This window comes from Onychomys torridus, chromosome 11 (assembly GCF_903995425.1).
Source record: "Onychomys torridus chromosome 11, mOncTor1.1, whole genome shotgun sequence".
In the NCBI taxonomy this organism is placed as follows: domain Eukaryota; kingdom Metazoa; phylum Chordata; class Mammalia; order Rodentia; family Cricetidae; genus Onychomys; species Onychomys torridus.
In genome coordinates, this window is record NC_050453.1 from 29,005,390 (window position 1) to 29,293,747 (window position 288,358).

The 288,358-nt window shown below is 41.9% G+C and overlaps 4 protein-coding genes across 10 annotated transcripts; 1 reads left to right on the top strand and 3 right to left on the bottom strand.

Annotated features, from left to right (window-relative positions):
• Positions 1–588: 588 nt before the first annotated feature.
• Positions 589–63,898, bottom strand: Adcy10 (adenylate cyclase 10). 2 transcript variants are annotated; one of them, XM_036202736.1, is made up of 33 exons: positions 63,751–63,898; positions 62,999–63,103; positions 60,582–60,620; positions 59,977–60,120; positions 56,759–56,964; positions 54,681–54,777; positions 52,506–52,594; positions 47,117–47,308; positions 45,520–45,638; positions 45,166–45,242; positions 43,214–43,403; positions 40,522–40,577; positions 34,814–34,970; positions 32,479–32,671; positions 30,529–30,615; positions 28,892–29,166; positions 25,069–25,205; positions 23,703–23,828; positions 20,034–20,316; positions 19,481–19,761; positions 19,208–19,210; positions 18,318–18,384; positions 17,845–18,076; positions 16,455–16,562; positions 15,851–16,026; positions 13,416–13,569; positions 10,327–10,531; positions 10,152–10,248; positions 8,196–8,311; positions 7,332–7,449; positions 4,743–4,932; positions 3,957–4,145; positions 589–767 (listed from the first exon to the last, which is right to left on the bottom strand). In XM_036202736.1, exons 1-33 carry the CDS (start codon positions 63,896–63,898, stop codon positions 606–608), a joined length of 4,818 nt encoding a protein of 1,605 aa, XP_036058629.1. In that variant the 3' UTR covers positions 589–605. The 2 variants fall into 2 exon arrangements, with proteins under 2 accessions (XP_036058629.1, XP_036058628.1); XM_036202735.1 differs by lacking the exon at positions 19,208–19,210.
• A 28,310-nt stretch (positions 63,899–92,208) lies between these two features.
• Positions 92,209–108,499, bottom strand: Mpc2 (mitochondrial pyruvate carrier 2). Its single transcript, XM_036203029.1, has 5 exons — positions 108,148–108,499; positions 97,466–97,506; positions 94,183–94,267; positions 92,867–92,978; positions 92,209–92,515 (listed from the first exon to the last, which is right to left on the bottom strand). Exons 1-5 carry the CDS (start codon positions 108,254–108,256, stop codon positions 92,473–92,475), a joined length of 390 nt encoding a protein of 129 aa, XP_036058922.1. The 5' UTR covers positions 108,257–108,499; the 3' UTR covers positions 92,209–92,472.
• Positions 108,500–109,193: 694 nt separating this feature from the next.
• Dcaf6 (DDB1 and CUL4 associated factor 6) lies at positions 109,194–230,093 on the top strand. 2 transcript variants are annotated; one of them, XM_036201920.1, is made up of 20 exons: positions 109,194–109,596; positions 130,756–130,817; positions 135,405–135,497; positions 140,312–140,497; positions 144,488–144,601; positions 147,450–147,585; positions 153,370–153,581; positions 165,092–165,185; positions 166,749–166,868; positions 168,666–168,923; positions 191,772–191,831; positions 202,524–202,641; positions 207,720–207,835; positions 208,527–208,595; positions 208,819–209,140; positions 219,984–220,122; positions 221,679–221,835; positions 223,169–223,257; positions 225,962–226,067; positions 229,630–230,093. In XM_036201920.1, exons 1-20 carry the CDS (start codon positions 109,500–109,502, stop codon positions 229,692–229,694), a joined length of 2,613 nt encoding a protein of 870 aa, XP_036057813.1. In that variant the 5' UTR covers positions 109,194–109,499; the 3' UTR covers positions 229,695–230,093. The 2 variants fall into 2 exon arrangements, with proteins under 2 accessions (XP_036057813.1, XP_036057814.1); XM_036201921.1 differs by lacking the exon at positions 191,772–191,831.
• A 6,123-nt stretch (positions 230,094–236,216) lies between these two features.
• Positions 236,217–274,068, bottom strand: Gpr161 (G protein-coupled receptor 161). 5 transcript variants are annotated; one of them, XM_036202416.1, is made up of 6 exons: positions 273,715–274,068; positions 252,695–253,109; positions 247,007–247,731; positions 241,012–241,116; positions 239,209–239,328; positions 236,217–237,635 (listed from the first exon to the last, which is right to left on the bottom strand). In XM_036202416.1, the coding sequence occupies exons 2-6, from the start codon at positions 253,063–253,065 to the stop codon at positions 237,370–237,372; spliced, it is 1,587 nt and encodes a 528-aa protein (XP_036058309.1). In that variant the 5' UTR covers positions 253,066–253,109; positions 273,715–274,068; the 3' UTR covers positions 236,217–237,369. The 5 variants fall into 5 exon arrangements, with proteins under 5 accessions (XP_036058309.1, XP_036058307.1, XP_036058311.1 ...); XM_036202414.1 differs by having other exon boundaries at positions 273,682–274,068; XM_036202418.1 differs by lacking the exon at positions 273,715–274,068 and adding an exon at positions 273,290–273,508.
• Positions 274,069–288,358: the final 14,290 nt, after the last annotated feature.

The following is a 288,358-nucleotide window of genomic DNA, read 5'->3' on the forward strand; positions in this document are numbered from 1 at the left end:
GCCATGTAAAACCAGCTCTCCTGCAGCCACAGCAAAAGCCAGTTTCCGAACATGAGCAGTGCTTATTATTCTACTAAAACAATCCCCTGGGTAGAGTTAAGATGCTAATGAAAGGTACAACATACGAAGTTGTCTGTAGAACCGCATATCGGCAGGATATGTGGAAAAGCGTGGACTGTGTGTGCAGAGCTGCCCTTGGAGCTACCAAACTTTTTCTTGCTCCAGCCCAGTTCCTCCTGCGTGTGGAAGCACACTATCCCTTAATGAGCTTTGCTTCTGTTGGGCCTGCAAGTCTCTGTCAACCCTTCCTTCAGGGACACCAGAACCCCTCTGGTCCCGATAATGATAGATAGGATTGGATTTTGCATGGGCTGAGCACCACAGGTTAAGCCTGAGAAAAGATACACAGCCTTGCCTTTATATCCAGCAGCTGTGTGAAGTTAAATAAAGCAAGGCGGTGCTGACCCACGCTGACCAACTAGGAAGGTTCCAGGTCTGAACCTGGAGGGGCTGGCTATGGAGGACGGACAATAATGGATCCTGGCAAAAAAGAAAAAAGAAAGAAAAATGGTTCTTACTGCAATCTTATTCTCGTTCATGAATTATTAGAAAGGATTGTCCAGGATATTAACTCTCATCAGGAATTTGTTCCTTTGAACATCCTGAAGGGCTACATTGCCTGATGCGATTTTATCCCACGTTGGAAGACTCAAGACGGTCTGAAGCCAATGATCTCCCATGAACTCCGAGGCTGAGTACCACCATTCCTGAGAGGAAGGAAAGAGAACACAGGCCTCCTCAGTACTCCTGCCATGTGGAAGACCGACCAGATTTCAAAAATGTGTCCCCGAGTGTGTTTTGTTTTGAGATAGGGTCTCACTGTCCAGCCTTGGCTGGGCTAACCTTGAACTTGGGCTGGTTCTCCTGCCTGTGTCTGGAGACCTACAGTTATAGGCTTGTACTGCCACACAAGGCTCTGGCTCCTTTGAGCCTTTAAAAACAGGGGGATCCACAGACAAAGGGGATATTTTTTTTCTTTCTTTTTTGGTTTTTCAAGACAGGGTTTCTCTGTATAACAGTCCTGGCTGTCCCGGAACTCACTCTATAGCCCAGGCTGACTTCAAACTCAGAGATCTGCCTTCCTCTGCCTCCTGAGTGCTGAGATTAAAGGTGTGCACCACCAGCTGGCTTCTTTTTTTCGTTTTCTTTGTTTTTCTTATCTCTTTCTTTCTTTCTTGTTTTGTTTTTTGAGATGGTTCCTACAACAAAAGCTGGCCTTGAATTCTCCAAGTAGCTGAGGATGTTGAACTCCTGATCCCCCTGGTTCTACCTCCCCAGCATTGGGATTGCAGGCATGCATTAACATGCACAACTGATGATAAAAATGATTTTTGTTGTCCAAACATATAGAACTTGGACGCGTCTTCAGATAAGCACACATAATTGCACATGTAGTCGCTCAATTCACAATACTGTGCTGGGTGCAGAGCCCGAGTTTTACCTTTGAGGTATTCCCACATGGGCAGCAAAAGGGAAGTGAAGAAGCCACAGAGATGGGGAGAGACTGAGCTAAGGGGGTTTGCAGGAGAGAATTCTCTGAAGTGTAACAAGAAATGCATAGCTCTGAGCTGTGGGTATAGACCCTCTGTTGGTAAGCTCTAAGACTACTGTGCTTGGAATGTGTGTATATTCCCCCACAATCCACATGCTGGAGGCCAACCCCTAAGGTGATAGCTTTGAATGTCAGGGATTTGGGCAATTGGGTTCTGAGGGCATTGAGGTTTATGTCCTTACAAAAGAGCTCATGAACAACTTTCCCCCCTCCATTCTTTGGACAGGCAAAAAGTAGGGAGAATAGAAAGACAGGGAAAATTAAGAGAACACCAGAAAGGAAGGTGTGGTGATATATGGTTTGTAATCTAAGAAATAAAGCTTGTCTGAATGAAGATCAGAGGACGGAGCCAGCCACAGAGTTAGCCATGGAGGTCAGACAGTAGTGGCACACACCTTTAATCCTAACACTCAGGAGGCAGAGGCAGAGATCGTCTGGATTTCTGTGAGTTCAAGGCCACACTGGGCTACAGGAGATGAATCCAATCTAAAAGAGAAACAGAGCCAGGCAGTGGTGGCACACACCTTTAATCCCAGCACTAGGAAGGTTGAAACAGGAAGTGATATGGCTGGGCAGAGAAAGGAATATACCTTGTGGGAGGAGACAGGAGTTTGACCCTGCTTGCCCTTCCTCTTTCAGGCTGAGGAGTTGGTGAGGTACGAGGTGGTGGTGGCTGTGACTTGCTCCGTTTCTCTGATCTTTCAGCTTTCACTCTGAGATCTGGCTCCAGGTTTTTATTACAAGAGCAACTAGGATTCACGCACCAGGGAGGGTTGCTTACTCTAGAGCAGTGGTGCACAACCTGTGGGTCGCAACCCCTTTGGAAATCCAATGACCCTTTCACAGGAGTTGCCTAAGACCACCAGATGTTTACATTATGATTCATAATGTAGCAAAATTACAGTTATGAAGTAGCAACGAAAATAATCGTATGGTTGGAGTCAGCACAACATGAGGAACTGTGTTAAAGGGTCGCAGCGTCAGGAGGGGTGAGAACCACTGCCTAGAGTCTGGCTGGAATTAAGAATGCCCACTCAATTAACAAAATGGGCTGTGAAGGTTCCTGCAGAGAGACGCGGTTCCTCTCCCATACAAGTACCTTAACTATGAATACTAAAATCCTAACAGTCCGTGCTGAAGACCCACAGGCAACTCTGAATATATCTTTGTTCCCTCCCTAGCTGTGGAGCTGCAGTTTTCTAGAAACCTCAGAAAAGAAACCTCAGAAAAAGACCATACACGTCATTTGCAATTAATTGTGTGTGTGTGTGTGTGTGTGTGTGTGTGTGTGTGTGTGTGTAAATAAAAAGTCTTAGCTTCCTTGTGGCAGATGGTGTCATTGTTAGCATTCTGACCCTCCCCTTGGGGCCACCCTGCATCCTGACATGAAAGTCTCATTTTAAGGAAAACCCCCTGCCCTTCCTTTCTCTCTTCCAAGCGCCCTCTCTCTCTCCATCCCCACGAGATGCACACACCTCCACTTTCTCTCCCTTCTCCCTCTTCCTGTCTCCCTCTTTCCCATCTTTCTCTTCATTGCTCTATTATAACAAACTCTCTCTACATGGATGTAGCACCTGGGTGTGAGTGACTGTTGCTCGCGCCACTGTCCGCTGCTGTATCTGCCCACCATGCTCCCCTGCACATGTGGGATACCCTGGCCCAGCCAGCTGGGGTCCCCCATGTGATGCATCCTAACAGTCATGCAATCCAACCCATCTCCAGGAACCACCTTTGGACAAGGCGATTTCAGAGGCCACCAGAATCATACAATATATGATTCTCTCTTGAAAAGCTCACACAAAGTTGTGTGTATGCTATCATTTTTCTAAGTACTCTTAGTGCCTAGGCTTAAACCTATGTTTAAGCCTCTTCTTAATACACCCCAGCTCTGCTTTTATTTAAGGACTTAGCCTCAAATTATTTTCAGCAGCAATGTCAAGAATCCTAGCTTCACTTTGAGGGGAGGTCTCTGTAGAGAATTCTTCAGGTGACAGGTGGCAGAGTAGGGCTATGTCTCTGGTTCCTGTTCCTTCTACCACTAATAGGGGCACATCCAGGGGCATATTCATGGAGGAAATCATCCTTATCAGATATTAAATCCTAGCACCACAGTCTTAGACTTGCCAGCCTGCAAAACTATGGGTAGTAAACTTCTTGTAAGCCCAAGTGGACTAAGACAGTGGCTTACCATGCCTCGAGAAACCCAACTGAGAAGTGGGTTCTGAGGCTTCCTCAGAAGGGTGAACATCCCCACATATGTAAACCCAACACACACACACACACACACACACACACACACACACACACACACACAAACTGTGGCATGGTGGCTGATGGTACATACCTTGCTCATGCTTAGCCAACATTTCTCTAGCAAATTTCCTTGTGTCTCAGAAAGCTCCAAAGCTGTGTTCAGGAAGAAGTCACAACTATGCCCATCTCCCATCAGTATGCAGACATAAGCCATCAGATGGTAGAGCCTTGGGTAGAAGACAGGGCCAATGGTGTCTTCAGCCACAAGGCTCTCTAAGGCCTAGAGAAGACAAACAACCAATATAACCAGGGGCTGGGGATATATATATATATTTCAAATGGCGAAGTGCTTGTCAACATGAGTTCAATCCCTAGAACCCACATTTAAAAAGCATGGCAAGAGCTGGGTATGGTGGCACAAACCTTTCCCCAGCACTTGGGAAACAGAATTTGAGGTCAGCCTGGTCTATGTAGCAAGTTCCAGGATGGCCAGAGCTACATAGAGAGACCCTGTATCAAATAAGTAAATGAAAAGATGAGACAGATAGATTGATAGGTTGACTGATAGATATGACACATGGCATGTGTCACATCTGTGACCTGGAATGGTGTCACAAGCTTAAAATCCAAGCCTATTATTGAGGCTACCCCCATAGCTTTCCTAGTAACCACACATCCCCGAAAACACCTCACTGTACCTGTGGTTTTGCTTGACTAACTTTTTAGGAGGATTGTCTTTAAAAAACCAAAAAAACCCAAAACCTTTTTACATAAATATGTACAAATTCTGTAATGAGAAGACAGAGAGTCAAGAAGTAGATGGAAATTCACTAGAGAAGGGATCTGTCTGTGCTGGAAAGCAGGGAGCAGGCCTCACCTTGAGGAGCTTAACCCCACTGTTCTGTGCATTCCGTTCTTCTATTTGCTTCTGGAGGTGGAGAACTTGCCCTTCCATGTACCTCGAGATCCCTTCATAGTAAAGAACTGTTGGGGTTCTTCGTGTCACAAAAGTTTTAGCTTTATTGGAAAATCTGTAGAAGTCGTCCCATTGCTGAAGTCTGGCATACCTGCACAAGCAGAGAAGAAATGAAAATCAGTCCCGCTCTCTGGATGGACTGGTTTCCTGAGAGCTCTCTCTGGATGCCAACTTTCAATACCTTGGCCCTCTGCCTGCCTCCTGTCCGACACAGCAGAATGGTAGATGATGTGGATCCACGGTTGGTTTCACCAATGTTGGTTTTAAATAAGTGGTGTAGCCGCACAATGTTACTCGTTAAGCGGCGCTGTTAACCGTGCGAGAAAAGCCAGGAGGTACGACAAAACCCAGTATCAGAGTTTTATTGGGGTGGGGTGGGGGGACAGAAGAGAGCATGGCCAAGTCTGTTGGAAAGACACTTGAGGAGAAGAGGGGGTGGGGGCAGGAGGAGAGAGAGCAGAGGAGAGGGGAGGAGTCTCTGACCAGCTGTTTAAGGATTCCCCTGCACATGCGCATGTGGGCTTACAGAGCTATGCCACGCATGCGCAGATTGCGTGACCACACAGCACGGTTAGGTGGGGCGTAAGACCCTGGCTACTGAACTGCACCTGTGCGGTCATATAGCTGGAGGCGTGGCCGGAAAGGGTGGGATCACATGATTAGGGAGGAACAGAGCCCTCAGAAGCACACATGGAGCACTAGCCACCATCTGGCATGCTCCTTGGACTCTAGGAAGTGAGACAGATAACACACTTCAGACTTGAAGAAGCTGCCCCGGTGGCAAAGAGAGGTGGGCCAGCAGTACTGAGTGGCCCGCAGATGGGCCAGGGTCCACCTCGGATTTCCAGGTCTAACCCAGATCTACTTAGTCAGGCTCTGGCAGTGAGGGCCAGGAATTTGTGCAAGCAAGCCTGGCCACTGACTGTGAGAAGTATTGGCTGGGGACACATAAGTGTTCCACTGACATCCCCACCAGGATGGAGCGCGATGAGGGACAAGCACAACTGTTAGACGTCAGAGCCTTTGAAAATTCATGTTCACTGGGATACCAGTTTGACATCGAGCCTTATCTGTTAAGTTTTCCCATGTAATTTTGTGTTTAAAGCAGAGTCTCATGTAGCCTGGGCTAGGCTTGAACCCCTTCTGAACTCCCCATCCTCCTGCCTCTGCCTCCCAAGTACTGGGAACATAGGTGTGGACCACTATGCCCAGTTTCAAATCATTTATGTACTTTTAATCAGAAGTCATTGCACTTCATCTCATTACAGAGCTTTTGATGAGTCACACTAGGCAACCTGGCAGTGTACAATGTGAGACAGGAAACAGAACGGGGTGGGGGGGGGTGTCTCAGTCCAGGAGATAATACAGAATTTGGTTGTTTTCTGATTTACCTTGAAGCCGTACGTAACTGTTTATCTCATTCTTGAAGGCATGGCCCCAGCTACAGGCTTATTAAGCTAGAAAACGTACTTCCTCCTCTCTCCTGAGTGTTGTCTGGGCAAAGAGCCAGGGCTATTTCCCCTCTGCTCTCACTTCTCCAATAAAGGAGTGACTTGGTTGGTTGTTGATTTGGGAGACACCGAGATAAGCATATTTCAGCACCTGTGTTGTCTCCAACATAAGAACCAGTGAGGCTGACAGGGAACACGGCATTGAGTTTCTCGGCCGTGGGACAGAAAGAGGCCTGCCTTGATTGGAACCCTGTGGTTTATAGTCCCACCACAGAATAGTTAGGTCTAAGGCTGGAGCTCTAGTGTTATTCTCTGCAGACATTATATAGCCCGTATCCTCCAACGTCACTACCTCGAAATAACATTTTCCCATCTGTTTAGATCTGGGCAGGTGTATGTGGGCAAGTGGTGCTATTTCTTCATGCCTGAACCATAGCACCCCTTAGAAATTGGTATAGTTATCCTTCAATAGCCCCTTAGTGCCAGGAGGCCCCCAGCCCACAGATGCTCAAATTCACAGGTGCTCAAAACTCTTCCACAAAATGATGCAGCATTCACCGACCCCATACACATCTTCCTGTCTCATCACTGAGTTACTGATAATACCAACTGCAATGTAATGCTATGTAAACAGTTGTTATATTTATTGTTTAAGGAATAATGACTAGGAAGCAGTCTCCACATGTTCAGGACACTTAAAACTCTCCTCCATGCCTCATAGCTTCTCTCTTAGGCTCACAGAATCCACAGATACAAAACTAGCCACCCAAGCAGTCTATGCTGCAGGCTTTGTTTTCCTGTGCCATTGACACAACTGAGACAAAATTACTTTTCTTTCCTCAGCTGAAGGTTTCTAGAGGATCGATCTGGATCCCTTGGTCCCTTGAGTGGCTTTCTCTATAAACATTCCCTGGCACCTTTAAGCTGTCTCAGATGTAAACTATGAATGTTTTCTTTCTTTTAAAGAATTTCATTGAACTCTTCTTTGGGATTTAACTTTTTCACTTGAAAAAGGAAATGTCATGTAACACATTGTTACCAGACAGCTATGCAGGAGTAAAGTCCCAGGAGCAGTCCACTCTTGAACTTGAGGATTCTGTTGTCTTCATTGTTCTGTACAAATTCCAAGCATTCTTCAAATGTTCTGTAAATGAAGCCTAGAAAGGAGAGAAACAGTGATCTTGTGGTAGCATGGTATGGGGGTCGGGGGAGGTAGGGTCTTGCTGGCCTTCAGTTTGCAATAGAATTTCCCACTTCTGTGTTGGACCCAACAATACGTTTGGAGCTGAGGACCGAACCCAGGTCCTTGTGCTTGCTAGGCACCTCACCTCCGGGGTGTATTAGTTCCCTGCTTTGGTTAGGGCACATGTGATTTCTCCCCATCTCTGGACCTGGAGGGCTCACCTGGGAGTTGCTTTGCTCAAATAAACCTGTTCTTTTGCTTTTTCAATTTGGTTTGCTCTAGATTGCTGTGTAGGTGGAGAGACCTTTTATCTCATTACAGAAAACCTTTTCTCTTCCTCTCGATTTTACTACCCTTTGTCACTGTTCTCCCTAATCCTACCTCAGCCCCAAGCACAACTTTTTTTCCCCACTTCGAGACAGAGTCTCACTATGTAGTTCTGGCTGTCCTGGAACTCACTATATAGATCAGACTGGCCTTGAACTCCCAGACATCTGCCTGCCTCTACCACCCCAGTGCTGCCATTACCCCTGGCATTCACTGTTCCCTTACAATTTTGGTAATTGCTAAATAGCCCTTTGAATCATATCACCACGCTCCCTCCATCCCTGAACACTAAGTAGGTGGTCCAAAAGCCCTGAGAGTTACCTCACCACTCCAGCATGGGGACTCACTCCCATTTCTTTTAGTTCCTGAAGCCAGAATAAATTCCATGCTTACCAGAATAAAGCATGATGTCCAAACAGACAAAATAGAAAAATGCCTTGCTGAAAATGTGCTCTTCTGTTACAGAAAAGTCCCACAACAATTCTAGAACCTGGACCAAATTCTTGTATCTGTGGAACAGAGCGAGAAAGCTGTGAGAGGAAAGGATGGAGTTCAGTCCGGGTCTAGGTTAGTCTTGGTCATGAACAGTAATTCAGAAACAAATACAACTTGTAGACTTCACCTGAGGGGTGTGGTGGTGCACACTTTTAATCCTAGCACTCAGGAGGCAGAGGCAGGAGAATCTATGAGTTTAAGGTCAGCCTAGTCTACAGAGTGAGTTCCAGGACTGCCAGGGCTGTTACACAGAGAAACCCTGTCTTGAAAAAGAAAACAAAACAATACAAAAACAAAAACAAAAACAAAAAATAACAGCAAAAACAAAAAACAGACTTCAAACCTTCCCTTGCTCAGAACTAGAACCTTAGTCTCCAACTGGATCCCTCAACAGTTCTTTTAGGGATCCTCCAGATCAGGGAGATTAGAGTCAGGCCAAATAGGCCAGAATCTTTGTTGCTGTTCTTCAGGCATGCACAGTGCTTTTTTAACTTCCCTGTACCTGGCAGGGACAAAGGCCTAGTTCCCACAATAGGTGTGACTGATTGACCTTCTATCCCTGGTAAGAGCAACCAGATCAGAGATAATGAACACAAAAGAACTCCATTAAAGAATTAACAGAGGCTGGAGAGATGGCTCAGGGGTTAAGAGCACTGCTTATTCTTCCAAAGGTCCTGAGTTCAATTCCCAACAACCACATAGTGGCTCACAACCATCTGTAATGAGATCTGGCGCCTTTTTCTGGACTGCAGGGACACACGCAGACAGAACACTGTATACAAAATAAATAAATAAATCTTTTTAAATAAAAGGGGGGAGTTGGGGATTTAGCTCAGTGGTAGAGCGCTTGCCTAGCAAGTGCAAGGCCCTGGGTTCAATCCTCTGCTCCCCCCCCCAAAAAAAAAGAATTAATGGGGGTGGGATGGGGTGGGGTAATATTAAAGATTAAAGATGACGGTTATCAATTACATTATCTTGCCATGAACTGCACTTCCTTTTCTATGCTATGGCCAGGGTGAAACAAGCCAGAACCCCCAAACAGCTTTCTGGTCTAGTTAGCTTGGCCACCTGGATAGCCTAGAGTCAGTCATCTTAGAGGAGAGATTTTTGATTGAGGAATTGCCTAGATCAGATTGATGTGTAGGCATGTCTGTGGAGGATTGTCTTAATTATTAACTGATCATAGAGGGCTACTGGAGGAATCACCATCTCTAGTTCTAGAAGCTAGCTAACCTTGGACTGGAGAGGGGAAAAGAGAGCAAGACTGCTGTGGAATAATCCTTTTGTACAGTGAAGATTTGTCATTGTGATGGGTTTAATAAAGAAGCTGACTGGCCAATACCTGAACAGGGTAAAGTTAGGCAAGAAAGCCAAACTGAGAATGATGGGAAGAAGGGCTGAGTCAAAAGGGTCACTAGCAGATGCAGAGAGAAGCAAGATGAAGATGCAATACTGAGAAAAGGTGCCAAGCCATGAGGCAAAGCATAGATAAGAAATATAGGTTAACATAAATATAAGAGTTTAGTAACAAGCCTGAGCTATTAGCCAAGCATTTACAGTTAATATTGCTATTGGCCGAGCACTTACAATTAATATTCAATTTCTGAGTAATTATTTGAGAGCGGCCATGGCACAGGAAAACTCTGCCTATACAAGCCAGCAAGAAGCCATGGTTTCTGTTCAGGTTCCTGCTTGAGTTTCTGCTCCAAATTTCCTCAAGGGTGGACTGTGACCCAGAAGTGTAGGCTGAAGTAAACACCACCACCAGCCCTCTGCTTTTGGGCAGAGTGTCTATCACAGCAACGGGAAGGAAAGTAGAATCCTAACTTTGGGAAAATGCTTTAGGACAAATACCTGCTTTTCAAGAAGAGAGATTTACTCAGTCTGCAGAGAACCATGTGGTATTTGTTGGGAGTCTGGAGAAGAGACCACATCTTATAGGCTCGGGAACCTGGGAAGAAAGCAAATGTGGTGTGTTTGGAGTTATCACATGTAACTTTATGCCCTTTCTTGCCTAGCTAATGTTTACCTAACTCGATGGCCAAGTCCAGATGACCCATTAATAACTTGATATGGCCCAGTGTATCAGCCGCATAAGCCATGATTTTGATGGCCTCGCTTTTTACAGGGAGGTTCAGGAGCTGCTCCATGGCCAGGGTTTCATATTTGAACCACACACCCTGGTATCCAGTCAAATGGTGGTACAGTGAATAGTCCAGAAAAGCCTTGATGATCTACAAGGGCCACAACAGAGAGAGAAGGAGAAAAACTGAGGAGGAATCCCAAGGTGAGAGACTCAGTGCCTACCAGGAGACTCTGCTTATTAAATTTGGACTGTAAGCTAGTCATGGGGCCAATGCCATGGACTTAGATGCAGAAGCCAACTAGGTGTCTGCCACCTGCTTACTGTCTTCCAGGATAAGCTTCATGGTCTTATTTGTATACAGTCTTTAAAATAAATGGAGACTCCCCCCCCCACACCCGGAGACAGGGTTTCTCTGTGTAGCTTTGCGCCTGCCTTTCCTGGAACTCACTTGGTAGCCCAGGCTGGCCTCGAACTCACAGAGATCCGCCTGGCTCTGCCTCCCAAGTGCTGGGATTAAAGGCGTGTGCCACCACCGCCCGGCCAAACTTTTTTTTTTTTAATGTGGAACTGAGGATCGAACCCAGGGCCTTGCACTTGCTAGGCAAGCGCTCTACCACTGAGCTAAATCCCCAACCCCAAATACAAACATTTTAAGTCGGATGAAAAATAAAAACAATAGGTGGATAAATGGCTGCCCAGAACAAGATTGAGCAGATGCAATCAGGTCTACATAGTTGGTAGTTATGTTAAGGTAGAGGGAGCATTTGAGAGAAGAATTAGCCTTTCTTATGCATTGTTTTTGTGATGCATAAGAAATGCAATGGGGCTGGGTGGTGGTGGCGCCTTTAATCCCAGCACTCGGGAGGCAGAGCCAGGCGGATCTCTCTGAGTTCGAGGCCAGCCCGGGCTACCAAGTGAGTTCCAGGAAAGGCAGGCGCAAAGCTACACAGAGAAACCCTGTCTCAAAAAAAAAAAAAAAAAAAAGCAATGATTTTTTCTGTCTGATAAAGGACTAATTTAAAACGTAACTGGAGATTTGAGAAGTTGCTTACTCTTTAATCAAATCTTTAAAATGAGAAAGTTGCCTCAGAATATAAATGCTTAGAGGAATGCAAAGACAAAAGAATTCCTTTCAAAGAATCAGTTTACACACACACACACACACACACACACACACACACACACAGACACATGCTTGCACACTCACACCCATGCATACATACAGGCACAAACCCACTTATACATGCACTCATACATACATACATACATACATACATAATAAATGCATAAACTGCTTTGAAAAATGAAGACAGGAGAATAGACTAATAATGGTTTCTCTAATAGTCCAAGTATTTATTATGTTGGGGTGATTGTACAGGGGAGGCTTTTTAAGGCTTTTTCCAGGAGGACTTTTCTTCCTGGAATGCCTCACATTCTGTCACAGGCAAGTCTCTAGGTACTTGTTAAATCACAAAGTTCATTTTTGCAAATTCCAAATTCCTGGTGTGAAAATGCATAATGCTGCTGCAAAGGAAGGTTGGCCGTACATGGTGGGGGGCAAATGACAAGTCACAGCAGCAGTAGTCTCGGACTTCGTGTATGTGGACCAAGAGAACAGAGCCGGACTGCGTCATTGCGTGGGGCAAATAGAAAGCTCAGGGGTTGTGTGGCTTGCTGGTGGTCACACTGAGGATGGGTCTGGAAACCACTCTCTGGGTTCTCATCTAGTCCTTCTGTTATCTTAAACTGTCCATGGCTGGATTCCATCTTTTGAAAGAGAACTATCCTTTTACATTTAGCTTCTTGGATGCTCATTCTCTGAATATACTACTGAGTTTACCAGAAGCATCATATGTGACACTACATCTCAATGAAGATGAGGTGGACATCTAATTATCAAAGCAGGCCTAGTGGTACATACCTGTAACCCCAGTACACAAGATACTGCAAGCTGGGGGCCAGACTAGGCTATAGAGTGAGGCCTGTCTCAAACAAACAAACACGAATCTTCCTCAAACAAAATAAGACACACAAGCACATGCCTTTGATCCCAGCACTTGGGAGGCAGAGGTAGGTGGACCTCTGTGAGTTTGAGGCCAGTCTGGTCTATAGAGCTAGTTCCAAGACAGCCAGGGCAATACAGAGAAACCCTGTCTCAAAAAACAAACAAAAAAAACCCCCAAAAAAAAAAAACCACCACCACCACCAACAACAACAACAAAACAATCAAACAAAACAAAATAAGACACACAATCACAGTGAATCTATAAAGCACACTCACAAAAAGCTATTTACAAAAACTTAATACAGTGCCACACTTCTCATTGTATTTTGCTGCTGTTGTTTGGAGAACTATATTTTTAATGCAAATCCTAGTTATGTTGATATATACTTTTACTATTGCTTTTAAGAATTTTAGCTGGGTGCTGGTGGCACATGTCTTTAATCCCTGCACTTGGCAGGCAGAGGCAAGTGGATCTCTGCAAGTTCAAGGCCAGCCTGGTCTGCAAAGTGAATTCCAGGATAGCCAGGTGTACACAGTGAGACCTTGTCTCAAAAAACAAAAAACAAACAAACAACAACAAAAACAAAACAAAACACAAAACTTTAAGTTTTTCTCACTTGGTGTCCTATAATATCGATCCCAACCCACAAAAGGAAAAAACAGTTTGATTCTGACAGTGGAGTCCTCTGGGGGCCAAAACATTTGGTAGCTGCTGGCAAAACTGCCCAGTCAGAGAGGCTTCCATTACAACCATGTGGTTTTCAGGTCCCGTTGGCTTTGGCTAGGAGGTTTGCTGCTGCTGCTTTTCTTTTCTTTTTTTCTTTTGGTTCTTCGAGACAGGGTTTCTCTGTGTAGCTTTGCGCCTTTCCTGGGACTCGCTTTGGAGACCAGGCTGGCCTTGAACTCACAGAGATCCACCTGCCTCTACCTCCCGAGTGCTGGGATTAAAGGCGTGTACCACCACCGCCCGGCAGCAGCTGCTTTTCTAAATGAGCTGCAACAGTTTCAAGAACAGCTACAAACATACCTGGAAATTATTTTGCGTTTCCAGTGAGGCGTTCATTTGCATCATGGCTGCCAGCTGGCCGTAATACTTGTAGTGGAAAAAAAGGTTCAAGCTATAGATTTGCCACAGCAAGGAGAAGCAGGAAGCTTGCAGGTAAAGTTCTGCCAGTTTCTTCCTGTCACCAGAACGGCAGATGGACAGAGAAGGTTTCGTCACCATTGGGTTCACACGCTCCGGCTCCCTGTGCCCCCCTGCTCTTCTTCCCAGAGCCCTTACCTCAACTGGAGGCCTGACTCATGACTTAGGATCACATGCATTTTTATGAACCACTTAAGTATGTTACATTGAATTAACTAGGTGAACCTGTCTGAATTTCACCTTCTGTGGGAAATGGGGTCAAATCATCCCCTCTTTCCCTATAGACTCAAATGTGAAGAATGGCATCCATGTGCCTTTAACCAGCTTCACTTTTTACCTAAACTATATTATGGGGATGGAAAGATGGCTCAGCTGTTAAGAGTACTTGTCGCAGAGGATCCAGGTTCAATTTCTAGCACCCCCAGGATGGCTCAAAATCAACCTAAATACAGTTACAGCGGATCTGACACCCTAGTCTGACCCTAGTGGGCACCGGACATGGACATGGTATGCAGACATACATCTAAGAAAAATATTCATACAGATAAGAGTAAATTAAAAAAAAGAAAGCCCCATGTCATCACAAAATAGATATCATGATCTCCATTTTATAAAGAAGAAAATGTGCTTCGTACAAATGAAATGGGTTAGTTCCAAATACTCACGTGCCATCCTGCTTCTGTCTCCCAAGTACCAAGATTACAGACATGTGCTACCAGTTCCATTATTTTCTTTCTAAATATTCGTTTTATTTACTTATTTTGTGTGTTTCATAGGTGCATGTGATACCCACACCTATGCATTAGGGTATATCAGACCCTTAGAACTGGAGTTACAACCATTTGGAGGGAGCATGGTAAAGTAGTTTAAGTAAGTTAAGTAAGAATGTCTGTCATAGCATTTGAATATTTGATTCCCAGTTAGTTAGGGAGGCTGAGAAGATGTGGCCTTCCTGGAGGGGGGCTGGTTTGGGTACCAGATTGCATTCACTGTTTCCTGTTACAGTTCAAAGTGCAAGGTCTTAGTTGTTTACCCCCACCACGCCTCATCTTGCCTCCATACTCAACACATGGCTTATCATATGTGTACTGGGATCCAGACTCTGGTTTTATGATTGTTCAGTAAGCATCCTTAACTGCTGAGACATCTTTCAGCCCTTTGATCATTATTTTTTTATAGTTCACTTATAGACCAAATCTTAGCTACATTTTAAATTAATGAACACCCATCCCTAATGTAACCCTTATCAAATTCAGAGAAGAATAGGGAAATATGAATTTTGGCAGATATGCTCAAGGCCTGATAATTTTCTTTGAGGTAAGAATAATATTTAGGCCGGGCAGTGGTGGTGCACGCCTGTAATCCCAGCATTCGGGAGGCAGAGGCAGGTGGATCTCTGTGAGTTCAAGGCCAGCCTGAACTCTATAGAGAGATGGCTTAGAAGTTAAGAGCACTGACTGCTCTTCCAGAGGTCCTGAGTTCAATTCCCAGCAACCACAGGGTGGCTCACAACCATCTATAATGAGATCTGGCACCCTCTTCTGGCCAGCAGGCATACATGCAGGCAGAACACTGTATATAGAGTAAATCTTAAAAAAAAAAAAAAAAAAGAATAATATTTAGGATCTTTGTAAAGCATGGGGGGCTTACAGTTGAGGTTCTAAGGAATATGGCACTGGTTCTGATATCTGATTCTAGATACACAGGAGAGTCATTGTATGAGTAATAAAGAGAATTGGTACTCACTCTGTGTGGTAGTTGGAATGTAATTGGCCCCTATAAGCTCATAGGGAGTGACACTATTAGGAGGTGTGGTTTTGTGGGGTAGGTGTGGCCTTTTTGGAGGAAGTGTGTCATTGTGGAGGCGGGATTTGAGGTTTTATATATGCTCAACCCATGCTCAATGTCTCAGCTCACTTCCTGTTGCCTGTGGGTCAAGATGTAGGACTCTCAGCTCCAGCACCATGTCTGACTGCACACCACCATCTTGTACCATGATGATAATATACTAAACCTCTGAGCTGTAAGCCACCCCAATGAAATGTTTTTCCTTTATAAGAGTTGCCATAGTCATGGTGTCTCTTCACAGCAACAGAAACCCTAACTAAGATACTTTGTGAAGGAATTCCATGGAATTCTTTGACAAAAGCTACTTGTGAAGTGCTCAGAGCATCCTGGCCCTGGCCATCTCATCCTACAAGTGAGCGTCTGAGCTCCTGGAGCACCAGGCTGTGAGGACAGACTCGTGCTGGATGGCAGCCGTCCTTACCTGGGGAACAGAAATGAGACCCTCAGTTGTTCCCAGCTCCTTCCCTTACCCTGGTAGCGAGCCCTCCTGGGGATGCAGGGCCATCAAGTGGGAGAGTCTGTTCTTTTCAACATGCATTTGGAAAATCAGGGTGATTAAGTCGGAAGGAAACATTCGGTTGAGAAACTTCAGCGCCTTTTTCAGCATTTTCTTGGCGAGTACCATCTGTCCCATATTAAAACACACCTAAGGAAGAAGGAAAGGGGCAGAGGAACCAATAGTAAATTTGGAGAAATACTTATCTAAAAAAGTTGAACTGTGGCCCAGGAACAAAGTCATTATGCACTTTAACGTAATATTAAAAATATTTAATGTTAAAATGAAATTAATATGAAAATGTTTATTGGGTGCTTGTACAAGGAAGACTGAAGAGTAGGGTTTGGCCCTGAGTTGTGTATCATGTAAGGGAATGTTTACTCATGCATATGCACTGTTACAAAGACATTTCATAAAAATGTCAACCTACTTGCTAGGGAAGATACCAAGTCACAGCGATGAAGTATTGAGTCAAGCTTGGGGTTCTGGACTCTGTGAGAAGAGAATATAGACTATACACAGATGACCTCTACTCCTTCTGTGGACTGCCTTAGGACTCCAATGTAACGGTTTCTTACCTGGCCTTTGAGACTATAAAATGTGGCGTATTCAAAGATCTGACTCCAGGAGTTTTCATTTGTCAGGGTCTTCAGCAGCCTTTCTCCCTCGTCCAGATACATGTATGCCTGCAACCAGCAAAGGAAACAGAGGAGTCGTGAGTTCTAGTAGAGGGTCTCTCGACCCAGATACTGCCGAAGCGAGGGAAGCAGGAGCCACTTTGGGTCCCAGGTCATCCCTGGGCCTGGTCTCGTTGGTCATAGTGGACCTCCACCCTAGACAGAAGCTGGGTGGGTGTCTTCACGTCTACCTCTGTCTGCTAGATTTAGTGATCACTTCTTTCTGTTTCATTATATGCATGTAGTTACCTCAGTTCAAGGGGAAGGTTGCCATGGAAACAGTTTCCCTAGGGAAGTGTTAACTAGTGCTCTGGTGGTCTCCAGTGTGTCTGTATGATGGTTTAGCCAAACTGTACAGAGACAGAAGTGGCAGAGCCTCTGAAGACGACAGGACTGAAATAAATTCCTATCAGCCAGGAAACCTGTAGCTCTTCTGTGCTCTACATTAGTGTTGGACAGCAAAGTATAAACCACTGGGGTGTTACTCACGAGGACTGTGATGCAAATGAAACGTTTATACTAAGAGTGAACCCAAACCATTTGCATGTAAGTCCATTTTGCTCTCTCTCCCAGGTAGACACAGTTTCAAGAGTGGCAATATTTCATTAATTAAGGAAAGATCTGGTTTGTAGCCTAGGCTGGTCTTGAACTTGCTATGTAGCTAAGACTGACCTCAAGCTTGTGATTCTTCTGCCTCAGCTTCCAAAGTGTACCACCATGCCTGGCTTGGTTGTAGTAGTATAATTAATCAGTTATTACTTTTTTCAAGACAGGGTCTTGTGTATCCTAGGTGGGTGGCCATGAACTTTCCATGTGGTTGAATCTGGCCTTGAATAGATCCTGATCTTCCTGCCTTTACCTCCCAAGGGCTGGCATCACAGGTGCATGCCACCATGCCAGGCATGATGTATGATGATTGTGGTGGTTTGAACAGGAATGGCTCCCATAGGCTCAGAGATTTGAATACTTGGTCATTAGGGAGTGGCACTATTAGAAGGTGTGGCCTTGTTGGAATATGTGTGGCCTCATTGGAAGAAATGTGTCACTGGAAGAGGGCTTTGGAGTTTTCCTGCTATCTGCGGATCTGGATGTAGAACTCTCATATCCGTCTCCAGCACCATGTATGACTGTATCCCACCATACTTCCATGATGACAGTAGACTAAACCTCTGAACCTGTAAGCAAGCCCCCAATTAAATGCTTTCCTTTATAAGAGTTGCTGTGGCCATGGTGTCTCTTCACAGTGCTAGAACACTGACTAAGACAATGATGGTGGAGAACGGCAGCTTACCTTATAGTTGTCTCCCAGGATGAGATAAGCAGATGCAACTTCTAGGAAGTAGTATAAGGCTTTGTTGTTTTCTTCTAAGGCTACCAAATGTTGGGCCAGTGGCAAGATGACAATCTGGAGCAGCTCCTCACACTGGCATGATTCCAGAGGGATGATGTCATCCTGAGATGACTCCATCTTTGCAATAACATTGTCAAAGAAATGCAATATTATATTCCTTATTTCTGCATCACTGTTCAAGTACAAGAATAAGTAGACCATCAATAAATAACAAACACAGCACAGATTTTGATATGAAATTATCTTTGAAGACTAACAAAATCCAGTGTTGCTCTCACTGACTAGTGAGATGCACCATGCAGCCCTGTCATTTCCCCTGGGTACCTAAGAGGCCTAAAGGTTGGCCCAGAAGTGACCCCAACATCATGACAATTGCTTCTTTTCTATCTTCTAAAAACTACATAGGTGCATACCTGCGATTCTCAGGGAATTTGTATTTCTTAGGGAGCTCTGATTTAGAAAAGCTGACTTCCTCTTCATCTAGAAAATAATTGAGCAAGTAAGATGTTTGCCATCCACCAAAGACTCTTATTCCCTTTACCCAGCAAGGAACCACATTTCCTAGTCCATCTGTGTCCCGTCCACCATCCCCCCCCCCCCCCAGACACCTCTCTCTCTCTCTCTCTCTCAGAAAATGGAAGGCAGGGCTGGGCACGATTGTACATGACTGTAAAACTACCTCTCAGAAGGACCACTCAGAAATTCAAGGCCAGTCTGGTCTAAGGAGTGAGTTCTAGGCTATATAAAGAGACTGTATCTCAAATGAAAGATGGGGGCAGAGACAGAGAGGGAGCTGAAGGGGAAGAGAGTAAACTGAAACTAAAGATGTACATATGAAAAAGCCACATGGAAACCTACTGTTTTGTTAGCCAGTTGTTTGAAAAAATAAGTTTGAAGGGAAATATCCTGTACGAATGGACAAGGTTGCTCCCACAAGTCACAGGTTGTTAAACAGAAATGCCAGAAGCAAGTGTGGGATACCTCCTTGTGGTCAGCAAGGACCCAGAGCCCCTCCCCTAAAAAAAACCCAACACAGGCTATTTCCATTTATCTTAGAGAACAGGGCAACCTATTATTGTTGCTTTGCTAAAATGACATGGTATCAAAGTGTCTTCTAAATGTTTTTGTTTATAGCCATAGATTGGCGCTGCTCTCAGCCTTAGTCAGGAGCTTCTGTTTGCAGTAGGTGATGGTTAATGTAGAGACTCAACACTGTCTAAAGTACTTAGCAGAAGTGACTGTGGACATCTGTTTTGACTCCTCAAGGCTCAGGGAACATCATGGAGGACACCCCACATGCCACCTACTGGATTCCATCCCTTGCTGTGAGACATTTTGATTTCAGCTCAGCTGCCCTTTATTTGCCAGAGCTCTATATAGAAGTCACAGTGAGATGGACTCCGTTACCCTAGGTCCATTGCCAGCTCTTCCCTGCCCTATGGACCTATCACGCAGCTTGCGTCCCAAACCGCAGGGGATTGAAGCCTATAAGGTCCTGACCCAATACGCATAGATTTCAATCTCCAAGACCTTCCCAGCAAGAGTTGGGATTGGTTAAAAGTGAAGTAAATTTTACATTTGTATCTTTGAGACTTTGCCATCTTCGTGACAGTTCCTATGTCCAAAGTGTTGAGTCGAATGTCCACTACAAAGTGGTGGTAGGGAATGAAGTCCCCGTTGCCGCAGTGGTTGCATTGGTGGGCACTTTCCTCCAAAAAGCGGGCACATTTCAAATGCAAGACTTTCTTCTGGTCCTTAAGCCACAGTTCGTAGGCTGTTTTCTGCATTATAGGTCTGCAGAACCGAAGCATGTGGCACTCAATCACCTCCCCTTCCATTTCACGGAGCTCCTCTTCACTAAGAGCTGGAAGGAGAAGGAAGTACTCTTCAGCCAGGCAGCAGGAAACATTCCAGCTGCTCCTTCCTAACACACATCAGTTCTTTATGTTTTTTTGGTAGGTTGTTTTTGTTTTGTTTTGTTTTGAATTGTGTGGTACTGAGGATTGAACCCAGGGCAATGTGCATGCTAGGTCAGTGCTCTATCTCTCCACTACATCTCCAGTCCTCTTAGCCCTTTCATCTAGATATGTCTCTAACCAAGGGGCATACAGATGTTTTCCAGATACTACTCACCTAACCCCTCGTTGGACTTGAGGGACATAGAGCGATAATGCACTTCAAACGTGGTCACATTCTGTTTCAGGGCTAGTTGAAGATCTTTGCTGCTCCGGAAGCAATCAAAAACATTGGACTTCACTAGAGTGGCCAGGGCCTTGATCATGGTCTTCATGTTCCAGCAAGGGAGAATCTCAAACAACAACTCCGTGGTGAAGGTTAGGCCAATGATGGCGGCACATCGCACCAGCATCTGATGGGAAAGGCTCATGCTGTCCAGCTGGACCAGAGAGATTTCTGTGGGTGGAAAAGCAACACAATGGGACACATGTTATCCACCATCATCAGACGCATGCTTGAGGCAGACGACTGTCCAGAGCTACAGTTCTTGTTTGTAGAAACCTAGCTAAGCCAAGTCAAAGGAAGTAATCGCTTAGTACCCAATTTATAGATACCCTTCATACTGGGAACATGCAAGATGCAGTTTCCATGGTCTGTCTATATGACATGAATAAGATAGATTTTAGGGTATTCTAGTTTAGTGCTGAAGGGTGACAAAGATGTGAAAGAAGTCACAGGAGGCCATTATAGTCAGGTTTTCCATTCTTGTCCTTTGAAGACTTTCCTAGATGTCCCATCTGTCTTCACTGGCTCTCCTTTCCCCTGGACTCGCTCAGCAGTAAACTGAGGCTCTTCCTATCTGTTCAAGGGTTTCATTTATGCACAGGACACACATAATCATCTCTATTGCATAAGCAAGGCTCAAAGAGCCCAGAGAATCAGTCCCAACTCTTCATCTAAGCATGAACATACTTCATGTGTTCTTGGTCTTTTGGTTTTTGGGGTGTGTGTGTGTGTGTGTGTGTGTGTGTGTGTGTGTGTGTGTATGTGCGTGTTTGTGTGTGTGCGTGTGTGTGTATTTTCTGGGGCCTAAACTCAGGGCCCTCAAGCATGCTCAACAACTTGCTCTACCATTGAGCTACATCCCTAGCTCCTTCTTAGACACTTTTTAAAATAAGATTTATTTATTATGTATACAGTGCTCTGTCTGCATGTATGCCTGCAGGCCAGAAGAGGGTGCCAGATCTCATTATAGATGGTTGTGAGCTACCATGTGGTTGCTGGGAATTGAACTCAGGACCTCTGGAAGAGCAGTCGGTGCTCTTAACCGCTAAGTCATCTCTCCAGCCCCTAGACACTTAAGATTTTTTTATTATATTTGTGAACCTGTGTCAGGACATGTTCACTAAGTACATTGGAGGCCAGAAGACAGTGTCAGATCCCCCAGGACTGGAATTACAGGGGCTGTAAGTCACCCTGTGGGTGCTGGAAACAGAATCCAGGTCCATTGCAAGAGCAGTATGGAATCATCTTTCCAGCCCCCTTCTTGGACATTTTATATCCATTAGACACAAAATTTGAATTTCCCTGACATGTTCACAGAACAAGGTAGGTGGAAGTTGAAAGTAAGTTAGGATACCTTCACACTTCAGGAGACTCAGTGAATGAAACATAAATATTTGTTGCAGACAAAGACTCCAAGTGACCCTAGGCTATCCTCCCAAACATTTAAAGTTACTTCTTGTGGTGGGTATTGTGTTCCCTAAAATATTGTGTGTTCCCCGAAATAAACATATCTGGGGTCAGAGAACAGACAGCCACTAGAACAGAGCCAGAGATGGTGGCTAGAAAATGGGAAGAGTAAGCCATAACAGAAGTTGGGCGGTGGTGGTACACACCTTTAATCCCAGCACTTGGGAGACAGAGCTAGCCAGATCTCTTGAGTTCAAGGCCTCTTTAGAAACAGCTAAGCATGGTGACCCACGCCTTTAACCCCAGGGAGTGGGGGCAGAAAGAAAAAGGTATATAAGGCGTGAGGACCAGGAACTAAAAAAAAAAAAAAAAAAAAGCATGTAGTGAGTAAAGCATTCGGCTGGTTAAGCATTCAGGCTTTCGAGCACAGTTCAGCTGAGAGCCATTGGGATGAGGATTCAGAAGCTTGCAGCCTGAGGAAACAGAATCACCTGAGGAACTAACAAGGTGAGATAGCTGTGGCTTGTTCTGCTTCTCTGATCTTCCAGCATTCACCCCAATAACTGGCCTCAGGTTTGATTTTATTAATAAGACTCTTTAAGATTCATACTACAACTTCTGAATGGCATAGATTGGAGCTGCATGCAGGCTACAAAATGAATTCAAATTCATTGTCCTTGAGTGAAACAATACATCTTGAATACAAGCTCTTTGTCATTTCTTTCTCATATTGTCAATGTTAGAAAATGTCTCAATGCTAGAGTTTTCTTTCTTATGATTGGTTTCAGCTTAATTAACAATACATAGCCGGGCAGTGGTGGCGCACGCCTGTAATCCCAGCACTTGGGAGGTAGAGGCAGGTGGATCTCTGTGAGTTCGAGGTCAGCCTGGTCTACAAAGCGAGTTCCAGGACAGCCTTCAAAGCTACAGAGAAACCCTGTCTCAAAAAACCAAACCAAAACAAAACAACAACAACAAAAACCCAATACATTACACTCCATTATTTGTATATGTATAGATGTGTGAATACATGTTTGTATGTGCACATGTACTTAAACGTGCTTGTTTGTGTGTGTGCACTTAGAAGCCAGAAGTCCACATTGAGAGCTGTCTTCAATCACACTTTACCTTATTTACTTACTTTTCTTGTTTGTTTTTTGAAACAGGGTTTCTCTGTGTAACCCTAGCTGTCCTGGAACTCACTCTGTAGACCAGGCTGGCCTAGAACTCAGAGATCTGCCTGTCTCTGCCTCCTGAGTGCTGGGATTAAAGGTGTGCACCAGTACTCCCAGTCATCTTATTTTGAGATGGGGTCTGTAGTAGTTGGAATGAGAATGTCCCTCACAGGCTTGTATGTTGGTCTCCTGTTGGGGGAACTGCTTGGGAAGGATTAGAAGGTGTGGTCTTGTTGGAGGAAGTGTATCACTGGGGGTTGGTTTTGAAGTTTCAAAAGCCCATACCATTCCCAGTTAGCTCTGTCTCCTTACAGATAAGGATGTGAGCTCTCAGCTACCATTCCAGCACCATGCCTGCCTGCTTGTTGCCATGTTCCCCACCGTGATGATCATGGTCTCCAACCCTCTACAAAAATATGAGCCCAAGATTAAATTTTTTCTTTTATCAATTGCCTTGGCCATGGTGTTTGGTCATAGCAATAGAAAAGTAAATTAGTTTTTGTTTTGTTTTGTTTTGTTTTGTTTTGTTTTTGTTTTTTTGTTTTCCCCACAGAACCTGATACTCGCCAATTCAGCTAATCTGGTAGACCCTAAGTCTCAGTGAGCCTCCTATCTTTACCTCTTCAGGGCTAGGACTAAAAACATGTGCCACCATGCCTAATGAGTTCTAGAGATTGAAAACTCAGGTCTTTCCTGTTGCCTGCACAACAAACCCCTTACCCACTGAGTGGCCTCCCCAGCTCTTTACACTTCACTCTTTTGTGCATTGGAATGAGCATTTGTTCAATCCAGAATACGGACAGAGGGAAGGAGGATCCTAACTGGAGGGAGGAAAAGCAGACCTGCCTACCACCTGGGGCAACACAAAACATGTGCTCAGAGTACTTGGTTCTCATCTTTTCTTTAGACAGTCATCCTAGAAGAGGCCAAAATCAAACTGACTGAGAACCTGAATGTGAGTTCAACTTTCTGTACCTTTTAGTGATGCTGGAGGTGACAGATTCTTCAGCCTGACACCACCTACAAGGTAACAGACTTCCTTTCGCCCCTCAGAGATGCAAGTATAAGGCTCCATGTCTTCTGTTGGCCTAACGGAATTCTCTATGGGAAGACAAGAAGTCAGGGAAGTTGAGAATCATTATCCTGTTTTCAAAAGGCCTGGATTTCCTTGAACACTTTTGAGACTCAGGTGAGAAAGACTAAACAGAGACATGTTGGTTCACCAAATGTTCCAGAACATCTTGTTTTTAAATAAAACTGATACATGACATTCTAAATTAACTCAAATGACTTTGTTTCCTACCCTCCAGAACAAGAATTGGTACTATTGGTATCTCCATAATACATTTAACTTTATAAAAATGGGGTTCACAGCCAAGCTAGACTGCTTCCTATCACACATAGTAATATGGAGCTATGTGCTCATTCATTTTCCTGTTTGGCTTACAAGGACATGGCTAAAGCCAGAGGGAGGTTTAACACGGTGAGGCTTGAGAATACACATGCCTACTAAGTTGGTCGACCCATACTCCAAAACGTTTATCCCTTATGCCGCTCATCTAACTCTTGGTGGGTGAGGTACAAACATAAAGGTGAATAAAGTTAAGTTCCCCGTGACTGAAGAGATAAATCATGCATCCAAAGACTGCCAGGCAGTAAGTGGCTCAGCAGTGAGCTCAAACTGTAAGTAACAGACAGTTCATATGAATAGATTTATTAAAGACTTTCAATGCAATGTAATCTGAGAGGGTGGCCAGCAAGAATACTGCATGCTTCCAGGCCTCTCGGGGCGTAAAACTATAAGGATAGATATCCAAGCAATTAACCAAAACACTAAGAAGAGTGAGCAACAAGCCAGAGTAACATGCTGGAATAAAATCAAATGAAGGGTTCAAAAAGGTCCTGATCAAGGCCCTTACATTTCCCCACGTCCTTTGCTGTCTATCAGAGGTGTACATTTTGTTTGTTTGTTTTTTTCAAGGCAGGGTTTCTCTGTGCATCGCTGGTTATCCTGGAACTCACTCTGTAGACCAGGCTGGCCTCGAACTCACAGAGATCCATCCACCTGCTCTGCTTCCTGAGTGCTGGGATTCAAGGCGTGTGCTGCTACCGCCACTGAACCAAGTGTACGTTCTTTAGCCCAGCCCTGGAAGTCTAGGTTAGCTGGGTTTCCTTAGTACTTAGGATCCTAGTACTTAGTACTAGGATCTTAGTGCCTAGGTCTTTTTCACTCTTGGAAGCAGTCTTCCACAGGAAGCAGCCCGTGGACTAGCCCCAATCCTTGCCAGCTCCTCTGCAAAAAGACTCAGTGACGGGGCAATAGTGAGGAAGAGCTACTTACTGAACAGGTTACTCCAGGTCACATTTGTCTTTTCCTCAGTCTCTAATTGTTGAAAAAGGAGGACTTTGTGGTGGTCGAGGTTTTTCAGCAATTCTTCACAGTAAAATGGAATCCCACAGCTCCCCTCCACCAGGTACCTGCAGGGGAAACAAGGATTTCCGTGAAGAACCACCAGTCAGGAAAGAACAGACTCTTCTCGGCCATCTGAGAACCGTCTCCTCTCCTCCTCCATATGCTTCACCTTGTTTAAGTTTGGGGGCTGAGTTCTCTTCTTTTTTGTTTTCAAGGCCAGGGACTATGCATTCGAGGCATGGGCTCGGCAGCTGGGCTACAGTCTCTACTCTCAGTTCACAGTTCAAGTTATGTAACAAATGTGTATGTTTCCCAAACTGAAACTACATCCTCTCGTCTTGCTTCTCTTCCTCATGCTATAGGTAATGATTCTGATTAGCTTTGGTTAATTCTGTCAATATTTCTTTAAAAAATATAAACAGGTTCTAGCAACATGGTTCGATGGTTAAAGATACTTGCTGGGCTGGTCTGACAACCTGAGTTTGATCCCCAGAACCCGTGTAGAAGGAGAGAGCCAACTCTCCGGGGATGTCCTCTTGCCAACACACACACACACACACACACACACACACACACACATTTTATTTGTTACTTTGTTACTATTCTCATGCCCCTCTGTGTGTGTGTGAACAGGAGTCTGTTAACACCTTCTCATGGAAGGGAGAGGGGACCACCTTTCCTTGAGATTTTATATGTTGTTAATGGGGGAAGGGAAAGGCATTTTCTTCACTGATCACTATAAGAGACATTTTCTCCATGTAGTCACAATAGTGTCCATTCTCCTGTAAACAACCCTTCGCCCATGCTACTATAAGCAGCCTTAATCACTCATACACACACACACACACACACACACACACACACACACACAGAGAGAGAGAGAGTCAGGAATGTAGAAAGCAAGTTGTCTGGTGAAGAGAAAATTGAATAACAGGAATAAAAGTTGGACAAGAGAAGCTAACAGGTGTGGGGTGAAATTAATGTACATAATATACACACATGAAAATGTCATAAGGGGGCTGGAGAGATGGCTCAGCGGTTAAGAGCACTGACTGCTCTTCCAGAGGTCCTGAGTTCAATTCCCAGCAACCACATGGTGGCTCACAACCATCTGTAATGAGATCTGGCACCCTCTTCTGGCCTGCAGTCACACATGTTGTATACATAATAAATAAATAAATCTTTAAAAAAAAAAAAGAAAAAGAAAATGTCATATTGAAGCTCATATGTAATTAATAGGTGATAATAAAGTAAATACACATAGATTCCACCACACACACACCTCTATCTTACTTTTTAAAACAATAATTTAAGTTTTATATGTATGGGTGTTTTGCCTACATGTATGTCCATGCACCACATGCATGCTTGATGCTCTCAGTGGCAATTAGATCCCCTGGAACTGGAGGTACAAATGGTTGTGAACTCACCACGTGGATGCTAGGAATCAAACCCTGCCCTCTGGAAGAGCAGCTCACACTCCTAACTGCTGAGCTCTCTCTCTCCAGCTCTTGTCCGACTTTTCTGTTAGTATGCATGCAGAAACCATGCATGCTAACAGAAGCCATGCATGCTAACAGAAACCGTGCATGCTAACAGAAACCGTGCATGCTAACAGAAACCGTGCATGCTAACAGAAACCGTGCATGCTAACAGAAACCGTGCATGCTAACAGAAACCGTGCATGCTAACAGAAACCGTGCATGCTAACAGAAACCGTGCATGCTAACAGAAACCGTGCATGCTAACAGAAACTGTGCATACTAGGTTACACCTCACTTCTCTCCAGTCCACAATGGGTCCTCGTGAGCCCTCCATGTCAGCAGATGTTTCTCACTCTCTCTTGTTATTCCCACCATCCACTGGATGGATTCGCCATACTTTATTGAACTTAACCACTAAGGGATGAATATTTGAGTCGTTCCTAGTGTTTTATTAATGTAAGTAAAAGCCTCAAGGAAAACTTTGTACATCATTTTTCAAGTTTTTGTCACACATTTATGATAGATCCCTAGAAAATTTAGGATTGGTAGATCAAAAGATGTTTGGCTGGGGACTTAGATCAGTAGCCTCAGTGACTGCCATGTATAAGGGCTTTGGTTCTATGAGTGAGTGAGAGAGGGAGAGAGAGAATATTAATATGACTGTATGCACTTGTAATCCCAGAGAGAGAGAGAACACACTTGTAGTTCCAGCACTTGGGAAGATAGGGAGGTAGACTCCAAGTTTAAGATCTTGTCTCAAAAAAAAAAAAAAAACAACCCTAAAAATGGGCTAAAGAGATAACTCAACAGGTAGGAATTATGCTGCATGAGAACCTGGGTTCGAATCACTGAACCCATGTAAAGAACTTGGCATGGGCACATGCAGATAGGAGGATTGCTATTAGTTTTCAGCCTAGCTCTAGGTTCTGTGAGAGACCCTGTCCCAAGGTAATAGGTGGAGAATGACAGGACACCTGACATCCTCCTCTGGCCTACACACACACACACACACACACACACACACACACACACACACACACACGGATTTATATACCTGCATGCACATGTGCATATACACCACACACATTCACACATATGTAAACATACACACACATACATGTGCACGTGCACACATACACACACAGCAAATGACAAAAGTTAAATAAAAACACAAAAGTAGGCTTAATATTTATAGTTACATACACATATATCTATCATACATATGTGAGGATCACAAACACCCCCCCATGTGAGTATGAGGAATACATTCCTTGAGTTGTACTAAGCAGGCCCTTGTCCCATGCATCTTTCTTCCTTGAGTAGGGTAAACTAAATAAAAAGACCTGGTGTGAGGTGTCTGTAATCCCAGTGCTTAGGAAGCCCAGCCAGGGCTGCACAGCAAGATTGTATTTCCAACACACTGAAACAAAATTAAAAGAAAAACCCAAATGGAACAGAATGATTGACACTAGCGCGGCCAGCTAAAGGGCCACGGTCTAGTTGTTGAGGGGGCTGCGGTCAAGGTCCTAGGAGAAGAATCACTGATGATCGCAGAACACACTCCTAAGAGTCAGTTTTCAACCTTTGTCTCAGACTGGGAACCCTACCACCAGCCCCCTATCACCAGCCAGATAAGACCTTGCCGAGCTGCCTTTCCTGTCAACCCCCAAACACACGTGATCATGCTCTTGATTACTGCTCGTCAAAGGAGGCAGGTCCATATCCAGCATGATGAAACAGAAGCAGATCAATCAACTAAGCAGTGCTTGAGGAGGGGTAACAGGGACCCACGTCAAGGAGGTGACCCACACACATCCTACTAAGCATCGTGTATGGCTCCTTCAAAGGATGGGACGGCACAGCACTGAAATCATCATTTCAAAAAACAGCCCAACCCAGGGAGAGGAGATGGCTCCGTTGGTAAAGTGTTTGCCACATAAGCCCGAGGACCTGAGTTCAGATCCCCAACACCTACATAAATGCAGGATGTTGTGGTGGGCATCTGTAATTCCAGCTCTGGAGAGGCAGAGTCAAGAGGATCCCTGGGACTCACTGGACAAGTTAACGGAATCAATGGACTGCAGCTTTGGTGAGACAGCACGGCTCAAAAATCAGGTGGAGAACAATTCAGGAAGATACCCAGCATTGACCTCTGTCCTCCACATGTATCCACATGAACATATTTATCACACACACACACACACACACACACACACACACACACACACACACACACACAGAGCTTGGGCTAGGAGGAGGTTACTTACAAGTCCAGCTCTCGGGGGATGCTGCTTACACTAAGGTCGACACAGACCTTGTCACGTATTTCCTGAGGCTGCATGACACCAAGTGTGATGTAGGTGGTATTCCGGTTCTTCATGATGGCACTGGCAGCCGCACAGGGTGTGTCTGGGAAGGGAGATAGGGACATGATGATGAAGATGGGCACAGATCGGATGAGCTTTTCTATGAAGGCCCAGGAGGTTCCATCCACAAATTGGGCCTCATCAATGATGAAAATAATCCTTTCTTCTCTCACTGTCTGGAAAAGGGAGAGAAACAGAAACATGCTAGAACACTCTGGGATCTTGTGCATGGGTATGTGAAGAATGTGTATTTACTGAGTTTTATGGTTTGCACTATGTAGACCAGACTGGCCTCTAAATCAGAGACAGATCCACTGTACCATGTCTCCAGAGTGCTAGGATTAAAAGTGTGTGTCACCCCAAACACCAGCTAGTGGTAACTTTATAAAGAGGGAAGCCAAGGAGAGGAGGTGGGGGGGGGGGAGGAAGGACACATGAAACACTAAAGCCAGGTGTGGCACACACCTGTGATTCCATCACTTGGGAGATGGAGACAGGAGGATCAGGAGTTCAAGGCTACCCTTCACTATATCATGAGCTCAGAGTCAGCCTGAGCCACAAGAGACCCATTTTCAAAACAAACAAAACCCCAGAATATAGTTGAGTGGTAAAGTGCATTTTTAGTATGCCAAAATCCCTGGGTCTGATTCTTAGCAAAGGAAAAGGAAAAGGGGAAAACAGATAATGTAAATTTGTAGGGTAAGTAGGGCTGCGGTATACCTGCGAAGTCAAAGGGAAAAAAGAAAACAACGTTCATTCCATAAAAACCATGACAGCTAAAAGTCATTTTAATCTACTGACAAATGATAAATGGTCCTGGAAATATATCTTTTTATTCAGCAATATATACATAAGCGCCATGGGCTCTACCCCCAATACAGCTGGTGGTTTGTGCTTTTTTGGTTTAAACTCTGGTATAGGTTACACTTTAAATAGATTGTGTATCCTTTTTCTAGTACAGGCTACAACTAGTCTGAATTATTCATCTGCTCATTAAGCATTTAGTGTGTGTCTATTAGGGTTGTGCACAGTTCCACGTGTTGGAGACATGCAATAGACCGTAAATGCGCAATCTTCCTGCCTCAGCCTCTTAAGTCCTAGGATCATGTGTGTGCCACTGTGCTGGATATATGTGTGTATGAATTATTTCATTTTCTTAAGATTTATTGAGGGGGAAGGGAGGGAGGGAGGGAGGGAGAAAGAGTGTACATGAATGAAGGTGTCCACAGAGGCCAGAAAGAGTTGCCACTCTTTCTTGTGGAGATCTTGGGGCGCTGAAGGGGATATGGGTGCTGGGAACTGAACTCAGGTCCTCCTACGTCCTGAATCATCTCTCTAGCTCCTCTATTTCTGAATTCTGAACAGACTCAGCTCAGGTTTGGAAGGATGGGGAGAAAGCAGCAGTGGAGAATATGACTTTCACATGCTTCTAAAGCTCTTTGCCAGTAGAGGCTGAGTCGCTTGGGGCAGCTGGCTTTGTGATCGTTTGCCTGGTCCCCTCCCCCAGGGAGGGGCTTGGGGCCCACAGGTGCTCTTACTTTCTCCAAGATCTTCATAAACAGTGCTTCCAGATGCTTTTGTTTTCTTAACGGGCTCATCTTGGACATCTCCCGGGACACAGGGAACTGTACAGAGAGTGAAAGTGTTGAGCAGAGGGGAACAGCAACGGGAACGACCAGCCACGTGACTCCGACCATCACTTCAACTGTTCTGCAGCACAGGATGCTCAGATCTTACATCCGCAGTGCCCTCCCTGGCTTGAATCCTCTCTGTCACTGAATAGAATCGTTTTAGGAAAGAAAAGGACACACTCTGTCTTTATATTTGATGTCACTTTTGGCAAGAGGGTGACTTTGAGCCCTGGATCAAACAGGACAGCAGAGTTATGAGGGAACGTGACAAACATTGGATAAGTGGCCATCTGGATTTCCCCGAGTATGGCGTTTTTAGATATCTCCATTGTCTTACAAGAACATGCTACAAGGTTGTGGCTCAGTGGCAGGACAAGAGCTTAGCACGTGTGGAGCCCTAAGTCCATCCTTAACTCCTATAACTAACTAAATAAGTGTAAATTTTAAAAATGTTGTGTTGTTTAAAGTGGGTTAGTTAATTAGCTAGACTTCAAAAACCTAAAGTGTCTATGTATTATAGGGACTTGCATTATCATTTTGGCTTACCTGAATGTCTTTAGGACTTGAAATAAATATTAACTAAGTGATTAAAAACATTTTTTTCTTAGATTTATGTGCTTGAGTATTTTGTCTTCATGTATGTATATGCACCAAGTGCATGCCTACTGCCCACAGAGGTCAGAGGAAGGTATGGGATCTCCTGGAATGGGAGTTATGAATGGTTGTGAGCCACCATGTGGGTGCTGGGAACGGAACCCAGGTCTTCTGCAACACAACAAATGCTCTTAGCCATTTCTCTAGCCTCTTGACTAAGTGTTTTAAAGATTTTTAACTATGTGTATTTGTATGCATTTATGTATGTGTCTGTGCACATGAGTACAAGTACCCACAACAGGCAGAAGAGGGCATCGGATTCCCCCTGGAGCTGGAGTTACAGGTAGTGGCTGGTTGGTTTTCAGCTGCCCAGTGTGGATGCTGGGAATCGAATTCAGGTCCTCTGCATCAGCAGTACATGCTTTTAACAGATGAGCTCTCTCTCTGGCCCCAGATGACTAAGTTGTTTTTAAAAATGAATAGAAATGCACTTCAAGGAGAATGGAGTGGCATTTTCTTAACACTTGGACACTGCAGAAACAACTAGAAAAGGATAGGAAAGGTGTGCTGTCGAGTTTTATGTCAACTTGACACAATCTGGAGTCATCTGAGAGGTGGGACCCTCAACTGAGAAAACGCCTCCTTAAGATCTGGCTGCAATCAACCTATAGGGCATTTTCTTAATTAGTGATTAATGAGAGAGGGCTACTCCTGGGCCAGTGGTCCTGGGTTCTGTAAGAAAGCTGATGGGTGTGTTGGCACACGCCTTTAATTCCAGCACTCTGGAAGCAGAGGTAGGCAGAGCTCTGAATTTGAGGCCAGCCTGGTCTACAAGAGTTCTACAAGAGAAACTCTGTCTTGGAAAAACAAAACAAAACAACAAAAGCAGACTGAGCAAGGCATGGGTAACGGGAAACAAGCCAGTAAGCAGCACCCCTGCATGGCCTCTGCATTGGCTCCTGCCTCCAGGTTCCTGCCCTGTTTGAGCTCCTGTGCTGACTTCCTTTGATGAAGGACTGTGATCTGGAAGTGTAAGCCAAATAAACCCTTCCCTCCCGTCTTTGCTTTTGGTCATGGTGTTCCATCCATCACAGTAATGTTAATCTAAGACAAAGGTTAAAGGCACACAAAGTCACATAGCACCAGACAGGCAGGAGCCGCTATACCAGAGCTATTATTTTTTATTTTAATTTTAATTTTAGTTTGTATTTACATATTTGTTTATTTATTTATTTACGTAGGACTCTAGTGCAAGCTAGTTACCTGGACATGGAAGATGTCATTAAGAAGACAGTGGAATTTGTCATCCAACAGCATCTTGACTTTGTTTTGAAGACTGGTCTGTCGTTCTTTGTAATGTTTACAAGTATCTAGACCTAGTACATTAGCCATGAGTATCTGGATGGTATAAAAATTTTGATGGAAGCTGATCTTAGTCAGTGCAATAGCAATAGCCCTGTTCATAAGACAATCGAGAATCAGGAGAACATTTTAAATACAGTCCCTGGAAATAGCAAAGGCTGAGGGAAGTTCTGATTTCTCATACTCAGCTGCAAGGACAGAGATTTATCGAGATGCTTTTTATCGAGCTGCGGGAAGCTGGTCTTTGTTCCTGCTTCCGGTATCCCAACCCCTCCATCATTCCACTAGGTTGACCTAGTTATCTTCTTCCTAGCTCTGCTGTCACTGCCCGGCACCCAGCTCCCTTAGACTTGTGCCTATCCTGCTACAACAGCATGCCACTTCCTGTGCCTGCTGTTACTCAACCCTCTGAAGGCAACTCCTTCAGGAACCTCAGTGAGAGAGTGAGGCACAGATTTGGGGGAACTGGGGATATAGTTCAGTGGTAGAACATTGGCCTGGCATGTGTGAAGCCTGGAGTTTGCTCCCTAGTACTACCCAAAGCAACCCAAAACCTGAAAAAACAAACAAACAAAAAAAAACACCAAACAAAATGAGGCAGATCTTGCAGCATTTTCCTATTTAATGCTCTCTGGGGTTCCCATGGCCTATTTTGTGTGATGGTCAGACTCACCAAATCTCAATCTGTCCTATCTTACTCCTGCCTAGACTTCTACCCTCTACCACCACCAAGTATGAGAGTCCCCTATACAGCCAGGGCTGGGTCTCCTCTCTAGGACTTTGCTTTCTGCCTATCCAGGGATTAGTAATCACCAATCACAGCCCCTCTTTTGCAATGGCTTCTTGGAAGACTTTCCTGGTGGCCTGAATTTAGGCTACCTACCTCGTCTTTGCGTTTCTGCAACATTCTACTGCATGCCTCTGCCACCGCCCTCCCCCACATCCTCTCTTCCTTGTCATCTTCTCTTCTAAGCTCCTTGAGAGGAGGGATCATATGGCACTCATACTCGGGGCACTGACATACTGGGAACTGACTGGTGGTCTCCAAAATTCATGTGTTCTGACTATCGCAGAACGTGGCCTTGTGTCTGAACAGTGTAATTGCAGAGAATCAATTAAGATGAGACTGTAATTTGAGCTGGGTGTGGTGGTGCATGCCTGGAATCTCAGCATTCAGGAGGTGGAGCTAAGAGGATCAGGAGTTCAAGGCTAGCCTGGGCTACATGAACCCCTGCCTACAAGTAATACATACATATAATAAGTAACTATGTATACACAGAAAACACGCAGGGAGATGCTGTGTAATGGTAGAGATTTAGGTGGTGTGTCTCTTCAAGCCGAGGTGTGACAGACATTGGCGCCAAAGCACCAGAAGCTAGAAAAAAACAGGACCAAGTTTTCTTGTCCTGTGAGGGTGCTGCCCCGATGATGCCTGGATTGGGCTCTGAGCCTTTCTGCTTTTGTGTGCTTTCTTGCAGTAGCCTGCTAACTAATACAGCACTTAGCAGTTCTTGAAGCATGGTGGGAACTTAGCACGTAATGTAATGACTCAGTGTGTCTTGCTGTAACAATCCCTTTTGAAACTGGCTTTTCTTAGGCCTGACATTATAGAGTGATAGAAGTTGGATAAAAATTAAGAATAGCAAGCACTTCCACCTTATATACCCTTTAGGTTATGAGGGGAAGACACGAGACACTGTTGTCATGATCTGGGTCATCATTACTGTGCAACCCAGTCCCACAGAGTGGCAGACAGCTCATCCATCCCAGAGAGGGTCCTTCCAGCACTTCTTGGTTGAAAACACAGTATGAAGGAAGTACACACACAAGCTCTGCCCTCCAGATCGGAAAGTCTAGCGGCCCCGCCCTCTTTAGCCCCATTCTCAAAACTAAAGGGCTTAAAGCAGACAGACCCCAACTGTGGTTGCCACATCTTTGCTAGCTGTTACAACCTACCTAGACACTGGGGTTAAGCAGGGAGTTTCCAAGTCCCCAAGCTTGCCCTCACATTAACTTGGGGGTTTTCAGAAATCAGCCTCTTTTCTCTTCTTCTTGGTTTAAAACTCTTCACTAATCACCTCTTCAGCTACTGGGGTCATGGTTTCCCAACAACTGCAGTCACCTAGCTCACCCAAGGCAAGTTATAGACAGGAGAAGACACCAAAATAGGGGAAATTCTTTTAAGGATGTCAATATTTCCGAGGTTACAAGAAACACAATGTCAAGACATACTTACCTGTGGTTCTCAGGCTCGGAGGCCAGGCACTTGATTTTCATAAGTATCTGGCTTTTTCCATACCCTGGTAATCCTTCATACATCAGAACTCGGCTGCAACTCCTCATCAGAAAGTCCTCCATAGCGGACATGAAGTAGTCGATCTCCCTAACACGTCCTGGTGTTTAGTTTTTTAAAGGAGCAAACCCATGGGCAGAAAATAGTTTAGAAATAGACTTTAAAAGGCACACAGTGATACCCCTTCTAAGAATGAATGTCTTTGGAATCCCCACGCCATTGCACATGGGACTTCTTTGTGGCTTTGCTTTTTCTCCCTTTTTCTCTCTCAAGGCTGGCTGGCATCAATGTTGCTATGTGGCTGAGGATGAGCTTGAAGCCTCCCAAGGGCTGGGATTACAGGCCTGTGCCACTATGCCTGATCTGACTTGTTCGTAGAATTTCTTAAGGCTCCATGGATTCTTAATGTTTTTTAAAGTCTTTTTCTAAAGCTTTAGTTAGCAAGGTGATTTTGAAAGTTTATTTGGTTACTACAAGCTGTGAAGAAAAGCTCTTTCGTGTCTCCACCCCCATCACCCCTCCCAACCCCACTCCCACCCCAGCCAGGCCAGGGATGGAACCCAGAACCTCTGGAATGCCAGGCAAATGCTTTTCCACTGTAATATATCTCTATTATCAAGAGACAGTATTTGTAAGTTCACTGCAATTCCATTTAATTGTACTGTATAAAAATCAAGTTTTGAAGAGATTATATAACTAGGAATTGAACCAAGGCTCTCTAACCCTAAAAGTAGATCTTATTTTTCTGTTTTCTTTAACAGACTGATTATACAACTAACACCTGCTCACTGTAGAAAATATGGAAAATGTAGGAGGAAAAAGACCAATATAAAAACTGTCCTGGGTGTTAATCCTATCACTTTTTTTCCCTCTTGGATGCCTTAAAATGTATGCAGTAGGAGGCCCAGGCTGAAACCTGATTCTCAGCCCACGGTCTCCAAAACCTGAGTGAACACGAAGGAGCTGCAAGGATTGGACTTTCATAGCAACAAGCAATTTGTGTGATAAGAATTGGGGCTCATATTGGGTCATTTCTAGTTTCTTTGCTGGACAGATGATTAAGGAGGCCCCAGTTTTGTTAGCTGTGGGTAGATCACCCACATGTTCAGGTGTTATCGATTGTCTTTGCTCAAACAGGTTCATAAATTCAGGGAGAAGCATTCTAGAAAAGGAAGGTATGTATTTCACCTGGCAATGTAGGTTCTGGGTATTGTTTAACAGAAATCACTCCACAGGTTCTATTGTCTCTCCAGGGAAACATGCCCTATGTGAAAATGCATCTGAACTTCAGGGATGTGAGCTGTGAGTCTTGTGAGGCTTGGGGCTTACTTGGAAGATTGGTGTCAGAGGTTCATTATAGTAAAATCCTCTAGCTTTCTTGGTTCTGGTTATATGGAACACTTACTGTCTTTCATTGGATTCTAAAATGACAGTTTCTGGTGTGTTTCCCCCCCCCCCCTTTTTCTCTGTGTAACAGCCCTGACCATCCTGGAACTTGCCCTGTAGACCAGGCTGGCCTCAAACTCAGAGATTCACCTGACTCTTCCTACCAAATACTAGGATTTAAAGGTGTGCACCACCTGGCTTCATAAATAAACGTATTTTTAAATATATGCATCATGTTTCTATCTAAACAAAGCTCTGGCTGGACTTGTCCATGCCTACTTGTAATTCCAGGACTTGGGAGGTGTGGCAGGAGAATTGGGAGCTGAAGAGTAGCTTTGGCTCCATAGCAAGCTCAAGGCCAGCTTGGGCAACATGAGACCCTGTCTCCAAAAAACCAAAAACTGTAAACAAAATCCTACTACAACAATTGTTGTATACATTTTTTTACCCTAATATTTATTTTTTTCTGGGTATTTTTATTGCTCTCTGTCACAATTTTTTTGGACAAGAATGCTTATCAAAGAACATTTCTAATGCTGTTGCTCTCCTACGATTTTGTCTTTGGATATAGCTTGAAGGGAAAGTGTGTGAACCTGATTTTTACCAATTACTGTGGAATATGGCCAAAAGAGACTGGTCCATCAACTGTAGTAAACTGAGGAATGGGCAGATCATCCCGTGTATTTAAGATTACTGTCAGTCTAGGGGAAAGGGACCAGTCATTGCTACAATCACTTCTTGGGATGGAAAACAGGGTTTTATGGGAGGGTGGGCGTGAGTACTCTGCCTCCTCTCAAGCTTTGAGTGCGGGGAGTCTGGGTTTACCAGGCATTTCTGTTGGGCCAAGTGCTGTTGTACAGCTCAGAAATAGTGATTCCCTTCAGGATTGCAGACACTAAGATTCCAGCCTAACACTCCTCCAAAGGAACTGACAGTCTCCTCTTAACGGTCCTGACACAGTTGTGACTAGCATTTAACTTTGGATATGTCTTGCAGGGATGGTAAATCTAATAGAAGGGATCAGCAATGGCTACTCCAAATAACTGTCTTCAGAATCTTTATTCAGGCTACACTGAGTCTCTTTCCCAAGTACATTACCGCCTCGTTTAGATCTACTTCCCTCTCCAACTTGAGTTAGCTTTGATAGGGTCCCTGTCACCAAGGATCCCAACTACATCACTTCTGCATGGATTATAGATGAAAGTGTATTTGTGGGTGGCAGGGGACTGAGATGTGTGCATGTTAGGCACACACTCTCCCACCACACTACACCTCTAATAAGCCTTACGCACTTAAATATAAATGGTAAAACAATTTCTGGAAGAAAAGCAAAGAGATACTTTCAAAACACAGGAGGAAAGATTTCTTAAATAGCACACAGAGAAACACAGATGTAAAACTAAAGACTGATAAATTGAATTACATTACAGTTAAGAATTCTGCTCGTTAAATATTAGGGAAGTGCTTGCTTTGGCAAAGCATACAATTGAAATGGAATAATGCAGAGATAAACAGATACCATACAAATCTGTGAAGGGTTCCATATTTAAAGAGAAAGAGAAACCTAGTGTGGTGGCACAGGCTTGGAATACCACTACTCCGGAGGTGGAGACCAGAGGAACAGAGCTTCAAGGTTGTCCTCGGGCATATAGCTAATTTAAAGCCATCTTGGGTTGTGAGGACTCTGTCTTGATAACAGTCACTACAACAAGAAAAATACACCAATAGAGCCTGTCTCAAAAAAAGAAGAAAAAAAAAAAAACAGGCCCAAGTGAACAAGAGAGATTAGTATAATCGCTTTATAAAAAGATGGATAAAAGACAAAAAGGGGTTCACCACATCAGAGCAACAATCAGTGGAAACTTCAGTGAGGGACCACCATGTACCCCACAGAATTTTCAGTCATAAAGATGGACAGAAGTGGCTGTTGGCAAAGATGAAAGACAATGTATCGTCTATTAAAATTATACTCTTTGTTCTGACGAGGTCACTCATATATATACATATATGCACATAAATGTATAAATTTACACAATTCTAGACAAGCGTTCATATTCATGCTTATTTATCATGCTGTTTTGGTTGTGTTGGTGCTTTGAGATGGTATCTCGGACTCTGGCAATGTTCCTGCCTCAGCCTCCTGACAGCTGGGATTACAGGAATCGTCTATTGTAAAATGTGTATAAAAAAGACTTGTGTAAGCGTACTTATGGCAACACTGTAAGAACCTAGAATAACCCAAATCCTATATACCAGGAAAAATGAACGGTGCATTTTATAAAATGGCATGGAATATAATAGTAACCGAAAATGATTTCTAGAAACAGCTAACAACATGGATACATGTCATAACACACTGCTAAGTAGAAGATTGCCAGAGTATAGGACACCATCTCAAACCACCACCAAACGCAAAGAAAAACAAGCATGCATATGCACTATCTAATATGTGTCAATGTATACATATGTGAGCATACATGTAGACATATGAGTGATATTGTCAGAACAAAGAGTACACTGGGGAAAAGTCAAAGGTTCACATAAGTTTTTTTCATGTGTGTTCACGTTGTGTTTTTGTGCCCACATGCCAGGCAAGAACTAGGTACAGTGATACAGAATTCAACTTTTCACTATTTCGCCCCTCATCACCCTGTCAGCTGACCCTACAAGTATCAGCTCCTCAGTAGTGCCGAAGTCCCTTGAACGGTGGCCAGGGGTGTCAGGAGATGCTGCCCTCAACCTTTAACCCAGGCTTTCTTCCCAGGGTCTTGTGAACCTTTTCCCTGACTGTCCTGTGTTCTTTCTTCTCCTGCAGGCCCTTCCTGGGGAGTTGGTGCTTTATTTCTCTTTTTTCAGAGGAGGAGGGAGGAAAATCAGATTCTGTCCCAGTGGAGGGAAAGGTGCTGTCCAAGGAGGGGAGAAACAGGGAAGACAGAGGCTTGTCCTCAGTAAGGCAGGGTGGTTAGACCATAAGCATGCCAGGGGGAAAGTCAAGATGAAAAAATAAATAAATAAAAAGGTAGGCAAGGCCCAGAGTCTGAATAAAAGATAGACTCTTAGCAGGTCACTGTAAAGGTGGAGAGCCAGGCACAGAGGTGTTTCCTGGAGGTGGAGAGTGCAGACATGGTGCCTCCCCACTTCCTTCTTCTCCCCCTGCTCCAGCTCTGTTCTTTTCTTCTCCCCCTTTCCCATAACAGAAGCCCCAGCCATGTTGCCGTGTCCCGCATCTCTTGTACGTCCAACCCTCTCCTCCCTCCTTTTAATAGCACAGGCGCTATTACAATCATTTTTTAAAAGTATGGCTCCATGAGCATAAATTATGGATGTGTAAGAGACGAGGCCTTTGTATGTTGCCCAGGGTGGCCCTAAACTCCTGGGATCAAGGGAGCCTCCTACCTCAGCCTCCAGAAAGTCGGGGCAGTCATCAGGCTGGATTTAAGTTCTTTGTTTTTTAAGACAAGGTCTCACTATGCAGCCCTAGCTGACCTGGCATTCTTATATAAACCATGCTGACCATAAACTCACAGGGACCTATTTGTCTCTGCCTCTTGAGTACAGGAATTCAAGCTGCATGCCCCCATGCCCAGCTTTGTATAAGATTTTTAGATAAGCACAAATAACCCAGAATGTTAGAAGCCCTGGGACAGGGAGAGGTGGGGAGGGAGGAGGCAGGAAGGCATGATTCCTAACACTTTGGTGTTTTCCTTTTTCTTTTGTATGAGTATATATGTGCACACGTGCAGTGTACAGATGTAAATGTGGGTTCACGTGCAGTGTATAGACATGGAGACCAGAGGTTGACAGCAGGCATCTTTTATTACCACTCTCTAACTTTTCTCTAAGACAGAATCTCTTACTGAACCCAGGGATCACCCCATTGGCTAGATTCTCTACCCAGTGAGTACCAGGGATCCATCTGTCTCTACTCCACCAGCTCTAGGGTTACAGAAGCAGGCAACCATACCCAACTTTTTAGGTGGGTTCTGGGGATTTATGTTTACATAACAGATACTTTAACCACTGTGCTATGTCCCTGACTTTACTTTTCTATTTCTTGACCTGGGTGATAAGTATATCTTCATTTTGTCATAATTCATTAGGATGCATGATTCTCATTGGCTCCCTTTTCTATATGTCTTGTTAGAGTTCAATAAAGAAGTTCTAAGAATGGAGAGCTTGTGCAACATACGTGAGGCCCTGGATTAGTCTCTAGTTGCCCCTCCTCCCCCAAAAAAGAAAGTTTCAAATCAAGGCTCACTACCTACCTAGCAAAGGGTAACCCTCAGATCTGTTGCAGATGAGACATGCCATACCAAACATACTAAAGAGAAAAAAGAAAAAGAAAAAGAAAGAGAGAGAAAAGAGTTAGAGTCAAAACAGAAACACTGAGAACAGAAGTGACTAATTCCTCAGCCTTTCTGTTGGTCTCTCTGGTTGCAAATACCCAGAGGGGAAAAGAGGAAGTCTATGTGTACCAGGGTCCAAACAACTTCTGTACCAGCTACTACCGCAGTACTGGGCACACTGGTCCACACATGACTCTTACAACTGCATTGGCAGCCGAGAACCCTTGGGTGGGGGATGATGGAACCCAATAGTCTTGGATGCGCTGCAGAGTCTCACATCCGGGAGAGATTCTGTGGACTGTTCAGTAACAGCTTGACTTTGCTGAGCCCATGCTATGTGTCTAACACAGTTCCAGGTACTTTAGCAGAGTCTTTTTTTTTTTAACCAGTATCTTTAATTCTGACAAAAAATTATTAAGAAGGCTGTATGACTCCTGTGTTGGGGTTGTAGCCCAGTGGGAGAACATTTGCCCAACACATATGACGTTTCAGGTTCAATTCCCAGTACTGCCAGAAATAACCCACAAAAACGAATTAAACAAAAAGCAGAGGGAAAATACTGCTCTAGTGTCCATTTCACAAATGAGTAAACTGAAGAGCAGAGTTATTTTGTCCAACATCCCATAGCTAGTGGTGACAGTGTCTAAACACAGGCCAGGGTGCATGTGCATTGTAGTGTGTATTTTACTTTGGATCATTCCCTTCTCTGTTCTGCCTTGCTACTGTGTCATATTCTCTGGTGGTACCTATCAGACTCTCCCATGCAATATACAGCTAACTTATAAAGTAAAAATTTCAGGTCAGGAGCCCCGCCCTATTCATAGGGGGTCTGCATCTCTACACCCTTTTTCACCCCCTGAGAGATGGTACAGAAAAATCATGGAGTGTGCAGGCTTTGGGGCTTGTGTGGTAGTTGACTGTATGTAGTGATCTACTTCCTTACCCCTACCTGTACTGGCACCCTTTGTGGTCTAGCTTGGCACTGACTTCCTGCTCTGGCTTTACCTTGTGAATGCTCTGACCAATCAGATGTCGGCAAACATGAGGGGGCGGGAGGCGGCTTGTGCAGGAGTCAAGTGCCTCTTGTTCTCCACATATTACTGTGACAAGATGCCAGGTGGAGGATGAGGCCCATAGAACCAAATTGCTCTAGTTCTGTAAGCCCAGCTGCCCTAGCTGTCTCTGCTGATGCCACCTTGGATCAACCAAAACACCTGCTGAACCCCAGGCATGTGAATAAGCAGTGAGATCAGCCCAACTGGGACAATACCAACAGTGTTCCAATTTTCCTGGGGGAAAAAAGACCCAGCCTGTTAATTGCATTGGGGATGTAGGTCAGGCCTAGCAGGAACAAGGCCCCAATACTACAAAAAGAAATGCTTGCTCTTCTGTCCCACTGAGGTTTATGGTTGTCTGTGAAAGTGGGTTACTGTGGCAGTTTGAAACTTGGCTCCCTGGCTTTACTAGAGAGAGATGACTACTGGTGAGTCATTTAATAGCACTTAAATTGACAAAATGGAGATAACTTTCTATATCATATAGTCAAACATAAGGATAAACAGTATTTTTGAGATAGAATGAATATTTAATAAGTGCTCACTAAAAATTATCATTACCTGTTCGTTTAGTCAATCAACATATGATGACCCATGTGTGTTTCCATTTTCCTTATTGTTCATTCATGCACCACTTATTTATTAGTGTTTAAGGTCTACTGCGTGTCAAACACTGGGAATATAAGAGTGACCAAAAGATAATCACCACTATCCAGCCTCACTGTGCTCATAGTGTGGTGAGTAAAAAGTGTAGCCAGTCAGTAATTGTGATGTAGGAACTGAAGCTGTAATTTGGAAGTAGGGCAAGTGCTTAGCATGTGTGAGGCCCTGGGATCCATCTCTAGAACCAATCAGTGAAGAGTCTGTGAGACAGTGTAGACAGTCTACTAGAAGCATGTGCTGTTGAATTAGACACACGTGAAAAGGGTCCCTTGTCTATCTAGTAGAGGATGGAGAATTCCAGGGCCACCCTCACAGAGAGGAAAATTCCCGAGCTATATTTTCAAGATGGCTTGGGCAGAGTGGTGATAACAAGCCATTAGACACTCCCACTAAGGGCGTGCAGGAAGGGATGAAGTTGAACAAGTTCCCTTGTATGTTACTGCAAGGAATTTCACTGTTAACATGAAGTGTTTGACAGCTATTGGACAATTTTAAGCCCAAAGGGACATCTGCACATCTATGCTGGGCTTTAGGAAAGACCCACAAACAACATCTTACCCTTTTTAAACCCTCTTGACTTTGGGCACACAGTTAACATAATCAGTGGGTACCGAATGGTGACCAGGTCCATCTGGTATGTACTGAAATCAGAGGACTCTGTTCTGTTTGCACAGCCGCTGAAGAATCGCCCTCAGACTCTCAGGCCTATGTGAAGAACGAGCTCTTCCATCTTGCTATGTTGGTAGGATGGAGAAAGAGGAGGGTAGGCTAGAGTCTGCACCCAGGTCTGGGAAGGCATAGATTTCAGCTTCATGAAATGGTTTTGAATCTCAAATGGGGGACCAATCCTTTGCTATCAAATCTCCCCTTTACTAGAAAATGCCCACACTCACACTTTCTCATTAAGGCCCAAACACTGATAGACTGGTCCAGCATCTGCAACACCTTTCATGACTTTCTTTGGAAGCTCTTTAAAAAAGTAGGCTGGTAGGTTGCTGCCATCATAAGTGACAGAGTCGCAGGTCACGATGCCTGGGTAATACATCATCATCCTGGCAGCAATATTGACCTTCTGACCAATGACTACAACAGGAAGGAGCAAGTCAAAGAGGAGGAAAAACAAAAGCTGTTAAACTCCACGTGATCTGAGGAGACCCCCCCCCCCCCCCCGCCATGGCCTTTCCTCTGTTTCTTCTGTCTGTCATGAATGACACATGAGTTTAGCCTCCAGCTGCCTATTTCAAACAATCTTCAATAGTTAACTCAGTCAGTAGCAAAGTTTCTGTCTTACCTGGGAGACCAAGAGGATGGTCTGTTTAGGGATAGAAAGGCCTTAAATGTAAAGAGATGTTTGTAAGGATGGCCACGGGCTCTTGGCTAAGATGTAGCTTATCGTCTATGATGAAGTGGACGAGCATTGTGTTGGTCTAGGTCAGTGGTTCTCACCCTTCCTGACCCTGCGACCCTTTAATACAGTTCCTTATGCTGCGCTGACCCCCAACCACACAATTATTATATTGCTACTTCATAACTGTAATTTTGCTACTGTTATGAATCATAATGTAAATACCTAGTATGTGACCCTGGGGGTCGCAATTCACAGGTTGAGAACCACTGATAAGGGGCCTGCTCCTCAAAATAGTGTATGTCTGCCAAAAGAAACCTCATTTGGTAATTCTGTGTGTGTGCGTATGTATGTGTGCATGTGTGTGTGCATGTATGTGTTGTTCATTTGTTTTAAACAGAGTCTCTCTGTGTAATCTGGCTCATCTGGAGCCCACTATGTAGACCAGGTGACCTGGAACTCAGAGATTCACCTGCCTCTGCTTCCCTAGTGCTGGGATTAAAAGCGTGCATCACCACACCTAGCCATGATTTTGTTTTGGAGAGGTGGTATCACTCTGTTTCTGGTCTTGAGCCTCTAGTGGCCCAGTTCTCCTACGTAGGCCATAGTCCCAAAGGTTCCACAGCTTTCCAAAACAGCATCACTAGCTACAGAACAAGCGTTCAAGAACAGAGCCTGGCGGGGACATTTCACATCTGAACCACAATGTCTCCCCCAAGCTGTTTTCCAGGGTATTTTGTAATGAGGACAAAACTATTTCTAACACACTGTTCCCTGTACTAGCATAACTTTCTAAGTCATTTCTCCTTCTCTATCTCAAATGTCAGGAATGCCAAGCCCTGTAGGCAGTTGGGTCAGGATAGGGACCTAGTAGTAACCATTTCCCGAGAGACCAATGAACACACCACGGTGTGGCCAGTTCTGGCTTCATGTATTTCTTGCCCCCTGGGTCTAGTTCCCCCTTCTGTATACTCCTGGATCTATCATGACCTTGAAGACAGGGTCAGATGCCATCTCCCCTGTTCCTTCTGGTGTGGCCACACTGAATAAAGCCCTGTCTTGCTTTATGACCACCCTTCACCTCTTTGATGGTGAAATCATTCAGTGAGTAAGCAGACCTGGCTAATGGGGCTTCTGGGGCCAGGCCTGCTGGGACTGGAGTTACTAGATGGTTGTGATCCACTATGTGGGTGCTAGGAAAGGAACCCAGTTCCTCTGAAAAAGCAACGGCTGAGCCAATCCTCTAACCCTGTCTGACTTCAGACTTCTTATGCTCAGCCACAGCCCCAGAAACACACATGATGCAGGCCTGGCATTATCAGTGAGCAAAGCAACATGGCTTTGCTCCACTTGGAAAGACTAAACTCTCTGAGGGCTGAGTCCATATCAGACACTCCCCCCCACCTTCCCCGATTTCTTTTCTAAAGATCTCTCTCACAAAGCCTAATGTCACATAGTATGTGTGTTGAAAGTAGATGAAACTAAGTCGGCTCTACACACCTGTGTACTCGTGTCTCACAGTATGTCCAACAATCCCACAGAAAACGATCCCACTGGCAACACCGATGGAGACAGTCCTGATGCCACAGGAAGTTGTAGGAGAGAGTGGATAATAATGAGCATTTACAAAGAAGATGCTGAGCATAGAAAACATGGTAAGGCTGGGGAACTGGGTTTGGAGGCAGAGGGGAGGCTGTTTCAAACATTCAGTTTAGGATAGTTATACAGAGCTGAGAGATGTGAAGGGAAAATGTGTGAGGCACCGAATCAAATTAGTCATTTTTCCCTTTTCTCCAGCTTCCTGTACCCCCACCCACTCTGTTCCTTTAAGACAGGATCAGGGTCGACACTCACCGGATTTTGTGGACCTGAGAACAGAAGTCAAATATATCCACAGCACTTTCCAAGGCGTGAGTGATTTCATCAGGTACCTTTTCCCCAGGGAAACCGAAGACACAGAGGAAGGAGCACCCCTGTAAGTGAGAGGCAGCAAACACAGCTTTAGTCTGCCTCAGCTGATGCCATAACCAGGAAGTGTCACAGCAATCTTCCCTTTCTGAATCAGGTTAATGCTAGTTTCTACCACAGCTGTCCTACGCTTGGTAAACGGGGTAACTTCTAGGGCGCCATCAGAAGTATAGCGCCTGCCTTTGTGAAGGACTTAGTTTTGCTCCAGAGATTGTTCTCATGTTTCTCTTTCCTGTGGACCAGGCCTTGGGCTTTGAAGCGGGACATTGAGCCTAAGAGGCACAGCAGAGTAGAGGAAAAGGCACCAGCTCAGGGATAGAGCCCATCTAGATGACTTAGGACATGCTCATCTTTAGTCCTAGCACTAGGAGGCAGAGGCAGACAGGTCTCTGTGAGTTCCAGAAAAGCCTGGCCTACACAGTGAGTTCCAAGACAACCTAGAACACAGCGAGGTTCTGTCTTTTAAAAAGCCCACAGGGTGGTGTGTGTGTTTGTGTGTGTGCATGCTTGTCTGGAGAGGTGACTTAGCCCTTACAGAGGACCTGGGTTCAGTTCTCAGTACCCACATAGTAGCTCTTATTCATCATCTATGACTCCAGTTCCAATGGCTGTGATGCTCTCTCTTCTAACCTCTCTGGGCACCATGTGTGCATGTGATGTACAGAGACTCATGCAGGAAAAATACTCATATATATAAAATAAAAATTAATTTTAAAATGTTTTAAAAAGATGGCTCAGGGGCTGGAGAGATGGCTCAGCAGTTAAGACACTAGCTGTTCTTCCAGAGGTCCTGAGTTCAATTCCCAGCAACCACCATCTGTAATGAGATCTGGCGCCCTCTTCTGGCCTGCAGGCAGAACACTGTATACATAATAAATACATAAGAAAAAAAAGATGGCTCAGTGAGTAAAGGCCGACCAACATGGTGGAAGAAAAGAAGTAACTCCTGGAAATTGTTCTCTGAACTCCACATGCAGACCTTGGGACACATATGCTCATACACATATGCTCATAAAATAAAATGTGACTCAAAAAAATTTTTTTAAAGAGTGTAGCCATGGGGTTGGGGATTTAGCTCAGTGGTAGAGTGCTTGCCTAGTGCTTGTCCTAGGTTCGGTCCTCAGCTCCAGTAAAAAAAAAAAAAAAAAAAAAAAAAAGTGTAGCCAGGCATCATGGCATACACTTCTAGTCCTGGAACTCAGGAGGCAGAGGCAGGCAGATCTGTGAGTTCATGGCCAGTCTGGTCTACACAGTGCGTTCCACAAGGGTCAGAGTTGCATGGTGAGACCCAGTCTTAAAGCAACAATAAAACAGAGTAATCACAGGCTTAAATTAGGCAATCTAGGTAAAAATGTTGAGAAGAACACCTGGCATGCTGGCTGTGTATATGCTGTTATAAAGTCTGGCATCCTGGATTAAATGTCCTGTCATCTGTTCCTTCCACCTGGCCAATGTTCCTTCCCATTTTGTAGTTCAGACGTACCTTATCAAACATGAAGACCTTATTAATCTGGCCTCGGGAGACTTTCAAGACAGAAGTGATATGCACACAGGCAGCTTGGATGGCCGAACCTATGACTTCTGCTTTGTCTTGCTCTTTAAACATCAAGTTCACAAACACTATTGTCACGGGACGAAGCTCAGATAAATAGCCCCGAAGCTGCTTGTCATCAATCTGCAAGGCAGAGGGCAGTTTTCTGCAGTGTGTGTGCCCTGGCCAGGACGGCCTTTCAACACCACCCCAGGCCACACCCTAAGTCACTACTGGGAAGGAAGCCTTTTGAGATGCTCAGGCAACTGAAGCCGCCACACTGTGAGGTACAATCCAGAGCCAGCCCATGGGAACCCATTATCCAAATCTCTTCCATTGATTCCCCAGCAAACACACACGCACAAACACACCACTCATCAATGAAGATTTACACAGTTGCTAATGTGGCCAGCTGCTGCTTCAGTACCTAACAAACGCCCCATGCCAATGTGCGATGTCACAGGAAGTACTATCATCTTTTTATCTCTTACTTGTCCAGTTAGGTAGAAGATTATTATTCCATGTCACTTAACCTTGTACTTTCTTATCCTAGCTCCTTCTGGAATATTTTTAGATTCTATCCCACTATTTTCAGATAACATGGCAAAACCCAGCATCAGTGTTCCCATTTTACAGACTGAATAGCAGATGTATGGAGAAGTAATCCAATGTTCCCAAGGTTATGCAGATAGAAAATAGCAAATTAAAACCCAGCTGTGATGCCAGGCCGTGGTGGCACACACCTTTAATTCCAACACTTGGGAGGCAGAGCCAGGCAGATCTCTGAGTTCAAGGCCTGGTCTACAGAGTGAGATCTAGGACAGGCACCAAAACTACACAGAGAAACTCTGTCTTGAAAACAAACAAACAAAACAAAACAAAAACAAAAAAACAAAAAACCAGCTCTGGATTCCAACATTTCTTGTAATACATGCCTCTTTGTGGTGGTGTATTTTGTTTTATTGTTTTATTTAGGTTCCCTCTTCTCTACATTCCCACCCTGTGAGAGGCACATGGAGAAGAAAGTATTCCTCAGATCATGCCTGCCTGTCATCCACCTTGAATTTTGTTAAATCAATGGCAGGGTAGGGGAGAGTCATTGTACATTTAGTCCAAATAACACAAAGGTATCTGGCTCCACTGACAATGTGAAATGCCATCTCAGAGTAGCAGATATTGCTCCAGGGAATTAAGCCGCCACTCTTTCAGCCTAGGCTAGCCTCAGGACTGGGTTCATTTCATTATATTCCTTCCATAAAAGACAATATGACTTCTAACAAACCAGTGTAGGGATTTTTTTCAAATACATCGACAAGTAAGTTTTCACTTGTAAAAATTAGAGCACATTAGATCACACGTTCTTACAGGACCGCAGCCTCTCTGAGGACCTTTAAGTGCTAGGATAGGCTTTGGCAAAGTCCTCCAGGACTTGTCTTTCATCTTCTTTCGGCTCCCCACCCCCAGACATACCTCTTTAACAGTATTCATTATTTCTACCTACAATTCCTCACCAACTCACAAGTCCATCTTATACTCCATCCCTGTAGGTGACCAGCTCAACAGTAGCTAATGGGTTCTGTCTGTTGAGGCAGCAGAGGTTGTAGGAGAGACTTCCTCTCAGACTATCACAGGCACAGGTAGTTCCCACCAGTGAGGTCCGTTTAGGCACAAACCCCTATGCTTAGAATTGAGGGCAGCTGCTCTTTTAAAGGATTATTAAAAACAGGAGCATAATTCCCACAACTCAAAAAGATCACAAGTCAATAAAATGTTTTCCTCGACTGAAGACTGAGTTCAAAGCCACTCTGGGCAACTTAGTGATAGCCTGCCTCAAAAATAAAATGAGTAACTATAGATTTTGTTTGCTAGACTGGGCATTGAATATAGAGCCTCTAGCACACTAAGTAAAGCTGAATGTTCTACCATTCAACATAATCTTTAAAAAAAAAAAAAAGAGGATCTCATTATATAACCCTGGAATTGGCCGTGTAGACCAGGCATGACAATCCATCTGTCTATCCCTCCCAAATGCTGGATTAAAGGAATGTACCACCACACCTGACTGAATGTGCATGTGAAGGAACCCTCTCTCATAGGCCAGAAGAGGTTGTTAAATTCCCTGGAGCTGGAGTTACAGGAGATTGTGAGCTGCCTGATTTGGGTACTGGGAACTGAATTTGGGTCCTCTGTAAGAGCAGTAAGTACTCTTAACCATTCATCCTTTTCTCCAGACCCTTTTTAGTTTTGGGGGAAGGATCTCCAAATATGTAGGCTATACCTAAGAATTAGCCTTAGCCTCCTGAGAGGATGGGATGTTGGTGTTTATTGCTAGGCCCAGAATAAATGTTTTTGTTTGATTGGTTGGTTGGTTTGGAGATTTGTAGCCTAGGCTGGCCTGAGCTTGATATGTACTCAAAGATGACTTTTGATGCTCTCTCCCCCACTGCCAAGTGCTAGGATTATAGGTGTGCACCACCACGACCCAAGCTTTGTTTTTTTTATTTTATTTTATTTTTTGAGATGGTCTTACTCTGAAGCTCAGGTTTGCCTAGAATTCACTGTGATTCTCTTGCCCCAGCCTCCCAATTCCAGGATTACAGGCATAAACAACTTACTTATGGTTTGCTCAGTTATATAGGGCAACACAGTCCAAGTAAGGCAGACAAGCATAGAGGATAGTTTATTAACCCAGGACTCCACTTGGTTTGGGCTATACAAACTTCTAATAATGCATTTGGTAGCCAGAGACCCTTACCTACAAATACTATGCACACTCCAAACAATGCACCTAGCAACCTGTTAGCAACCAAGGCCCCATGTACACTGAGGTACATGAATACCATAGTGTTTTCAATGAGAATGACCCCTAGGTTTATATATTTAGATACTTGGTTCCCAGTTGGTGGAACTGGTTGGGAAGGATTAGGAGGTGTGGCCTTGTTGGAGGAGGTGTGCCACTGGGAGTGGGCTTTGAGGATTCAAAAATCCATGCCAATCCCAGTGTGCTTTCTGCCTTTTGCTTGTAATTCTCAAGATGTGAGCTCTCAACTGCTACATTCTCTCTGCCATCATAGATCTAACCCACTGAAACTGTAAGCCCAACTAACTAACTCTTTCTTCTATAAACTGCTTTGGTCATGGTGTTTTATCACAGCAATAGAAAAAATAATTGTCTTAGAGTTTCTATTGCTGTGAAGAGACACCATGACCACAGCAACTCTTATAAAGGAAAGCATTTAAATGAAGTGACGGCTTACCATTTCAGAAGTTTAGTTCATTATCATCATGGCAGGGAACATGGTGGCTGGAAATATGGTGGCATGCTGGCAGACATGGTACTGGAGAAGTAGCTGAGAGTTCTACATCTTGCACAGGCAACAGGAAGTAGCCTATTTCATTGGGTGTGGCTTGAGCATATATGAGATCTCAAAGTCAGCTTCCACAATGACACACTTCCTTCAACAAGACCACACCTGCTCCAACAAGGTCACACCTCCTAGTAACTCCACACCCTTTGGTGGTCATTTTCTTTCAAACCACCACAGTAATTAAGATACACACCCAACTCTACCCCAAACAATGGAATAAGCTTTTTCTCCCCTTAAAAACTATCAACTCAGACATATCCTAGTCAGTTGTACTCCAGTGATGTCAGAGGTCAGGGTAGGGGTGCTGCTCAGCCCAGACTGGATCTGGCCAACACTGGTTTGAAATGCATGCACAATATGGCAAACTGTGTCCTCTAAGTGAATCTTTAGGGAGAATCCACTATTTACCATCTCATGCCTATGCACAATGGGCATACATGCAATTAAAATCAGAGGCATTATGAGAAGAGACTTGTGCAGTAACGGTGATAGAGCAACCTGTTAATCAAAATAGAAAACTATCCACATTATATCCCTTAGCAACCACACTCCTTTTGGACCCCATTAAAGGAAGCCCCAAGCAATAGCCAGGGCCCTTGAGTACTCTCTTTTACTTATGTGGTCCGCTGTTCTCATGCAGCAAATTTTGATCTGCACTTTCACTTTATTCTGAAAAAAATTTCCCTGCTGCATTGCAAATCTGTATGTGTGTCTGTGTCCACAGTTTGAGAATGATACCAAGAAGCTGGAGATACATGGCTAACCCCTGACCACTGGTAACCCTAGTTTCTTGCTGCCACAGTGTACTTAGGATAATGCCTCCTTTAATCCTTCTCTCATCCTCCATACCTTTCTCTCCTCTTTCCCTTCCTCCTCTCTCTCCTCCCTTCCTTTCCTTTCTCACTCTTTGTGATTTCACAATGCTAGAGATGGGACCCAGAGCCTAACACATGCTAGGTAAATGCTCTACCATTGAACCACACACACCCCCCCCCAATTTTTAATAATGCCCTGATTTGGATAAAAAATTTTGAAGTCACCTATCCACAGAGAATGTGAAATGAAATTCCCAGAAAAGAAAAGCCAGTTAAAGATTCTGCAAGGGTGATTAACGAGTTGTCTAGAACTTCGTGGCTGTAGAGAGTTAGACTGCTACAGATCTAGATCTTGTACTGTCTTAGAGCCCTTAACAGCCATCCACTGCTTATCTCTCCAGGCTAGCCTAGCATCTTTTCAATTATCAAGTGAAACCCTTGGAATGTGTTAATTTAACAGATCCTGGAACTCCTAGGCAACCCCCAATATTAGAAAACATGAGACCTATGGCATTTTGCTATCATCCACCCACCTGATATTTCTACCAATAAACTTGAGAAGTATCTTGATTTATGACTCTGTCTTTTGTGTTAGGCCCATGAAAAGACTTTGCATGTTGGAACATATTATTTGGGACAACCTGAATCTTGATAAGTTTTGGATCCCTGGTTATTGGGTATCCTCTGCTGCCGATGTAATAAGCAAATCAAGCTGAATTAATAAATCCAAATTTAATCTGAGCAGAGAAAAGCACCTCCTGGGTGGTTCTTGGGAAGGCAGGGGAGAGAGGCCATGGCAGGTATGGCAGCCAGGTCTTAAGTAGGCATGGTCTTGAGCAGCCCCGTGGAGGGTCTAACTCTTGGCCGCCAATCCTAGGGGCAGGGTCTGGGGGGGAGAGAGGTGGGGCTTCCACCTAATGATCCCAGATTCCTTGGGTATATGGTGCCAGAAGGGCTTCTACCTAAACAAATCTGTGTCCCAGGCCATTGTCACTTCTCTTTGAGGTAAGACCTATGTGTTGAGCCAACAAAAATATACTTTTTTTAAATTTAGGAACTTTTTTTTAAAACAGATTTTGTGTTTTATTTACTATTTTGTCTTTCTTGCCGTTGAGATTCCTGACACCTCAATTTGAACACACTGAATTATGAAAATACCTGCTTCAAAATGATTTCCATCACATACTTTTGTAGGGACAACTCGAGATCAGGATCAGACTCCAGCATGCAGGCGAGCCTTAGGAAGTCTAAGAGGGCGGAAGGAAAGGGAAGGCTCAGCAGTGCTAGAGACAGGAGTCTTCCTGTTCCCACTCCCTGGGGCAGTGTTCCTTACAGGAGACCCTGGGACACCAACGATCAAAGAGGGTCAAGGCAAGCTCGGTAGTGGTAGTGCACGCCTTTAATCCCAGCACTGGGGAGGCAGAGACAGGCAGATCTCTGAGTTCTAGGCCAGTCTGGTCTATAGAGTGAGTTCCAGGCCAGGACAGCCAGGTCTACACAGAGAAACCCTGTCTTGAAACATCTCCTCCATTACACACACACACACACACACACACACACACACACACACACACACACACACAAAAAGGGTCAAGGGAAATCTAATCCACAGAAGGTTGCGGACTTCTCTAAATTCAGTTGAATGTGACTCAGTACTGGGATTGAACTAAAATGCTTTGTGACTTAGAATGATTCTTACTTGTGGATTTGATCTTGAATTCTGCATTGCAGGTTTCTTAGGTGCCTCACTGTAGTCCTATGGAGGCTCGACACGAATGGTTTGGGAAGAACTGAATAGAACAGACTGGAAACCAAGGACAGCTCTCCGGCTCCCTCCACATTTAAGGAAGGGGAAGAAACTGGCAAGAGACGCCGAAGATGGCTGGTTTGCAGGACAGAAGCAAGACTAAGGCAGGTACTGCAGAGCCCCAGGAAAACAGAGAACGTAATATGCATGGAATGATTAATCCAAGTCAAGTGTGGCACTTTTGCCTCTAGCCTTACCTAGCACTAGAGAAACTGAGGCAGGAAGCTCACTTGGGCCTGAGCCAGAAAGTTCAAGGTCAACCTGGGCAAAGCTGAGCTAAACAACAGCAACAATAGAAAGGCATACTGGTGTGGTGGCATACCACTTCCCTTTCTCCAGACCAGCAATCTAAGGACCTAGCCATCTTCCTGCCCTGGCCACTGATTCCCATTTACCATTTCCAAACACCAGTAGGACAAAATACAAAGCATTTTTGACTCCTGTTTGCCCTCAAACTTCTTTTCAGTTTCTGTGTATCCAATTGTGTTATATGTTTATCGGTTCTTGGATCCCTTCACTCATACAGTCACTAATAAATGTGCCTTGCATATATATGCCTTGGAATATGTGTTGGTAATTTGAAGGTGGAGGCAGGAGGATCAGTAGATCAAGATCATCTTTTGATACATAGAGAGTTTGAAGCCAGACTGGGTTACTCGAGACTGTATCAGAAAATAAAACAATAACAAAACCCACAGCACGTAGCTCAACGGTAAAGCCTTAGGCTTGATCCTTTACACAGCTGCATGGGGGAATTAATCCAAAGTCAACCACCTAGGCAAGGCTGGGGCTGAGAGTATAGCTCAGGGGTAAGGTAGAACATAGGGCCCCGAGTTTCAACCAAAGCACTGTAAAGAAATTAACTAAACTTCCAAATAGCAACATCCAAAGCCATCCACCTAGGGCCAACCACCTAGGATGAAGCCTAGGAAAAGATCACCAGACTCTAGTCAGTGGTATGTATAGCTTGTACACTTGACACATTCTCAGACACAGGGAAGAAGGAAGAAATTGGATGTTGGGGAAAGAAGACAAGTTTAGTACACAAAGCTGAGGCAGGAGGATTAAGAGTTCAAGGTCAGTTTAGGGTACATAATGAGACCTTGCCTTCCCTCAAAATAAATTTAAAAATTAAAAATAAACTTAGAAGCCACTCACCCCCGAGGCATAAGCAATGCCTATTTATTGATAAATGAAATGAAGGCATGAAGAACAGATAAATACATGACACGAATAGATATAGAGAAACTTGGGAGCCTTGTGAGGCTAAATTGGAGTCAAAGATGCTTTGCATTTTATCTTGTTAATGTTTGGAAGAAGATAGACGGGAATCAGTGCCCAGGAGAGGAAGATGGCTAAGTGGTCAGAATTGCTGTTCTGGAGAATGGGAAGTCCATCTCCTTCATCAAGGTCAAGGGCCAGAGCTATGTTAAGAGTGCATCCACTTGTCACTGAACCACTGACATTGGCTTAAGTCCCTACTGACCACTACAGAGGCAAAGGGTCTATGCACGGAGGCTACTTACTTTTGTGGTCACCAGAAGGATAATAATCCATGAAGGCCATACATTTGTTGAAAAACTCGTCAAAGTTAAAAGTCGGGGGTGGTTTTAAGAAGCTAACCTGGATAAAACAACAGTAAAATTCCAGTTATTCTGAGGACTGTGTGACCTTGGGAATATCATTTCACAGAACAGTGTACTTTTGAATATCTAGGACCTGACACATAGTGACTGGCACATTTAAGGATGTTCAGTTTTTGTTTTGTTTGAGACAGGGTCTCACCTCTGTGGCTCAGAAGGAATGCTGTGCCACAAGCTGGCCCTTGAACTTCTGGTCATTCTTATGTCTTGGTTTCTCAGGTGCTCAGGTATGAGCTACAAAGCCCCACTCAGTTATTATTATCAATATCATTATCATTATCATTATCACTACTACTACTACTACTACTACTACTACTACGACTACTGGTGGTGGTAGTATTTTTCAGACAGGGGATTGTTTGAGACAGGATCTCACTATGTAGTCCTGGATGATCTAGAATTCAGTCTATAGACCAAGCTGGCCTGAAACTCACACAATCTGCTTATCTCTGCTTGCTGAGTGCTGGGATTAAAGGCCCAGGGCCTTGTACTCCACCACTGTGCTACATTCATGTCCTGTTTACTTGTTTGTTGTTGTTTGAGATAAGGTATTGCTAACTAGCTCTAGCGAGTCGCAGATTTGAAAGGCTAAGCTCTCCGATGCTAGGACTATAGGATGTGTCACGAGGTCTGGCCAGTGGTTGTAAACTGTAATTTTGAAAGGAGGCAGATTGCAGCTGCCAGCAGTGCAGGCCTGTAATCCCAGCTACTTGGGATGCTGAGGCAGGAAAAGCAAATATCTAAAGGTTTCTGGTGCTATGAGGGACCTTCAAGGATAACCTGGGCTACTTAGTGAGACTCTGCCTCAAAAAGAAAATACAAAAAAATGCTGGGGCTGTTACTCAGTGAGATAGGGTGCTTGCCTGGCATGTTTGTGGTTCTGTCCTTCACTACTACCCCCAAAAAAATTCCATTGTCATTTTAAAGGCTTATGAGCATAGCTCACACTGAACATATGCTTAAGCCCCTAAGTCCTATATTCAATGTTTAGCTCAAAGAGAAGAGAAGGGAAGAAAGATTAAATTTTTTTCTAATTACTTTTTAAGACTTTAAGGGTCAGTATATACACATGAAGGGCCACCTTTCTATGTTTTCCCACCCTGAGGATCTTTTCTCGATCTCTTCCTGAACATTTTAATTCAACTAAAACCCAAGGAAACCATATGCCTTCTTTCTCCTCCCTCTCCTCTCCTCCCTCTCCTTTCCTCCCTTCTCCTTTCCTCCCTCTCCTCCCCTTTTCTTTCTGCAGTATGATACAGAGTCAGAGATCATTATCCACTTAAGTGTGGGTATGAGGGAAAGAGAGGCGCTCAGAGAAAAGACAGTACACACTCAAAACAGGGATGCAGGCTTCCCGGGAGAGATTCTCACCCCATGTTTTTTTCTTATAAGTCTTGAAAACAAAGAGTGTCAACGTTTAAAAAGGTCTCAGGAAAGTGGTGAACTCTGAGATCGGCATATCCTTGAGTCTCTGGTATTCCTGCCTCCCAAAATGCAGAAACAAGTCCAAAAGTGTGAAGGCAGTAGGCAAAAACAGATGGGGAGGGGGATATCTGGCAAATGGCTGACAGTCCACCAGGGTTAGGAGGTGGTTGAGTAGAGAAAATAAGCACTAGCATTCCCAGGGTCCACATAGCAATCCCAGGAGCCCGGAGGTGGAGACGGGAGGATCAGCCCTTTAAGACCACCTTTAGCTGTGTAATGACTTCGAGGTTAGCTTGGGCTACATGAGACCCTGTCTCAATAAACACAAACAAATGGGGATCAGACCTTAGGACAACTCCAGGCTGCCCCTGGGTCACTCCCGGGCTTCTTTTACTCTCTGGGTGGGGGTTGAGGGGTGGGCCCACTTCCTTCTTGAGCTCGGCAGCCTTGGCTCCTCCCACGGGACGTGTCCTTAGGCTCACCAGACTCGGTGGAGTCAGCCTGCTGGCGCACTCTGGCAGCAGCCACAATCTCACCTTAACTGCTCTCTGATCCGGAATCCTCTCAATTTCAATCATGTTCCGGTCACAGAGCTGCCAGCAGTTTGGGGACAGAATAACGTCGTTCATCTGGGCCATGTTCTGCGCAAGGCGCACATCATCTACCGCCTGGCCGGTTACCAGAAAGTAGTTGCGTGTGTCATCCCCGAAGACCAACATGGTGATGTGGCCAGCAGCCAGTCCTGAAGAAGGCAAAGCAATGGGTTTGCACAACAAGTTCTGGGTTATTTCCCAGAAGCACTGATCTTGGAAAAATCAGAATCTTGCTGTGAACTACACAACCTCAGCAAAATCTCATTTTTAAAAAGTTTACATAGAAATCAGAGAATGCCTCTTCCAGGTCCCAATCGTTCCAAACGTCCCTTCTTTCAAAGCTAGAGAACATAACTCCTAATTTTCACTTTTTTTTTTTTCCCCAAGCGGGGATTTGGGTTTTGAGACAAGGTTTCTCTGTGTAGCCCTGGCTGTCCTGGAACTCACTTTGTAGACCAGGCTGGCCTCGAACTCAGAGATTTACCTGCCTCTGCCTCTGCCTCTCAAGTGCTGGGATTAAAGGCCTGCACCACCAGGCCCGGCTTGATGACACTCTTCATAAAGGGTTCTATCACTCCCCAAAGTTATTTAACCTTTTCTTCAGTTTACACTTAAGGCAACAGAAAACCATGTTAATAATTGAGGCTTTAACTGAAAACAAACCCTAGTTCTGTCTCATTGTAGGCCATAACTAAAGCTGAAGAAAAAGAAATAGGTATTTGAAAGCCAGATGACCCACCCCAACAATGGTTCCTCTAATTGTTTTCTCTCTTTTTGAAATAGGATCTCACTATGGAAACCAGGTTGTCCTTGAACTCACTGAGATCCGTCTGCCTTCTGAGTGCTGGGATTAAAGGCATGCACTCCCATACCTGGAGCTCCTCTAATTGTTTTCAAGTTGAGAAATGAAGAATAATAGAACCTAGGTGCTGAAAAGGATGGCGTGCATATGAACATATATAAATACATACATGTATACACATACACATGCACTATATATGCCAGAGTGCTCTTAAATTACTGTAATTAATGTAATCAAAGTTTGTTTCCCATCTTTGCTCTTTGTGGTGATTCTGTTTGTGACTGTAGCTTCGGCTGGGCCTCGAACTTGCAGCAATCCTCCAGCCTCACCCTCCCAAGTGCTGAGCATAGGAGCACACCTCCACACCCAGCAAGCTGTGCTGACTTGCTGGATGCTCATTTCCCTGGTGCTATCTATAGACGGTTTGTTTTTCCACCTGACACACGCTACTGGCTAGCCTGGCTTACTAGAGGAAAAGATGAAAAGATGCTAAAGCATACCTCTCTGCTAGCCCCTCACAACACGAAAGGGTTTGAGTTACTATCATTATTTTATTTATTTATTTTTTTTAGTCAGGTTTCATGTATCCCAGGCTAGCATCCACTTAATATGTAGCAGAGAATGACCTTGAACTCCTTATCTTCCTTCTTTCGCCCTCCCCAAGTGCTGGGATGACAGACATGTGCCACCATGCCCCATCTGGGGTGTTTCCATTCTAAGAAGTATACCACATTAGCCCCTGAGTGAACTTGGAAAAAATGTCCTGGGGTATTCACCAAAGGAGACTGCTCAGATGTGGGTTTAAGCTAATAGAAAGTTTTATTAGCTGTCCAGCACTGTGTGCTCCAGAACCCAGGGTAGCCCCAAGCCTTTCTCAGGGTAAGCTTTTAGGCACAAAAACTATGTTCTGGATTGACATACTTCAGTTAATAAGAACAGTTAGCCAGAAGCAGAACTACAGAAGCCAAAAAGCAAGGTCAGTACATTCAGAGACTTTTCCAGAACTATATGAATGTTGATGGATTAGGCCTTCGCTTTAGTTTTGGAAGGTGGTGCTGTCTGTGCTGAGTTTTACAGCCTGGATGGCACTTCCATCATGAAGTCCGTTGTGCTAAGGTCTGGGGCCCTGTTACAAAACACACATTCACTATTGTAATGGCTGAACTTTTAAAGGATATATTTGGAAAATTTTTAAATAAGCATAAAGCATAAAAAGATAAGTCATCTAAGACAACAGCAAATTAAAGAGAAATAATCAATTGGATAACCTGTTATGGTGATGATCCTATTAGTTCTGACATTATTTCTTTTTATATTTATGTGTGTGTGTGTGTGTGTGTGTGTGTGTGTGTGTGTGTGTGTGTAGAGAGAGAGAGAGGGGAGAGAGAGAGGGAGGGAGGGAGGGAGGGAGAGAGGGAGAGAATATCATGCCATGACACATGTACAGAAAGGTCAGAGGTCTTGAGTGATAAGACTATAGGTGTGTGCCACCAAATCTAGTCTACTTTACTTTTTTTAAAGATTATATATATATACTCTATCTGCATGTACAACTTTATGCCAGAAGAGGGCATCAGATCCCCCTAGAGATGGTTGTAAGCCACCATGTGGTTGCTGGGAATTGAACTCAGGACCTCTGGAAGAGCAGGCAGTGCTCTTAACCGCTGAGCCATCTCTCCAGCCCCTACTTTACTCTTATAAGACCCTACTATATAGATATCATGATCATCTCAAATTCTCTTAAATGGTTAGTGCGTGAACAAAAGTTTGTATTCTGGTCAGCCTGGTAACAACTTCAAAGCACGACGGTAGGACCAAGCCAGCATGTTCTAGGAGTGAGGAACCAGATTTCAACTGCTGTAGTAGCATCTGTTCTTTCCCCAGTGCTTACTTATCTTTTGTTTGCTTGTGTTTTGAGGTTGTCTTGTTATGCCCCCGAGGCTGGCCTCAAACTCTCACCTATCCTCCTGCCTCAGCCTCCTAAGAGTTGGGATTACAAGCATACACCTGTGTGGAAGACCTGCTCCCACTTTTACCTCAGGGTAGTCTTGAGGAGGGAGAAGTGAGAAATATTTAGATAGAAATATAGAAGGAAAAGAGACAAACACAGGATAGCTCAGGAGGGCCTGGATCCTTAACCACTGGCCCCTCCTGTTTCTTCTAAAGGGCTATTTATAGGAGTGTCAAGGGGTGGAGCAAAGACCGCCCCCTAGCTCAGCTAGGTGCAGACCCTTCCAATCACCTGGTAACCATGCACAAGGTCAAGAAATCCTCTAAGGCAGCCCTGCTGGGTAAATCAAGCTCAGATCTCACTAGGAAACCTTTGTGGGTCTCCACACACCTGGTTCCTGGTACTTACCTATCTTGACCCGGATATCCAGGCCCTCTTCAACCTCCTTGGCCTCAAACAAGCCATGGATCTCCAGGCTGCACTTTATCACCACTGTGATGATGTTTTTCAGCTGCTTCCGTTCCACTTTCCACAGGGCCAGCAGTGCGTCACCTGGGAGAGAGACACCCTAGGGGCTTTAGTCCTACCCTGGAGGTCAGTGCATTTTGCATGGATATTACATAAGCTTCAAACATTTTTCAACCCATTCCCTGGCCACGGCTCCCTGAGGTACCTTCCTTTTTTTTTTTTTTTTTTTCTTCTTTTTTTCTGGAGCTGAGGATTGAACCCAGGGCCTTGTGCTTGCTAGGCAAGCACTCTACCACTGAGCTAAATCCCCAACCCCAACAGTAAATTTATTTTTTTCCGAGACAGGATTTCTCTGTGTAGCTTTGCACCTTTCCTGGAAATCATTCTGTAGCCCAGGCTGGCCTCAAACTCACAGAGATCCACCTGCCTCTGCCTCCCAGGTGCTGGGATTAAAGGCATGCGCCACCACCATCCGGTACCTTCCTTTTTAACAGGGCAGGCACCTCGGTTCTTCCTTCCTACCCTTTCTGTCTCAGCTTCCGTACCTGCAAATTTTAGGATGTCTCCTCCAAAAATCAGCACTTCTAAAAAAGACAAGACAGAAAGGAACATTAAGTCAGACTGGTTCTTTAGTATTACTCACTAGTGAAATAGAAGTGGGTTGCGAGCATGGTTGCACAGGCCTGTCATCCTAGCACTTGGGAGGCTGAGGCAGAAGGATACTGTGAGTTTGAGCTCAGATGGGGCTACATAGCTAGACCTTAGACCCTGCCTCAGAGGAAGCTAGCCAGCTAGAAGAACAGTAGAAACGGGGGAGTGAGAACAGCAATCCAGAGAATACACTTCTATCAAACACGATGTCTCACGACTTCTATGTAGGTCTGCCTCCTCAGCTGCAGTACAGTGAGCCCCACAACCAAACTGTGTCTGTGCTCCAGAAAACCAAAACCAAAACCACGAACAGGAGGGCAGAGTTCCCCACAAGACCTAAGAATACGTGCCCTCCTCCCAGGGTAGAGGAATATTGCCAGCCAGCCTTTACGGGAACACATGCCGGTGAGTGGACAAAGATTTCACGAGAACAGGAGAAACAGCTCTATTGGTTGCCATTTCTTTTAGCAATTTAGACTATGAATGTAAGTAGAAATTTGCGTTTGCTGGTTTGGTCTTAGTGTTGGGGAGGAACACAGGGCATGTCAGGCAAGATAGGCCTTAAAGGATCCCCTCACCCCCACACTCATACCTGCCCCCGCACACCTCTTAGTTTGAACAATATCCTACAAAATTCTGAGTGTCTGCTGTGCCAAGTGGGATGCAAAAACAAATTAGATGCCCTTTCTGTGATTTGTTTGCAAATTTCATTTGTTTCTTTGTGTGTATGTGTATGAGTATGAGTGCATTCATGTGGGTACCTACAGAGGCCAGAAGAAATCACTGGATCCCCTGGAGTTGGAGTTATGAGCGGTTGTGAGCTGCCCAATGTGGGTGCTGGGAATTGAATCTTCTGTAAGAGCAGCAAGCACTTTTAATAGCTAAGCCCTTCTCCGTCCTTTTTATTTGTGATTGGGTCTCACTTTGTAACACAGGCTCACCTAAACCTCACTATGTAGCCTAGACTGGATTAGAACACGTAACCATTCTCCAGACTCAGCCTCCCAAGTGCTAAGATCATAGATGTGAGCCACCACCTGATTGCCTCTCTCTCCTCCCCCACCCCACCACGTGTGTGTGTGTGTGTGTGTGTGTGTGTGTGTGTGTGTGTGTGTGTGTGTTTGCTGGTAATGGAACTCAGGGCCTCAAGCATGTGTTGCATGCTGGGAAAGTACTCTACCAGTATGTTTTGGGGGTTTTGAGGCAAGTCTCATAACGGACTAGCTGGAAGTCACATTTATGTTCCTTCTACCTCTGTTTCCTAAGTCTTGGAGTTACAGGTTTTGTTTCTACTTTTGGGGAGCATTAGCCTGGGGCTATAGAGATGTCTCAGTGGTTAAGAGCTCTGGCTGCTTTTCCAGAGGACCAGGTTTGATTCCCAGTACCCACATGGCAGCTCACAAGCATATGTAACTTTAGTTCCAGGGAATCTGATACCTTCTTTTGGCCTCTGCAGATACCAGGCATGCATGTGATTCACAGACACACATGCAGACACAGCATCCAAACACAAAATAATAACTTTTAAAAAGAACATTAGCCTAGATGTAGTGGCTATTCCTATAATCTCAGTATTGGGAGGCTGAGGCAAGAGGATTGACTGCCTTGAGTTCAAGGTCTTATCTATATAAGAAGTCCCAGGCTAGCCTTGGCTATAGACTCAGGTCTTTAACATAAAACATACTTTCTCTCATGTAGTCTTATTAGCGAGGCTGATGACATTCATTTAGTTGTATTATAGCATATTAAAAATACTGATGACTGTCCTGGTTTGTCTTTTCTTGCTGTGATAAACACCCTGACCAAAAGGACTGTGAGAGGAAAGGGTTTATTTTAGCTTCTACCTTATAGTTCGTCATGAAGGAAAGTCGGGGCAAGAGCTCAAGCAGGAACCTGGAGGCAGGAATTGAACCAGAGACCCTGGAGGAGTGCTGTTCATTGGCTTATTCCCATGGCTCACCCAGATTGCCTTTTATTTTTTTATTTTTTATTTTTGTGCAACTCAGGACCACCTGCTCAGGGGTAGCAGTACCCATAGCGGGCTGGGAACTCCCACATCAATTATCGATCAAGAAAAACGTCCCACAGACTTGTCAACAGGCCAACCTGATGGAGGCATTTTCTCAATCGACGTTACTTCTCCCCCGTTGGCGCTAGCTTGTGTCAAGCTGACAAGACAAAACGCCAGGAGGATGGCATGTATATTTCTGGATACAAGCATGCAGAACTTCAGTCACTGTACTCTACTGTTCAACTACCGACCAAGCAGCGACTTGGACCACTCTCCAGCGACGCCCACGAGAACACTTACTTTCTACTATTGCACTTATGTAGTGGTTGAGGATCTCCACCAGCTGCTCGGCCCCTCGGTCCATGTACATGGCTGTGCTGAACTTCTCAGTCATTGCAGTAAAACCTGTAAGAAACTTACAGTTGGCTTCCCGGGAGTCAAGCAGAGCCAGCAGAGCCAGCAGAGCCAGCAGAGGGCTCCCCTGGCCTGAAAGGGGCCCCACTAAAAGTGGCTGCACTTCCAATGACCTTGGTGTGTCTGGTCAGGCGTTAGCCGTGCTGCACTTAATAGGCCTGCAATCAGGAGAAGTCACCTTTTCTTTCTAGGTTCTTGGTGTATACAATGATAATGGCATACTGTTGCCATTTTTTGTTCCATGGTTTAGAGGCCACACATTTTTCAAATTCTGAAGAGCCATGTTTTAGTATGAGGATATGAAACACAGTAGATCATCTCCTGAATTTGTCAGTTTGTCAGGGAGGTGTGTGGGAATGGGGGACACGTGGCTGTGCAAGAACTCTGGAGTCAGAAGTCCCAGATGGGGAACTTGAACATCTTAAAGACATGCCTGTGACTGCAAGCTGGGGGAAGGGAAGATGAGAGACACCTGGGGTCAGGGGTCATTCTCTTTCCCATAGTGCACAATGAGACTAGCTGCTGTAACAGCCTAGGGGTTTGAAAATGGTGTCCCCACTGCAATCACAACTGGCGTATGACTTCTGATGCCAGCATGCTGCTCAGCCACATTAAGCAAGCATCCCTTTTGCACTTACCTGAAATATCAACAAACATCAGAACTCCATCAAAACATTTCACTGACGGCCGCTCTGGAGAGAAATCTCCATAGACGATGAGGTCTGGTAGGTGAGCTGCTATTTTGACAATGGCCCGGTCTTGTAACTCTGCCCTTCGAGCATTCATGTTCTAGGATAATGCAGGATTTTCCAGCGCCAGTAAACTGTCCCCAAGTAAGTCTTCTAGAAACAAAAATCGGAAGAGGAGGAAATCTAGCTTGCACTTTGTTCTCTTTCCTATTTCTTTCTCTCCAGTGGCTTTTGTTCCTTGCTGTGGATGGCTTAAATGACTGAGTCACGGCAATGCCAGAGTTGGTGGCACTTCCAAAAGGATCACCCCCCCCTTCTTCCCCACCCCTTTCTTTTTGTGAGACGAGGTCTCACTACGTAGATCTCACTGGCCAGCGACTTGCTATGAAGACCAGGCTGGTCTCTAACTTGTACAGATCTGCTTGCCTCTGCCTATAGGATCACTTTTTTTTTACACAGAAGGAAAACCATGAGAGACTAGACTTCCAACCCAACTCTGAACAGCTATTACAAAAATGAGTGCACTCTGGAGGACAGCAATGGGCCCATCCAGTTCCATGAAAAGGTAAACTCTACTGGTGTGTGTGTGTGTGTGTGTGTGTGTGTGTGTGTGTGTGTGTATACCAGGCTTTTTATTTTGGGGGCCACCAACTAGCTCCCAAATCATGACCCAGAGACTTAGTTTTGAATGCTTGGCCTTGCTTAGGCACATTTCTGGCTAGCTCTTTTAACTTAAATTAACCTGTTTCTTCTTATGCCTCAGGGCTTATTACCTCTCTTTTTTTTTTTTTTTTTTTTTTTTTTTTTTTTTTTTTTGGTTTTTTTGAGACAGGGTTTCTCTGTAGCTTTGGAGCCTATCCTGGACTAGCTCCGCCTGCCTCTGCCTCCTGAGTGCTGGGATAACAGGCATGCGCCACCACCGCCCGGCCAAAACAAAGGTTTGTGCAGTCTCTCTTTCAGGTTTTTTTTCCTGGAGCTGAGGACCGAACCCAGGGCCTTGTGGTTGCTAGGCAAGCGCTCTACCACTGAGCTAAATCTCCAACCCACCCTCTCTTCTGTATATCTTACTTTTACTGCTTCTCTATGTCTGGCTGCCTGACTTGCCCCAGGCTCGTTCTCACCTCCTTTTTCTCTTGTTCTTCCTTTTCCAGGCTAGAACTTCTCCTATTTATTCCCTCTGCCGGCCAGCCTCACCTATCCTTTCTCCTGCCTAGCTATTGGTCGTTCAGCTCTTTATTAGATCAATCAGGTGCCTTAGGCAGGCGAGGTGAAACAAATGCAACACATCTTTACATAGTTAAACAAATGCAGCAAACACAAAAGTAACACACCTTTACCCAGTTAAAGTAACATTCTGCAGGATAAACAAATGTAACACATCTGTGCCTAGTTGAATAATATTTTACAACAGTGGGGGCGGGGGGGGGGGGCAGTAGCACTCTTCAGTCTAGGCGGACTCCATTTCCTTTTGTTTCCTTATCCTTCATCCTCTTCCGACCTGTTATCTTTTCTCCTTTATAAAAATTAAACACAGGTGTGCATTTTTGTGGATACATACTTATATGTGGGTATTAGGTTATTATCTATAGGCAAGAGGTTAAGTAAATTAAGGTATGGTAATGGAGAGTGAGAGAACTCAAAAGGGTGGGTGTGGGCACGCAAGTAACAGTTGGAAGGCTGAAGGGCTTGAAGCTGTAAGTGGGAGGGTATGTTGACATTCCCTTTTGCTGCTAGTTGGCTGTAAGAAAATTAGTATTGACTAAGACCTTCCTTCCTTTAGGTGTGGACATCAAATGCTCAAACGCAAGTGAGGTTAAAAGAAAAAAATCTCTAGCTGAGTGTGGTGGACTATGCCTGTCATCCCAGCACTTGGAGTAGTAGTGACTAAGGCAGGAGGATCGTCATGAGTTTCCTGAAGCTACAGAGTGAGACCCTGTCTCAAAAAACCAGAGTCCCCATCTCCAGCAAGAATCCCTTGGGAACCCACCTGCCGCACAGGGCAGGGAAGCAGGTAGGCTAACTTTGAATCTTTACCTCTTGCTCCTCTCCTCCAAATCTACAACCTCAGCCTCACCCCTGCCCCTCTCACAGACCACCTGCTTTGGTCTCCCCTCCCTCTCTGCCCCCATCTCCAGTGCATCACATGCATTTTCTCCCCTAACCTTCCTTTCCCCAACTCACCCTCTACCCCAGCCCCAGCAGGAGTGATTCCCTAGGAACTCTCAGGTGAAGCCTGCCAGAGAGGCAGGCTGGTCAATGAAGCAGGTAGGCATGTTTCAGACTTCCACACTCCCTCCTTTTCTCCGAATCCAATCCCCCAGTCTCATCACCAGCTCTTCAACAGATCACCTGCTGTGGCCTCTCCTCACTCTCTGCCCCCATTCCCAGGGGATTAAGCAAATCCTCCTAGAACACCCTGTTTCTCTCCTTTCTGTTGACCCCCTCAGCCATTCTAGCCCATCCCCATTCCTAAGTAACAGATCCAAACACCTAGAAACACAATATACCAGGGACCCCCAATGACTGCACCTGTCAGGATCCCAGAAGAATTTTCTACCAGGCAATGCACATCTATCATATTCTCCTAAAAACCAGAGATGGAAACAGAAACCAAGGGACAAAACACCTACTCAACAAAAACCAGACCAGATATCAGTACCCACAATCTTCCCGGTCCCAGGTGCCTAGACACCAGCCCCAAAACACAATAACAGTTAGGACAATATGTCTCCACTAGAGCTGAGCAGCCCTACCACAGAGGCCTTGAATATTTTAACACAGCAGAAAGCACCAGAAAAAGGCCTTAAAACAGTCTTTACAAATATGATAGAGATCCTTAAAGAGGAAATAAATAAATCTACTAAATAAGTCTGTGAAAACACAAACAAGCAGGAGAAGGAAATGAATAAAACAGTTCAAGACCTGAAAGTGGAAACAGAATCAATAAAGAAAATCCAAACTGGGACTGAAATCTGAGAATGAAAAACTTGAACAGGAACTCAGAGGCAGGCCTCTATGGTGATAATTTCTCCCCCAATATGTTGTGCAACCTAGTAAACTTATCTGGGGTCAGAGAACAGAACAGCCACTAGATAGACATAGAGGCCAGAAAATGGTGGTGGCACACATACTTTTAATCCTATCACTCCAGAGGCAGAGAGCCATCCGGATCTCTGTGAGTTCAAGGCCATACTAGAGACAGCCAGGCATCATAACACACATCTTTTATCCCAGGAAGTTATGGCAAGAAGCAGAAAGGTATATAAGGCGTGAGGACCAGGAATTAGAGGCTTTTAAGTTTTTAGGCTTTTTTAGCAGCAGTTCAGCTGAGATCCATTTGGATGAGGACTCAGAGGCTTCTAGTTTGAGGAAACAGGATCAGCTGAGAAGTTATCGAGGTGAGGTTGGCTGTAGTTTTTTCTGTTTCTCTGATCTTTCAGAATTCACCCCAATATCTGGCACTGAGGGTTTTTTTTTTTTTAATTAATAAGACCATTTAAGATTCATGCTGCAGCCCTCACTAACTGAATACAATAGATGGAAGAGAGAATCTCAGGCACTGAAGACAAGATAGAAGAAATGGATACCTCATTCAAAGAAAACGTTAAATCTAACAAACTCTAGGCACAAAATATCCAGGGAATCTGCAGCACTGAACAGACCAAACCTTTGAATAACGAATATAGGAAGGAGAAGAAACCCAGGTCAAAGGCACAGAAAATATTTTCAAACGAAATCATAGGAGAAAGTTTCCCTAACCTAAAGAAGGAGATGCCTATCAAGGTACAAGAAGCACACAGAACACCAAATAGTCTGGACCAGAAAAGAAATTCTACTTGTCACATAATTGTCAAAATACTACATGAACAGAACAAAGAATGGATATTAAAAGCTTCAAGGAAGAAAGACCAGGTAACATATAAACACATAAAACTTTTAGAATAACACCGACATCTCAATCAATGCTCTAAAAGCCAGAAGGGCCTGGACAGATGTGCTGAGACTCAAAGAGATCCAAGGTGCCAGCCCAGACTACTCAGCATCACTTTCAGTCACCATAGATGGAGAAAGAAACACATTCTACATAAAACTAAATTTAATCAGTATCTATCCACAAATTCAGCCTTCAGAAGACACTAGAAGGAAAATTTCAACCTGAAGAAGCTAATCACACCCAAGAAAACACAAGGAATAAAAATTCTGCACCAGCAAACCAAAGGTTGGGGTAGGGGGACACCACAAGAACAAAATAACAGGAATCAACACACCAACGAACACTGCTCATTGAGACCCCAGCATCAATGGTCTCAGTTCCCCAATAAAAAGACATAGACCAACAGAATAGATGTGAAAACAGGATCCACCCTTCTGCTGCATTGGAGAAACACACCTTTCCAGGCAGTGGTGGTACACCCCTTAAATCTCAGCACCTGGGAGGCAGAGGTAAGCAGAGCTCTGTGAATTCTAGGTCAGCCTGGTTTACAGAAAGAGTTCCAGAACAGCCAGGACTACACAGAGAGACCCTGTCTTGAACCTCCCCCACACACACCAAAAAAAGAAAGAAAGAAAGAAAGAAAGAAAGAAAGAAAGAAAGAAAGAAAGAAGAAAGAAAGAAAAGAAACACACCTTAACATTGGGATAGACATCACCTCAGGATAAAAGGATGGGAAAAAAAAAAAAAAGAATCCAAGTAAACATACCTAAGTAGCAAGCTAATGTAGCCATTTCAATATCTGACAAAATAGATTTCAAACCAAAACTAATCAGAAGATAGGAAAGGACACTATATACTCATCATAGGAAAAATCCACCAATAGGACATTACAATTCCTAACATCTATGCATCAAACACAATGGCACCCAAGTTCACAAAAGAAGTACTACTACAGCCTAGATCACATACTGACCCTCAAATACTGATAGTGGGTGACTTCAGTACCCTATCTTGCAAATAGACTGGTCATCCAGACAAAAACTGAACAGAAATACAGGAACTAACTGTCATCATAAACCAAATAAATGGCCTAACAGTTATTTACAACCAAATTATTATTTTATCCAAATACAAAAGAATATACTTTCTTCTCAGCACTTCATGAAACTTTCTCCAAAATAGACCACATGCTCAAACACCAAAAATGACTCAATAAATTCAAGAAAATTTCAATAACCCCCTACATCCTATCTGATCACCACAAATTAAAGCTAGATATCATCAGAAAGCTTAAAAATTCATAGAAATTGAACAGCTCACTACTGAATGAAAAATGGGTCAAGACAGAAATAGAAAACCTTCTAAAATTGAATGAAATTGAAAACACAAGGTACCCAAACTTATGGAACACAGTAAAGGTGGTTCTAAGCAGCAAGATCATAGTACTAAGTGTCTACATAAAAGAAATTGAGGAGTTCTCATACTAGTAATTTAAGAGCACACCTGGAAGATCTAGAACAAAAAGGAGTAGACAGCAAGAAACAATCAAACTCAGGGCTTAAATCAATAAAATAGAAACAAACAAATAATACAAAGAATCAATAAAACAAAGAACATATTCTTTGAGAAAATCAATAGGACCGAGAAACCCTTAGCCAAAATAACTAAAAGATAGAGAGAGAAGATCCACATCAACAAAATTAGAGATGCAAAGGGGAACAGAATAGCAGACACTAGGGAAATCCAGAGAATCACAAGTACATGCTTTAAAAACCTGTCCTCCACCAAAATCTTTGAAAACCTGAAAGAAATGAATACATTTCTCAATATATGCCAACTATCAAAATTAAATCAAGGTCAGATAACCAGTTTAAACAGATCTTATAACCCCTAGTGAAATAGAATCAGTAATCAAGTAAAAAAACTGAAAAAAGCCCAGGGCTAGATGGTTTTAGCACAGAAGTCTACCAGACTTTAAGGGAAGAGTTAATACCAATACTCCTCAAATTATTATACAAAATAGAAACAAGGAATATTGCCTAGTTTTTTTTTTATGAGGCCACACTGATACCTAAACCACATAAAGACCCAACAAAGAAGGAGAATTACAGACCAAATTCCCTTATGAATACAGGTGCAAATATTCTCAATAAAATACTTGCAAACTGAATCCAAGAACACATGAAAAAGATCATTCACCTTGAAGTAGGCTTCATCCCAAAGATGCAGGGATGGCTCAATATACATAAATTGATAAATGTAATCCACCATATAAACAACCTGAAAGACAAAAACTGCATAATCAACTCATTAGATGCAGAGAAGGCCTTTGGAAAAATCCAACACCCCTTCATGATCAAGGTCCTGGAGAGATTAGTGATACAAGAGGCATACCTCAACATAGTAAAGGCAATTTATAGCCCATAGCCAAAATCAACTTAAATGGAGAGACTCAAAGCAACTCTACTAAAATCAGGAACAAGACAAGGTTGTTCACTCTCTCTGTAACCATTCAATATAGTACTTGAAGTCTTAGCTAGAGCAATAAGATAAATGAAGGAGATCAAGGAGATACAAATTGGAAAAGAAGAAGTCAAAGTATTGCTATTTGCAAATGACATGAGATTATACATAAGTCACCCTAAAAATTCTACCAGGGGACTCCTACAGCTGATAAACTGTTTCAGCAAAGTACAAAACAGGATACAAAATTAATTCACAAAAATCGATTAGCCTTCCTATGTACAAATGAGAAATGGACTGAGAAAGAAATCAGGGCAATCACACCCTTCACAATAGCCTAAAAAAATATCTTGGGGTAACACTATTCAAGCAAGTGAAAGACTTGCATAATAAAAACTTAAAGACATTGAAGAAGATATGAGAGATGAAAAGTCTCTCATGCTCATGAATCAATAGTAAAATGGTCATCCTCATAAAAGCAATCAGCAAATTCAACACCATCAAAATTCTAACACAATTCTTCACAGATCATGAAAAGATGATTTTCAGCTTCATATGGAAACACACACACACACACACACACACACACACACACACACACATAACTACAACAAAACAACAACAAAAGCAAACAGGATAGCTAAAACAATCCTGAATAATAACAGAACTGCTAGAGGTCCCACCATCCCTAAACTTAAATTGTGCTATAGAGCCATAGTATGGTATCGGCACAAAAGCAGACACCTTGATCAATGGCATCAAACTGAAGAGCCAGACAAAAATCCACATATCTATAAGCACCTGAGTTTTTATTAAAAAGCCAGAAATACACACTAGAAAAAAAGATTATATCTTCAACAAATGGAGCTGGTCAAACTGGATGTTGACATGTAGTTTGTAATGACAAGTCAGAATTTAAACAGATCCATACTTCTTACCATGCACAAAACTCAACTACAAATGTGTCAAAGAATCAACATAAGACCAGATACACTGAATCTGATAGAAGAGAAACTGGGGAATAGCCTTGTACTCATTGGCACAGGAAAAGACTTTTTGAACAGAACACTGTTAACACAGACACTAAGATCAACAATAAATAGAACCTCATGCAACTGAAAAGCTTCTTAATGTTGAAGGACAGCATTATTTGCACAAAGCAGCAGCCTACAGAATGGGAAAAGATTTTACTGACTACACATTCAAAAGAGGGCTAATATCCAATATATATATATAAAATTTAAAAACTGGATATCAAGAAAACAAATAACCCAATTAAAAAATGGGCTACAGATCTAAACTAAATTCTCAAAAAAGGAAACTCAAATGGCTGAGAAGTACCTAAAGACATGTTCAACATCCTTAGCCATCATGGAAATGCAAATCAAAACTACATTGAGGTTTCATCTTATACCAGTCAGAAGGGCCAAGATCAATAAAACAAATGACAGCTCATGCTAGTGAGGATATGGAGTAAGGGGACCACTCATCCACTACTGGTGGCAGTGCACATTTATATACAGCCACTATGGAAATAGTAGGTTAGTCCACATGCCCAGCAGTAGATGAGAAACAGAAAATAAAATCAAGGGCACCTTTGGAGTTTCCTTGTCTCATAATGTCATGTCAGAGGTTTTTGTTTTAATTTAAATTTCTTATTTTTATTTTTACTCTTATTTTATTCTATTATTTTTTATTTGGTTTTTCAAGATAGGCTTTCTCTGTGTAGTTTGGCTGTCCTAGAACTTACTCTATAGACTAGGCTGGCCTTGTACTCAGAGATCCACCTGCCTCTGATGGGATCAAAGGTGTGCACCACCACCACCCAGCTATTTTATTTTATTTTTATTATATTTTATAGAGAATATGTACTAATATTATATATGAAATATAAACTACAACATACATTTGATTACATATATTCACCATATATATATATATTACCCTACAGAAATTGCATATATATTATGGCTTCTGGTTTTGTGTTTTTATGGGATTCCTGAATGTGTCTTCTCATCTATATCTATTTTTTGTGCTTTTTCTTGGGTTGTTTTCTGTTTTGTTTGTTCCTTCTGTTTGTTTTGTCCTTTTCCAATTCATTTGTTTTTGTTTTAGATGTCAGATTCTTTCCTCCTCCTCCTCCTCCTCCTCCTCCTCCTCCTCCTTCTTTTTGCCAGAGCTGAGGACCGAACCCAAGTGCTCTACCACTGAGCTAAATCTCCAACCCTGTCAGTTTCTTTTCTAAGGAGAGACAGAAAGGGGGTGGATTGGGATGGGAAGGGGGAGGCAGGTGTGCCAGGAAGTGGGAGGAGTGGGGGGAGGGGAAACCATAACTAGAATATGTGTGTGTGTGTGTGTGTGTGTGTGTGTGTGTGTGTAGGGGGAGGCTCAATTTCAATCAGAGAAAAACAAACAACAATAAAACCCCCAAACACAAAAACTAACAAACTCAAAGAAAAACAAAACAAAAAGAAGAAAGAATTACAAAAAGGAAAAGGAAATCCCCTCTGCTGGTCTGAGCAGTGCTGGCCTCTCAGAGTCTTCAGAGCAAGCCTCGTTCCTGGAATAGGTGGCACAGGACAGACTAGGAAACAGAGCTGCTATTTTTGGGTTGGTTTCTGTCAGCAGGAAGGAACTGGGTGGTAACCAGAAACTGCCCTACCAGAAAAGTAGAGCAATCACATATGTTTCTTAATATTTTTTAAGAAGTGAGGAAACATTATCCTATTTGACAAACAAACTTTAAAATGAATATTTCCATGTCAGATAGTAGAGATACTTTAAAAGTAAAACTACATATAATCTCCTCTCTCTCTCTCTCTCTCTCTCTCTCTCTCTCTCTCTCTCTCATATATATATATATATATATATATATATATATATATATATATATATATATATATATATATAATAGAGCAGTGACTTAGGGAAGATGCTAGAGCTAAGAAGACCTCAAGGTATATAAACTGAGTTGTGACTGCTCCATTATGTGATTAAGTGGAAAGTCCTTATAGCAGATATGTAGAGAGAACAGCCAGAGGAAGAGTCCAGAACAGGAAGAGAAAAAAGGTAGATTGAACATGGCCAGCCCATGTGAGAGAGAGAGAGAGAGAGAGAGAGAGAGAGACTGAGACAGAGAGAGATACACAGAGATACACACACACACACACACACACACACACACAGAAGCATGGGAGATCAAAGAGACAGGGAACAGAGACAGTGGAAGATAGAGAGAGAATAATGAAAATTGCAGGGTTGTAAGGAAAATGAGTAGCTGTGGGATGGAAGCCTATGAGCTGGAGGGAGTTTAGGATAGGGAGGAAGTGAGAAGGGCTAGGATGTTAGCATGGACTTTGAAAAGTGTAAGTGGTACTTGAGACACTGTGGGAGTCCAGAGGTCAGTGTTCACTTTGTTATGCTAATAGGCACCACAGACAACCACTTGTCCCTTCTGTCAGTGATAAGGGCAATGACTTCTTTTGGTAGTGGGGAATGGGCTTCACAAGTTCCATCTAAACCACTAGAAATCCTTCTATGGTCCAGGACTGTCTTTTGGATTTGGGAAAATGGAGTTTCCTTCAGACCTGAGAGTCAGGGGACATGAAAGTGATCTACCTGTGATAGCTGTTGAATACTGGGATTACGTGGGCTGATCTGATTGGCTAGGTGGGTGTCTCCTCCTTCAGTGCTCCACTCAAGTCCCTTCCAAAACTCCATGTTAGGTTGTAAAAGGCCCCAGCAGATGCCATAACAGGCTGCTCAGTCTTCTCTCAGAGATCAGGCCTCAATTTCAGTTTCCTGAGACTGAGCAAGCAGTTTCTGAGAGGGCCATGAACAAAAGACAATCACTGAGGCCCCAGCCAGCAGGGACAGGGATAGGACACACTAAGCCTGGGCCACTGAGCCAGCCCCTACAGTCAGTACATGCTAGGCCAGCCAGCCTCCACAGTAGCTCAAGGACAAAGCCTGGGACTTGTCCAGGCTTGCCCAAAAGTGGAAAACTGTAACCCCCAACTAACCCTAGCCAATTAAAAGTTACTAACATGATTGCCACTTGCATAAACAATCCTGAGTCTGTTCCTATGTAGTCTGTAGACCCCAAGCCCCGCCCCCTTGCTTTACCCCTATAAAAACCCTTCCCCATTGCTACCCGGGGTCTCTCCTGCTCTTCTGCTTCATCAAATGGATGGAGAAGCCCGAGTTAACTCATAACAGTAAAAAGACTTTCCTTTTGCATCATCTTTGGTCTCTTGGTGGTCTTTGGGGGACTCTGGGTACAACAGTTGTTGGAAGAGGACCATCAGTCTTCAGTCAAGGGTATAAGAGTAGCCATACTCCTCTGCCAGAACCTTCAAATAAGCTCTGGAGAAGGCCTTCAGGCATGTGGTATTTGCCTATAATTCTAGCACTTGGGAGGCAGAGACAGGAGGATCAGAAGTATCAAGGCAAACTTCAGCTACATTGCAAGTTCAAAGCTAGTCTGAGCTCCACGAGACCATGTCTCAAAAACAAGCAAGCAAGCAAACAAGCCCAACTTTAGCCAATATTGCTAAGGAAAAAATAAGTAAATAAAAAAAGAGATCAAGTATCCACTCTTATAAATACATTCAGTTAACTAGTCAGCCCAGACAATGTACATTCACAAATAATATCAGTAATCTCAACTAGCAGAGAATAAAAAATGGGCATGGTGTGTGTGTGGGGGGGAGAACTACAGATGAGCATATCCTAAATTCCTTTTCTTTCCTTTTAAAAAAGACACTATTTATTAAAAGGGATGGCATGAATGCCTACATGACCAATTTGGGAAGAATGTGGAGGTCAGAGGAGAGTTTTCAGAAGTCAGTTCCCTAGGACTAGCTGTGCTGCCTCCAGGAATAGAACTCTTCTCCTAAGTCTTGCTGATAAGAGCCTTTACCTACTAAGCCGTCTCACCAGCCTGCTTACTTCCCTTTCCCTTGTTAAGTATTTATTTTATTATATGTTTGAGCATTTTGTCTGCATTTATGTATGTGTACCACATGCATGCCTGGTGCCCAAGGAGGTCAGAAGGTAGTAGATCCCCTGGTACTGGAGTTACAGATGGTTATAAGTTGTCATGTGGGTACTGAGATCAAATCCCAATTCTCTGAAAGAGCAGCATAGGCTCTTAACTTCTAAGCTATCTGTCTGGTCCCTTGAGAGCTTTAAAAAATTTATTTTGACAGGGTCTCATGTCCCTTGGAACAGCTGTGAGCCACCATGTGGGTGCTAGACATCAAACCCAGGACCTCTGCAAGAGTAATAAGTGCTTATAACCTCTAACCCAACTTTCCCTGTTTTTAAAGTTGATCTAAACAATAAGGTATTTATTAGTGTGTACCTCAACACATATTGAGACAGGTCATTTCTCTTTTGGCTGATATGGAGTGGGGGTGATGGTACCATGGAGTCTTAGAGTTTCTATTGCTGTTAAGAGACACCATAACCATGGCAACTCTTATAAAGGAAACACTTACTTGAGGGGCTCACAATTTCAGAGGTTTAGTCCATTATCATCATGGTAGGGAGCATGCAGGCAGACATGGCCCTGGAGTAGTAGCTGAGAGTCCTACATCTTATAGCAACAGGAAGTCAGCTGAGACACTGGGCAGTATCCTGAACATAGGAAACCTCAAAGTCTGCCCCCACAGTGACACACTTCCTCCAACAAGGCCATACCCACTCTAACAAAGCCACACCTCCTAATAGTGCCACTCCCTATGAGCTTCTGGGGGACAATTACATTCAAACTACCACATTCTACTCCCTGGCCCCGATAAGATTGTGATAATATCATAAAGCAAAATTCATTTAGTTCAATCTCAAAAGTCCTCATACTCTTGACAATGTTTTAAAGTCCAAAGTCTCTTCTGCGACTCATGCAATCTCTTAACTATAATCACCTGTAAAATCAAAATAAGAAAGCAGATCACATACTTCCAACATATAATGGCACAGGATATACATTACTATTCCAAAACATGGGGAATGGAGCACAGTGAGGAAATACTGGACCAAAGCAAGACCGAAAACCAGCTGGGCAAACTTTAAACTCTGCATCTCCACGTCTGATGTCAAAATGCTCGTCAGCTCTCCACTCTGTTTAGCTTTGTTGACTGCAACACACTTCTTTCTCTTGAGCTGTTTCCACTCCCTGTTAGCAGCTCTCCTTGGCAGGTTTCCCATGACTCTGGCATCTCTAACATTTTGGGTTCTCCAAGGCAATCCAGGCTTCACTTTCACAGCTTCACTCAATGGCCTCTCTACTAGGCCTCCATCCAGGGACACCCCTGACACAAGCCTGGCCTCAGTGATTTTTCTTAGGTGTGGAGGAAATTCCATAACCCATTTCTCCTACCCTTAATGCTAAAGCCAGAACCATGCGGCAGAAGCTGCCAAGTTCTGCTGCTTACTGGGGCTGGAACATGGAACATGGCCCCCTCATTCAACTACATCTTCACTAACTTTCTGTCCTTCACTGCCTAAGCTTGGCTGTCCTGGAACTTGCTCTGTAGACCACGCTGGCCTCAAGATCTTGCCCTGAGGTCACCACTCCCTTTATTAAATTTCTTAATCCATTTATTCCCTTGTACACAGAACTTAGCTTCCTTCTACTTCCTGATGATCTTTTTCCCCTCAAAAATTACATTGTGTAGTTTACCCTGCTCAGTTTGCTTCTCTTCATTATAAATCTTCATTAGAGTTACCACTAATAACCACATGACAGATTCTATACTAGGCTGTTTTGAGATTTCTTCTGCCAATCCAAAACTCTTCATGTTAGCCTCAGGCAGACTCTTCAGACAATGGCAAAAAGCAGCCACTTTCTTCACCAAAATATCACAAGACCAGTCTCTAGGCCACAGACTACTATCCTTCTCTTCTGAAACCTCTTGATCCCCACAGTTCATCCAATCACACTCAGCACCACTGTCTTCCATGCTACTACTAGCATGGCCCATTAAATAGCACTTAAAGCATTCCACTGCTTTCCTAACCCAAATTCCCAGAGTCCATATTACTCCAAATAAAAACACACCAAACACCATGACCCAAAAGCAAGTTGGGGAAGAAAGGGTTTATTTGGCTTACATTTCCACATCACAATCCATAATTGGAGAAAGTCAGAACAGGAACTCAAGCAGAGCTGGAACCTGGAGACAGGAACTGATGCAGAGGCCATGGAGGAGAGCTGCTTACTGACTTGTTTCCCATGGGTTGCTCAGCCCACCCACTAGCCCAGAGATGCCACCACCTGCCATGGGCTGGGCCCTCTCCCATTGATCACTAATTGAGAAAATGTCTTCCAGCTGGATCTCATGGAGGCATTTCCTCAGCTGAGGCTCCTTCCTCTCTGATGACTCTAGCTTGTGTCAAGTTGACACACAACTCCAGCCAAGTACACATGGAGAAATGATATCCATAAGGGAAGTAAAACCAGGCATGGTAACACATATCTACAGTCCCAGGACTTAGGTGGTGAAGGCAGGAGGAGAGAAAGTTCAAGTCCTCCCTGGGCTCTACAGTGAGACTCACGTATAACAGGAAAGCTGGAATACTGTACTGTGTCAGCCTTGATGGTCACCACGTTTGATACTGTGTGAGCAGTGGTTTCAGCAAAAGATGGGCAAAAGGAGTTGAATGGAGGCTGGGGGAGTGACTTAGTTGACATGAATGCTTCCTGCTCTTCTGGAGGATCTGAGTTTGTTTGCCCATAGCTACATCGGGTGGTTCATAAGTACCTATAAGTCCAACTCCAAGGGATTCAACACCCTCTTGGCTTCTGAGGGTACCCACGCAATTATATACACTAACACACACACACATAGATAAAAATAAAAGCAAACATTTTTAAAAATGGGCTATGTGAGGTAGCACATGCCTTTAATCTCAGCACCCAGAAAGCAAAGGGGCAAACAGGCCTCTGTGAGTTCTAGGCCAGCCTGATCCAGGCCCAGTGGGAAGTGGGGCAGAGAAAGAGGGATTAGGTAAATGCAGAGTTGAGAACAAAAGAACAAGATAATTTTGTTCTTCCTATTAATAATTGTTTACTGTATTTTGAGGTGTCACTATTTTGCACAGGTTTCTCTTGAATTCCCCAGCTCAAGCCACATTCCTGTGTAAGCTTCCTCCGCAGCTAAGATATGGGCACATGGCACTGTGGTTGGCTCATTTCCTATCAAGAGAATGCCGCAGGTTAAGTACATCTCGACTTTAACAAGGCATATCACTACATGTTTTATATTCTTAACTGTCAAATACAAAATGACAAAATTATGGAAATAATGATTCTGCAAGTTAACGATTGTAATAATGGCTATTGATTAATGTCGTACCATCAGTTCAGAGAGATCTCCATGGGTGTCCTGGAAGAGTTTTGCTAAGGATAAAATCAGAAATACAGGCATTTAGGGAATACAGTATGGAGCTTCCTCAAAAAGTTGCAAATACAACTGCCATTATTATCCTGCAGTCCCAATCTTGGGATTCTATCCGAAGGGAAATGAAATTACTATGTTAAAGAGACACCCACATTCCATACTAACACATATCACTGCAGAACAATCACAGTTGTCAAGATATAAAATCAATCTATGTGCTCATCAACAGAGGAATCATAGAAAGTGTGGCATGTATGTACAATGCAGTACTATTTGGCTTTTAAAAATAAAGACATTTGGTCACTGGAGACCCCATGGATGACTCTGGAAGACATTATACTAAGTGGAATATGCCAGGCACTGAATAATGAATACTACATGATCTCATTTACATGTAGAATCCCCAAATCCTGAACTTGTTGAGGCAGAGAATGTATTTGTGGTTGTCAAGGCTTGGGACATGGTAGAGGAATAAGAGGTTGGTCATGGTATAAAGTTTTAGCTGGACAAGATTGAACAAGCTTGGAAAATCTAATGTACACTGTGGTGACTTGTTGTGGAATATTATTCCAACTAGGCAAAGATGTGCTACACTGGTTTGTCCTGCCGAATATTAGTTGAACTATGTGGAGGTGTGTTATGTTTGTTTATGCTGCATTTGTTAACAATGTAAAGATGTATTATTTTTGTTTATGCTGCATTTAAAAATATTTTATTTATTTTTGTTTAATGTGTATTGGTGTTTGCCTACATGTATGTCTGTGAGGGGATGTTGGGTCCCCTGGAGCTGGAGTTACAGACAGTTGTGAGCTGCCATGTGGGTGCTGGGAATTGAACCTGGGTCTAAATCTAGAAGAGCAGTCAGTGCTCTTAACCACTGAGCTATCTCTCCAGCCCATTATTTGTTTAATTATGTAAAGATGTGTTGCATTTGTTTCACCTTGAGGGTCTAAGGCACCTGGTTGGTCTAATAAAGAGCTGAATGCCCAATAGCTAGGCAGGAGAGGGATAGGCAGGGCTGCCAGAGAGAATAAGTAGGAGAAGAAATCTAGGCAGAGAGAAGAAGGGAAAGAAGAGGGGGGGGAGAGAAGCTAGGCAGCTGCCAGCCAGCCATGGAGACCACAGGAAAGTAAGATATACAGAAAGAAAGGTATAAAGCCCCAAGGCAAAAATGTAATGAAAAACAGATTAAAATAAGAGCTATGATAAAGCCAACCATTCATAACTAATAATAAGTCTCCATGCCACGATTTGGGAGCATGATAGTGGCCCAAAGGAAAAAACCTGCTACAGTGACTATTATATATGTAGAACTTGTGAAGTACTAATATATATATTTTTTTTAGAAAGAGAGAAACAGAGAGTGATAATCTTGCTATATGAGGTGATCTATGGGGTGTTTACTGCCTGATTTAATAAGCACAGTTTATTGTGAAACTATACCTCCAGCCGTAAACTGTCTTATCAGGACTGAGAACGAAGCTTAAAGACTTAGCTTTGATTGCTAGAACCGGCACACAGACTCCCAGAAGCGCTGAAGTATTTACCTTTAAATGGTACTTGCCATTTCTCTCTTGCGGGCCATGTTCTTTAACAATTATAGTAAGACATGGCAACATACTTCTATTGTCATGTGTCTTCGAGTGTATGAATGCTTCTTGTACCCAGATGACCATGTCGTTCCCAAGATTTGGAAAGTTTTCTCTCTTTTTTTTTTTTTTTTTTGTCCGAGACAGGGTTTCTCTGTGTAGCTTTGTGCCTTTTCTGGCTCTCACTCTGTAGACCAGGCTGGCCTCGAACTCACAAAGATCCGTCTGCCTCTGCCTCCCGAATGTTGGGATTAAAGGCTTGCACTACCACCCCGGCAATTTGGAAAGTTTTCTACTGTTATTTTACTGAAGAGCGTTCTGTGCCTCCAGCTCACAGCTCTTCTCCCTCAGGTGTGCCAATGATCTGAATTCTTGGTTTTTAAGGGTATCCCAAAGCTCTTGCATTTTTTTTTTCCCATCAGGCTTTCTCTTTTATTCTTTCTGTCTGACACTAAAGAGTTCCAAAGGTCTGTTTCAAGCTCTGTTACTTTTTCTTCTGCTTCATTTAATGTGTTACTGAAGCTGTCAACTAATGTTTCCATCTGACCTTTAGTTTCTCGGTTCCTCCGAGATTTCTGTCTGGTTCTCTTTCAGATTCTGGGTTGCCTTCTTTAACTTACTTAAAAACTGATTCTCATATTTGTATGTTGAGAACTGTTCATTTGGGGGATGGGTATCTTCTGTGAGATCCTATGATGGCTTCCTCAGTGACCCAGCACAAATTCTCTCATTTTTGTCATACTCTCTCTCCATGGCTAATCTTCCTCACGTGACTTGATGCCACAGAGCCAGAATTAAAACACAGAGAACTGCCTGCATACCCCCAATTAAAGATCTATTTTTATTTTATGTGTGTGAGTGTTTTGCCTGTGTGTATGTACGAGTGTCACGTGCCTGCTGCCTGGTGTCCACAGAGGACAGAAGAGGGTTATCAGATCTCCTGGAACCACAGCTAATGAGAATTGTGAGCTGCCATGTGGGTGCTGGGGATCAAACCCACCCAGGTCCTCTGCAAGAACAGCCAGCACTGTTAACTGCTGAACCATCTCTCTAGCCCCCGAGGACTTTAAAAAATTCTTTTGACAGGTTCTCATCTAGTCCAGAGGCAGCAAACTCATCACCTAGCTGAAGATGACCTTGACACTTTAAAAGAGATTTTACTCTGTGTGTCTGCATGCATGCGTCAGAGTGTGTGTGCACATGTGTATGATACCCACAAATGACAGAAGAGGACATCTGATCCCTTGGAGCTGGAATTATAGGCAGTTGTGAGCTCCAGGCCTCATGTTTGAGCAGCGAATGGTCTTAACCTCTGAGCCATCTCTCCAGCCCTGACCTTGAACTTGGAAAAAAAAATTAATGGGTGTGTATGATACATGTGTGTGAAACTACATGTGGAAGCAGGAGGATAATCTCTCATGTTATGTCATCCTCAGAAACTCACCCATCTCCATTTTGAGACAGTCTCTCTTTTTTTTTTTTTTTTTTTTTTTTTTGGAGCTGAGGATCGAACCCAGGGCCTTGTGCTTGCTAGGCAAGCACTCTACCACTGAGCTAAATCCCCAACCCCAGACAGAGCTCACCAATTAGACTTGACACAGCATGACAATCTGAGTTTGATTCTTAGAGTCCACATGGCGGAGAGAGAACTGATTTTCACACATTGTCCTCTGCCATCTACAGGTGGAAAGACACACATACATGCATGCTCTCTCTCTCTTGTGAGCACACACACACAAAACAAACAAACAAACAAATGCAGATTGAAACATTTTATTGAAACATGAATGAAAAAAATTAAACAGGTTATAAGAGTACAGTTTATATAACAAGTGAGCAAATCCAGTCAGGTCAAGAAAGGGGACATCACCTGAACTCCACCAATCTCTCTCATGCCATCTTCTGTTCATATGTTTATTTTTAAGGAGAGATTTCACTATATAACACAGGCTGGCCTTGAACTCTTGATCCTCCTGCTGGGTTTACTGTTGTATGCCACCACACTGGGCTCCTTCTTGCGCTATCTCCACATTGTGCTCTTCTTCTTTTCCTGATTTGTGATACCATAAATCACCTTTACCAGTTTTCTTTTCTTTTCTTTCTTTCTTTCTTTCTTTCTTTCTTTCTTTCTTTCTTTCTTCTTCCTTCCTTCCTTCCTTCCTTCCTTCCTTCCTTCCTTCTTTCTCTCTCTCTCTTTCTCCCTCCCTCCCTCCCTTCCTCCCTCCTTTCCTTCCTTCCTTCCTTCCTTTCTTTTTTCTTTTTTCTTTTTCCAGACTGGGTTTCTCTGTGTAGCTTTGTGCCTTTCCTGGATCTCGCTCTGTAGACCAGGCTAGCCTTGAACTCACAGAGATCCGCCTGCCTCTGCCTCCCGAGTGCTGAGATTAAAGGTGTGCGCCACCACAGCCCGGCCCAGTTTTTGAATTTTACGTACATGATGTATGTCTCTGGTTTCCCTCTCATTTGTGGTATTAATCCATCTCACTGAACGTGTATCAACGTGTTTGAATAGTGCTTTAGTGTTCTGCCATCTGATTATACCTCAAAGTATTTACCCATTTTACTACTGACATATGAGTTTTTCAGTTTTAATCATTATATATAATACTTCTAAGAACATTCTTTTCTTCTGAGAGGACCCACTATGTAGTCCAGGCTGGCCTTGAACTCACAGCCCTCCTCAGCTTCCTAAGTGCTGGGATTAAAGGGCTGCACCATTGCACCTGACTTCTAAGAACATTCTTGTACATGTTGTTGGGTGAACAGATATATGCATTCCTTCTCGGCACACACTTATGATTGGAATCCCTGGGATACACATACATTGGACTTTTTTGGTAACAGCTCTTAAGTTAATTATAAAATATATATATTAAAAAATTAAAAATCTAGGAAAGGGATGGAGAGATGGCTCAGCAGTTAAGAGCACTTGTTGAGAAATCTTGAGGAGCAGTGTTCAGATCCCAGCACCCACATAATCCAGGAGTCCAGCACATGCCTGTAACCCCAGCTCTAAGTGGGATGAGACAGGGGGATTGCTGGAGCTTGCTGGTTTCCAATCTAGGTGAGAAAACATGAACAACAGGTTCAGGGAGAAATCTTGCCTCAAAAGAATAGGCAGAGTGATAGAAGATATGTGATGTCCCCTTCTGGCTTCTGCCCTCACACAGGAAAAAAACATAAGCATGTGTAAATAGACTCACAAACACATGTACACATACACAAATAAAAAAATCTTTAGAAATATATAGGATAACCTATAAATTAAATTTTAATTTTTATACAAACAAGGAATGATTTGTTTAGTTTTAGTATGCTTTGAACATTGATATGAACCCCTCCAAACTTGCTAATATTATATTCTCATATGCACATTATAGACCCTTTTGTGTAAGTTTCAGTATTGCATAGAAAGTGCATTAGATTTATTTTTGTTTTTTTTTTCCAGAAGGATCAACTAAGTCCAACTAGGCAATTATGGGGAGCAAAGACAAACAATGTAAGGATGGATATTCCATCTAGGAAGTTTGAAAAGTATTGGATAACTATCTGCCTGTGAGAAGGCACTTAATCTCTCTCTTATTTTTTGAATTAAAAAAAAAAAAGATTTCTTTATCTATCATGTATAGTGTTTTGCCTGCATGTTTGCCTGAAGGCCAGAAGAGGGCACCAGATCTCATTATAGATGGTTGTGAGCCACCATATGGTTGCTGGGAATTGAACTTAGGACCTCTGGAAGGGCAGGCAGTGCTCTTAACCTCTGAGCCATCTCTCTAGCCCCTGATTTTTAAATTTTGAGACAGAGTTTCTTTATGTAGTTCTGGAATTCACTATGTAGACCAGGCTGCCCTTGAACTCAAAAAGAGTCTCCTGCCTCTGTGCTGGCATTAAAGGCTTGTACTACCACTCCTGGCCACTTAATATTCTCTTAAAAGACATTATTTTTAAGTCCAGAGAATTTTATACAGTGTATTTTTTTTAAGTTTTTAAATTTAAATTTGTGTGTATGTGTGTATGTTTGTGTGTGTGTGTTTATATGCCACATGTGTTATGGTTACCATGCAGGCCAGAAGAGTGTCAGATCCTCTTGAGCTGGAGTTGCAGGCAGCTGGGAACTGGGAACTGAACCTTGGTCATCGAGAAGGGTAGCAAGCATTCTTGTTGTAGTTATTGTTTTGTTCTTTTGGAGACAGAATTTCTCTGTGTAACAGTCCTGGCTGCCCTGGAACTCACTTTGTAGACCGTGCTGGCCTCGAACTCACAGAGACCTGCCTGCCTCTGCCTCCCAAGTGCTGCGAGTATCAAGCATTCTTAACCACTGAGCCCTCTCTCCAGCTACAAAAGAATGTATTTTGACTATATTGAACCAACCTTCCAATCTCCTGCACTTAATTTCTTTTTATTTACTGGAAACATAAACTAAGAGGCTTGGGAGATGGTACAAGCATAGAGACTCGGGTTTGGATCCCCAAAAAACATAAAAGTGGTATGAGCACTGGGTATGTAGCACTTCCTCAAGCCCACTGGCCTGTCAGTCTGCCAAATCAATCATCTTTGTGAGTGATCCTGCCCTGACAATAAAGACTGAGAGTCATCAAGAAAGGCTATCTGACATCAGCCTCTGGCCTCCACATCCACACATTCATACCAAGTGCACTACCTCCCCCCCCCCCCCCCCCCCCACATACAAGCATGCTAAGGTTCTGTCGTTCTAAATAATGTGATTTGAGGGCTTGGCATGGTTTTCTGTTACAATTACTAAGCAAGGAAAGTAGATACATTTTGAGATTAAAAAGATGAAAGTGGAACCAGAGTTATTATTGTGTGTATGAGATAGGCAGAATGGACTCATGTAGCACTGGTCAGCCTCAGACTTCATCGGTAGTTGAGGCTGGCCTTGATCTCCTGATCCTCCTGCCTCCACTTCCCAAATGCTAGGGATCACAGGAGGTCGCCAACAGGCATGGAAGATAACTTGTTCATGAGTTTAAAAGATAAGGATATCTAAAATAAGTAGCTGGGAGTTTTTCTTAGGAATCTTCTTAAGAATAAAATAGAAACTTTCCATTTCAGAAGCATCTTTCTTCTGTAAGTTCTGAAGCATTAGTAAATGATCGTGGCAGAGATATTCACTCTCCATAGACACACCCACACTGTCATAACAATTTATGAATTTACTGGTTGCCTTGGAACTTACTGTGTAGACCAGGCTAGCCTTGAACTCAGAGGTCAACCTGCCCCTTCCTTTCAAGCACTGGGATTAGGGTTGCCAGGCAGTGGTGGCTCCTTTAATCCCAACACTCAGGAGACAGAGGCAGGTAGATTTCTGAGCTCAAGGCCAGCCTGGTCTACAGAGCAACTTCTAGGACAGCCGTGGTGACACAGAGAAACCCTATCTCAAAAAACAAAACCAAGAAAACCCCAAACGAAAACCCAGACACTTTGGGGATGTTATAACTACAGAGGAGAGTTGTTTAATCCTATCATTTTGAGTGCATGTGGATGGTGCTTTGTACCCATTGCTTGGCCAATTCTATCATAGTCAAACAGAGTGTAACTATAAGCACTGTGGAAATATAACCAGGAATGAGAACCCCTCCCAAACAAAAGAGCAAGTGAGGATGTAAAGACACCACACACATTTTTTTGATAAATCAGAGTCTACCTTTCACTGTTTTAGGAAAATGTAGTAGTACTAAGACATGAAAGCTGCAGAGAAATCGGGATTAGTCACACCCATTATTTTCCTAACATCTCTTGTAGAATTTCCTACTAGTTTTTCAGATTAAGCTCAACTTTGTAGTCATCTTTAGACAGAGAACAGAAAGATGGAAAGGAATGGTGTTACAAAAGCTTGCTTGACCACTCTATCTGGAAATGTCTCTTCTGAGCTCTTACTGGTTTTAGTGCCTGTAAACTAATAGGTCAGTATCCTCTTGGCATGTTCATATTGTCTCCCTCTGAACTGTAAGCTCCCTTTTTATCGATCACAGTATTGGTCTTTGTTGATTTCACAGCGTCTTTCCAGCACCTTCCCAGGGTAGGCACTCACTACTTGACCAATGAAAAAGGAGTGGGAAAACAAATAAACAGGGCAAGCTGGAAATACAGAACACCCAAGACAAACAGAATGGGTCACAGTCAAGCCTGCAGACTTTGAATCAAAAGGCTGGCAGAAATACAAACACTGAACTTGACCACCACTCTCCTCTGACATCTATTAGCTATGATACTGGATGGTTTCCCTCTAGCTCTGCTGTTCCCACATACCTCTGTTCTCCAAGGCTGAGGAAAAGCTTGAGCCTAGATTAGGGACTAGATCTTTCAGGAATGCAGAGAACAGGAAAGGGGTCTGGTGACATTATTTTGAAGACAGCAGAAGTGCCATGTCTGTCCATAGCTGACCCATCAAATGACAGTTTTGTCAAAAAGCCGTTTTCCAGGCCACACCCTCATCGGAAGTGCATTGTTTCACGTGTACTGACTATGCTTCTGATTGGCTGGTGTCACCTTCCCCTCCCCCGCCACTATCAGTGGCCTACTGCTCTTCAAAGACTGGCTCAATTTCAGGTTCTTGTGTCTGGACATGTGAGGCAGTTGGAGAGACTGAAATAACCCCGGAGTTTGCACAACTCTTTCTTTGACCATGTGGAGGGTGACTGAATTTAGGCCATAGTTAATAGGTGACTATCATCAAAAGAGAAATCTATTAAGCAAGCACCCAACTTAAGTCAATACAGTAGTTTCACCATATCCTTTCGTTATGCCAACTTTACCACTGATCAACTTCCTTCTGAAAACTTGAATGGAAAATTACAGAAATACTCATTATTTTGAAATTACAGTTCTTAGTAGCATAATGAAATCTCCCAGTGTCCTGTCTGGGACATGAGTCATCCTTCTGCCCAGTATATTCACTCTGTATGTATTGACTGGCATGGCAGATTAGTCAGCATTTGCCACAATTGTCATTAACTTCTTACGGAAAACCTTGGTCATAGATGTATGCCCAGCATCTGGTGGTATCTGTAGTTTCAGGCCTCCACTGGGGTCTTAGAATAAACCAAGGAGCACTACTGTAGTGATTGCAGCTTGTACCAACAAATTTACTACTTGTGAGTTTTGACAAATTATACATTTCGTCTGTTTTGAATGGTTAAGTGTGTACTTCTAACTAAATTTACTCCAAGATCACTTAAAATCTAATGAGGCCCTTTGGGATTTAAGTTTTCTTAATCTAGCAGGACCCCGGCAGATGATGTTTTAAAGACGCTGTCCTGATTGTTTTATGTCAACTTGACACAAACTAGAGTCACCAGAGATGCCTCAATTGAGAATACGCCTCTATAAGATCTGGCTGGGGCCGGGCGGTGGTTGCGTATACCTTTAATCACTTGGGAGGCAGAGGCAGGCGGATCTCTGTGAGTTCGAGTCTAGCCTGGTCTACAGAGCAAGATCCAGGAAAGGCGCAAAGCTACACAGAGAAACCCTGTCTCAAAAAACCAAAAGAAAAAAAAAAAAAAAAGAAAAGAAGAAAAAAAGAGAAAAGATCAGGCTGTGGGCCAGCCTGTAAGGTATTTTCTTAATTAGTGATTGATGTGGGTGGGCTCAACCCATGGTGGGTGGGGCCACCTTTGGACAGGTGGTCCTGAATTTCACAAGAAAGCAGACTGAGGAAGCCATTGAGGGTAAACCAGGAAGCAGCATCCCTCTATGGCCTCTGCATCAGCTCCTGCCTCCAGGTTCCTGCCCTGTTTGAGTTCCTATCCTGACTTCCTTCAGTGATAGACTATGATGTGGAAGTGTTAAGTCAAATATTTTCTTGCCCAACTTTGCTTTTGGTCATGGTGTTTCATCACAGCAATAGAAACCCTAACCTAAACGGGTGGTGGTGGCTCACGCCTTTAATCCCAGCACTTGAAGTCAGTCTTTGTTAACATTTACCCTTTTACTACCATTTTAACAACTTAAAAAGAAAAATCTGGGGTTAAGGCCCTGGGTTCAGTCCTCAGCTCAAAAAAAAAAAAAAAAATCTGCCTACAATGGAAAAAGAAACAGTATCACTGTACCTTGTCTTAGTATTTCCTTGAGATGGATACTAAACCACAGAAAAATTTAAAGGTATATTAAAAAATTCTTCAGTCTAAAAAAGGACTCTTGGATCTATCTCCAACAGAACAGCCTTTTCTGAACTTTCTTACATTTATTTGGTATATAGCATCATCTAGATGCTGTGCTAAAATGTTGTTTTGTTCAAAACAGGGTTTCTCTGTGTAACATCTCTGTCTGTCCTAGAACTCATTCTATAGACCAGACTGGCCTCGAACTCAGAGAGCTGCTTTTCAAGTGCTGAGATTAAAGATGTGTGCTACCACTATCCCATCACTAAAATGTTATTTTAACAAATATTTATAATAACCCCATGAACCAGTGGTATTACTTCTTATCTTCAAACTTTCCATCGTGGAGGAAGATATTCACCAGATTTCAGTCAACACTGACAGCAGAGCTGAGTTCAAACCCAAACCCCATCAGAGTTGGCATTGAGAAAACTTACTATGAAGCTGTCAATAAGGACTTGGTAGAAAAACTTGACACAGAACTCAACTACACTGACTTGTGCCATAGTGAAAGTTACTCTTCTGGAGTTCAACATCTACAATGATAGACTTGTAGTAAATAAACTCTTGTAATTCTTTGAGAGTAGCTTTAAGATAAATCACCAGTTTTGTTTTTGAGACAGTGTTTCACATAGCTGAGATGAGCGAGCCTTGAACTTCCAACCTTCCTGCATCTATCCATCTCCAACCATCTCCGAAAGTTTGAATTACAGGTATGTACTACCATATTCATTCCCCCCCCCCCCCCCAGGAACAATCTTGCCATATTGTTCATGCTGGTCTAGGATTCAAGATTCTCCTACCTCAGGCTTCCTAGTGTTGGGATTACCAGTGTGCATCACCTACTTCTGGCTTCAATAAAATTTGAGAACCAACAGGTGCATTGTTTATTCATGTGACTGTAAATAAGGCTTAGGAGGCTCTACACAAGAAACACGATTTCTTTCAGGCTGGCTTCAAACTTACAAGGCATTCAAGAAACATCTGCTCCTCCCATCTCTATCACAGACTGAGAGGCCAGCTTCCCCAAACTGCTCCAGGGTTAGGAAAAGAAGGCATCAGAGTAGATAGGGATTAGGGAAACATTTCTATCTAGAGGCTAGACTTTTTCTACTTGGGGGTATTTAGAAATAAGTTCCTGTCTATCTGACTGGTAAAATAAGGAAACACGCATACTTCCTGATGGTAACTTTCTCTTTTACTTCATCTCAAAAGTGGTCTCTGACTCTTTCTGTTGCCACACACCTACATATCTTTACATACTTACATCTTTTCACATGGCTACACATCTTTTCTCTTCGACATCTCCTTTCTATACAGCTTCATCTTCCTTGCCTCCACAGTTACAAATTCCACACATCCACAGCTAAACATCTCATTTACACAGCTCTCTCAGCACACAGCATTTCGGTTCCCAGGCACAGCTCTTCACATAGCAGTAGCTCTTTCACAGAGCTCCCTCCCTCCCTCCCTCCCTCTCTCACACACACACACACACACTTCTACATTCTCACACACTCACTCTTTACTTCCACCCACTCACTTCATTACGCTTCTCATGCTTCTTCATCTCTCACTCAACACACACACACACACACACACACACACACACACACACACACACTCACATTCTGCAGCAGCTCTCACATAGCTCTCTACATAGTTGTCTCTCTCCACACTGCCGCTGCTCCCTCAGAGCTAAACTCTGGACAATTATAAGTTATATTTTTAGGGCCCGACCCATTCCCATAACATGTCACATCGTTTCTCTTAGACTAGTAATGTCACATTGACCCATGAATGTCGCTCTAAGTTGATGAGGGATCCCAGACAGTAAACAATTGGCTGAATCTTGAGTGGTTAGGGTACATGCAGAAAGGAGCTATATCTCATGGTAAACAGCCTGGCCTTTATTTAGCAATAAACAACTCCTGGGAATTAGTCTTTGTGTATTTTCTGCAGGGGCAGCTAGTCTGTTTTGAATTTGCTATGAAGTCCAAAATTAGCTGTCTGTGTAAAAGGCTGTCTGTGACTGAGAATTGTATGTCAGTCTGAGTAATGTAAAATATCTTAGTATTATTTCTATATATCAAAATTATATAGCCTAAACAGAAGTCATCTTTCTGAACATCCACAGCTATATGTGTACTCAAAAAGTGTAAAACACACCACCAAAGGGCTGTGGAAAGAACCCCACTGTTCTTATTAGGGAGGTATAGCAGTGGCACTCAAGAAAGTTACAGACAGAAAACAACCAGTCATTCAGTCAATAACCCCATGGCTTTGCCAAGTGGGCCCCCCAACCTGTTAAAACGCTAGTTGTCACTGCTGTACATCCCCCCAATGGGAATGCTGGGATTACAGCTCTGTGGCAGCATATCTGGCTAACACATACATTTTACTAATTTTTTCCAGTCTGTGCCACACACTTCATGTTTTTCCTAAATGTTTACTCTTGGTAACACATGTACACATGTGACAAATGCCTAAATTTACTATGTCTTATGAAAAGTAGTAATAATATGATTGTTCAGAAGTTCTTTACTTTTGCCCATATCAAATTGTCTAGTCGTCTTCTCAAAGACAGATTATGATAAAGGAACAAGTGTTTTGCCTCCATATATGTATGTTACTAAGAGTGTGTAGTGTCTGAAGAGGCTAGAAGTCTATGGATGCCCTGGAACTAGAGTTGTGAGTGGCAATGTGCATAGTGGGAACTGAACCCAGGTCCTCTGCAAGAGCATCAAGTGCTCTTAACTGCTGAGCTAATTCTTTAATCTTGTTATATAATTTTAAAGGGTCTTTGGTTGGGGTATAGCTCAGTTTTAGAGTGTGTGTTTAGCATGCACAAGTCCTGTATTCAACCTACCAAAAAGGTGTCTCATTTTTTCAAACATTGAAATAACTTGCTTTGCTAACTTATCTGATTATAGTGCTAATGAAGACTAGTTTTTCTAATACTTTTAGTTCAGTACCCTAAATTAAATTGAATGATCCCCCACCCCCTGCCACGACAGGGTTTCTCTGTATAGCTTTGGCACCTTTCCTGAAACTCGCTCTGTAGCCCAAGCTGGCCTCACAGAGATCCAACTGCCTCTGCCTCTTGAGTGCTGGGCTTAAAGGCATGTGCCACCACCGCCCAGCTGAACAGCTGAATGATTATTTTCTAATATGGGTAATCTATGCCTAGATTCTCCTAGACCCTGGAGACATGTTACAAGTATATATACAGAAAACCTAGTTAGATTGCAAGTATTCTGGGAGACACTTAATTCACCCAAAGCCACAGCTTATAAATCAAAGAACTAAGGTGTAAGTTCAGGTCAGATGGACTCCACAGCCTTTTGTGCTATATTATTTCAGTTACTGAGGTAATTAAAAATTTAATACTCTTTATGAACCAGACTCTGTGTTAACATTATCTCAATGATAATGAGATAGCACATACATTTCTGTAATTTCTAGACTTGAAAGACTGAGGCAGCAGAGGAGAGTTTCATTCATTCGAGACAGGGTTTCTCTGTGTAGCTTTACGCCTTTCCTGGATCTTGCTCTGTAGACCAGAGCCTCGAACTCACAGAGATCCGCCTGCCTCCCGAGTGCTGGGATTAAAAGCGTGTGTCACTGCCTCCCGGTTTAACAATCCTATTTAAAAATCTCTAGCTGTGAAAGATTTTCAGTTTAAAAAATCCAAATACTTTAAGCAGAATGTTTTGAAAGAGCTGGAAGCCAGTTTGCTAGTCCTTCTGCTAGCTGCTTCCCATCCCTCGGACGTCCTTTCCTTCCACGTGGACCCACTCTACCACCCTTTATTTACCCGTTGACAATGCTTCTGTTTGTTTGAGTGCTTTTGCTCTTATGACATTTTAGTTAACTAAAAGATGAAGCTGGGCTATGTATGTGTGGTCAAGAAAGATTTATTATGGACAAGTGGTAGAAAACAAGGCTAGTGCCACCCATAGGTAAGTTCCTGGAGTCATATGTAGAGAGACTGTTATTGAAAGTTTGCTTTATTTTTCTGTGGAGTCAAGTGCTAGCTATTAATTACAGTTAGGTTTCTTTTTCATTCTTTTCAATGTTATCAGAACACTTAGTAACACCTTATCAATAATTAAATAAACTAGGTTCCAATGTTTCGGTCCACATCTGGATTGTTCAGGTGATCAGGAACTCTTGATTGCTTTAGCGTTGAGTTCTTGATTATATCTATAAAGGAAACAGAAGGACAGCTCATGACCAATGAAAAGGGAATGGGAAGCACATTCCACTTCTTTCCCATTGTCAAATGGCTACATAACTATAAATGTAATCTTTCAAGGAACTTCAGAGAGAAATAGGCAGAAGGAAAAGAGACACCTAAATAGTTCATTTGTCTTCACTGTGTTTATATATAAGTTTCCTATATAAAAATGTAATTTTTAATTTTAAAGAACACACACACACACACACACACAGAGAGAGAGAGAGAGAGAGAGAGAGAGAGAGAGAGAGAGAGAGAGAGCGCGAGCGCTAGGTAGCTTCTGAACCAGTTCTCCTACACTTTGGTAGTAAGCTTACCTCCAAATACGGAACAGCTGAGAGGCTCCTGCTGTCCCCACAAAGAAATTAACAGCGAACAAACTCCAATTTTTTGGTATAATTACAAGTGAGTACCTTGACCAAATAAACCCTGTTGAAACAAAGCATTTTTTAAGGGCACAAACTTTTCTATAATAATGTATTTTAATATTAATATTAGAGCAAGGTTAACTATGAATAAGGCTATGATAATAATAACACAGGATGAAGGATAAAGAAATGAGGTACTATGAGTCTTAAAAAAGTACCTTTAAATTGTATTATATAAAATTATATTTATATAATTATTATATATTTCATAAAAATTCTCATGATTTTCAGTATTATATATTTCCAGTTCTTACATTGACAGGAGACTTTGCTAGGAATCAATGCACATTAACTATACCATCTTCCCACTTATGAAAGTGGGTTTATGTAAAACCTCAAGCAGATACTTATTCCCAATAACCTTCCTGCCTAAGCTATCCATAATGCAGTAATTCTCTAGAGATGGATAAGGTGACAGTAAATATGTATGCAGACATTTGCAGAATAAAATCATTAAATGAACATAAAACTAAAGAGTTTGGTTGTACACCTAGCCTTTAAAGGCTAAGCCATCTCTTCAGCTAGTATGTGGTTATTGCATAGCAATCTCTTTCAGGATAAAAGGGTCTATCTTGGAAGGAAGTTTGTTAAGACTCAGGACGTTCCTTTTGTTGTTGGGAGGGAAACATGGTGGGGGGCTGATCAAAACATATTATATGCATGTATGAAATTCTCAGTATAAACAAAAGACTCAGACTGAGCTGAAGAGAAGCTAGTTAAAACTCAAGAAGTAAATTCAAGAGTATCAAGAAGTTCCTAAAACTCACCAGAGGCACCCAGTCCCTCTCTTCAAGTTGATATAAATAGTAAACAGGGCTGAGAGCCTCTTTGGTAAGCTAAGCTGCCTGGAAGACATTAGACTAACAGAGCTTAGAAGAAACATTTTCTAACCTGTCTTGAGCTGCCTGCAGGTTGTCAGTGAGCTTGTGCAATGAGTTCCACATTTCCTGGGCTGTCACCCATTCTGGGGCAGGTTGTCAGTGATAGCGCTATCGGAATAATTTCTGGTCCTGTAAGCAACCTCTCACCCCTGCTTCTGTAAGCAACCTCTCACCCCTGCTTCTGTAAGCAACTCCAAGAAACTCCCTGGTTCACCAAGCTGAACTTTGGTGGTATCAACTCCTTAGCTGTAGTGAGCAGACATTTTCTCATGCCTCCTCAGGAATAGTGTTCTACAACAGTAGAACAGGAAGCTTTTAATTTACCTGTAGCCATCAGTACGGAGGATTGGGCTGTGCTGAGTTTCTCTGCAGGTCTGGCCATGTCAGCTAACCCTGCACACACCAATCCCTGCAAAGACACATTAAGACATGGGGGTGGGGCATAAGAGTGAGGCATAATCGTTTTAAATTTTAAATTAGACATAAAGTATTTGTGAATTTCCACATGAGAGCTATACTCATAATATTGTCCATAACATTAAAACTTTCAGAGTATAACAAAAAGCTACAACAAATTCTCCTTTTATGTTTTCTATCAATATTCTGTTTTTAAAGAAGTACCAGAAAAGTTACTGATAATTTTAGCTTGTTACATGATTTTTTCTTATTTTTCTTGCCAACTTTTTTTTTTTTCTTTTTTTCAGAGCTGAGGTCCAAACCCAGGACCTTGTGCTTGCTAGGCAAGCGCTCTACCACTGAGCTAAAAATCCCCGATTTTTTCTTATTTTTCAAAGGTGCCTTCACCCACTGAGCTCTTATTGGCCCTAGATGATTTTTCTTTAACATTAAAGCACACATGGCCATATATTCCTTGTGTGTTTTTAAAGATTAATTTTAATTTTTATGTGTATGAGCATTTTGCCTGCATATATATGTGTACCATCTGTGTGCAGTGCCATGGAGGCCATATGAGGGCACTGGAACCCTGATCCTGGAGTTAAAGCGGGCAGTGAGGCATCATGTAGATGCTGGGCACTGATCTAGGCGTCTACAAGCGCAGCAAGTGCTCTCGAGCACTGAGCCATCTCTCCAGCACACTCCCATTCCCACTGTGCTCTTAGTGTCTTTTACAGAATCACCCACACACATCCTAGCGTCAGCATCACTCAGAAAGCTTGGTAATGAGCTGGGCCTGGCTCGTATAGGCCTCTAATTCAAGATGTTTAGAGGCTAAGGGAAGGAGGATCACAAGTTTAAGGCTGTTCTCAACTACAAAGTGAGTTCAAAGGTCAGCATAGGTATCTTAAGTCCTATTCCAAAATAAAAAACAAGAGCCGAGGATCAAAAGTTCAAGGCAATCTGGGTAATTTAGTGAGATTATGTCTCAAAACAAAAGGTAAAAAAGAGAGTGAGGATATAACTTCAAGATAGAGCTTTTGTGCTATCCATGCATGAGGCCAGAAACAAAAACGAAACAAAACAAAGTTTAAAAACCCAAATCAGCTAGGCAGTGGTGGTGCACACCTTTAGTTTCAGCACTTGGGAGGCAGAGGCAGGCGGATCTCTGTGAGTTCAAGGCCAGCCTGGTCTACTGAATGAGTTCCAGGACAGGTGCCAAAACTACACAGAGAAACCTTGTCTCGAAAAAAACTAACCAACCAACCAAACAAACAAACAAACAAATAATCAAACAAACCAACCAAAAACAACAAACAAACAAAAAACCCAACAACAACAAAAACCAAAACAATAACAACAGCAAACCAAAAACAAAGCATCTGGTAACTTTAAGATTATACCCAACTATGTAACTGCTTCTTGTTATTTAGTTTATGCATTGACTAACACAAAGCACATAAACTGTTGAAATTTAACTTGCACAATAGTAGTATGTTAAATTGGGGATGCACTTCAGTGTAGTACACCACTTGCCTAGCATATGCAGGTCCTGAGAGCAATCCATACTGCAAATCAATTAAAAAAAAAAGGAACTATGTCTAAGATCTTCAGGAGGTTAAAGGTCCATTATGATGTTTGCAGAGGAGAAAGAAGAAAAACCAGAGACAAATGCTATAGATGATAAGGACTCTCTGTCCAGCACGTGTTATTCCTGCAACTGTCCCTTGCGCCTCCCTCTAAAAGCCCTTTCTAAAAAAAAAATTATGAATCTGTATGTAGAATGGGCTACCTTCCAACTGACCTGACTCCTCTGAGTGCTGGGATTAAAGGTGTGTGTTACCATAACCATGCTGAAAACCTTTTCTTATGTCTAATTCTCTAACAGTAGCACAAAAGCCTCCCCTGTTTTCCAAAGTACCAGTCCTTGAATAAATATAATTTCCTTTCCACTACGTCTTAGCTCCTACAGTACTGGCTTTCAAGCAGCAAGCAGCCAGACCTGCACCCAGCAACACAATGAGTATTATTCAGCTACAAAACAAAGCAAATTCAAACATGCAGTAACCTGGAGGACATGTTCAGTGAAATAAACATTGCATGATTCCATGGGACTGGAGAGATGGTTCAGCAGTTAAGTGTGCTTGTTTGCTCTTGCAGAGGACCAGAGTTAGGTTCCTAGCACCAATGCTGGACAGTTCACAGATGCCTCTAACTAACTCCAGCTTCAGGAAATCTGTCACCCTCTTTTGGCCTCCTTAGGTACCAGCAACATGTGCAAATAATGCACACAGACACAGACATACATAAATCTTTTAAAAAACATTGCATGATTTCACTTCCATGAGGTACCTAGCACAGCCAAATTCATAGAAACAACTAACAAGTAGAATGCTATTTTAAGAGAAAGAAGCAGTATGTAGAAGAGTGTGTAATGGTCCTCAAATCTCAAAGATATAAAGCAGATTGGCTATATGATAATGCACTGAGCACTACCCAGATGTATATTTTCAACTTAAAGGACACCAGAATCACCTGCAAAGGTTATTAAAACATAGCTTACTGGGCTCTATCCCTGGAGTTTTTCAGATTGAGTAGACCTGTGATGGGGACTGAAGATCTGCATTTGTAAAAGTTCCAAACAGATCCTTTTCAATGATTTGCTACAAACAGCCACTAGAATGGATATATATTATATATGTACATATATGTGTATAGAGTGAAAGTAATAATCTTGGAGCCAAAAGCCATAGGCTCTATCATTTATACCATATGCTTTTATGTAATATATGTATAAGACAGAGTCATTACTTAGGCTGGCCTCAAATTCTATACATAGCCAGTGGAGAGACTTAAACCCTTTGATCTTGCTATCTCTGCCATCCATCCAAGTACTGGGATAATAGGCTGTACCACCATGTGTAGCTCCGTATGTTTTGTTAAGAAATATGTATCCAGGGGTTGGGGTTAGCTTAGTGGTAGAGTGCTTGCCTAGCAAGTGTAAGGCCCTGGATTCGGTCCTTAGCTCAAAAAAAAAAAAAAAAAAGAAAGAAAGAAAAAAAAAAGAAAAAAGAAATGTGTATCTAGAGGCCCTTTCTGATAAACAGAGTTCAGATAAACTAAGGTAGCTAGTATATCCTTCATAAGATTTATCTCAAATTAGTAAATTTCTATTAAGAAATTATTTTAAGTAGCTCCTGTTAAGACTTACCCATTTCATTAATGGAGCCCAGAAAAAAACTGTTCTGGGGCCTGAAAAATGAAAGAAAGAAAAATTCAGAAGTAATTAAATATAATATATGTATTCCTTTATCAGCTAACACCAAATTCTACTCTGCTTTCTATACACTTTATATTTTTAATACACTTTATATTAACATTTAGAAAAGTACAAAAACACCGTAATATCAATCTTTCATGTGTCTTTCTGATATTATTGCCCACTACTAGTATTTATCATATTAAAAAAAGCTAAGGTGAGCCAGGTGTTATGGCACAGTCATTTTTAATCCCAGCACTCAGGAGGCATAGGCAGGCTCATCTCTGAGGAGGAGGCTAGATGAGTCTACAGAGCTAGTTGCAGGATAACCACCCCAGCAGTTAAGAACACATGCTTTTCCAGAGGACCTAAGTTCAGTTCAATGGTTCACAACCACCTGCAAATCCAGCTCCAGGGCATCTGATGTCCTCCTGTGACCTCTGCAGGCACTGTACTCTTGTATAAATACCCCACACTGACATACACATATATACATAAATAAAAATAAATCTTAAAAGCTAAAGGAACAATAGAGATGGTTCTGGAAATCTTTCCAAGTACTTTGCTTTGAACAAGGAACTTAATTTTAGTTTAGTCAGAATCTTTAGAAGAAATAGCAAATCATAAAATTTTAGTAATATAAGCTTTAGTAAGGTTCCTTCATTTTATTAACAATTGTAGCTATAAATGACAATTCATTTTATGCATCCTATTAAAAGTTCCTGTAAAAATTCTGTATATTCTATTTTATCTAATATATTTCAACATATACATATATTATACATTATTTTACATACACATATACACACCCTTTAACATCTGTTTTTGGAAGCAGAATTCCAAAAGTTCTTTAGTAGCAAGGTCCTCATTTTAGTCAGTCTGGTACATACCTACTTTAAAATGTTTGTTGGTTGTTTGGTTGGTTTTTGGGAGACGCAGTTTTCTCTGTGTAGCTTTGGAGGCTGTTTTGGAACTCAGTCTGGCCTCGAACTCACAGAGATCCGCCTGCCTCTGCCTCCCGTGTGCAAGTGCTGGGGTTAAAGGTGTGCGCCACCACCGCACACTAAAACGTTAAATAAATATCTGAAGTATCTGCAATGAATTTTGATCTGGGTGAGGTGACTCGTAACTATAATCTCACCACTTGAGAGGCGGAAGTAGGAGTATTGCTGTGAGTTCATCGCCACCCTGGGCTATACAGAAAGAGCCTGTCTCAAAAAAAAAAAAATTGTTTTTCTTAGATAGATAATCTAGAATCTGAGAAGCATGACATTCCGGGGCCAGGAGGAAACTCAGAGAAGCTGTAAGATGCATTCAAGCCGAGCAGCCAGTGAGCCCACAGACAATTCTTTTTACCTCCAGAGGATATTGTGAGGTGAGAGACAGATTTTGTCTGGGGAATTTAAAATGTAACTAAGCCTGCCAAGTTTAGAACATTATCAGAATACTCAATATTATATATGTGCTTATATACATGTGATCAACAAAATGTATTTCCTTCTTTTTTCTCTTTTTGAGACATGTTCTTGCTAAACTGAGCTCAGGCTGGCCTGAAACTAGTGGTGAGATTGTACAGGCATGTCCCACTATTCCTGGAATCCTTATACCATTATGTAAACATTATGCAATTTAATATAAAATGGTGATTTATAAAAGCAAATTCAAGACGGTTAAAAGTTCTGATTATGTCCATGTCTATTACTACTGCCTTAATAGTCTACTTTACTTTGCAACCATAATTTTTTAAGACAGGGTCTTACTATGTAGAGCTGGCTAGCCTGGAATTTGTTATATTGACCAGGCTAGCTTTGAACTCACAGAGATCCATCAGCTCCTTTGAAGCTACAGTTACAGGAAGCTGTAAGCTGTTTGACGTGGGTGCTGAGAACAGATGTCAGGTTCTCCAGAAGAGCAGCAAGTGCTCTTAATTGCTGAACTATCTTTCCAACACTCAACAATTTTTATTATCAAATATTCTGACAATATAATCCAAGGATATATGAATTTGGTACTTACACGCTGAGGAATGAAGGTAAAAAATATTCAAAATCTCTTTCTGTAATTAAATCAATATATTTCTGTAAGAGTTTTGTACTTCGTATGTACAATAAAATGCAATTTATAACATAAAATAGTCATATCTGAGTAAGGTTTTTCAAGAAGTATTTTCTGGCATTAGAAACACTTTAGATTCATTATGGATTTGATTTGATTTATATGAGTGATTTGCTCACATGCATGTCTGTGCACCACTTGTATGCCTGGTGCCCCAGGAGGTGAGAAGAGGGTGTTGGATTCCTGGAACTGGAGTTTCAGACAGTTGTGAGCCACTATGTGGGTGCTGGGAATTGAAACTGGTTCCTCTAGAAGAGCAGCCAGTGCTCTTAACATTTTTTTCTTACTTAATTATAAGCATCAAAACTTAGAACCTTTTGATAGTTTTAATTCTCCCAGCAACCATTTCGACACTGTCTGCAAATTTGTTCCAAAACCGACAATATACATAGAGTAGGTGAAGGTGTATGGAAAAAAATGTAAAAATAATTTAATGTAAGATACCTGGGAAAATGAAGCTTAGCATTATAATTGTACTCACAAAGACCTAATCTCTGCTGTGATCTTCTAGTGTTTGGAGAATTATTCTGAAAATGATATCCTAAGACTTAGACTGCAGTATAAACTACTACCACGTGTGGTGTGAAGTCTTGTGTTTGAGTCTCAGCACCACACAAAAAAAGTTATACCAGACTTACCAATATCTAAATCCCCCCCTACTTTCATCCCTCAAAATCGTGTTTTAGGCTTCCGGTTATCAAGTGAGCCTTCTTTAACATCTCTAGATTAAGCTAAATGCTCCTTTGAACACCCAAAGCAGCTCATATAGTCTACTGTCTTCTACACTGGGCTTAACTATGTCCAGTATAGACGCTTATCAAGATATTCAAACTTTATGTTTGACTAAGAGTGGCCTTGGCATTGCTTTATTCTCAGGGTCAGACATTGTTTTCTCATCTCCAGGGGAACAGGCTTCCTTCAGGATAACTTCACTAGACTTTTCCTACCAAAAAGTTACTCAACTCTTAGACTATGATGCCCATCCTAAACTCAGAATACACAGACTCCTGTCATTTCATTTAGAGTGAGATGAGGAGATTCCCGTGGTCATGCCAAGGTCACTTTCCCTTGTCATACATGGAGGCCCTGGATCATAGGCTGTTATCAGTTCCTTAATTTGGTTTTTATTACTGCTTGAAACTTGTTTTCCTCACTCAGGGAAGTGTACCTTCCCAGTCTCTGGGTTAAACGGGTGTCCACATTTACTTTGAATACTTTTGGATTCTCGCAGCCTTCCCCATCTCAACACTGTTTATTCTGTTGTCGTGCTCAAAATTATTTTCTAAGTAAGGTCCTTAGATTCCAGCTTCTCTGAAAGTTTGATGGTTGAACATTTGGGTTAATGAACAGTAAAGCTTTCCAGTAGGTTTACCTAATAAGTAATTTACTCAAATGCTCCAAGCTAGATAACAGTTTAAAAATATAACTGTACAAATGCCTACAGAACCAATGTAAGGACCATGTCCTTAATTATGTCACCAGCCTGCGACTTTGTCCCAGGCTAAAAAGCGGGCATGCCCTCTGTGCACTCTCCTTTTTCCGCACTCTCTCTCCTTCCATACCCCCAACTCTCTGTCTCTCTCCCTCCCTCTCTCTCTCAATAAAGCACTAGAAAGATAACCATGGCTGGTGACTCTCCTCCAGCACTCTCTTTTTAGTTGGTGGCCGCCACAAGCGCTGCCGCTTAACCAACAACCAAACCAACCAACAACAAAAAAAAACCGAACAAAACAAAAAAAATCAAAACAACCACCCACCCACCCCCCAAAAACTTTCAAACATAAAATTAAGTGGCCAGGATTTTGGCACAAGAAAGGTATTTTAACTAGTGGGGAAAAAAATAGATGTATTTAATATTTTAGGTGTTTTGCCTGTATGTATGTATGTATGTATGTATGTATGTATGTATGTATGTATGTATGTATGTATGTGTATCATATTCATACCTAGTGTCCGTGGGGGTCAGAAGAGAGTGTCAGATCCCTGAAACTGAAGTTACATATGGCTACGAGCTACCATCTGGGTATGGGGAAGCAAACACAGTTGCTTTGTAAGAGCTGCAAATGCTCTTAACTACTGAGCCATCTCTCCAGCAACAATTAGTGATAACTTCAAATAATGAAAACAAACTTTAAATGAGTTTAATAACTTTAAGCACTAAGCAGAAAAGTATCAGTAGCACATGTGTAAGACTTTCTAAATTGCTTTTTTTTTTTTTTTTTTTTTTTTTGAGATGGTGTGGGGGTATAGGGGCTGTTTGACTGTGTAGCCCAAAATGACCTGGAAGTCCCCAGGTAGGCCAGGCTGACCTTGAATTCACTGTTTTCTTCTGGCCTTAGTCTCCCAAGGAATAGGATTACAGATATGACCTACCACTCCCAGAACAAGGTGGCTTGCTTTTGTTTTTTTTACTTTGCTTTTAAATTGTTAAAAAGAAAAGGAGGACTAGGTGTGGTCATACACACCCTTAATTCCAGCATTCAGAAAGTAGAGATAGGTAGATTTTGTGAACTTGAAGCCTTCCTGGTCTGTTCTAGACCATCAAGGACTTCAAAGTGAGACCCTATCTCTTGGGGGAGGGGGTGCACCAACCAACATAACCATAAATATTTCAAAGAAAACTTAGTTTGTTCCTTCATTTGATCTCAACTAATTTGTTTTATTTTCAAAGTATATAGCAAATAAATACAGATATTGTGTGAATTCAGACATAGAAGCTGTCACTAGATCTAAACAAAGTTTCAGTGAGACAAAAAACAGGGTTATGCTATATACAACTATAGTTATTCGCACAAGAAAACATAAAAATAAGTGATAATTATCTCTAATGATATTATAATACCTTAATATCAGGATAATCAGAAATAAAAGAAAGCCATTATTAGAGAGAAATATACATTCTATTTAGACAAGGAATTAACTAACAATTCACCTTTTTTCCTTAAGACTACTCTCAAAAGTAGGAAAGGCCTCAATAATTGATAATTTAGAAACACTAGACAGTAGTCTATGTATATTTAAAATTGTCTACTTAAGGATAATGGACATATAGCAATAGCACAATAGTTTTTTCTTTTCTTTTTTTATATTATTCATCACATTTCTTTATTTAATGTGTTTGTGGGAGCAGGCCATGCACTAGGCATGCACATGAAGGTCAGAGGTCAACCTTTGAGAGCCAGTTTTGTCCTGCTATGTGGGTCCCAGGGGTCAAACTCAGGCCAAACTCAGGTGCCTTTACCTGTAGAGCCATCCCGCCCAGCTCCTGTTTTGTTTTGCTCTCTTGGAGCAGGTCTCGTCATGTAGTTCAAGGCATCTTGGACCAAACTGTCCAGATCAGGCTGGTCTTGAACTTGAGGTGATCTTCCTGCCTCAGTCTCCAGGGATGGCACGTTGGCACACCTTCCCCCTTTTTTCTTTTTTGGGTTTTCTGTGACAGGACCTCATCATGAGGCTTTGAACTCCCAGAGATCCGCCTGCCTCTTCCTCCTGAGTATTGGGCTTACAGGGGTGCACCACCACCATGGACAGGTTGATGTACTTTTATAAACCAAATTTTATTTTCCAGTTTCGTTGGCTGTGAGGAATTGCTATCAATGGATAAATCAATTCTATCCAGAACATAGGCTACATGTATATATGATTCTTTCTATGGGGGAGGGGGGAGGGAGAGGCAAACTTCCTTCTTGGAAAAGCATATGCACACATAAATTAACAGACACTGAACTGGTATTCACTGTGTCCAGAGTGAAGAATTAACTTCCTTATTGACTGTTGGAAGGCCACTACCTCTTCTCATTCCTTTCATACCATTCTCTCTCACCACCTTCCTTTTCTCCACGTTCTAAACTCTCATCCTCTTTATCTCCTGAGTGCTGGGAATACAGACATGACTTTCTGGGCTTGTCTTCTGAGATCTGTTTGTTCATTCTTTTTTTTTTTTTTGAGCTGAGGATCGAACCCAGGGCCTTGCACTGAGCTAAATCCCCCCAACCCCTGTTCATTCATTCTTTATGTGTAGCTCTCAGTTGGCAGAGGCAGGAGGATCAGTTTAAGGTCAGCTTTGGCTCAGCTACATAGCAAGGCCAAACTGGTCTATATGAGATTCTGCCTTAAAAAAAAAAAAAAAATCCAAAATCACCTACGGCCGCCTTAGCGTTCAGCAGCATATCAGAACTTCTCTCAGTTTAGTATGCACTGATCAACTGGGCACATCTTTTACTTTTCAACACCCCTCTTAGTTCCATATACTATGCAAGTCCACCTGCTTGATACCACGTGGCCAACTACCTACACATATCCTTGAGATATGGAGGTTAGTATCTGACACCAATACTGACTGATAAAACCATTTTTATCTGTGCTAAAACTGGCTCTGACTGAACACTAAGAACATAATTATTAATACTGATGTTTCATTTTATGCAGCTCTTGGTAGGTATGATACACCCTATTTTATAGTTCACAAATTTTTTTAAAAAGTATGCATTTTAAATTAGTAATGTTTTTGTCCCAGCTGAATTCATCCATGTTCCATTATTACAATGAAATTCCTAAGGCCAGTACTTGATAATAACTTTCTGGGGCTGGGGAGATGGCTCAATGGTTAAAAGTACTTGTTGCTTTCAGAGAGGATGGGATTTGGTTCCCAGCACCCATTCCAGTCCAGGGAGGCAAATCCAATGACCTCTTCTGACCTACTTGGGCACCAGGCATATACGTGGCACATGGACACACACATAAAATTAAGTGACTAAGTCTTAAAAAAAAAAAGAATATTCTTTTGGCTCATGGTTATAATGATCTCAGGTCTAAGGCCTTTTAGTGATGGTCTTTTGTTGACAGAGTCCTGAGGAAGGAGAGCATTCTACTCAGCAAGAGAGGAAAAGGCTATGTCCGGTATGTGTATGGTCTCTGTCCCAAAGTTCCCAGGACTCAATCATAGGCACTTCACCCTAGGGAATTTATCTCATTCTAATTACTCCCCAAGTGTTCCACCTCCAGTAATTTTCCGGTTACTTAATGCCTCACAATAGAGAACGAGTTGAAGGACATTCAAACCACACCACCAACTAAGCTGTTAAATAAACATTGTGGGGTTGGGGATTTAGCTCAGTGGTAGAGCTCTTGCCTAGCAAGCGCAAGGCTCTGGGTTCGATCCTCAGATCCAAAAAAAAGTAAACATTGTGAAACATAACTTCAAAGTTATGCTCTGACAAGTGCCTAGAGCACAGTTATACAACTGACTTGTTTGGAGCCCTGTGCTTTATATACAGCCAGCTAGATGGTGGACTAAGTGATACCCTTACTATGTGAGTTGAGGAACTTGTCTACGAATCACATTTAGTCACAGTCTATTACTTTTCTACAGAGACAGATCATTCTGTGTCATAGCACATGATATACATAAGCAGACAGATGACAAAGGCCTCAAAATTCTGGGCCACAGAATTCTAACTATAATATATATCTATATACAATATATTCTTGTTGCCTCTCTAGAAATAGTTGTCAAGGACAAAAATAAATCTAAAAATGTATAACAAGCAATATATATTTCCCAAATGTTAATATTCTAACCTTCTATAACATTTTTAAAAGAAAGAACTCTTGTATATGAATGTAGTCTAATGCTTAGAAGGTGATTCAATTACAGATACTAATGTACAGTGGTATTCAAAGGGACTATTTTCATTCTGGGTAATGGGTAGAACAATAATCAGTGTTTTCTTAGATCTTCCCCCCACCCCTCTGGTTTTTGAGACAGGAGTTCTCAGTGTAGCTCTGGCTGTCCTGGAACTAACTCTGTTTAACACTAGTGAACCAACAGTCATATTTTTCATGCTTGTTCATTTCTATATTGCTGTGCTTACAACTTTTCAATCACAAATATGTTTTTAGTGATAGGCATATTTACGTATTATTCAAAATTTTAATTGCTAGAACTGTAGTTGGGTTCCATTTCCAGCACCACATAAATAAGGAACACTGTACATATCTGTAACCTTAGCACTGGGTGTAGAGATAGAGGGTGGAGACAAGCAGATCCCTGGAGATCACTGATAAGCCATCCTAGGTGAACTGATGAGATCCAGGTTCAGTGAAAGACTTACACTTTCTGGTAAGGTGTCTGGTCCCAGTGGAACATACCTTTAATCCCAGCATTTGGGAAGCAGAGGCAGGAAGAGTTCTGGTGAGTTTTAGAACAGCCAGGAGAAGGTAGTAAGATAGTCTTTTCCTTCTTTTTCAAGACAGGGTTTTTCACAGCTCTGGCTGTCCTGGAACTAAAGTCACAGAGATCTGCCCGTCTCTGCCTCCTGAGTGCTGGGATTAAAGGAGTGTGCCACCAGGCCTGGAGCTCTAGTTTAAAAAAATAAGACTATAGCTATACAGCAAGTCCAAGGGCAACCTGAAATAGAAGGGACCTTATCACAAAAACAAACAAACAAACAAAAACAACTGCCAAACCCTTTATTTGGAAGAGAACATTTGTTCTGATTTGAAAAACAAATACTTTGCTACAAGTCTTACAGATATTACATCATTTAATCTTCACAAGGATTCTTAATTTTAAGATTTCTAAGATTTGGGGAATTCTTTAAGGCTAAGGTCATATTGTCAGACTCAGCGAACCTCTGACTGCCTTCTGAGTCTGTGTTCCCTGTATTAAAACAGAAGTAACCCAGACTTCCGGATGAAATGCACACAGTCCTCACTCTTCATTCTGCAGCTTAAGTACTATAAACAGTAAGGACAGGTGGCTAAAAGCCAGGGCCTTGGAAAGATCAACAAAGGACTACCCTCCAATTCCCTGTTAGTTTAGGTACTTTAAAACTTCTGCTCATCACTGTCCTCATGCCATGCCCTACACACAAAGCTGTAGGGGAAGAATTGTCACAGAACCCAGTTCCTTTGTAACACCATGATTGTTACACAAACTGTCCAACTCTTATCTCCTGAAAAAATCTCTGCCATAAAACATAGCAAAATAAAAAATAAACTAAAAGGCAACCCCACAAACTTCATCAATAAAGTTCCTTAAAAATAAGCTTTTTTTGGTGGGGGGGAGGTTGGAGGGTCAGGAGGAGGGAAGAGAGGGGGATCTGTGGTTGGTATGTAAAATGAATAAAAAATTCCTTAATAAAAAAATATTGCAACTCAAAAAACAAACAAACTCTATAGGGGTTTTTATATTGCAGTAATCGCTGGGCGGTGGTGGCACACGCCTTTAATCCCAGCACTCAGGAGGCAGAGGCAGGTGGATCTCTGTGAGTTCGAGGCCAGCCTGGTCTACAGAGCGAGATCCAGGAAAGGCTCAAAGCTACACAGAGAAACCCTGTCTCGAAAAAATTAATATATATATATATATATATATATATATATACACATTAGTAATGCTATTGAGTGTTAAGCTAAAGTCTAGGCAGTATACACCATTCTGTTATCAAACTGGACACCAGATTTAGCAACCAGCCCAAATCCCAGAGAGCTGCTTCAGCTCTTGGCAGAACCAAACCTTTCTAATATCAACTGCAGAATATGGATTTATCTATGTAAAGGCAAAACTCACCTTTTTGTTAGTAACTCAATTTTTTCTACTGAGAATAAATTTTCCTGTTCGCTCAATCTTATGCTTGAAGACTTCATAATATAATCAAACTTTAGTCCCCAAACAAGTATGAATTCCCATTTTGTATTAAAAAGAACCTAATTGTAGAATGATAATAAATACCTAGAGGGACAGGGGTCTTCCAGTTTCTTAAAGAATTGCTATTTTCAACTAGAAGAATACTTATCCGGCACAAGTGACAGCTAACATCCCCAAAGAATCATGCATGTATGTTATTTTTGATTTTCACACTGAATATATTTTACAGTTAGGACTAGGACAAAGGTGTAGCATGCTGCCCAAGGTCACACCTTGGTAAGTGGTGGAGCAGAATTATATTCCTATCTGCCCACATAAAAAAGGCTCAGACAGAACCCGGTCAGTGATTGCGTAATGACTGGTTTATACTGGATCACTGGAGCCAGGAGTGACATTGACCGGGAAGGGGAGTGGGGGACAGTCCAATTTTGGGAAAGGCTCCGTCAGCAGGCCTCTGCCAAGAGGAGCTGAAGTATGACCTTTACTCCAAACCCTCTGCTGAGACCAGACAGCTATTCAGCTTCCTCACGTGCGTTAAAAATCCACGGAGGGAAAAGGGGAGAAGAATGACGGTTACATGGTGGCCCAAGACCCCTTCGTGGCAGGAGTTAAGGTTCAAGTCTGGAGGCCAGGTCGGGGGTTTGAGCAGTGCTTAAAAGGCCGAAGGCGACCCAAGTCAACAGGGGCACCGGGTGGAGAAGAGACGCAAAATGAGATAAAGTGAAGGATTAGGAGAATTGATGGATTCCCTTCAGGTGACGAGACTGGGACTCTGAGATTCCTGCAGTAACCAAACTGTCACTGGGCCGCCAATGTCCCAATTTTGGCAGGCGAGGGACGCCCTCGGTGCGAGCCGTTCAGGATTCATTACCTGCCGGGTGGTTGTATAGCGGCCTCAATTTCTCTGGCAGCATGAACTCCACTTTATCCATGAAGCGGTGGTAGGCGGCCCGCAGGCCTCGGGCGCCGGCAGCTGCCATCTCGGCGGCGTAGGGATCGACAGCAGCTAGGTGGGAGAGCCGCTGTGTCCTAGTCCCTGGCTGACAACGAAGGGCGGCCCCGTCACTTTCTCCCCACCGCGCTAAGGGTCCGCCTCTGCCCTAAGGCGCCCTTTCCCCGGCTCTGCCAGCTCCGGGTGAAGCACCTAGAGGCCTTGTCCGGCAAAGGCTGAGAGGGCGGAGCCTCAGCAAAAGCCCGCCCCAGCCCGCCTCCGGCCAGAGGGCGGGGGAGACGGAGGAGGAGTCATGGCAACAGGTGCTAAAGAGGTCGCCGTGCCCCCGCTGCTCGCGCGAGGAGTGCGAGGCGCTTGCGCAAGCTGAGCGGCCCGCTCTAATTGGCCGGCCGCGCAGAGCGGAAGGGGCGGGACCAGGGGGGGCCCGCCTTCTTCCGACACTAGAGGACATATTGGAGAGGGGAAACTGAAGCCGCATGTCTGTACCGCCCCTCACTTTGACTATGAAGGCTGTAGTTAAAATAAGCTTTCTGGGCTTTCCTCGCCCCAACTAAAGATGACGCCGCCGGGCTTCCTTTTATTTGCTTTCTTTTTTTTTTTTTTTTTTTTTTTTTTTGAGACGGTGTCTCACTATGTAATCCAGGCTGGCCTCCCGATGGATCTCGCCATCGTCCAGCCTCAGCCTCCCGAATGCTGGGATTACGTGCATGAGTCGTCACGCCCGGCTTCTTCCTTTGAATCACAGAGAGGCGTGAGCGAGACTACCAACGCCAGCGGCTTCCGTCATTCCTCTTTTATCCATAGACAATTAAGGCGCGGGCTAGAGCGGCCGGAATCTACGCTCCGCAGGGTGAGGGCAGCCGTGACGCAACGCCGGCTTCTGTCGCCGGTGGGCGTCGTCTCGCGAGAAGGCTAGGGAGGGGGCGTGGTTTGGGAAGGGGAGGGCGGAGCTCGCGGCCGCCTCCGCCTTCGCCTCCGCCTCCTGCGGGAGGAGGGGGGGTCGAGGGAGGGGACTGTTGCTGATCTCTAGATGTTCTGGGTAGTCTGAGGAGCGGAGAGAGAGTATGAGGCGAGCCGTGGCCCGGGTGCCGCTGGGCTCCGGGGGAGAAGGCGCGGCCGTGGCCGCCGCCATCTAAGTCGCGGCGCCAGCGAGGCCCGGCGCGCGCATGGTGCTGGTGCCGCTTGGGTGTTGATCGGCCTGTCCCCTCCCTCTTTCCCCCTCCCCACCCCCCGCGGTGGTCTCCCCTTCCCACCCCAGCCCCAGCAGAGCCATGTCTCGGAGTGGCTCCAGCCCGCACCTGTTGTGGGACGTGAGGAAAAGGTCCCTTGGGCTGGAAGACCCGTCCCGGCTGAGGAGCCGCTACCTGGGTGAGCGGGGGCCCCGGGGCGGCGGCGGCGCTGCCGAGGTCGCCGCCCGGAGGTGGGGGAGGGGGCGCCGCCGGGGCTGTTGGCCGTAGGGACAGTGGCTCGGCCGGGGCGCCCCGCTGGCTGGGTGTCAGGTGCGACGGCGGCGGTCGGCTCCAGCACCTCCCACAGCCGGGTCTCCTCTGCACGCTGCCAGCCGCGGCTCAAGCCGGGCTTCCCGCGGAGAGCCGGGCCGTGGGCAGTGGGCACTGGCCTGGGAAGGTGTTGGCGTGGCTTGGTGGGCTGGGGACTCCGGAGAAGACTCGGTGAACCTTACGGAGATGCCACGTTGAGATCAAAAAGTTGGCGCTTTCGCTTTTCCCGGGAGCTGTCCCCCCTCCCCACCCCCCGCTCAGCCGAAGAGGTCAGGTTGTCCACCTTCTGCGTCTTCCGCAGGGGTTTGGATGTCGCCCGAGACGCTGTTGACCACCCTCCGGGACTTCACACCCCTAGCTGCCCCGCTGTAAGCTGTGGCGCTGTGTCCAGACCTCACCGAGATCTCGGAGCCCTCCCCACCCCCGTGCTTTCCCAGCTCCAGCCTGCTGTCAGCCCTGTAGACCTCTTTTAGGTGGTGTAGGGTTTCACGTGCCCGTTCCCACCCCTGGAAAACACACTTGGCATTTTCTGTTTCTTAGTCCAGCTTTCTAAAAACAATCTTCAGTACTGAGAGCGCAGTATCCCACTTTTTTCGTTTGGTGCCGTGAGTTTTGTGAGTGTACTGGGTCACGCCCGAGTCCACTAAAAAGTCCTGTTTCTTCAAAGTGCCCCCCACCCCCAACTCCGTGATTTCTTTGCCAGGTAAAAGGATTTGTTGCTGTCATTCATTTTTCGCCACAACAAAAATAGAAGGAAATGAAATCTTATTGCCGCCAATACTACTAGTTGTAAATTACTTAAAAGAAGTTTAAGTGTACATTTTTAAGTTCTTTTTTTATGAATGTGTTTTCACTGTTAAAAATTCAAATACGAAGAGGCAGAAATCCCCGTGATCGCTCCCGTTTCAATTTCATACCCTACCTACCCTTAGAAATAATACTTGTTTCTTGATTATTTCCTTCTTAAATACATATATAAATAAAGGTGTATATATGTGCATATTCTGTGTGAGAAAACTGAATGCACTGTGGCATTGTTTTTCCCCTTGCTCGCTCTTCACTACATCTTGAGATCTTTCAGACTTAAGGATCTGTGTAGAACATTACATAGTACTTTTTGAAGGACTTTAATGTTATAAACTTTTTTTTTGGTCTATAATATTTTTTTTTGAAACGGCGGCTCCCTATGTAGCCCCGTTAGCCTTAACTTTTATCTCAGCCTCCTGATAGCCGAGTTTACCGTGTGTGTACCTGACCTTGACCCTTTTTCTTTAATAAGTGTGTTCACTGTCACAAGTTTGCAAACATCATTTAATATGTTGCAGTAAGTACGTAGAGTGCTTGTTTTTAATATTTGTAAAATCCTTTAAAAAAATCCTTGACCAAATTTACTTTAAAATTTGTCTAGAAAGAATGGACTTTTACTTTAATAAAGCAAATGGTAACAGTTTGTGTGAGTGAATTTATAATTTGGTCTTTTATTTCAATTAGTTGGGCAGTTCTAAGTGTTCAGTTTTGTATTTTAGTATTTCTGATTCAATTCAGCTGTATATTATAAACTTAATTAAACTATGGTCAGTGCTTTCAAGATGGCTCAGCAGGTTAAAGGCACCTGCCACCAAGCCTTGAGTTTGATCCCCAGGACCTCATATGTTGCAAAGAGAGAACTGACTCCTGAAAGTTGCCCTTCCCCCACAACAAATAAGTAAAATGGAATAAAGTTAAAGAAAAAAGACATTCTTATTCTCTTCCTACTTAGATGTTGGAATGGAAATGGAATTTGTGTTAGGTGCAGGTAAATTGAAGAGTAAAACCCCACTGACCATTAGGAAACCTGAGTGACAAGTTCTCAAATATACCAGGGCACATGTAGGAAGCCTTTATCTCAAACAATCTATGTGTCTAATGGGGGAGGAGAGGTAGACTTTTGAGACAGTGTTGCTCTGTAGCCCAGACTGACTTCAACCTCTTGATCCTCCTCCTTTACTCTCCTAAATTCTGGGATTACTGGTGTGTGCCACCATGTTTAGCTTCAAGTAATTTAAGTATAATGATGCATACTTTATATTAGCACTTTAAACGATTTTAGCTGGTTAGTTGGAGAACACCTATAATCCCAGCACTTCCAAGGTAAAGGGGGGAGGAGCAGGTGTTCAAAGCCATCACTGAAATAAAAACTACAATCAAAACAAAATTGAACCAGTAAGATAGCTGGGGGAGTAAAGGCACTTGCTGTCAAGTCTTGACATCCTGAGTTAGATTCCAGGAACAGACACAGTAGGAGAGAACTGACTCCCAAAGTTATCCTTTGACCTGCACACATGGAATGTGACTCATCCCTTACCCCGAATATAATAAGTGTGAGTTTGTTTGTGTTTTCAAAGATGCTTTTCTAAACTGGTTACCTGTCACCTCATTCCATGGTAGCCAGAGGCAGCAGGCTTGAGGTACACAGAGAAAATGTACAGAAAGGTAAAACACACAATTTTACCCAAACTTTCTTTTAAAGCACTAGGTGAGAGTTTACAAAGAAGCTATAAATAGTGAAAATTCACGTACAAGGTGGGTTTTATTGTTAATTAGTATTGGTAGACAAGTCCACACTTCTTGGGTAAATAGGTAAGATGGCTAGCTTGTGTAATGTGTTCAGCTTTGTTCGTCAAGATTGCACCGGACCACAGTCCCACTTGGTGCACAGGTGCCGGCTCTCCTTTTAGTATCTGCCTTAGTTACTCTTCCTAATTTTGGCTTTTAAAAAAAAGATTTATTTTATGCCCATGAATGGTGTGTGTGTGTGTGTGTGTGTGTGTGTGTGTGTGTGTGTGTTCGCTCACCACATTTGTGCCTAGTGCCTGTGGAGGTCAGAAGAGAGTACATAGAACTGGAGTGAAGGGTAGTTGTGAATCACCATGTAGGTACTGGGAACAAAATCTAGGTTTTCTGCAGAAGCAACAAATGCTCTTAACTGCTGAACCAATTCTCCAGCTCTAAATTCAGCCCTTTTAGAAGGAGGGGTAGAGAAGTCTATTGCTTCAGTTTGTATTTCTTGAATGGCTAAGGATATTAAATATCCTTTTGTTTGCTTTTACATTTGTGTACATTGGTTAAATGTGAAGATTACGTTTTAAATATTTTATCTATATGTCTGGTACAATTCCTTAACCAAATAGATTAAAAATTTTTATTGTATTTTATTTTTGAGATGGTCTTGCTGTGTAGCTGTGGCTGGCCTGCAACTTAATATGTGTATCAAAGTGGCCTCAGATTCACTGAGTTCCACCTGCCTCTGCCTCCTGAGTACTGCTATTAAAGTCAAATAGGGTTTTTTTTATACATATTTTCCTGTTTGTCTTGTGTGTTTTTTTTCCCCTTTATTTTTTAATTTTGGTTTTGGTTTTTTTAAGACAGTGTCCCCGCTTATATAGACCAGGCGGGTCTAGAACTCACTCCTTCCAAATGCTGAGATTGCAGGTGTATTGCCACCATGCCTGGTGCTGTCTTCTTAAGTCCTCCCTCCCTCTCCACCTCTCCTGACCTGTCCCTGCACCTCTCTCTTCTCTCCCCTTCCCTCCGTCCTCTTTCCTACCTCCTCTTTCTTGCCCTGCTTCTCCCTACACTCCTCTTCTCTAGCTGCTCTCCTTTTCCCCTCATTTCTTGAGACAGAGTCTCATTTAATCCAGAGTGGCTGTGAACTAGCTTTCTATCCAAGGATGGTCTTGAACTATTACACATCTGTCTTTCAACCATGTTTTCCGGATGTTGTTTTTAATGGTATTTGTAGTTAATACTTTTTGAAACTTTTGTCTTCTGTTTAAGAATCTTTACATAATCCAAGGTCACAATTTTTTTTTTTTTGCTGTTCTTCCCCCTTGGAGCTTTTTATTTTGTCTCTTACATTTAACTCTAAGAACACTTTAGAGCTCATTTTTGTATGTGCTGTGTGGTGGATCAAGTTTCATTTCTCTGCTTATGAATGTAAAATTATCTACCACTCTTTTTGAAAAGACTTTCCTCTTTGTTGAAAAATCAGTTAACCATATATATTCAAGTCAATTTCTCTTCCACATTCATTGATTTAAATTTATGTCTCTGTGCCAGTACTTTATTGTTTATAGTGAATGTTTAAATGAGCTTAGTGTGTGATAGGAGATGAAAGAAAGGAAGGATGGAATAACAGGACAATTTGCAACCAACTGCTTCCATGGCACCTTCTGGGAAATACTGCATCACTGTCTTTGTTCCTGTTCTGTTGCTGTGAAGAGACACCATGTCCAAGGAACCATGATCATCTTGGTTGGAAGCAGACAGGCATGGCACTGTAACTGAGAGCTTTGCATCCTGAAACCAGGCTTTTTAAACCTCAAAGTCCACCCATAGCAACACACCTCCTTCACAAGGCCATATCCACTCCAACAAGGCCACACCTCCTAATCCTTCTCAAATACTTTAACTCCCTGATGACTAAACATTCAAATATATAAGCCTATGGAGGCTATTGTCATTCAAACTACCAAAATAACTATGTCAGGTTCCTTTGGTAAAAGTGGCATGTTCTTTGGCCCATAAGATCCTTTCTGGTGCAAAAAGTGATCCCAAGTTTATAAGCCTCTTTGATGCACGAATATTAATACAGTGCTATCCTCTGGTACAATTGCCTGGTTGATGATATGAAAATTTACAAATGGCTTGGTTAGAGTTCTGCTGTGTGGATAATAGCAGCTTCTCTTGCCCAAGCAAGGCCAAGACCTCCTTTTGCATCCCATTTTGCAATCTGAAGAGGACAACCTGAACTCAGAAGGTGAAAAGAACATGATATACTTTAAAGACATGTGGAGGAATATCTCTCCCCTTAATGAGAATTAAACATATGCCCCAGTAACGTCTATCTAGGGTGAAGTTGCTTACAGCCCCTTGATGTAAAGCCTGCCTGCTTTCTGAGGTCTGACTTTGGCCTCATTCTCAGAAAAACTCCATCTACACACACATCCTCCCCCTCCCCCATGTGACTGCTGCAGACTGCTGTTGCTGAGCCTGTCTGCTTTCTTGATATCTAATTCAGAAAGTATAATTTTTCTTTTTCTCCTCTTTCATCTCCTGGCAGCTGCTGCAATCTCCAGCTTGCCTGCCCCATTTTTATTTCTCAAACTCCAGTACAATTGTCTTTCATTTTTCTTCTGTCAGTGCAATACAAAGCTCCAACCCAAAGGGATAAGACATTGTTTATTCTGGGCCAAATGAAGCGATTATGTCCTGGGAACACAGATTCAAGTTGCCCTGAATAACATGTTCCAATGTAGATGCTCCAGTGTAGAAGCGGTTATGTGAACGTGTATGGTCACCAGATAAAAGGAGTTGGAAATAAGGGCATTTTCCAGATTCATTGGTAGGAACAAAAGGTGGGTGGTTATAGCAAAGGAGAAACTACTTTAGGTATTGGATGTCATCTGATAACACTTAGCTTTTAGATAGGGTAAGATAATTAGATTCAGTGTCTGCAGCACTCCAGCTCTCCATAATCAGGACATTCTAATCAATCAGCTTTGTAGAATCTTTTTATATAGGCGTGACCTCCCCTCCCCCTCCAACCAGGGGCAGGAGACCTTCATTTAATGCTCATGAATGGTTGTTTGTTTGTTTGTTGTACTGGGGAGTGCATCTAAAGTCTCTTGCATGCTAGGCAAGCTCTTTAACACCGGGATGAACTTAACACTGGCTCCAGAACTAGATAATTTTTTTTCTTCTTTTCTCCTTCTTCTCCTCCTCCTCCTCCTCCTCCTCCTCCTCCTCCTCCTCCTCCTTCTCCTCCTTCTTTTTGGTTTTTCAAGACAGGGTTTCTCTGTGTAGCTTTTCACCTTTCCTGGAACTCACCCTGTAGCCAGGGTGGCTTTAAACTCACAGAGATTGGCCTGGCTCTGATTCCCAAATGCTGGGATTAAAGATTTGCACCACCACCGCCCAGTTTTAAATTTTTTATAAGATTAAGCACCTGCTAAAGGATCCTATGTCTCCTGATGACACATGGTACTTCAAAATTGGTCTTTGTCTCTTCAAAATTTTCCAGGCTATTCTGAGCTCTTCCATTTTCATATACGATTTAAAAATGAATTTAAAAATGTCTTGTTTGTCCAGGCTCGTGGTGCACATTGATAATCCCAGCTCTTAGGAGGCAGAGATAGGAGAATTGCTGCAAGTTTGAGACCAGTGTGGTCTACATAGTAAATTTCAAGTCTGTTGGGGCTACATAGCAAAGCCTTGTCTCAAAAACTGTCATTAACAACAGAATCACAGCTTGTCAGTTTCTCAAAAACAACAAACTTGCTGGGTTTTTGTTTGTTTTTTGTTTTTCAAGACAGGCTGTAGACAAATTTCTAAATAGTATTATTAAATAAAAACATGGAGCCAGAAATTTGGATTAAAGCGTTAGAGAGATCAGGGAAATAGGGAAAGCCAGCATCTAACCTCACCTCACCAACTCTGCAGCTTCCAATGTGAGCAACTTTCTGTTGATCCAGGCTTATATGCCTTGCTTTCCTGCCCTCTCATTGGCTCTTAGCCCAGCTACCTCACTTCCTCTTCACCACAGCTCTGTCACTGTCTGTACAGACTTCCAGGTTTCTACAGTTGGTCCTGGGATAAGGCATGTGTAACCACGCTTGGCTCTGTTCCCTAGCATGGCCTTGAACACACAGAGAACTTGCCTGCTAAGGGATTAAGGGCATGTGTTGCCTGACTTCTTTTTTACTTAAAATGGCTGGCCTTTTCCTCCTGATCTATAGGCAAGTTTTATTTATTAATGCACAAATAAAATATGACCACATTTCAACACAAATAAAATATTACCACAACAGGGTTTCTCTGTGTAGCCCTAGCTGTCACTCACTCTGTAGACCATTCTAGCCTTGAACTCAGAGATCTGTCTGCCTCTGCCTCCTGAATGCTGCGATTAAAGGGGTGAACCACCATTGCCTGGTGTTTCTTAAAATTTTTAATTTTAATTTTAATTTTTTATTTATTCTATGTGTATGAATATTTTGCCTTCATGTGTGTATGTGTATCATGGCATGCCTGGTGTCCATAGAGATCTTCTCTGATTGAATGTCCTGATGTTATGAGTGAATTCCAGGAACTGAAACTATGTCCTCTGAAAAAGCAAAACATGGTTGTAACCACTGAATCATCTCTCTAGCTCCCATTCCTGATTTTTAGAAAAGATTGTCAGGGGTTAGATTTATAGATCTGTGGTAGAGCACTTATCTAACATGTGAAAGGCTCTGGGTTCAAGGCCCATTCCTACAAAAAGAAAAAAAGGCTCATGGGGGCCTGTGAAAGCTTGCATAGGATGAAATGAAGCCCTGGGTTGAATACCCTGCAGAACAAAACAACAAAACTACTGAATCAAATTGTCTTCTTTATATTGTTACAAGCCTTTGATCTGAGTTTAATCCTCAGAACCCACATAAAAGTAGGAAGAGAGAACAACTTCATGACTTGTCATCTGACCTCCATGGTGCACCAAGGCATAGACCTGCATAGGCATGGACCTGTTCATCAATCAGTAGTTTGATTAAGTTTGGGTTTCTGAGTTGGCGTGAACCAGTATTCAGTTCCTAGGCTTTTGTTGTTCTGGTAAATTATTCTTTTTAGATTGTTAAGTTTCAGTGAGTTTTAGGCTGTTGTTCATAGATGTTAGTTTATAGTTTTTAGATGTACTTTGTCTGATACTAGAATGATGTTAGTGCTGTGGTATGATCTGTATGTCAAATGTGTTGATCTGATTGATTAAAATAAATAAAGTGCTGATTGGCCAGTAGCCAGGCAGGAAGGATAGGGTAGGCTGGACAAGGAGGAGGAAAATTCTAGAAAGTGAAGGCTGGGGCAGGGAGATACGGCCAGCCACCTCCATGACAAGAAAGAGATAAGGTACTGGTAAGCCACAAGCCACATGGCAAAGTATAGATTAATAGAAATGGGCTAAATATAAGAGTAAGAGCTAGACAATGGTAGGCCTGAGCTAATGGCCAAGCAGTTTAAATAATATAAATGTCTGTGTGTTTATTTTACAAATGGGTTGTTGGACTAACAGTGCTTGGTGGCACCTGGAGAGAAGCTCACCACCTACATGTTAGCTCCTTGAGTGGGATATGTTCTATTTTTCTGAATTTGTATCAGGTTGAAAGTACTTTGTCCTTAAATCATTGGAAGCCATCTGGGTGTGGCATTTTTTTAAGTTTAAAAAAACTTTATATTTTAAGAAAATAATTGGATCATATGAAGTTATAAGGAATAATAGAACATTTGGGGCTGGAAAGATGGCTCAGTGGTTTCGGGTGCTGGCTGTTCCTTCAGAGGACTCAGGTTTGATTCCTTGTACCCACATGGTGGCTCAAACCATCTCTAATAACAATTTGAGGGGATCTGATGCCCTCTTTTGGTCTCTGCTGGCACCAAACACACAAGTGGTGCACAGACATACATACAGCCGAAACATTCATTTATATACATAAAAATTTTAAAAAGTTAAAAAAAAATAGAAAGCTGTGTATCATATACCCTTCAACCAGTACCCCAGTGGTAACTTCTTTTGAAATATAATAACTAGGAAACTGACAGTGAATTCACACTCCTTATTCAGATTTTTGTAATGTTAAATGGATTCGTTTATATGTGTGCATTTAGTTTCAGGCAGTGTAGTCTAATATTTATTTTGCTAAATGAATGTTAATTTTACTTTACTAATGGATTAAATGTAGCAGAATGGTTAGAAGTTCTTATTAATAAAATCAAACCCAAGGCCAGGTATTGGGGTGAATGCTTTAAGATCAGAGACACAGAACAAGCCACAGCTTCCTCACCTCGCCAGTTCTTCAGCTGGTTTTGTTATCTCAGACTGCAGGCTTCTGTGTCCTCATCCCAATGGCTCTCAGCTGAACTGCTGCTCCAAAGCCTAAAAGCTTAACCAGCCAAATGCTTAACCAGCCAAAAGCTTCTAGTTTCTGGTCTTCACGCCTTATATATCTTTCTACTTTCTGCCATCACTCCCTGGGATTAAAGGCATGTGTCACCATGCCTGGCTGTTTCTAATGTGGCCTTGAACTCAGAGATCGAGAGGTATTTCTGTCTCTGAAATGTTAGGATTAAAAGCGTGTGCTACCACTGCCAATCCTCATGCTTAATATTGTGGCCGTCCTGCTCTCTGACCCCAGATAAGTTTATTTCGGGGAACACAATACCACCACAATTAAATGTAGTTAAAACATAAAATTCCATCCTAAGTATCTTCTGTGCTATTCTTTCTATACTTTTCCTTTACCACTGTAACCCCGACAGCTACAATTCTGTTTTCCACATGTACCGTTTTGTCACTCTGGATGTCACGGATTGGTTACTGTGGCACATGGAAGAGTAAAGCAACAGGATCCTTTAAGCTCACGAGTTTGAGAGCAACCTAGGCAAATAAGGATACACAACTCAGAAAAAGAAGAATGTTAAATAGATATGGGTGTCACCTTGTAAATGATAACGTAGCATTTTTAGATTAGCTTTTCACTTGGCATAATGGTCTTGAAATGCATCTAAATTGTATACATTAATAATTTATTCCTTTTTATTGTTGAGTTGTGGTCCATAGTATGAATGTTTATCCATTCAACTGTTTTTAGATAGTTGGATTATTTCTTTTCCTCCTCCTCCTCCTCCTCCTCCTTCTCCTCCTTCTTCTTTTTAGTTTTTCGAGACAGGGTTTCTCTGTGTAACAGTCCTGGCTGCCCTGGAACTTGCTTTGTAGACCAGGATGGCCTAGAAGAGATCCACCTGCCTCTGCCTCCCAAGTGCTGGGATTAAAGGTGTGAGCTACCACCTCCCCACTGTTGGGCTAATTTGGAGTTTAAAAATAAAGCTATTAAGATCTGTGTACAGATTTTTATATGAATATAAATTTGTGTTTGGCCTATGTGGTAAGCATATTAATATTTTTTTTTAAAGAAGCTGCCATGTTCCTTTCCAGTGACATTTAACATTCCCATCAGCCACATATTGGTGATGTAGTTTCTTTACATCCTTTACAGTATTTGATGATATTACTGTTTTAACCATTTTGATAGGTATGTAATGATGTCACCCTTGTTGGTTTTAATTGGTATTTCCCTAGTGGCTCATAAAATTGTATATCTTTTCATATACATATTTGCCATCACTGTATTTTTTAGTGAAGTGTTTCAGTATATTTCTAGTTGGATTACTATTTTTTTTCAAATGTTGAGCCACCTGAAAAATTTCACAGGCTTATTTATAGTTGTTACAAAGTTGAACTGTTGAAACTTGTTCACTGAAATATGCTGATTTCCATTAATGCTTTATATCTCACATTTATATTAAAAATTCACATACAAAAGAAAATGGAGAAGTTGCTAATAAATGATCTCTGTTCCCCGTTTTTTCTACTCACAATCAAATATCTAGGTATTTTTTACCCTATGGGGTTCATACTGACGTTCATACTGATAACAGGAAGAAAAGAAAAAGAAAATTTCAATCTGTAATATTTTCCATCACAGTGGATTTTTTCTCCCCTAAAGAATGTTTTGCCTGTATGTATGTATGTATGCACATTGTGTGCATGCCTGGTGCCTCTGGAGGCCAGGAAAGGGAGCTGGATCCTCTGAAACTAGAGTTGTAGATGGTTGTAAGCTACCCTGTAGATGCTAGGAATGAAGCCTGGACCCTCTGGAAGAACAAGAGATCTTAATGACTGAGGCATCTCTCCAGCCTGAGTGGATTCTGCTTTTAAAATACTTGGCCAGGCGTGGTGACACATTTTTTTTTTTTTAAATCTCAGCACTTGGGAGGCAGAGGCAGGAGGATCTCTGTCATTTTGAGGCCAGCTTGATACACATAGTCAGAGCTACACAGTGAGACCCTGTCTCAAAAAAAAAAAAAAAAAAAAAAGGTATGTATGTGGTGTGCAATGACATGTGTACAGAAATCAAAGGACAATTTTCTGCTGTCAGTTCTTGTCTTTTGCCTGTTAGGTTCCAGGGATTGAACTCAGGCTGTTAATATTGACACCTAGTGCCTTTACAGTAGAGCTGTTTCCCAACCCCCACAGTAGATTCTCAAGAACGTTCTCAATATATGCAATGTGCTAGATGAGATCTTTAGTCACATTTGGCTTGACTAGCATGACAAGTTGGTGACTTTAAAAAGGCTAGCCAGATAGGCCTCATTTGCTTCCTGCAAAGCACTAGTGGTTGTGGGCTGGAAGTGCAGTTGTGTTTTGAAGTCATGGGCAATTTCTTACCCCAGAGCTGGAAGTTCTGATAGCATCCAGTTTTACAGAATGCCGTCTCAGGCCTGAAATGATGAGGTTTGATTACTCCCGCTGTAGAGAGCAGTTGTTCTTTGGTGATTATTTCTGGTGGATCTGCTTTGTGCAAACCTTATTGCCTTGTCTTATTTTGGAGCAAAAGCCAGGTCTGACCATAGTGTTAGAGAACAGCAGCAGCAACCTGAGGTTGAGTTTTTAAAATTCCTTATGTATTTGAGATACTGGGCCTTGTGTACATACAACTTTCTTTTCTTTCCTTTCCTTTTCTTTTTTCCTCTGTTTGTCACATTTTTTATTGTGATGGGGCTTTTGTGGTGCAAAGGTTTTTAACTTTGGGATTTCCAGTTTATTATTGTTTTTCTTTTATGGATTGTGCTTTAGTATTATGTCACAAAGGACTCATCACTATTAGTGATCCTAAAGTTTTTTGTTTTTTGTTTTTTTACTATGAATTTTCCATAAAATTTTACAGTTTTGTACTTAAGCTTTTATCGAGTTAATTTTTGCATGAAGTCTAAAGTTTAGTTCAAACTTAATTTTGTGCTATGGGTATCTGTAGGGGGGTAGCCATCCCAGCCTTGGCCTGGAAGTTACAACCCCCATTAAGGCTTAGGTAATGGTCACACCCACAAGGCGGGGCTGAGGGAGGAAGCTGAAGACCCAGGATCCAGAGGAGAGGTCTCTCTTGGTTCTTGGCTGGGATGGCTACCCACTACAGGTATCTACTTACTCAAATCATTGAAAAGGCTGTTTTTCTTCATGAAATGTATCTAATTCTGAGGTTTGGGCTTTGTTTGTTCTCCTGTTCCCCTGAGAGTAGAATACTGTCTTGTTTCTGTAGTTACACAGTGTACTTTACCATCAGGATTTAGTAATTTCTCCTTTCTTCAAAATCATTTGTTAAAGCTGTCTAGGTTTTAGGCCTTTCAATGTGACTTTTAGAATAAGCTCATCCATGTGCCAAATACATTGCTTGAATTTTGACAATTGTTGGACTTCAAGATGAATTTGGGAAGAACTGATACCTTTATTATCCTGAGTCTAATACTCCATGAACATGATGTGTTGCTCCATTTATGTAGGACCTAGATATTCTTTATCACCATTTTGTAATTATCAAGTTATAGATCTCATTATGGGAGTTTTTAAAATTTTATGCTTAAATGTTTAATTTTTTATGGTACAGTTGTGAATAGACTCGTGTTTACATTCACTTTTCACATGTTCATAGTTACGAAATAAAAGTATGACTACATAGCTGGGAATAGTGGCTCGGGTGTATAATCCTCACACTTGGGAGGCACAGACAAGGAGGATCAGAAGTTTAAGGTTATTCTTGGCTATGTAGAGAGTTCAAAGCCAGTCTGGGTTACGGGAAACCCTGCCTCCAACATGAATCATCCAGGCAAAACAGCATCAGCAAAATAACTGCTTTTGTTGACCTGTACACTGGAATTTTGCTCAACTCACATATTAGTAGTTCAAAGAGTTTTAAAAATACTTCTCAAGATTTTGTTTGCAGATATTATCCTTTTCCTATAGTAAAGTTTTTTCCCTATACAATCTAATTTTTTAATTTTTTTTTTCTTGTGGCTTGGAGAGATGGCTCAGCAGTTAATTTCACAGGTTGCTCTTTCAGAAGACCTGGATTCAATTCCCAGCACCAGCATGGCAGCTCATAACCATCTGTAACCCTAGTCCTAGTGGATCCAACACCATCTTCTGGCTTCTTCAAGCACTGAACAGACATACATTTAGGCAGAACACCAATACACATTAAAGAAAAGTTTAAAAACTAAAAGGTTTTTTCTTACATTGTTGCATAGACTAGAACTTGTAGTACTGTCTTTAATAGTGGTAAAAGTGAACATCCTTCTTTGATTTCTGATTTTAGGTAGAAAGCACTATGTTTTACTATTAAATATAGTGTAATCTATAGTGTTTTCTTACTTCCTGATTGTTTTCATAGGCATTCTTCATTAGGTTGAAAACTTCTTTCCATGCTAGGCTTACTGAGAGTGTTTAATGTGTACGGGTTCAGTCACAGAAACAGAGTTACTGATGTCCTGGTTTGCTTTTGATGCTGTGATAACATACCAAAACCAGTTTGGAGAGGAAAGGGTTTATTTGGCTTATGTCGCTGCTCTGGAGGAAGTGGGACCTGAGAGAATGAAGTCAATAAATGAGGTGGACTGAAGTCTCGTGCAATAGCCAGCTTTATTCAGAGCTTCAGACAGTTTATACTCTGAGGATAGGAAAGGTCACCTGAGTAAAGTGCTCCTGAGTTCAAATTGTGCACAATCACAAGGACAAGCCACACCTGGCAAACACATGTATTTCCATAGAGGCATGTAAAGGATAGTTTAAACATGTTATTGAATGCCAACAGCAAGCAATAATGATTAATCTGAAGTAAACTCATGCTCTCTGCTATACCTGAGAGGGGCACAAGAACATATTTCAAGAACAATTCCATGTTTTGAAGAAACTGAAGTCACAAGACTCTTGTCTGTAACAGGAATCTTAAAAGGTCTTATTAATGTAAAACCTGGAGCCAGGTATTGGGGTAAATGCTGAAAGATCAGAGAGATAGAACAAGCCACAGCCCACTTCACCTTGCCAACTTCTCAGCTGATCCTGTTTCCTCATACTGAAAGCCTCTGAGTTCTCACCCCTGAGAGTTTCAGTTGAACTGCTTGAAAGCTTTTAGTTCCTGGTCCTCACACCTTACATACCTTCCTGCATCACTTCCTGGGATTAAAGGCATGTTCCTTCCTAAACAAAGACATGAGATCTCAAGTGCTGGGATTAAAGGTGTGTGCCACCACGCCTGGCTCTGTTCCTTGTGTGGCCTTTTGAACTCACAGAGATCCAGATGGATCTCTGCCTCTCGAGTGATAGGATTAAAGGTGTATGTGCCACCACTGTCTGGCCTCTATGTCTAATCTAGTGGCTGTTCTGTTCTCTGGTCCCCAGATAAGTTTTATTTGTTAGAACAAAAATAAAATAGCACTACACTTGTCTTGTTTTCTTGGAGTGTTCTCACAAGCATTCAGAATTCTCACATAAATCCATTTCTAGACTGTGTTCCCACAGGCTTATAGGTTGTAGTCTGTCATAAAGAGAAGCCAGGAAGGAACTGAAGCAGGCTATGGAGAAATGCCTTCACTTGCTTTCAGGGTGGCTTGCTCAGCTGGCTTCGTATACAGCCTGAGCCATCTGCCCAGGGTTTCTTTACCTGCAGTGAGTTGGGCTGCCCTACATCAATCATTAATCAAGAAAATGCTCTGTAGATATGCCCAGGCCAGTCTGAGTGAAGCACTTCCTCAATTGAGGTTCCTTTCTAGGTGTCTTTGATTTGTGTGGTGACAAAAACTAGCCAGCACAACCAGTTACACCTACACATAAAGATGGGTTTTGTGTGTGTGTGTGTGTCACATCTATACTGTTCCTGCAGCCTGGGTGGCCTCCTGAGTTTTCATTTTACATTCATCAGTGGCAGTCGCCTCTTTGTCCTTTGCTGTTCCAGACTTGAAACAGGTTTGTGTTTCATCACTCCTGAAAAGGTTTACCAAATCCTTAGTTCTTTAGTTCTTCTGATTATTGAAAAGATGTCATGAAAGTCAAATGGTTATTTTTCAAGGAGATAGAAATTAGTTGGGACAAATGTTGATAAGGAATCATGGAAAATTTGCTGTGAAGAGATGCTAGCTTCACTGATCTGTGATTTCTTTTTTTTTAAAGCAGGAATATGAAACTCTTGACTCCTGTTCACCATTATTTGTAATAAAACAATCAATATAGATGAAATAACATTCTGATACTATGAGGGTGTTTTGGTTTTTGTTGAACTAGTAACCCAAATGTTGAGAAAATTGAACCTACTAGTAAGGAATAAGTTGGGATTAAGAAAAAGGGCATATAGGTCAACACTTTATATTATCTTACTTTGTTCACTCATTTATGACAGCAGCTCCTAAATTGCCAGCATCTCTAAATATATGGATATAAATTCATAAGCCGTCTTGGCTGTTTCCTGTATCATATCCTTTTAGCACACATAGTTCAACTTTCTGTAAAGGAATGGCTTACAAAAGGAACCTTTTTATGTCCATTTAAATCTTGCTTAGCTCAGTGAAAACTGGGATTTGTCTGAGTAAGAAGTTGGGAGTTACAAAATTTAGTCTTTCAGAAATTTTGCAAGTTACTGTATTTATTTAATTGTATAGCTATGAATTCTGATGTGGCTTGCCTTTAAATTACCCAACTTCAATGATTGAATTAACTACAGAGTGAACTGTTTAATTTGAAAGGTTATGGCTTCATGAAAATATTGAACTTAACATGAAATTAGTTTTTAGGTGGCTCATAATGATGGAATCTCATGAACTTGGGTTAACAAAGATTTTTGTTTGGGTGAATATTTTCAAAACACCACTCTATAATCCTAGCACTGGAGAGGCTAGGGCAGGGATATTGAAAGTTCAAGGCCAACTTGGGAAACATAATAAGACCCTGTTTCAAAGGAATGGGGGAGACACTAGCCCTTAGCTGAATGATTGAGATATGGAAATAGAAAAGATAGAAAAGGATAACCAGTAATAATTCAGCAAACATCAAATGTTGTACAGTATAGGCTTCTTTGTATTGAAAGCCCAGGTCTTTTTTAAGCCCAAGTGAAATAATTAAAATAATGAAAAGTTACACAACCATTAAAATAGGCAATAGGGGCTAGAGAAATTACTCAGGGGTTAAGAGTATACCGCTCTTGCAGAGGCTCCAAGTTCAGTTCCCAAACCCGTGCAGGCAGCTCTACAACAGCCTGTAACTAAAGCTCCAGGGAGCTCTGACCTCTGGGGCACTGTACTCATGAGCACAAATCCACACTCAAACATGCATACACAAAAATTGACAAAAATCTTTCTTTTTTTAAATAAGCAATGGCTTTATATCCATGGTTCTCCAAAGACGTTCTGTTATTATTCTAACATGTCTTTTACTGAGAGAAAATACAAATGACAGAATAGAATGGATCATCATAAATAAATCACAATGAATAATAAACCATAACTCACTTTGTGCTAGGCACTGTGATAGGACTTTGATAAGTGAGTATTTGTCTTAATGGCATTTATGCTCCATTAACATACAGTAGGACATCAAAATAGAATTGTAAGAGGAAGCATGGAGTTCAGACAGGCTTACATAGGAAGCCTCAGTCCCAAGGTCACGGTAACAAGTGTCTCTTAATTATTAGGAGAGGACTGTCCATGCGTTTTCATTTCTCAGTACTTTGTGAGTAGAGACACTGAGCTACTTTGTTCTGGATGATCTTTTCAGTCATGTTAATACAATAAGCACATGTGGAAGGTGCCGTAGCTCCTTAGGCTAAGGCCATTTGGTATCTGTCTAGTGTTAAAAAGATAGATCATGCCTCAGTAGTTTTGTACAGGGGCAAATGGTTTTACTTGATTAAAAATAAATTGAGTACCCTCAGCTCAGTTCTTCAGCTGTGATTTCAACCCATTTATTACATGCACAACATCCACTCAGGCCTCTCTGAGATGGTATATGGGTCTGGGAGACAAGGAGACCAACAGGAACCTACAGCTCATACTGCTTGCTGTGCTGTGTGTGCTGGAGTCCTTTGCTCGGACTTGGGAAGGACGGGGATGTGGGTCAGTGGTAGAGTGCTTGCTGAGCATGTGTAAGCTCATGGATTTGAGCACTGGCTCTTGAGAAGGGCTGAGAGGAGTAGGAGGGGAGAAATTGGCTCTCTGGTAAGTAGGTGTAGTTTTTATTAGTGTCAATTATGAGTTTATTTGAATTTGATATAATTTGGTTTATTAAACTTAAAGCTTATTTTCTGGTGGGTTTTGGTTTCTAAAAGCACACTTTTGTGGGATATCTAGACAGCAGCATCAGTTTGTGTCCGTAGTCATACACAAAAGTATCATTCAGGAGGTATTCGTTTAACAGTATCAAGCCCAGCTTCCAGCCTTTGGGCTCATATTTCCTATGTGAGGGCTCTTGCCGAACAACGCACTTTATTTTCTGTTTTCTTGTGACCTACCACCATTTTGTCTAGATCAGAATGGCTAGAGCTAGGCGTTTAAACTCACACTTTAGATTTTTTGAAAAACGGTTTCTAATATTTTAGCATTTAATATTTGTAAATTTTATTGCAGTATTAATTTGAGCACTTTGTTGCTTTAATTTAATTCCGAAAGACTACCAAACCTACCTTTTTTCCCTGTTTCCTACATTTTTATTTTTTTAAAAAACTAAAAATAAGATTCAAAACCTAATTATAGGCTGAGACTATAGCCTGGTGGTAGATAGTTTCTTGCCTATCATGCATGAGGCACTAGCTTCAACTTTTAGTGGGCGGGGAGGGAGTTACAAAAAAAGAACAATGGGGCAGTGTGGTTTATTAAAATACTGAATTTCAGGTAGGATAGTGGTGGTGCACCCCTTTAATCTCAGCACTTGGAAGGCACAGGCAGACAGATCTCTGTGAGTTCCAGGACAGCCAGAGCTATGCACAAACAAAATCCCCAAATCAAACAAAAAACCAAACTTTGAATTTCTTAGTTTTTTTAAATCTTTAAATCAATTATAATAGCATGATACAGTTATACTATTTTAACAAAACATTTACATTTATGGAGTCACTCAATTTTTATTTTATTTTGATTTATTCATTCATTCATTTGTTTATTTATTTATTTATCTATCTATCTATCTATCTATTTATTTATTTATTTTCAAGACAGGGTTTCTCTGTGTAGCTTTGCTCCTTTCCTGGATCTCGCTCTGTAGACCAGGCTGGCCTTGAACTCACAGAGATCTGCCTGCCTCTACCTCCTGAGTTAAATACTTTAATATTTAAAAAAAAAAAACATTAAGAAACCAGTTTTTAAAAGGCTGCTACCCTTTAAACTTGCTAACTCAAGATTCATTTATACTTTTAAAATTATACATTCTGTAGGTATAGAAGTTTTTTTTTAAACAAAACTACATTCCAATTTAATTTTTAAAACTTTTTAAAGTTTCTATTTTCAAACACACGCTATGATTGTTGTAACAGCTGTCCCAATGATATACTTAGTCAAAATAAGTTTTTGGTTTTTTTTCTCTTTAAGTTGTAACATGTAGTGCCCTGGCAAGATGACTCTTTTTAGAAACAAGGACAATTAAGAAGTCAACATTTTAAGAATACCAGTACAAATAATTACTTAGAGCATCACAGAAAACAAAAATGCATGAGACAGGTCAAGTGTTTCTAAGTCACTAGTACAGGGATTTGGTCACTTAGCTCAAGCATGCCTTGTTTTTTAAAAAAAGATTTATTTACTTATTATGTATACAGTGTTCTGTCTGCATGTATCCCCGCAGGCCAGAAGAGGGCACCAGATCTCATTACAGATGGTTGTGAGCCACCATATGGTTGCTGGGAATTGAAATCAGGACCTTTAGAATAGCAAGCAGCACTCTGAGCCATCTCTCCAGCCCCTCCTCCCCCCTTTTTTTTCTTGAGACAAGGTTTCTCTGTGTAGTTTTGGAGCCTGTCCTGGATCTTGCTTTGTAGACCAGGCTGGCCTCGAACTCTCAGAGATCCATCTGGCTTTGCCTCCTGAGTGCTGGAACTAAAGGAGTACGCCACTGCCACCCGACTCAAGCATGACTTTTTACAGGGATATGGTATCTATGAAGCAAAAAAAGGAAAAGCTGTTGTTTCTACTCAAATACTTCTAGCCTGTTTTTAGTCAAGTGGTTTTTATGTAAGTAATCCTTTAACTTAAACATTCTTTCCCTGAAAAAGACATTTTTAAGGTAATTTTGGCCCCATGACATAATTTTTAAAATAGATGGAATTCTATAGTTAACCCTTTCCCTCATTCTAAATCTTATACACACATGCACATACAAATATATACATATTCTCAGGATCATAAAATATTTAATGTTAATAAGACTAAATAATTACTAAATGTTAATACAAGAATACATTTATAACAGGTCTTTATATCTTTAGCTCTCTGATAATGACATGGAGACTTTTTATTAATTAGGAAAGCTTGGCCTTAGCTTAGGCTTGTTCTGAACTAGCTCTTAAAACTAAAATTAGCCTGTTTATATTAATCTACATTCTGCCACATGGCTTGTTACCTTTCCTCAGTACTGTATTAACTTCCTCCACATCTGGCTGACGAATCTCCCATGGCTCAGATTCTTTCCCAGAATTTCTATCTCCATGAAAGTCCTGCCTATCTTCTCCTGCCTAGCTATTGGCTGTTCAGCTCTTTATTAAACCAATCAGAAGGTGCCCTAGGCAGGCGAGGAAGCACATCTTCACAAAGTGTAACGGCATACATACATGTATCCCAACATACATTAATATATATGTATAATTTTATGCTTATAAAAAGTTTTTTATAGCAGCATTTATATCACAAATGAAATGTGACCAAGTGACATTGCACAAGGACTCTGCAGTTCAGCCTAATTATAGCCTGAGAATATAGCTCACTGGTAGAGACTCTTGCCTAGTAAGCATGGGGTCCTGAGGCTCAATCTCTAGTACTGGCAGGGCAGGAAAGGGGTGTTATAAAGAACAATGTGGTGATGTGGTTTATTAAACTACTAAATTTCTGTAATCTTAAATAAATATAGGAATCACAGAACAAATCACTTCTAGGTAACACCCATAATTAATTTTAAAATTCTGTATGTTTATTCTGTATCTAGCCATCACACCACTTAAAAATACGAAGGAACTCAAACAAATTAACTTGAAGATCTTTGAATAGGGAGAAGTGTGACACAGAAGCTCGCCCTTCATGATGGAATGTAGAACTTAGTATCATTGTGATAACTCATCAGCCTGATTATTCGGTTAATTGCAGCTCTTTGTTATATACTCGGCTTCCACTGCAGCTGCTGAGTAAACACGCTTTCTGGTCTATCTTTGGAAAAGTTGATTCATTTCTCGTTTTTTCAGAAAAGGAACTTAACCTATTTTTGCAACATTAAACTATTTTGTTCTTAATGGACATTCAGGCTGATTTACTTACAAGTTTTTCTATTACATATTTGTTTAAAATATTGGGGACTGGAGAGATAGCTTATCAATTAGAGCACGGGTTCTTGCAAAGGACCTGGCTTTGTACACAGTGTACGTACATACTTGCAGGTAAAACATGTGTGTACCTCAAATAATACATAAATCTTTTTTAAAAATTGGCGCATCTTATTACTGTTTGCCACCCTGTTTAAAATTGAAAACTGAACCCCCACCACCAACTCTCTCATCCCCCTTGGCCTTCTTTATTTTCCTGCTTAATTTGTTCATAACTGATATTGTCTTTACCCTTTTATTGAGACCTTTTATTGTCTTTACCCTTGCCCAAAGGAACACTGTATTCCTAGCTTCTAGAACATTATCTGGGAACAGTGAGTACTGACTATTTGTTAAGTGAACACATGGAAAAACAAGTATTTACTGTGGTTTAGATACCATGTTGTCTTTTGTACATTAGTTATGTTAGTGAGGAAATAGACTTTGGAGGGTTAATTTGTCTAGTATTATTCACTTTATGAGCAGTAGAGCTGGAATTACAGGTTGAATCATATTGTGACAGGTCTACACTCTTGATTTCAGTGGCAATTGTATGATTTATTGAATTCTTTCTTTTTAAACAGGAAGAAGAGAATTTATCCAAAGATTAAAACTTGAAGCAACCTTAAATGTGCATGATGGCTGTGTAAGTAATGGTTAATTCTTAACTAAAAATGGCTTTAATAATGTGTTTAAATGTCTGATGAAATGTCCTAATCCTCCTAGAGTAGATTCTAACTGACTTTCAAAAATGGGAAAATAGTAGGTGTGGTGGTACATGCCTTTAATCCCAGCACTCAAGAGGCAGAGGCAGGAAGATCTCTGTGAGTTTGAGGCCAGCCAGGTCTATAGACCAAGCTCTAGGATGGCCAGGGCTACACAAAGAAACTCTGTCTTGAAAAATAAGAAAAAAGAAAAGAGAGGGCGGGGAATAAACAAGGTATGGTGACACACAGTTCTAATCCTAGTACCTGGGAAGCCAAGGCAGGTGAATCTCTTGAGTTCTAGGCCAGCCAGGACTATATATTGAGACTCTTGACTCAGGAAAAAACAAAGAAAGTAGAGGATGTGGGGGAGTTGGTCGGTGAGTAGGGAGAGAATAAAGGTTTTGCATATTTGTAATCCCATGTGAGAGGAAAGCCAGAGAATCAGAAATTCAAGATCATCCTCAACTACATAGTGTTCAAAGCCAACCCGAGCTACATTGAGACCTTATCTCAAACATACACACACACACACACACACACACACACACACACACACATCAAAACAAAACACAAGTATATTTGACAAAATATTTTTTTGAAAATTTCATACAGTATATTTTGAACATACACACACACACACACACACACACACACGCACGCACGCACGCACGCACACTTATGCCCTATAAGCTTATTTTTGAATTTAGACATATATGTGCAAGTTTTCGTTTTTTTTGTGTCTCAAGGCCAGGTGAGTTTTCTCCTTATGAGGCTTCTATTTTAATCACTATACTGAAGTTGCTTTCATGAGAATTCTTATGACTCTCATATCTCCAGAGCCTGTGCTTACATCTTTAGCTGTCATTAGAATTTCTGCTCACTTTTGAAATGCTTTTCTGCTAATACCATATTCTCTTTGTTTTTCTTCCAACCTCATTGACTTACTTCATTGTATCTTCTTAGCTGACTGGTCTACTCCCTCCTTTTTTTTTTTTTTTTTTTCTTTAGTTTTTCAAGACAGGGTTTCTCTGTGTAGCTTTGGCTCCTGTCCTGGAACTCACTCTGTAGCCCAGGCTGGCCTCGAACTCACAGAGATCTTCCTGGTTCTGCCTCCTGAGTGCTGGGACTAAAGGCATGCGCCACCACCACCCGGCTCTGGTCTACTCCTTTAAAACAGTGTTTTAAAGTGTGTGTGTGTGTGTGTGTGAACTGACTGTAGGCTGAGCTGTCCTTGAATTCATGATCTAAGTGCCACAGCCTCTCAAGTGTGAGGATTTCAGGCATGCACCACCACACCTGGCATCTGCCTTATAGTTTATGTCTTATAGCTAGGAGTCTCTCCCATGTTTCAGTGAAGCTTACTTATTTTCATTTGGCACTCTTTGAAGTATTACTTAACAGAAAAGCTTTCTCTGACCCCCAATTAAATAGCATGCCATCTCTAATGAATATCTTTATGCTAACTTTTAAAATTGTACTTATTAATGGCATTATAGTTGTCTAAACATATGTATTCATAGTCAACATACTTGACCCCTCTGTCTTGGCACATTTGGACTGAGGAAACTTCTTCAGAGATTCTTTAGGAGGACCCTAAGTGAGTAAATATCCAGGCAAATAAGTATCATTTTGATTTGCATTTCTCTGATGATTAAGGATGTTGAGCATTTCTTTAAATGTCTTTCAGCCATTTGTGATTCTTCTTTTGGAATTCTCTGTTTAGCTCTTCAGCCCATTTTTTAATTAGATTGTTCAGTATTTTGATGTCTAGTTTCTTAAGTTCTTTATATACTTTGGAGATCAGTCCTCTGTCAGATGTGGGGTTGGTGAAGGTCTTTTCCCATTCTGTAGGCTGTCTTTTTGTCTTATTGACCATGTCTTTTGCTCTGCAAAAGCTCAATTTCAAGAGGTCCCATTTATTAATTGTTTCTCTTTGTCTGTGCTGCTGGTGTTATATTTAGGAAGTGATCTCCTGTGCCAATGTGTTCAAGAGTACTACTTTCTAGAATTTTAATAAATAGAACCATCTATCACTTTCCTTTTATGCCAGGGATCAAGCTCAAAGCCCAGTACATGGTGTAGTACAAGTGCTCTACCACTGAGATATGTACCTCTGGCCTTGCATTCTCTTTGATGTATAACTTCTTTACTTAGAATTAGTTGAAATAATTATTTTGAGACTCATTCATGTTGAGGATGTCAGTGGTTATTTGTTATTGCTGAGGGCTCATTATGTGGGTATACTGTAATTCAACTATTCACCTACTGGTGGGCAGTATTTCTAACTAGAGACTATGAAGCATTTGTGTACAGTTTTTGTTTGTTTTTATTATTTTTTGATAGATACCTAGGAATGGAATAAATGAATTGTAAGTATAGGTGCATATTTGTTGCTTTTTTATGTATGTATTTATTATTTTTGGGACAAGTTCTTGATAGGTATTCCTGGCTGGCCTAGATCTTGCTATGTGACCTAGAGTGATCTATTGTTCCTTGGAGATTAGAGGCACTGGATCCCCCTAGAGCTGGGTCTTCTGGAAGAGCAGCAAGTGCTCTTAATGCTGATCCTTCTTTCCAGCCATATTATTTCCTTTTTGAGGTTCCAGATTTTCTGACCTGTTATTTACCTTTCTCTAAAAAATTTCTTAATGTTTCTTGGAGTTCTCCCAGAAACAAAATATTCTCAATTCTTGTTTATTGGAGACTGTCTTTATTTAGTCTTTAATTTTGAAAGGGTGATTTTTATGGAGTACAGAATTCTTTGTGAATGCTTTATTTTCCCCTCAACACTTTATATCATTCTACGTTTCTTATTTATATTATTTCTGAGAAGTAAGGTAGCATTATTATCTTTTTCTCTATGGATAAGGTACCTCTTCTCTTCTAGCTTTTTTTCAGGATTGTTTCTTTATCTTTGAATTTCTTTATCTGGAAGGATACTCAGTTATTTTTGATGTAAGAAACACAGTTCTCACCTCAAAACCCCAAGAGAGAGTTTATTCTAGAGCCAGATATGAATGATGGTGGCCCAGGGACAGAGATTTAAGCAGCCCTAAATACCATGTTAAACACAGGAAGAGTTTCTGAAAAGTTTATAGTAACAGAACAAAGGTATTTGTAAGTCAAGACACTTTAAAAAATACATCAATGGAAGAATCAGGTAGATAGACTCGGCAAAGTGGGGAAAGCTCTGTCTCAGATGCTGTCTACAGGTTTTAGGTGTTATCGATAATTCTTAGTTTGGGGGTTGGCAGAAGCTAGTGGTCTGCTAAGTTAATACATTCCAAAAGGGTTCACCTGATAGTCACAAGGATGCTAGGTCAGACACAGATGAGCAAGAAAGGGAGCTGAAGATAGCCCAAGATAAATTGTAATTTATCAGCCTGGGACCTGTAGCATTCCAGCCTCTCCACACCACTTAGTTCTAATTAGTTGATCAGCCTTGTGTGGCCTCTTTCCAGGACTTAATTCACATACTTGAAGTTCTGTAGTTACTTGTTCTCTTCCATTTTCTCTGAGCACCCTGAATCTGTAGTTTGCTGATATTATTTTGAGGACAGTCTGTCATTATTGTTTCAAATGTTTCTGCCCTTTCTCACTTTAGTTGTTTGGTATTCTCATAAACATGCATTATATACTTTTTGTGTTTGTATCACAATCCTTGGATATTTCAGTGGATTTCCCCTCCCCCACTCTTGGACTCGTTCTCTTTGTAGGTTTGTTTTTTTTTTAATTTTTATTTTTTTTTTATTTTTTTAGCGAGGGTTTCTTTGTGTAGTTTTTAAGCCTGTCCTGGATCTCTCTCTCTCTGTAGACCAGACCAGGCTGGCCTCAAATTCACAGAGATCCACCTGCCTCTGCCTCCTGAGTGCTGGGATTAAAGGCATAAGCCACCACCACCTGGCTTTTTTTTTTTTTTTTTTTTTTTTTTTTTTTTTAAGTTTGTAAGGTTTCTATATATTAATCATTGAGGTCAGAGAGTTTCCTCAACTATGTCCGGTATGCTAGTAAGCCTATCAAAGCCATTCTTCATTTCTGTTAAACTGTTATTGACTCTAGCATTACTTTACTGTTCTCTTTTAGAATCCCCTCTCTACTTTAGACATTCTCTTGTGTTGTCTATGTTATTATCGGCTTTAGCATGTTGTAATTCAAGTTTTTCTACCTAGACACAGTTTCCTGCAGAGGTTTCCATTCCTCTGCTCAAGTCTGCCTGGTGTCTTTGGTCATAGTGGTAGTAGTTTGTGTGGAGGATCCAAGAATAGTGGTTGAGTAGTAGTTTGTCTGGAGGATCTAAGAACAATGGTTGACTTCTGCAGTTTCTTGAGCCTTTTAGGTTGTAACAGTGATTTCCAGGACTCTGGTATGTGCATCAAGGACTGAAGTCCAGATTTTCAGTCTGTAAAGTTTCCCTCATAGACAGTAGCTTTATTAGAGTTGTAAATTTTTGTAACACAGGTAAGTGAAAGATAGTTCATTCCTTTTTATATACAATTTACTTATGTTTCTTTTTTCTTTTCTTTTAGGTTAATACAATCTGTTGGAATGACACTGGAGAATATATTTTATCTGGCTCTGATGATACCAAACTTGTTATTAGTAATCCATACAGCAGAAAGGTGAAGTTCTTAAATATGTATAATTTGATGATAAAAAAAAAAGCTAGGAATGAGGAGATTGTGATTACAGGATAGGCATTTGTATTAGAATATCCTCTTTATTAAAGTTAATTGTGTAATTTAGACATTGTTATATGTAGGTACTGCAGTTTCCTTTGGAATATGTAAGATTTTTGCTTGTTTGGTTTGTATTTTTGAGACAGGGTCTTTCTATGTAGCTCCAACTGGCCTGGAACTCACTATGTAGACTAGGATGGCCTCAAACTCACAGAGATCCTCCTGCCTCTGCCTCCTGAGTAATAGGATTAAAGGTGTGCACCACTATGCCCTGCTAGAATATTTAAGTTTTCACTTTATCCAAGTGTTTAATAGACAAATGATATCTCAGTAACATTGTTTGAACAAAAGAGGACATTGTGTTTTTTTCTTTTCACTAACATTAAGGTGTTTGAATGAGTGAATTTTGCTTACTGTTGTTATTTATTTGTAGCATATTAGAAATAACATTTGAGGCCGGCAGTGGTCGGGCACTCAGGAGGCAGAGCCAGGTGGGAACTCTATGACTTTGAGACCAGCTTGGTCTACAGAGCGAGATCCAGGACAGGCACCAAAACTACACAGATAACCCTGTCTCAAAAAACAAAACAAAACAAAACAGAAATAACCTTTTGATAGCATAGACCTGCAATCCTAGCACCCCAGAGGTAGAGGCAGAAGGATCTTAAATTTATGACTAATCTAGGTTACAGTATCAAGACTGCTTCTAGGGGCTGGAGACATGGCTCAATGGTTAAGAGCATTGGCAACTCTTCCAAAGGTCCTGATCTGATGCCCTCTTCTCTCATGCAGATAGAGCAGCAATAACTCTGCTCCCCATGGACTCACAGAATAGTTCAGTTTTTACTGTTTGTGAATCAAAGCACTCTCCAAATTACAGTTTTTTCATGTTTAAGAGCACTTCAAAGGGCAAATATTCACAACAGAATTAATAGCATACATTACTTAATTTGGATTACTCCAAAAGAGGTGGTAAAGACTTGTTCAAACTTGTATATCATAACATTCTATTTCACAACTTAGGAACATCTCAAGTGTTTTAATTTTAAATATTTACAAGAAATATCAGAAATATTAAAGGAATTTTTATAATTAAAATTTTTGTAGATGATGATAGTACACTATTGAGCTTCTCAGCATATTTAATATATTTAGTTATACCATTAATTTTATATTAAGAGATAAAACTTAAATTTTTTAGTTTATTTTATGTGTATGAATGTTTGGCTTGCATGTATGTTTGTGCTCCTCTTGCATACTTGGTGTCCATAGAGGTCAGAAGGTGTTGGATCCCCTGGAACTGGAGGTAAAGATGGTTGTGAACCACCAAGTGGGTGCTGGGAACTGAGCATGGGTCCTCTGCAGGAACAGAGGTGATCTTAACTTGAGCTGTTTCTCTAGCCCCGGGATAAAGCTTTTTAAAATAATGGGTGTTTTTTTGTTTTTTTGTTTTTTATTTTCATTGTTTTGTTTTTAGACAAAGTCTCACCGTGTAGCACTAACTGGCCTGGAACTTGCTATGTAGACCAGGCTGGTTCGGAACTTGCAGAGCTCCCTTGCCTCTGCTCCCCATGAGGGTAACAGGTGTGTTTCACCACTTCTAGCTAAAAGTAAGTTTATCAGCCGGGCACTAGGGGGCAGGCAGGTGATCTGAGTCCTAGGCCAGCCTGGGCTACAGAGCGAGTTCCAGGACAGCCAGGGCTACACAGAGAAACCCTGTCTCAAAAAATGAAAAGGGAAAAAAAAAAAAAGAAAGTTTATCATGTAGTTCTTATGAAGATAAACACTACCAGTTTCTTTCTTTTGACTCCCAAAATTTTAAATTATGCTTTATTTTTTTCTTCCTTTTTCCATTTTTTTGTGGGTGAGGGGTATTGGTGTGCATATTGGTATATGCATGTTTTTGTACGTATATGGGTACATATGTGTGTAGGCATACATGCATGTGCGCATGTATATATGTAGAGGCCTGATGTTGGTATCAGGAATCATCCTCAATCACTCTTAACTTTTTACATTGGGACAGGATCTCTCAGTCAAGCCATAGCTGAGGTTATGGCTAGCTTGCTTGCTTTGTGGTTCCCTGGCTCTGCCTTCCAAGGCTGAAATTACAGATGGGCTGTTTGCATTCACGTGGTTTCTGAGGAATCCAGGTTCTGGTCCTCAGACTTGTATGGCTTCAACCCTGAGCCATTGCTGTAGCCTGATGTTCAATTTTTTTTTTTTTAATCTTTCTTTCTTTTTTAAAAAAAATCATTTTATATGTATAGGTGTTTTGCACACATATATATCTTTGTATCACGTGTTCCTGGTGCCTGCGAGGCTAAAAGAGGGCATTGGATCCCTTGGAACTTCAAGTTACAGAGTTATGAGCTGTAGTGTGGGTGCAGGGAATTGAACTCTGCTCTCTGGAAGAGCAGTAAGTATTTTTTTTTTTAAAGATTTATTTATTTATTATGTATACAGCATGTATGACTGCAGGCCAGAAGAGGAGACCAGATCTCATTACAGGTGGTTGTGAGCCACCATGTGGTTGCTGGGGATTGAACTCAGGACCTCTGGATGAGCAGTCAGTGTTCTTAATCTCTGAACCATCTCTCCAGCCCCCACTCCTTTTAAAATTTTTATTGTACATGTGTTAGTGTTTTCCTTGCATGTATGTATGTGTGCTTCGTGCATGCTGGGTGTAGGAGGCCAGAAGAGAGCAGCAGATCCCAGGAACTAGTTCCTGATGGTCATTAGCTGCCCTCTGGGTGCTGGGAACCAAACTGAGTCCTCTGCAGGAGTGGCAAGTACCTTCACACCGGCCTTCTGTTTTTTAAGGACCTTTGCCCCACCTTTGAAACACTGTGTAACTCAGGCTATCCTCAAACTCACGGTAATCCACCTGCCTCAGTGTATGGGTTGACTGAATTAAATAAAGGTGTGGTCTATTCTACTTGCCTCTAGCCCTAGCTTTGTGCATTTGTCATTACCAAAATGACTGAGATAAATGACTTTAAAAGAGGAAGGGTTTGTTTTGGTTCGTGGCTCTGGAGGTTTCAGCTCATGGTTCATTGGCTCTGTTGCTTTGGGTTTATGATTGGCAGCATATCACAGCAGGAATTTGTGATGGGCATGACACTGGCCTCTTTGGCAGGAAGTAAAGAGGAAGAGGATCCATACTAGGATCTTACAGTGCTTTGCGGTTGTACACTCCCAGTGACCTCCCAGAGTTTCCACTTCCTCCTAAGTATTTCTACCCCGGGGGCCAGTCCTTCCTTTATATAAATGGGCTACCACCCCTTACTCCCCCTACCCCCGGGGTCAGCATATTCAAGATCTAAACTATAGCGAATTTTTTTTCTGCAGCTAACTTTTTTGTTCCTAAAGCCTTTAAAGCAGTTTGTGAATTTGCAGATTTTAACTTTTATTCAGTATATTATAATCTATCACTGATACTGGGGTTTGTGGTTGTTTTCTGTGCTGAGACAGGGTCTTGCTGTGTAGCACAGGCTGGTCTGGAACTGGCTCTGTAGCTAGCCTGAGTTTGAGTTCCCACTTCTGCCTCTGTTGCCCAGGAGCTGAGATCAGAGGGTTTGCATCAATGCTATGCTCTGGGTGTTATTCTTTGTGGTACTTGTTGCATATTTGCTCATGAGACAAGCCAACTTCAGCACTGCATTGCCAGTTTCCCTTTTTGTTTTTTTAAGGCACAACAGAAATTTCTGTTCACCATATACTCTTTTACGGAAATAGATACATCAGTTCATTAAGCTAGTCTTGTATTTTATTGCTGTAAGTATATAAGTCAGTCATCTCATGGATTATTTCTTTTATTGCTAGAGGTATCACTTTGGGATAAGTTCTTAGAAATAAACTTCCCTGGATGTGGTGTCCACATGTAAATGGTTTGTGCATCCTTGATGAACTCTTGGAGCTGGCTCTCATTTAGCTCTCACTCACAGGCCTGCTTCCAGAGGCTGATGTCATGCTTCTGTGCTGATCAAGATTGGTATCTCAGCACAATTTCAGCTCCCTTATGAATAAAATTGAGCATTTTTTCATAATTTTAAGGATTGTCTGTTTATCTTTGTACTGTCTATTCAGGGTTTTTTGTTTTTGTTTTTTAGGTCTTGGTTATTTTTCCTCCCAATTTTTAAGTACTAAAGAAAATAAGTTCTTAATTTGCAATATACATTGCAAATATTAAGAACTGATATTAACCTTTGTTTCTGTCACAGTAAGAAATTGGATGTTGGAACTTCTGCTGTACGCTCATTGTACCATTTTATTAATTAGATTTTCAGCCATTTTGATTGAAAGGAAATGAATTAATCACCTAGTACATACTGTTTCAAAAGTCAGTCAAAATAGTTCTTTCTAGTTACTAAGAATTTGTGAGTGAGAGAGATAAATGATTTAAATAAGGAGAAGTGTGCTGAAGTTGCTTTTCAGGGAATCACTCCAAGAGGTGATTTTTTTTTTTTAAGCCAGAGCTGAGGACCGAACCCAGGGCCTTATACTTGCTAGGCAAGCACTCTACCGCTGAGCTAAATCCCCAACCTCCTCCCCCACCCCCCCTTTTTTTTTGCGGTGATAATTTTGAACAAAAGAAAATTTGTGAGATTCTGATGCTTTTATAATTAGTTTGGAATCAAACACTAACCTTTTGTTGAGGATGTTAATGAGAATTTATTACTAGTTGTGATTATATGAATGTTTCTCACTAGGAAAAGAAATTACTTACTATGAACTACATTTTTTATATGTTTTAGGTTTTGACAACGATCCGTTCAGGGCATCGAGCAAATATATTTAGTGCAAAGTTTTTGCCGTGCACAGATGATAAGCAGATTGTGTCTTGCTCTGGAGACGGAGTCATATTCTATACTAATATCGAGCAAGACGCGGAAACCAACAGACAGTGCCAATTTACGTGCCATTATGGAACTACTTATGAGGTACAGTGTTGATTGTATGTGTAAATGCGTGCTTCTGTGTATGTGTATAGATGTATCTGTGCATTTATTTACACACACATCTACATTTTTTGGTATAGAAATTATTGGAAGATTGTATTTCACCAAAGCACTTCTGAAAATTTATCATGGTAGATTTTGTGCATAAAGTTATAAAAGTAAGAATCAAGTATTTGTATTGTAAGATGAATTTGCAATTGCTTAAACAACCATGCCTTAAACAGGTACTAGCCCCCCCCTTGTGTATTTATTTCTTTATTTTAAAATTAATTTTAAGTTAGCATACAAAGATAATGTGTTTTATTGTGGCAGACCTTTAAAGATGCTCCTATTTCTTTACTACATGGTTCTGTAGTAGGTTTTGTCCTCTGAAATGCACTGCCTTATAGAGTTTCATTTTTGTCTTCCTCTCTGTCTTAAGTTTATTTTGTGTAACACAATAAAATAAAGAAAACTTCTTTGGGATAGGGTCTCAATGTGTATCCCTTACAGGCATGAAACTCCCTTTGTAGACCAGGCTGGCCCTGAACTCACAGAAATTCATCTGCTTCTGTCTCCCAGGTGCTATGATTAAAGGTGTTTAGTTTTTCTGGGGCCAATTTTTGTAAATTTTGTATTGGTTTTTATCTTGGTTAGGATTTCTATTGCTGTGAAGAGATACCATGACCATGGCAACTTTTTATAAAGGAAAACATTAATTGGGATGGCTTGCTTACAGTTCATAGGTTCCATCCATTATCATCATGGTAGGGAGCATGGCGGTGTGCAGGCAGACATGGTGCTGGAGAAGTAGCTGAGAGCCCTACATCTTACAGGCAGGCAACTGAGATACTGGGCAGTATCTTGAGCATAGGCAACTTCAAAGCCCACTGCCACAGTGACACACTTCCTCCAACAAGGCCACACCTCCTCATAGTGCCACTCTCTATGAGCTTATGGGGGACAGTTACATTCAAACTACCATGTTTTACTCCTTGGTCCCCACAACTTTTTAACGATATCATAATACAAAATGCATTTAGTCCAACTTCAAAACTCCCTGTAGTCTATCACAGTCTCAACAGTGTTTAAAAGTCCAGAGTTCAAAGTCTTTTCTGTGATTCATGCAATCTCTTAACTATAATCACCTCTAAAATCAAAATAAGAAAGCATATCATATACTTCCAACATATAACTGCACAGGATATACATTACCATTTCAGAGCATAGGGAATGGAGCACAGTGAGGAAATACTGGACCAAAGCAAGACCGCAAACCAGCTGGGCAAACTCCAAACTCTGCATCTCCAGGTCTGATGTCAAAATGCTAGTCAGATCTCCACTCTGTTCAGCTTTGTTGACTGCAACACACTTCTTTCTTTTCGGCTATTTCCACTCCCTGTTAGCAGCTTTCCCATGGCTCTGGCATCTCTAACATCTTGGTTCTCCAGGGCAATCCAGGCTTCACCTTCACAGCTTCACTCAATGGCCTCTCTACTAGGCCTCCATCCAGGGACACTCCTGACACATGCCTGGCCTCAATAGTTTTTCTTAGGTGCAGAGGCAAATTCCAAAACCTGTTTCTTCTGTCCTTAACTCTAAAACAAGAACCACATGGCCGAAGATGCCAAATTCTGCTGCTTACTGGAGCTGGAACATGGAACATGGCCCTTGCATTCAATTATGTCTTCATCAGCTTTCTGTCCTTCACTGCCTAAGCTTGGCTGTCCTTGAACTTGCTCTGTAGACCACGCTGGCCTCAAACTCAGAGATCCATTAGCCTCTGCTTGTGGAATGTTGGGATTAAAGGTGTGCACCACGACTCCTAGCTCTAAGCGTTTCTTTAGTTCTTTTTCACAAATTGGAAATTTAGTTGGATGGGATGGTCGCCACTCCCTTTATTCTATTTCTTAATCCATTTATCCCGTTGAGCACAGAATTTAGCTCTATTCTGCTTCCTGGTGCTCCTTTTCTCAATCTGTACATTTTGTATTTTTTTCTTGCTCAGCTTGTTCCTTTTCATTATAAGTCTTCATTAGAGTTACTACTAATAACCACACGACTCTCTACTTGGCTGTTTTGAGATTTCTTCTGCCAACAGAAGTAAGACAAAACCTCTCACTTTAGCCTCAGGCGGACTCTTAGGACAAGGGCAAAAAGCAGCCACATTCTTTACCACAATATCACAAGAATGATATCTAGGACATATATTAATATTATTCTCCTTTGTAACCTCTTGAGCCAGCACCCCACAGTTCAAATAACTCTTTGCAACTCCATTTTCCATGTTCCAATTAGTATGGCCCATTAAGCAGTGCTTAAAGCATTCCACACTGCTTTCCTAACCCAAAGAACTAAAGTCCTTATTACTTCAAACAAAAATTTGATCAGGCCTATCACAGCAATAATACCCCACTCCTGGTACTTCTGTCTTAGTTAGGGTTTCTGTTGCTGTGAAGAGACACCATGACAACTCTTATAAAGAAAAACATAATTGGGATGACTTGCTTATAGTTCAGAGGTTCAGTCCATTATCATTGTGGCAGGGAGCATGGTGGTATGCAAGCTGAGCGGAGAAGTAGCTGAGAGTCCTACACCTTCCAACCATTGGGTGGTATCCTCATGTGTGTTCACTAAGTCTCTTACTAGGTCAATGGCTAGATTGGACACAGGTTTCCTAATTGCTGTGAACTCCTAGTCTAGTCTTTGTCACAGGGTATCACTTATAAATGTTTTAATGATTCATATTGTAATTGCCTGAGTGAAACTTGTTTTTCTAAACTAGTGAACCAGTTAGATGAAGGAACTAAATCAGTCGTATAAATAATACTTTAGGAAATATGTGCCCCTAAGAATTTGGTTTATAGACAGTAGTATAGAAAGTGAAAAATGACCCTTTTATTGAATGAAATCATCAGAGCTGAGTTAGCAACAAGTTGCAATACATTTTACTGATAAAATGACTTTATAAGTAAATAATTCAACACTGCTAACTTATTGAGGTGATATAATTATCTCATTTCTCACATATGTGAAATAAGTCAAAAGTCATATCTTCCTTGAAATATGCATTCCATTCATTTGTGTTAAGTGTGCTTTTTATAACTGCCTTTCTGTCATGTATCAGTCTTATTATTTTGTGTTGTTTATAAACTTGTTCAATAAAAGCAAAGAAATATCAATACTTGAAGTTTTAGAGAAACAGACAACACAATTTTTTAATCTGAAAATCAGCTAAATGAATCTTTCTAGGCTCAAATTCAAGTGTTTATGGGTCTGTGAGCCTTACGATTTTACCTTTTCTACTTCTGTAACCTTTATACATGCTCTGAATGAGGGTTCCTTCCTCTATCTTTTAAGTCACCAGTCTTCAAAACGTTTTTTTCTGTTTGACTTTTTCCATTATCTTGTGGTCTTTTCTGACAGATACATTTTTGCCTCCCTCTTTGACTCATAATGACTCTTTTTGTTTGTTTGTTTTTTGGTTTTGGTTTTGGTTTTGTTTTTCGAGACAGAGTTTCTCTGTGTAGCTTTGCACCTTTCCTGGAACTCGCTTTGGAGACCAGGCTGGCCTCGAACTCACAGAGATCCGCCTGGCTCTGCCTCCCGAGTGCTGGGATCAAAGGCGTGCACCATCACCACCCGGTGATAATGACTCTTATAATTATTTTGGCTCCACATGGCTAATTCAGCATAATCTTCCCACTTCAATGTCTTCAATTTAACCATACTTCTAAATTTAAGTTGTTCAAAGTTTATGATTTTGGAAAATTTTATATGAAGTTATTATATTAATATAATTTCAAAGTAATCGTTTTACAAGGCTGCTGTATGTCTGTGTAAAAATCATGCTTTGGATAAGTCATAGATAATGACTTACATGGATAGTTTTGTTGTGTTTACCTTCACGGATGTATCAAACAGTAGCAGTGTATTTCTAAGCCCCTGTTCAGTTCTTCAGTGGTGTTTCTTACACTTTTGTCTCATCTTCAGATTATGACTGTCCCAAATGACCCTTACACCTTCCTGTCCTGTGGTGAAGATGGAACCGTTCGGTGGTTTGACACACGCATCAAAACTAGCTGTACGAAAGAAGACTGCAAAGATGTAAGAGTCCAAGTTTTATACCAGTAATTTACAAAAATGAATTATGACTCAATGAGATACTGTTGGTGATCATTTTATTGTGCTAAAATTTTCAATCACAAAATTCTTTCATTTCAATGTTAATGAGGTTGAGAAACTTATATTTCAGTCGTCCATTTAGATACATCTTTATGGGGTAGAGAGATGACTCAATCCATAAAGCGCTTGTTATGCAAAGCATACGGACTTGAGTTTTAAACCAGAGAGCCCAGGTAAAAGCTGGCATGGCAGTGTGCATCTGTAATCCTGTAGGCAGATCACTGGAGCTTATTAGTCAGCTACCCTAACTGAATGATGAGTGTCAGGGTTAGTGAGAGACGGTCTCAAAGAATTAGATATAGAGAAATTGAGGACGACCCCTGATATTGACCTCTGGTCTCTGCACTCATACTCACTCATGTGCATGCATGCACCCCTCACCCCCCTCACACACACACATAAAATATATGTGACAATTTGTCTAGTTTTATAAAAACCTGGAGAGTTCATCTCATTTACTAAGTAGACAGTTTGGCTTACCAAAACAGCAATGATTAAAAGTGTGTGAAAATTTAGTATCTTTCCCTCCATCTTTTAAAATAAGAAATTTTTTTATTTGTTTTTTAAAAAATAATCAAATTTAACTCACATCCCAAAAATGTGTTTACTTATTATTATTTTATGAATTAATAATATTTGAAACATATAAAAGGCCTAACCCAGCTGATGGTGGCCCATGCTTTTAATCACAGCACTTGGGAGGCAGAGAGGCCAGCCTGGTCTACAGAGTGAGTTTCAGGACAGCCAGGGACACACAGAGAAACCCTATCTCAAACAAAAAACAAGCAAACAAAAAAGCAAAGAACAAACAAACACACCAACAAAAAGGCCTGAAAAAATGTCTTTTGGCCCTAGACAGCTTCTCCCAAGAGTTTTATCTGTCATCCACTATGAAGAGTACAATAGATGTTTACTGAATCATTGAAGTAGTTAATGAAATAAAGAAATATTATTTGCCGGGCGGTGGTGGTGCACATCTTTAATCCCAGCACTTGACAGGCAGAGGTAGGTGGATGGATCTCTGTGAGTTTGAGGCCAGCCTGGTCTACAGAGCGAGAACTAGGAAAGGCGCATAGCTACACAGAGAAACCCTGTCTCAAAAAAACAAAACAAAACAAAGAAACTATTCACTTTATTTTTATTGAAAAGCAGCAAATATAAAACAAAACCAAGAATCATTATTAGTCAAGTTGAATACTTACTAACTAAACCAGTGAACCTACAGTAACCACAAAAACGTTATACATTTGAAACTGATGAAGCAGAAAACAAAATGTAGAAACAATTTTTTGTTTGTTTGTTTGTTTGTTTGTTTTTGTTTTTCAAGACAGGGTTTCTCTGTGTAGCCCTGGTTGTCCTGGAATTCACTCTGTAGATCAGGCTGGCCTAGAACTCAGATCTATCTGTTGCTGCCTCCCGAGTGCTGGTATTAAAGGTGTGTGCTACCACTGACTGACATAGAAACAGACATTTTAAACACAAAATTTTAATCTGTTTTTTGTTATGTAACATATATAAACACATACACACACTGAATAGAAGGGTTAAATATGTTTAAAATATTGGGTGTTTAGAGTTCAGGGATGTAGCTCAGGGGTAGCCAGCATGCCAAAGGCCGTGTTTGAACCTCAGTATGTTTATCTATAATATCTTCATATACACGTCTTATATACATTTCCCAAATCATTAAAAGGCTACACTGTGGAGTGTACCCCTCAAGAATAAAAACTGCTGGGGAGAGATAACCCCCTCTCCCTGAAGAATGGCCTGAAGGGCGGGGAGCAGATAGACTACCTGAGACACTCTGCAGACCCAGGGCAGTAAACACCATCAGCAGCACTGGGACCTGTGAGCTCTACTGGAGGAAACAGGACCAGGACAGGACTGGTTCTAGGCATTCGGGCGAGGAGGACAGGAGGGTTGAACAGTGAGGGTCTTCAGGTACACAGGTGAAGGGCAAGAGGGAAGCCACAAAGCTCTTTGGTTCCTCCCCCTTCTCATTTGTCATTTTCTGCTTATGCAGCCTAATCCTGAGTTGTCCTGCTTGAAGAGGTAACAGAAAGCACGTCACCTTGGTACTTGCCCTTACCTTGACATTACTCTGCCTTTCCATATGTGGCAGGCAAGCTCATGCCGGTTAGTGTGGGCAAGGGCAATGACCCTGACTTCCCTCCATAAAGTCCCCTCACTCTGTCCTAGGTCACAGGCTATACACATATTTATGTACATATATCAGGTTCTTTGAGAACATTTGCTATCTGTATTTCTTAGTAAATGGTGGGTACTAAAACTCATTATTCCAAATGCTTTTAAACCATGTATTAATTATAATTAGTCCACACTTTAGGAGGGTGCAGGTGTCCTTTGCTAAGTAACGTCCTCATAATAATACAAGGGTTAAGAAGTGGAAGAATTATTTCCTTAGTAAAGCTTATTATATGTGTAGTTGGAAAGTATAAAGAAAATCCAATGACTACAGAATAATTCCTAACTACCAAGATGTTCAATTTATGAAATTGTTAATATATGTGATAGGAATAATATTGTCAGGTTTCCTGTTGGCTAAATATGCTAGAAATGAATTCTCACAGTCTTAAAAAATAAATTACAAGAAAACCATATTGTTGTGTTTTCCCTTTTTGTTTTTGCTCACTGAATTAGAATGTCTGAGATAGGTTATTATCTTATAGTTAGAGGGAAAATGTTTTACATTTAGAGTACTCACTTCTGTATAGCTCTGTGTAACTGGTCTCATGCCTGTCTTTTGTAGGATATTTTAATCAATTGCCGGCGTGCTGCCACGTCTGTGGCTATTTGTCCCCCAGTGCCGTATTACCTTGCTGTGGGTTGTTCTGATAGCTCAGTACGGATTTATGACCGGCGGATGCTGGGCACAAGAGCTACAGGTGAGGAAATATTTGGCAAAATTTGGGGCCATTCAAAGAAATGTTTATGACAATTTACATTTACATAGTTTTAAATTTTGTTATAAAATATGATTGAAATAACATAGATTATTCTAAGAGGAAAAGTATATTACTAATTTTAAATACTCTGTTGGAAACTAGGCATAGTGTTGCATGGCTGGAGTCCCAGCACTCTATAGCTGGAGGGAGGAGGGTCAGAAGTTCAGGGTCATTCCTGTTTGAGGCCAACATGCACTACATGAAACCCTGTCTCAAGAAAAAGAGAACAGACTCTAGTGGAATAATGCTTTCACAGTTTATCAATATAAAAACCATCATAACAGGAGCTGGGGAAGTGTTTCCGAGATTAAGAGCATTTGCTGCTCTTACCGAGGACTTGAGTTTGGTTCCTTGCACCCATGTTAGGCAGCTCACAACCGCACCTGATGTTTCACGACTGTCTATAACTCCCACTGCAGAGAATCTGATGTGTATTCTTCTGACCTCCTTAGGTACCTGCACCCAGGTACACATACACACCCCAACACACCCCAACACACACACACACACACACACACACACACACACACACACACACACACTCAAGCAAACACTCATACACATAAAACAAATCTGAAAAACATTGTAACACACTTGATTTGTTTCTTTCCCAAGGCTGCCATAATACATTACTCAAAGTGAGTCTCTTAAAATACTAGAAATGTGTTTTCTTGTATTTCTAGAATTTAGCTATCTGAAATCAAGATGTCCTAGGGTTAGTTCTACTAGAGACTTTGGGAGCATCTGCTCTGTGCCTTTCTTTTGCCTCATGATAATTGGTGCCAATTTTTGGCAATGTCAGGACAACACTTTGATTTATAAACCTACAATTTCTTGAAAGTAATTAGGAGACATATTGATAAAGGAAAATAGATTTACTTATATTTTGGCCAAACTGTGGAGAGAAGGATTCTTGCTTTCTCTCTGCCTTTCTGTAGCAGTGTTATAATTTTATGGGAAGGCTGAAACAAGAGCCAGGAAGTAGGGGTATACAATTTAGACAGATCTATGTCAAATCTCTTCGTGGAAGTCATATTCTTCCTCCAGATGTCACTGGGGCTTTAGCCTTTACTGCTTCCAAAATGATGGTCCTTGGGAAATTTTAATTCTCTGGGACCCATTGTTTTAACAGCCACAGAGAAGGATACAAGTGACTCTCTTCAGACTGTCTTCTTTGCTGCCAGTGCAGTTCCAAAATCAGACTTCAATTCCAATAGTCACAGCAGTCCAAGATAAGCAGATATAAATTTATGCTTATTATTATTATTATTATTATTGGTTTTTCTTTTTATGTTTGTTTGTTTGTTTTTTGAGACAGGATTTCTCTGTGTAGCTTTGCGCCTTTCCTGGATCTCGCTTTGTAGACCAGGCTGGCCTCGAACTCACAGATATCCACCTGCCTCTGCTTCCCAAGTGCTGGGATTACAGGTGTGCACCACCGCCACCTGGGGCTACATATTATTTGATACCCAAGTCCACTTAAAAAATTATGCATGTGTACATGTACATATATACAAAGATGAGTATCAAATGTATAGTCACATGTTATGTTATGGAAAGTAAAGTACTTGGGCAGAAACTACCAATGTCAGTAATAACCAACCTATATGATTATCAAATGGGAGGGAATACCAGATGAGAGCGTTTCTGTTTTTTCTTTTTTTTATAATTAATTTATTTTTATTTTATGTGCATTGATGTTTTGCCTGCATGTATGTTTGTGTGAGGGTGTTGGACTCTGGAGTTACAGACAGTTGTAAGCAGGCATGTGGGTACTGGGAATAGAACCAAGGTCCTTTGGAGGAGCAGTCAGGACTCTTAACCACTGAGCCATCTCTCTACCCCCCTGTTCTGTTTTTAATCAGTTTTAATTCTTTGACAATTTCACACATTTGTGTACTATATTTTGATCGCGTTCCTCTTCCATTCTTCTCCCTGAAACCTTTGTATTCCAACACTGGCCTTCCTGCCTTTATGTCACTTTCTCTCAACAGCTTACTGAGTTTAATAGAATTGCTTGCATGTGCATACATGTGGCTTATTTGCTAGACATGGACAGCTCACCAGTGGCTACATCTCTGAAGAGAAATTACTCCCCTTCCCTAGCCCCATTAACTCCCAGGTGGGGCCTCCTGTGCCACAGCAGTGTTAGACTGTCAGTGGGCTGATCTTATGCGGGCAACCACAGCTCCTCTGAGTTCATGAGTGCAATAGCAGCATTACCAACTAGCATTTCACAGCATTCCTTCCCATCCTCAGACTTTTCACATTCTGAGAAATTGTGATGAGGAAGGAGTCCTGTCAGTTTGAATATGCACATTTTGGGTGAAACTGTATGATAATATGAAATTATAGGCTTAATTATTACTCTCAACAGAGGCAAGACAATTTACATTTTTAGCAGAATTACACAGCTTTGGGGATCCTTAGAATTTAGTATTCCTGGGCCAATTTGAACTCTCTCCTCTCATACTGAATTGAACTGAAGACTACCAGAGTTTTTAAAATTGGGATTATAAACTTGACATTGTGGTCAATGCCTGTAATCCCAGGATTTGGGAGGCAAGAGAGGAGAATCATGAGTTCAAGGCCAGCCTCAACTATGCAGCCAGATCACAAGGTTTCAAAATGCCAAGGACTAGAGATGTAGCTTAGTGGTTGAGTACCGGCCTAGCATGTCCATGTCCCTGGGTTTCGTCCCTCCACAAAAAAGTAAACCAATTTTAGGAATAAGGGAGGGGAGTATCTAAGATGTAGCCAAAGAGTATAGCAAAGAATACCTCATAGTGAACTAGTTGGAGAAACATAGACAGTAGTCCTAAAAGCTAACTCAACAATTTACACACAAAAGTAAAACCATTATGAGACATAAATGTTCTTGGATAACAGAACATAATAAAAAGAACACATATGGAACGGGTTGTTGGCACAGTTCCAGAGTTGAAAGGTGGACTTTTCAGATCCTTCAGGCTCCAGCAGCTCTCTGTGCTCATGAGGGAGGAGTGAGTGACAGCCTTGGTCTCTGCAGCCTCAGTGTTCTTGGCATTTGGGTTGCTGGAGAGTGAGGTCATAAGTTCTTGGCAGTTGCCTTGTACTCCTGCACTCCGCTGTGGCATCTTGGTCCTGCAGGTTGGAGCAGTACTGTCTTGTAGTTTCTGCTGCTTTCTCAGTAAATGCGTTTTAGAGGGAGGTCACAGTGGGGACTCCAGGGAAGCTGCTTCTGTGAGTTAACAGCTATGCTAGGGTGGGCCTTTTCAGAGATACAGTTGTTTTTTTAATCTGCAGAATGTTTCAGCACTAAGTTCATTTGTCAAGTACAGCTTATAACATACAAAGTGACTTGGAAGGAAGGAGCAAGCATGTCCCTTCTGAGAGAGGTCCTTTTTAAAAGTTCCTCTGAGCTGCTGTTCTCTCAGGTGACCAAGGCCCTGCTAGCTTTGAGAGAAATGGATGAGATGGCTGTCAAGGATCCCCAGGGGTGGCAGGAATCCCTGGTATGCCCAGATAGCCTGCACTTCCTGGTTCCAGGGTCTGGGAGCCAGCCTTCTGCACCCTGCAGACTATTCAGGGAGCATTCAGTAAAGGTCCCAGAGAGCGGTGAAGGCTGTGTTGACTCCTGCATGACTCCTGCATGAACCATACCTGATAGAGGAACCTGGAAGAGAAAGACCATCCAAAGCTACAGCAAAAAGAATAGCATATTGCCTTCAACATGATTATAACAGTCAGAGTTAAAACAATTGTGCTTGTTGAGCAGGACCTTTCTCCTTTGTCTTGGAAGACAGAAGAGTCATCAGAAATTGTTAAAAATTAAATTATCTTTAAATACATAATAGTCTTCTTGAGATCTTTTATTGCACTATATATCATGAGCCATTGTGTATTATTTGGTTTACCTTAGTTGCAGTAGTTATTTACATTTTTTAATTTAGATATTTTCAGATGATTGATTCAGTTATTTAGAAGATTACTAGACTAGGAAGAAACCTCAGTACATTCAGTAGAATAGGTACTTAAAATCTTCAACAATATGTTCTCTCAACAATGAAAGAGGGGTGGAGAAATGGCTAAGCTGTCCAGAGGACCTGGGTCAGTTCCCAGCACCCACATAGTGGTTAGCAGCCATTTGTAATTCCAGTTCTAAGGGATCCAGTGCCCTGTTTCCAGCCTCCATGGGCAGTGCACACACATGGTTTATAGACACACATATGGACAAAATACTCATACACATAAAAAAAAAATCCCCAAATTTTTTTAATGGCAAGAAAAGGCTCTGAAATAGGAAGTGGTTTCCTTGCATCACATGTATTTCATCCTTAGCCTAACCTCATGTTGAGTCGAATATATTATACCCCAAACCTACTAATATTTTGAGTTCTATGTGAAAGCAAATAAATGATTTTTATATCCCAGCACCTGTAAGTTATATTAATGAGGTTATTTATTTTAAAGGGTTGTTCAAAAACTAGATAATGATTTCTAAAATATATAAGTGAATAAATAAGTAAGTAGCCAATAAACAATTAGAATTGTATTCAACCTGTTCTGCCAAGTGTCAGGTTTCCTATTATAGAAATGATCTTAATTTGATGAAAATTTTGGAGAAGACAGTGCAATAATCAACTATTATTAAACATTATTTCAGCAAATCATGTAATCTGGAATTCTGAAGGATGATAAGTTGGTTTTCTTGTTTTGTGTGTTTAAAAGGATTGGGTTTCATTGCTGAATTGATTCACATATTTAAGAAAATTTAGTTACTAAATGTAACTATATTGAAGGTCAAAGAATAATATTGAAGCCTTTTGCCTATGTCTTGCTGCTGGAGAGAGACTCTCTCTGTGCTTAGAAGCTTAGCTTGCTTCTTCGGGCTTCTAGGAAAGCTTACATTTTCTGGAATTACATAGAGCCCAAGATATGTTGGGACAGGAAGAGAGAAAGAATGTCTCAACATGGCTGCACCCATCATTGTGGCAGACATCAATAATCAATCAATCCCAGTTCTCACCTTTGATTTACCCTGTGAGCTCAGCTCTGTTTCCTCTGGATTGTCTTGAGTATTCCACTGTTCACTCCCTCTGCATCATAATTCTATTAATGCTTCATTCTTTCTTTTCAAGTAATTTATTTTTATATGTTTTGTTCACTAATCCTAAAAACAAACTATTACCTTATCCTTTGGAAATAAAAGATAAAATAAGTGCCTTAAAAAAAATGCTGTGTGTATCAGCTTGACATACCCAGGAAGAGGGAATCTCAAATGAGGAATTGTCTTAGTCAGATAGGCGTGTGTGTGGGTATCCCTACGTGGGTATCCTATTTTCTAAATTGCTAATTGATGTAGGCTCTTTGTGGGCCTAGGCAGTATAAGAAGGGTAGCTGAGCAAGCCAAGGGAAGCAAGCCAGTAAGCAGCTTTTCACTATTTGAGTTCCTGCCCTGACTCCCTCAGTTATGAATTGTGATTGGGAGTGTAAGCCAAGTTAAACCTTTCCTTCTCAAGTCCCTTTTGGTGTTTGTCATAGCAACAGAACTGGAACATAGGCTGTCTTTATAGCATTCTTTTTTGTTTTGTTAAAAAGGAAACCTCTTATAGATACAGAAAGTGATAATTTGGGTTTATATTGTTATATCATTTCATGTATCCCATAATTCAGGCTAAGAATTTCTTAAATGTTTATTATATTTGTAACACTATTAATTTTGAGTAAATTCTTGTTATTTAGGGAATTATGCAGGCCGAGGAACTACTGGAATGGTTGCTCGATTTATCCCTTCTCATCTTAGTAATAAATCCTGCAGAGTGACTTCTCTGTGTTACAGTGAAGATGGCCAAGAGATTCTTGTTAGTTATTCTTCAGATTACATCTATCTGTTTGACCCCAAAGACGACACAGCACGAGAACTTAAAACTCCTGCAGAGGAGAGGCGAGAAGAGGTAAGATTACTCAAAACTAGACTCTTCATTCATAGGGAGATACCTGTAATTCCCAGAAGACAGGATAGATGATCATCCTTGGCTGAGTAAGTTTGAGGTCAGCCTGAGCTACAGATGATGCTATCCTCAAAAAAGGAAAAGGAAAAGAAGTAGAAGAGTTAAGTGTTCAAATAAATAAGTAAATGCATTGATTTTTGAAGGGTTTATGATTTAGGGAACATATGAAAGAACAGACTATAAATAGCACTGAAAAATGGTCTAATTTTAGGAAATACGTAATATAAAACCTTTAACCTTGTAGATGCACAACACAGTATAAAAAATCAACATCTCTAGTACTTGGAGGAGAGTCAGTTAGGACAGTGGACAGTGTGATGGTAAACATCTATGAGATTGTGTTCATGCAGCAAGTGCCACCCCTACCATTCACTGTTCACACGCAGGCAACAGTTCCATCCTCTCAGTTGCCCCATTGTTTTTCAGGTACAGATTAGTGGCATGTGACAATAGCCCTAGGTACATGTCACAAAATTCCCATGAGAAAGTAGGAAAAGTTCAAGAGGGCATTTCTGTAAAAGGTGAATAAATTGAATTACTATGACCAGAATATAAAAGTGGAAAGCTAGAAGTACATTTTGGACAGTATACAACCATGGGAACATATTTGGTTTAGCTTGTTAGGCTTTTCCTAACATGCATGCCATATTGGACCTTCAAAAATACTTTATTAAAGATTTACTTTTAATTTTTTTAAAAAAATTTTTCCTTTTTTTTTTTTTTTTGGTTTTCCGAGACAGGGTTTCTCTGTGTAGCTTTGTGCCTTTCCTGGAACTCACTTGGTAGCCCAGGCTGGCCTCGGGCTCACAGAGATCCGCCTGGCTCTGCCTCCCGAGTGCTGGGATTAAAGGCATGTGCCACCACCGCCCAGCAAAAATTTTTATTTTATATGTATGGTAGTTTTGCTTGTATGTATGTCTACACATCATGTACATGCTTATTGCATGCCAAAGGCCAGAAGACTCTCGTCCCTAGAGTTGGAGTTACAGAAGACTGTGAGCTGCATGTTGGTGCGGGAACCATACTTGTGTCCTCTGGAAGAGCAGCCAGTGCTCTTAACCACTGAGCCATCTCTGTATTCCTAACTTGGACCTTTTTATTTTGCAGTGATCTATGCTTGTTCTATAATTTGGCTTATTAAATGTTGTTTCTTAAATTAATTAAATTGTTAATAATAGTGGTTTGGTATTAGCTAAGTATTAATGTGCTTATATTATTTGATTTATGGTAATAGAGATTGAACCCAAGGCCTCACATTATAGGCAAGCACTGAGCTATATTCTCGACATTTGCACATTTAAAGGAAGAACGTAGCAAATGTGTAATTCCCATGAGATGAAAAACTAAATTCAGTTGTGAATACTGATGACATGACCACTGCAAGGTATGGTTAAAGGGAAGGTTTTCATTGTAGATGTGAGGGGCATACAGCCAGAGGCATCTGGAGAAGTCCAGAGCAGAGAGAGAAAGTATAGACTGATCTGGCCTTGAATGGAGAGATGGGGTTGGGAGAATGGGAGGTGGAGACAGAGAGGAAGACAAAAGAGACGGAGCATAGTCCAAATAGCGGGTTATGAGGAGGAGCTGGGCCAGGGATGGCAGCATGAGCTCTGCAATGCCTAACAGCTGCTTGTGAGAGTGAGGGAGGCTGCAGGCCAGCAGGTGCTTTGGTGTGCTAATAGATACCAAGGGTGCCATTTGTCCTTTCTGCCGGTGATAAGGAAACGGAGGGGAGCAGGCTTCATAGATTGCTGAAGAATGCTGCTTTTAGCTAACCGCCAGAACTTGAGCTTGACAAGTTATTATAAAATTAGAAAAAAATAATTATTTTGTAGGTGAATTTTAAGATGTTGAATGTGACAGTATATTTATGTAAAGTAGGAAAATTATAAGCTCTTTTGTTTGAGTTTATTGGACGGATTGGAGACGGATTCTGCCGTGTCACTTTGCTGCTGTGTAGTTTCCCCTTGAGACATGGGGGTAAGTCTAGTTGCAGTCAACCTCTGTGACGGAGAGATAATGAAGAACTGGGAAGTGTACAGACGTTTTAAAGTGGGCCAGCCAGCTTTGCTATCATAGACTCCTTAGCAAAAGATGATTACATCGTCAGGACTAATGCTGATGATTTTGTGGTGATGTTTTTCTTAGTATGCGTTGTTGAATCAACCAAGTTAAAAACAATAATTCTAAAATCTGAATTATAAAAATGAACCATACTTATTATATTTAGCCAAACAAGAGTTTTATATGTATGTGAAATTAATGAGCTATCTTCTTTTTAATTTCCATAGTTTTTCATTTGATATCTTATGTTAAAACTTAGACAATAATATTTACATCAGCTATTCTTAACCCAACAATTATTTATTAGGTACCTCTATACACTTAGTTTTAAACTTCAGAAAATGATTACCTGAGCCAGGCACTGGTGGTGCATGTCTTTAATCCCAGCAATCAGGAGGAAGAGGCAAGTGGATCTCTAAGTTTGGGGCCAGCCTGGTCTACAGATCGAGTTTGAGGATAGCCAGAGATATACAAAAACTCTGTCTTGAAAAATAAAAAAAAAAATTTTAAAAAAGAAAGGAAGAACAGAAAGTGATTACATAAAGACATGGCCCCTTCATTTAAGCCAGCAAAGTACTGGAGTGTCTCTGACTCTCCTCCTCCCAGTGCTGGGTTATGAGTATACCTGACCACACTCACTTTTTGTATGGATTCTAATAATTCCAACTCAGGTCCTCATACTTATGCAGCACACACTCTTACCATTGAACCATCTGCCTAATCACAGTCAACTTTAAAAGTATATAATTAAGTATTGTATATTCACAAAGAGATGCAGCTAATATCGTTGATACTCTTATCATATTAATCAACTAAGAAAGCATGCTAGGTGAAAGAAGATAGATACAAAAAGATAGATACATATTATATTATTCCACTGATATGCGATAATATACAGAATACACACATCTTTTCTTTTAAAAATTTGTTTATTTTATGTATATGAGTGCTCTATTGAAATTTTGCCTAAAGAGGGCATCATATCCTGCTATAGATGGGTTGTCAGCTACTATGTGGTTGCTGGAAATTGAACTCAGAACCTCTGGAAGAGCAGCCAGTGTTCTTAACCACTGAGCCATCCCTCTGGCCCTGAATATACACATCTTTAGAGAGAGAGAGTAGATTATTGGTTTTCTGGCCCTTTGGAAACGGACAGGTAAAGAATGGCTCCTGATGGGAATGGGATTTCTTTTGGAGATGAATAAAATGTTCTAGAATCAGATAATGATAACAATTGATACTAATCCCTGAAAGGTGCCCTTTGACTTGGAAGTTGATTATTGAGCTTAGTATTGATTCTTTACATTTACCTATCTATCTATCTATCTATCTCTATCTATCTATCTATCTATCTATCATAGCGCACATGTGGAGATCAGTACAGCTTTTTTTTTTTTTAACTTTTTTGTTGTTGGTTTTTGTTTTTGTTTGTGTTTGTTTTGTTGTTGTTTTTTCAAGACAGAGTTTCTTTCTTTCTGCCATATTGGTTCCTAGGATCAAATTCATGTTATTAGATTCGGCAGCAAGAACATTTGCCTACAGCATTGGCTCACTGGCCTCTACTGTGTTGACTGTTTTTTGTTGTTTTTTTTTAACGATGATATGTGAATTTGGCAAATGTTTACTCATTGGTGTGCAAGTTAGTTTTTTGTCAACTTGATATAGACCTAGACATATCTGGGAAAGAATCTCAATTAATGAATTGCTCCCCATTCATTTGTCCTGTGGGCATGTCTATGGAGGCATTTGCTTGATTAATGATTTATGTGTGAAGGCCCAACCCACTATGGGTGCTGCCCCTCGTGGATAGGTGGTCCTGGGTTATATAAGAAAGCAGGCTGAAGCATGGAGAGCAAAGCAGAAAGTCGCATTCCTCCATGAGCTCTGCTTTAGGTCTTGTTCTGACCTCCCTTCATGATGGACCTTAAGCTGTAAGGTGAAATCAACTCCTTCCTCTCCAAGTTGTTATCACAGCAATAGAAAGCTAACTAGAATGTTTGGTAATTTTGGCAAGAATGGTATCCGTGGAAAGATAAAAAAGCAAAACAACCAGCAGCAACCATGGAAACATTGACCGTATTGGATTGAGAGAGGAATGGTAGAGTAAATGTTGACATGCTTCATGCCTTAGAGTAAACTGAAGGAAAAGCAAGTGGAGCTAGGGAGAAACATATGAGCTCTTAGGAAGCTGTGAATTTCTTTTGCATCAGTAGAAGAGCTTTCAGTATGTTAGAGAACCAGGTGAGAGGACATTAGTACAGGAAAAGAAGAGTGATGTTGATGCAGGGTACTTGAGGGCTTAAGAAAGGCAAGAAAAGCAATTTGGTAAACACTTGGGCATAAAGAGAAGGAACGATACATTCTTTGAGAATGATTAGGAGTTAGGGAATTTCGAGTAGAAATAAATTTGTTGAATTCTGCTAAGAAAATTGGTGTCATTTCTATAGGGCTTTATTTTTAAAATAAATAAAACCATACTTTGTGTATTGTAGAACAAATTTGTGGGAAGATCACTCTTTCAGGTAGGTCAGTGAGACACTTATATTCAGTGGCTAGTCATGTCTAATTGTGATCCTCCTGCCTCACCGGGGATTGCAGGCTGGCACCACTAAACCCAGCTTACATGTACACAGTCTCAAAGTTATATTTGTATTTGTGCTTTTTAGGTTGAGGATAGTAAGTATAGACTGTAGCACCAGTGGCTGTTTATTATCATGAGCTCTGTAAAAGACTTATACACCATACAGCAGTATTTCATGTATTGATCTAGCATTTCATTTCTATACTTAAAGATAGTTGGAAATGCTCCATTAAAGTATGCTGTAAGAATTGTGGACTGGGGATTAATTCAGAGGTATAGCACTTAGCTCAGCTGCACAAGGCTTTGGATTCAATCCCCAATCACCAGAATATAAACTGGAAAGCAAATCTTTTCTTTAGACTCACATAGACTCTACTTATGATTATTACCTTGTAGTTACGACAGCCTCCGGTTTAACGCTTGGACTTCGTGGTGATTGGTCAGACACTGGTCCCAGAGCAAGGCCAGAGAGTGAACGAGAACGAGATGGTAACTATACTTAGACCAGCTTTTTGTGACATGTGCTATTTAAAGATTTATTTATCTTGTATATGTGAGTGTGTTTCCTCCTTGTGCTGGTGGAGAGCAGAAGGCATCAGATGCCCTGGCGCTGGAGTTACAGATGGTTGTGAGCCACCTGGGAACTGAACCTGGGTCCTTCTCATAGAGCAGCAAGTACTCTTAACCTCTGAGCCTTCTCCAGCCCCTTATTTCCACTGTTTTCTATTGTAAATGATGCTACAATGAAATCTTAGTAAGAGTATTTTCGTAGAGCTGTCCAAATACATCATAGGGTAAATTCCTAGAAGTGCAATGGCTGAGTCACTGGATAAGTATATTTTACTTTTATATACATATATGCATACACACATATATGTATACATACATATATAAAAATATATTTTATTTGATGAATCTGTAGCCAAAATCTTACTCTAATTATTATTAAAACTTCTTTAATCAAAACAGTTTCCTAAGTATAGTATCCTTGGCTCTATTTTATATTATTCTTAAATATAAAGTTAAAGTATGTAAAGGGGCTTACATGCCTGTAATCCCAGAACTTGGAAGGCTGTGACCGAAGGATTATTATAAATTCAAGCCAGGGCTACATAGTAAATTCCAGACCAGCCTGGACTACAGAGTCAGGAGACCCTGTCTCCAAAAAACAAACCATATCAAAGACATGATTGGATAATTATTACATTTTTATCTGATCTCTTTGTTGTTTTGACTTTTGAACTTGGGCCTTACTGTGTAGCCCTGACTGTCTTTATACTTGCTGTGTGTTCCAGGCTGGTCTCCAGGTCACACCAGTCTTCCTGCTTCAGCCTCTTCAGTGTTGGGTTTTCATACTTCTGTTTTAAAGTGCCCTTAATATCCACAGCACTGTAAGAACATAAACTGCTCTTTCTATGATACTCTTATCATATTAATCAACTAAGAAAGCATGCTAGGTGAAAGAAGATAGATACAAAAAGATAGATACATATTATATTATTCCACTGATATGCGATAATATACAGAATACACACATCTTTTCTTTTAAAAATTTGTTATTTTTATGTATATGAGTGCTCTATTGAAATTTTGCCTAAAGAGGGCATCATATCCTGCTATAGATGGTTGTCAGCTACTATGGTGTTGCTGGAAATTGAACTCAGAACCTCTGGAAGAGCAGCCAGTGTTCTTAACCACTGAGCCATCCCTCTGGCCCTGAATATACACATCTTTAGAGAGAGAGAGTAGATTATTGGTTTTCTGGCCCTTTGGAAACGGACAGGTAAAGAATGGCTCCTGATGGGAATGGGATTTTCTTTGGAGATGAATAAAATGTTCTAGAATCAGATAATGATAACAATTGATACTAATCCCTGAAAGGTGCCCTTTGACTTGGAAGTTGATTATTGAGCTTAGTATTGATTCTTTACAATTACCTATCTATATATCTATCTATCTCTATCTATCTATCTATCTATCTATCTATCATAGCGCACATGTGGAGATCAGTACAGCTTTTTTTTTTTAACTTTTTTTGTTTTGGTTTTTGTTTTTGTTTTTGTTGTTGTTTTTTGTTGTGTTTTTCAAGACAAGTTTCTTCTTTCTGCCATATTGTTCCATAGAGTGCCACCCCTACCATTCACTGTTCACACGCAGGCAACAGTTCCATCCTCTCAGTTGCCCCATTGTTTTTCAGGTACAGATTAGTGGCATGTGACAATAGCCCTAGGTACATGTCACAAAATTCCCATGAGAAAGTAGGAAAAGTTCAAGAGGGCATTTCTGTAAAAGGTGAATAAATTGAATTACTATGACCAGAATATAAAAGTGGAAAGCTAGAAGTACATTTTGGACAGTATACAACCATGGGAACATATTTGGTTTAGCTTGTTAGGCTTTTCCTAACATGCATGCCATATTGGACCTTCAAAAATACTTTATTAAAGATTTACTTTTAATTTTTTTAAAAAAATTTTTCCTTTTTTTTTTTTTTGGTTTTCCGAGACAGGGTTTCTCTGTGTAGCTTTGTGCCTTTCCTGGAACTCACTTGGTAGCCCAGGCTGGCCTGGAACTCACAGAGATCCTCCTGGCTCTGCCTCCCGAGTGCTGGGATCAAAGGCATGTGCCACCACCGCCCAGCAAAAATTTTTATTTTATATGTATGGTAGTTTTGCTTGTATGTATGTCTACACATCATGTACATGCTTATTGCATGCCAAAGGCCAGAAGACTCTCGTCCCTAGAGTTGGAGTTACAGAAGACTGTGAGCTGCATGTTGGTGCGGGAACCATACTTGTGTCCTCTGGAAGAGCAGCCAGTGCTCTTAACCACTGAGCCATCTCTGTATTCCTAACTTGGACCTTTTTATTTTGCAGTGATCTATGCTTGTTCTATAATTTGGCTTATTAAATGTTGTTTCTTAAATTAATTAAATTGTTAATAATAGTGGTTTGGTATTAGCTAAGTATTAATGTGCTTATATTATTTGATTTATGGTAATAGAGATTGAACCCAAGGCCTCACATTATAGGCAAGCACTGAGCTATATTCTCGACATTTGCACATTTAAAGGAAGAACGTAGCAAATGTGTAATTCCCATGAGATGAAAAACTAAATTCAGTTGTGAATACTGATGACATGACCACTGCAAGGTATGGTTAAAGGGAAGGTTTTCATTGTAGATGTGAGGGGCATACAGCCAGAGGCATCTGGAGAAGTCCAGAGCAGAGAGAGAAAGTATAGACTGATCTGGCCTTGAATGGAGAGATGGGGTTGGGAGAATGGGAGGTGGAGACAGAGAGGAAGACAAAAGAGACGGAGCATAGTCCAAATAGCGGGTTATGAGGAGGAGCTGGGCCAGGGATGGCAGCATGAGCTCTGCAATGCCTAACAGCTGCTTGTGAGAGTGAGGGAGGCTGCAGGCCAGCAGGTGCTTTGGTGTGCTAATAGATACCACGGGTGCCATTTGTCCTTTCTGCCGGTGATAAGGAAACGGAGGGGAGCAGGCATCATAGATTGCTGAAGAATGCTGCTTTTAGCTAACCGCCAGAACTTGAGCTTGACAAGTTATTATAAAATTAGAAAAAAATAATTATTTTGTAGGTGAATTTTAAGATGTTGAATGTGACAGTATATTTATGTAAAGTAGGAAAATTATAAGCTCTTTTGTTTGAGTTTATTGGACGGATTGGAGACGGATTCTGCCGTGTCACTTTGCTGCTGTGTAGTTTCCCCTTGAGACATGGGGGTAAGTCTAGTTGCAGTCAACCTCTGTGACGGAGAGATAATGAAGAACTGGGAAGTGTACAGACGTTTTAAAGTGGGCCAGCCAGCTTTGCTATCATAGACTCCTTAGCAAAAGATGATTACATCGTCAGGACTAATGCTGATGATTTTGTGGTGATGTTTTTCTTAGTATGCGTTGTTGAATCAACCAAGTTAAAAACAATAATTCTAAAATCTGAATTATAAAAATGAACCATACTTATTATATTTAGCCAAACAAGAGTTTTATATGTATGTGAAATTAATGAGCTATCTTCTTTTTAATTTCCATAGTTTTTCATTTGATATCTTATGTTAAAACTTAGACAATAATATTTACATCAGCTATTCTTAACCCAACAATTATTTATTAGGTACCTCTATACACTTAGTTTTAAACTTCAGAAAATGATTACCTGAGCCAGGCACTGGTGGTGCATGTCTTTAATCCCAGCAATCAGGAGGAAGAGGCAAGTGGATCTCTAAGTTTGGGGCCAGCCTGGTCTACAGATCGAGTTTGAGGATAGCCAGAGATATACAAAAACTCTGTCTTGAAAAATAAAAAAAAAAAATTTTAAAAAAGAAAGGAAGAACAGAAAGTGATTACATAAAGACATGGCCCCTTCATTTAAGCCAGCAAAGTACTGGAGTGTCTCTGACTCTCCTCCTCCCAGTGCTGGGTTATGAGTATACCTGACCACACTCACTTTTTGTATGGATTCTAATAATTCCAACTCAGGTCCTCATACTTATGCAGCACACACTCTTACCATTGAACCATCTGCCTAATCACAGTCAACTTTAAAAGTATATAATTAAGTATTGTATATTCACAAAGAGATGCAGCTAATATCGTTGATACTCTTATCATATTAATCAACTAAGAAAGCATGCTAGGTGAAAGAAGATAGATACAAAAAGATAGATACATATTATATTATTCCACTGATATGCGATAATATACAGAATACACACATCTTTTCTTTTAAAAATTTGTTTATTTTATGTATATGAGTGCTCTATTGAAATTTTGCCTAAAGAGGGCATCATATCCTGCTATAGATGGTTGTCAGCTACTATGTGGTTGCTGGAAATTGAACTCAGAACCTCTGGAAGAGCAGCCAGTGTTCTTAACCACTGAGCCATCCCTCTGGCCCTGAATATACACATCTTTAGAGAGAGAGAGTAGATTATTGGTTTTCTGGCCCTTTGGAAACGGACAGGTAAAGAATGGCTCCTGATGGGAATGGGATTTCTTTTGGAGATGAATAAAATGTTCTAGAATCAGATAATGATAACAATTGATACTAATCCCTGAAAGGTGCCCTTTGACTTGGAAGTTGATTATTGAGCTTAGTATTGATTCTTTACATTTACCTATCTATATATCTATCTATCTCTATCTATCTATCTATCTATCTATCTATCATAGCGCACATGTGGAGATCAGTACAGCTTTTTTTTTTTAACTTTTTTGTTGTTGGTTTTTTGTTTTTGTTTGTGTTTGTTTTGTTGTTGTTTTTTCAAGACAGAGTTTCTTTCTTTCTGCCATATTGGTTCCTAGGATCAAATTCATGTTATTAGATTCGGCAGCAAGAACATTTGCCTACAGCATTGGCTCACTGGCCTCTACTGTTGACTGTTTTTTGTTGTTTTTTTTTAACGATGATATGTGAATTTGGCAAATGTTTACTCATTGGTGTGCAAGTTAGTTTTTTGTCAACTTGATATAGACCTAGACATATCTGGGAAAGAATCTCAATTAATGAATTGCTCCCCATTCATTTGTCCTGTGGGCATGTCTATGGAGGCATTTGCTTGATTAATGATTTATGTGTGAAGGCCCAACCCACTATGGGTGCTGCCCCTCGTGGATAGGTGGTCCTGGGTTATATAAGAAAGCAGGCTGAAGCATGGAGAGCAAAGCAGAAAGTCGCATTCCTCCATGAGCTCTGCTTTAGGTCTTGTTCTGACCTCCCTTCATGATGGACCTTAAGCTGTAAGGTGAAATCAACTCCTTCCTCTCCAAGTTGTTATCACAGCAATAGAAAGCTAACTAGAATGTTTGGTAATTTTGGCAAGAATGGTATCCGTGGAAAGATAAAAAAGCAAAACAACCAGCAGCAACCATGGAAACATTGACCGTATTGGATTGAGAGAGGAATGGTAGAGTAAATGTTGACATGCTTCATGCCTTAGAGTAAACTGAAGGAAAAGCAAGTGGAGCTAGGGAGAAACATATGAGCTCTTAGGAAGCTGTGAATTTCTTTGCATCAGTAGAAGAGCTTTCAGTATGTTAGAGAACCAGGTGAGAGGACATTAGTACAGGAAAAGAAGAGTGATGTTGATGCAGGGTACTTGAGGGCTTAAGAAAGGCAAGAAAAGCAATTGGTAAACACTTGGGCATAAAGAGAAGGAACGATACATTCTTTGAGAATGATTAGGAGTTAGGGAATTTCGAGTAGAAATAAATTTGTTGAATTCTGCTAAGAAAATTGGTGTCATTTCTATAGGGCTTTATTTTTAAAATAAATAAAACCATACTTTGTGTATTGTAGAACAAATTTGTGGGAAGATCACTCTTTCAGGTAGGTCAGTGAGACACTTATATTCAGTGGCTAGTCATGTCTAATTGTGATCCTCCTGCCTCACCGGGGATTGCAGGCTGGCACCACTAAACCCAGCTTACATGTACACAGTCTCAAAGTTATATTTGTATTTGTGCTTTTTAGGTTGAGGATAGTAAGTATAGACTGTAGCACCAGTGGCTGTTTATTATCATGAGCTCTGTAAAAGACTTATACACCATACAGCAGTATTTCATGTATTGATCTAGCATTTCATTTCTATACTTAAAGATAGTTGGAAATGCTCCATTAAAGTATGCTGTAAGAATTGTGGACTGGGGATTAATTCAGAGGTATAGCACTTAGCTCAGCTGCACAAGGCTTTGGATTCAATCCCCAATCACCAGAATATAAACTGGAAGCAAATCTTTTCTTTAGACTCACATAGACTCTACTTATGATTATTACCTTGTAGTTACGACAGCCTCCGGTTAAACGCTTGAGACTTCGTGGTGATTGGTCAGACACTGGTCCCAGAGCAAGGCCAGAGAGTGAACGAGAACGAGATGGTAACTATACTTAGACCAGCTTTTTGTGACATGTGCTATTTAAAGATTTATTTATCTTGTATATGTGAGTGTGTTTCCTCCTTGTGCTGGTGGAGAGCAGAAGGCATCAGATGCCCTGGCGCTGGAGTTACAGATGGTTGTGAGCCACCTGGGAACTGAACCTGGGTCCTTCTCATAGAGCAGCAAGTACTCTTAACCTCTGAGCCTTCTCCAGCCCCTTATTTCCACTGTTTTCTATTGTAAATGATGCTACAATGAAATCTTAGTAAGAGTATTTTCGTAGAGCTGTCCAAATACATCATAGGGTAAATTCCTAGAAGTGCAATGGCTGAGTCACTGGATAAGTATATTTTACTTTTATATACATATATGCATACACACATATATGTATACATACATATATAAAAATATATTTTATTTGATGAATCTGTAGCCAAAATCTTACTCTAATTATTATTAAAACTTCTTTAATCAAAACAGTTTCCTAAGTATAGTATCCTTGGCTCTATTTTATATTATTCTTAAATATAAAGTTAAAGTATGTAAAGGGGCTTACATGCCTGTAAGCCCAGAACTTGGAAGGCTGTGACCGAAGGATTATTATAAATTCAAGCCAGGGCTACATAGTAAATTCCAGACCAGCCTGGACTACAGAGTCAGGAGACCCTGTCTCCAAAAAACAAACCATATCAAAGACATGATTGGATAATTATTACATTTTTATCTGATCTCTTTGTTGTTTTGACTTTTGAACTTGGGCCTTACTGTGTAGCCCTGACTGTCTTTATACTTGCTGTGTGTTCCAGGCTGGTCTCCAGGTCACACCAGTCTTCCTGCTTCAGCCTCTTCAGTGTTGGGTTTTCATACTTCTGTTTTAAAGTGCCCTTAATATCCACAGCACTGTAAGAACATAAACTGCTCTTTCTATTCCCTGTGGTATAACAAAATAAAATGCCCTTAAAGGAGAAAAGCAAACAGATGATTATTTGAACAAAGAAAAGGAGTTAAGTTGAAAAGACAAAATACATTCTCTGTCAACTAGTTGCAAATACCTGTGACTATATAACCCCAAAAGGACCTGATCTCATTAAATACCTAGAACTTATAGTAACTAATAAGAATTCTGTTTTAGGGAAATTGAGGTAAAATCCCAAGGTTATTTCATGTCTGTCCTTGATAATATTGTTGTAATGAGAAAGCAAGCCTTTTCTTCAGTTTATTTCACTTAGAATTCATGAGCCCTCCTATGGGGCACACTTATGACTATTAATAAACAGTGGTGGGATGGGGGGGGGCGGGGAGACACAGAGTTCCCTAAGAACAGGCATAGATGAGGATGAGAATTTACACTATTAGAGAGCCTACTGTACACATACATGATAGTCATTCATTCAATTATTATAAAATGTGATGAGGACTCTAATAGGTCCTTATGCATTCACATAAGTTACTTAGATGATGTGATGTTTTAATTTCTAGCATTTTAAAGACCTTCAAGTCTAGGTTTTGTATTAAAGATCCTGACTTTTGCCAAACTTACTAATAAAATTTATGTTGTAATAGGAGAGCAAAGTCCCAATGTGTCGCTGATGCAGAGAATGTCTGATATGTTGTCAAGGTGGTTTGAAGAAGCAAGTGAAGTTGCACAAAGCAATAGAGGAAGGGGAAGACCTCGGCCCAGAGGTAATTTGTCTCACTAGTTCAAGTCCCTCTCTTTCTTCCCTTCCCTTCCCTCCCCCTCCCTTCTCCTCCCTCCCCTCTCCTCCCTTCCCCTCCCCTCCTTCACTTTGTTTTTGAAACAGGGTTTCTCTATGTAGCCCTGGCTGTCCTGGAACTCACTCTGCAGACCATGCCCACTAGAAGATAGTTTTTGTTGATCTCATCTATCTAAACTGAACTGTGTTTTATAACCAAAGTAATCATAGGTCTCTTCTGATTCCACTAGGCTATAACTCTTTAACTTATCTCAAAAGAAAACAAAAGTAAGATTTTCAATTTTAAGTCCTTTTCCAATGCACTTTGAAAATGGACATCTACAAAACTCTAAAGATAAGCACATGCATATAATTTTAAAAATTGATTATTTAAAAAAATTGATATCTAGTCGGATGGTGGTGGCACACGCCTTTAATCCCAGCACTTGGGAGGCAGAGCCAGGTAAATCTCTGTGAGTTTCAGGCCAGCCTGGTCCACAGAGCGAAATCCAATACAGGCACCACAACACAGAGAAACCCTGTCTCAAAAAAACAAAAACAAAACCAAAATGATATCTATTTAGTGTGTGTATATGTGCACATATATGTATGAGTGTGCATGTGGAGGTAAGAAAACAACTTGGGGAAGTCAGTTTTCAAACTTAGTCAGACTTGGCAGCAAATATCCTTACCTGCTTAGCCATTATACTGGCCCAAGATGGATTATTTTAACAAGAATGTGTCATTGATTCTTATTTCTATTGACTAGAATGTTTGATCAAGAGGACCAACCCACCAGTGGCTGTTATTGGTACACTGAATGTCTTAGTTGGGGTTTCTATTCTGTGGTGAACAAAAAGAAAGTTGAAGAGGAAAGGATTTACTTGGCTTACACTTCCACATCGCTTTCATCATGAAGGAAGTTAGGACAGGAACTCAAACATGGCAGGAACCTGGAGGCAGGAGCTGAGGCGGAGGCTGTGGAGGGGTGCTGCTTACTGACTTGCTTCCCATGGCATGCTCAGCCTGCTTTCTTATAGAACCCAGGAGCAGGGAAGGCACCACCCACCATGGGCTGGGCCTACCTCCATTAATCAGTAATTAAGAAAATGCCTTAAAGCTGGATCTTCCTTTTTTTTTTTTTTTTTTCCTTTTTCTCGAGACAGAGTTTCTCTGTGTAGCCTTGCGCCTTTCTTAGAACTCACTGTGTAGCCCAGGCTGGCCTCGAACTCACAGAGATCCGCCTGCCTCTGCCTCCCAAGTGCTGGGATAAAAGCTGTGTGCCACCACCGCCCGTCTAAAGCTGGATCTTATGTGACATTTTCTCAGCTGAAGTTCCCTTTTTTCAGATAACTCTAGTTTGTGTCAAGTTGACATAAGACTAGCCAGCACATTGAAATTTTATATATAACTTGTTATTTATTTATTTATTTATTTATTTATTTATTTTACACACATATATTGTGTGCGTATGTGTGTGTGTTTTCAGAACATGTTTCTGTAGGTTTGTTTTACATTTAAAATTTGAGTTTGAGGCTAGAGAGATGGATCAAGAGCAGTTTAGAGATGGTTAAGAGCACTTACTGCTTTTGGAGAAGACTTGAGTTCAGTTCCCAGAACATAGCTGCTCACAACTGTCAGCAACTTCAATTCTGGGGATTCAGTATCCTCTTTTGGCCTCTGCAGGCACATGCATGCATGTGACCAAAACACTCAGACATGTACAATAAAAATAATTAGATCTTTAAAAACTTGAGTTTGCATTAACATGTGCTTTTTTTTTAAGGTGGAACAAATCAGTCAGATGTTTCAACTCTTCCTACGGTTCCATCAAATCCTAATTTGGAAGTGGGTGAAACTGCAATGGATGTAGATGCCCCTGCTGAGCAACTTCAACCTTCTACATCCTCTCCAGTGTCAGTTCCGGCTCAAGCAGCAGCATCTGCCATAGAAAGCCCTCATTCTGCTTCTCTGCTGCCTTCTCCAGACAGTGAACAGAGGCATTCTGTTGAGGCGTCTGGACACCATACACATCAGCAGTCTGGTGAGGATATTATTCTTCAAGTAAGCTGTTGATGTGCTGATCTCTGTTAATGAACACCTTATGGTCTGTTGTGAAAGATTCTAAATCACAGTAACTTCTTGCTGGAATAAATGGTCAGAATTATTTGTAGTATGCAAACAGTAACTTAAACACAAGTTTCAAATATGTCTAATTTGCATGAATTTTTACAACTAATGAATCTTTATTTTGCATAAGATAGTTTTTCTAAGGTAACTAGGCATTATTTTGACATAGTTTAATACACTGGAAGATTATTTTATAGACCATTATTGGTGAAAATAATGTTCTAGATTTAGTTGGTTCTATGTCTGTATTAAAATGACAGTGAAAATATATCTTCATTATTATTATTATTATTCCTGTTGTGTTTATATTTTTAATTTTTCCTCAGATTATGAAATACTTTGAATATGTTCAGAATAGTGAGTCTGCAATGGGCCCTTCTCAACAACATAGTGTGCTTTACTAGGAGAATTATTTCACTATTGTATATATATGAAAAGGAATTCTCTTACCAAATCTTTATCTTTACTTGATGCTAGTTAAAAAAAAAAATCAGTTCCTAAATTCTGTTAGCATATTTTTCTCTCAATACAGTAACTTCTCATGTTTTTTTCCCTTCCAATTATATAATATACTACTATTTGCAATAATTTTAGTAAATATCTATATCTATAATGTATATGTATACATACACATATATATAGTCTTCTTGAAATTTTTACTATACTTTTAAATATAGTAAAAATGATATACTTGTTTATTATTTTAAGTTCTTTTAAGGAAGCAGTTTACTTGACAGAGAACAGGAATACAGCTAGGAATACAGCTAGCAGCTAAAGTAGGACCTCTGACAGTTTCCTAACAGCTTTGCCTCCAAGCTGTCCTGGATGCCAGATCCCAGATGATGGGTGTTTTAAATTAAGTGCTGTTTTATCACTATATCTCATTTTTGGTAATTAATATTCACTTTCTATGGGAATAGAATGCAGGGTCAACTGCATAACTATTAACACTATGTATAGTTTATAAAAACATAAGCTAAAGCTGAGCTAGAAAGTCAGCTTTTCTGCATTTCACATGGCATTTCAGCTTGAGGGAAAATAAAATACTCTTAATTGTTTGAGAGACAGAGTTAGAAGTAGACCAAAACTAGTATAATTAGTGAAGATAAGAAAAAATTTTAAAAATACTACTTTTTATTTTATGTGTGTTAATGTTTTGCCTGTGCATAGGCATGTGCATTGTGTTTATGTCTGAGGAAGCCAGCAGAGGGCATTAGCCTCCCTGGAACTGGAGTTAAATCAGTTGCTAGCCACCATGTAGGTGCTGGGAGCTGAGTCTGTAAGAGAAGTGCTCATGATGGCCGAGCCATCTCTGCAGCCTCAAGATTAGGAGTTCAAAGTGGCAGTGTGGTTGCAAACATCTTGAGAGACTTTAAGCAATCTGAAGTTATCGGGAAAACTTAGCAAAAAGACTCTTTAGCCCAGTTTTAAGTCCTATTGAGTCTTAAACAGTCCCAATTGTTTCTTAAACACATTTGTGAGTTAAATATTTTGGAGCTTTAAAAAAACTGTTTTTCATAGTTATTTTATGCATTTTCATACCACGGTTTAAACTGCTGAGCTCCTTTTAGCATTTAATATACTAAAGAATAGTTTTTATGATGACCATATGATCATTATTTGAATATTATTTAGTACCTTTGTCCATAAACATTTCAAAGATAGTAAGGAAATTAGTAGATTGAGACTTTTGCTTAACTTTGATAAGCTATGATTAAAGTATTTTCCTGTTTTCTAAACTGTACCACTTCTGAGGAAAATGATTTGGTATGAGATGTAGATTATGCCTACAATTATTTCAGTAGTAGCCCTTTCATTATCTTAGCATCCATCGTGTCTGCAGCAAGGACCTAATGTTTTATTTTTGTTTTTTCTGATCCATTTGTGCTTACCCAAGCCTATCCAAATCCAGGTGCCTTAATAGACACTGGGGATTGTTCACTGTGAGAATGTAATAGTGGGAATGCCAGTTTGGAGCTGTGGTTTCTGTTAGTGCCTTTGTAGAACTAGACAAAGTGGAGGTGACTGCTTCGCTATACTCACCTTGCTGTGGACACCTCTTTATGTAAATGTTTGTGCCTTTCCTGCATATCACATGTCTTTCCTTTGTCATTTTTAATAGTTGACTACAGGGACAGTGAGAAGGAAAACTAGCCCAGTGCTTTGGGACCCTTCTCATAGTCTACATCTGAATCTCTCAGTGATGATAGTGAAAGTCACACCATGGATATTAGTGAACACTTGTCAGAGCACTCTGTCTTCCCATGCCTTTTGCTGTCCAGCTGTAAGAATGTGGTTTTTGTTGTTGTTGTTGTTTTTGTTTGTTTGTTTTTTTGAGACAGGGTTTCTCTGTGTAGCTTTGCACCTTTCCTGGAACTCGCTTTGGAGACTAGGCTGGCCTCGAACTCACAGAGATCCTCCTGCCTCTGCCTCCCGAGTGCTGGGATTAAAGGTGTGTGCCACCACCACCCGGCAAGATTTTTTTAACCCCTTCCTGGCTTTTAAAATGTTAGTATTCTGGTTTACCTTCTCTACTCCATGAACTGGGACCTTGTAGAACTCTTTCGCAGTTTAGAACAAAGCACTCATTTTCTTGACCATTTCAGCTTTCCAACGTTGTCTAGAAGAAACGTATCTTCTCCAGTCACACCTGGCTGGAGCAGTTCAACTCATGCCTTCCCAGACCCCCAGGGACTCCACTCCTGTTCCCTGCCTTCCCAGATTCCCGAAGGCTTCACCTTTTTTTCCTGCCTCATTATTGCCTTTTCTGCTGGATTTTCCTTTTAGCCTCAGACATACTGTTATCTCTTTCCTAAAAACAGAAAGCATCTCTTGATCATCCTACGTTTCTGCAAATAAGGCCGCTTTCCTGCTCCACTTCCACATTCCTCTGCAACTCCATTTTCACTCCCCATTTATTCATGAACCAACTGAAATTTGCTTTTTAGCCTCTTTTCCTGTGGAAATTTTTGTCAAGGTCACCAGTGAGCTCCTTCTTGCCGATTGTGAGACTATGTCTTTGTTAGTCCCTTAGTAGATTTTTTTGACTCAGTTGCATTTAACATAGTCTTTCCCTTTTTTTTTTTTTTTTTTTCCTGGAGCTGAGGACCGAACCCAGGGCCTTGCGCTTGCTAGGCAAACGCTCTACCACTGAGCTAAATCCCCAACCCCGTCTTTCCCTTCTTGGCATTCATGCCATACTTGCCTGTTTGCTCTTATTATCCATCATGGCTAAGTTTCTCATAACCATTGCTAGTTTTTCTTGTTTTAGCTACGTTTGATTGAAGATTATGGTTGAACCTCTTAGGATGACCCTCCTGTCTTTTCTGCATAAACTTTGTCCATCTGTGATTCACTTCTAATGTATGACTCCCAAAGGTACATTCAAGTCTTGTCTTACAACCCAGGTTTCAGATTCTTTTGCCTATTTATTATATGGGACTCCTTTTTGGTTGTTTTCAGTGATTTTAATTTAATAATATGTCCAAAATACAGCTTAATGCAGCTTCCTGTCCTTCCCATCTCTTAATGGTTACACCTTAGTCCTTTTCTTTTAAACATTTCAAAAATTTTAATAACATTTGTGCTGTGGGGTGTGTGTGTGTGTGTGTGTGTGTGTGTGTGTGTGCATGTGTGTGTGCGCGTGCGAGCATATGTAGGTCAGAGGACAGCTTTCACCAGAGACTGTCAAACTTGGCAAAACTTCTCACTGGACCTTACTTTAGTCCTTTTATGCTTTATTTTTATTTGCTTATTTTAATAACCCATGAGTTATTTTGTATCCTTTGGTTTTCTTTATGTCTCCTATTCAATTCATCAACAAGTCATAGTGCTGCTGTATCTGAATTGTATTCCACCTCTTTCCATTCACTGTCATTCCTTATCTCTTAGTTGATGTCCGTGCATGTGTTCTTGTTCTCCTCCATAAAGTTACTCTCCAGAAAGAGGACACAATAAGCATTTAAAGCATTTAATCAGTGTGGCTGTGGATAGTGCTCTGTGAAAGCTTTGTATTTAGAGATAAAGCCGAGAAAGAAAATTCTTGAAGTCCTCCTGTGGACCTCTGAGAATCTGCATGGACTGGCCTTGTACACTCTAGCTTCTTCTCACTGTCTTTTTATCCGTAGTTCATCATCAGGTTCTGGCTGTTCCTCTCTCAGTTCCTCTACTGTGCCAAACTCTCTTTTGCCTCTTTCTTTGTCTTTAAGTTCTTACTGTTCTTTTTAGTAGGAAGATTTCTTTAGTTAAAATACTTCCCAAGAGAATGGTCCCATGATTATCTTAGAGTCCCCCATTTTTTTCCTTCTTGCCCTAAAATGTTACATTTTTTAATAGACCCTTATTTATTTTACAAATGTATCTGTTAAACTTTATGATTTCTTTTCACTTTGATTTGTTTATGACTTTTTATTAGCCTGTGATCTCACAAAGATTGGGCATTCATTGCCTGATGAGTCTGTAAAAGAATGTCTATCTTCCCTCAACAATAGTCTGCTCCTAAAGATACAGTAAGAATATTATAAGACATCCAGTTATATTTTAGTCTTTAGAATTCTAGCCCATCCATGAACTGTTTTGTGGGGAAGGAGGCCACTGAGAATCTGGAGTGCTGAGGTCACATGTATATCCCACTATCCCTGGCCATTAACTTTTTTTTTTTTTTTTTTTTGGTTTTTGAGACAGGGTTTCTCTGTGTAGCTTTGCACCTTTCCTGGAACTCACTCTGTAGCCCAGGCTGGCCTCGAACTCACAGAGATCTGCCTGGCTCTGCCTCCCAAGTGCTGGGATTAAAGGCATGCGCCACCACCGCCCAGCTGGCCATTAACTTTTGATATGTCTGGTAAGCTGCTCTATTTCTGAGGAGTCTTTTGAAATAGCATCTCATGTCACAGCTAGCTCTGAACTCTGGATCCTCCTGCCTTTGCTCCCAAGTGCTGAAATGAAAGCCATGCACCACTACACACAACAAGCTCTCCACAGTTCACAGCATGTAGGAGACATGCAGTGTTTAGATTTCCAGTCCGTCATTTGGGGTCCATGTTTTGTTCTACAATTATAGGCTAAATAATTTTTGACTTGTTATAAAAAATATTTTAAGATAACCTACAGAAATATGTCTCTAAAATCTTACTGTAAATCTAACTGAATAAACTGGACAGTTAGAATCCTGGCAGGAGAAGAGTGGAGTGAGGCCCAAGTGAAGCAGGGATACAGAATAGAGGGTGAGGATAGTCTCTCAAGCCACTGAAACGGGCTCTGGGTTTTGGAGCACAATTAGCAAAATATGGAAGGCTCAAGTAGAATGTAGAGTCAGTGGTGGACTTTTTCTTATGTTGTTGCTTCTTCATCCCTGGTATCCTTGAATTTTATTTTAATTGCTACATCAGACCTCTTGAAACCCTTTCCTGCATTTATGATCCTATATAATACTTCTTCTGTGGATTATTTAGGAAGACTTTTAAAAAGCAAATGTGTTTATTAAATTATATTTTTTAAGTAAGAAAAATATGACTTTATGCCAAATTAAGTGAAATGCTTATGAGTTTACTCCTAAGTGTTCCAGTGTAAGTACAGAACATTACTGTCTCTGTTGGTGATGCTTGGATGTCTCCTCTTTACCAAGGTAACCTTGCTGAAGCTGGGTGTTTCCAGGCTAGACTTGGGTAGTTTTCATTTGCTGCATCACTTGTAAACATTTTCCATGTTAGAAAGCTTAGGGTGAGAGAGTAGTCGTAGTTCATTTTTCTTCCTTTATATTCACTTGGAACCCATTTAAAACTATACTAGAGACTGTGGTAACTTCGGATTAGATGGTGATTTCAGTGTATACAAAATTCACTTTGGAACAGAGACTCCCTTGAGACTGGAATCACTTCCATGAGCTCTAAGTTTCTAATTAAATAGATCACTCAGACTGCAAGAATTCTATTACCAGAAGATATGTAGATAGGAAGGCCTGTATGAGGGTTCTTATTTGCAAATAACTGCTTAAATTCACAATTTTCATACTATATATAACCATTACACTAAAGTTAACTCTATAGAAACATGTAGAGTATAGTAAAGCAAAATTGTCAAAGCCCAAATAATAGCTAGATGGCAGTTCCTTGAAGTAGGAGCGTACCAGACCCAAGATGGGAAACCAGTTGGAACTGGAAGAAAAATTGAGGGCAGACAGATAAGTACCACTGAGTTAGATAGGGATATAATGCATTGTTCAGAAGGCCCGCCCTGTATATTGTAAAGATGTACAGTGGAGTGACGCTATAACCAAGTGCCCTTTCTTGACTCAGCTGTAGGTGGTTTTTGTTGTTGTTGTTGTTTTCCCCGTCTTAGTGAAATTAAGCCTGTTAGGGAGAATCTCCAGGAAATGAGAATAGGGTTAGTAGTTTTGCACAGGAGATTCTCTGTAGTAGTTCTCAGTAGTTTGCTAGATGTTTAGTTGTAAGGATTTAAACCAAAATAGTTATTGTATTACCTTTTAGTTTTGTTTTATGTTAAGAAAAAGTAATCTTCCAGACATTTATATACATTTATAAATATACATAATTACTTGTTTTTAAAAGGATATAATGTGAGTCTTTATAGCTCAGCTGCTGTAATATTCCAACCTGGTAAGTGGAGCTGTTTGCTTAATCTGATTTATCTGTTGAGAATTTTTGATTCAGTCCTTACTTAGCCTTAGGATGACATTTTTCCCCTTGTAAATTAACCTAAGGTGAGAATAACAACCTTACTTAAGAGATAGGTTCTTTTTTAAATAACTGCACTGAATGAGAGCATATAAGACAACTAAGCCTTGCTGGATTGGGGTTAGAGCTTTACCTGTCTGCTAATGTCTTACATAGCACCAAATGGCTCCAGATCTCAGTCTCTCTCTCCCCTCTCCCTCCCTCCTCCCTCCTTTTCTCTTTCCTCTTGTTTCTCCCCCTACTTTCTTCAACCATAATTTGACCAATATGTACTCTGATAATGGTAGATTCCTTTTGAGTGTAAAAGACAAACCTTATGATTATATAATCATATGTCGTGATGCTAAAAGCATTACTATTATCCTGACTAAAATGTGGGATGCTGACTCTTTAGTGGGATTACTGTTAAATAACTGTATTAACAGGATTTCAGTGCATAGTGTCCTCCCTGGTACTGGCAGACTTTCTAGGAAGATCTAACAGTAGAAGTCTGTGGATGATACTTGAGTTGTTCATTAACTCTTTTTTTTTTCTTTTATTGCATAGGGGCTTTTTCATACAATATATCCTGATTATGGTTTCCCCTCCTCCTACTCCTCCCAGTCTTCCTCTCTGAATATTCGATCTACCCCTTTCTCTTAGAAAACAAGCAGGCATCTAGGGGATGATAAAAAATAAAACATAATAAGATGAAACAAAATAAGGAAGTTGAATAGTACAAAGCAGGACGAGAACCCGAGAAAAGGAAACACAAAACCCTCCTGTTCATACACTCAGGAATCCCATAAACCACAAAATTTGAAGCCATGTTATATACGCAAAGGACCTGTAAGGGTTTTTTTAAAAAAGGAAAAAGCCCTGACACCAACACTATAGAGAAAGAACCTCAAAGAAGCCGTTGAGTTCATTTTCTGTTGGCTATCTACTGCTGGGCATGCAGACTACTCTTGAGTGTAGTTTGTTTCCTTTGGAGGAAACTAACTAATTTCCTTTCTCCTTCCTTCCTTCCTTCCTTCCTTCCTTCCTTCCTTCCTTCCTTCCTTCCTTCCTTCCTTCCTTCCTTCCTTCCTTCCTTTGTTTCAAGTGGCCATCAATTGGAGATAGCTTCTGGGTTAGGGATGAAGCATGTGTTCACTCTAGAACCCCATCTGGTGCAGACCCATGCAGATCCTGTGCATGCTGTCTTACTCTTTGTGAGTTCTTAAGTGCTTCAGTCCTGTTTTGTTTAGAAGGCTTTGTTTCTTTGGGATTCTCCACCGCCTCTAGCTCTTACATTCTTCTGCTTCCTCTTCTACATGATTCCTGAACCCTGAGGGGAGGGATGATGGAGACATCTCATTTAGGGCTGAGTGTTCTGAGGTCTCTTCTCTCTCTGCATATTGTCTAGCTGTGGGTCTCTGTATTGGTTCCCATCTTCTGCAGGAAGAAGCTTCTCTGATGTTGGCTGAGCAAGGAACTTATCTATGAGTATTGATACATTCCCTTTGTAGAACAGTAGTATTTGGTTTTCCTGTAGGTCCTTGGGCTATTTGTTCTCAGTTTTTGGTGAGCCAAGTAGCATTGATTATGGGCTCCATCTCATAGAGTAGGCCTTAAGTCGAATCTGATATTGGTTGGTCATTCCCACAAAATTTGTGCCATAGGACACCATTGTAGATCAAAGAATTTGTAGTTGGGGTGGTGTTTATGTTTCTCCTCTGGTACCATGCAGGGTACTGTCCAGTACCAAGAATACTAGCTAGTGGGGTGAAGGCTCTAAATAGGTGCCAGCTTGACTTCTCTGTGTTCAATGAGTTGTGTAGGTGCTGTCTTCAGCAATGGGGCCTTGCCATCAGTTTGTGGAGAGAAATCTGTAGTCTTTGCAGCAGCCTGAGTTGTTTGGCAGTTCCCATGGAACCCCTTTGGCCATCAACTCAATTAGATGTAACCCAATCCCAGTACTGGAAACTTCATTTGTTGACAAGAGATGTCGAGTTGGGGCTCTGTCTCCTCTGTTATGTGGCAGATTTGTTTAGATTGTCTTAATATATATGTATGAAGACAATATATGTGTGGGTGTATATATAGATAGATAAACATATATAATATGTATGTATTTTAGGAAGCTTCTACTGTATTAGGTTTCCATACTGCCACTCAAATGACCCTTAATTTTAGCTGTCTCTCACCATAGTCCCTCCTTTATCCCATCTTCCCTCCCCATCCCCTCTTGATCCATTCCAGTCCCTTTCATCCATAACTATGTATTCTATTTCCCCTTCCTGGGGAGAGCTAACCATCCCCACTAGTCCCTTACTTTATACCTAACCTCCATGGTTCTGTTGCTAGTAGTTTGCTTATCATTGACGTAACACCTAATATGCCCGTCTAAGAGAATGCATACCTAGTATTTATTTGTCTTTCTGGGTCTGGATGATCTCACTCAAGATGAATTGTTCATTAATTCTTAATTAGCAGGTTGAAGACAATTCTTTATAAACAGAAGCCACAGTAATAAGATATTTATGACTCAAGCTTCCTTGATTCCCCAAACAACAACAAAATATTTGCATGAGAGGCTAGAATGTAATTTGTTGTAAATATCACTGAGAGGAATTGTATGTGCTTCCATTACTAAAAGATAATTTTTCTCCATGTCCTTGATTTGTCCTGCACTCGCCTATGGGAGCCCAGCTGGAAGACCGGCTCCCACATTTTACAACAGAGTATTCTTGAGGAGTGAGGGCTAAGAGATACTAGATAGAAGGATGGAGGGGAGAGAAACAGATAGAAACACAGGAAGCCTCGGGAGGGCCTGGATCCTTATCCACTGTCCCCTTCTGGCTCTTCTAAAGGGTTATTTATAGGAATGCCAAGGGGTGGAACAAAAGACCTCCCCCCCAGCACAGCCCAGTGCAGACCCTTCCAGTCACCTAGTAACCATGCCCATGGTCAAGCAATCTTTTAATGCAGCCCTGCCAGGTAAAGCAAGCTCAGATCTCACTAGGAAACCTTTGTGGGCCTCCACACTCGCCTACTTCTTTTCATGTATTGTATTTTCCTTCTCAGTTTGTATTCTAGCAGCACAAACTTCCTCCCCATTTAAAACTCACAAAGTTCCCTTTGACTTTTCTTCCTCACCACCATCTGACGTCCCCCTCTACTAACACTCAGTACTTCTGCAGCATGTCCGTGCTTTCTATTTCATGCCCTCACTGGTTGAACCTGCTCCGTCCCTTCGGCCTCATCTCAGCACACACCAGCTCGCGTCAGTGCTGCCGTTGGCTTACAGAGTACGAAGGTCTCAGTCAGCATCCTTTTCAGGAGTTAGTACAGACACTGACACATTGGCTGGCTCCATCCTTCTTTGCGGACACACTTTTATCACTTTACCTACAGCACTTTAGTCCCTCCATTGTGCCTGCCCTACCCCAGCTTCTTCTGGTCATCCTCTTAAGATATTAAAGTTCCCCAGGGCTCAGTTCTTACCTTTTGTCAGGGGCCTTAAAGTTTCATCATCAGTGACATCCAAATTTCTGTTAGGGATTCTTGACTCTGACATCAGTCTCTGGTTCTCTTCTCCACTTGGATGGCTCTTAGTTCTTTTCAAAATGAATTTCTTTGTTCTCCACTGTAGCAAATGGCAGCTTCTTTTCCCTGTACCTAGGCCCAACCTTTTTCATTCTGTCTAGACATTAGCAAGTATGCCGCCTGTATCCCTCACATCTCCCACACTTCCGCTGAGCATTCCCCTTGCCCTTTCCTCCCGCAGGAACAGCTTCCTCACGATAGCTGTGTAGCTTACTGCAGCACCTTAGAAGACTTTCCTGGACTGTTCACAAACTAGCAGTCTCTCCCTTTCGTCTGTCTTCCAGGTCTTCTCTACTAGTTTGTTGTATCGGTTACTACACATACATGCATACGTCTCTGTGTGTGTTTGTGTATTCACAGATGCCTGGTTTTCCCTCAGAATGTAAATTCCATAGGGGGAAGGATTAGTTTGCTCTTGTAATAGGTAAAAAACTACCTCTTTGCAGAATTTCATGGAATTTTTCTTTTCACCTGGATCATTTCCTCAGAAAAAGATAATAAAATGTTGTATAAATCTTTTTGAACTAAAATATAAAAGATAAATGACAATTCCAACATAAAAAGAAACATTTTTAAGGATATGACCTACAACTTGCATTTTTAAAAGATCTAATGAATTCTAAGAATTGTTTTTAAATACATAACGTTTTACTCCTTTTATTGAATTTTAATTGTTATTTATTGTATTGAAATTAGTAAGGTAGTTTAATTTTTTGTTTAGATTATTTAAATTAATATTTTATAGCTATCATTTCTGTGTTATTTTCTGTACAAAGAAAAGAAAATGATGAAAAATTGAATGTTTAATTAAGAATTTTACAGGCTAAGTGTATAGTACAGTGATTAAATATATGCATAGGCCCTATATTCAATCTGTAGTACCATAATATGAAGTAAAGTACCATAAAATAAAGTAAAATAGTGTTTTGCTTATGGAGGACTTTATTTTCATTAATTTGGTTACTTGGATATTTGTAGAAATTATGTATCTAATTTATCAAAATTAAAGAGAAACATTTGGTTATATGTGTATAGTCTTGTCTTAATTTAATGACTATTTTTATCAGTAATGTGTTTTTGGTATTCCTCTTTGAACTATGTCTTATTTAATCTTTTCCCTTTTGAAGTGTATAATCAACTTTGTACTATTTTTTGTCGTGTTACTCTCTTCTTTCTTTTCCTATCTGTGTCAGAATTTTTAAGGGGGCCTGAGATAGCTTTGCTCCGTAAGCGCCTGCAGCAGCTGAGGCTTAAGAAGGCTGAGCAGCAGAGGCAGCAAGAGTTAGCACAGGCCCAGCATCAGCCTTCCACTTCCACTTCTGATCAGTCTCCTCCTGAGGGCTCTTCACGGGACCCTCGAGCTTCAGGTTATTGATGTCAAGTGTGTCGAGCAGCTTCTCCAGTTGCTTCCTAATACTGCTCTGTGTAGTCCAGTCTTCCCTCCCATTCAGATGGGGACCTAATGTGCTTGCGGCTTTTCCTTCCCTTCCTGGCAATATAGTGTGTTCAGTGTCTGCTACTAGAGGGCAGGTTGGCAGGAGCATTACCCAGAGGTGTGAATATACAACAGTGTCTTTTCTTACTGTAAAAATATTTGGAAAGGGGCAACTATTTATACTTTTAAAACTGTTGAACTACTTTCTAGTATATCTTTCATGCCTGCTTTGATATTTTTGTAGAAATTTCCTATGTGCTAAAATGAACCTATGCTTATAGACTCTTGGCTCTTCTTTTTTTAAAGTCTGTAGTTAACCAATATTTTGAAATGGACCGAGTAATTATTTGGCCATACTAGCATGCTTGCTCAATCATTCTCTTCTGTTATTATTTGATTTTTTTTTTCAGCATTTTCTTTCTTTTTCTTTTTTTTTGGTTTTTCGAGACAGGGTTTCTCTGTAGCTTTAGAGTCTGTCCTGGACTAGCTCTGTAGACCAGGCTGGCCTAGAACTCACAGAGATCCGCCTGCCTCTGCCTCCCGAGTGCTGGGATTAAAGGCATGTACCACCATTGCCCCAGCATTTTCTTATCACTGCTATAATCAACTTCCTTATATAGGGCAGGAGAAGTACTTTATGATTTTGGTTTCCTGTTCTTAAACTATCCAATTCTGATAATATATCATAATGGTCTGTGCCACTTATAATACATTAACACTCCAGTTCCTTTAACACTTCTTGAGAATAATAAAAGATACTTCATGAGTGTTTATCAAGATGAGTAGTAGGTACTATATATCTTACCGTGTAGGTATTATAGTAGGTGTTAAAATGTTCATCAGGGAACAAAAAATGTGCCTAAATTCTCACTCTTATGAACTTATAATACTTTGATATATTTTGCTTTGCCACCCTAAGGAGTAATGAGTTTGGGTGTTAATTGTTTTGAAAACTCTGATTTAATTACTTGGAATTAATCTGTACCATTTATGGGTAGAATTAGTCAGCCTCTGCTCTATAAATATATGATCTTGCAATGGTAACCATAGCACATTTGTTAATAATGTTGTGGTAAATATAATAAATTTAAGCCTCTGTAATATATATACATGTGGCATTTGGAACAAATTTGGGGGGCTTGATTTGTTATTATTACATTACTACATTACTAGAAAGAAAGGCCAAAATGCTCTGATTTTTTTTCCCCTGTGGACAGATCTTTTCTTATATTTAAAAGAAGAAAATCTGACAATATTATAATAATGGCATACGTGAATAAAACAATTTACTATGAATTCATGTTCCATATAGTACAATAGCCCAGAATGTTTTTAAAGCAAAAAGGAGTCATGTAACAAAACCAATAAAGAGGGAAATAAAATGTCTTGATATATATAATGTCTTTTTACTTTTATTAATCTCACATGTGTGCCTGTGCACACTTACACACATGCAAGCATGCCAGGAGCATCCATGTGGAAGACAGATGAAAACTTGTGAGACTCAGTTCTCTTTCCACTGTGTTGATTCTGAGAGTGAACTCCCATTGTTAGGCTGGAGGCAGTCACTTTACCAGCTGGCTCATTTTGCCAGCCCCTTCTAGACATAGATATTTTTAAGATACTAAACTTAGCAGTAACAAATCAAGTAGTAAAGTGAATTTTGATAGGAAGCAAACCTCTATGAGGAAGAAAGTACATTGTCAGTGTTAGAAAAGGAAATTGAGGCTTATTTACCTTTCATGCAAAGTTCCAAAAATTTGAAAATTGAAGCAGGTTTTTTGAGTAAAAAATTTGAGAGTGGTGTGAGGTGTGACAGTGCACGCCTTTAACCCCAGCACTCAGGAGGCAGAGGAAGGCAGATAGTTCAAGGCCAGTCTGGTCTCCATGAAAGTTCCAGGCAAACCAGGGCTTCACAGTGATACCCTGTCTCAGAAACAAATGTAAAGGGATTATATGGGTTTTTCTGAAACAAGAGAATGCTGTCCTCTTATCTCTCAGTATCACTTGAATTAACTTGTACCTAAGTTTGGAGGCCAATTTACTACTGGTGGTATTCATTAAGGAGCTCAAGCTTACCAATTGTGAAGTTGACAAACATTCTCTTTTCTTTTTTATTAAACAATTTTCTTGGCTTTCTAAGGCCCACAGGATCCAGTATTTGAAATCCTTAGGGCTATTTCAGTGTACAATAATCTCCTCACCTAAAAGTGAGGTATTTTTTGCGTATCTTATTTGTTTATCATAACGTTCATATAAGTAAGGCACCTTGTTTAGTTTTTTGTTTGTTTGTTTGCTTGTTTTGTTCTTGAGTAATAGTCTTCTGTTGCTCAGATGGGCCTCAAACTTTCTATGTTGCCGAGGATAAACTTGAATTTCTAATCTTCCTTTTTCTATCTCCAAGATGTTGGCATTACAAGAGTGTGCCACCACGTCCAGTTTATGTAGTTCTGGAGACTGAACCCAGGGCTTCATGCATGCACTCTACCAACTAAGCTACGTTCCCAACCCCCTAATAAATTTTAATCTGTAGCATGCCCTGTGTTCATTTGCTAGTGCTACTTTTGTCTTACTCTGTCCTAGAAATGTTATTACCTAACTAAAAGCCTTATAAACTGTGATTAGAGGGCAACTGATAAGGTCTGTTTTCTTTGTCAATTAAATAAGCTTTGGTTATGAGGAAAGATGAGTTGGCTTTTGGCAAAATTCTTCATTTCAAAATATATGTTATAAAAATGTAGAAGGGAAATTATGAAATTTAGCAAAAAGAGAATTTTTAATTAACTAACAATTATTAAAACCTTATCTTAGGGACTCGAGAGATGGCTCAGTGGTTAAAAGACTGGCTTTAATTGCAGAGGACCCAGGTTCAATTCCAAGTACCCATATGGTAGCTCACAACTGTTTATAACTCCTGGGGGACTGACACCCTCTTCTTGCCTTCACAGACACCAGGCATGAATGTGGTACTCATAAATGCATGTAGACAAAATACCACACACATAAAATAAACATAAATAAACATTTTAAAAACCTTTATACTTAACAATTAAATGCATTTTGTGTGTGTATTAACAGGAATTGATCCATTTTTCTCATAATAGATATCTTTACTATCAGGATAGAAAGTGCTAAAATTGTGGGGCTGGAGAGATGGCTCAGTGGTTAAGAGCACTGGCTGCTCTTCCAGAGGTCCTGAGTTCAACAACCACATGGTGGCTCACAACCATCCATAGTGAGATCTGGTGCCCTCTCCTGGTGCACAGCATACATGCAGGCAGAACACTGTATACATAATAAATAAATCTTAAAAAAAAAAAAAAAAAGGAAAGTTCCAAAATTAGCTTTATTTTATTTTAGCTTTTTTTTTTTCTTTTCTGGGGACCGTACTTAGAAGTACTCGGAATGGTTGCGCATTTGACATGTGGTCATGGGCTTTGTTACAGTACAGCCTCTACCAATGCCAGCTAGTCCTGAACCCTGCTGATGGTTGCTTTCCTCTATATTGGGAAGGTCAGGAAAACACCAGGGTCCACACATGGTCTGTTCCCAGGTGAACTTCAAGGCGTCTGTGCCGTAGAACCTAAAGTCCTTGTGAGATTGTCTAAAACTAAAGAACTTGTAATGGTTAGCTATGCTGACTGTGCCTATGCTTTCCTTATCACGGAGCAGAAAATCACAAAGAAAATGTTGAAAGCCCAAGGTTAGAGTCAGAAAGTGAAGTAAACGTGGTTTTTTAAAGTCATAAAACCAAGGCTTGTTCTGTTTTGACAAAGGTACCAAAATTAGTATATTTGATTTTAGTTTGTTAGTTTCTTATACATAAAAGGTATTTTTTTGTGATATGTTTTGCCTATCAAATTATAAGGGGCCAGCAGATGGCTCAGTGAGTAAAGGAGCTGGCCATGGAAGCCTGGTGACCTGAGTTTAAATCGTAGATCCCACTGTGGAAGGGGAAAGCTGACATCTGAAAGTTATCCTCTGACCTACTGTGTGCTGTGGTATGTGTGCCCATACTTACATATGTACCATATGTACAGATATAATAATAATAAAGAACATTTAAAATAAGTTATGATAGTGCTAACAAATGGTACTTTCATTGTCTTTCCACTTATTTAAATTTCTTAGATATAAGGTGTCCAAGATACATGACTTAGAATCAAGAAATTGTAAAAGTAGAAAGTTTTTGAATTATTTCATTGACTGATATATTCTATCCTCATTTTAAAACATAGGATTCAAGAGAATTCTGTGAAAGGCTAAGTATAGAATGAACTAACAATACCTCATTTCTAAATGAAAGTTGAGAACAGGTCACTTTTCAGAAATAATAATTTCCAAGTTTAGTGGGATCAGATGGGAAGGAGCCAGGTAATATTTACTGATAATCACAGTGGAATATTATATATTCATATTATATATTAATTGTCAATCTTTCTTTTCTTTCCTTTTCCTTTCTGTCTTTCTCCCTCTTTTACTTTTTTTCCTTCTCTCTCTCTCTCTCTCTCTCTCTCTCTCTCTCTCTCTCGACAGGATTTTTCTCTTTAGCCCTGGCTGTCCTGGAACTAACTGTCTAGACCAGGCTGGCCTCAAACTCAGAGATCCGCCTGCCTCTGCCTCCCGAGTGCTGGGATTAAAGGCGTGCGCCACCACACCTGTCAATAAATCTTTCATTATTCTGAACACTAAATAATGTCAACTTCACTTTTAAATTATTGTTTAAAATAAGTCATATAAAAGAGTTAGAGCTTGGGACATAGCTTGGTGGTAGGACAATTGCTTAGTGTGCCTAAGGCCCTGGATTTGGTCCTGCAGTGCCACAAGGAAACAAGGGTTTCTTAACAAAGGTTAAACAAGATGTTTAAGTCATGGTTTTCTCTTTTATTGAGGGCAAGATGGATCAGCTGTAAATCTTTCATCAGAGTTTTGTGTGCAAGTTCTGATTTAAAATCTGCAAGTGGACTGGGAATCTAGCAGTGATTGAACTGTCTAGGGGAAGCTGTTTGATTCTCAGGGTCACAGGAGGAAAAAAAAAGCCATTCAGATGTAAAAGTAAAACTGCTGTGATTTAGCTTGCTCTTCATGCTGACCCATAGCTCCTCGTCTCTGAAATAGAATATGGACCAACCTACTCTAAATGTAGATTTTTTTTTCAAGATTCATTTTTATTATTTTCAATTATGTGTGTGTTTGTGTCAGTGTGTGGGTATGTGTACATGTGTGCAGGTGCTTGTACAGGACTAAGGTGCCAGATTCCCCCTACCCCCATGGAACTGGAGTTTGAGGTGATTGTGAGCCACCCAACCTGGGTGATGGAAGCCGAACTTGTGTCTTCTGTAAAAGTGGTATATACCCTTAACCACTGAGCCATCCCTCCAGGCCCTAAAAAAGTTTTGACAACTACAAATGATAATCCTTCAGAGCTAAATTTAAAAATCCAGTTTTCAATTTTAGAATATATTACTTTAAGATATTTTTGTTTTAGTTTTTAAAAGATGTGTTTATTTTTATGTATATGAGTATTTTGCCTGCATATGTGTGCACAATATGCTGCAATGCTGTTGGAAGCCAAAAGAGGGCATTAGAACCCCAAGAACTAGAGTTGCAGAGGGTTGTGAACCACCATATGGATGCTGAGAACTCAATTGCAGCCCTCTGTAAGAGCAGCAAGCGCTCTTAACCCCTAAGCTCTCTCTCCTGTTTTAGTTTGAAGTAATTTTTGTCCAGAAGTCAGGAAGTATACTGTAAATCATTTAGAGATTATATTATAACTCATTGTCTAAGCTCTTCAGAAATGCAACATAACATATGTTGATGATGTCCATGATGATGATGTTGTTGCTGGCAGTGTTTTGAGATAGGCTCTCACTGTATCCCCAGTTGTTCTTAAACTTGTCATCTCCTGTCTCTTTTCCTTGACTGTTGGAATTAGGTCATGCATGAAGTTTGGGTTGTTTGTTTGTTTGTGATTTTTTTTTTTGTTTGAGATATGCTTTTGCTGCCTAGCTCAGGCTGTTGTAGAATTTGCTGTTGAAGCCTTATCCTTCTGAGTGCTGAGATTACAGGCATGTGCCACCAATAGCCAGGCCGATTACTTTTTAATTGTATTTATCTATCTGGAGGGTGGAGGTGAGCTACAGCATATGTGTGTAGGTCAGAGGATAACTTGCAAGGAATCAGTTCCACTGTGTGGGTCCTGGGAAGAAAACTCAGTCAGGTTTGGAGGCGCTTTTTCTTTAATCATAAAAAGAAAGCTTTTTTTCTTTATCACATTATTATCTGTGTCTAAGACTAGTTGAATTCTTGTCCCATACCTTACCACTAGATGAACCTTGGGCAATTCATTTGGCTATTGTCTGTGAGTTTCCCAGTTACCAGTTTATTTAAGTACTGTAGCCTACGCCACATAACAGATGGCATAGAGATGGGGTAGATAATGTGTATATATAGTTTCTAATATTCATGAGAGAGTACCATCTTATTTATAGTAGGTATTTAGGTAGTGTAGTCTACCCCAGTTAACAGAGATGCATAGAGATGGGATAGATAAATATATAGTTCTTGTTACTTGAAAGCAAATACCATTTGAATTATAGTGTGTTTTACTTCTTCAGAATGTCTTCATATCAAGGCCATTTAAGGTAGACAGCATTGAGGATTCTGAATGAGCTGCTTGGACATTTATCAAATGAATGCCCGGAATAACTACAACAAAGGCATTCAGTATATAGCTAATTTAAAGCCCAGGTCTTTTTTCCATTTCAGGTCCCTGAAGTCATGGGTTGCTGGCTCCTGCTCAGAGTGACAATACCCTGTGTATTCTACTGGTACTGGCCCAACCACCACAGAGCCCCACTGGAGCATGGAGCCAGCCTAGAGAGGGGCAGGTAGGAACTGTTTTTTCACTTTATGGCACGGTTTTGCTGATTGGAAAAAAAATTAACTTTTATACCCCAGAAGGGTGTAAAACATTGATGATTATTTTTGAAAAAAGGGCTTTTCAAAACTGAGCCATATTGGAAAAAATCAGCATTCATCCTGTCCTGGGCGAGCAGGCCCTGTTTACTGCCAGCCTCCCACACTGCTCACAGGGACAGCCAGGGCGGCACTCCTGAGACGGACGCTCTGGCCTCTGATAAATCAGGCATGACGCGGACCCAGTTCTGGAAGCCTTTGTTAATTACCTTAGGTGTTAGAGTCCTAAGGAAAACAGTAGTGGATCTCAGGGTTTAAACTATAATTAAATGAATATATATATTCCTTAGTTGGAAGATAATTTTACATCATTCTTTTCAGTCAATACTATAGCTCTGAAAAACAGTTACATGAACTGACTCTATATATTACATAGCTTATAAGGATGAGCTCATTAAAAGAATATTGCATCCCTTTTTATAGAGTTAGAAATGAGACTTAAGACAATTGAAATAACTTGCCCAGGGTTACAGTGTGAATGAGTGAAAAGCCATTCAAACCCAGGAAATATGGCTGAAAAAGTCTTGTTATATGTTAGATTATAATTTTTTGTTTTTCTATAATTTAAAAAAAAAATGTGGTGTTAAAGGACTGAAGGGTTTTCTCAGTACCAAACTACAAATTTGGGAGAAATACACAGTAATGACTACTATATACATTGAGCTTAGTATCGAATGAACTGTTGCTTAACATTTTTATATCTACCTTTAAAATAGTACCATTTAAAATACTTTAAATGTGTTGACTTACTGTATTGCTTTTAGTAATGGAGCATATATTCTGATTTTTATTTTGTAATGATGCCTTCTGAAATATTTCACACAAATATGGAGTAGAATATACCAACAGTTTCAGCAACGAGTTTAAGCTTCTTTTTTTTTTTTTTTTTTGTGGTAATTGCTTTAATAAGAAAAATCCTTCCTGAGATGTATTTAGTAAGGATTGTTCTATGAGATACTTAATTTAAAACATAAAGATTAAAACAATAATATCAAGATTAGAAGATATCTGTCCAAATGCCTTTATGTTGTTCCTAAGGTGTAAAGTGAAGCACAATAGTCTCATGGCAGTGTCCAAATCTGTAGTTAAAGCCACACACAGAGAGAGTTAAAACCAGAGGCCCCCTAAGCCATTGCTGTTCATCGTTCTGTTATTCGCAAACTTGTCCTGTGAGGATCATTGCATACAGAAGGTGGGATCTTTCATACCATCTTTGTTAGCATTTTCTGATTGGTGACTCTGGACATAGCCCTTACTAGAATGGACAATTTGGGGCCTACACTGTAGTTGAGGTTTAGATATTTTTAAGATAGACACATTATGAAACTCTATGGACAGCTTGGATACAGTCCCTCAGCAAAGAGTGTAAGCTTATATTTTCATTGTTGTTATTTGTTATTCTGTTAGTTATTGTGTTAATATTTGGAAGTATTTGTGTAACTGGAGTTATAGGCATTTATGAACACTTAGTATTAGAAAAGCATGTTATTTGACATATTTATGTTATAGGAAAATAATAATTCTAAAAGGAGTTGCCTGTTCCCAAGATTATAAATAAAGTAAATGCAAAATCCAAAGTGTCATAAACATTAGCCTTAAAAGATATTGGGCCAGCAAGATGGCTCAGTGGATAAAGGCCCTGATTCCAAGCTTGACAGCTGGAGTTCAGTCTTCAGGACCCACATGGTGAAAAGAATTGACTCCCACAAGTTGTCTTTTAACTTCCATGTAAGAGCTAGCTAACATGTGCATATCCACACACAATAGACAAGTACACAAAATAATAAAAATATAATTTAAAAAATTTTAAGGATGTAAGAATAACAAGTAATTCTTAGAAATCTGCAATTGTTACAGGCTAAAACAGTACAGTGAAAGTGTTTTAGTTGGTAAAGGGCTTTGTTGTTGATTTAATGGAAGCTTCATTATTTTAAATACTGTAAGACTGACTCACATTTTGTGGAGGCGATAGCATTGAAGATCTTCATTAGTGTGTTTTTAGTGATGCTTTCTAAGTTTTATTGAAAAAACAAGATACATTTTACTTCATGAAGATTTATGAATTCCATAATGTAGAAAACCAATATTTATGAAGTGCATGTCTTAGTGGCCTTAGAGATATCTTGGAGATTTAATTATTAAAGGAGAACATAGGGAAATGTGTGATGAATCGAGAGGGATGAACTGTATTTTATGAAAGACTCTTAAGGAGGGTTTTCTAATGTTTAATTAATTGACTTGTTTTTGTTTTTGTTTTGAAAAGTGTAACATTATTTCTAATTACTTAATTAAAGCCTGTTTTTCAAAATAATGCAGGTGGCAATGTTAGATCTAAAATGAGTCAGTGAGAAATTATTTTAAAGAGAAAAGTATGGTAGATTAAGGAAGCAATAAACACTGCGATTTCCACTTTCCTTTTTGTGTAGTAAAGACCCTTAATTAAATATTATGGTGAAAAGATGATAGGTAAAAATGAATAAAAGCTTCAGACTTTAGAATAATGTCATGGTTTATCAAATTCTCTGAGCAGACTGCTATGATACATACTAGAAGATGGAAGACTTGAGGTTAATAGAAATGATACTGGGAGCAGGCTTCAGACCACAAATGGAAGTAATTAAATGATGTAAATTTGGTATGAAACCAGGATATACTGGGAAATTTCCCTTACCTATTCAGCTCAGGATAATCTTTACTTTAACATCTGTATGGAGGAAATGAAATGTCATTATGAACATAGCTGGTGCAGTGAGACATGCCTTGCTAACAACGTTCACTAAGAACCAGGGCAAAGGATCTTAGAAATTAGGAATTACTTTCACATTTGACATAAAGCCGTGTTTGTTACCCACACTGTCCCCTTTTGCTGGAGCTCTCCTGGGGCACTGGGGCTTCTCTATGTTAGGGATCCTTTGTCCACAAATGCTTGGGGTCAAGAGCAGCACATTTGGGGAAATATTTGCATATACCTAATAAGGTGTCAAGGGGAAGTACTCAGGGCTAAGCAGGAAATTCATTTGTGCTTTCTGTACATTTGATGCAAACATCAGAGATAATTTTATGCAGTACTTTAGTGAATCTGTCTGTATTCTGACTACATTCTATCATAGGTTAGCGGTGAAATTTTCCACCTGTATTGTGTCAGCAGCACTATAACATTTTGGATTTTGTAACATTTTCAGTTTTGTTTTTTGTTTTGTTTTGTTTTGTTTTTGTAGACAAAGGATGTGTAACTTACATTAACATTTTGTTAAGGTACCATATCCATGGGCTGTCTAAAGATGTTCTGATTATCAGAATTAAGACTTGCTAACACAAGGCAAATACTCTTTCCATTTCAGTCCTTTAGTCCAGTGTTTTCTAAAAACTAGAACCCAATAATGAAATAAATTCTCACATGAAGACCCAGTGTACCCAAAAGATCAAAATAAAGTTGTACTCTTTAAAGCCAAACTAGAAGCACAGACCATTAAGCTTTCTTCTTGCTTTTCTTTTCCAACCAGGTACCTCTGTAAAGAAGCCTAAGCTTTCACAGTGTGTAGTTTCATTATACACAATGTATCATAGAGTTTTTAAAGTTACATGTTTCTTTAAAGGTATTTAACTCATTGACTGTTTTCCCAACAAACCGCTTTTTGTTGTTAAACATCCTGACTCCTTCAGCTCATGGTACAGCAAACAGCATCTCCCACTGTCCAGTGAGCATCTCATTTCATGCTCTGAAAGCCATCTTAAGAGCTGGTGAGGGAACTTCAGAAAGGCAGAGTATCTTCTTTGTAGAGGAAATACCCTGTTTCTAATTATCTATCTGGCACCTTATATCTGTGCTAGATGAATTTGATTAGAGGTATGTGCATGGAAGTAGAGTAATTGTTTTCTCAACTCATTCTCATGATTGCTAAATGCTTGCCTGGAATAACACTTTAAGCACATGGCCCTGCTTACTCACAGCTTGGAAAACACAGCACAGTACTTACTTCTCTTCCCCATCCTTATACATTTGTTTCTTAAGATTAGAGATTGTCATGACATTGCTGTGCAGTTTTCTGCTGCTTACTTTTAAGTTGAAATCTCGTTTTTGTTTCAGATTCTCCTTCTTCTGTGGTTAACAAACAGCTCGGATCCATGTCACTTGATGAGCAACAGGGTGCGTGCAACAGGAGATGCGCTATGCCCATCATCCATAGTTTTATTGAGTGCACAGACAAGTTCTTTCTCACTTTTGCTTAGCATATTGATTATGGTCTTCAGTCAGTATGTTATGGACTAAATTATCTTGTGTGGTATTGTGCACAGAGGGCTCTTGTGGCCTGAACAAATTATGTTCTGTGTAAGCTCATTTCTGCCTTCAACATTTCATAACTGCTTTGAAGTCCCTCCCTCTAACAGTTTGAAATGATTATAAAATTTTTATGATAGCTATATATCATAAAATCATATAGCACTGTGGTTTAAGGTTAGCACATTGCCCCATTATTCATTTAGAAGTTATTTGAATGTAGTAATAGTCCATATTACTAGGTTGCTATGGTAATGACACTTGGTTTTGTGTTATACTTAACTGGTGGTGAAACTCCAGATAGGTTGGTTTTTTGTTTTGTTGTTGTTGTTGTTGTGTTGTGTTTTTTTTTTTTTTTTTTTTTTGAGACAAGGTCTTATACATAGCCCATGCTGGCCTTGAGCCTCCAGGGGTTTTGCTTAGCCTTCCTCCTAAGTTCTGGGATTGCAGTCATGCTGCTACTCCACTCAGCTCCAATACTTTTAATCTGAAGCATTATGCTTACACAGAAAGCTGGGCAGTCAGCAGGGAGAGCCTCTTATACTTCCACTGGTGCCTTTTTGAAGTAGCAAAGGCTGGAGGAGAGCTAGATGCCATCACAGATTTATTGGTCAAGCTGTATCACCAGCAGAGCTGATAGAGGCCAGAGAGAATTAGAAAAGGACAACGTTCTGATAAAAAAGAGGCCCATGACTGAACTAGGCCCTCTGAATGTGGGTGACAGCTATGTGGCTTGATCTGTTTGTGGGGTCCTTGGCAGTAGGACCAAGACTTATCCCAGGTGCATGAACTGGCTTTTTGGAGCCCATTCCCTGTGGTGGGATACCTTGCTCAGCCTTGATACAATGGAGAGGGTCTAGGCTCTCCTTCAACTTGGTATGCCAGACTTTGTTGACTACCATGGGAGGCCTTAATCACTCTGAGGAGTGGATGGGGATAGAGTGGGAGGGAGGTGAGGAGGCTGGAGAAGGGGAGGGAGGGGAACTGGGGTTGGCATGTAAAATGGAAAAAATTTTAATGAATAACTATAGTAAAAAATATAAAATAAAAAATAAAAAACAAAAAAAAAAAAGAGGTCCATGAAAAGAACTCAGAAAGAAGACTAAGAAGCTGTAGGATTTTCTTGAGAATTAAGGCAGAGAACTTATTATATCAACTCAGAATTCTCTGAAGTATTCTAAGCACTTTGTGATATGATAATGTTAGTGATATTCAGCCACAAAGAATAACTTCATTTATTTATTTATATGTGGTACATGTGTCTGTCTATTGGGGTCCGTGCCATGGAACAGTCTTGCACAGTGATTGGAGGATCATTTTCAGGACTCAGTTCTTTCCTTCTACTGCATGGCTTCCAGGGATCGACCTCAGGTCAGGCTTAGCTGAAGCACTGTTACTGCCGAGCCAGCTCGCCAGCTTGACTTCAGTTATCTCAACTGAAAAGGGCTAAGGGGTAGCTGCTAATAGAGTTCACAAATTTCTTTTTAAAAATATGAATAAGCATGAAAAATGTAAGACTTGGTAGGCTGAAAGTTTAGATAGATAGATAGACAGACAGACAGACAGACAGACTGACTCACTGGTTGACTGAATGAAGAAAATTAGTATTTCTGTAGTATCTGGTGTGAAATAGGTCTAATTTTAACTGTCCTAGAGAAATGTGCAAAAACTAAATTTAAAACAAATTAGAAACTCCTGTACTTTCAGTCTTAAATACTTTATTTGTAAATCTTTTGATGACATGTATTGTTGTTAGGTGTTTTGTTTTCTTGTTGTTGTTTTCCTGTTCTTAAAAAATAAAGCTAGGCATGGTAGTTCTTGCCTTTAATCCCAGCAGTAGGAAGACTGATGTAGGAGAATTGCCATGAGTTAGATTGAAAATCTGTTTTGCTTTGTTTTTTAAATCAAGCAAAATATAATGTAAAAAATAGGGTGGGGGAGAAAAAGAAAAAAACAGAGTAAATGAATTTGAAAACTACAAAATTAACCATGTTTTATCTTTGTCCAGAGTAATAAAAATGGGATACAATTATAGCATCACATTATATTATACTATAGCCAGATTCATGTTTAGTTAACCATATAGAATAATTTCTATAGATTTATGTTTAATATTATACCTATTTAGTTGGTACTTCATTTATATATGGTTTTGGGATGTAAGAAAGGGAAGATTCAAGTTTAACTCCCACAGTTTTGACCTTAGTGCCTGGGTGAATGATGATGCCATTTAGTGAGGTTGACTAGCCTAGAGATAGAAATTAGGAGGCTCTTTGTTTGGGTGACCATGTAATATCATTTGCCATATAGTCGTATAACCTTAGAGAGGTTGTATGAGGTCAAGTATCAGTTGTGTTTGGCAGAAACTACATTGTAAATGTAGTTTTGTGATAAGACCTTTGAGCAGAGTTGGCCTACCAATGGGAAATGACCTAAGCACATCGGCTCACCTACGGCAACATGTGCTATCTGAAGGTGAACTGTACTTAGAAGTTCAGACAGCCTGCCTGTCATCACTCTGTCACTTCTGGCCTAATGTAATAACTTTGTAACTGACTTCCTGATGTCTACTTAAGGCACACTCTGTTCTTTACCAGCAGAGTAAATCTTTGAGAAGTGTATATATACTCCTATCGTTTTCCCATCTAAAGTTACTTTAACCCTTGAAAGCTACTGAAGTTTACACCGTGTCTTATAAGCTACACATGAACTGGCCGTAATCTCTCTAACCTTACTTTTGGCCATTCTGCTTACTCACTGTGTCCTTGTCAAGTCCCTTCAGTCTCCTGACACTGCTCAGTCACTGGTCTTGCCTAGTAGCCTTCCTTCCGTCTGCTAACACTGTGCTCACTTCCTGTGTTCTTACCGAGTAGCCTGCCTGCATTCTGCTAACACTGACTCCTCTCCTTCTCAGACAGCGTAGATGCACGGTTCCCACTCCCAAACCGCTTTGTTGTTGATGTTAAGCAATTTCTACTCATCCTTTAAGTGTCTCTCAAAGCATGTGACTTCCCAGTATGCAGTATTTCCCCTTTCCCTCTTTGTGGCTTGTTATCTGCTCTCATTAGATCTGCAATCATGTATTTGTTCGGAGGATTGTTTTGTATATACCTCTCTCCATATTCTTTTTGTGTTGTTTTTATTCATTGTCATATATGTGCAGCGTATGAAGTCATATCATTTTTATTGGTACCAATATTTGGTCAGGGTTTTTTTTTTTGGGTTTTTTTTTGTGGGGTGGGGTTTATGTTTTTGAGACAGAGTTTCACTTTTAGTCTTGGCTGGCCTGGAACTCTCTATGTAGACCAGGCTGGCCTGGAACTTTCAGAGATCAGTCCACATACCTCTGCTTTGTGTGCTGGGATTAAAGGTGTGCCACTATTAATTCTTTAAGTGATCAGAGCTATGGAAATGATTTCAATTTGGAGAATTTAGCATAATAGCCAGATTACATATTGGAAAGTTCATCTGGGCAACATTATAGATAAATAATGGAAGATAAAGATTGAAGAGAGTCAGGTATACAATAAATTATTGTAATAATCCAGGTAAAAGACAATGAAGAATTTAGTCTAAGGCAGTAGGACTGGGAAGTGAGTACATTTTTAAAAATCTTTGTGAAGTAAAATGAATGGAAGTTGGGCTTGGGGCAGATTGTTTGCCTTATCTGGTAGTATGGGTCATTACTACAAAATAATGACAGTAATGGTAGTAATAAGTGGTACTTTGAAACTGTTTAGCCAGTTTCATAATTAAGAGAAAATTGTGTCTAGGTATCTTGACAAGATTATAGTAAACCACCAGAAAAAGAGCTTTCAGAAGAAACAGATAGTTATGGGGAAAAGAAGCTATGTAAGATACCTTTTTATTTATTTATTTTTATTGTATTTGCATTGGTGTTTTGCCTCCAGATATGTCTATGTGAGGGTGTCAGATCTTGGAGTTACAGACCGTTGTTAGCTGCCATGTGGGTGCTCTGGAAGAGCAGCCAGTGCTCTTAACTGCTGACTGGAACCATCTCTCCAGTCCTGTGTAAGATACCTTTGGGTAGTGCATGTGTGTGTGTGGGAAGATACCCTTTAAATGTTGACTTTGAAGTACTTAGTCTGTTTTCTCTTGCTATTAAGGAGTACTTAAACGCTGGCCATGGTGGCATATATCTTTAATCCCAGTACCTGGGAAGCAGAGACAGGTGGATCTCAGTGAGTTCTAGGCCAGCCAGGTCTGCATAGTGAGACCCTGTCTTTAAAATATATGTATGTGAAAGAGAGGAGGAGGAGAGAGATAAGGAGAGAGGGGAGTGGTGAGGGAGACTGAATAACATAAGGAAAGAGCTTTTGACTCACAGCTCTGGAAGGATCTACTTGACTTTTAGTTAGGGTCACATTCTGCTCCATGATTGTAAAGCATGGAGGGAGGGATAAGCAGAAGCATGTTGAAGACAGATGTCAGGTGGGAAAGCTAGAGAAAGCTAAGAAAACCAAACATGGATGGTGACAGCTTACTGTACCAGTAGTTTATACAGTCCTCTGAGGAAGAACTCACTCACTCCTTCAAGGTAACATACTGGTTGAGGATTCTGTATTCATGATCCAAACAGCTCCCTATACTGCTGCATAGACAGGCAAGTGATGTATGTAATTATTCAAAGAAAAAATTCATCAGTGAAATGAACTCATTGAGCCTGAACATTATTAGTAACCTTTTTATCTTTATCTTTTTATCTTTGGTGCTACCCCCATAAAGAAATCTAGGTGCTACTGTGAGAAAATAAACAATAAAGAAAGCACCTAGTCACTGGGCAGTGGTGGCGCACGCCTTTAGTCCCAGCACATGGGAGGCAGAGCCAGGCGGATCTCTGTGAGTTCAAGGCTAGCCTGGGCTACAGAGCAAGATCTAGGACAGGCACCAAAGCTACACAGAGAAACCCTGTCTTGAAAAACCAAAAAAAAAAGAAAGAAAGAAAGAGAGAGAGAAAGCACCTAGTCACCTAGACAGTGATTAAATATACATCTACAGCATAAGTACCAAACTTTTAAGAGAAGCATACTGTTTCTTTTTTTTTTTCTTTTTTTTGGGGGGAGGGGGTTTTCAAGACAGGGTTTCTCTGTAGTTTTGGAGGCTGCCCTGGAACTCGCTTTGTAGACCAGGCTGTCCTCGAACTCACAGAGATCTGCCTGCCTCTGCCTCCCAAATGGGATTATAGGCGTGTGCCACCACACATAGTCAGAGGTCTGGCTTTGTTGCCCAGGCTGATTGAAGCCTTGTGCTCAGACAATCCTGTGTCAGTCTCTGAGAAAGCTGGGGCTACAAGAACATATATCCCCCATTCCTGACTTTGTCTCAGTAGTTTCTATTTCCTTTAATCAATATGCTTTCTAAATAAACAAGATGATGGGGAAAAAAAATCAAATTACAGACATTGTTATATGAGAAATACTTTATCATATTTACAAAATTTAGAGTTGTGGACAAACATATGGGTAGCTCTCCTGTGCTAATTATGGACAAAGCCCAATGGTATCTATGATGTACTTTGCTGCCTAGAAAAAATTATATATGCTATGTATAAAAATAAATATATTACATATGCATACTGTGTAATATATATGCATATGCATATATGTGAATATAATTTGTGTATATATGCATATACAACATACACACATATATATTTATGCACATATGTGCATATACTATATGTAGATATGCATGTATCTACATACATGTGTATATATGCGTAAATATATATATAAACTTATAAATATTTATTCAGATAGTTATTTTATTTTTAAGTATGTTTTTTTAATAACAGTTAATTTGGGGGAGAGTGTAAGAAAATAGTTTCATATGAGTCTTTGTCATGATTGAGCAAATTGCTTTATACTTATTACAGTGATAATCATTAAGTAGAAGTTGATAATCTTTAACTATCAAAAAACCCTTGGGGTCATTTTACCTAAGTAGGCTTCCTATGGTGTTAAAGCATTTATCTATAGGAGACAAGAGGGTAATCAGAACCTAGGAAAACTGATTTTACTAATTCTTCAGTTGGATTTGTCATTAATTAAATATTTCCTTAAAAATCATGCTTATATACCATTACAAAATTGAAATTTTAACAATATTATCCTGAGAATATTACATTGGTGTTGATTTATGCAACACTGAGGATTGACGCCAGGACCTCGCATACACTGAGAAAAAGCTATATCCCTGCCCTTTAGTATTACTTTTTGTAATTTTTTTATTTTTTGAGATTATAATATGTCCCCTGTTTCCCTTTTCTCCATATTATTTTTTTAGTGATGGAGTCCTAAGTTATGCAGCCTGGCCTCAGACTTGAGATTATTCGGTTTCCATCTCTTCAATAGCTGAGTTTACTGAACTATCATGTCTGGCTCAAGAAGTATTTTAGGTAGCCATTAAATATATACTGAATTTTTTTTATTTTTAATAAGTATCTAATGTTTGAAGCCTGTTAAATTAATGAGAAATAATAGTTCAGTATTTACTACCAGAACACATCTATAAATAGTATATTTTAAATTCTAGTGGGAAAAGATAGTGAATTGAGACTTCACTCCAGATTCTGTGTACTGTTAGAGTTACTATCCACCAGTTGATTATTTGGAATGAAATGACTAATTCCACCATCACCACCCCAGTACTCAATGTTGAAGCTGACAATTGGTGATGTATTTCATTATTTGGACATTAAACTGTATTTTGTATTTCATATGTTTTACCTCTTCTGTTAATCAAATTGTTTTCTATACTTCTAGGTTAGTTATTTTCTAACTTAGAATTGTCTCTTGATAATAGTTGACATCTACTAAGTTTTTATGTGATCAGCAGCAGTATCTTAAGAATTTTACTTGTGAGCCAGTTTTGGTGGCACATGTCTTTAAACCCAGCATTCGGGAATTAGAGGAAGGTGGGTCTGGGAATTCAGGGCCAGCCTGGTCTACATAGTTCTAAGACAGCCAGGGCTGTCTTAGAGAACTTGTCTCAAGAGAAAGGAAGAAGGAGAGAGAAAGAAAGGGAAAGGAAAGAAGGAATTTTACTTCTGTCACCTCCTATATTTTCATAATATGAGGAGAATGCTATCATTTTTATTTTCTGTTGTAGAAATAAAGACCCCAAGACATATAAAAACAAGTAAAGTAGATAGTTGAATCATATCTGTTTATATGGGCTAGGATGGATGGATGGACAGAAGGATGGATAATAGATGATAGATAGATAGATTGATTTATAGATATTTAGATAGAGTTAATACTCTGTTATTGTAATATTGAATTAATAATAGCAACAACAGCCTAAGTGCATTTAAGTTAGTCCATAATCAGACTCCATCTGTCCAAAATTAGTCAAATTACTCTGCATGCCCAAAATGAAAAAGCATTAATTTCATTTTAGGGTGTCAATGTATTGTCAAATGTAATTCATATGTATCTTGATTATCCATTCTGATTTTCCTAAAGTGCTTGAATCTTGCTTAAAGAAAAAGAAAAAGAATGAAAAAAAAAAAAAGAAATGCATTCTAACCCTTGGCTATAAACTCACACTGGCCCTTCATTTTAAGAAGTCAAATTCTGTATTGGATAGTGTTTCTACTAGAGACACAATTTATGTGAAGCTATATGGAAATCAATAAACTCAGGAATCTGAAGTTTGAGTACCTAATGAGAGTCTGTTCCATTTATACAGTGATTGGCCAGTTTTAGCCAAGGGTGATGAGTTCATTAAGAGTTGGAAGGAAAAGTGTCAATCAGCTATACTCATTTTATGAGTGTATGAATATTGCCCCATTTTGTGACTGTGTTTGAATAATTTTATAATAGATGACTCTAGGAAAGAAATAGTGACTGTCGTTGATTGCCTGGAGGCTTCTTGCTGGGCAGGGGTTGGCAGCTGTTGTGCAAATGTTAATGAAATGTTTCTGCACTGCTCTCTCTCTTCCTTGCTTTTGTTTACTATATTCTTATAGTAATAGTATATGAATGTATGTAACCATCTGTCTCATTTTCTTCAAAAAGAATGTGGTGGTGTTGTTTTGGTAGGGGTGGGGTTTACAGTTGTCCATGAAGCTCAGAAGAGGGTGTTGGATCCCCTGGAGCTGGAGTTAACAGGAAGCTATGAGTGACCCAACATGGGTTCTGGTAATTGAACTCAGGTCCTGTAGTAGAGCAATATACTTGCTCTTTAATACCACCATCCCCCCCCCCTTTTTTTTTTCTCAGGACAGGGTCTCACTATGTGGCCTTGGCTGGTCTGGAACTTGCAATGTAGACCAGGCAGATCTTGAACTCAGATCAGTGTGCCTCTGCCTCCCTGGTATGGGTTTAATGATGTGTGCCACCATACCCTCGATTCCTTCCTTACCTTAGAGGAAAAATAAATAGCAAAATGTTTTATAACATGTTTTTGAAAGAACCAGCTCTAGCTCTGCCTGTGCCCTTGATCATCCCAGGCTTTAGCCCCAGTTACAGCAACCTTAAAACAGTAGTGTCTTTGTTATCAGTGGATTGAAAGTCTCAATGGCATAACTACAGGAAAAAAGGAAAACTGTGTGGACAAATGACTAACAACTATAAATTTACTCAAGTGGTAAAGGAATGGATAGATGTCAAAGTCTTGTTATTGATAGCTTTTTCCAAGATAAAGTTTTGTGCATTTACTAGAATGCTGTTTTGTAAAATGCCTCCTCCAAGACCCTAGGTCCAATGCTGAGCTGTTGAAATTGGTGTAGGTCTGCTTTAGTGGCGCACACCTTTAATCCCAGCACTTGATAGGCAGAGGCAGGCAGATCTCTGTGAGTTCAGCTCCAACCTATACAAAAGTATTTCTCAGCAAACCAAGGCTATCTAGTGAGACACTGATGAGAGAGAGAGACAGAGACAGAGACAGAGAGAGACAGAGAGAACGCATTGTTATAGGTTTTAGTTCATTCCTAGTAGCTGTTTATACTAAGGATGGAGTCAAAACAAATAGAATAGAAATAAAGTGATTTTTATAATTTGGGGATGCCAGCTTTGTATTTATACTTTTATTTTAAAATAAGATTTAATCATATAAATCAAGATTTCTTACAAGTTAGAACTTAAAACCTAGTATAAGAATTGAGCTTTTTCAGGTCACTTGTCTCTTGGGGAATACTTTCTCCTTTCTGCTCCAGTCCTTTATTGAAATACTGTTATGTTTCCTGGTTATAAACTAGACCAGAGGTTCTACGAGGTTCTCTTTCAATAAGTGCTCCAGTATCTTCAAAAGGAGTGGAGAGAGGGTATGTCCTTCATTGTAACAACAGTTAAGAACCTGCATAGGCCTGTGCATCTAGTTCAGTGGTAGAACACTCAGTGGGCTCACTGCAGGCCCTGGCACCCACTCTTGGCATCATTGTAAAAGCAGAAAAGAAGCGTGAGTAACTTAGATTTTTAAAGTTGTGATCTCTTGTTATTTTTAGGAAGAGTAATTCACTGTCATATCAGTTTTGGAGTGGATGCCAAGAGAAAGAGATAACCACAGATAGGTTTTCTCTCTCGAGAAAGCTAGCCAAAGTGTCTGGTACTTCCACGAGCTGTTAATGACTATCAAATGGGAAGTTTTAAAGTTCTGCTGGATTTTGTCCTTAATTATTCTTTTGCTCTTTGGGGAGAGGGATTTGAATAGTCTCTACAGTTTTTGTGGCTTTGATTTGCTATTTTGTTTGATTAATTGATTAATTTAGAGACAGGATCTTACTAAATAGCCTTGGCTGGCTTAGAACTCACCACGTGTACCAGGTTGTACTCAAATTTAGAGCAATTCACTTGTTTTTGCCTCTTGAATGCTGGGGTTACAGATATGTGCAACCATGCCCAGCCAAATATGAAGTTTTTCTTTTTGAAAGATGGCCTCACTCTAGCCCAGCTGGCCTGTTTTTAACTGTGGAACACAAGCCAGCCCTGACACCTTGGAGGCCCTCCTAAGTGCTGGGATTACAGGTGTGAGCACCATGCCCACCTTTATTTGCCATTTTAAAAAAGACATTGTGTATTGTAGATATACCCTATAAAATTTTAAGGTGAAATTATTGTCCATTATTAAGAAATACCTTCTTGGCAGAAATAGTTAAGAATAAAAGCTGAAGTATACTAAAATAATGACACAGTTCTAGAAAATGCCAAAGCACTGTAGACTGCTGCCTTGCCATAGAGTGTGTCTTGAGAGAGCGAAGATCTCAGTAGCATCTGACTGATGTTCAAGCAACTAAAAAGTAAATCATGGGTATTCTATTAAGTAAGGTTCCGTTTATTATGTATGTCATTGCACGCTAATAGCTTTTGCTTCCTTAATGAAAGTGGTTTTCAGTGCATTTGATCTCCCCCTAAATATGAGGGAGTCATGCACACAAAGCTAGAAACTCATAATGTTGCTTTGAACTTTAAAGGAGAATCTAACATGAATAAAATTGATGACAAGAACAGCCTAACTTAAGTCCTTTTAAATTTTAGGAAATGTCATATTTTTACTGGTTTCAGAGACTTTCTCAAATGTTTTAAACGCAACTTTCAGATAACAGTAATGAAAGGCTGAGCCCCAAGCCAGGCACAGGTGAACCAGTTTTAAGTCTGCACTACAGCACAGAAGGAACAACTACAAGCACAATAAAACTGAACTTTACAGACGAATGGTAAGTTCACGTCGTCATGAAGACGTTCTTTGCTGTTGTGTAGAGTCATATCAGATCTGTACTGCATTTTCTGTTTTGTTTTTGCTATACTGTATTGGTTGTGAAACGAGTGTGTGCTTTCAATTCCTTGAAGAACTTGTAAATAAATAGATTAGGGGTCTGCGGAGACAGCTCATTCTCAGTGGATAAGAGCCCTTGCTATGCAAGCATGAGGACCCGAGTTGGAATCCCTAACAGCCATGTAAAAAGTGGAGCATGGCTGCACATACCTATATATGCCTGTAACCCTAGCACTGGGAGGCAGAGACTGGAAGGTCGCTTGAGCTCACCAGTGAGCTTCCTGTTCCGTGAGAAACCGGCTCAAGCCAATAAGTGAAGACTAATAGAAGACGACTCCCTAACATCTTCCTCTGGAATGTGTGCATGTTACATACACACTTATGTGTGCACGAAACAAAACAAGTAAAACTCAAAAAACTCCACAGATGAATAAATCTCACCTGCTGATTAGGTGCGAACCCAGGCCTGAGAATTTACGTTTATAAAAATTTAGCAAATTGTGTTTGTCATCCTGGGATGTTTATTCTGATAAAAAATACAAACAATAATATAATCGTTTACATTAGTTTCAGATATTTTAGTCTTTGTTTTCTCTCTGTGTATATATGGATATATTCATAAGTGTATGATTTTGTTTTGCATTTTAGAACATAATTGTAATTATGCTGAATATATTCTGTTGTGCGTTTGTTGAACTTAACTTTGTAGTTGTTTTAGTTACTTGAACTAATTGTTGTGTACTAATTGCTAGTGCTAATTGTACTCTACTTCATCCAGTAGGATGTTCTAGATTACTTCTTTATTCCCTTTTAATTGGAAAGTGAACTATCACTTTTAACCCGTTGAGAGAAACATCTTTCTTTTAAAACTTTTCCTACCATCAGCATCCTATCTGTATATTCAGATCAAAAGATATTGCCAATTTATTTTTCAAGACTTTCTCTTTTTACATTTCAGCTAGTGTATGAACAAATTTTAATCTTCTGTTCAATGTATTTTTTATCATGATTTTTAAATAATTTTACTTGTTATTAAATTTATTATTAGAAAGGTTGGACTTTTATACTTATTTAATTATATTGTCTTTAATGATAGTTCTGATTTTGTTCATGTATTAATTTAGCTGATTAAATTTAAGGAATCAATTTATATAAACATTTTATTATCTTTCCCACTATCTAAAGGCCTCTTGATTGAGCATTATCCAAATATTTTTATTTAACCTTGTTTAATTAGCAATTTATGAATGTTTGTTGACAATATGGTATTTATAAATATATAATTTGTGCTGGCATAATTATATAAAGGATTATATAATAATTATGTAAGTTATTTATAATCACTTGTAATTATTAATATATTAACTTGTTTTAATATATTAAATTTATGTAAATACATCATATACTGTTATATCAAGTATATTATGTACAAATAATATATCACATGTTAATATATTATTAATATATAATTATATGTTGTGTGATTGATTAATATGTGATTATATGTTACTTTTCAGTTCACTGGCCTCCATGTGTGTTTATGTTTCAATGTATTTTACAGTAAAGCCTGATTAAATAGGATTTCAAATGTTATTGAAGACATTCTGTGTGCCAAGGATTGTTCTAGACATTGGAAATGCATAAGAAAAAATAGTTTTTAAAAAAAATCTGTGCCCTCTGGAACTTATATTCTAGGTGGAGGAAGCGGACAATAATTACAATAAATAAGTATACAGTATAGCATTTGGAAGGCACTAAGTTCTATGGAAGAAAATAGAGCAGGTAAGGACAATTGGGAAACCTAGGGAAGGTCAGTCATCAATGAGAAGATGGTGTGCATGTAGGGGAAGAACGTTTGAGGCAGAGAGACATCCTGCATGACGTTTGAGCAGAGCAGTCCTATATGGTCAGGGATCTTTTAGGAAGCTTGTAGATGTGAAATGGAGTGAGCAGAGGAGAGACAGATGAGTGATGGATGAGGTCATCCATGATGAGGAGGCGTTTAAGAACATAGAGGTAGTTTTGGTTGCTGTGTTCATGTTGTGCCACAGTAGAAGGCAGTGCCGGCTGAAAGACTGGCCGTAAGCAGAGTAAGAAGTCTCTAGAGCTGTGGGTTGTGCCAGGACGGGAGCAGCAGAGCTGCTGAAGAATCAGATTCTGTGTGTTTGAAGGTGACGTCACTGGGGTTTCTTAGTGACCCCAAGTGTTTATCTAACATTTTAAAGCATGGTGTCTGTGGCTCTGTCCCATAATAGATAATTTAACACGAGATTCTCACATTCATTATTATCTCTTCTCCTCTCATCCTTCTATACAAAACTACCTTCTTAGAAAGAATGCCTTCAGACAATCCAAGTCTTAGTCTCTGTTTTTTTCTTGAATGCTAATTTCATTTTAAAATGACCATAAATTATATTATCATTCATTGATTTGTCAAATATTACCATTTTTATTTTTAAAATATTCAATATATATTATTGAAAGTAAAGCAGGACATTGAAAACTATACATCTTGTCCTTATTTCAGTATGTGTCTTGCTTTTTAGTTTTAGTTTCTTTTTTTTTTTTTTAAAGATTTATTTATTATGTATACAGTGAGTGTTTGGTCTGCAGGCCAGAAGAAGGCACAAAATCTCATTACAGATGGTTGTGAGCCACCATGTGGTTGTGGGGGATTGAACTCAGGACCTCTGGAAGAGCAGTCAGAGCTCTTAACCACTGAGCCATCTCTCCAGCCCCCTAGTTTTAGTTTCTTTAAAGACAGATGAGGACTCTGACTTGACAGCCTAAGGAATCTCTAAATCCCACTTTTCTAAAATGGAAAAGGGCATTTTTAAAAGAGCCTATTTTTAAGGTTTGTTGTCAAGATTTAATGGGATTTTGCAGAGAAAGCACATTAAACTTAGTAAGTAGTGTGTATGATAAGCCCCAATAGCTATAACAGTAATCTTTTATAGATTGTTACTCTGCTGTGCTCTCCGTCCTTTCTGGTTGGCTTACGAGAGCCATTGCAGAACCAGGTGAAGGTGCTATCATTTGTTTTACATCTGTTACAGTGTTTTCCAGGTTTGCTGTTTTTCTGTTTCCTTACAGTGATTTTGCTTTAAGGTGTCTGCCTGTAATCTTCATGCTTAGAAAAGCCTTGTTCTTTCCAGAGTTGGGGAAAACCTTCTCTCATCTTACTTTTGTGTTCTGTATAGTTGTATAGTAAAACTCTCTCCTTACTAGTTCTGGAATTGTTTTTTCTAGCAAGTGTGATGCTGAGTTCCAGCATTACTGTCCACATGGCTGTCACTTTGTCCAGTACCGTAGGCCACGCGTGCAGTCTTCTCATTTCGCTGTGCTGAGTGTGTGTCTTTCCCATTAGTGGCTCCTTTCCTATTAGTACCATAATATTTTAATCATCATAACTGTTGTGCTCTGGCATTTTATTTACATCTATATCATAGCTTTCACAGTGAGGGAAAAAAATGTATTATATTTGGTTTTATTTTCCACAGTGGCTTTGTATTCTATCCTGGCTAAAAAGATACTCATAGGGGCCTGAAAGACAGCTCATCACTTCAGAACATTCGTTGTTTTTCCAGAGAACCTGCGTTTGGTTCCCAGCACTCATATGGTGGCTCACAACCATTTGTTACTCCATATCCAGAGATCAGATGCCCTCCCTCTTCTGACTGCTTCACACTCCAGACACCCATGTGCTACATAGACATACATGCAGGCAAAATAACCATATATTACAAATAAGGAAGAAGGAAAGAAAGAAATACATGTTCTTTACAAAGAAAAAAGAAACAGCATACAATATTTAACTGAAATAATCCTACTGAGATGGCACTTTAGGCAGGTTCACAAACCCCCTGACATTTTTTTCCTGCATATATAACCATGTAGGTATAATATATTGTTTAAAATAATATCATTTTATCTACACTTTTTGAAAAAGAAACTGACTTTTGTAATTTGGTTAAAAGGAATTTTATAAAATCTTGGCAAAAAGTCCCCAGTAATTTGCCTTTTTCATGTATTTATTTTCTGCATGTGTATATGTGTGTGGGCACACATCGTGGCACACATGTGGAAACCCAACGGTACTGTCCTTGGGGGAATTGGCTCTCTTCCCACCGGTCGATAAGCACCTCGCCCACTGAGTCATCTCACTGACTCTAAACTTGATCTTCATCTCCGGTTGTTAGACATCTTCCTTTTTCCTTATCGACCCTCTCCTTACACATATGCCATGGTTTCTTATGGAATACTTACCAAAAATTTTTGAATAGGTTTAATATTGTGCTATAGCCAGAAATGCTAATGGGACTATGGCCATCATCAGGTGGGTATTAAAATTAAAATAAAAAATACAATCTCTTCTTACAAAACTATAATGCTCAGTGAACACACACACACACACACACACACACACACACACACACACACACACACAAGGACTTGACAATGTTCCACTGGGCGGGGGTGGGAGGGTAGTTCCAAAAGACTGAAGAAATGGCCAGGCTTCCATTCATCTCAATTTTTAAAAGTATATAACATTAGAGTATAAAAGGGGTATGATCAAATTCTATAAAACCACTAATAAGTCTGTAGATAGAAAGGGAGCCAATATAATTCACCTAAAATTCAGTAGAAACTGGGATTGAAGGTGTGACATATTATATATAAAGCCCTGCATTTGATTCACACACACACAGACAGAGAGAGAGAGAGAGAGAGAGAGAGAGAGAGAGAGAGAGAGAGAGAGTGTCAGAGTCTCATTAAAGGACACGTAGAGTGTGTAGTAGACAAGAAGCATCAAAATAGTAAATAAACATGGCCTCATTTTAAAAACCTTTCTAAGATGAAGTGGACTGGAAGTTATCATGATTTCTTTTTTAAAAAATGGCTTTTCAAGTGCTTAATGTTCTGAATTTTCTAATATACTTTGAAGTTGTAAAGTCTAAAAATTACATCAAAATTCTTTTGTTAAAGGTTGATAGACTCCCTTATCTTCTTGTGATACAGGAGCAGTACAACCTCAAGTTCCAGAGGAAACGGGAGCCACTGCAAATCTGAGGGTCAGGAGGAATCCTTGGTCCCACAGACCTCTGTGCAAGCACCTGAAGGAGACAGTGAAACAAGTTAGGTTATTTTGATTGTTTTCCTTAGAAGAAACCTCAGTGCTGAATAGCCACGTATTTTTTTCTGTTCCCCAGCAGTGGGTCACTTTGTGTTGTAATTTGAAAGCAGCAAGAAGGAGTCACGCCATACAACAGGGCTTGTGTGGGAGGTTTATTGGGGGGAGAGCAGAGAAGGGGCAGAGAAGGGGCAGAGAAGGGTCCCTGGGGACGAGAGCAAAGGAAGAGAGATGGACACAGGGGAGGCCCGCCTTTTATAAGGGAAAGTAGTGAATGTGATGGTGGGTGCTCTTAGTGGCTGCAGCTGAGAACCTATCCTGTCAGGACCCTAAGGGCAAGCCAGTACAGATGCCTAAATGCCAACACTTTGTAGAGTGAGATTTTGTTTTATTTTTACATTTTATTGTGTGGGGTACATGCCTATGGAGGTTAGAGGACAACTTTGTGAAGGCAGCTCCCTCCTTCCACCTTTACTTGGGTTCTAGGGATCACACCCAGGTCTCTAGGCTTGCACTTAGCAAATGCCGTTGAGCCATTTTGTGGGGCCCTGTAATGAGACTTTTATCTGAATGTTAAAGGTTTCTATGGCCCAGATAGAATTAAGAGCCATTTATTTAAAGGAATGTTGGGTGTTATGTTTATATTTATTTTTCTTTAAAAAGCTAGATTTAATGATAATTTTGTTTAACTCTAGGAGCTCCTGAAGACCTATCAGAGAAAGGAACATTTTCAGAAAACCTCACTCAAAACCAGATAGATATAGGTGAGTTATCTCACTGTCTTTAGGAAATTGGCTCATATACAAAACTAAGCAGCCTTAATCTGTGTAAATCTGTCCAGAGGCAAAGGTCACTTGTAAACAATGGCTGTGCCGTATTCCTCTCTTGTAAAGGAATCAGACTCCCTATTAGAACATGTCAGCTCCTAAGTTAAGTATGTAATGGTGAACATGTGGCTAACTTATACACGACTTTGTTTTCTGACAGCACAATCTGATAACTTCACAGCTGAGCCATTGGATCCTAACTCAGGAGAAAGGAGTAACCCAAGTCCTGACGGCCCTGGTGGGGCTCCAGAAGAAGGCACTTTGTCTGAAACAGGCAAGGGGGCTTCTGAGCAGCCTGGCACTGAGAGTGCCACCTGTCAGGGTAGTACCGGTCCTGAACCCCCATCCCAAACAGAAGCCATCGGGCCTTCAGCTCATGAAGACACATCAACCAGGGACTCTGCTCTCCAGGACACAGATGACAGTGATGATGACCCAGTCCTGATCCCCGGTGCAAGATACCGAGCGGGACCTGGTGATAGGTTGGTATGTTTTTGATTAGCATAGACTATAAAAAAATGTAACTCACAAGAGCTTGTGTAAAGTCAAATGAGAAGCTCTCCATCTTTACAGGTGTCACAAACATATATGACACACAGAACTTTTAAACTGCAAATGATTCCACATATTCTTTGAGCAAACTGTGTGAAGAAGTGACCAGAAAGCTCAGTATCTCGGCCACTGAGGCTTGTGCCTCAGTTTGTGGATCAAGAGAAGGAATGTTGAGAATGACTACCAGGGTGTTTATAAAGTTCAGGTTACGGTTAGTTGTCAGATTGCCCTGTAGGGATTATGGCTCTTGGTTTTTGTTTGTTTATTGAAATGGGGGTAGGGGTCTCACGATACAGTCCTGGTTGTCCTGGAACTCACTCTGTAAACCAGACTGGCCTCAGACTCAGAGAGATCCATCTGACTCTGCCTCCTAAGTGTTGGGATTAAAGGTATACACCACTAAGCCTGTTTTTATTTTATTTTTGTTTTGTTTTGTTTTTGTTTTTCGAGACAGGGTTTCTCTGTGTAGCCTTGGCTGTCCTGGAACTTGATCTGTAGGCCAAGGTGGCCTTCAGGCTGGCCTTGAACTCACAGAGATCCACTGCCTGGTTTTATTTATTTATTTAATTTATTTTGGTTTTCGAGACAGGGTTTCTCTGTAGCTTTGGAGCCTGTCCTGGACTAGCTCTGTAGACCAGGCTGGCCTAGAACTCACAGAGATCCACCTGCCTCTGCCTCCCGAGTGCTGGGATTACAGGTGTGCGCCCCCCACCCCCCAGTCGCCTGTTTTTATTTCAATGTTACTTTTTTTTTCTTTTTTTTTTAATTGTTCCTGGTAGTGTGATAGTTCTCTTTTGAGGAACACCATTTTTCTGTTTTCTAATGTAATGATTCATTTAAGAAAATGAAAAGGTACAATGGGTAATATTGTAGGTATAATAGAGAAGTGAATTGTTACTATGTTTGTATGATTTTTTTCCATTCTTTGATTTTATGTGAACAGAAGGAAACATTTTATTGTAGGAGGTAAAATACTTTTAATGATCTTTTAAAGTCTCAGGCCTGGTGGTGCAGGCCTGTGATCCCAGCTGCTTGGGAGCTGGCAGTAAGAGGATCGTAAGTTCAAGGACTGTCTGCAGGGCTTGGTGAGACTGCCACCAAAGAAGAGGAAAGAGGTGGGAAGATCACTCACTTGCTGTGTGTGGGAGGCCCCTGTTTACTCTCTGGTACTCAAGGAAGGATGGTGTGTTGCATCCCATACAGATGGGAAACTATCTGTGTGATTAGTACTGTCTTATCTCACTGTTCAAGAAAATCCAGTTTTATTGTTAAAGTCCTAATTCACATAGGAGTGAAGTTCTGTTCGGATTGTTTCCTATATTTATGTGTTGAATAGACTTATTTATCAAACATTCAGTTTACACTCCTGACATAATTAACAAGATTATATATTATACATGTATAATTAGAAGATTAGTATACCATTAAAATTTGCAGTCTAACTAGGCAAGGTAGCTCATACCTGCAATCTGAGTACTTGGAAGGCTGAGTCAAGAGAATTGCTTTGAGTTTAAGGCCAGCTTGAGCTACATAGAACATTAAGGGTAGCCTGGGCTATAGAATGAAATGCATTCAAAGTAAAACCCCAAACAGTAGTAATGCTGTATAATTGGTAAGAACATCACAACTTGGTTTTGAATCCACATTCACTACCTACTAGTAATGTTTTCCCATATAAGGTGCTTATTGATTCAAAGGGTCAGTCTCTTTTATATATGAAATGGGGTTATGGTTATCTAAAATTATTATACATTTAAAAATGAGTCGATCACAGGACCTGGTTCCCATTGAAAATACTGATACATGTCTTAAACAACCCGTGTATTTTCTACATAAAACTACCTAACCCTGAAAAGCAATTACATAAGATTGGCTTGCCAGCAGCAGTATTGCATGCCTGTAATTGTAGCTGCTTGGGAGGCTGAAGCAGGAAAATTATGTTTGAGGTCTAGCTTAAGCAGTCTAAAGAGCCCCTCTCACAAAGCAGAGGGAGTAAAGATTGACAAATTGAAGTATTAAAAAGGGCAGCTTTCAGCTCAGTTCTGCTAACCATGGAAGGGATGGTCCTTCCATCAGCTCTGGAACTGTTCAAATAATCTTTCCTTACATTGTGCTTAAAGATTAATAAAATACCTCCCACCTGTTAATCTTCAACCTCCCATGGCTTTTGATTGTTTGGTTGTTCTGTTTTGAAATAGGGTGTTACTATTAACTTTAGCTGGCTCTGTAACTCAGGCTGACCATGAATCTCAATCCAAGTGCTGAGGTTACAGGCATGTTCCACCAACCCCTGGCTCAGCACTCTCTATATATTTTTGGCAAAGAAAACTTAGCTCTGTTCCTTAAAAGGTCATTACTAGATTTATACAGGTTAAGTTGCCAAGCTTAGCACAAGTTGAAAATCAAACTGATGATTTCTAAAACATTACCATTTTAAAAATAGTTAGATGGCTTCTCATTCTCCAAAGGTCTCATCTGCCACAAAGTTGGTACGTGATAGCTTGTTTACCTAGAAAACTCAGGTGTTGAATTAGATTAGTCAAATAGTTAGAAGATGGATAGCTATGGATAGCAGCCTGGAACTGCCTCCTCTTCCTGCATGAGCTTAAATTCAGATGTTATGATTAGTTCCAGATTTTAAACTTTTAAAGACTGGATATCCTTTAATAATCTGTATAGTCAGTCATGTTCCTTGGCCTAAATTTGGCCAGCATATTACTTAGCTTTTATAGAACACAAATTTACAGACTAGTAACAGAAGTAATAATAAAATTCTTAATCTTCGGGAAACTTAAGAATTTATTGAAGAAGAAAGTATAGAAGCCATTCAAAGAGAGATTCAGCTAGGTATCCGAAACTTGGTAAAATGTGGCTGTGTGACATGCCCAGTCGAGGTGACGCTAGTGTCATCATAGTGCAGCCATCTCCCTTGAGATTTGCTTTGTCTTTTCCCAGGTTTGTTGTTGTTGTTGTTTTGTTTGTTTGTTTGTTTGTTTGAATATACTTTCTGTTGCCTCATTTTGTAGTCCGGGGCCTTGCGTTCAGAGTCATCCTGCGTTAGCCTCTAGTGGTGGTATTACAGACATGAGGTACCACATCTAGCCTCTCCTAGCTCTTTACCAAAAGCTTGTAAGTGATAAAACCCAAACTCTTTCGTCTGGTCTTTCTGTGGTGTCTAGCTTCTTAGCACCACTTGGTGTGTAGGTAGAGGAAAGAGTGTGCCTGCTGTGTCTGCTTCATCCTGAGGCTGCTGCCATCTTGTTACTCCCTAGTGAAGGACCGCTCACCACGGCCTCAGGCCTGGCTTGTTGCTTCTAAATTTGGAGGCAAATAATAGGTTGACTTGTATTTTAAAAGGAACAAGTTTTAAGAAATTTTACTTGTAAGAACCCAAATCATGTACTGTCTTGTAAAATTAGCAATATTTGGAATACTTTCTGTCTCGGAAGAGGGAAGGTACCCACTGGGCATTGATGCGACCCCCAGCTAACAGTGCACGTCTTAGAGGACACTCTGCTGTCTCACCGCTCCGGCCCATTCTGGAAGTGCCATGTGCTGACAGTGTGCCCCAGACACTTTCTTGATGCCATGTAAAAAGTCCAGTCAGTTAATTTCATTAGGGTAGAGAAGTGGTTCTCACAATAAGTATGATAAAAGTCAGATACTTAAAAAATTAAATACATAGTTAAATTTTTATTTTAATTTATACAAAAAACTATACAGTATGTCACAATTTTGCCCCAATTTAAATTTTACTTTTCTTGTTTTCTAAATTTAAACTTTTAAATAAAACCTTAAATGATTCATATAGTTAAGCCATCAACATATATTTAATTTAAAATACCAAAGCAGCCCATGTACTGCAGAGTAATGATCTCCATAATACAACTACTTGCATTCTTTCTGCATTTTTGAACTTGCTGTGTATTTGAAGGTGGCCTTTAATTCCTGACCCTCCTGCTCCCACCTCCAGGGTGAGATTACAAGCATGGTCCACCACACTAGACTATTAGCATTCTTAAAAGTTTTGTTAAATATTAAGCAGTTTGCATTTTGGGCGCTGAAATGAAGCATGAAAGGCAATGCTTTGGAAAATAAAGGCCATAGCAGCAACATAGATACTGTAAATGTGGAATGCTCTTCTCTATCTACCCCGAGTCTATATAAAAACAACTGCAACTCTGTAGTATTTAGACTTTTTCCCAAAGGGCAAGATAATAAATATTTTAGGATTTGCTGGCCAGGAGGTAAAGTGGAAATTATTATACAGGCACTCATATAGCTATTGAAAATATAACCATTTAAAAATAAGAAAACTGTCCTTAGCTTAAAGGTCATAAAAAACAGCCGACCAAGACTTAACATAAAAGTGGTTTACTGGTGCCTGCTTTATAACAAGTGGTCACAGAGAGAACCCAACTATATCTATTATAATGTCTTTACTGTCAGACATCCAAATTTTAAAAGACAGGTCTTCTTTATCTAGGACAAAAGGGTAAACCATTAAACAGAAAATAAACATTGTCTTCATCAGTGGTGGTATTTAAAAAAGTGAAATTGGTATATGTTTATTCTTCCATTACTCTCGCATGCTGAAGTTTTGAACATCAGAATGTACCCTGGGAATGAGAGAGTGCCGAGCTTCTCTTTCTTTTCTTTTGTAGACAGGGTCTCATTGTGTGTAGCCCTGGCTGGCCTGGGTCTCTGCTCCAGCCTCCAGCGTTCTGGGATTGGAGGCGTGCAGCACCATACCCAACAAGCTTTGTTCTTAGGTAATTTTCAAGTAAGTTCCTGTCACAGTGCCAGTTCCATCGTGGAGTAAATGGAATGATGACTCTTCTTTTCTTGCTAAGCCAAAGAAGACAACAAAAGTACTCTGAAAAAAGACAAGCAAATGAAGTCCTTACTTGGTGCACTGGATAGCTAAGTTGTTATTGTTCTAATGAGGTTTTCCTATGGATTTAAAGCATTAATCCCATATTGCTCCATTATTTTTAAAGTACATATCATTTGCGTAGAAATTTTGGTCCATCCAGTCTTTCTGGACTCTGTGGAGCCAGAATTCTTTGTAACTATAAATATGCCAGCATCTCTTGACTCATTATAACCGAGTCATTTAATGATTCCACTTGCTTTATTAAAGAAAATTGCAGAGGAAATCATCAAAGAGAAAAACTAGGGTTCCTAGGGAGTTAAAAGCCCTGATACTCGGTTTCTTGTTCCTGTTTTGTGGTTAGGCAAATGAGTCGGCTTCACTGTTTATTTCCCAAAGTGTATGTAGTTCAGCCTTGAGGTTCTCCACTGGAGGTGTTCAAAGTAAGTGCTGCACTCGCCACACAGGCTGGATTAGGGCTGACTTACTGAGAAGGGAAGAGGTTCAGTGCGGTCTTCGTCTGTCTTCATTCAGTGAGTCTGTCTGCTGCCTTGAGTTCTTCCTGCACGTTTCTGTGGGTGACAGTCCTCCCTTCATAGATGCTCACAAAGGGCAACAAACGTCCTTTAGATGAGATGATTGGTAAAGTGGTGACTGATGCTTTGCATATCTGGTTCTTTGAAATCCTCGTAAGTGACTTTAGCTGTTGTGTTCCCTTCACTAGATCTAATGTCAGAGGAACAACAGTAGGTGATAGAATAATGAGGTAATTCAGAGAGCTCCTTCCTTTCTTCTTCATGATGGACTTACCAGGTCCTCTCTTTCCACGCTAACCACCTTTCCTATTAACAGCCAATAACTTCCTCTGGCCTCACTGAATTCTTAGTGCTTTAAGCATTGTAAACAGGCTGCTTTTCACAAACTCTGTTTATCTGCATGTGCTGCATGGGAGCAGAATGAAAAGAAATTTCCTGCGTGCAGATGGAACTGCATTGATTTCAAGTGTGGTGACAAGGAACTGTTGTCTAAAATGGGGTCCTTCACATATCAGTTACTTGCTTTGATAGTTGGTTGAAGAATGCAACTCGTTTCTTTAAATCCTGATTGGCATAATAATTGGCAGTTTTGTTAGTCATACATACTTTTTCTTCAAGTCTACTTCTGTGCTAGGTTTTAAGATTCTGATTTTTCAGTGCTATTTTCTTATCAGTAGCTAAATAATTTAAGAATATCACATCCCAAGTTGATATACAATGCTTAAATACATCTCTGATTGAAAAGCTGGCAGCAGCACACATCATTTAGTAGAGAGTTAAAGTGAGCCCCATATTCTGTTTGTCTATCAAAGCTTGGCTACTTAAAAAATTAGTCAAACTGAGAGGTGGCATCTTTTTCTGGTATTATCAGTTTCTAAAACCAAGTAGTACATAAAATATTTAGTAAGGATTATAAAAGTAGATGCTTTTCTATATGAAATACAGAAATTATAAGATAAACCAAAAATTACCATAAATCTATAGTAATTCTCGTTGAAGGTCATCCTCAGGATCTTGAAGTGAGTCTGAATTCATTTTTGCCTTCTAAAACAAGTTTTATTACTATAATTCTGTGGATACTTGGGGTCACACATGCTGCACTGTGAGTGTGGCAGTCATATGACAACTTGGGAGTCCCTCTTCCTCTTCCTCCTTCATGAGGGTCCAAGAAAGCCAGTGAGGTCAGCAGCCAAGCCACTGCCCAGGCCTTCGTGTTTGTTTTGATGCTGCTGTTTGGAGGCTGTTTTGACATTAAAGTGTATTTGAAGTCAGTAATTTTTCAAATGCTTCTATTACTGGCTATCACTTTTTAATTTAATGATACCAAGGTATAATTTATTTCAGGGCTTTTGATGTTCTTAACTTACTAAACCTTATCCCAAGTACTCAAAGTTGGTTTCTGCTTTTAAAATGAAGATTACAACTAAAAAGTATCATGTTGCTTTAATTGAGTCTTCCAATGGCTAAAACCAAAGAAGTAAACAATGTGAAAAAGAATGATTATATTGAAACAGAAAATTTCACCATACTTTCCCTTTGAGGGAATCAGGACTCATTCTCCACCTCGGTTTTTATGTAGAGATTCCTTAAGTAAATTTCTTATTTTAAGACACACACATACAGCTGTTCTGTTACCCCTTTTAAAAATTTCTGCTGAAATGCATTAGAAAAATAAAATTATCACAGATATGACAGCTCTCACAAGGGACTGTGTTGTATTTTATAAATATGCCTTACTGTATTGCAAATGCTACATACCATATTATCTCTTTATTTGAATAATAAATAAAACGGTGGTTGTCTCTTCTCTTTTCCTCCTGTGATCTCACCCTCTCTCTCAGTCTGTTGACTAGTCCCCACTCCCTCCCTCCAGTCTCTTCATTAGATGTACTTTCTTTAGGAGATGGATTGGCCAGGGTGGAGTGTTCACAACCCCACATCCTGGTGGTCTCCTGCATTTCGGAGGTCACCATTGTGGTGCTGGGCAGCCTGGGGGCATAGCTCAAGCCAGTGCCCTCTTGCCCCTGCCTCCACCACAGCTGGACTACAGGCATGCATTACCGTTTAAGTTTGTTTTATAATCAACTTCCAAGTTCCACACATAATCCTCAGAGGATGATGGTAAATACACAAATTTCAGTAAAAGGTGACTATAATACAGTTATCTTTGTATGTATTTAAACTTTCAAAAATGTCTTTCAATGGCTGAAGTGCTTGCTCTGCAAGCATGGGGACCAAGGTTTGGATTCCCAGCATGCATGTAAAAGTTGGCACAGTAGCATGCATCTGGAGCCATAGCATATGGGTGCATGGAAACAGATGAGTCCCAGGGCTCACCTGCCAGATCTAGCTGAAACAGGAGCTCCAATTTCAGTGAGAGACTGTCTGAAATAATAAGGTGTGCCTGGCTGAAGGAGACGCTGGAGGGGACAGGCACAGCTGGACACACACAGACACTCAGTAGCATTTTGTAATTTTGTACAAAGAAATTTTACAAATCTTTTATAGGAATTTTAACTTTTGTTGCTGTGGCAAATATGTTTTTTTAATTTTATGCTAATTGTATATTGCTGATTTTTAGAAATGTAGCTAACTGGTATCCTAATTGTCTTTCTAGCCACATTACTTTTCTAGTATTTCTATTAATTAGCCTATAGGTTATTTTTATTTTTTAATGTAGAAATTAGATGACCTACAAATGTCAATTTTCTTTCTCCTCCATTTTTTCCCTTACTGTGGCAGCTAATCATGGTCTTAGGAATCACACCTTACTCCTGGCTGTGGGAAGGTGAGTCTAGGTGGATTGTTAGGGCTACTGTGAATAGCTTGTAGAAGGTTCCCAGTGTTCCTTTCTGTCTAGATTACTATGGGAACAGTTTCCGTCATGAATGCGGCTTGGCTTGATCAGACACATTGTCACACTGCTGAGTTACCACGTGTTTTTTTCCCTCGATCTATTAAAATTTCTCCCACATAGAATAATAACTGATTTTATTCATTAGTGCTTTGAAAGTTCTGGATCAATTAATTACATATGCTACTTTTGTCCTTCAATAAGCCAGCTAGTCAGATACTCAACCACTACGCTCTTACAGCTGTAGAGCAGTTTTGTGAATGCTTTTTAATTTGCCTGGATAGCTTAGAGTAGACCAATTTTTATTAAGAACGATATTTTTAAATAGAAATACATGATTATAACACAGTTATTAAGAATTCTCATTAACAATTTGCTATTCCCAACCTCTTTCTATGAATACATAAATTTGTTTCTGTGTGACCATTTAAATTAATGCCTAGTCTTTATCAGTTACAGTTTTTAGTAAGGAATATATATTTGTATTTTTAGTTTTCCTACAAGACCTTTTTTCTTTTCTTTTTTTTTTTTTTTTTTTTTTTAAAGACAGGTTTCTCTGTGTAACCTGGCTGTTCTGGAACTCTATATGTAGATAGGGCTGGCCTCCAACTCACAGAGATACTTCTGCCTCTGCCTCCCAAGTTCTAGGATTAAAGGTGTGCGCCAGGACCCCGCTTCTCCAAGACTTTTCTAAGTGTAAAATTGCTAAGTCAAAACGTTATACATACTTTAGTATACAGCATTTTAATTTTTCAGAAATACTGTGTTGTGGAGCTGTAGTATAGTGCTGGCGGGAGTATGAACCTGGGCAGCCATGTTGCCAGACTGATTCTGATCACTGTAGCTGGGCCCTGTGCACACACTACAGTGCAGCATCCACTTTTAGGAAACATCCAACAGGATCATGTGAAATGTGCTGTGTTCACCAAAAGATGTGCCACATGGTGATGGTAGCCCAATTTCAGTCATCAGAAACTAGAGAACACAACAAATAAATTACACTTATGCAAAGTAATACCTTATAGGGAAGATGATAGGTGAACTTCAGCCAGTGTAACAGCATGGGTGAATGTTGTATGTCATGCTAAAGAAGCTGACCATGTGCTGAGGAGATGGCCACCCCAGCATGAGGACTTTAGTTTGGGTTGCTAGAACTCATACATAGCCGGGCATAGGAAACATGGGTCTGCAATCCCAATGCTCCTTCCTGGAGATGGGAAGTAGAGACAGAGAACCCATGGAAGCTCCAGGGCCAGCCCTAGCAACACTGAACAGTGAAAGAGAACCTGTCAGACAAGGAGCATCAACTATGCTTGGCCTCTGACTGTCACGCATTTCAGAACACACAAGCTGTGTGTTCTGTTATATGATGCCATTGAATTCAAACCCACAAATAAAACTATGATGTCAGAGGTCAGGAAACGTCTGGATGTCTGATGATGCTGTCTCCAGTATGGTGCTGCTGAGGTCAGCCTGTTCTATTTGAAGACCGCATCAAGCTATGCCTTTGTCCAAACTCTAGCCACATCCATAGACTTAAAAATATTTTCAATCTGGGAAACATAAAAAGAGAGGTTTGTTTATTGATGAGACTGTCATCTCATATGTTTTTCTTACCGACTTGTAGTTTTAAATCTTACAGAGTTTCCTGCTACTGTAGGTCAAAATGTGACATTCTAAATGACAAGTGAAAGCTTCAGAATTAAGTAATATTGAGTGTTAGGAGAGCACTCCTTAATAATAAAATCAATCTTAGAAAGAGCACTCTGACCATGATTAGCTACTGCTGCCATCAACCATTCCCTTTGTAGAGAGAATGGAATCTGCCTGTTAGCTGTAAATTTCTCCTTTGGTGCAGAGCCATAGAGAAGAGACGCTACTTGAAGTTCTCATTTTATCTCTTACTGATGTTCATTATCCTCTTGACTAGTCTGCTCTTGGAACATTGTTAAACTATGTCAGAATACTAGTTCTGCTGTTCCCATGTTACTCAGTTTCTCTGGGGTTCTCTTGATGGCCTTTGTGAAGAGAAGCACTTAGAAATTGAGCAGGACATTGGTTTTTTGTTTTGTTTCATTTTTCTTTTGACACAGTGTCTCAAGTAGCCCAGGCTTCAAAATTCGCTTTGTAGTCAGAGCTGGTCTTGGGTTCCTGATCCCCTCTGCCTCCCAAGGGTGTGACTCCTGGCCTAGGCCACCAAACGAGGCAAAGTGAAGTAAAGTTGCACATGAATTTTGTCTGTTTGATTTTATAAAATAATACTTTAGAAACTACTGTGTCGCATGCTATTTTCTTTACTTTTTCAACCAGTACCAATTTCCTAAGTGATCACTGAACTAAAATATCTACTACTATGATGAAGTCTGCCTTTTTATGCTTTTGATTGAGGGTGCTTTATTAAAATAATGTGTTTGAAATATAGACTTACTGCATTTTTATGTTTTTCATTATTATTCAGAAGTTGCCTGTGAATGTTTATTTTTGGTTTTGTTTTACTATGTAATACACAGACGCTCTGCTGTCGCTCGCATTCAGGAGTTCTTCAGGAGGAGAAAAGAAAGGAAAGAAATGGAAGAATTGGATACTTTGAACATCAGGAGGCCACTAGTAAAGATGGTTTATAAGGGCCATCGCAACTCCCGGACAATGGTACCAGATGCTCATGGTGTTCTTTGATGAGACTGCAGTTTCATGGGTTTTTCCCCCCTGTGGTGATTTTGTTACTCCTATATTTAAGCATGGTTCTTTTAGTCCAGTAATATATTGCAAAAAAATTCTACCTTACTAAAGAAATATATGTGAGTTAGAAAAAATTATTTTATCTTAGAACAAGTAGTTATTTCTGTCTGTCTGTCTGTCTGTCTGTCTATCTATCTATCGTCTATGCTTGCTGTCCACCTCAGAAATTTACTATTAAATTTCTTTATAGCTCATTTTACCACATTTCATTATTTTGGAATGAGAAAATAAATCTGTACACAAATCCAGGTTGAGTATAAAATACAGATACACTAATTACAACACCTTTTAAAGTAACAGCTAAAAACTGGCTTTGGTCACTGTGTCTCTCCTTGCTTTAACTCTTCATCTTTGAAACCGACAGGACGGACCAGGAGATCCACAAGATCAGTGTTGTGTTTACAACCCACAAATCTGCATGTCCAGTGTAGGGCAGCAATCGAGCTGGTACTCTAAACCATGCCTATCTAGAAAGTGTTCTGTGTCCTATAGTGTTACCACAAAGTTCTGCAGATCATGTTTTACCTTCTTGAGGGTCTAGGTTAAAAAATAAACTAGATTGAGGAAATAACTAGCTGTATATATCATCAGTAGTAACAATTTCATCATTTTAAAATGGATACTCATTATTAATAGAAGTAACCAATTTGTATTTTATGCATTTTGCCAATTAGAATTTTAGATTAATTAAAGGGTAGCTGAGTGGTTGAGTACTTGCCTAACATGGCCCCGAGTTCATGGCTTAGTACAGAAAGAGATGAGAACCCAAGGTAGGCACATGCACAGCAGCACCATGTGAAGGCAGGGTCTCTCCTGCCTTGCTGTCTCCTGTGAGCACCAGAAACAGCAGAGGTAGCGGCTGCAGGGGAAATTATTTCAAAGACAGTGTCTGAAGTGTGAAGATCTTTTCAGTCCTTCCATGTATGTCTATTAAAATAGTATGGCTATTTAGAATGTCATGTTCCTTTGTCTGCTTGCTTGACTAGAGATATGTTTATCTTTCCTTCTTAATTCTGTGGGCTTCTAACAGTTAATGAAAACATACTTTTTGTTCTTGGCAAAGTACAAAAGGCAACCATTCCTTTTTCCTGTTTTTATTGTCTATTGCTAAAATGAGATGATTTTTAGAAAGCTTATCTATATGAGTATACTTTTTTCCACTATACTGTTTTAAGCCCAGAAATCTTACTTACTCGGTTAGCATGTGTGAAGTACCTGTTGTGTGCCAAATACATAGCAAAACCTGCTCTCGGGGCAGCTTCCCATGCTTTGCCATGATGTTATCCCCCACTCACAACCCCCGGCCCAGTGAAGTGCTCTCATGATTTTAAAATTCTTAGGAGAAAAACCTTTCAGTACTTAACTTTTTTATTTTTAAAACTAATTCATTTCAACATGAGAATGGAATCTGTCTTTGTTTCAGTAACTTTGACTTAGATGTCCTTGTGTTTCTTAAAATCCCTCAGATAAAAGAAGCCAATTTCTGGGGTGCTAACTTTGTAATGAGTGGTTCTGATTGTGGCCACATCTTCATCTGGGATCGGCACACTGCTGAGCACTTGATGCTTCTGGAAGCTGATAATCATGTGGTCAACTGTCTGCAGCCTCATCCATTTGACCCAAGTAAGATACCTCTCACAGAACAAGTACTGGAGAGTGCTGGTACCATTCCTCCGCTGTGTCAACACTACGGAAGTCTCGGTTGTCTGCTAAGCACTACTAGAGAAAGTTACAGTTCTACATGGGTTTATGGATGAGAATTTGCTTTTATGAATGAGAGAGCGGCTCACAGAAGCCCACCCCAGCTGAGAATTTACTGGCAGTTGTTGGCTGCAGTGGAGGCAGAGGCAGTTTTCCCGGGGATACGACTTCTGGAAAGTTGCCCATGCTAGTGGATGGCCCAAACCCATGCATGTACTGGCAGCACTAATTGGATTCAGTGGATTTAAAAATGAACACACAGAGTTAGGAGGAAGGCATGAGGAGCAGTCTGGGAAGAGTTGGAAAGAAGGGAATAGGGAATGGACTTGATCAGAACGTTTTTGTGTACATGTATAAAATTCTCAAAGGACAAATAAATATCTTTAAAGGTTCCCAACCTCAAAAAGAAAGAAAAGGATGTGCTTTTGACAGATATTCTAAAGAAATAGGTTCAAAGGTTTAGTCTTCTAATATTTAAGTTTTATAGAATCCAGCATGACTGAATTTCTCATCATTTATTCAAGGCAAACCTCCAAGCCTTTTTAAGATTTCATGTGTCTAAATTAATTTATTAGCATGACAGAGACTTGGCTTGCTCTTGCCTTCTATTTGAAGTGGCCGCGTATTTCACAAGAGAACAGTGAGTATGACAGAACTTTGAGTGGCTTCAAGATGCTCTGAAAAATTTGTCCTATGCTTAGTTACTTTTAGGAAACGTTCAGAATGATAATCAACAGTTAACTGTGTAGTACAAAGACCGGAGAGATGGCCAGTAGTTAAAAACATGTACTACCTTTGTAGAGCACCCAAGTGTGGTTCCCCATACCCACATCAAGTAGCTCACAGCCACTGGCTCTGGGAAAGCTGATGCCCTCTTCTGGTCACTGCATACATCTGCACTCTGGTGTGCCCACAAGCACGCACACACACACACACACACACACACACACACACACACACACAATTTAAAACAAATCTTTGGCCAGGTGTGGCTACGCACACCTTTATTCCCAGCACTCGGGAGGCAGAGGCAGGTGGAGCTCTGTGATTTCCAGGACAGCCTAGTCTACATAGTGATTCCAGGACAGCCAGGGCTATGTAAAGAGACCCTGTCTCAAAAAAACAAATTAAAAAAAAACCAAAACTTCAAAAATATGTATAGCAGTTTTCATTCAAGCTAAATTTTGTAGATTTTGCACCTATTCTTACTATTTATGTCTTGAATTTATGATAAAGGTGTAAATTTTGTTTCTAGTTCTAGCCTCATCTGGCATAGACTATGACATCAAGATCTGGTCGCCACTAGAAGAGTCGAGGATTTTTAATCGAAAACTTGCTGATGAAGTAAGACTTTTACTATACTTCTATTTTAATTTTTATCTAAAATTCTATCTTAAGATAAAACTAGTTTGTTAGTTGCTAACATAAAACAGTCATTCAGTTAAGGAAGTCAAATTTTTAATCTCAGCATTCATGATGCATAGGCAGGTAGGTGGATGTCTGTGAGTTCAACGCCATCCTGGTGGTCTGTATAGCAAGTTCTAGGCCAGCCACAGATATATAACGAGCACAGGTCTCAGGAAAAGAGGGAGAGAGAGAGGAGGTCAAATTTTTTGAAAAAGAAAAATGAAATAAAAACATCTATAATACTAAATGTAAAAATCAGATTATGATCTTACTAAGTATAATATTGACTTTAATAACGGATTAGGGGTATATCCTAAAGAAAAGTAAGTTAGATCGTCACACTTACATATAACAGAAAACATGAAAAAGGTCTGTTCTTTTAAGAAGAGTGCTGTAGCTGCAAACGAATTGATTTTGTGGCCTGTAATTCACCTCCTGCCATCCAGGAAGCTGAAGCAAGCGTTCTGGTCACACTGAGCCACATGACCCTGTCGCAGTGAGCAAACAGAATGGGATGGAGGTGGGGAGATAACCTGACTCCAAGCAACCCTCCCCCCCGTAGTGTGGACTTTTTGCTTTTTCCATTTTGGTTTTTTACAGAGGGAATTGGGACTGCCCCCACCAGTGTCAATGGGTAGAGCTTATGTGTTAAGACTCCCTTAGTTCTTTGGTCTTACTCATTTTCATTAACATTTTCAGCTGGCATACAAAACGACAAGTGTCAGTGAGAGAGGGAGGGAGTGGGGAGGGAAAGGAGAAGACTTCACATCCTTAGCATTGGACCTTAATCATTCTCCCTCTCTCCTGCTCTCCTTCTTCGCTCATTGGTTCACATCTTCCCCAAGTCCTCCTCCTGCTTTTCACTTCCGTGTGTGTGTGTGTGTGTGTGTGTGTGTGTGTGTGTGTGTGTGTGTGTGAAGTTCTGCATCTGAGAAAACCACAGCTTGTCGTCTTTGTCCTTCTCCTGTTACTCTCGCTTGCCTTTGCTCTCTTTCCCTTTAGACCCGGAATTCCTCCCGACTACTGCTTACCCTTCGCTTTCATGCCATGTAATGCAGTCTTCATAGCAGAGAAAGACATACTATATTTGTCTTTCTGAGGCTGGCCTAGTCCACTTCACACAGGAATCTCTTCTACCCATACAAATGACATGATCTAGCCTTTCTTTATGCTGACTTAAACGTACACACATTTTCTTTATCCATGTATATCTACACTGGTTCTGTAGTTTGGATTCTGTGAGGACTGCAGCAGTAAACATGTATGCATGCGTATCTCTAAGGTATGCTGGCTTAGATTCCTTTGGGTGTAAACTTAGCAGTGATGTGGTTAATTATAAGGCAGTCCTATTGGCAGTATTTAAGGAAGCTCCACACTGGTTCTGATTGGGCTGCACCAGTTTCTGCTTCCTCCAGCAGTGTGATCTGTCTCTGTTGTCACACTGCCTCCCCAGCACCTGTTGTCGTCTGTCTTCCTGATGATAGCCATCTTGATTGTTGTGAGGTGATCCCTCAGTGTGGATCTTTTATTAGTGTTAGGATTGGGAGTCTCACTTGACAGCCTCCACTGGCCTAGAACCAGCTATGCGGACCTGGCTGGCCTCACATGTGCAGTCACCCACCTGCCCGTGGTTTGCAAGGGCTAGGATTAACGTGTACACCACCTCACCCAGCTCCTGCTCTGGTGCACTTCGCTGCCATGCTGAACGTTTTCTTTCTATTTATTGGTCACTTGTGTTTCATTTGGGAACTTTCTGTCCAAGTATTTTCTCCATTGGTTGGATGACTTGGTTTTTAATATTTAATTTTTCTGCTGTCAGATGCACAGTTTACACAGATTTTTCTCCCATTCTGTAGACTTGTCTTTTCACTGTCTTAATGGGAAGAAGCCTTTTAATTTGTCCAGTCTTGGAATTATTTCCTAAGCTATTAGAGTCCCTCTCTGTGCTTATATCTTGAAGACTTTCCCCTAGCACTGGTAGTTTCAAGTCCTACTTTAATGATCCATTTTGATTTGAATTCTGGACAGAATTAGGGAGGTGGTTATAATCTCATTCTACTGGGGGATTTCCAGTTTTTCCAGCACCATTTGACTAAAAGGCTCTTTCTCCAATTTAAGTTGTTTTTTTTTTTTTTTTACATACTGGAGAAGTCCTCCCCTTTCTGAGTAGGTTCATTCATGGGTATCTGAATGGATTTTGTTTGTGGATTTTGATACTGTTGTGAATGGGGTTGTTCTCATCTCTTTCTCAGTATGTTTGTTATAGGGAAATAGGAAAACTACTGGTTGTGTATGTTGGGTTTTGTATATTGCTACTTTGCTTGGGGTGGGGGGCAAGAGAGTATAAAAGGGACTAAATATGATCAAAGTACAAGATATGCTTGAACTAAGTAAGGTAATTATGAAACCTATCGTTTTGTACAACAAATATAAATTAATTTTTTAAAGTAATGCTGGTCTTTGATCTTCCTTTAACTCAAGTTAAAGTAATTATTTGACATTGCCTTAAGGAAGAAACACAGACATTACGCATACAAAGAATGAAAAATATTCCTCCTAAGACTTGCTGAGTTTTAACACTGTTTCATAATCTTTAAGGCAAAGATGTATGAACTTTGACATAGTTGTTTAACTTGTGTAGGTTATAACTCGAAATGAACTCATGCTGGAAGAGACTAGAAATACCATTACCGTTCCAGCCTCTTTCATGTTAAGAATGTTGGCGTCACTGAACCATATCCGAGCTGGTAAGGACTTCTACTCTATCATTAAAGCCATTATTTGTCTGAAAACAGTAAGCCCTACTTTATAGACGTTTGTATGGTTTTCTTAATATCCAAAAGTGAAAGCAACAACTTCAGAGCTAGGATTTCTTTCTGTAAACACTTGACCTTAACCCAGTGAATTATTTCCTTATAAACTAAGTTTACTGAAAAATGGTAAAATGAAAACACAGTCACTTGAGAACTTTTGATTAGGTAATCTTCTCATAATACAGAACTGTACCATAAACCTCAAGACACATTGTACTGCTGGGTATGATGCACACTCCAGGGATCTAAACACAAGGGAAGTGGAGTGGGGAGGAACAGGTGTCCAAAGTCACCCTAGGCTACACAGTAAGTTCAAGGCTAGCCTGAGAGATATGAGATCCTGCCTCAACTAACAAAAAAAAAAAAAACAAAAATATGACCAAATAAAATTATGCCAAATACACTCTAACATAGATTTATTCAAAACCAGTAATGCCCTATTTAAAAACAAATATAACATGGTAAGAAGGAAAGTTATATTAGTGCATTTTGGATAACTTTTTTAAAGATTTATTTATCTTTATGTATATGGGTTTTGCCTGCATGCATATCTCTGTACCATGTGTATGCAGTGCCACAGAGGCCAGAAGAGGATGTCTTCTGGATCCTCTGGGACTGAAGTTACAGACTGCTTTTCTGCTGTGTGGGTGCTGGGAACTGAGCCCAGGTCAGCAATAAGAGCAGCAAGTGCTCTTAACTACTGAGCTGTCTTGCTAGCCCATCAATACTTTCTTAGATGATAAACTGTGGTTCAATGACACAAATCCAAAAACTACATATATTACAACTGATACTCAAGAGTAAATTACACAATCCGTATTTATAACAGTAGAATCATTATCTAGTGTGTATTATGACAACATTTTATCAAGCAGGACTGTTTATCACTTCTCACTGGTTTCATAAATGCATTCATATGTTTGGTATTGAGCATCATTTGTAGAGTACCTATATTGTATCACATATTAACTCTTTATTTTTTTTATTTTTTTTAAGACAGAGTCTCTCTGTATAGTCCTGATTGTCATGCAGCTTGCTATGTAGACTGACCTCAAATTCACAGAGAGCCACCTGCCCCTGCCTCCTGAGTACTGATATTAAAGGCACATACCACCAAACCCAGTAGATACTAACCCTTTCTTTAAAAAAAATTAAAGATATTACTTTAGATGTATTGTATTTTTATGGTGTAAGTGTTTTGCCTGCATGTACATGATCTCCATATGCATGCCTGGCACCTGGGAAGCTCAGAAGGTGTTGGAGACCCTAGAACTGGAGTGACAGATGGCTCTGAGCCACTATGTGGTGATGGGAACTGAACCTGAGTCTTTTGCAAAAGCAGCAAGTGCTCTTAACCTCAGCCATCTCCCCAGCCCCCCAGATATTAATCCTAACTTGCCCAGTCCATCCACCTGATGAATGTTAAAGCCTGAATTTGAAACGACCTTCCCCTTGACTTAGGATTTCATGGACAGCCATGTACTCAGGTCAGTACTCTGACATGCAAGCCCTGGATGATATACCAAAAAATCTTTCTCTCCGCAGTTTTTGTTTTTTGTTTTTTGGGGTTTTTTTGTTTTGTTTTGTTTTGTTTTTTTGTTTTTGTTTTTTTTGTTTGTTTGTTTGTTTTGTTTTGTTTTGTTTTGAGATAGGGTTTCTCTGTAGCTTTGGAGCCTGACCTGGACTAGCTGTGTAGTCCAGGCTGGCCCCGAACTCACAGAGATCCATCTGCCTCTGCCTCCCGAGTGCTGGGATTACAAGCGTGTGCAACCACCACCCGGCTCTCTCCTCAGTTTTTGTAATTACACTGTCCCCTTCCATCTGGTGTTTAGTGTCCTTCTGTTGTGGACTATTTACTTTATCTGACCTTAATATTTTACAGATTACTTGGGGAAATGTATCTGTCATAAATGTCCTAAATGCCACCTTACTGTGGTAGTGATTTCTGCCATTGCCTTCTTCATACCCCATGATATGATCCAGCTTATCTTCATAAAACTTCATTCATTTTTTTAGTAAGCCTTTCTCTAAGGTAGAGCTCAGTGGTACAGTGCTTACTGTTCATGGAGCTCTAGGTTTAATCCCCAGCACGGCAGAGACAAAACAAGGACATTAAACACCTTCATTGAACATCCTGTCATAAGCCCTGAGGATAGAAAGATAAATGGATATAACTCTTGCCACCCAAAAGCTAATATTGAGAGACAGGTTCTCAAGTAGTATACTGGGGTCATTGTTGAGAGGTTTATAAAGGGCTTTCCAGGATATGTGGAGGAAGGAGCTCCTGAAGAAGCTGGGGCAGTTTCACAGAAAGGGTAATAGTGGTACTGAGCAGAGCCATGATTATTAATGAAGTGTGCAAAATATCCCAAGCAAAGGAGTAGTCGGTGCAGATGACATAAGCCCAAGAAAGCATGCTGTAGCGGCTCACACCTTCATAACTGTATGTGCACTTGAGTGCTGGACCCAGATAATGCTCGACCTTGAGGAAAGAAACTATTTATTTTGGTCCTCATTGTAAGGATTGTCAGGATTAGCACAATTCCTAGAACATAGAATATGTTGAATTTTAAGAAATCTTAAAAACAGAATTACACAATCCTCTTACAGGCATGTCCAACCTGTTGCCCACAGGCTGCGTGTCCCAGCCAGCATAGCTGTGAATGCAGCCCAATGGAAAGTCAGAAACTTACTGAAAACAGTAGATGAGGTTTTTATTTTGCAAGGAGTTTTTGTTTGTTTTGTTGCATAAAGGTTGAACACACATGCATGGTCTCCACTCTTTTCTCTCCCACATCCTCCTTTGCAGGTTCCCTTGATAGCACCTGACATCGGTTATTAAAACTCGGCCTCCAAGGAACCTTGTTTGAAAACCACTGCAAGAGAATGTAGCATCTCAAGATCTTGCATATCTTAGAATTACATGCTATTGCATATATGATGGCACATCTTCATTTCCTCATTCACCGCTTGACGAAATTAAAACTCACGTGGGGCTGGAGAGACGGTTCAGTTGAGCACACACTGCTCTTTCAGAGGGCCCACACAAGGCAGCTCACAGTTGACTCTATCACTAGCTCCCAGTAGCATCCATGCCTCTGGCCTTTGCCTCCATAGGCACCTGCACTCACGTACACATACCCACATTGATGTGTTTGTGCACATACGTACACACACACACACACACACACACACAATTTAAAAACCATTATGTAGCCAGGTTTAATGGTGTATGCATTTAATCCCAGCCCTAGAGATGCAAGGCAGGTGGATCTCTGTGAGTTAGAGGCCAGACTGGTCTATATAGCCAGTGAGACATAAGTCTCTAAAACAAATAAACAAAAACCTTGTCTGTATATATAATAGTGAATAGATTTTTGCATATTTATGTTTGACTGGTAAGCATTTCTTGCGGCTTTAAGCAGACTCTGGTGGCATCTGAACAAATGCTAAGAGGGTTTTGAGCTTGCGTGATTCTTGTGTCTCTATGTTCCAGACCGTTTGGAGGGCGACAGATCTGAAGGTTCAGGTCAGGAGAATGAAAATGAGGATGAAGAATAGACAACTCTTCGCAAGCACTTAGATGTTCTGAAATTTGTATACGACATTTATTATATTTTTTCTTTACAGAACTTTAGTGCAATTTAAGGCTATGGTTTTTCGGAGTTCTTCCCCATTTTTTGGGATAACCAAACATTGAGTTGGAATGAGTGTGTGCATGAGTTGGGAGAGTGTGTAAAACAAAACAAGCAAAATGTTTTTGAAACTTTTTGCCATGTATGGAGTGCTAGAAAATGCAAAGTGCAATACTTCCCTCACCCTCAGATGTGGGAGCTTGGATCGATGTTGAAAAGTCATTTTCATTGTAGTGAAAATGTTGGTTCAAATAAATTTCTACACTTGCCATTTGCATGTTTGTTACTTTCTAATTAAAGAAGGTGGTTGTTTTAAGATCTTAAATCTGACTTTTTATTTAATTCTTTGCTACTTGGACCCATATTTTCCAGTCATTTCTCTAACAAAACAGGACTTTCTGTGTTTAGGAACCTTTTCCGTCTTGACCTCTGTGTGACCAGATCACGTAAAAGGGCCTTTACATTTCTCTTCCCAAGATACTTTTCTTCACCTTGAGCTGCTGTCTCATGATTGTGGTACCTCATGTGAATCAGTCAGAGCCTTGTGGATGGTTCACATTAACACCAACTGACAGTGCTGTCTTCTGGTCTACCTCTCTGTCCATATTCCTGATTTCACAGCAGTCAGTCAGCTGACTAACATCCACATCCACTTCAGACAGTCCTCCATACGCAGACCTGTGTGTGTCTTAACAGTGTTTGTCCTGACTGCTCTGTAGACCTAACCTTTTCTCCTTCCTCAGTCTAATTACATACACACATCTCTCCAATCCCTTTACAAAAATAAAATCTCTTCTCAATGCCAGGTTATTGTATCTATATTCTTTCCAATCATCATCTGCACAAGCATCCATGGCTGCTCATATTGAAAGCCTCTTCCAGAAGCCAGGCCTGCGGATGGGAGAGAGGCAGTTGTTGCCTCCTGATACCTTACAGTTAAAATACTTTGGTATGCAGAGCAGTGTACTGCTCATTTAGTGAGACAAAAGGACTACTTCAAAAGCAAGGACCCCCCTGGACCACATCGAGAAGTGGCTTTCAGACCCTGCAAAGCTGCCTGATAGATGAAAGGCCAGGCCAGTGCAGAGCTGATGTGGCCTGCCATGGTCATCTCAAGCACGGGGCCTCTGTGTGTGCTACACCAGCTGCTTTTGTTGAAAAGCACTTTTGGTTTAATCGGCAAGTAGCTTAACTGTCCCTGTCATTTTCAGCAACCTAAATATCCTGCCAGAGGAACTGACTGACTCAGATACTAAACATAAGACATAGCGTGTCTCCAGCTGGGCCACGAACATGCTCGAAGGTATAGCTACACAGAGCCATCTATGAGAAACGGACCTCCTCCCCACAAGAACACTCTTGGTCGTGGAAGAAATAGATGTTACATTAAACCAGTAGTGTGGATTTGTAGGAGACAGAGTGCTGGAACACTCGGGTCAAAGGGTAGCTGCAGGAAAAGATTAGCACAAAGGCAATGCCAAGTGTCTACAGTGGCGCAGAATGCTGATGGGGGGTGAGATTGGTGTGCATTCTGTTCATTTGCCTGTGAACTTGAAGCTGTCCTCTCAAAGGAGTTGGGTCTGTCACTAGCAAAGCAATTATGTAAACAACTGGTGTGTATTACTCAGGAACGGGCCAACGAGACAAGTAGTTAAGGATATAGCAAAGACAGGATTAAGTCTTGACCACTTCCAAGAGTCAGTGGAGGAGAGGCAGGGAGTTAGGAGACTGGCCCCAAGGTTCGCTGACACACTTGGAAAAAAAGATAGTGTCAGTTTGAACAGGTGAGGAGAGGAGATGATGAACCTGGTGCAGAGGGTGTGTCTGTGCTACAATCTGCTTGTCAGTGTCTTTGATTGTGAGAGGAGAGAAGCACTGGATAGGAGGGTAGGTAGATTAGATAGGATAGATGATAGACAGACAGACAGATGAAAAAGCTCATTAAACCTCTTAAAAACCAGGCTTAAAAGCTGGTCATGGGAGCCGGATAGTGGTGGTGCATGTCCTTAATCCCAGCACTTGGGAGGCAGAGGCAAGCCTGGTCTACATAGCCAGTTCTAAGACAGCCAAAGCTGTTACACAGAGAAACCCTGTCTTGAAAAAACAAAAAGCGAACAAACAAAAAGCTGGTCATGATGGTGCACACCTTTAATCCCAGTACTTGGGAGGCAGAGGAAGGATGGTCTCTGAATTTCAGGCCAGCCAGGACTACACTAAAAAAGAAAAATTGGGTTTAGAGTATCTTGAATATGGTAAGCAACAGTCATGTAACCCAATACTCCTTGAGTTTAACAGCCTTGGGGAATTGAAATGCATTAATGGATCTATCCAGGTGACTTTACAATGGGGATCCTCACTCCCAATTCTGCACAGTAAGTTCCCTCTTGCTGCTCAGTACTATTCTTAGCCCATGGGTAGCTGAGATAGGAATAGGGCTGTAGGAAGTTGGGGGAAGGGACAGGCACCCAGAAAAGTCCATAGACCACAAGTGCAGACTGACAATTTACACATTCCAAAAACATTTAATCAGGTAAACAAAACTTGTCTAAATACACTTTTACTTATTCATAAATACTGATTTATATATAATAACCCTAGACAATTTTATCTTCAAAAACACCATCCAAAACTTCAAGTTAAATAGGGATAGCTTGGGTTTTATTTATTTACTTTTGAAGTTTGGTTTTTAACCACTTCTTGCAGATATACATCATCAGGACAGCACACAGAACTCTCCTTCAAGCGTGTCTATGCCAATGACAGACCCATTTCCAGGCACACAGGCTTTCTACCACACTCGGCATGATCTTGACACCCAAGTCCTCCGGGACTGTCCTTTCCTCTGGGAGGAGCTGGGTCACCTGTGATTTTTGCTGTTTCAAATACTGGCAGGTTGTGTGCCAACATTACCCTGACCAAAACTGTGCTTGTGGCACCTTGTGCAGATTGGTGTCTGTGCTTTGAATTCTTCCCAACAGATGACCACCTGACCTTTGGCCTTCGAGGTCATTTTTTAGACCTGGGTCAATAAGATATGTCGCCAAAGCTCCTTAGTTCTTCCTCTCCATCTAATAAAGCCCAGCTGACATACTCTGCTAAGGATGACCTTTGACCCACCTATGCCTCCTCCTTCTTGGGCTACAAGGCTTGTTCCTTCTCTCAGCCTCATGACCAAGACTAGGGACTTGGCTGTGCCTCTGGTTTACCTCATTTTGAGACAGTTTTCCTAGTGGCCTTCCTGGATTCTCTTCTCTTTTCTCCCCAACCCACAAGAACAGTATCTGCCTGCCCCTCCTGGTAGTCATTTATGGCTGGTCACACCCACGTTCTTGTGGTCTTCCTCAGGTTCTGTACACTCGAGGGAAGAGGAGAGCTCTGGGAGCTGGGAGCCAGACACCATTACTTCTGGACTGAGTGGTCCTCAGCACCTAAAGGCATGGGCAGGGTGGGGGTGGGGGCTTTCTAGGTATAAAGAAGGTCAAAGTTGAGCTGACATAGACTGGGACTCTATACATCATCTTCACGGTATTGTAGAGAGATTTGTGTGTGAGCAGGCCATTAACATGGAAGGAAGACTTTCTCACTAGAAGAGCTCTTTTGTCCCTACTAGCCTCGTGTGTTCCCAGTTCTCAGCCTTCCCACCCTCCTCTCTGCTGCCTTCCCTTTGCCAATGCTCCTTCACTCCCATTAAGTCCCGAATAGCAAATAACCCCCAGGGCAACAACCCTCCACATAGTTAATTATCTGAATGGAAGAACACAGCCTTTGAAGGTTCTCAGGATTAGAGATCCCCGTGGAACAGGAAGGATTCTGCCCCATCGGTTACGCTAAGAAGCAAGCCCAGTGGCTCAGGTCTGCCTGCACCTATGTCCATGGTGGATGTACTGTGGGCATGTCTGTAGTCCACCCAGCACCCGCTGTGGGCAGCATCCTTGGAGTCTGTGTCCGCATACACAAACATTACAGACCTTCATTTTATGGAATCCTGAAAAATGTGTCCCAAGCACCTAGCCAGTAAGTGGCCCCCTGAGACCTTAACTCGTAACTGTGCCTCAACACATCAGCACCGTCCTACTGTGTCCCATCTGCCGGAAACAAAAGAAGAGGGGGCATCTGAAGCGCTCAGTTGGTGCCTAGCATACAACAGGCTCTTAGATGTCTTAAGTGAGGCACACAGTGGGGCATAATACATGCCTGTTCTTGGCCTCGTCTGGGTTAGCCACATCATCCTCACTGTTCCTTCCAGACAGGAGAAGGACGAAATGAGAAGCTGAACATGTTTCATGAGTTCATCTTACGGTCCACTGATAAATGTCTCTCCAATCTGCAAATCTAAGGAGCACACTGTCCTCTTGGAAAAGCACTCATAATAGTCCTATCTCAACAGGCTAGTGTATCAGCCTCTTGTATCAGCCTCATTTTCCTCCTCTTGTCTAGACCCAATCTACAGTACCCTATTGCAAATACTGAGTCTATCTCGGTAGTGATGGTTTAGTTCTTGGCTGAAAGGCAAAATCAGAGTTACACAAATGAGAATCTAAGAACATTAGCACCAAAATGGGCCATTGTCTTTACAATCTTTCTCCCTGCCTGTCCCAGGAGTACTGGTTTGCTTAAGATCACACAGCTCTGGGCAGATAGTTCCTGTGAACCCCAAGAGGGGTCACACATAGAAGATAAGGATCAGTTGTCAAGGCCAGGGATTTGTAGGCATGGCAAGGCTCAGAGAAACAAGCCTCCAGGTTTATTTTTTGCTCTCCACAGCCATGCTGCTGCCATCTAGTGTCTAAGGTTTTGAACTCCAGCTTGGGTTGTCTGGCCTGAGGGGGGGGGAAAAACAAGGTGCTGAGCAGTGTACTCTGTAGTACCAGACTCAATGCCTTCTTGCATGCAACAGGGCCCAGAGCTGGCATCCGGAACACAGCACAGGAACCAAGTCAAGAGGAAAATCTTCATAAAGCAGCAGCAGCAGAGATGGGTCATGGCCCTACAAGTGAGCCTGCCAGAATCAGGACTGAGGTATTTAATTAAGCAAACAAGTAGCCGAATGTCCTACCTGCCCTTACCCATGAGTCCCTGCAGAAGGCCTCAGGCCTGCCACTGCACAGAAGTTTGCAGCTAACATGGCTGAGTTTAGCTGCGATGGTGGGATTCTACACAAAAATCAGGTGTCCTCCACAGAGGACAGAGGAGAATGTATGGGACTACTCTCCCTCTCTCCCCGCCCACTTCTCTCTACCTCAGTTGAGCAAACCAGAATCCCTGAATATGCAAAAGCATGGTTCTGGCCCCTACACAGTCTCCAAGACTGGGTCAAGAGGGTCCCCTGCTTCACTGGCCCAGCCCCAGGACTCTAGCTGGAACACTCAGACCCTTTGGAGCCACTGTCCTGCCATCGCTGCCTGATGCTTTGCATCCACAACTGTATCCTCTGAATCTCTGGAGATATTGCTCTCTCTCGCTCTCTCTCTCTCTCTCTCTCTCTCTCTCTCTCTCTCTCTCTCGGTAAACACTGGTGTTACTGCCCCAATGCTTAATGAGGTGCTTTACAGGCCTGCAGTGCTGGGTAGATGAGTAGGCCTCACTCCATCGAAAGGCATGGGTTTCCATGAAGAACACTGAAAATTCCATTTTCTAGGTCAGTTTAGATGATCTCTCCTTGTATGCCAGTGAGTTGGGGATCAGCTAATAGGACTCAGAGGCCTCAGCATCCTTTCCATAAAGCCTAGACCAGGGCAATCAAGAAAGACCTCTCTGACCTTTGAGTCTTAAGCCAATCTACTGCACTACCTGGCAACCCATCCCTAGAGGGCAAGGCCTGTGCCATGTTCCACTTGTGTGCATACTGGTTAATTAGGAATATGGTCCCTCCAGACACCAGACAAGTACTGGAAAAAGAGAACAGAAAAGCTGCCAGGAGTGTGAGCAGTACCTGTCCTCAGCCCCTGCCACTCCATCCAAAACCTTGCCAATCCCCTGCACAGCTCTCCTGGAGTAGGTGGTGTTGATGGAATCAACCACACGAAGACAAACATCAAGCCTCATGAGATGTCTTCAGTGAGCTGCAGCCCAGGAGCCACAGGAAAAAGATAGTGCCACACCAGGAGTCAGGCAGCCCACAGAACACACTGGGAAAGTAATTCATTCTGGAATGGCTGCATGGCAAAGGTTTTGGAGTCTTCCTTTGCTCTGTGAAATGAAGAGCCCTGAGCCTAGCTTATCTAAGCACCCAGGCTTAAGAGGAACAGGAAAGGCTGTCTTCCTGACCACCACAGCAAGCACCCAAAGCCCAAACTTCAAGTTCTAGCTCAAGGAGCAAGGGGGGTCCACGCCAAGGAATCCCACCTGCTCCCCCACCTTTGCCTCAGCTGTGGCACCTGGGTCTCAGTAGTGAGCATTTAGGACTGCTCTAAACAGCCAAGTGGTACAAAGACACAGAGCCAGAGTGTGCAGAGAGTTCTTTGTGTGTTCACTGGGTAAACACTCAAAAGTATACAAATGCTGGTTCATCCACTGGTCATGTTCAGTTTGTTCCCATCTCTTAAATTACAAATTCGGAAGATATCAAAGATCAGAGCTGGAAATTATCTTGGAGATTACTCGTTCCAACTCCTCCCTCCTTGCTCCCATTTCCCCAAATGGCCTAGTGACAGGACAGGATGTTCCAGATGATATGCAAAGACCAAGCTGGGCCAAGAACCCAGGCTGTGAACTCAGCTCCAGTGCCCTTTCTACCTTGTGCCCACCCCAAAAGCTGCAGTGACAGCCACAATTGTTCCTGGGAATTGAGGCCAACCAACTACATCTGTCAGTCACTCAAGCACCTCCCACATCTGTGTGAGGGATTGCCCCCCAGATTCTTGCCTGCTGTACGTGACATCACAACCCTAGTCTCAGTGATGGGCCCTCATCTCCTGGGTTTTTTAATTTTGGAAATGAAATGCCTGGTACTCACCCTTATCTTTTATAGTGGTTTCTTCCTTCTTTTCAAACACTAAAACATCTGTCAACAAAGAGGTGGGTGGGGTGGCCCCATCTTGGATGGCCTGTGGCCTGCTCTTACAAGCAGGTGCCACCAAAGGCCAAATCCTAATTAGGGCAGTAGAGAAGGGGTGTCTGTGTATGGTGCTCTACTCCTGAGTGCTCCCTGGACTGTCTTGTGTTTAGTCTAGTATATGTGGGCCCATGCTGCCTGGACCAACCACACAGAACCCCAGATGGTCTTGCATCCCATGAGGTGCACAGAGTAGGGACTGCTTCTGAGACCATGGGCACTTAGACCAGCAGGGCGCTGGTGAACACATGATCCACATGGTGGCTTCCCTTTAAACCCATGGTCTCTAGTTCTCCTGAAAGAGCAGCCACATCTCCATCTGCTTTTTCAGTGTGCTTTGGAAGCCTCGCTCCATTCCAGGGACCCTGAAGCTGCCCACTGTGCCTTCACAGCAGACACTGAAGTCAGAATTTTCGGTCCGCCTGACTGCACACCCCATGCTTCCTTCCCAGCGTCTGGCCCTCTGTGAGGGGTGATGTCTTCCAGGGCCTCGGCACAGACACCGGTACCGGTAGCCCCACGGCGGCCCCAGTTCCCTCGGAGGCCTTCATCTATGTTCTGCAGCTAAGATGCCCCCTTCTTCGATGCTCTGCAGTGGCAGCCTCTGATTCAAAAGAGTCCTGCTGCCTCGGCGCCCCCCGAAGCTAGCCCCTGGGACGGTCCGAGCTGTGAACAAGACTCCTGGCAAAGCCTCCTCCCCGAATAAGTTGATTTTGGCTTCAGCCTCGATGGCTTTAGCCAAGCTGGCTGCGTAGCTGTCCAAGGATTTGTGAACTTCAGCTTTCACATGAAGAATAGAGTTCTTGGCAGCCTCTGTGGGAGAAGGCAGAAAGGAGGTTAGCACAAGAGCCAGGACCCGTGATGATCCCGGGAATATGGCCTCTGTTGGTTCGATGCCCCAGGGATAGGAGACAAGAGATAACATGTATGGATTTTGACATCAGATTCCCCAGGCTAAAATTCTGGACTTCCCAATGTACGACCTGAGAAAGGCCAGACATTATTTTCCAGTTTATTTTCCCATCCATAAAGAGAAGAAATCTCTTACTGTGACAAGTGAGTAAGTGAATTCTTCCTAAAATGTTTTAACCTTGATGTCTTTGAAAGAATAATTCTCTCCTGGCACCTTCCCAGAACAGCCTAACTCGTGCGTGGCTGTGAACTTAGAAATCTCATGTCTCCTCCTCTCCATTTCACTCAGAGCTTCCCTTAAGTGTGGGAAGCCTCAGGTTTGGGAGTGATGTCAACAGTTCCACCATCCTATGAGGGATTAGGACCCCCCCCACCCGCCCCCAGTCCCCCACAGCTGCACTGAACAGAAGAGAGGAATGAAGGCAGTTTTTAATTCCCAAACCACAGCAAAGCTATCACGGACACCACTGTCTAAGCTTTCAGGATATTTGGGGGAACTTCTCCTCCCCTTATGTTTTCTGGAGAACATGCAGTTTGTGTCCCACTCTACAGGAAAGAAGGAAGTAGAGAGACCTTAGCATCCCTGTCTTGCTCCCCACACAGGGTGTTATTCCCTGCTAGCACCTTGCTCTCAGCACCTGACCAGTAGAGGGCGCTTCAAGACCTACCCATCCCATGACTGATGGCAAGCTTGGCTCTGTGTGGGAGGTCTGGGGAGCAGTGGGACTCATTATCCTGCAGGAAGGTAATGCAAGCTGGAAAGGCTGCTGACTAGCTCTGTGACTGAATCTACTTGGCCAGAGAAGTACATGCTTGGGTATCTTCTCCTCTGAGCTCCTCTACCACCTCTCCCCTCCATCTGGATGCGAGTGGGACAGCGTGCCAGGAGATCAGTAATGGGCCCGTATTTATTTTCACACTCAGCATTTACACCTTAAAATCCTGGGCTCCAGCAGACTCATGGCTCCATTATGCCAACGGCTATTCAAACTCAGTGAGATGCCTACGCCCACCCTAGGACAGCCTGAGTGGCTCCTCTGTCTACTTGGCATGTCTGCATGGGAAACTAACACCAAGGCCCAGGGCAACACGGATGCTGAGTGTTACAGCGGGGAAGCCCAGTCAACGGGCTCTCATCCTCGAAGGCTTCAGGTCCACTCATCAGGATGGTAGCTTGGCCTCCACTCACTAGGCCATATTTCTACTGTCCACTGGAACCCTTTTACTCTTTTCCTGTGTGTGTGTGTGTGTGTGTGTGTGTGTGTGTGTGTGTGTGTGTGTGTCTACAGCTGCATTTGCCCCACCTTAGATGCTGCGAGCTCTGAGTCAAATGCCTCAGAAGTCAAGATTCTAGTGAGCTGTAGTAATCAGAAGGAGGCAGAGGTGACAAAGCCTTGGAGTGTTCTGTGGGAAGGGCGTGGCAAAAATCCCCTCCTGGCCCACACGTTTTACTGAAGTGGTCCCACAAACCAACCTTTGATCTGTTCTACTTCATCCTCAAATGTCACGGAGCTCCTTCTCTTGGGTGGGCACGTGCAGTGTTGGGCAGGGTTGTCGTCAGAAGCACAGTCTTCCAGCAGCATCACATCTGTCCCTAAAGTGAAGGACAGACCGCACACATGTAGCTCCAGACACCAAGACCTCTTCCTCCCCCTGCCCAATGCCTCATGACCCTGGCAGCCCTTCCGTCCCACAAGCAGCATCTGCTGACTGCCCTAGAGAAACAGCCTGTGTGTCACTCATGCCAGGGTTCAGACAGTGGTGGGGCTGCTACACCATCAGCTGACCAGATAACCTAACTACTGTCAAAAAAAAAAAAAGAAAGAAAGAAAAACAGACAGACATACAGAAAGACAGACAGAAAAAAGAAAAACAGAAAGACAAGAAAGAAAGAGAGAGAAAGGAAGAAAAAGACAGAAAGACAGAAAGAAAAAGAAAGTCAGAAAGACAAGAAAGAGAGAAAGAAAAAGAAAGAAAGAAAGAAGGAAGGAAGGAAGGAAGGAAGGAAGGAAGGAAGGAAGGAAGGAAGAAGTGGGCAGCAGCTGAGTAACAACACCCAGGTAACCTGAGTAGTCCCCTCCACCCATCACCTTAGGACACTATGTCCTGGAGAGGGTTGGCACCTAAATGAGGCCATCAGTCGAGAAAATTCTGTCTTCTCTGAAGTTGTCCCCTTTCTGGCAGCCTGCCTATCACATGGTATCTCGGAACTGACCTGAATCCCTCTTCTGTGGTTGGAGGGAATGGCTGGTCTCTGTTACTCCCCAGGCTGTCTCCCCACACTCAGGCAGAAGAGCTCTGGCCCCTGCCATTCACTCACTGAGCCCTACTTAGTCCTGACTTCACTAACTGCTCTTTCTCCACAGCCCAAGGTGACTTTTCCAAAGCTCCCACCAGTGGGGGCTGGAAAGAGGGCTCGGCTCTTAAAGAAAAGCTCCCAGGGGTGCAGAGATAGAAGAGCTTGGGGTTGAATAAACCACTTGCTGCTTGTTTGGGGACTGGACCACTCCTGTGGTTCACAGCATCAACAAGCATCCACCTCAGATGTGGCCAGGATTCTCAGTTCTCCAACAGAAATCTGTGAACTAAATGGATGAAGAGACACTTCCAGCCTCTGACCATGTTTGCTCCCACCCAGGGCCACTCAACAAACATGGGATCCAGCTGCCATGGCTCCCACAAATGCAAGGAGCTGGCTCTAACATCAGGAAGCCGACTATGGAAGGAGGCCAAGAACCAGGCAGATGGACACCAGGCCCTGGCCAGTCAATTATAGTATAAGTAGTATAAAAGTGTAAGTTCTTCCCATTTTTACTCTCTCTCTCTCTCTCTCTCTCTCTCTCTCTCTCTCTCTCTCTCTCTCTCTCTTTGGTGGTGGTAGTGGTTTTTTGAGACAGGGTTTCTCTGTGTAGCCTTGGCTGTCCTAGAACTCACTCTGTAGACCAGGCTGGCCTTGAATTCACAGAGATCTGCCTGCCTCTGCCTGCCAAGCACTGGGATTGTAGGTGTATGCCACTGTGCCTGGCTTAAATTTGAACTTTTCAAAGGCTTTGCTGTACTTTGAACCTCACCAGGACACCACATGGTAGGGAGAGAAGGCACCGAGAGGCCCATCAGCAGAGGGGAGAACAGCAGTACAGGAGAACTTAAAAACTCAGAGCCATGTGAGAAACCCAGCTCCCACACCTTACCCCACCACCACGCTCTTTCCAGCAATCCTTGGACAATGATGAGCAAAGTTACACTGAGTGAGAGGATTTCAGAGCAGGAACAGTACCTGAATCCTGGGAGTAGCTGAAGCCGGTGTCTCCGGTGCTGCTGCTATGTCCCAGGGACTGTCCGCCTGCCATGAGAGCCGTGAGGTGTGGGGACAGGCCCAAGTCTGAAAGGCAAAGTTGGCATTGATAAGACAAACCGGCTGCTCAGGTGGGCCTTGGCTTCGTGCTGGGCAACTGAATCTCCAGTTTCTGGCCCTCACTGGACCTGGCCTACCAGCTCCGTTCTGGACACTGTCCCTTACAAAAACTCACTCCTGACCCACTGGAAGACAGCCAAGCCACAGCTGCTTTCCCCTGATTTCGACCCTTGGTCCTTTCCCACTCCAGAAGGACTCACTGGGCTCACCACAGGAACCTTCCTGTCCACGCCAGCCAGTAAGACAGAGGGAGAGGAAGGAAGGTGAACAGTCAGTCACGTGAGGAAGCCTTCTAGGCACACACAGAAAACTTAACTTCCAGGAATTCTGTCTGAATAGATTTAAAAACTCTTCCCAAAGGTGGAGTCTGGAGAGACCGCAAAGCAGAAGGATGGAGGAAGACACAAGGAAAGAGTGACCAGGAAAGAGAAGTGAGTGATGCCAGACAAAAGAACCAAGGTTGGCAGAGGCCTGAAAAGAGTCTCATTCTTGGGTAGGCCTGCTGAGGCTTGGGAACCGCAGGCCCCAGAGACTGTGGGCTCCACAGACAATCTCTGTTGGAGGCAGCTGGACCCCGCCAGGGCTCTTCCCAGCCTCAGAACCCTGTCCCCAGTGTCAGCAGAACAGAGGGAACGAACCAGGGGCTGTGGCACTGGGACACCGGAGGGAGAGGAACCCAGTAAGACTGAGGAAGCAAAGAGAGACCACAAGAGAATTCTCCCCAGGAACACCAGCCAGAAAAGACGCATGGGCGCTGAGAGCAGGGAGCCTGTGGAACGGCCCTATTGGACCAACCTACAACAAGGAAGTCTGCTGGACCCATCTCACCAGAGACTTCCTCATGTCTTCCTACCACAGTCAAAGGGACGACAGGGACCACCACACAGCTACAGAAAGACCCTAACATGAGAGAGAGAGAGAGAGAGAGAGAGAGAGAGAGGATGAAAATGAAAGAAATAAGTAGGTCTAATGGGAAACAACAAAGAGATCTTAAAGTTCAAAAAATAAATCCACTGAGAAGAGTTTGGAACTATTGAAAAAAATATGAAGATAAAAAAAATCTCTTAGAAATTACAAACAGGCCTAATAGATTTAATGGCCTCTTTGTGGAACTTAATCTCTAAGCCAACAGTGTTAAAAGGTGAGGCTGTTATCACAGAAGGGGGTCAGTTACCTCAAGAATGGCCAGGAGGCTGCAGAGGGAGCCTAGTGGTTAAGAGCACTTGCTACTCACGCAGAAAATCTAGGTTTGGTTCCCAGCACACATTTCATGGCTCAGAACCTTCTGTAAGCCCAGTGCCAAGGGATCTGACACCCTCATCTAACTAACCTCTGGCAGCATCAGGCAGGCATGTGATACACACACATATTCACAAAATGAAAATAGACACAAAGGAGGAGGAGGAGGAGAATGGTCTTGGCTTAGTAGGGACTTTGGCTCCTCCTGCTCTCTGGTCTTGCCTTTGTCCTTCCCAGAGGAAGTGCTCTCCTCTCGCGGTTTTGAGAATGCAGGACGCTAGGACGTACTATACTCTCCCCTTTCTTCCTGAGAGCCCAGGAGGGATGGTGAGGGTACAGTGGTGCACCAGACCTTTTCCCACAAGCAGCTGTCACTACTTAGTTACGGGGCTGAAATCAGAGAAGACTCCCCCCAAGTCTCCCCTGCACCTGCGTATCCCCTCTGGCACATGGCTTCTGAGCATGGCTATTTTGTTCCATAAAGGATTGTCCTGATTCGAGGAGTGGACCACTCAGGGCCGTCTGCCAACCGGGGTGGTGGCAGCCACAGTGTATTTGGACACCGTCTCTGGGGCTGTGGTAAAAGCCAGGAGCGTGTGTCTTGGTCTCCTCTAGTGAGAGGGATCGTTTGAGGCAGACCACTGTGGCTCAGCTGAGAAGCATTCTCTTCCAAAGAGTAGACACAGCTACCCTGAGATTCCATGGAACACCACCATATCCCATGGGAACGGGCCACCTCTAATGCAGAGAAAGCCAGGTCCAGGGAACCAGGTTTGCTCCCCAAGAACTAGCACCAGATAAAAGGTGCCTGTGCACTTAAGAAGCTGAAGAGCAGGGTGGGATTCGGAGGTGCAGCAGGGATTGAACTAACCGGAAGACCTCAAAATGCCATGCCACCAGGAGAGACGTTTAGCAAAGGAAAGGAGGAAAACTCAAAGGCCCTGGTGTTACTTACCACCCCCACTCCCCCTCATCCCCCCCAGCCCCCAGAACTCCCAAGGAGGCTGACGTGTACCTTCTTCTGAGTGGATGATAGACAGAACCCTCCTTCCCAGGAGATAACTACAGAGCTCTACCCTCAGTCACCCGGCATCTCCACATCTGGGCATAGAAGCTTGTCCTTGGGCCCCAGGGCTGGGCTGAGCAAAAGGGCTGTTTAGTTCTTGTCCCTTTTTCCTCCCTCTTCCAGGAGCCCCCATCCATTTGTATCACGGTTTAGCATCTGACGGCAGTGCTCAGCTCACCTTTGGCACTAGGGAGTAACCTCTACTTCATGGCTACCCTACCCACCATGAGGTAGCACCCCTAACAGCCTCCAGGTGCCCTGGAGATCTCTATTCCTGGAGGACCACCCCCCCACCCCACCATGGGAATCTGCTAATGAGACCTCACAAGCAAAAGGGCTTGGTGGCTCAGTGACAGCTAGTATCCCAGTGGATTATGGGTGAACTGAGCTCTGCATAAGATCCCCTTCTGTCACGTGCTTGGGACATTCCAGGCATGTGTGGAATTCTGCTTCTGCTACTGCATGAATTAACAGGACCACTGATAATTCCACTTACTGACTTCTTGGGTGACAACTTTTCATGTGCTGCACAAATGTACTATAAAACCATGGCAGGGCCTCCATCTTGCCGGCCATCTTTTGTTCCCCTTGTGAATACTCTTGCCTTCCCCAAGGGCGGAGAGCAAACTTGAAAGCAGGCAAGGGAGGTAATCCAAGGTTCAGGAATCAGTTGCATTTCAAAGTCCTGCGTGCCCAGGGCAAAGACAGGGTCTGGTAAGCCTGGAGGCTCAGGGTTGCCCCTCCTGGTCAGGAAGACAGTGGGTATTGCTGGCATGGACAGCCATAGAGTGTGTACCTGAGATAGACCCATACTGTCTTGCTCCCCAGCCCCTACGGTATTAATATGGCTGACTGACCTCCTACAGCCAGGCTTTCAGGGGGAAAAGTCATTGCCCACTCCCAGGCCTGGAGAAGCCAAGGATTCAGAAAAAAAAAAAAAAAAAAAAAAAAAAAGCCAAGGCTGCTTTTCCCTGAATGAGCCTCAGACCGCCAATGGCTTTGGGTTTGCCAACCCAACCACAGTCTGGTGTTTTCCAATGGCTCCCACAGCCTGGTAGTCCTTTCCAGGACAGTCAAAAACAATCCACACAGTAAGTCTTGGCCAAGAATCGGATGCTCCTTTTTGTTCCAGCTACCCTTTCCTCTGTCATTCTCTGTCCTCCTCCTCCTCCTTCTTCTTCATTCATAGCTTCATAGTCCATAGATGGACTAGAAAACATCTACTAATTTTTGCCAAGAAGACAAGTTATTACAAAATCTGAGCCAATAAATTCACCAACAAAATGAAGCCAAGCACTGAATGTACCTTCTGGCTCCTAAGTCATACTTGGGAACATGAGCTTGTCAATGACAAGGGTTAGGCACCTCCGACTAATAAATAAAGAGCCATGGGGATCGTCTTCCTTCCTATGGTCAAAAGAAAAATCACCAGATTTCCCTTGTCCAGAAATAGCTCTCCAATAGTCCACAAGGTAAATCAGTCTGCAGATGTATGGCACTGCCACAAGGACAGGGCATCGTGTCATCTCTGGCCCTGAGTGTTCATAGGTAATAGGAGTCATCTTTTGCCCTGTTGAGGGTGAAGGTAGAGAATCTCTATTTCCTGAACAAGGAGAGACTAAGTGGTTCTTAGTCGTTTGGCAAGAAGTGAGCACTGAGCAGTGTTGGGATAATCTTTATGTACACTGTGTGAAGATGTATCTCTGTCTCTTCCTCATCTGTCTAAGGCACCTTCTCTTTGGCTTCATAAAGAGCTGAATGGCCAATAGCTAGTCAGGAAAGGATAGGCGGGACTTCCAGGGAGAGACAAGAACTCTGGGAAAGAATCTGAGGAGGGAGATTTGCCAGCAAGACTCGGAGGATGTCAGGCATATGGTATGGAGGAGAGGTACTGAGCCATGAGGATTGAGGACGTAGATTAATATAAATGGGCTAATTTAAATTTTAAGAGTTAGTCAGGAACCAGCTTAAGCTAAGGCCAAGCTTTCATAATTAATAAGAAGTCTCACTGTCATTATTTGGGAGCTGATGGTCCAAAGAAAGCTCAGCTACAGAGGTGCTCTTGAAATCTCTACCCAATAGCTTAGCTGGGTGATGGTCTTCCTCCACGTGGCTCTAAAATCCCAACTACTAAAATCCCACTTCAGAACAACATAACCACACCACAGTGAGCAAGATACACCAATGCAAGCTAGCATCACTGGGTGGGAGCTAGAGGAAAACGAGGTTATTCCCAGTCTCAAAGCATCTCTGCCAGCATATGTGCTAATTACAATGGAAACAGTGCAGAGTGTAAAAGGCTGAGAGAGCTCACCTGAAGCAAGAGGGCAAGTCAACTAATAATGAGGTATCCTGGCACATGTGCCCCTAATCTGATGCATGAACGGGATCCCACCACTCCTGCAGCATTCTTGCCCAAAACATACAACATCATTCCGAGCGCCAGGGTGCTTATTCAGGAGCCCTCTACAAAAGACCTGCCCAACCCTCTGCAGAAGTGCCCAGGCAGGGCTGAGATATAACATGTGTGGGGCTCTAGGGCTGATCTCATACTGTAGTTATGTAAGTTGATAACACGATGGGAAGTTCCCTGTACTATTTTTCCAACTCTTCTAAACCTAAAACTTTATATATGTGCTGAAAAACAACATCTACCCTCTGATTAGAACAACTCCTCAGCGTCTTGTCAAGGGCATTACAACAAATGCTAGTGGTCGTTGTTGTGGGGTGCATGTGTGTGGGGGTGTTCTCCAGATAGGTTAGCTCCAAGCACAAGACAACGATGCTTTGATGGAAGGTTATGGTTTGGCTCTGGTTACCACAGCTTCCCCGTTCCCCCATACACCCAGATAACAGACTACCCCCTCCCCCATACACCCAGACATCAGACTATCCCCTCCCCCATACACAGACAACAGACTATCCCCTCCCCCATACACACAGACAACAGACTACCCCCTCCACTCCCCCATACACACAGACAACAGACTACCCCCTCCCGTCCCCCATACACACAGACAACAGACTACCAGGGACCATTAGAAGAAACCACTGACCTGAGAGGGAGAGCTTAAGGTGCCGTGTTTGAGAGGAAGGACAGGCTAAGTGAGCCACTGAGGCACAGAACGAGCACCCAAGGGAGATAACACAGAAGGAGGTGCTTGCCAGAGGAGAGAAGGCGGCCTGGCCCAAGGCTCAGAGTCTCCCTTCTGCAGTAAAGAAGTGGCTATCCCCTCCAACCTGTGAGGCCCCAACTAGGGTTCCAGAAAATGGATTTGCGAATCACAACGTCCCCTGTCTCATTCTCAGGGCAATGTGTACCTCCTCCTCAGCATGCTCCTTCAGCAGCTAAGGGGTGAAAAGCTGCTTGGGGGTGGCTGTGGCTCCTCTGGGGTGGCCTTTCACAACAGGAAATCTTCTGTGCCTTGAGCCTTGAGGCCACAGTCATCCTGAGAACTGCTATATTAACAGACCCTTAGTAACCAGGAAGGACCCCAGGTGACATCTGCCTGGGGGTGTAGGCGTGTTTTTCCTAACAGGTTCCCAAATTACCTGTGATCCTGTTGGAAATGCTGAAGAGCCTGGAGGTCCTCTGTCGCTGAACAAAAGGTTCCCGGTAATAACGGTCCCCAAAGCACATGCCCAGGAGCTCCTTGCGGACAGTCTTGTTCCAGAGTCCATAGATCAGAGGGTGGCAGATGGCACTGGTAAAGGACAGCCATGTGGCCCAAGTCTCCAGGGTTGGGGAGACACAGTTCTTCCCCCAGAGCGCCTCAGAGGTAATGACAACCATGTAGGGGCCCCAGGTGACCATGAAGGCGCCGATGACCACCAGAATGGTGATGAGGGCTTTGCACTGGTTAGCTGAATAGACCACGCCTTGAAAGGCATTCCTCCTGCTACCTGAGGAGGACGTGGAGGTGCTAGAATTCTTCCTCCCGCTCCTCTGGACATCCTCCTCCACAAGGACCACCGAGCCACAGTGCACTTTCCGGGACTTGACCCTGGCCACACGGAAGATGAAGCCATAGCATACTAGCATGATGAGAAAGGGGAACAGGGCACACCAGATCTGCCAGAAGACAGTATAGCCAGGCTCCCGGTGCCACGCAGCCACACACATCCACTTGAACTCATCAAACTCCACCGACGACCAACCAAATAGGGGCGGCAGGCAGCCAATGAGGGAGTGAAGCCAGATGTAGACCAGAGCCACCACGGCCCGGTTCCCTGTGATCTTCATGGGGTATACCATCGGATACAGGACAGCGTAATAGCTAGGAAAAAAAGATGAGGGAGGTGAGAGACGACGGACAGGGAGGCAGGATGCTCTACTTTCTCGGGTGGGGACTTTTGTACTTCTGGCAGCTAGCTCTTGTGCTGTGAAGGCTTCTAAAAAAGGCACCTTCACCCAACCCTCCCCTACAAGCAACAGGCTGCACCATGTCACCCAGTTGTGCGCTAGCAAGGATGTGGTCCTGTGTGCGCGTCAGCACATCAAAGCCTTCTTGTGTTTAAGAATTCAGCTATCTTGAGGGCCATCCTATTGTGTCTTCAGCTATCCTCTTCAGGGACTATCCTGGTTGGATTCTATTGCTGTGAAAAGCACCGTGACCAACTAAAACAACTTGAGGAGGAGAGGGCTTATTTGGCTTACACTTCTGCATCACTGTGTACATCTGGAAAACAGAGATTAATAGGACTGTCTCAAAGGGAAACTCAGCTAAATGTTGACAGCATAATAAATACGTCTGGTTCGTGACAGTTATGTAACATGTGACAGTAAAACTCATGACCGATGCTGTTGTTTTTTATACTGCTTTTAAAAACATTTTAGGCAGGGTCTCTTTATTATGTAGCCCTGGCTGTCGTGGAATGCTGGCCTCGAACTCACAGAGATCCACCTGCCTCTGCGTCCAGTGTGCTGAGAGTGGAGGAATGCCCTTCCACGTCCAGTTTCATGCATCTTTGATTACTGTGTCCTTTCCCTCCTCCCTGAATCCCTCTATCACACACCAGCATAAAGAAGCAACTTATTCTGTCAATTCACATTTTTAATCCACACAAATGTTTCCTAGCAAAGAACTAAACAGCACCTGCCATTCACGCATCTAAAATGTAGCACAAATTGTTAGAAGGTCTTATCAATAAAAAACAAACCCGGAGCCCGGTATTGGGTGAATGCTGGAAGATCAGAGAAGCAGAACAACCACAGCTTCCTCACCTCGCCAGTCCCTCAGCTGATCCTGTTCCCTCAAACTGGAAGCCTCTGTGTCCTCATCTGAATGGGTCTCAGCTGAACTGCTGCTCAAAGCCTAAAAGGTTAACCACCTCTAATTCCTGGTCCTCACGCCTTAAATACCTTTCTGCTTCCTGCCATCACTTTCTGGGATTAAAGGCATGTGTCACCGTGTCTGGTTGTTTCCAATGTGGCCTTGAACTCACAGAGATCCATCTGGAATGCTAGAATTAAAGGTGTGTGTGCCACCATTTTCTGGCCTCTATCTAGTGGCTGTTCTGTTCTCTGACCCCAGATAAGCTTATTAGGTTGCACAATATTTTGGGGAACATAATATCACCACACTAAAGACACTAAATTTTCTTTTCATTCTTGGTTTTAGATTCTTTTATTTTATGTACATGAGTGCTTTATCTGAATGTAAGTATGAGCCTGAGGAGGTGTGAGGAGGGAGTCAGAGGCCCTAGAACTGGAGTTACAGACAGTTGTAAGCTGCCATGTGGGTGCTGGGAATCGAACCTGGGTCCTCTGCAAGAGCATCAAGTACTCTTAACTATTGAGTTAATCTTTTCAGCCCCAATTTGCTTTTTTTTTTTTTTTTTTTTTTTTTAAATAACACAACTTAGTCATAAAGATCTGGCCAAGCCACTGTGAATCTATCTTGTGTGGACGGGGGAGATGAGCTATTTCTTTCAGACAACCAGGTCATGGTGACTCACGATCATCGGAAGGAAGTCCCTTCTCCACTCACAGCTACTCCAGTGAGTGACCCTTGGGGTCAGGCAGTGAGGACTGAGGTTCTAGTGAGGTGAATCTGTCTGTGTCCAACCCTGTCACCTGGTTTCTGACTCTCAGATGCTACGTCCTTGGCATGCACCCTGGGCACGTTCTCACAGCACCTACAGCTTCTCCATGGTGGAAAGCTCCAAAGTTAATGGACCCCAACCCTATCTCCCATTCAATATTGATTTCACAGCATATTTACCCGCCTTATTCGGCTACATATCCCCAGTACAAGTGCTCAAAAATTGTTTACCAAATGAAAAGTGCTCAAAAATTGTTTACCAAATGAATAAACACAGCCTATTCCCTTTAATGGACCACCCCACCCCCTATATACAGATGCAGTCCTGTTCTTTGTTTAGGATGTTGCGCAAACGCCGCCCTCCTTAAGCACTCGCTGCCCCGGACCCACCAGTGGCCGTGACTTCTGTAGTTGTCTATGGCAGCTTTTCATTTCTACAAGAATATCAACATGCATAGCTGAACCTGTGCTGCCAAGACGTCACCCTGGTGGACAGATTGATGTTCCCATCGTGCCTGTAGCTTACTACCCCAAGACCATGTCCTGGGCCTTTAGAAACACCCAACAAATACCCCCAGCACTGGCATACGGTGAACTGTTGTTGGTGACACATTTTGTTTGGTCTGAGGAAATATCATTCTTGCCTTCACTTAACTTGATCCCAGATTTAAGGAAGCAATTTGCATCTTCCTGGAGCTAATCCTGCAGACCAGTGATGCTATGACCAAAAGGCAGACAGTACTGTGGTCAGGGAGGTGGGGGATGAGGGGATGAGTGGGGGGGCACAGGGGACCCACTTCCATCTGCACCTGAGCTGCTTAGCCTCCTCTGCATTCCACAGGACACAAGAACGGGTGTTCCAAAATGTTATTTTTTTAAAACAAGAAAGTAAAATGCCAATCAGATCTGATTCTCTCTACTGCCAACCAACCTCCAAACTCTTTTTTTTTTTTCTGTGTCATGCAATCATCTTGGTAGGGTACCAGCCCACCTGTCTAACTGTCGGAAGAGCCCCTTGTCATTCTCCACCAAGTATCTTGAAAATGTGTTTTACTTTTACTGAAGACATAGCAATTCCACAAATGGACAGGGTCACCTGAGCACTAGAGGGAGCTCCACCTAAATCCAGTACTAGGACACTGAAAAATAAGTCAGAGTCCATCCCAGACAGAGTACCATGCGATCACTAACAGTACATTCGCTAGGTTATCAGAGATGGGAGGAGATGCTCATGATGGCGTGTTAATTGAGAAAAGCAGAGCATAGACCCATATGAGCCATGAGAGATTGGAAAAAAAAAAAAAAAAAAGTCCTGCTGGGCTGGAAAGACAGGCGACTCTGCTTGCTACTCTTGCAAAGGACCCCCGGTTCAGTAATAAGGGACAGTGAGGTACAGGGCCAGGTAAAATGTATTAGGGAATGAAATCAATAAGGTACATTCACGACACAGAACAAGGCAGACGTTGCTGATCCAGCTGTTGTTGTCTTGCTGTTCTGCCCAGCTGTTCTGCCCAAAGGCGATGGGAACTGCTGCTCTGACTATACAAGAGCATGAGCGACCCCTTCCCTCCCCCCCCCCACACACAGTGCACGCAAAGTGTGTATGCTCACATAGGCACACAACACATGCACAAAATTAAAAACAAAATCTTTTTTTTAAAAGATGTACTATAAAGCAGCTGGAAAGATTGGTCAGTGGTTAAGAACACTTGTTCTTGTAAAGGACCTGGGTTTGGTTCATGGTACCTAACTGGAGTCTTACAATTCCAGTTCTAGGGAATCTAACGCCCTCTTCTGGCCACTGCAGGCAAAACACGTATATATGTATGTATAATAAATCTTTAAAAGAAAAATGTAAAAAATGTACTGCCACAACTAAAAAGCAGTACTAGAGGCAAAAACGCTGAAAACATGTACTGACGTCCCTGGCTGGCTAGACTGTGCGTGTCTATTACATTCTTTTGATTTATGCTGCTTTTATTACTGGAATAAATAGACATTTGGAGACGCTAACAGATTCATTTTGACTCATTCCTTCTACATTCTCTACAAAACCATAGGGAAAACAAGAATCCAGCCTTGGGGTCCAGCATCGCTGTGCTAGGGCAGCCAGTCCAACCCAAATAACCATGTTCCCAAGAGTCTGGAGACTTTGTGTCCGCCTGTGACAGCACCCCTCACTGGCCCCCTCTGTATTTCCCTGACCCTTCTGCTAACACCCTTCCCAGTTTCAGGAAAGCACATAAACCTTGACTCCACTCTCTCTGTTTTCAAGAAGTCCAGTTCTTGTGTAATACGACTGAAGCGACCCAATAAATGAGGGTTGGGAACTTCATGACAAGTCCCACTGACACGTGTATAGGTAGACCAGCCAGCATAGTGCTGGATGCTGGAACCTGAGGCGCCGCTAAGCAGCATGGGCATTGGCACCTGGCCTCTGCCTCAGTTACACCTCGGGCGGGGTCAATATGGGCTAGGCTTCTCCAGGTACATTCCCTCAGCTCTCTGCCTTCCCACTGCTCCCCCAGCCTGTCCTTTCCTGTCTCTACAGAACAGAAGAGTAAAGGGACTTTTGTCTGGGATCTACCAGTCAAGATGGAGACTGGGGACCAGGGACCGAGGTCAAGGGAAGACACATCAAGCTCACAGCAGAGAGGAGCGGCTGAGTCTGAAGACCGGGCTCAGTTCCTACTCTGACATTTCACTCTCCTTGGCCCTTGTTTCACGTGTAAAAAAGGAATGATAGGTTCTTGGGATTTTTGTTTTATTTTTAAAGCAATGGACCGTGTTTTTAAAAAGCAAAATAAAGTTACAGTTATGCGTCATTGTACAACAGGGACACATCCTGAGCCCTGTCATTTGGTGATTTTGTTATGCAGAAGATGTTATAGAGTATTGATATACAATTTAGACGTAAGATGTACTGCACACCAGGCTCTATGGTACATACCATCAAATATACAATCTGTCACCCACCAGAACATCATAGTGGCCCTTGATTGTATTTAAAATACAGACAGATAAAATGAGAAAGGCTCTGGCTGAGGAGCTAAAGGTGAGACAGAACTCAATTTTCTCACTCTCCTTAGGAAGAACCTTCTAGTGCCCTTCCCAGGAACACGAGCATCTGAAGTGGGTGGCCCAGAGATCCCTCGTTCCATAGTCCTTGCACTCCCCAAGTGCGATGCAAACTTACCGGTCGATGGCAATGACCCCGAGGGTGAGCATGCTGGCCGCGCTGATCAGCAGGTAGAGAAGAGCAGAGAAGTTGCACCAGACCACGCCAAAGATCCATTCCCTCCGGAGGGAGCTGGTCACCACAAAGGGCAGCACCAGCACGGACAGCAGGAAGTTGGACAGGGTCAGGCTGAAGACGAACTTGTTGCTGAGGGTAAGGAGATAGGACTTCTTGTACAAGGTGACGACAATGACCAAGTTGCCCAGGCAGACGAATACGGTGATGATGATGATGGCAATGAACTCGGTAACAACACCCCCTTCACCACCCTCGGCGGCAGTGAGGTTGCTCAGCTCCTTCCTGTAGTCGAGGGAGGAGTTGAGGCTCATGGTCAGTGCACCCCGGGATGCGGTGAGCAGAGCATGCTGGACGGCTGTGGAGAGAAGACAGGAGCAGGAATGGGAAAGACTCATCAGATCCCATCACTGGCACTTTATGAAAGAGAGAGCCAAGGCTTAGCAGGGCTAAGTCCTGGACCTCACGTTGACCAACTGTTGGGAGTCTCTTGGACAGTCTTTCCCGAGAAACCTCTACAATTTGATTTTTTGGTTTGTTTTGTTTTACACATCTTGCTGACTCTGTAATCGACTACTGTATCCATCTAACTCCCTATGGTAGCTTGGCTTTGGAATGTCTGCCAAAGACTCATATATCAAAGCCTTAAGCACTCGGCATGGCACTGTGAAGGGGGCTGGGGGTGAAGCAGTTAGGACGTGGGGCCTGACGGGAGATTTTAGTTCATTAGGGATATACTCTTCTGAGAGGATTATGGAACCCTGCCTCTTCCTCTTTTTCTGTTTTGCTTACTGACTGCTCCGAGGGCAGCCACTCTTCCTTACCATGTACTTCACTGTGAGATGCAGCCTGTCACATGCCCCAAACAATGCACCAATTGCCCCCCCTACCCCAATTTGGACTAAAACCTCCCAAACTCTGAAGTAGAACACCACTCATCCCCCACCCTCCCTTTAAAAATTTCTCATGCAGTACTGGGCATTGAATCCAGCATCCTGCATTAGGTAAGCATCGACCACTGAGCTATAACCAGCCCAAATCTTCACTTTAAACAAGCAGCCAGAGGGACAGGGGGCTTTGACTTAAACATGCTCTGTAGGACATTTTGCAGACTGCTGCTCTGGACCTTTGCTCCTCAGGGTGGATTTTCTTTTCTTTCTTTCTTTCTTTTTTTTTTTTTTAAAGATTTATTTATTTATTATATATACAGAAGAGAGTGTCAGATCTCATTACAGATGGTTGTGAGTCACCATGTGGTTGCTGGGAATTGAACTCAGGACCTCTGGAAGAGCAGTCAGTGCTCTTAACCTCTGAGCCATCTCTGAGCCATCTCTCCAGCCCCATCAGGGTAGATTTTCAACTAGCAAAACTGTCTGTCATCAGACAGGCTGCAGGCCACCTGCAGTTACAGAATCAAAATCTACACTGTGACGTCCCAGCTGACTGCAAATGCATTAAACTTGACCACAAGATTATCCTAATAACAATTCTGAGTTTCTGAGCAGCATTAATCAATCAAGGTTAATGCTAGAACAACTGCTCTCATTAGACATGGCCGAGGCAAGGAAGCAATTAGGGATTGTGGATGGGGACAGGAAGACGCCATATTGGCCCACACAGACTTCACTGTCTATTAGGTAGGGTCCCTGCTCTCAGGAAACTAGCTCAGGATCTCAGCTAAAATTCAAGGTTGACACATCTTAAGCATAAAATATGTAGACTAATGTTTCTCCAGAACCTTCCATCTACTTTAATCAGCCAAGGGAAAAAACAAAAAAACTCTGCAGGTTGCTTTTCCCACCTGCTCTCATTGTCCATGAACAGAAAGCACCAAAAAGACAGACAGCTTTTGGTGAGGCAGCCAAGGTCCCTGGTGACGAAATCATAGCACACAGCAGGAAGATGGTCCCCAAACCTTCCTGGAGGACCTGCCATTTCTGTCCATGCACCTTTGTCGGGGGGGGGGGGGGAGACACGGGGACAGGGCCCTGGAGTCAGCTAACAAGCTCTGTCTTCAGGGAACCTAGCCTCAGCCCTGCTGTCTGGAGCAGCCCCCCGCAGTGAACCTGGCCTCTGGAGCAGCACAACCCTCATCTTTGGGGTAACCTTCTTTCTCACTGCCATCTCTTCAGGTCTCAATCATCTGTCACCATGGTGTCTAGAGCCTTTATTAAGACAAGACCCCCACATCTGCTTTTGCACTGGCTCAAGGATGTCTCCAACCCTTCTGATCTGTAATTGAATATACCGTTCTGTATATAGTCTAGCTAATGTCAAGTGCAAAGAGTCAGTTTTCTTTAGGATCAGGACCAATGTCCTTACAGTATTCACTCTGAGAACACATTTTCTTGTAGCAATTTTATCACCCTGTTGGGCTTATGTAAGTATGTGGTCAACTTATTCTATGCCAAGTTTGTATCATAGGAAATACTGTGAAGACAGATGTCCCCAGTCTTGAACATACGGAATTAATGTTTCTAAAGCTAAGTACAACCATCATTTCTACTAAAGTTTGCATTGTGCATGTCAGCTCATATTTCCAAGCTGCTAAAATATTCTAAGTCTTAATCCAGTTATGCAATGTCTTAGCTCCCCAGCGTTGTGACATGAAGACGCTTTGTAGGTGTGCCGAATACAAACATGTATGCAAGGTTCTTTCAGGTCTTCACCTTTAGTTGCCAAGTTGTGGATTTTGTTGCCTCTAAGTAAACTATTAGTTGGCATCTCAAAACAAAGTCTTCATATAAGCATATCATTCTGCAGCCAGCTGCAATAGCTGTAATGCGGTCATTAAGAAAACATTTGAGATGGCCAGTGGTGGTGCACACCTGTAATCCCAGCACTCAGGAGGCAAAAGCAAGTGGATCTCTGTGAGTTCAAGGCCAGCCTGATCTACAGAGTGAATTCAAGGAAAGCCAGAGCAACACAGAGAAACCCTGTCTCGAAATAAAAAAAGAAAAGAAAAGAAAGGAAAACAGGCTTGGTACCAGCAATGGTGATGCACACCTTTAATCCCAGCATTTAGGAGGCAGAGGTAGGAGGATCTCTGTGAGTTTGAGGTCAGCCCGGTCTACATAGAAAGTTCCAAGCTAGCCAGGGCTCCATAGTGATACCACCTTTAATTTTTTTTTTTCCTCCCGGCTAACTGAACAGGGAGCCCTTAAAGCTGTGACTGAAGTGAAAAAAACTATTACAAATGATTATGTCCTCAGGACAGAGACTTGGGTCCCATGTCCCAGCACCTGGTCAGGCTCACTGCTACGCAGTGGGCAACTGAATAACTTTGCTGGCAAATGACTTTTAATACTCTGTAAAAGAGTTAGCATCATAAAGGCGCCCTCGCTGTGCCCCTGAGAGAATAAAAATGGATGCAAAGTTCCCAGGAGATGAGACCAAGAGAGTCTCCCCTGATCCACCAGTGACTGCAAAATGAGGGGGCTAGAGCTGGCAAGGGTCCTTGAGGTCTCCCGGTCCAATCCTCCCCGGGAGGTGATGAAGAATGTGGGTCAAAGAGGTACCCACCCAGGGAAATCCAGATTCCTAGTCTCTGCCAGTAGGTCTGAAGTAGGCAGGCACAAGCCCCAGCAGATCCCTCCCCAATGGAGCTCTAAAGAGCCAGAGAGAGAGGATTTGGAAGGCCCCAGCCATCACAGGCTTCCTGGCTGACAGCCAGCTTACCCAGGGGCCTGACAAGCCAGGGCCCATTGAATAGCACATTCCAGTGTGACTCACATTTCTACTCTCCTAAGCACCCTCGGCTGCCAGGCACCGAGGTGTTTCTGAGCTTGCACACTGCTCTCACCAACAACCCAATGCTCCTGATGCACGGCTAGACGGGAGCACAGGTGGGGTGTCCATGCATGCTCAGCAACTGTCCCTGAAAGAGCTAAAGACCCAGGAAGGTTGGCAGCTACGCATCTTTACCTTTAAGGCCACAGATGCAAGGGGAGCTGCCCTCAGACTCCTGGCAACAGCCTCAAGTCATCCAAAGCCAAGTCTTGTCATTTAAGACAGCGATCAATAGCCTTTTTTTAAAAATTAAAACACAAGGCAGGGCTGGAGAGTACAGAGATGGTATCTGTGAGTTGTACAAACTAGTGTGTGTGGTGATTCCAGTACAAACACTTTGAGGCTCGAGCCACAAGGACAGAATTACCACACTGGCAGCTTCTTTCTTCCATGACTCCAAATTTGGATATTTTGTGACCCTGCCTCATATTCTTCCCTAGAATTCTGATTGTGACTGGCTTGTACTGCACTTCCTACTCCATTATTGCTGCCTGCGTCTGTGAGGATGACAGCGGTTTAGGAGCTGAGACCACATACGGACTTCAACACCGGACCACCTGGGGTAAATAAAACCTAGCCTTTCCACTTTAGTTCCATGACTAAAGGTGAATGCACTGACTTCTGTTTTTCCTTGCCAATGGAATGACTTTTATCTTCCACATAGAAGAATTGTGAGGATGGATTTGTTTGTGTCCAGCACCTAAAACAACATCTGGCACAAGCTTGCCTTTGCTGCAACAGTTTAACCTCATTCTGCTCTGGAAATGGCCTTTCTTTTATTTTCTCACTGGGGCAAATCCACATCACCTCCAGCTCCAGCAGTCAGTCCTTGACCTAGGGTGAATGTGTTCACAGCCGCTGGCTTGGGGATGACAGAACTCTAGGTTCAGGACTTCGGCTGAAAGTGCTAGAAGACAAACCAGTCAACTGAGGGGCTATATCGTCTGATACAACAAGACTGTAGCTTTGCATCGGCTGCTCACTCTGACACTATGCAGGAAAGGTTTACCAGGAAAGTGAGAGTGAGTAGTGTGGTGCCCTGGGAAGAGAAAGGGGCAAGATGCACACTAACCCATCTACAAATGCTCACGGAAGAGCTTGTGATTCTAAAATCTTGTTTTTCTCAGTTACATACACAGACTGTCCCTGTCCCCTACTTACGATAACTTCCATAAGTATCTGTCACTTGAAACTCAGCCCTGACTAATTTCCTAACACATCATGATTTACATTCAACATGTCAAGATTCTACCTCTTTGCCAAGTTTACACCAACTCCTCAGGCACAGCTCTGCTATCTCAGCTGCCTTCTGGAAACTTCCTTATCTTCTTGGACTCATGGCTTGCCCTTGCATGAAAGTGCAGAAAAGCTGTTCTGCTCCAGAGCAAGGTATCTGTAGGGTCAGAAGATCCGTATCACAGTCCACATGCACTGAGGCAGAGGTGACTTTCCATGCTGGTCAGTGTGTTGTCAACTTGACACAAGCTGGAATCCTTTGGGACGAGAGGACCTCAACTGAGGAAATGTCTTCACCAAGGTAGCCTGTGGGAAAGTCTATATGGTATTCCCTTTATTAATGATTGATGTGGGAGGGCCTAGCCTGCTAGAGGTGGTGCCACCATGGGCAGGTGGTCCTGAGTGATATAAGAACGCAGTCTGAACAAGCTATGAGGAGCAAGCCAGTAAGCAGTGTTCTTCCAAAGCCTTTGCTTCAGTTCCTGCCTCCAGATTCCTGCCTCCAGGTTCCTGCCTCCAGGTTCCTGCCCTGCTTGAGTTTCTGCCCCGACTACTCTCAGTGATGGACTGTTAGTTCCCTAAGTTACTTTTGGTCGTGGTGTTTTATCACATCGATAGAACCCCTAAAACACCTCCCTACTTCCAAATAGAACCATCAAAGGACAGCCAGAAAGACTGCACATAACAGGTGATGATGAAGGGGGCAGGGCTCCTAATACTTCTCTAACAAATGGGCCACTAGACAGGACAAGACGGGACTCTCTGCTCTGGAGCTTAGCTGCAGAGAAAATAAGTTCATTCTGGCAGAAGGTTCTTTTCTGATAACCTTGGGTACCCCCTGAGTGAGGTCATGGCTCATGTCCTTCTCCTTGCCTTCCTGAAGCTAGTCTCTCCCTCTGAGATGGGACCTTCCCCTTCATTCCAACCCCACATATCCTATGAAACATTTCAGGAAGCGCTGACCAGCCTGGAAGGCTGGGACCAAAGATGCCTTTATTTAAGGGAATGGAATGCAAACAGATAAACACATGAGATGCTCAGCTATCCCCCAGATGAGGAGATATTCCAAAGCATCACTTCAAACAAGCCCCAGTGAGGTCACTGTGCTATTTTGATCATACTCCCAGAGGCTCATCATCTGTGCACCTCAAAGCACCTTATGTACATCAATCCCAGTAGCTGGGGGTGGGTGGAGCTGGGAAGAAGGTTCTAATAACCACCTTGTTTGTACTTCAGATAACTGAAAGGAGTGTGAACCCCCACTCCAATCCCACCCACAAACAAGGCCACACAGCTTGACAAGAGCCAGGAAGGGATCACAGGTCCCTGGCCTCCATACCTATGTGTATACAGAGCTCTCTCCCCAGTCTCCCTTCATCATGCTCTGGCAGTCACATGAAAGTCAGTCTAAAGATAGCAGGTACAGGAAAATGGCCTCGGTTACCCTGGGCAGATGTGCCCCCCACTGGCCTTCCCAGAGTAGCTATAGTGTTCAGTGCTTTGCTCTGCTCCCTCGCTGGGTCCCACAAAGCCAGTCATGTGCTTGTTCAGAACCTCTTGGCGTGTGAATTAGATCTGGGCTCTGGTCTGCTTGGGAAAATACATCAAGGCAAAGAAAAGAAGCAAGCATGGGAACCCTTATGGTCTCTTTCTGAATTCTTAATTTGCTGGGCAGAAACCACTGTCAGCAACCCCTTTGCAGCATCCTTGGGCTCTACAGCTGGGAGTCTGTGGTTTGGGTTTCTTTGCTAGCTTCGGCCGCTATGACCCTGTCCATGAAAGCATAAAAAGTGTGCCTGTTCAGTATCCGTCCAGATCCAGGCTCTTGACTTGCTACTTAACCTCTCCGGACATCAGTTCCCATCTGTAAAGTAGAGGAAAAGGGAGTGCCTGTTCTAGAGCTTGTCAATATTTGTGCAGTTCCTAAAATAGTGCCTGGGTTCATGGTAAGTGCCCACTAAGGAAAAATAGGAAATGGGCTGAGAAAGGTTAAGCTAAAGGTAATTAAGCTTAGCTCTGTAAGCTGGTTCTGTGGCTGCCAACTGACCCTTAACCCATCCACTCATCACAACACATGAGCGTCTACATGGTCTAGCCTCATTTCATTTCATGTCTCACCCACACATCCACCGCTGCACAGATCCAGCAGCTGGGCTCGGGGCTCTTCACTTTCATTCTACTCCTGTTGAAGCGTACCACCTACTAAGAATATCCCCCCTGTTTGTAGAATGAAGGAATGAAGAGTTAATAGTCTTTAATAAGTCTATTTGTCAAATGACCTTGTCGAAAGAGAAGCAAACTAATAAATGAAAGGAGACCGCAGGCTTGGGATAATGCAAGAAATCCATGAATTCATGACATTGGACTTGACAATGCTATCATGGACAGGATACCAAAGGTGTAGGCCACAATGAGAGAGAGAGAGCCAGAGATAGACACACTCTGTCTGTCTGTCTGTCTGTCTCTCTCTCTGAGAGAGAGAGACAGACAGACAGTCACAGAGAAATAGACAAATTTGATTTCCTGAATTTTTTTAAACTGTATGCATTCAAAGATACCCCCACCCCCACTCTACCCCCAAGGTTTCTCTGTGTAACAGCCCTGGGTGTCCTGGAACTCACTTTGTGGACTAGGCTGGCTTCAAACTCAGAGGGATCCACCTACCTCTGCCTCCTGAGTGCTGGGATTAAAGGTGTGCACCACTATGCCTGGCTAAAATAGTCACTTTTTACTCAACAGAATAAAAAGGTCTCCCGCAGAAGTGGAGAAAGTTATGTATCTGATAGGGCATTAATATTCAGAATACATAACAGACACCTAAAACTCCAAGAACAAAACTTCAAACAACCCAACTGGAAAACAGGCAAAAGCCTCGAATGATGTTTCTGCAAAGAAAGCAAGTATAGCCAAGAGCAAATGCTCAACATCACGAATAAGTCCTAGAAACACAAAGAGATCCCTCCACTCATTAACAAACAGAAACGGGAACCAAGGGTTGGTGACGCTATGACGAAAAACTGTCCCTCTCTGGGCATGGTGACACACACTTTTGAGCGTGTGGCTGGAAATCCCACACAATGCAGAAAGCTTGAGATGGCTAAGTCTCCTAACGAGCTGGGAAGCCGCTGCACCTAGGCCACAGCTAGACAACCCTTCTCGGTGAATTCTCTGTAGGCAAGTTTCCTTGCTGAGAAAAGCAAGCCAACTTCAAACACAGGTCAAGGATGGAAAGAGAGATGCCGAGGAAGGTGAACTGCAGTGTGGTTGTTACAGAGCAATCCAAGAGCTGGTAAGAACAGATGCGGTGGGGCGGCCATTCATTCTCCCATCCCCTTTCAACCATCCTTGTCTCATTATCCTCAACCCCTGGCACAAAAGCTCCCACCACCTTAACTTGTTCATCCTTCCCCATGGCAACCCTAAATATGCAATGTAACCACCGCGGAGTGCACCTCCAGTAGCGATTTCTAAAACCGTACTTACCCCCTGGAACGCTTCATTCTGGACAGCTGAGTTTTCTGAACTAGTAAGATGTTATTAATAGCACGTTAACTCTTTCTAGTCAGCTTTTCCGCAGAATCCATGAAATCCATCATACTTTCCCAAATGTTTTATCTTATGTGTATGGATGTTTTGCCTGCATGTGTGTCTGTGCACCATGTGTGTGCCTGGTGCCAGACGATGCCAGAGAGGGCATCAGAGCCTCTAGAATAATGGGCGTTACACACAGTGGTAAGCTGCCATGTGAGTGCTGGCAATTAAGCCTAGGTCCTCTGGAAGAGCAGCCAGTGCTCTTAACCACGGGGCCCTCCTCCAGTTCCTTTTCCCTATATTTTAAAACAGAGTACATAACACACAAATCCCCTCATACATGGGCCTTAGGAAGCAATTCCAACACTATCCCTCCATTTTCAAACCTCCAAGGTTGTCAGCTTCACAACTCATCAGCGAGTGGGTTCTGACAGGGGGCCATTGTCACATGAACTCCGCTTCCCCACAACACTGACAGCGGTCATACGGTGTCCCTGAACACCAACCATGCCAGTGAGTGTCTGTTGTCAACCTGACACAGCCTACAATCACTAGGGAAGAAGGAACTTCAGTTGAGGAATTGCTTCTATCAGATTGACCTGTGATCACGTCTGTGAGAGACTGTCTTGATTGACGACTGACAGGGCAAGGGTCCATGCCACTGTGGGCTGCACCATCCCTGAGAAGGTGGGCCTGGACTAGCATAGAAAGTTAGCTGAGTGTGAGTGGGTGAGTGAGCCAGAGAGAGGGCCGGCAATCAGTGTTTCTCTATGGTTCCTATCCCGACTTCCTTCAAGGATAGACTGTCATCTGGAAGTGTAAGCAAGTGAATAACCTTCTCCTCCCCAGGCTGCTTTCAGTGATGGTGTTTGTCACAGCAACATAAGAACAAACTAGGACACCCATAGTGCCTTGCCTATTCTAGTTTATGCTTTCAATTTTCTCTGCTAACCTTCAGCCCTCCATCTCCCTATATTCAACCTGCAATTCTCTGCTGAGTTCATAACAGAGCGTGTGAAATAAGAGTTAGTGACTTCGGCAGGGAGGGCTTCCCCACAAAGATCAGTGGTAAGCACTCCATGGTCTCATAGGAGCCACTTCCTCCGGTGTCTTTGAGGTGAGCTGATTTTCTCCCGGGCAGGTCCATGATAAATGATGTGGCTCGGGCCAACAGTAGCATGTTCCAGACACATGGGACCCTTGAAACAGCCAGAGCTTGGAATCTGGCTTTAATAATTTGTAAGTAATATGGAAGAAACTGCTGGATTTGAAAGCAAGGTTGCTGAGTCCCATTGGATTTCACCCACCGGAATGAATGAATTATGTTCAATTACACCGACCAGTTGTCCCTGGGCTGTTCCAAAAGGCAAAGTTGGAGAAACCTGAGTTTCCTGCAGAGACAGTAGGGGTCCATGCAGAAGGTCTGAACAGCCTGTATGAGGAAGAATGTCACTGTTCCTGGCTGCCACACTCCCCTTCATTTAACTTTATATAAACTATCCTACCTCACGTTCTCTAAGTGGATCATTTGGTGGGGGTCACTGAGAGGGGTCCTCCCAACCAAGTACACCCAATAAGGGATATTACAGTAAATGTCTTTGTGGTCAAGAAAATTCAAATGCATTTTTCACATGGTAATTAATTCCCAGTAGCTTTTTGTTCTTAGGCGTGTCCTCTAGTTGAAGAGATAATAAAAGGGCAAGGGAGAATTCATGTGGGCTGGGAAAGCCATTCCTGTGCCCCAGGCCATGAGCCTCCATAGCACCACTTATTCCCACTTATTTGAATAGCATGTAGCTCAAGGCCTGACTAACACTAGACTAGAAGAAGCCTTTCTGGAACATTCTGCTCCTACCATGGTTGTTACCATCACCATACCTACAGTTTTCCTGTTCCATTTTAGCTTTTTTTTCAGACACATAGATCTTTATACAGCACAAGGGGGTTTTTGTTTATTTGTTCGTTTGTTTTTTTAAATGAGGTTGTGTTCCCTTCCAGGTGACTTACAAATGAATGCTTCCTGAATGTCTTCTACAATTGCCTTTGAGAAGATAAATATTTTATATTCTCTCCACACACATTCTTATGGATTGAAGTATCTCCCTGACAGACTCGTGTGTTGAAGACATGGCTCCCTCCCAAAGCGACGCTGAGATGTATGGCTTAAGGAAGTGACTAGTGTTAGTATTTATGGGGTGCTAGGAACACGTCCCGAACACGACAAGACCACAGAAGAGTTTTATTAAAGAGGATAGAGGTGACAGGCCTGTGTGAAACACATGTGAGGGCAGAGAGAGACAGAGAGAGACTGAGAGGCTGAGAGACTCATGCAAGCTGGCACTGGCTTTTTAAAGGTTGGGCCGCTCATGCGTACAGGGACTCCTGTGGGTACTCCACGCATGCGCGTAGGTTACATGGCTGCGCATGCGCTTTACGCAACCATGTAAAGCCACAGAGTCCCGGTCCCGCGAGATGTCTGACCCGGAGATGGCTATTCTGAACCGGAAATAGTTAGGCGGTCCGCCGGGCAAGCCCAACTGTGTGGACATGTAATCTCTATCAACTAGATCACACATAAAGGCAATGGCCTAATCCGTGGATAAATTCGTTGATGAACTCATAATTTAATGGACTATTGCAAAGTTGTGGAAAGTGTGGGAGGGGGCGCCTGGTTAGAAGAAGCACCTCACCGGAAGGAGTGCCTTTTTCGGAGCCCCCCCCCCCATCAAGAGATCATTGCATTTTCTCCGTCATCAATCTACTCCTCATGACAGGCTCAGAACCAGTGGAACCAGCATACCGTACGGTGGAGCCACTTAAGCCATAAGCCGAAATAGGTCTTCCCTTGCTTAACTTGTTTATCTCCAGTATTTGTCACAGGGACCAAAAGCTAACCCACACTTATCCGCTTCGACCTGGTAATCAATAGAAGAACATGGACTTTGGAGTTCTCACCCAACCTAGGTCTGGGCTCTGGCGATCGTATCCTTCAACCTCTCTGATCCTCAACTTTTCCATGAGGAAGAAGAGAGAATTAACTGACTTCATATGATTGCCAAAGGGAACAGCTGAGGAAACACGGGTAAAGGGGTTAGCGGGATGGCTACCAAGGTAAACTCTAAAATGCCTATATACATGAAGGCATGAAAGATTTAATCCATCCCACCACAGATGTAATCAAAGCCCGCTGATTATTTAGCTAGATGAAACGGATGTAAGGCAGGAGCATGTGAAACGAAAGCTTCCCCGGCTGCATTAGGGGTTCAAGGCCCCAAGATTGAAGCTAAGTACAGAAGAATACTTCCTCCCAGTGGTGAGCCGGCTTTGCATTTAGTATCCAATCACCTACTCTCCACAGCAAAGTCTGGGTCACACTTGTATTTCTACTTGTGACCATGGGTGCCCATGTTCCCCTGATTCCTTTGCTTCATAAGCCCTTCCCTTCAAAAGAAGACCTCCCCTGTGTAAGCAATAAAGCTCACAGTGATGTTAGTGAAGAGAATTGGGACCGTTGGGGAACAAGGCTGGTAAATCCAAGCAGACATCTCAGGTAACTGTCCAGCACAACCACTACTCCTAGGAGAGGTGATTTTGCGCCCTCTGCAGGGCACACCTGGAACTGCCAGGAGGCATTTGGGGTTGTCACACCAGGGAGATGCTGCCTGGAAATCAGGAAAAGGATGTTGGCTATGCCGATCAGCTCCAAAGAACAGCTAGTCAAAAATATCAGTCATGTGAGGATGGGAGGATTCTGTCCTGTAGGAGCAATATTTCTTACTGTATATGCTTAAGAAAAGTAAAACAACCCCTTTCATACACACACACACACACACACACACACACACACACACACACACACATACATACACAAGGAAGTAGTAAGAAATGAGGGAAGGCTACACTTAGAAGACCAAAACCGTTACTTCTATTAAAGGCAAACAATGATTACATGTTAATTAAGTTTTCCCTCAGTCTTATTTTTTTACTGATTATCCTCACTTTGCTAAGCAAACTAATGAAGCCCATATTGCTAAAATGACAATATTATTACATTTAACTCAATACATTTGTTGATTCTTTGAGAATTTCATACATGTAATAGCATAATTATTATTGTTGTCATTATTATTGAGACAGAGTCTCACTGTATAGTCCCAGTTGGTCAAGAACTCACTATGTAGACCAGGCTGGCCTCAAACTCACGGAGACCCACCTGCCTTCGCCTATTGAGTGCTAGGAATGGAGGTGTACGCCACCAAGCCTGGCCTTAGCATTATTATTTTTAAATGGCTCACAGGAATATTTCTTCTGGATATATTTTCTCCGGTGGCCATATATGAGATAGATACCTAAAGAACACAGGATGTCCCCGCTCTCCTTCTTCAAAATAGCCCCCCTGCTGCAGGTTTCTGGACACTCCTATAATCTTATCCTCCAGTGGGCTTTCTCCTTGTCATTCCTCACTGCACTGTGCAAAAAGTATGTACTGAAGATACTCTCTGCCCGGCTATTCTTTACGGCTGTAACACAACAGAAGCAAATACGAGCAAGTTTACAAGTGGGGGTGCAGACCACAAGCACTAAATAGTAAATAGGTAAAATAATTCCAGATGGGCTGGAGAGATGGCTCAGAGGTTAAGAGCACTGGCTGCTCTTCCAGAGGTCCTGAGTTCAATTCCCAGCAACCACATGGTGGCTCATAATCATCTGTAATGAGATCTGGTGCCCTCTTTCTGGCCTGCAAGTGTACATGCAGGTAGAATACTGTGTATATATAATAAATAAAATCTTTAAAAAAAATAATAATAATTCTAGATGATAAGTGCACCGAGGAAAAATGAAACTGCATCTGTTCCTCTGTTTCCTCTTGCTATAGGGACCCGTCTCAAACTGCACTTTCTCGGAGAAACTTGGTTCAGCTCATGAGTTTGGAGGCTAAAGCTCAAAGCATCCTCTGACTGCATCCTCTCATTGTAGGGGCATCTGAGAGGGAGTATGTGTGAGAGGCCATGAGAGACCACATGGCAAGGCAGGAAGCCAGCATATGGAAGGCATCAGAGCTTACTGGTCTACACCTCACTCCTGAGGGTGCAGGGAAGCAAGCGTGGATCCTCTGGAAGAATAGCAAATGATCTTAACCTCTGGGCCATCCTCTCTCTAGGTCCTTTAAATAATTTTCCTCTTCATATGCTCTCACACATACTCTCTCTCTATCACTTAACCTTTGCTAGTTAACTCTCCACCTTTAGCCTAGAGACAAGACTCACTTCCACCACCCTTAGATGTTTTTCTCCCCCATATAATACATCCAAGCACCTCAGACATGACATACACAAAAAAATAGAATTCACCATCTTGGCTCCTAATGTCCCCGTATATGATTTTTCATGTTTCTCCACTATGTAGAACAACACTACTCACCCCATCTCTTAAGACAGAAACTTGGGGGCTAGAGATGCACTTGCCTAGCATGAACCCTGGTCCCCGTCCCCAGCACTAAATAAAGCATTTATGGTGACATACACCTGTCACCCCAGCCCTGGGCAAGTGAAGGCATAGGGATCAAAGCTTTTCTGTGTTACACAAGGAGTTCATGCTCATCCTGGGCTAGAGACCCTGTCTGTTTTTAAAAAGAGACGACTCAGCAGTTTGAGATCACATGATGCACTTGCAATGGACCTGGGTTCAGTTGCCAGCACTTAGACCGGGCAGCTCCCAGTTCCAGGAGATCTAATGCTGTTTTCTGACCTCTGAGGGCATTTGGACACACATGTACTGCACATACATACATATAAGCATATACGCATACACATGTAATTTAAAATTTAAAAAATAAAAGACAAGACCAGAAAATTAGGACATTTTCAACTGCTCTTGCCAAATAATCCTTTGAGAGCTACAGCTCTGACTGACACTCAGGCAGTGTGATCCTGGGTCAGTTCATGAGCATGTCCAAACTGTAGATGTCCATACAGGGCAAAATAAGATTGTGTGTGTGTGTGTGTGTGTGTGTGTGTGTGTGTGTGTGTGTGTCTGTGCGTGTTGATAAATGTTAATCTGTTCCATTCCCTATGGCAGACATCCTGTGCATCACTAGAGCCTAGCTCCAGACTTCATCTATACTGACATCACCCATCTCAGAGTGCCATCCTCTCCCCCTAAGGAATTCCCATCTCTTCTTCTTATCTCTGATCTCACCCCCACTCCAATCTGTCCTTCCCACTCTGCCAGACTGATGGTTCCACACACAGGCCCGGCTGTGCCACGTGATTCCCACACCTGCAGGCTTTACTCATTAGCAGATGTCTCCCACCTCTGCTATCCCCAGTCACTCCCAGCCCTCCAGACACTGCTGCTGTCCTGCTCTGCACCTAAACAGTGTCTCCATTGCCCACCACACCCTTGCTCCCCATTCTGCCTGCCCAAGGACTTGGTGGGAAACATCCCTTAAAAAGGCAAAGAAAATAGAGATTGGCTAAAGAGACTCAGGGACAGATACAGACCCTGACCACAGAGATCACAGAAGAGAGGGGAACTGGGGAGAAGGATAGATGCAGTAGTTCTGTGTGTACCCCAATCCCCAGTGCTGGAACACAGGGTTTCCTGCATGCTAGGCTAGCTAAGTGCTCTGCCACTGAGCATGTATGTCTGTACCCCAGTCCCCAGTGCTGGAATACAGGGTTTCCTGCATGCTAGGCTAGCTAAGTGCTCTGCCACTGAGCATGTATATCTGTACCCCAATCCCCAGTGCTGGAACCCAGGGTTTCCTGCATGCTAAGCTAGCTAAGTGCTCTGCCATTGAGCATGCATGTCTGTCTCCCTGTCTGTGGTGGAGGGGAGGGGGGTTACACATGCTTGTAAACGCAGACACCTAGGGAGACCAGCCTCTCCTGGAACTGTAGTTCATAGGTAGTTGTGAGCGGCAGACATAAGAGCTGGGAACTGAACTCCAGTCCTCTGTGAGTGCAGTATGTGCTCTTAACCACCGAGACATCATCTCTCAACCCCTCTCAACATTTTTTCAATTTAAAAATAAATAATTAAATACATGAAAGAAAGACACAGTTTAGGAAAGTGTATGTCACCATAAATGCTTTATTTAGTGCTGGGGACGGGGCGCAGGGTTCATGCTAGGCAAGTGCATCTCTAGCCCCTAAGTGTCTGTCTTAAGAGATGGGGTTTGGACAGGGCTTCGGGAAAACAGAGAGCCATCAAGAAAGAAAGGACACAAAGCTAACCTCACAAAAATTAAACACGCCCGCAAAGAAAGGGTGGAAAGGGAAAACATTTGATTTGTTAACAACAGGTGGACCAAAGTCCAGAATCCAGGCGGGGCTTCTTAAATTGATGAGATTCCAATGCACCAGAAGGGGGGAAATGGTAAAGGAACTGACAGAGGAATCAGAGGAGATACAAGTTGATTTCTTAAATGTTAAGAGTGAATGCAGAAGAATCTATTAGCATTTAAAATGCTCACAACCAATGTTGTTCTCTAAGACTTGGGATAAACTTAAAATGTCATATGCAGAAGTGGGTATAAAGTACGGTGCAGCATTCATTCTGAAAGGAAAAGAAAAAGAAGAAACGATACATATTGTTCCACCTGTGGGTGTATGGATCAGATCTAAAAAACAAAAACTGGCAAAATTGGCTATAAGTCAAACAGGAAATACAGGGCTGGGAACAGGAGTGGGGTGGAGCTGTTACTTTATATAACTTTTACAATTTTGAATGTTGTGACTTTTTTTTTAAACTACATGACCTAACCCTAAGCAAGCAATCTTACATAAGTACAATAATTAGATCTCCTTTTCAACAGTCTCTCAGACCTCAGTAGACAAAAGGGAACTCTTTAAATAACTCGTTAAGCTGGGTGTGGTGGTGCACGCATTTAATCCTGGCACTTGGAAGCAGAGGCAGGTGGATCTCTGTGAGTTGTGAGTTCGAGGCCAGCCTGGTCCACATAGTGAGTTCTGGAACAGCCAGGGCTACATACTGAGACTCTGTCTCAAAAAGAAAAAAATAATAATAAAAATAAATAACTGTTTAAAATGTGCATCTTCTTTGGCCCAGATTCTACTTTGAGAAATAATTTGTATCCAGGAATATTCTAAATGTGACATAAATAAAAATAGGCAGATAGATAAAGCTGGAACAATCTAAGAGCCCATCAATCGGGAAATGTTTAAATAACAGTAAGTACACTATGAAGTACTATATAGCCATTTAAAGGAATAAAGTTGCAGGGTATGGTGATGCAGGTTTTTAACCCCAGCACTTGGAGACAGAGGCAGGTGGATCTCTGTAAATTCAAGACTAGCCAAAACTACACAGTAAGACCCTGTCTCAAAAAAAGAGAGAAAGAGAGGGAAAGAAAGAAAAGAATTATTCCTATTACTATTGAGATTGGATGATTTTTAATGTCATATTGTTCAATCAAAACAGTATAATTATGGAAATTATATATATCCCCATTTATATAGTATTTTTTCAAAAGTATATTCAACATATTCAGGTTGGTTCTAAAGCTAGAGATGTAGACAATATTATTTTATGTCTTATACTGTGATGTGAATAAACCATATATTACATATCACCTCTATTTCCAGGCATGATAATACATAAGCACTGGAAAAGACCTGGAGTGGGGGGGCTGGAGGGATTCTTCCCCCAGTGGAGTGCTTGCCTTGGAAACATGAGAACCTGTGTTCACATCCCCAGCACCATGTAAAAGTCTCATTCCCACATCTGTGACTGGCACTGGAGTGAGGGGGCAGGAGACTCCCTGGAGCCCACTGGCCAGCCTAGAGGGTTATAAACTCCAGGTTCAAAAACAGACCCTGTCTCAGAAGAACTGGGAAAGGGAGACACTTTCTTCAGTACATAAGTCAGCCATGGTAAGTTACCCATGCTCCAGTAAATCACGCCCCTCACCCTATGCACATGCAAGCAACCCTAATCAAATGTCCAAAAATGACATGAAAGCAGATGGGGGCTAGCTGGGGCAGAGGGGGTTCAGTTGGGGGTGGGGAAGAGAAGGCAAAGGGTGAGCATGGTCAAAATCATCATATACAGTGTCAAGATAGAAATAGTAAGGTGGAAGAAGGTAATCAAGCCCTGGCTTCCACATGCACACATGTACAACACACACACACACACACACACACACACACACACACACTCATTCACATGCACATGCACACACTCACACTCACACACATGAACCTGGAAGGAAATACATTTGATGTGGTTACCTCAGAGGTGGAAAAATAATCAAGGAGATGTGAAAAGAACTTTAATTGTTTATATACTCCTATGTTTAAAAAAAATCTTTCCTAATAACCTGTGTTTTTGAAAACTTACTATATACCATACAAGCTCTATCATCATGTACCCCAGATCATATACTGTAAGGGGCGGGTCTAGGCTGTACCTGGGGCTAGGTACTTCAGATTATTCCCAGTGTCACCTATGACTCCAGTATACCACAAACACAATCCAAAACAAAGATGCAAATGGACCTCATCAGGATTTAGACTTAGACTGAAAGAAAACCCCTTCCTTCATGCTCCCAACTTTCCTTGAATATATCTGCCATGAGCGCTACCCTCTCCACAGCCAGGCAAAGAAAATGACCCCAGAAAGAGACCGAAAACTAGTTGAAAGTATTCTTCTTTGAGATGGGATAGAATCATTGGTAAGATCAGGGTAAGTTGGATGAATGAAGTATTAAATCCTTCCTCAAAACTGCAAAGCACACAGACAGACAGCCTCCTCCCTCCTTGTTAATATTTTTGGGTTTAAAAGATACCACTTCTCCCCTCCATTCATGCTTTACAATGGTTCCGATAGACTGCGTCTCAAAGGTCTAATCTAGGCTGTATACTGTCAGTCTGCAGATCACAAAACACCTGGACACACAATTCAATTACTCTGCATATTTAACAAAAACGAGTTTTGAATTAAAAGCCAATTTTTTTAAAAAATGAGATTTTTGCCCCCCACAAAAATTTACAGTTTCCACAAAGCTCACATCAGACAACAATGTGTTGGGACCTTGTGATAGTATCCACAGCTGGCTGCCTCCTCACGGGGTGTCACTCTGCACATAACCCTACCCAGCCCACCTGCCCAAGCTGTACCCTGGCTTCCTGGATACATGGTCCATGGAGTGTGTGCCGTGGGACTCTACCTGGATCTGCTGACACTTAGGACGGATGAAGCTCAGACTTCAAACAGTGCACACACCCTCTGATTACTCCATACTCCTTGGTTAGGGGACTCCTCAAGCAAAGGGCCGCAACACAGCTTTGGGGTCCCCAGGTCTTGGAAGTTAGTACCAAAATACCAAGCAGATTTCTTCCCGAGAAGGTCTCTATGCTCACTCCCATCTCATTAGGTCTGTAGGACAAAAAGCCCTGAGTCAAATGACCCCCACGTGCAACGCATTGCTTAGTCAAAAGATGCTAGTTCAGTTGGGAGGCCACCCCGCCACCCGCCACCCGCCACCCGTCCACATAGTGAGTTTTAGGACAGCCAGGACTACATAGAGACCCTGTCCCAACAAGACAAAACAAACAAAGAACAGGGCAGAATATTTCACTTTCCTGACTTTCAATTTCCTCACCCATCAAAGGGGGCAATAATTGCAGTTCACAGGGCTGTCATGTGAATGGATTTAAAAGGTGAGTATGAAAGCAGTTGTCAGCCCCTTAAAAGTATAAAATAAGGTGGGTGTAGGGTAGGGCAGGAAGAGGGGCTCTGGAAGAAGGCGGGTGGAAAGCCTGGCTACATAACCTGCGGCCTCGCCCCTTCCCTATTCTTCCTAGAGGAGCTGACAAATGCATATTTTCACCTGATCTCAAAGTGGCTGAAATAAGTAAGATGCATTATATAGGCAAACATTTGGAAAAGCTGTAGCTCCAAGAAGCTAGGCTGCAACCCGGGATGGCTTGACCCGGAGGAGAGGGATCCCAAGGCTCCAGCAACCTCCAGCACCTAAGACAGTCTGATCTATCAGTGTCTGCCCCTGGGCACATCAACCGAACCCAGTTCCTTTCCCTCCAAAACTGCAACTTTCTCCCTACCTAGCAGGGAGGCGGACTAAATGGCCGCTCTTGTAAACACTTTGCAAAAGGGATAAGAGGTACGATAATGAAAAGGCAGAGTCTCAGAGTTGTGCTACCCAAAGATGCCAACGCCCGGCTGCAGCCACTGGTAAGCAGGCTGCTCTGAAGCGCATCGGGCCATCCCCAACAGACATTCTCATGCCACATGCCTTTGTCCACAGGATGCACCGGGGCTTAAGCTCTTGGCCCAGTTGGTACAGTGCTTCTCCCCAGCTTCAAAACCAACCAAAATCTCCCTCTCACAGATCTGAGGAGCAGGGGCGTCCATTCCGACGTCTGGGTTCTCCTCCCACCCAGTCTCTGGCACAGGACACCCTAAGTCCTGACCAGGACGATGTTACTCACCTGGTCCTCACGGATTCCAATTGAGGGTCACAGCCGCTGTGCCCCACACCCCCACTCCTGAGCCGGCTGCAGGGGGCGCGGCCCTCCTCGGCGGAGTCCGGGGCATGCACTGATGCTCTCCCTTCCCAGGGGATGTGCAGAGGGGCTCCGGGGGATATGGAGCAGGCTGCACTCGGCAGAACCAAGAGGGCTTCTGAAAAAGCCTCTGGCCGATCGGAGGGGCGCCCCCCCGCCCCCTCCAGGCTCTTCCCACAAAGCCAGCCGCGAAAGCGCCAGCGCCCCAAAAGCAAGGCTCGGTACAGCCGGGGACCAGCCTCAAGAAGACTTGGGAGAGGGGCGCCGGGAGAAGCAGAACACCCCGGAAAGGAAAGGGGCATCGAGGGAGGGCTGCAGACCCAGCCGGGCCGGCGCCTAGCACAATGCCTTCAGCGCCGCTCCAGCTCCATCCCCGGGCAGCCCGTCCCGCCCCGGCCTGCGCCCCCCACCTCCTCTCCCGCCCGGTGCTCACCGAAGCGCCGCGGCAGCTCAGGGCCCGGCCGCCTCCCCGCCGCTTCCTCCCGACGAGCCCAGCCGCACCGCGCCCGGGACGCGAGGTTTCGGGTTTCAGCCCGCCGAGCCCCGCTTCGCTCCTCCCGCCGGCAGCACGCGGCCCCCGGGCCCGGAGCAAGGCCGAGCAACTTTGAGGAGCTTGCGCTCCGCCTCCCGATGCTCGCCCGCCCTCGTCGCCGCCCCGGCTGGCGCCCCGAGTCCCGATGCCCGGTGTCCCGCGCCCCGCCCCGCTCTCCTCCCTCAAGCCCCTTCCTCCGCCGCCTCCCCGCCCGCCCGGCCACTTTTTTCCCATTTCTTCCCACGACCAGCCTCCGAGCAACCTCGGCCCACGGCTCTTTGTCTCGCCCTCACCCTCTCCATTCTCCCACTTTTCCTCCTGGAAACCTTTTTGTGGTTTCTACTCCGGCCTCCTCTCCTCCGGTTCCAGCCTCGAGGGACATCCGTTTCCATTTCTCTTTCCTTCCCTCAAGTACTTTTGGATTCTTCTCTCTCCACAATTGCATTCTCCTCCTCCTCCCGTCTCCAGTTGAACTCTGGACATCCTTTTCCTTATGCACCTTTCCTTCATCCAACCAACCACTGAGGGTATCTGTCTAGTACCAGACTCTGCCCTGGACCCTGGCAATATCACAGTTAATAACCCCGAAGCCAGACTTTAAGGAATGAAAGCAGGTTGGAGTGGAGAGTGGATGTAAGCAGACCTTTACAATGAATGCCTCCATGCCCTCTCAACAAAGGCGGGGAAAAGCAGAGAGAATAAAGACCAGGACCTGCTTGTTCAGAAGATGAAAGCTCCTTCTTATTCTTTCTTTCCTTCTTCCTCATCCCACATATTTCATACTTCTCCCTAGACCCCTACGTTTCTATGCTGTAATCTTAAAAAACAGAAGCGAACGGTACAACCGCGAAGAAAAAGAAACAACAAAAAGAGCACATGTGTCAGCATAATGATCAGATAAAAGTAATAATGCTTGTTGTCAAATTCCAGAAAAATAAAAATAAAATACTGATACTGAGCTTAGAGTAGTACTCAAATCCCTCTGAAATCCATCTGCTTGGATAAGTGCATTAATTATTCCCTTGTCTGCCGATTGACACTGTGGGAGCTGCCTCCTTATTATTATTGGGCAGCATTTAGAATAATAATTCACTATCCACCACCTGCTAAACCCCCAACTGCTTTAGGAAACAAGCGGGATAATGAGGGGGAACAGTAAATGGATGGCTTGCTATTCTGTATGACTCGATGCTTTTATTCAATCAAAAACTAGGAGCTAAGTCCTTTTCAAAGTCTGGGTCATCCAGCCAATTAGATGCTCAAAGCAGCTTAAATCAAGGTGTTCTCAGGAGTATTTTAGACATTTATTCCAAAATCTCTGATTATTAATTTAATTAACATGGACTCAAACACCAACTAAACCCTGCAACCCTGAGGGAATTAGCTATCCTTTTTGAGTCTCCACTTATTCATATACAAAATGGGGGTGTGGGTACCTACCTATCTGTGGGAATTAAAAGTTAAATGAAGGACTGAAAAGATGGTTCCGTGGTTCTGAGCACCAACTGCTCTTCCAAAGGACGCAAGTTGGAGTCCCAGGACCTACATCAAGTGACTTGAAACCACCTGCTCCAGCGGCATCCAACACCTTTGGCCTCTGTGGGCACCTCAACGCACGTGTGCACACACACACACACACACACACACACACACACACACACACACCCCAAGTCTGTCACTGAGAGCCATACAATCTAGACACTAAACTTTTCTGAAAGTTAGCATTCAGGAAAGATCTGGAACTATTTGTCACAGAGTGCTGCCTTGGAGCGAATGAGAATTCAGGGCAAACAGTCACAGCTCTTTTGGCTCTTGTGCGAAAGCCACCTTCCACTGAGCAAACTTCCCTCAGACTTATTCTTTCATTTTGAATTCTTCAATGGAACACATTTTTTTTTAGCTGAGGATCGAACCAAGGGCCTTGTGCTTGCTAGGCAAGCGCTCTACCACTGAGCTAAATCCCCAACCTTGAAAACATTTTTTAGCCTGCTGCTTATTAGCTGATATATTATTTATCAGAAAGGTTGTTTTTACCCGTAATTCACAGGCTCAGGACTTACTGTACATTTGGGGATAGAAATTGCTGCCAACAAGCACATTTTTTGATTGCTATCATAAGATTGTTTTGTGTTTTCCCCCTTCTGGAGCTGATATTGAGCTCTGAGCAATTTCCAGTCAGAAGAAGAAAAATAAGAAATTATTATTGAAATAATTATTTCTCCCTGTATCACTATGTAGGTGACAGCCATGTGCAAAAAATACACTAATTTTGTGTAGAATATAATTTTTTCTTGCAAGAAAGAAAAGAAATATGCACACACACACACACACACACACACACACACACACACACACACAAATACAAAAACAAAACCTTCCTTAGTGGTTTTATGAGCCATTCTTTTTTAGGCCCTCAGAAGACTCCCAAGCTGAGAGGCCTCATCCAAATGAATCCCAAATGCTTCCTGAAGAATTCTCATCTAATGAGGCATTTTTAAGTAAACTATCCTTTCATCCCATCTGTCTACATAAAGCTAGTAAAAGTAAGACAATGACTTAGACTATCTGCACAATATGGAATGTTACTGTACCGTTCTTCATACGCTTCCTCCCTACCCTCACAGCTAGACTGAAATGTCTCCTCTTCCAAGAAGCCTTCCCTGGGCAATGTGAAAGGCTTTCAAACTCTCTCTGTTACTTTTCCTACATAGAATGTACTCTGTGAGCTCCAGGCCACCATGTTCTACATAGCGAGTTCTAGGGCTACATAGTGAGACCATGTCTAGAAAAAGAAAAAGAAAAAGAAAAATGCATCTCTACTTATCTGTATTTTTTCTTTCTTTCTTTCTTTTTTTTTTTCTTTTTTCTTTTTTTTTTTTTTTTTTTACAATTTCTTCATTATTTATTTTGAGGTTGTGTGCCTGTATATGGTAGTGCCATGGCCAGTTGCAAAGGTCATAGAACAAGCTTCAGGAAACACCTCTTTCCTTCTATCATGTGTGTCTAGGGGGTCAAACTCCAGTGACCAGATTTGTCAGAAACATCTCTACCATTAAGCCTCACGAGCTTTCTAGTCAGTCCTTTTCAGTAGCCACTAGTAAATAGAAACACGCCACAGGAGAAGGTGCCTTATGGAGTGAGGCAGAGAGGTTTTCCGTCCATCAATAAAAGGCCAGGGCTCAGCCTCATAAAACATTTCAAACAGGTGATAGCTGTAGTGAGAGCCCCGTGCTGGCCCCAAGGCAAGCATAACGGTGTGTGCACGCCTTTTATCACAGCACTCGGGAGGCAGAGGCAGAGGCAGGTGGATCTCTGGGCATTTGAAGCCTGCCTGGTCTACAGAGTGAGTTATAAGATGGCAAGAGCTATACAGTGAAATCCTATCCCAAAAAAATAAACTAAAACACCCCCCCCCAAAAAAAAGCTCTAGCCCCTCAAGCAAGCAGGACGACCAAAGTTTGGATCTCAGAACTGATGTCAGATGAGTGAGGTGGAATTGGCCTGTAATCGCAGTCTCAAAAATCAGGGATGGGAATTCCCAAAGAAGCTGGCTAACTATTAGGTTGGTGAGCTCTGGGTTTGATTTAGAGACCTGTCTCAAGGAATAAGTGGAAAATGATTCCTCAAATCAAAATGTGGCCTCTACATGCACACACACACACACACACACACACACACACACACACACGTGCACCCACACATTTGTGTCTCCTCCCCCACCCCCTGTGGAAATGTGTCTCATATACACATATTTTAAAAGGAAAAGAAACCTTTTAAAAACAAACTGACAATGCCGGGCGGTGGTGGCGCACCCCTGTAATCCCAGCACTCGGGAGGCAGAGGCAGATGGATCTCTGTGAGTTCGAGGCCAGCCTGGTCTACAAAATGAGTTCCAGGACAGCCTCCAAAGCTACAGAGAAACCCTGTCTCAGAAAAAAACCAAAAAAACCAAAACCCAAAAAACAAAAACAAACAAACAAACAAAAACCTGACAGCAAAAGTAAATAAAGGATGCTTTCAGGGACCTCTGATTCTGAAACTCCGGCAGAGATAAAGCCCTTGAAGTATCTCAGATACCACAAACACAAATGATAAACTAAGTTTGTTATGCTACAGTGCTGTGGATATTGCTCTGTGTAAATAAAGTTCTGATTGGCCAGTGGCCAGGCAGGAAGTATAGGTGGGACGAGAGAAGAGAATTCTGGGAAGTAGAAGGCTGGGGATAGACACCGCCAGCCGCCGCCATGAAAAGCAACATGTAAAGACACCGGTAAGCCACAAGCCATGTGGCAAAGTATAGACTAACAAAAATGGGTTAATTTAAGATAGAAAAGGTAGATAACAAGCAGCCTGCCATGGCCATACAGTTTGTAAGCAATATAAGTTTTTGTGTGCTTTCTTGGTTGGGTCTGAGCGACTGTGGGACTGGCAGGTGAGAAAGATTTGTCCTGACTATGGGCCAGGCAGGAAAACTCTAACTACAAATGGCGCCCAACGTGTTTGCAAGGGTTTCCACCTAAAACCTAAAAAAAAAGATTCTAAAACAGAGCTAAAAACAGCTTCCTAATTGTTTCTCTCAAGTTAGCGGCAGCCTGCCGGTTTGAGCTACTATGGCGGGTTCCTGGCGTGTGCGTCTGATCTGCAGTGTGGCGGAAATGAGGAGTCTACAAGCAGCACTTTACTCTGCTGCATGGTGGATTTAGCCTTTGCTAGTTAAAAAAAAAGTTTCTGGGCTATGTACTGCTTTGATAGAACTGCTTCTAGACCCAGAGCTGGCGGTAAACTGTAGAACCGCCATGTTGGAAAGCTGAGGTGGGCGGAGCCAACAGCCACAGTGGCGTTTCAGTCTTACAAAGATGGATATTACACAGAGAATCTGGTTTATATTGTCTTTGGGATTTTTAACAGCAAAAAAAGATTTGATTGTAAAAGCTGTTGAGTTAAACAAATATGTAAATTTTAAAGGTACCTTGACTTCAAAATTTGGATATAAGGATATGTTGCTTTAAAAAAGAGTCTCTGCTTTTGTTTCCACAGAAAGCCAGAGGCTGTGGATTTGTTCCAGATTAAGATACATCAGGTTTGATCAGCCAAGACCACCTGAAAGGTCTCCTATGACACCATGGCCCAGAATGATCCAATATCCAAAATGGTTTCAAGGCAACTGACTCAGAGGTTCACCCTAATGGACTACTCCATAATCCTCAAATTTTCTTTGTGTCCCCATAAGATGCAGCGCTCCCCTCCAGCAGGAAGTAGTAAGAAAAACTACGTCCACATTTCCAAAATTATCAAGCAGGCTTTGGAGATAGAATTGGCTCACTCCTTCTCTAAACCCAGACATGTAGCTAAAAAAAAAAGGTTAAGAGATTCTTATGTCCCAAATCAAAAGAGCCCTCTGGTGTGGGACAGAAAAAAACCACTATTTTATTTAAAACAGGTTGATTATAAATACAATGTCTTTCTAAAGATAAAAAGGGGATATGATATAGATATGATAGGATGAAAGGGTAGATTAATGAACTTACTTCTAAAGAGCAACAACTCATTTAAAATGTTTTACATTGGTACAGATTTTAGTGTATTGATACAAACTTAAAGTTAATTTTGTTATACTATGCATATATTTCTACTCGTGTTTAAGGTATTGTGTTTGTATAGCTCATTTAAAATTGTAATGGATAATTAAAAATAGATTAATAATTAATCATCTGTGATAATCATACTCATAGCCATGTTAGTTAAGTCTTCTAGGTATACATAGAGATATTTCAGATAGATAGGTAATCTTCAAATACTTCAAAGACCTTCAGAATATGGCATTTAAAATATTTTTAAAATTTAGACTTTCTGGACAATGAGACATGTCTGCTCCTGGCAGCACCATTTTACTTCAGAGAGGAGGATGGGCATTGAAGACACTTCATATAGAGTTTATCTTCACCTTGACAAAAATAGCCATTTAGACAAGAAACTGTTCTTGCCTGGACTGCTTGATCGACTGGACATGCAGGACCCATAGAAAGGTGACCACTAAACTTTGCTTGACAAAATGGTCCTTCAGGTTCCTGCTTCGCAGAGGAAACTGCCAGACATTCTACAGGACACTGAGAGAAGTGATCGAGAGACTCTAGCCCTGTGGGCTGAAGACAAATGCCCCAACTTTACAAAGGAACATTAGGTGACTGTCCATGCTGCCAGCTGTCTCTGTCTACTCTTTCAAGACTCCCAAAAAATGCTTGCATCCTTCTCCCAGTTCTTAGGTAATATTATATCCTTCTGAGGTCTTTGATGTGGTTGAAGACTAGATAGTTATAATTTCCTCAGTTATGATAAAAGATACGTTAGATATAAAACCTTAGACTCATAAATATAAGATAGATAAAATATCTTCTTTAATATTGTAACTGTAATTCTTGCTGGATAATTGTTTTGTTATATGTAATTGTACTATGTAAAAGTTAAAACCTTCCTTAAAAAAAAAAAAGAAAAGGGGAAGTGCTGTGGATATTGCTCTGTGTAAATAAAGTTCTGATTGGCCAGTGGCCAGGCAGGAAGTATAGGTGGGACGAGAGAAGAGAATTCTGGGAAGTACAAGGCTGGGGAGACACCGCCAGCCGCCGCCATGAAAAGCAACATGTAAAGACACCGGTAAGCCACAAGCCATGTGGCAAAGTATAGACTAACAAAAATGGGTTAATTTAAGATAAAAAAAAGTAGATAACAAGAAGCCTGCCACAGCCATACAGTTTCTAAACAATGTAAGTTTCTGTGTGCTTTCTTGGTTGGGTCTGAGCGACTGTGGGATTGGCGGGTAAGAGAGATTTGTCCTGACTGGGCCAGGCAGGAAAACTCTAACTACACTACAGACTTCATTACATTTGAAAGTTGAGTGCCCCCAAAGGACACCATCAGAAAGGGAAAAGACAATTCTTGGAATGGGCCAAAATCTGTGCAAATCACAATCTGACAAAGGCCTAGCATCCAGGTATATCCGAGGAATTCCTGTCTCTCAATACAAAGATAGCTCATTCTGCAAACGTGCAGAGGTTCTTCTCCAAAGAAGGTAAATATACAGCCAATGAGACCACAAAGCTCGTTGGCATTATTAGTCATTAGGAAAAAAAACAAATCAAAACAACAATGGCATTCTGTTTTACACCCACTGGGATGGCTATGATCAGAAAGACAATAACAAGTGTTTCGCAAGCTGTGACGGACTGGAGCCCTTGTACTTCACAGGTACTTCAGAAAACAGTTTGGCAGCTCTTCAAAAATGTCACATATAAGGTTATCACACGGCCCTGGGATTCCACATCTAGGTATCTACCCAGGAAAGATGGATGTAAAAGTCTGTACATGAATCTTCTTAGCTGTGTTATCATAACTTACCCAGAGTAGAAACTTCCCAAGGTCTCTCACTTGGATACACAAGCAGAATGTGGCAGATCCACACACTGGAACATTACTCAGCCATTGTGGATGAAATCATGCTCATGAAAGAAGGCAGACATAACACAACACATAGTGTATGATTCTTTTGACATGAGAGATCCAGAATGGACAGATCTGTAGAGACAGAAATTAGCTTATGAATAAATAGACTGGGACTAGGAATGGGATAAACATGAAAGATGGCTGACAATGGGTACAAGGCCGCTTCTGGAGATGTTTAAAACATTCAAAACTTACATTATGATGATGATGATGACCACATGAAGCTGAAGACCAATGAGCTATACACTTTACGACCTGTGAATTGTCTTTCAATAGAGATGTTCAAAACAAAAGGAATCCCCTGAAGAGTTTGTAAAAATTGATCTTGGGCCCAAGAGATACCCTGCTTGAGTTCTGAATAGCTGCTTATCTTTATTTAGTCAGGGTTACTATTTTATAATGAAACACCATGACCAAAAGCAAGTTGGGGGTAGGGGTGGGAAAGATTTATTTGGCTTACACTTCCACATCATAGTCCGTCATTAAAGAAAATCTGGTCAGGAACCTGGAGTCAGGAGTTGATGCAGAGGCCATGGAGGAGTGCTTTTATTGACTTGCTCATGATGGCATGCTCAACCTGCTTTCTTATAGAACCCAGGACCACCAGCCCAGGGATGGCACCATCCACCATGGGCTGGGCCCTCCCCCATCAATTGCTAATTAAGAAAATGTCCTATAGTTGGATCTTATGGCTGCATTTTCTCAATTGAGGTTCCCTCCTTTCAGAGGACTCTAGCTTTTGTCAAGTCAACAACAACAACAACAACAAAAAAAAAACACTAAACAGCTGTTTGCTGTTGGGCATCTACACTCCCTTCTGCAGAAAGCGTACCCTCAAAGTTTCATTGGGAAAGCTATGGCTTCCTCCTGGGGATCGACCATGGGGTTCACATGACCTTGATTTCTCTTCCAGCTCCAGCGTGCACTCTGCTTCTCAGCATCATCCATTTCTTTTTAGCCCCAGTGATTGATTTACTGGGAGACAGGAGACATCCCTCTGCTTCAAGTGAAGTCTTGAGGACGTTTTGCTGAGAACACATGCAACTGAGACTGAGAATGTGGCTCAATGGTAGAGCATTTGCCTAGTGTGCCCAAGATCTGGGTTCAATCCCTAGGACAGAAACAGGACAACAATATAGCAACTAGTTTCTTCCCTCCATGGTCCAAAGTGAGGAAGGTTTTTAGCAGTCATTTTGGGACCACAGGAGGAATCCTGCCTATGTGAAGCCCAAACTTAAGAAACAGAGCACACAGAGGGCTAGAGAGATGGCTCAACAGTTAAGAGTCCTTGCTGCGTATGCAGAGGATGTGGATTCTGTTCTAAACACCCTCATAGTGTCTCATAACTGTGATGATACTGTGTTCTCCAAAATATTGTGCACCCTGATAAACTTATCTGGGGTCAGAGAACAGCCACAATATTAAACACAGAGGATAGGCAGTGGTAACACACACCTTTAATCCTAGCATTCCAGAGGCAGAGATCCATCTGGATCTCTGTAAGTTCAAAGCCACACTGGAAAACAGCCAGGCGTGCTAACAAGAGCTTTTAATCCCAGGAAGTGATGGCAGGAAGCAGAAAGGTATAAAAGGTGTGAAAACCAGGAACTAGAGCTGGTTAAGCTTTTAGGCTTTTGAGCACAGTTCAGCTGAGATCCATTTTGGATGAGGACTCAGAAGCTTCCAGTCTAAGGAAACAGGATCAGCTGAGGAATTGGTGAGACCCTTTAAGATTCGTGCTACACATATCTGTAACTCCAGTTCCAGAGGATCTGACACCCTCAGATAAAGCGCTTTATATATACATACATGCAGGAAAAAGCTCATACACATAAAATAAAAATAAATAACTAGCCCGATGTGGTGGCGCATGCCTTTGGTCCCAGCACTTGGGAGGAAGAAGCAGGTAGATCTCTGAGTTTGAGGCTATCCTGGTCTACAGAGCGAGTTCCAGGACAGCCATGGCCACACAGAGAAACCCTGCCTCGAAAACCCAAATAAGGCTGGGCGGTGGTGGCGCATGCCTGCAATCCCAGCACTCGGGAGGCAGAGGCAGGTGGATCTCTGTGAGTTTGAGGCCAGCCTGGTCTACAGAGCTAGTCCAGGACAGGCTCCAAAGCTACAGAGAAACCCTGCCTCGAAAAACCCAAAAAAACAAAAAAACAAAACAAACAAACAAACAAAACCCAAATAAATAAATGTAAAAGAAACATCACAAAAGAGAGTGAGAAAGAACTGAGGTCCTGGTTGTACCCTTTGACCCTGGATGAAGGTTTTCCCTGCCAGTGGAGCATTCTACCACTGGTCATTCACAGGAGGCAATATTGTTTTTCTTAACTAATTTTTAAGACTTAGCATGTTTTCTAAAATGTCATTTTTATATACAGTGTGGTGTGACCACATTCACCCCCATCACCCTTTCATCTTCCCACACCTGCCAGCCCTTTCTTCACAAATAACCCCCTCCTACATCCATGTCTGTGTTTACATATTTATTTTACCCCACTGAGTTTGTTAGGGTTGCTTGTTTGAGACTGGGTAGGGAGTTATTTACCAGAGCATGGGCAATTTACCAATGGCTACATCGTTGAAGAAGAGCCATTGCCTCCCCTGGCAACCATTCACTGCCAGTAGCTCCTCATGGAGGGATGAGACCTACAATCCACCTCTCAATCCATGATACCATGAAGGGCTCATTTCTTGGCTGGACTTGCACAAGCCTCCACAGCTGCTATGTATCCCTCACTACAGTGCCCTGGCATCTCCAGAGAATGAGCTTTCTCCCAGATCTTACCTTTGTTCTGCCCTTCTACAGTGTTCCCTGGGCCTTCAGGGAGGTAATAGACATGCCCGGTGTAGGACTGAGTAGTTGACGCTTGAGTCACGGATTTGACGAGTTATGAGTGTCTGCGTTAACAGCTGCCACTGCAAAAGGAAGCTTCTTTGACCAAGGCCAAGAAGGAGCCCACAACTTTTTAAGTAAGTATGGGTTTGGAGTTGTCGCGATGCTGAGACAGTAGTGAGAAGACAGCTGTGGATCAGGAAGGCTCCTAGCTAGGAAGAGGCGGATATAAGACAAGTAGAACTAAGTAGCACTAGCAACTGGCGGTCGCCACGAGAAGAGGAAGCAAATGGTCCCCCACTCTGGCTTTCCAGAAGCTTCATTCTGCTCTGTGTTGTGTCTATCTTGGAGTGAAGTCATCTATGATTTTATGGGCTGTACGCCTCCCCTAGAGCAGTTTCATCAGCTTGCGCTCTCTCTCTCTTTCTCCCTCCCTCCCCCTCCCTCCCTCTCTCTGCGTGAGTGTGTGTGTGTGTGTGTGTGTGTGTGTGTGTGTGTGTAGGAAAAGCAAAAGTGACGGGAGGAAAATCTCAAATTATAGGATATACGGACATTTGAACATTTCTCTCAGAACCTTTGCTCCTAAGTGATGGACTATCCGTGCAAAACTGTCAGTTAAATATAGGCACTTTTCTGCAAAGATGGTCTACAGGACATAGACTTTCAGGTCTGACAAACTTATATTAGGTCCTTTTTATGCCCATTTCATTATTGCAAAAGAGTAGGACAGATAAAATTTGCTCTGCTCAAGGCAGCCAAAATCAGAGAGGAAAAGAGAGTGGACCAAAGACATGAAGTAGCTTCAGAGACAGGCTCCTATGAATACTTACTTCCGCCAACCAAGCCGCCTCCTAGTTCCTACCACTTAAAAGAAATACACATTTACCTTTTGATCTATAATAGTGGCACTCCTAGGAGTTTGCCCCAAATTATAAAACGTTGTTAGAAGACAGAAATACTTGTAATTTGAGAGGATAGAAACTACCCAGGCATCTACCAAAAGGAGGTTGGTTAAGTAAGTTAGGATTGAAAGGCACAAAGAAATGAAGAGAGTCTCTATAAAATGTAGAGGCAGCTAAGATGAATCGTTATGTCAAAAACACTTCTGCAAGATGCAGGGGTGTCTGTTATGCGTTATCTTTCTTGTGAGGTAAAGAGAGTGTGAACAGGCTGGTGTTTGCTTACATTCAAAAGCAGAAGAGCACACCAAACATGGACCCCAGAGCAGGAGAATGGCGCGGTGATGGGTATTGCTCTTGCAGAGGACTCTAGTTTAGTTCCCAGAATCCATGTTGAGTGGTACACAACGACCTGTAACTCCATTTCCAGAGGGTCCAACGCCCTGTGCTGGACTCCACAGTTTCCTGCACACACACACACACCCCACATACAAATAAAATAAAATCTTTGAAAAAGAGGTGATTCCAGTCAGGTGGTGGTGGTGGCACACTCCTTTAGTCCCAGCACTGGGGGAGGGGGGGGCACAGCTAGTTTCAGGACCGCCTGGGCTACACAAAGAAACCCTGTTTTGAAAAACAAAAACAAACAAATAAAAAAAGTGATTCTGATAAAGAAAGAAAGATTTCCGAGGAGATCACTTGATGATTTTTTTTCCTTTTCTTTTTTTTTTTTTAGTTTTTTTTTTTTTTTTTTTTTTTTTTTTTTTTTTAAGTTTTTCGAGACAGGGTTTCTCTGTGTAGTTTTGGTGCCTGTCCTCGATCCAGGCTGGCCTCGAACTCACAGAGATCCATCTGGCTCTGCCTCTCGAGTGCCACCATGGTCCAGATGATGTATAGTTTTGAATTTGAAACTTAAGTATACATTTTACAAAACTGAAAGAAAACCTAACACAAAAAGAACAAAATTACCTCTGAAAAAGGAATAAAAGCTAGAGTAAATATCCCTTTGTGGTGGTTTGAATAAGAATAGTTCCATGGGGCTGGAGAGATGGCTCAGAGGTTAAGAGCACTGACTGCTCTTCCAGAGGTCCTGAGTTCAATTCCCAGCAACCACAAGGTGGCTCACAGCCATCTGTAATGAGATCTGGTGCCCTCTTCTGGCCTGCAGTCACACATGTTGTATACATAATAAATAAATAAATCTTTAAAAAAAAAAGAATAGCTCCATAAACCACTTTTTTTTTTAATGCTTAGTCACCAGGGAGAAGCACAAAGGATTAAAGGGATTAGGAGGTGTGTCCTTGTTGGAGGAAGTGTGTCACTGGGGGTGTGCTTTCAGGGTTGAAAAACTGCATGCCACACGCAGAGTTAGTCTCTTTCTCTCTCTCTCTCTCTCTCTCTCTCTCTCTCTCTCTCTCTCTCTCTTTCTCTCTCTCTCCCTCTCTCTCTCTTTCTCTTTCTATCATTCTCTCTCTATGTCTGCCTACATGCCGCCAAGCATCCTGCCATAATAATAGACTAAACCTCTGAATCTGTAAGCCAGCCCCCATTTAAATGCTTTCTTTCTTGGGAATGGTGTCTCTTCGCAGCAATAGAACAGAATAGAATTAAGACACCCCTGGGGCAGAAGAACTGTTCTCTAGATTTCCACCAGTACATGAAAATCACCACCAACTTGGCAACTGGAAGCATGTCCTTGTGATGTCAGGGTTGGGTGGAGTCCAGATGGGCTCAGCACGTTCTCAGTTCATGAACTTGGAATCCTAAAGTCAGGGCAGTAGCAGAATTCTCCTCCTTGCCCTCAGGAGCCTGAGGTGTCCGCATTTCCTTTCTGGTTACCTGCAGGCACAGCTCTGCTCCTGTAGGCCACCTTCGTTCCTCCTCACGGGGACTCTTGGCATCTCCCAGCAAAGGCCTGTGCATCTCTCCCCCTGACCTCTCTGGAGTCCCATATTCCTCTTTGGGCCAGAGAAAACTTATTGCTTTTAGCTATTCATGTGATTCGGTCAGGCCTATCTGGGAAATATTTCTGTTTATTTAAAGGTCAACTGTCACGTTTCACAGTGTCATCACAGGAGCAATAGCTCATGGTAGCCATAGTTTCAGGACATTTTTGTAAATCTGCCACAACAACACAGAGAAAGTGCGTTTGGATTGTAGTATTGTAACACTACTTCCCTAGTGGGCTATATTCTAAGGAGAGAAAAAACCTTTAAAAAATAAACAAATAAACAAACAAAAACAACTCAATTCTATTTAACATTCAGTTGTCTTATGTTGGTGGTTTAAGGCATGACAGGACACATGGATTTCTTGTGGCTATGTGAAACAACTCCATAAATTGTACAGGGGGAAAAAAACAGTAAATGATTCTGTTTACATTATGGGAACTGTGATTTTTAGTGAAGAAAACAGTTCAAATATAAAATTGAGGCAGATAAATAAAACCTGCAAAGTCTCCTTTACACTGAAACTGTCACTATGAAACTGTGTTTGTTTCTTCTTAAGTGAATTTGTTAGCCCTATCTATTTAAAAGGCATGAGGAAATGACAACATAGAAGTCACATGAGCTCAACCCTTTAATCCCAGTACTTGGGAGGCAAAGGCACACCTGTGAGAGATCCATGATCTCTGTGAGTTTGAGGCCAGCCTGGTCTACATAGTGAATTCCAGGACAGCCAGGACCATACAGTGAGACCCTGTCTCAAAACAGCACAACACAACAACACAAAAGGAAGAACGTTTATTTGGCTTACCCCCAGTATGAACTCACCATGGACACCTCTAGTACCAGATGGGTCCAAATGTCATTTCTCATCCTCCAGTGTAGCTAAGGTTGGTTTTAAGAAATGGCTTGTTACAGTTCTGGGTCAGAAAGTATAGAAGATGGATCCAGAGCATCTTTCTGCACCAGAAAAGAGATTTCAAAGACAACAAGGTTGTTTCAAAAGAGCCGATCTGAGGGGATAATTAAGGCATCCAAAACAACTGTGATTACAGGGAATTTTATGTTCCCAATAGAGGGAGATATTTGAAATTATGCTTTTATAAAAAATCTGCTAGTCATGTTCCTAATTGCTAGGCAACCAACTCCGTCCTCTGAGAAATTAGTAAATACATGAGCAAGTCAAGCATTTGTTTACATTTTCTTATAGGAATTACATTTCATAATGTAATAATGGGTGATATTCCTGTTTGAAAGCCATAGAAAATCATTAAAGAAAAATACTTATTAATAGAAAAATTCTGACATGACTGGGGATGTAGGTCTATGGATAAAGTGCTTGCATGCATGTAAGCAGGCATGACACCCCATGTTGCATAAACCTGGTGCAGTGGCACATGCTTGTCATCCCAACATGTGTAGGTGGAGGAAGAAGGTTCCAGATAATAAATGTAGCAGGAAGGCTAGCATTTAAAACTCACCACTCACACCCTTAATGAAATAATGGTTATAGCAACACAGGAGAGAGAGGGCTCCTTTATCCCCATCTTAGTTTTTAATGTGGGCTCTTTGGCTAGCTCTAAGAATCCAATTAATACAAGAGCTGGTTCACAAGAGAAAAACAGGAAAAAAATGTTTTATTAAATGTATATGTACAGAAGTGTCTTTATAAGAGAGCCAAGGCTGACAAGATGTCCAAAGTAGGATGCTTTTGTACCTTTTAGACAAAGACCAGTACACTTGGGAAGGAATAGCAAGGCAAATGAATATCTGGACTAGGGCAGTG

What these genes read in the sequence shown, in the direction of transcription:
- Gpr161 (XM_036202416.1), bottom strand. Translation starts at nt 253,065, where the DNA reads ATGAGCCTCAACTCCTCCCTCGACTACAGGAAGGAGCTGAGCAACCTC. An exon ending in CATTTCCAACAGGATCACAG is followed by an intron (nt 241,117 to 247,006) that starts GTAATTTGGGAA and finishes TTTGCCTTTCAG; the next exon opens with ACTTGGGCCTGTCCCCACAC. An exon ending in TGAAGTAGAACAGATCAAAG is followed by an intron (nt 237,636 to 239,208) that starts GTTGGTTTGTGG and finishes CTTCTCCCACAG; the next exon opens with AGGCTGCCAAGAACTCTATT.
- Dcaf6 (XM_036201920.1), top strand. Translation starts at nt 109,500, where the DNA reads ATGTCTCGGAGTGGCTCCAGCCCGCACCTGTTGTGGGACGTGAGGAAA. An exon ending in CTGAACTTTACAGACGAATG is followed by an intron (nt 202,642 to 207,719) that starts GTAAGTTCACGT and finishes CTTGTGATACAG; the next exon opens with GAGCAGTACAACCTCAAGTT. An exon ending in TGAAGGAGACAGTGAAACAA is followed by an intron (nt 207,836 to 208,526) that starts GTTAGGTTATTT and finishes GTTTAACTCTAG; the next exon opens with GAGCTCCTGAAGACCTATCA.
- Adcy10 (XM_036202736.1), bottom strand. Translation starts at nt 63,898, where the DNA reads ATGAATGCTCGAAGGGCAGAGTTACAAGACCGGGCCATTGTCAAAATA. An exon ending in CAGGAGGGCTCGCTACCAGG is followed by an intron (nt 13,570 to 15,850) that starts GTAAGGGAAGGA and finishes TTCTGGTGACAG; the next exon opens with GAAGAAACTGGCAGAACTTT. An exon ending in TCTCTCTTCTTGAAAAGCAG is followed by an intron (nt 8,312 to 10,151) that starts GTATTTGTCCTA and finishes TCTGTTCCACAG; the next exon opens with ATACAAGAATTTGGTCCAGG.
- Mpc2 (XM_036203029.1), bottom strand. Translation starts at nt 108,256, where the DNA reads ATGGCAGCTGCCGGCGCCCGAGGCCTGCGGGCCGCCTACCACCGCTTC. An exon ending in GGGCTCCATTAATGAAATGG is followed by an intron (nt 94,268 to 97,465) that starts GTAAGTCTTAAC and finishes GTGTCTTTGCAG; the next exon opens with GGATTGGTGTGTGCAGGGTT. An exon ending in CTCCGTACTGATGGCTACAG is followed by an intron (nt 92,979 to 94,182) that starts GTAAATTAAAAG and finishes TTGTTTCAACAG; the next exon opens with GGTTTATTTGGTCAAGGTAC.